General features: G+C 38.8%; 1 protein-coding gene, 5 long non-coding RNA genes and 2 pseudogenes across 9 annotated transcripts; 5 read left to right on the plus strand and 3 right to left on the minus strand.

Annotated features, from left to right (window-relative positions):
* The first annotated feature begins 3,876 nt into the window (after window positions 1-3,876).
* Window positions 3,877-8,832, plus strand: LOC119865229. The gene is made up of 3 exons (XR_005376556.1): window positions 3,877-4,308; window positions 5,089-5,143; window positions 8,408-8,832. It is a non-coding gene; the product is annotated as an uncharacterized LOC119865229 (long non-coding RNA).
* Window positions 8,833-9,626: 794 nt separating this feature from the next.
* Window positions 9,627-47,481, plus strand: LOC119865228. 3 transcript variants are annotated; one of them, XR_005376555.1, is made up of 3 exons: window positions 9,627-11,149; window positions 26,014-26,192; window positions 47,339-47,481. It is a non-coding gene; the product is annotated as an uncharacterized LOC119865228 (long non-coding RNA). The 3 variants fall into 3 exon arrangements; XR_005376553.1 differs by lacking the exon at window positions 9,627-11,149 and adding an exon at window positions 12,810-12,870; XR_005376554.1 differs by lacking the exon at window positions 9,627-11,149 and adding an exon at window positions 25,440-25,629.
* Window positions 47,482-69,161: 21,680 nt separating this feature from the next.
* Window positions 69,162-70,454, minus strand: LOC119865152. The gene is made up of 2 exons (XR_005376079.1): window positions 70,158-70,454; window positions 69,162-70,054 (listed from the first exon to the last, which is right to left on the minus strand). It is a non-coding gene; the product is annotated as an uncharacterized LOC119865152 (long non-coding RNA).
* Window positions 70,455-74,514: 4,060 nt separating this feature from the next.
* Window positions 74,515-87,768, plus strand: LOC119865153. The gene is made up of 4 exons (XR_005376080.1): window positions 74,515-76,579; window positions 83,937-84,224; window positions 85,019-85,110; window positions 87,054-87,768. It is a non-coding gene; the product is annotated as an uncharacterized LOC119865153 (long non-coding RNA).
* Window positions 87,769-97,876: 10,108 nt separating this feature from the next.
* Window positions 97,877-116,221, minus strand: SLC10A2 (solute carrier family 10 member 2). Its single transcript, NM_001002968.1, has 6 exons — window positions 115,845-116,221; window positions 108,633-108,751; window positions 104,266-104,354; window positions 102,992-103,167; window positions 100,548-100,705; window positions 97,877-98,004 (listed from the first exon to the last, which is right to left on the minus strand). The coding sequence occupies exons 1-6, from the start codon at window positions 116,219-116,221 to the stop codon at window positions 97,877-97,879; spliced, it is 1,047 nt and encodes a 348-aa protein (NP_001002968.1).
* Window positions 108,803-167,838, plus strand: LOC119865230. Of its 2 annotated transcripts, none has more exons than XR_005376558.1 (3): window positions 108,803-109,230; window positions 139,008-139,126; window positions 167,743-167,838. It is a non-coding gene; the product is annotated as an uncharacterized LOC119865230 (long non-coding RNA). The 2 variants fall into 2 exon arrangements; XR_005376557.1 differs by lacking the exon at window positions 167,743-167,838 and adding an exon at window positions 139,464-139,940.
* On the minus strand, window positions 154,470-174,634 carry LOC100688120 (annotated as a pseudogene).
* A 9,531-nt stretch (window positions 174,635-184,165) lies between these two features.
* On the plus strand, window positions 184,166-185,458 carry LOC100683473 (annotated as a pseudogene).
* Window positions 185,459-288,358: the final 102,900 nt, after the last annotated feature.

The raw sequence follows: 288,358 nt of genomic DNA on the forward strand, positions 1-288,358 counted from the left end.
TTGGAGAATTAAAAAAAAAAAAAAAGGAACCTTTTTACCTCACTGCTAGCTAAAGATCGAATGTGGGCCTATTGAAGTAAAAACTATGGTCTTTGTGATTTTGATTCTTATTAGTGTATTAGTTACTCTCCACTTATAAAATCTGATAAAGGTTTATTAAGAAAAGTGTAGTGTGTAACAATGCTACCTTTAACATTTGTTGAATTTCTGCTTTGGGTCTAGAACCACATTTGGTGTTAGGATCATGGAGAACAAGTCTGGGCTCCAGTGGGAAAAAATTAGTTCTTTTCAGCAAGAGAGAAGTTTTACTGATATGCAACATAGTTAGGCCCCAACTATGGGAGCACTGGTCTCCAGTAATTTCGTGCTAGACTCTACCCCCCATCCCTCATCATTGGCATTATGTGTTTTGAAGAATAAGAATTACTATTTAGGAGAAGAGATAATATATATATATATATATAGTATGTATAATAAAAACAAGAGGAAAAAACTCCCATGATTTATAATTTAAATTATTAGACAAATTATACAAAAATGAAGAAATGGTTTCGTTGTGATAAAATAGAATTATTTGAAAAGAACTTTAGAAAACATCTGGATGTAGCTCTCAATATTCACTTGGTATTCAGTGGCCAGAGGACCAAATTTAAGCTTACTCTTTTTTTAAGATTTATTTATTTATTTATTTGAGAGAGAGAGAGAGAGAGAACATGCGCATGTGTGGGAACTCAGGGTGGGGAGGGGCAGAGGAAAAGAAAGAGGGAGAAAGAGAATCTTATGCAGGCCCCACACCCAGTGTGGACCCCAACACAACATGAGGTTCGATCATGACCTGAGCCAAAATCAAGAGTCAGATGCTTACTTAACAGACTGAGCCACCAGGTGCCGTTAAGCTTTCTTTTTAACACCAATTTATGTAAACGTGTTTGAGTTTCTTTTTTTTTTTTTTTTAAAGATTTTATTCATTTATTCATGAGAAACACACACACACACACACACACAGAGACACAGAGAGAGACAGAGAGAGAGAGAGAGAGAGGCAGAGACACAAGTAGAGGGAAAAGCAGGGCCCATGTAGGGAGCCTGGCGTGGGACTCAATCCCGGGACTTCAGGATCACGCCCTGGGCTGAAAGTAGGTGCTGAGCCACCCAGGTGTCCCAAGTTTCTTTCTTTCTTTTCTTTTCAAAATATTTTATTTATTTATTCATGAGAGACACACAGAGAGAGGCAGAGACACAGGCAGAGGGAGAAGCAGGCTCCCTGATGTGGAACTCGATCCCAGGACCCCAGGATCATGACCTGAGCCAAAGGCAGATGATTAACTGCTGAGCCAACCCAGATACCTCCATTTTTGAATTTATGTATGATTTATCTGAGGAAGTTTATTCTTATAATTTCCTCTGTCTTACTAATTTGGTTTCTAATGACTCAGTATTCATTTTTTGGACCTGTGTTCCTATGGTACCTCTCTCTGCTTTAGGGGAGTGTCTCACAGACTATGAGGGCTGAGAGTTAAATATGTCATCTAGGCTAGTGGGGCACCAGCCTATGGGCTTAGGACTAGGCAGGGTGCACTCCCCTGCTCTCTGTTGGAATCTGTGACTCTGATTAGTCAGGGAGGAAGTGATGGGATGCTGTAGTTATTAGGAAAAGCAAACAGTTTCCCTTGCCCTCTTGATGGCTGCAGCTGCTTCATCTTGAGTCAGCAGGATATAACAACAACACAAGGAAATATATTTCACATGAGAGGAGAGAGACTGCCACCACTTAGGTTGCCTCCTGGTTTTCTGCCTGTGATTAAACTCAAGGTGCCAATTCTTTTCTCATTCTGCTGACTCTTGCTGCAGAGTCCTGGCTGTTCCTGAGCCAAGCAAACAGGGACATCATCTGGGAAAAAAAGTTCTAATAGGGGTGGGAGGTGGTGGTGGTGTATAGGAACAAGGGGACCCCGGGGAGTGTGGCCCAGAACAGCTGGAGTGAGTTGTAGAACAGAAGCATCCAAAAATTAATGACACAGGAAACAACAGGTGTTGATGAGGAGGCAGAGAAAGGGGAACACTCTTACTCTGTTGGTGGGAATGCAACTAGTTCAGCCATTCTGGAGAACACTATGGAGTTTCCTCCAAAAGTTGAAAATAGAGCTACCCTACAACCTGGCAATTGTACTACTAGATATTTACCCAAAGGCTACAAAAATACTGATTCGAAGGAGCACATGCACTCCAATGTCTATAGCAGCATTATCAATAGCCAAGTTATAGCAAGAGCCTAAATGTCCATCAACTAATGAATGGATAAAGGAGATGTAGTAAACACACACACACACACACACACACACACACACACACACACAAACAGACATGCACGAAAATTACTTAGCCATTAAAAAGAATGAAATCTTGCCATTTGCAATGATGTGATTAGAACTAGAGAGTATTATGCTAAGTGAAATAAGTCAGAGAAAGACAAATACCATATGATTTGACTCATATGTGGAATTTAAGAAACAAAACAGATGAACATAGGGGAAGGGGGGAAAAAGAGAGGGAGGCAAACCATAAAACTCTTAGCTATAGAGAACAAACTGAGGGTTGATGGAGGGTTGTGAGTGGGGGATGGGCTAGGTGGGTGATGGGTATTCAGGAGGGGACTTACTGAGATGAGCACTAGGTGTTGTATGTAAGTGATGAGTCACTAAATTCTACTCTTGAAACTAATATTACACTGTATGTTAACTAACTGGAATTTAAATAAAAACTTAAAAGATAAATCCACAATAAATCCACATAACACACACACACACACACACACACACACACACACACACAAGAATAGAGGCATTTGGCATACATTTACTGGATACCCACCAGCTATGTGAAAGGTATAAGGCATTGCTTAGGTGTGGAGAACACAGGTAGATGGCAAGTGGCCCTCACAGAACAGACTCTTCTTGTGGAAGTCAGTGTAATCACACATGGGTGGTGATACTGGGGAGAGTCTTTACTTGGGGACTAAGAGAAATCTTTGAAAGAGGTAACATCTGAGATGAGATTTGTGGGGTGAGGGGTTCAACAAGCAAGGAGACATGGGGAGGGGAGGACTTGGGCATTCTTGGTGGGGCTTCAAGGACCTGCAAAGGCATGAAGGCCTGAGATGCATGTGGGGAAGTGCAGTGGCAACCTGGTTGGACTGCAGCATAAGAGATATTGGGGAGAAGGGAGGGAAGGAAAGTAGAAATGTGAGTAGTGGCCAGTGTGAAGAACATTTTATGAATGCTAGTAGGCTGCATTCTATCTAAAGGAGTGAAAGACTTTTAAGCAGGGGTTGGCATGATCAAATATCTTTTTGGAGAAACCAACTCTGGTAACTGTGGAGGATGGATTGGAATGGGAGGCTGAGGGCAGGGAGAATCATAAAGGCATGTGGATGATCGATGCTGAAGACCTGAACTAGGACAGTGGTACTGAGTTGAGGTACTGGATTGGAGATAAAATTATAAATGAGAAGCAACTGGACTTAGAAGATAGGACAAAAAAGTGAAAGGCTGACCCTGAAGTCTTGAACTTGGGGAACTGGGAGGTGGCTGTGCCATGGAGTAAAGGAAGGCAGGAAGTAAGTGCATTGGGTTAACATATGATGTGATTCGAAACTGGGAAGCCTGCATTCCAACTCAACCTGGATACCAAAACTTGTCGGCTTCTGGGCTGGACCTGCCCCTGGCATGACCACTAAGACCATAGTACCTCGGAAGGCATTAGTCATTTCGGTGTTTAGCAAGGGCTATTTTTTTCCCCAATAGGAACTTAGTATTTAGACAAATTTCAGATTTATAGAAAATTGGGAAGACAATGTAGAGATTTTCCAATACTCTCCACACAATTTCTTCAATTATAAATCTCTTAAATTGGTATGATACATGCGTTACAATTGATGAACCAACAATGATACGTTATGTTTGCTAAGTTCCATAGTTTGTTCAGATTTCCTTAGTTTTAGCCTAACATCCTTTCTTTTTCTGTGCCAGGAACTCATCTAAGATTCCACATCATATTTAATTGTCATGTCTCCTCAGTCTCCTCCTGGGGTTGTGATGGTTCTCAGAATTTCCTTGTTTTTGATCACCTTGAAAGTTTTGAGGGGTACTGGTCAAGTACTCAGGATTTGTATGATGTTTTTCTTATGATTGGACTGGGATTGTGGATGTTTGGAGAAAGATCACAGAGGTGAAGTGCCATTTTCATCACATCAAATCAAGAATACATACCTTCAACATGACTGATGCTGACCTTGATCACCTGGCTCAGGTAGAGTTGGTCAGGTTTCTCCCTTTCTGTACTACACTCTTTGGAAAGAAGTCACTATGCTCATTCCACAGTAGAGGCATTGGGGGGAGGGTATTATGCTCCATATCTTGAAGTGGGAGTATTTACTTAAATTATTTGGAATTCTTTTGCACAGGGTATTTGCCTTTTCTCCCCATTTATTATTAAATGATTTATTTATATCTGTATGGTCTCAGGAATATTTGTATTATATTTAGGTTATAATCCAATACTACTTTATTCATTTTCCTGTTTGGATTGCTTTAGCTTTGGCAACTGGGAGCTCTTTCAATTGGCTCCTATTCCAGCAAGGGGTACTCATAGTGCATGATACATGTGGGTGCTGGGCTCTGGGCTAGCAGGAGGTCTGGAAAGCTGTCCAGACAAGCCCTGAGATCTGTCATGGGGCAGCAGAGTTTCAGAGGTCCCAGAGTTCTAGGTGCTCAGCAGGGAGTTTTGGGATACTCTGTAGTAATTGAAAGGTCCTTTGTGTTTTTAAGCATGAGAGTGACATGAAGAATAGCATGTTGGAAGATTACTTTGGAAGCTCCATGAGTTGCACAGTTTCACTCATTCATTTATTTAGGAAATGTTTATGGAAATCCTATTCTGTCACCTGCTTGGGAGGGAGGGTGGAACATGATGGGAAAGAAGACTAACGCCTACTGAGCACCTGCCTGGCACAGGGCATTTCACACCCTGAATTTCTCTTTGTTCTTGCAGCAACCCAGTGACATAAATACTGTTTTCAACATTTTACAGGTGAGAACACTGAGTTTCAGAGAGATTCAGCAACTGACTTAAATCTACACAGCTAGTAAGTGGCAGAGCTGGGATTTGAACTCAGATTTGTGTTACTCTCTTGTGTTACTCAACTCTCTGTGAGGTTGATTGAAAAGGCCACCAGGGTTTTTTTGCTACTTCTTTCATAGAGAAGTGGAGTCTAACTGGCCTCTCTGGAATCTGGACTGATATTTTGACTTAATTAGACTTATCTTAATTCAACAGAAGTGACATTCTGGAACTTATAAGCCTAGATCAAAAGAAGCCTAAAACTTTCTCCTAGACCTCTTGGAATGCATGTTTTTGGGGGAGGCCTGCTGTCACATGAGAAGTTCAACTGCTCTGAGACAGCCATGCTGTGAGGTAACCTAGGATAACCATATAGAGAGGTCTGCTCAGTCCCCATTTTCCCAGCCATCTTAGCCCAGGAACCTGAAGTGTGAGTGAGGAAGTCATCTGATGATTCTAGTCCCAGCCATCATCTCACCGCAATTGCATGAGAGCTCCTGAGCAAAAACCACTCATCTGAGCTCTATCAAACCTCAGAACCATGAGAAATAAGGATATATTGTTGTTTGAATGTATGGGGTTGTTTGCAGCAAGAGGTAATTGGCACACTAGCAAACAGCGGTCTTTTCACTCTGTACTGCCTAGTGTCCAGTAATGCCTACTGTTCTGACAAGGCCCTAAACTGAGGCAAAGAACATGAGAAGCCATTACCCCAACATATGGAGGGCACTACGGGGGCCTGTTTGGACCTGCATGCTTGTGGACAAAGAGAAGATGCAGATCTGAAAGCCATGTTAAGAACCTAGGTTAGGATAGAACAGAGCAGAGTAGAGGAGAATTGCATTAGAGCTTGTTGAGACGGGGGTGGGGGAGGAGATGGTGAGTTCATCATATTGTCTTGAACTGGCAGTTCCAGTTTGTCACTCTGAGATGTCTGACTTTGAGCAAATTACTTTAACTCTCTGAGCCTTGGCTTCCTTATCTTTAAAGTTTGGATGATCTGATGATACTAGTATCAGATGCAATTAGGTTGTAGCAGGTACTCAATAAATGTGTTCCCTTGTTTTTTTAAGCAAACCTCTTTTATGGCACCTGTTGCTTTTGAATTGAATGTTTATTTTCTAGTCCACCTCCCAAACAGACTTGGAGAGTTTTGGGAACATGAGGTTATATTATATATATTGTGTCTTGGTGACTAGCATAGTAAGCAGAGTAGAGATTCAAATAGCTGTTGAATGAAAGAAGGAATCTCTATCAATGAACAAAGCCTCAGTTGTAGAGGCATGAGAGAGGATACCTGGTCTATTTGGGTAGCAGGTCAGAAGTAACATTGGTTAGCAGAGGAAACCAAGAGAGAAAGAATTATAAGAAAAATAGGGAGCAGATCAGCATTGACAAATACAAATGAGGTCAAGAAAAAAGTTTTAGTTGAGTGTTAAGCTCCAGATAAGGTGTAGAAGGAAGAAATGAGTGCTCAAGAACAAAGGCAGCGTAGGAATTGGCAGGGTCGATGGAGATACACATACCCACATACACAAAGTATATATTCTATCCTCTGAGAAGTGTAGTTAGAGGAAGGCAGACTTACTAGTTTGCACAATTCTTGAAAAACTCTTGTCTACTCAATCACTAAACATTTATGACTCATCTAATTATACTCCAGGAACTGTGTTAAGCATGGGGAACATTGTGGTGATCCAAATAGGTAAAATGTTTCTCTCTCAAGCTTATGGTCAAAAGAGAAGACAGACATTGAACAAATCAGGAACCAAATAAACATGCAATTATTAATTGAAATAAGTCCTGTGAAGGGAATGTATAGAGGCTGCTTGTTTTCCACCAATGTGCATTCTGCATTCTGCCTGTCTTTCATAATAGAATTCTTGAGTTTTGGTTGGGAACACCACCAAACACTGCCCGCTTCTTATAGCTTGTCCACACGACTAAGGTTCTGGCCAATGAAACAGGAAAAGGACCATTTTTTAAACCACTTTTCTCCACTTATGTCCTAAAAAGGGAATCATGTATATTCTTTGGCCCTTTCCCCCTTCTTGCTGGCTGGAAATGATGAGAACTGAAACAAAAGCCTTGGATCCCAGAATGGAAGCTGCAGTTTGAAGGTGGCAGGATTTCCCTTATAGCCTTGGAGTCAGGATTATAACTGACAGAGAAATGAAATGTCCATCTTGTTTAAGCCATTGTTTCTTGGGTTTCCTTTATTATTGCAATGTAGCTATTGCCCTAATCCAGGAAACTATGAAGGGGGATAGAAGGGAACCTGGTTGAAATGGGAGAGGAGGGGCAAGGAAATCCAGGTGAGGAAGTATCTGTGAAGCAGAATGATGAAGAGTAAGAGTGCTTCAGGCAGAAAGATGAACATAATTGAAGCCCGTGAAGTAGACAAGGACTTGATAAATTTGAAAACCAGACTCATAGATAAAGAGAACAGAATGGTGGTTGCCAGAGGAGGGAACAGGAGGGGGTGTGGGTGAGATGAGTGAGAGGTATCAAGAGTTATAAACTTCTGGTTATAAAATAAATGTCATGGGACTGGAATGTACAGTATGGTGACTACAAGTCAATAAAATTGTAGTGCATATTTGAAAGTTGCCAAGATAATAACTCTAAAAAGTTCTCAACACAAGAAAAAAATTTGTAACTTTGGTGACAGATGATCCCTAAATTTATTGGGAATAATTTCACAGTGTATACAAATATGGAATTATACACCTGAAACTGATGGAATGTTATGTCAGTTATACTTAATGCCAGAGGAAGCATGATGCTTTACAGAAGACCTCCTAAGAAGATCTGTACCAACCAAGATCATATGGTTGGTTCATAGGATGTAGAGTAAAATCTGGCCATCAGTCATGTTTAAATCATATTCACTTAATAAAGTAAAATATTTTAGGGTAGCCTGGGTGGCTCAGTGGTTTAGCACTGCCTTTGGCCCAGGGCATGATGCTGGAGACCTGGGATCAAGTCCCACTTTGGGCTCCCTGCATGGAGCCTGCTTCTCCTTCTGCCTGTGTCTCTACCTCTCTCTCTCTCTCTCTCTCTGTCTCTCATGAATAAATAAATAAAATCTTAAAAAAATAAAGTAAAATATTTTATTGGAAGAGAAAAAGAAAATGGCTTGATACATGTGAAGAACAGAAAGAATGAGTAAGGAATGTGGGAGGAAGAAGGGGAGAAATGACCAAGGATAATCCTAAATGAAACTTAGGAATCATTGAAGAGTTTTAAGTGCTGAGATAACATATTGGCCTCATTTATGTTTCCAAAGGATCCTGGCTCTGTTGGAAGGATTGGATTGATGAGGGAGAGCATTTATACTCAGCTGGAGAGGATGGAAACTATTTCTAGAGGTGGAGATGGAGATGCAGACAAGTGATGGGTTTGAGTATGATTTTGAAGGTAGAATTACCAGATCCATTTGATGTACAGGATGTATGTCACTGAGAGGAAAAAATGCTTTCAAGATGATCCTGGTTTTGAAAAGGAGACCAGAGGAAAAAGGGGATCAGCAGAGGAAGACCAAATGTTCATTTTCTTTTAATGTGGTATGCCAGAAGGAAACATTGTCAATTATCAGCTGTGTGATTTTGGGAATGTTATAATTTTATAGGGAAAAAATAAGGTTTAGAGGTTAAGAAACATAAACTCAACATTTTGAACTTAAAATCCATGGAAGTAACATGCTGTAGTAGAAAGACAAATGCTCAGTTATATTACTTTCTATTAGGTGACCTTGACAAAGTCACTTAAGTTCTTAGAACCTCAGAGTTCTAATGGGAAAAAAAAAGTCCTGTCATATGGATTTAAAATGATAATTTTTATAAGACGCCAGGCAAGGTGTCTAGCATAAGAAATGATGAATAAGTGTATGCCCTCCTTATATTGCTTGAAGTTGTTTTCCAGTTGAAACTTACCCTGGAAAAAAAAAAAAAAAAAGAAACTTACCCTGGGTGTTCAATATATGAGGAGATCAGATAGCTTAGACATCTATTTTCATATGGAAACTCAGAAAGGAGAGTCTCAGGGGCAAATACAGGCTGCTTTGCCTGGACCACTGTAGTCATTTAGTGACCCTTGTTCTTCCTCAGTCTCAATGCTCAGACTGGGAGATGAGGTTTCAAAGAATATTGAACTTGGGTCCTATGACTCATTGGTTAACATGTTCTGTGGTGCACTTTTTTTTTTTTAAGATTTATTTATTTATTTGAGAGAGACAGAGAACATGTCAGAGAGGGGCAGAGGGAGAGAGTATCCTCAAGCAGACTCTCCACTGAGTGCAGAGTCTGACATGGGGCTTGATTTCAGGACCCTGAGATCATGACCTGAGCCAAAATCAAGAGTCAGACGCTTAGCCTCCTGGGCCACCCAGGCGTCCCTGTTGTGCACTTTTCCAGAAGGTAAAAAGGTAAAAATGGCCTTCCAGAAAAGTTATTATCAAGCTCTTATAGTGAGATCTGAATGCAACTTCATCAGATATCATCCGTTTTTAGACTTTTTGCTTAGGGAAATTCCACCCAGCCTCCTGGAACCTGGGGACATTTGCTCAGTGTACTGTGGGGAAGTGGTCTGAGCCTAAAGCAAGAATACCACTTTCAAAATAAAATGACTAAATAATTAATAAGGGTACCTACTCCATGGTGACATTTGGCTAAGGTATTAGGATTAGTACTTTGCAAAATGCCTACGGTGTATCATGGATATTTGATGAAAGTGTTTGGTCATCACTGTGATTTTAAAATGATCCAGTGACCTGGAAATTCTGAAGGATGGTTTTAAAACAGTTTTTTTCCCCTTTGTCATCTCAGAGTGTATTGGATTGTGCAGAATGGATTCCTTCAGTAGGATTACCCATAGGCGATGTCCTTCATCTTAGTGTGACAGGGAAAGTGGGGGTGGACTCTAGGTAGCTGGACATTTATCTGAAGCTTGGTGAGAGAGTCTGCCCCTTGGCACTTTGAAAAGATGAAGGGATGGTGTGCAGTTTAGATCGAAACTTTTAGAAACACAACACAGGAAGTTGGCCTGGTGGGAACTTGCCTATGTAGTGGTGTAATTTGATCCTAGGAAACAGGGATTTGTGTTTTACAGGTTTGTCTCTATCAGATTATCACAGTGAGTTCCTTCAACTTCTCCTGATGCATTATTCTTACACCTATTGATTGGTAGGTGTTGAGTTTTCAGTATGCCACCTACCACCATATGTCTCATTTCCAGTGCTAGGTTTTAAATATTCTCAAGAGAAATCTCGACATTCTATGCCCATATCTATGCATGGTTACATGAGGAGGGAGATACAAGGAGCAGAAACTGTTTGCTATTTGTTATTTTTATTGTTTAAAAGAGAAGCTTAACAAATGAGAGAGAGTACTGAAGAGAAATTCTATTCTTCAATCCTTTGGATTTTTTTTTTGTACAAGTAGATCATCTATAGGTTAAAATAATTATGAAGCTTGGAATTTATCCAGTTGTGTAGTGGGTAATTACACAATTGCTTTGTTTAATTATGTGGTATTTTATAGGAGGGCATTTTTAACCTTTGTCACTAGCACCAAATGGAAGGAGACACAGCTCTTCATAATAAGTATCATAATTCTAATTGCATCTAAGGTTTATTTAGAAGCAAATTATTTTTAAAGACATGCTCTAATTTGTGTAATTTTTTTTTTAGTAGGTAAAAATTGCTGAAGTAAATTGGTTTGTGGCAACAAAAGTAACAGAGGAATAGCTGGTTGTTAATAGTCTGCTTCACTATTCAGATTTCCTAAACCCAGCTCTGGCTAACACAGACGGTGCCAATTCATTTCTGAAACACGAGGCACAGCCTTATATAATCAAGTGGCTCATTAGAGAAGATCAGAGGATTTCAGAGTACACTTTAAAAATCAGAACTAATGTCCTGTATTTAAAAAGGAGATCAAAGTGGACATATTGTCCAGAAGAGCCTTTGCATATATTACCCTTCTGTGTTATTATCAGAAGTGACTTTCACTGACATTTGCTGTAAGTCTAGGTATGTACTGGTGATAGATTAAACAGTTAAACCATCACATTTATTCATTCAACATGATTATTGGGTGACTTATATGCAAGGTAATGTAAACCCAACCCTGTGGATTGAGTTGATGTCCAAGGGCAGGAGAGAGTAACAATCTCTCAGGAGAGAGTAGGAGAGAGCAAGTTCCCTCTTCCTCTGCCTTTTTGCTCTACTCAGGCCCTTAAGGAATTGGATGGTGCCCACTTGCATTGGTGAAGATAATCTTTACTTAGTCTATTGATTCAAATGCTAATCTCTTCCAGAAACAGCATTACAGACACACCTAGAAATAATGCATTACTAGCTATCTGGGCATTCCATAGCCCAATGAAGTTGATGTATGAAATAAGCCATCACAGAAAATAGAGACCTGAATTTATAATCCTACTTATTAACTCTATGAATTTGGATTGTCACTTGCCTTTTGGAATCTTAGTTTTCTTATTTCTAAAAGGATATCAAATTAATGTCTCCCTGTATTCTCAGAATAAAATAGTTGATGCTGTAACAACAAATAAACTCAGAAATCTCAGTGACTTAAACAATAAAAATGGAATGTTTCCTAACATCCTAGTCCGATTTAGTTTTGGGGCGTGGTAGTGAGGTAGTGTGGGGTTAGAAGCTCTACTGCAGGATAACTGTTAGGGATTCCATCTTGGGATGCCATTGTCCTTACTATTTAGTTCCCAAATTTACTGCAGAAGTGAAGGAAGAGGAACAGAGTGTGGGAGATCTTTTAGGGACCAGGCCTAGAAATCTGTTCACATTCTGTCTTTGGTGTGCCCAGAAGGAAAATGAAATGTTCTGGGGAAGCACAAGGCAGTGCTCTGTGAATCTCCAGTGTTATTATGAAGATAATGTATGTGAAAAGACTAGGGTAACATATATGACATAAAATATATGGAAATGTTGGAGTAATGTAAATCATTCCTCACCTATTAGTGTTTTAGGACTGGAAAGATATATTGGGACGAAGATAGCAAGATTCTTAAATTATTGTCACTTAAGGAATTATAATTTACTCCATAGGTTAGGGGGTGCAACTAAAAGCTTTCGAAGAAGGAAGTTACTTAAACAAATTTGTACATTAGAAGGTTGAACAACGGTCTGTTGGCTGGAGATTCTGGAGAAAACTGTAGACAATAATCCTTTATTGTTGTTGAAGAGCTATAGGGCCTCGACAAAGGTCGGGCAGAGGTAATCCAAGGGTAAAAATAAGAAGCATTATACAATATTTTATTAGTTTTTGTATCTGTGGTATCTTCTGCAGGACCTGGGTCATAATATGACCATAAATGTTGCTGAATGAATCAATAAAGACTCAATGAATGGATGACTAAATAAATTCCATTCTGTTGGTATTTTGATAGGCATTGCATTAACTCTGTAGATTGCTTTCGGAAGTATGGACATTTTAATAATATTTTTTCTTTCCATCCATGAGCATGGGATGTCTTTCCATTTGTTTGTGTCATCTTCAATTTCTTTCATTTCTCAGAGATCTTTTTTAAAAAAATATTTTATTTATTTATTCATGAGAGACACAGAGAGAGGCAGAGACACAGGCAGAGGGAGAAGCAGGCTCCATGCAGGGAGCCCGAAGTGGGACTCAATCTCAGGTCTCCAGGATCATGCCCTGGGCTGAAGGCAGGCGCTCAACCGCTGAGCCACCTAGGTGTCCCTCACAGAGTTCTCAGGTACAAGTCTTTCACCAACTTGGTTAAGTTTATTCCTAGGTATTCTTTATTTTTGGTGCAATTGTAAATGGGACTGTTTTATTAATTTCTTTTTCTGCAACTTTATTATTAGTGTATAAAAATGTGATGGATTTCTGTATGTTCCTTTCATATCCTACAACCTTACTGAATTCAGTTCCAGTTGTTCTTTGGTGGAGTCTTTAGGGTTTCCTATATGTAGTATCATGTCACCTGCAAATTGTGAAAGTTTTACTTTTTCTTTACTAATTTGAATACCTTTTATTTATTTTTCTTGTCTGATTGCTGTACCTAGGACTTATACTACAGTGTTAAATAAAAGTGATGAGAATGGACATCCTTGTCTTATTCCTGATTTTAATGGAAAAGCTATTAGTTTTGCACCATTCAGTATGATGTTAGCTGTGGGTTTTTCATATATGGCCTCTGTTATGTTGAGGTATGTTCCCCCTAGATCAGCTTTGTTGAGGGTTTTTACTATGAATGGATGTTGTACTTTGTCAAATGCCTTTTATGCATCTATTGAATGATCATAAGGTTTTATCCTTTCTCTTGTGATGTATCACATTGATTTGCATATACTGAATCATCCTTGCATCCCAGGAACAAAACCCACTTGATCATAGTGAATAAGTTTTTAAATGTATTGTTGAATTTAGTTTGCTAATATTTTATTGAGGATTTTTATACCTATATTTATCAGACATATTGGTTCTTTCTTTCTTTCTTTCTTTCTTTCTTTCTTTCTTTCTTTCTTTCTTCTTTCTTTCTCTTTCTTTCTTTCTTTCTTTCTTTCTTTCTTTCTTTCTTTCTTTTCTTTCTTTCTTTTTCTTTCTTTTTGTAGGTTCTTTATGTGATTTTAGTATCAGGGTAAATGCTGACCTCACAGAATGAATTGGGAAACTTTCCTTCTTGTGTGTTTTTTTTTTTTGGAATAGTTTTAGAAGAATAGGTATTAACTCTTTTTTAAATGTTTGATAGAATTCACCTGTGAAGCTGTCTGGTTCTGGACTTTTGTTTCTTAGGAATTTTTTTGATGACTAATTCAATTTCATTGCTGATCTGTTCAAATTTTCTATTTCTTCCTGATTCAGTTTTGGGAGGCTATATGTTTGAAATGGAATTTATCCATTTCTTTGAGCTGTCCAATTTGTTGGCATATTTTTTATAATATTCTCTTATAATCCTTTGTATTTCTGTGGTGATAGTTATTTCTCCTCTCTTGTTTCTGATTTTGTTTGAGTCCTTTCTCTCTCTTTTATTATGAGTCTAACTAAAGGTTTTTCAACTTTGTTGATCTTTTCAAAGAATTAGTTCTGGTTTCATTGATCTTTTCTATTATTTTTTTAGTTTCTATTTTGTTTATTCCTGCTCTGATTTTTAAAATTTTCCTCTTTCTACTTTTTTTTTTTTGTTTTTCTTTATCGAGCTTCTTTAGGTGTAAGGTTATATTGTTTAAGATTTTTCTTACTTCCTGAGGTAAGCCTGTATTGCTATAAACTTTCTTTTAAAACAGCTTTTGCTGCATTCCAAAGATCTTGGACTGGTATATTTTCATTTTCATTTGTCTCCTTGTATTTTTTTATTTACTCTTTGATTTCTTGTTTGACCCATTCATTGTTTAGTAGCATGTTTTTAACCTTCATGTATTTGTGTTCTTTCTAGATTTTTTTCCTTGGTAATTAAATTCTAGTTTTATAGTCTTGTACTCAGAAAAGATGGAGGTTCTGGCTTCAGTTTTTTTGAATTTGTCAAGACTTGTTTTGTGGCCTAATATGTGATTTATTCTGAAGAATGTTCATGTGCCCTTGAAAAGAATGTGTATTCTGCTGTATTAGGATGAAATGTTCTGAATATTTCTGTTAGATCTGTCTCATCCAATATGCCATTTAAAGCCACTATTTCCTTATTGATTTTTTGTTTGGTTGATCTACCTATTGATGTAAATGGGGTGTTAAAATCGCCTACTATTTTCATATTAATATCAATTACTTTCTTTATGTTTGTTATTAGCTGCTTTATATATTTGGGTGCTCCCATGATGATGCATAAATATTTACAATTATTATATCTTCTTATTCGATTGTTCCCTTTTTGATTATATAGTGTCCTTCTTTGTCTTTTGTTATAGTCTGTTTTAAAGTCTATTTTGTCTAATGTAAGTATTCCTATGCTGGCTTTCTTTTCACTCCATTTGCATGATAAATGCTCTTCCATCCCTTCACTTTCAATCTGCAATGTCTTTAGGTGTGAAATGAGTCCCTTGTAGGCAGCATATAGATGGATCTTGGTTTTTAAACCATTCAGTCACCATAGGTCTTTTGATTGGAGCATTTAGTTCATTTACATTGATAGTAGCCTTTTTTTGAAAGTAATTGCTGACAGGGATGTACTTATTGCCATTTTGTTACTTGCTTTATGGTTGTTTTTGTAGTTCTCTGTTCCTCTCTTCTCTTGCTGTTTTCTCTCATGGTTTGCTAGCCTTTTTTAGTGATATACTTGGATTCCTTTCTAATTTTTGCATATGTACTTACTAGCTTTTGATTTGTAGTTACTATTACATTTGTATCTAACAGCTTATGCATATTGGGGTCCATATTACATTGATGATTGCTTAAGTTTGAGCCCATTCTTTACTTCTCTCTTCCTCACATTTTAGCTATGTGGTATCATGCTTTATATCCTTTTACTTTGTGAATCCCTTGACTAATTTTTATAGATATGCTTATTTTTGCTGCTTTTGTTCTTCCTACTTTTCTTACTATTACTTATGGCCTCTCCTTTTCAGTCAGTCTCCTTTAACATTTCATGTAAGGCTGGTTCAGTGATCATGAATACCTTTAATTTTGTCTGGGAAATTCTTTATCTCTCTATTCTCAATGATAGCCTTGTAGAATAGGGTGTTCTTTCTTTTTAATATTTTATGTATTCATGAGAGACACACAGAGAGAAGTGCAGAGATGTAGACAGAGGGAGAGGCAGGCTCCCTGTGGGGAGCCTGATGTGGAACTCTATCTCAGGACCCCAGGAACACGACCTGAGCCAAAGGCAGACGTTCAACCACTGAGCCACCTAGATGTCCCTGATTTTTGATTGTAAGATTTCTGTTTTTGTTTTTGCTATTGTTGTTTTTCTGTCTCCCCGTCCCCTGGCAGTACTTTGAATGTATCATGCCTTCTGGCCTGCCAAGTTTATACTGAAAAATCAGCTGATAGCCTTACAGGGTTTCCCTTATATGTAACTGTTTTCTTTTGTTTTGCTGCTTTTAAAATTCTCTCCTTATCACTAATTTTTTCCATTATTATTACAATGTGTCTTGGTGTGGTCCTCCTTGGGTTGACTTTGTTGGGGGCTTTCTGTGCTTCTTAGATCTGGATTTCAGTTTCTTTCTTCAGATTTAGGAAGTTTTCAGCTGTTATTTCTTCAAATAAATTTTCCTCCTCTCTTTTCTTCTGGGATTGCTACAGTGTGAATGTTATTATGCTTATCGTTGTCACGGAGTTCCCTAAGGATTTTTATTTTTTCCTCTTATTTTTCTTTCTTGTTCAGCTTGATTATTTTCCATTATTCTGTTCTCCAGGTCATTGATCTGCTCTTCTGCTTCTTCTAGTCTATTATTTATTCCATCTAGTGTATTTTTAATTTCATTTATGAAATTCTTTATCTCTGATTGGTTCTTTTTTATGTTTTCTATCTCTTTGTTGGGGTCTCACTGATGTCCTCCATTCTTTTTTTTTCCCAGTGGTTTATTTATTTATTTATTTATTATTATTATTATTTTTTAATAATAAATTTATTTTTTATTGGTGTTCAATTTGCCAACATACAGAATAACACCCTGTGCTCATCCCATCAAGTGCCCCCCTCAGTGCCCATCACCCATTCACCCCCACCCCCCACCCTCCTCCCCTTCCACCACCCCTAGTTCGTTTCCCAGAGTTAGGAGTCTTCATGTTCTGTCTCCCTTTCTGATATTTCCTACCCATTTCTTCTCCCTTCCCTTCTATTCCCTTTCACTATTATTTATATTCCCCAAATGAATGAGAACATACACTGTTTGTCCTTCTCCGATTGACTCATTTCACTCAGCATAATACCCTCCGGTTCCATCCATGTTGAAGCAAATGGTGGGTATTTGTCATTTCTAATGGCTGAGTAATATTCCATTGTATACATAAACCACATCTTCTTTATCCATTCATCTTTTGATGGACACCGAGGCTCCTTCCACAGTTTGGCTATTGTGGACATTGCTGCTATAAACATCGGGGTGCAGGTGTCCTGGCATTTCATTGCATCTGTATCTTTGGGGTAAATCCCCAACAGTGCAATTGCTGGGTCGTAGGGCAGGTCTATTTTTAACTCTTTGAGGAGCCTCCACACAGTTTTCCAGAGTGGCTGCACCAGTTCACATTCCCACCAACAGTGCAAGAGGGTTCCCTTTTCTCCACATCCTCTCCAACATTTGTTGTTTCTTGCCTTGTTAATTTTCCCCATTCTCACTGGTGTGAGGTGGTATCTCATTGTGGTTTTGATTTGTATTTCCCTGATGGCAAGTGATGCAGAGCATTTTCTCATGTGCATGTTGGCCATGTCTATGTCTTCCTCTATGAGATTTCTGTTCATGTCTTTTGCCCATTTCATGATTGGATTGTTTGTTTCTTTGGTGTTGAGTTTAATAAGTTCTTTATAGATCTTGGATACTAGCCCTGTATCTGATATGTCATTTGTAAATATCTTCTCCCATTCTGTAGGTTGTCTTTTAGTTTTGTTGACTGTTTCTTTTGCTGTGCAAAAGCTTCTTATCTTGATGAAGTCCCAATAGTTCATTTTTGCTTTTGTTTCTTTTGCCTTCGTGGATGTATCTTGCAAGAAGTTACTGTGGCCGAGTTCAAAAAGGGTGTGGCCTGTGTTCTCCTCTAGGATTTTGATGGAATCTTGCCTCACATTTAGATCTTTCATCCATTTTGAGTTCATCTTTGTGTATGGTGAAAGAGAGTGGTCTAGTTTCATTCTTCTGCATGTGGTTGTCCAATTTTCCTAGCACCATTTATTGAAGAGACTGTCTTTCTTCCAGTGGATAGTCTTTCCTCCTTTATCAAATATTAGTTGACCATAAAGTTGAGGGTCCACTTCTGGATTCTCTATTCTGTTCCATTGATCTATGTGTCTGTTTTTGTGCCAGTACAACACTGTCTTGGTGAAGGTCCTCCATTCTTTTTTCAAGTCTAGTGAGTATCTTTATGACTTATTTAAAATTTTCTGGAATATTATTTATTTCTGGTTTTTTTTTTTTTTTTTTTTTTTTTTTTTTTTTTTTTTTTTTTACGTCTCTTGCTGTGATTTTGTTCTGTTCTTTCATCTGGGACATATTCCTCTGTCTTCTCATTTTATCTAGGTCTCTGTGTCTGTTTCTCTGTGTTAGAAAAAATCAGTTGCCTCCTGCTCTTTAAAGTAATGGTCTTATGAAGAAGAGGTCCTCTTGTGCCCTGCAGTGCAATGTCCTCTGTTGCCCAGAATCTGGTGCTTCAGGGCTGTCTCCTATGTGTACTGCACGTACCCTACTATTGGGGCTGAGCTGCTTTCATCTTCAGCCCAGTCCTCTGTAATGGCTCTCTTTGCTGATGTCATTAATGGGCCAGTCTGGGGCCATGTTGGGTTTGAGTTGAGTCAGACCAGGTGTTTACCAGACGTGTAGTAGCACTGAACTGCAAGGTACTTTCCCTCTGTTGCTCCCTGAGAAACTTTCACTGGGAGGCAGGGTCTGCAGTCATACCAGATGTCTGCCCTCAGCCCATTGGTGGGGCCTCAGTCAGACCTATGTGTGTGGTTATCTTTTCTTCCTCCTGGTATAGGAGTCACTTTGGAGTTGTGCTGGCCCCTGTTGGGACTACTTACACACTTTCAGGCTTGGGGCCTGTTTTTTGGATAGGTTTTGGCCAAATGCATATTGGAAGGGGCAGGTCTGTACAGAAACCTGGGGCTGGGGCCTATGGTGCCAGCAAGGTCTGGGCTGGTGGGAGGGAAACTGCTAGGGGCTGAGGCAGGTCAGGTTGGAGGGGGTAGATCTACAGAAGCTATGTGGGGGTAGGATGTGTGGTGTTAGGAAAGTTTGCGTGGGTCTGCCGTGGGAGGGGACCTGGATCAGAGGCCTAGCTGGAGAGGCATGTCTGTAGGAGAATGTGGGCATTGGTGTGCTATTGTCAAATTAGGTAGCAAGTATAAGTGCTGACTAGTTCCTGCTGGTGTCTGTGTGTAATGCTGGGGGGTAGGGAAGGGAAATGGCTCCCACCAGCTCCTTTGTGCCTGGAGAAATCATATAACCAAATCCCTGCCCCTCCAGCACATGCTCTGAGATTAGCAAGCAAATCTCCATTCTTCTACCCCAGGCATTTTTCAAATTGCTGCCTCTATGCTGTATCTCTGTAGGGCTCTTTGTTGTACTGATTTTTAAAGTTCCTGGTGTTAAGTCCTGCTGATTGTAAGAACTCTTGAAGTTCTGGCCCCTCTGGTTTTCAAAGCTAAATGTTTTGGGGTTTGTGCCTGGGGTGTCTGTATGTCTGTTTCTTTCTCTTCCCCACCCTGGCATCTCTCCCTCCCTCAGACAGTCCTGTGGGGCCATTTAGCTCCCAACAATGCCTCCACCCTTCCTACCCTTGGATGTGGCCTCTTCTCTACATTTAGCTGTGGAGAGTTTGTTCTGCCAGTGTTTGTGTTGTTCTCTGGATTATTTATACTGATGTGAGTGTTATCTAGTTGTATCTGTGGGACAAAGTAAGCTTAGGATCCTCTTATTCCGCATCTTACTCAGAATCTAGAACAGTTAATTTTGTATATGACTGTCTCCCCATATAGATCCTAAATTCATTGAGGTTGGAAATTGTTGATTTTCATCTTTCTGTAGGATGGATACGAACCTAATAAGCACAAATGATTTAGGGATATGTGTGGCAATGAGTCCTCATACATGCACACTAGTGAAGAGGGCTTTACCACTGAGGAGTATCCTGGCTATACCAAAACTAACACTCACACAAATGAAGAACCAGAGAGACATGAAAGTCATTTGGGGTTAGAGACAGAAAAGTCACCTATGTGGTTTAAAATCTTTTATTGATTTCAGCATAAATTTCTAACTTCTTGGCATGACATTTAAAATAACAAAATATTACTTTGTTAAAATCCAGAGGATTAGGGCACCTGGGTGGCTCAGGCAGTTGGGCATCTGACTCTTGATTTGGGCTCAGGTCATGGTTGCAGGGTTGTGGGGTTGAGTCCCATGTTGGGCTCCATGCTCAGTGTGGAGTTTGCTGTCCTTCTTCCCCTCGCCCTCCACCTGCTCATGATCTCTCTCTCTTAAGATAAATAAATAAAATCTTAAAAAATACCCCAAACCCCCAAACTTCATAAAATCCAGAGGGTTATATGACATAAATGTTATTTACCATAAAAAGATAAAAAATTAAAATAAATGAACATTGTAAAACTCCATTTTTTTTAAAAAAGATTTTATTTATTTATTCATTAAAGACACACAGAGAGAGGGGCAGAGACATAGGCAGAGGGAGAAGCAGGCTCCCTACAGGGAACATGATGTGGGACTCAATCCCAGGACCCCAGGATCACACCCTGAGCCAAAGGCAGATGCTCAACCACTGAGTAACTCAGGCATCCCTGTAAAACTCTATTAATGACTTCATTAAAGAAAAACTACAGTGACAAGCATATTTACATTTCAACTTAAAAGTATAAACTATATAAGCAAAATGTTATCTATGTTCACTATATTGTTTGGTTTAACTATTTTTTTAGGTAATCCTCAGGATTTTAGTAATTTAACTATTGTACTTGATAAACTATTTTTGTAAAGATTTATTTATTTATTCATGAGAGACACAGACTGAAAGACAGAGAGGCAGAGACACAGGCAGAGGGAGTAGCAGGCTCCCTGCAGGGAGCCCGATGCGGGACTCAATCCCAGATCCCAGGATCATGACCTGAGCCAAAGGCAGGCAGCCAACTGCTGAGCCATCCAGGGGTCCCCCTGATAAACTATTTAAACATTTCTTTTGCATGTCTTTCTTTCTTTTCTGTGTCTGGTGCGTGCGGGTACTTGTCTGGTCTTTTCTGTGGTCTGGGGCTTTTTTTCTTTTCTTTCCTTTTCTTTCTTTCGGTCGTTCGTCTTTCTTTCTTTCTTTCTTTCTTTCTTTCTTTCTTTCTTTTCTTTCTCTCTTTCTTTCTTTTTTTCTTTCTTTCTTCTTTCTTTCTTTCTTTCTTTCTTTCTTTCTTTCTTTCTTTCTTTCTTCTTTCTTTCTAGATTTTATTTATTTGAGAGAGAGAAAGAGCACAAGCAGACGGGAGAGGCAGAGAGAGAGGGAGAAGTAGACTCCCTGTGAACAGGGAGCCTGATACTGGACTCAATCCCAGGATCCTGGGATCATGACCTGAGCCAAAGGTAGACACTTAACCCACTGAGCCACCCAGGTGCTCACATGTCTCTGTTTTTCTAATGAACTTTTTAATACATTTGAATGAAATGGAGTGGTGGTAGAGAGTTTCGTAGGAATAAGCAAATGTACTTAAAGTTGTATAATATCAGGTGTATCAACTAAAGGGTGCAAAGTTCATTTATTTATTTAATAAAAATTGATTGACCACCTTCTATATGATAGCTCCATGCTAGGGGTGATTCAAGGGTGAATTTACAGGCAGCAGAGAGCCAACATGTTGGATCTTTGCCTTTCAATAGATGATGAAAAATCTTCCAAATGATTTTGGCCAAGGGAGCTTTTCAATGTGAAAAGTAGCAATTTCCCCTAGAACTTTAAGGAAATGATACTGACATTTATATTGTAGTGTGTGCTTGTAACAATGGTTAAACCATTGTTTCAGCTATAAAGTGGTCAATAACCAAAGGGTTATCATTTTGTCTTACTTGGTTTCCTAATCCTTTTAGCTTTAGGTTGAAAGGATCTGCTTAGGTGTTTCTGAAATGTGTATATATATATATATATATATATGTTACATATGCATTCCTATATAATACACATAGTGTGATATATATTGTATATCTTTCCACATTGAAAAAATCCAAGTATGCTATGCTCTATTTTCAGTGACCTGGAGTATAATACAACTCCAAGTACATTCTTTTGGCAAAGTAAAGAATGTCTGAATTATATAGGGTAGATCTCAAATATATATATTGTGATATCACTATATGTGTGTATATATATATATATATATATAGTGTGTGTGTGTGTGTGTGTGTGTGTGTGACTTGATCTTGGAATAGTTTACTCAACTAGAGATGAAGATGTGTGACTGAAATACTTAAATGTCCCTGTGTAATTAATAGATGATTTATTAATTTATAGGCCATTGGAACAGAGAACAGATGTACATAAGCCTTAATGGAATTTCACTTTTTAGGTTATGAAGGTTTAGGACCACAGAATCCTAATCCCATAGACACATTTGAAAGCAAATCCAGCCAGATTAAATTTTATTCAATTATCATTTCATTTGTTTGCTTATAATGCCATAGTGATTTTTAAACGGATTATACAAACATTACTCATATCGGGAGGAGCAGAACAATGATTCTGGGAAATGTTAATCAGAGTTCCTCAAACAAAGGATATCTGATCAGATTAATTTGGCCTACCCTGTATGCTAACTTCCCCTTTTGGTGACTCAAAATATTTTTTTACCATATTGAAATATTGAGAAGGGCTTCAGTGAAAAAACAAAAAACAAAATACCAAAACCTATTGAACTTTGCTCACAGTTAAGAAACTAAACTCAGGGGGCACCTGCATGGCTCAGTGGTTGAGTGTCTGCTCAGGTCATGATCCTGGGGTCCTGGGACTGAGTCCTGCATCAGGCTCCCTGCAGAGAGCCTGCTTCTCCCTCTGCTTAAGTCTTGGCCTCTCTCTCTGTGTCTCTCATGAATGAATAAATAAAATCTTAAAAAAAAGTAACTAAACTCAGGGGGAGCCTGGGTGGTTTTGTTGGTTAAAGGGTCCAAGATCAAGCTCCATTTTGGGCTTTCTGCTCAACAGGGAGTCTGCTTCTCCCTTTCCCTCTTCTGCTCCCACTGCTTGTGCTTTCTCTCTCAAATAAATAAATAAAATCTTAAAAAAAAGAATCTAAGCTGTGTAAGGAATGTCTATTTTTATTGGCACAGCAATTAACATGACACAGAAGAGTTTTTCTTCATCAGTTTGGTTGCGAAGTACTATATAAGCTAATTCAAAGACTATGGTTAATATTATCAAACATTTTATTTCAAAATGGACCTTAAGGCCAAATTGAATACACTGATTTATTTCATGATTCTATGTAAAACCCTTGATGGTGATCTGGCCAACCTGTTCTACTTGAATCTTCCTAAATGCGCTATGTGGTTATACTCTCTCACCCTTCCATATGGTCTTCACTTTGTATTCTAGGATGCCTTTGAGGCTAACTTATACAAAACCTACATATTTTAGCCCAAGTGAGTGTTAGGACCCTCAAATAATTCCCTGATCCCATCTAAATGTCAAGAACTCTGAAGGTTCTTAGATTTTATCCTACTTTCAAGATAACACGTTAGTCCGTCATAGTTTCACAGATCTGATAGACGGCAAGGCACTCCTGGGTAAGAGACCAAGGACTTTATTATTCCCCAGAGAGCAAGCAGCATGTACTTCATGCTCATGTCAGCTACCTTTGCCCCCCAAGCACCATGGGGCAGCACATGATCCTGGATGCTGCATATGTACTGGGTTTGCTTCAAGTCGATGACACTTGACCTTAGGAAACCTCTTTACAATAAATGGGATGCCAGAAAACCTGCCCAATTTTTGCCCAGGAGGGAGACACTATTTTTGTTATACTGCACAACAAACATTTCTTCCCTCTGTTCTAGAAGGAGACATTATTTCTGTCTTCCAAGTCTGTTCACTGTACAAACATCCTTGAAAAGAGAGATAAGGTTGTTAGTGTCTCTGTGCAGATGACGTGCAGAAATGAGGCTCATACAGACCCAGCACTAAAATCTATATCACCACTTACATGCTGTTCCTTGAATTACTGTAACCACTTGTACATTCTGTGATTATAGTGCTTCTTGAACTGCTCTAAGCATTACTTTTCTGAAGGGACTATGCTTTTACTTCTATATTTACTGCATCCACCTGGATGTCAGGTACAGAGTAGACATTTGGCAAAGCTTTTGATATACAGGCTGGTGTCCTTTAAATATTTTCTGGATCAGTCTTCAAGTTTATTGCCCCAGCTATCCTAGGAGAAAGGATAGACAAATGGAGTAAGCAGGATTCACTAAAAGTTCTCAAATGGCTTTAGTCGCTCAGGGCAAGTTTTCCTTTAAAGTATAAGCACTAGTACTGCAGTAGCTTTGGCGGAGGTAGCAGGACTTAGCAATCAATGGCTATTAAGGCCGAGTGGGACCATAGCAACCTGACTGCTGACAGTCAAGAAGCATGTCAGTCAGGATAGTGGTAGCAATTGGCCACATTGCCAGCGATAGAGCCTCAATACCAACAGCACATATGGAAGATGTTAGATCATATGACACCTGAATAGAATCACAAAAGATGTTTAGGAGTTTTCTAGTCATAAAGATGGGAAGGGGAATCACATGTGGGAAAGAATAGATATAGAAATGTTGCATGTCGGGGGAACCCCAAGTAATTATATATATAAATTAAAAAAAATCTATATAAGTTTAAATATATATGTATATGTATACATTTAAAAATATATATTTTTAAGAGTTGGGGGTAATTCAATAGGAAACTAACCAGAGTCTCCATTGTGTAGAGCACCTGATAGTAGTACTTCTGAAGGGAGAAAGCAACTATTTGTCATGAGCCCAAAGAGAGATAGTGAAATTGGGAATAAGTGTGTTTAAAACTTCCAAAGCAATTTGAGGGAGTATTTATGCCTGTTAAATCTAATAGAAATCTTGGGCTTATACTTTGTGCTTTTGTTTTTTACATGAAAAATTTCCTGTAATCAATTTTTATTGTGTTTTACAAAGATATGTTCTGTTAATTGATATTTGGATGGAAAATACGCTGATTCTTAATCCCAAATAGTTTGGGAAGATAGCTATCGGTGAGGCTTTTAGTAGGGAAAAGTTATCTGGGCCTTTCCCCCTTGCACTGGTTTCTCTGGTGTGGGTAGGGGAGGATGGTTTTGAGGAGGCCATGCCTGGCTGGGTTTCAGTTAGATGGTAATGATGCTTGCTCTAGCTGGTGGTAAGAGCTTGAATCAAGGGAACAGCAAGTAGAGACAGTGAGTAAAGGAAGGATCAGCTCAAGGGGGTAATAGGCATGGCTAACCCATATTCCAGCCCTTGACAGGTACCTGACAGAGACTAAGTGCTTTCTGTAGGTTTTCTCATTTAATCCTCCAACACCTCATAAGGCAGCACTGTGGTCATCACTTCCATTTTATAGATGAGGAAACTAAGAGAAATTAAGGACCTTGTATATGCCCATATAATTGGTAAGTGCTGGAGATGACATTTGAATCTAAGTAGTCCAGTTACCTAGAGCCCTGTGTTATATCACCAGGCCAAAGCTTTGAGGTGAATCATCTGAGTCAAGTGTTTGGGCACACTGAGGAGGAACTCTCAGGTGTACAATCTGACCCACCTGGCTGTGGATGCTGACAGGCCCAAAGCAGGGGATGCAGGAAAAAGTTCAGCTCTGGCAAAAGGCTGGAGAGGTGAGATATTCATCCCCTAGTGTGCTGAATAAGGTTGCAGAAGTGGAATGAACGGCGTTTGATTATAAAAACCTTTTAAAAATGAAAAAAAAAGTTATAGAGGGCTGTGATATAAGCCCTTTGCTCTAGGTGGGCAGGCTGCATATGAATCAGTAAAGGGAAAGGACAGTTTGAAAATGATCACAGTGTTTCCACAGTCAGGACCATTGAGAACACATCAAGAGAGAAATTCCAAGAGGGGAGTAGATTTTAGCTCGGGAAGGGATAGAGAATATGAAAAGATTATTGAATGCCTACTGTGTGTTAAGGGCTAACACTGCATTATCTTGTATAATCTCCATGAAAATCCTACAAAATATTTATTCTTATTTTTCTTGCAAACAGGTAGAAATCATCCTTGCTGTCTTGTTCTTCTTGGAGCCCTGAGCTGCCATGGGAACAGGCCCAGCCCAGCTGACTAAGTCCTGACCAACAGGTGCCCGCTGACCTTTGTGGTCTCAGCTGACACCCACTAACTCCATGAAGCAGGAGCACCTGGAGGCCTGGAAGCTGACTACAAACACGTGAGTAAGCCCAGCCCTGTCTCCCTGAAGAATCCCAGCTGACCCTATCTGAAATTTCTGACCCACAGAATACTGACCTAAGTAGATGGTGGTTTTGAGCCACAATGTTTTGGGATGGTTTGTCATGTACCAACAGGTCACTCATGCAGAAAATCATCTCATAAATGAGGTAGGTGAAGATTGTGCAGACTTTAGAATGAATGAAATCCCCAAAGGAGAGAATTGTTAAGATTCAAGTGATTTTATTAACTTTCTTTCACAGATTATTTTTAGTTACTTGAAAAGAACCCCAAACTCCCAGAAAAGTTGCAAGGACAGCACAAAGAACCTTTTCCTCTCACTCTCTCTCTTTTTTTAAACCACCAAATCTTTAGACCTTATTTAAGTTTTCCAGTTTTCCCCATAATGCCTGTTAGAGAAAAACTTTCCACTTCAGAATCCCACATTGCCTTTAGGTGCCTCAGCTCTGTTCTCTCCTTCATTCTGGAGCCAGTTTTCACCCTTTCTTTGACTTTGATAACTTTGACCCTTTTGAAGACTGCAAGGCAACTGTTCTGTAGTACGTTCCTCTATGTGAGCTTGTCCCCTGCTTGCTTGTACTCTGATCCAGGCTACACACTGCAGGGAAGAGGGTCACGGAAGTGGTGCTGTCTTCTCATTGCATCTTACAAGGCTGTGAATGATTCGTGTTTGTTCCATTACTGATAATATTCGCAGTGATCCGTTGATTAATGTTGTATCTGCCAACCTTCCCCACTGTCAAGTAACTATTTTGCCTTTTGTAAAGAATAAGTACTTCAGGCAGGTACTTCAAAATCATGGAAATAACCCATTCCTTACCAAACTTTCTCTCTTTCTCTCTCTCTTTTTCTTACTTTATATCAGTATGAACTCATAGGTTTCCTCTTTTATTCGGAGAGTTATAATTTATTGTCATTATTTATTTTTATTCTCAGATTGTCTCTGATTTGGCTGGAAATAGCTCAGGCAAGCTTCCTTATATTCTGATCTGGCCCCAGCATTCTTTGAGTGCTCTATTGCTTGCTAGTCTAATGAGATATCACAGGGTCACTTTGTAATTTCCTGGGTCCTGTCTTAGAATTAATCATTTCTTCAACGAGCCCTGGATTTTTTTTTAAGTAGAGAATGGTATTTTATTTATAGACTTATTTATTCATTTTAGAGAGAGAGCACACACATGTGCGAGCAAAGGGTGGGGCAGAGGGAGTGAGAGTGGGAGAGAGAGAATCTCAAAACAGATTCCCTGCTGAGCATGGAGCCTAATGCCAGGCTTGATCTCATGACCTTGAGATCATGACCTGAGCTGAAATCAAGAGTTGGATGCTTAACTGACTGAGCCACCTAGGCACCCCTGGAAAATGGTATTTAGAAGTCAGGATCTGGGTGCTGAGTGGGCTCATTGTTGCTATAATCTCACTCCTTGTGAGCTATCACAGTGGTTGGAACTAGGGAATGTATATGTATACATACATGCACATACACATGCACACACAAGCACACACACACACATCCCTATGCATTTGCATCTGTACTGTAAAATCCATCTTTATATATGAAAACATGAGTTAATATGAATATTTCCACTTTTAATCCCACACTGTAGCATTCATTTAGTTTTCTCCCTTTGTGTGTTTGTAAACTCCTTCTCAGACAGTGAGAAACCTGGCTCCCCTTGCCCTTAATACATTAGTGTACTAATTGATCCCTCAGTATGTAAGGATCTTTATCACCACTGCAGTTTCCTTCCCCATGCCCCACTCCCACAGCAGTACTGCCTTACCCCTCCTGGGTAAGCACTCTCCTGACCCTGTTGGGGCTCTCACAGCTCACTTCAGGCTAACAAGGTCCTGTCTCATTCCCATCTTTGTAGTTTCTCACCTTGCTCTGCCCTAGCTAATGACTTGAGAAATGAACTGCTTGGGACATGAAGGGGAAGAGAAAGAAGAACAATTAGATTGATGGAAACTAGAAGGAATGGGGGAACAGTCATGATAGGGATTAGAAAATCCTTTACATGATGGTGTGTATATGGAAAAGTGCAGTGCTGACCTTCACTGCAGTGAAGCCTACAGATGAAGATCCAGAGGACACTTGCTGATAAGTAGCAGCATTTTGAATAGCAATATCCAAAAACAAATATAAATATTGTGCCATATGCTCTAAAGAAGAGATACATTAAACTAACCATTTGTCAAACAATTAAAATATTATCCAAACTCAAATACAGGGCAAAGTCATGAGTCTTATTGGCTGTATTCCAACCCTTGAAGACTACCTGTCAGGTCAGAAATCCAATCTAGTGAGGGTCATCTTATGTTCTGCCAGTGACCCCAGAGAGATCCCACTTTTGATCTGGACTCTCTCCTATTTCTTCTACTACTCCTATTAAACACAGATAAAAAACAACACTGGCATATCACTGAAGGATTGAAAGTAAAGCCATTTTCCCAGGTGGTTTTCAAAAGTAAACACTCTTTAGGTTTCAGGAAACTGATTTCTTTTTTCTCTGTAAATGCTTCTTGAGGTAAACAGTTTCCAGAAATGTAGGTGCGGGGGGCGGGGGTATGGCATTGATCAGGGAGGTGGGAATTTTTTTTCCCTTCAAGATTTCTGGGGTGGTTATCATCTCTTCGGCTTTTGTCCTATATCTTGCCTGAATGGCTTGTTGCCTTATCGACTCTTGACTGGTATAATTTGCAAACATTTTCAGGTACCTCATTAAGCATTTCTGGGCTGCTGACATCCTTTGTCAATACTTGACACTTTTATTATTGAGCTCCCACAGAGAATTTAGCAATGTTTTAGAGGATTGGTTTTGCGTTGGAAATGCTGCCACAGTCTCCTTATCTGATCAAAAAGGAGCATGTGCAAAGATAGAATGAGCTGGGAATGAGAAATGATTTACATGATTCTTTATGCTCACTCTGGAATAAATGGACAGTTTAAGAAGATGATATGGGTGTTTATTACCTGGAGCTTGGCACACTAAAAAGAAACAGCATAGTGTGTGTGTGTGTGTGTGTGTGTGTGTGTGTGTGTGTGTGAGAGAGAGAGAGAGAGATAGGGAGAAAGAGAGTAGGAAGAAGGGAGGGATGGATGGAGGGAGAGAGAGAGAGATTGTCAGTTTGTGGTATACCAATGGAGTTAACTTTGGAGCACTTCATTGTACTCATATATTCTTATTTTCACTCCCAAACATCTGTCCATTTTTGTTTTGTTCTCTTCATCTCACCTTAAATTAAGAAAAAGCAGGAGAGTTTGAGATAATTAATTTTCAGTTAATGTCTACATCTTGAAACATATTCCACTATTCTCTGGCTGTCTAATGATTAAATTTCAGTAATTACATTCAGGCATTTTGAGCTGGAGATAGAAGTTAGCTGAGTGTTTGGTCCCAGGCTGTCTGTATCACTCTGAGTCTTCTTCAATTTATTCTAACCACAGTCACTTTCCTCTAATGGTAACTCACAGAAAACCAATAACATCCTCAATAAAAGGGTTAATGATATTTCCTTCTCCTCTGGGGCCCTGAGATTTTGCTGAAACTTTTTCCAAGACTGAAGAAATCCTATTAATGGCTAAGTAAAAGTAGAGTACACCATGCTTATCAGTTCTCACATTGTCTCTGGTCATGGGTGACGGCCAGTACTGTATTTCTTCCTGGACCCCATCTGATCGTCACTTGAAATCTATTCCCATCAAACCCTGGATATAACCAAGGGATGGATGTCCCTGTCAAAGCTGCCCAATGAATAATCGAATCCAACCTGCAATTTTTCTAGACTGCCAAACATTTCTCAGGTTCAGTTCACAGGCAGATGTTTTTTCCTCTTTTGAATTAAAATTGGGAGTAGGGGGAAGCAAATTAAAGCCACTCAGAAAGTGCAGGATCTCTTAGCAAGTATAACTTCATAGGTAAGATACCTCCCTCCATTCCTGTCCAGAAAAAATAAAAGGCAGTAACTGGACAAGGGAGGAGTTGTATTTTTCCAAGATGTTTTGGGAATAGATAAAACATATACTTTATTCCCATGTTTTGCCCTGTTTTTCATTGTCCTCCAATAGTGCTTCTCAAACTTTCATGTGTGCATAAATTACCTGGGAATCTTGTTAAACTGTAACTTCTTATCCACGATGTCTGGAATGAGGTGCAGGATTCTGCATTTCTTTTTTTTTTAATTTTTTAATTTTTTAATTTTTTTAATTTTTTAATTTTTTTTTGGATTCTGCATTTCTAATAAGCTCCTAGATGATGTGGATGTTATGGGCCACATTTGGAGTAGAAGAAGCTAGGGCAGGGGTTCTCAAAGCATAGTCTTGGACCAGCAGTATCAGCATCAGCTAGAAATGTATTAGAAATGGAAATTCTGGGACCCTAGCCTGGAGTGATACAATAAGTGGAAGGGACCACCAAAATATCCACCCTCTAATCCGTGGATCTTGTGAGTGTATCACATAAAGAGGAACTTTGCGGATGCAATTGAGGTTTATGAACTTTTAAGTTAGGGAGATTATCCTGGATTATTCAGTGGGCACAGTCTAATCACAGTGAGTCCTTAAGAGTAGAGAGCTTTCTATGGCTGGAGTCAGAGAGATTCATTAGAAGGGAAAGGCAGAGAGGTTGAGTGTGAGAGGAACTCGTGTTGTTGGAGGGGGCTGCATGGAAAGCCTGAGAAGAAATGCAAGCAGCATCTAGAGGCAAGCTTGGTCCTTGCCTGACAGCCAGCAAGATTATGTGGACCTCAGTCCTACAACCACAAGGAATTGAATTTGGCCCACAATCTGAATGACCTATGAAGCAAATTCTTTCCCATGGTTCCAAGAAAGAATGAAGTCCTGCCAGCACCTTGATTTCAGCCCCCCCTGAGACTCTAAGCAGAGGACTAGTTGAGCTGTGCTGGCTCACAGATCTGTGACTAACAAACTTGTGTTTTAAAGTCACTAAATTTGTGGTAATTTGTTATAGCAGCAATAGGAAACAAATACATTGACTGAATCAGGAATTCTGAGCATAGGGCCCAACAATCTGTCTTAACAAGCTCTGCATGTCATTCTGATGTACAGTCTAGAAACTGTGTGCTTTAGAGCATGCAGAGAATCCAACTTAAAGAAATGGTTGCAGTGTTGGCCAGTTTTCCTAACATCCCTGATCTTGTTTCTGCATTTGTAAAATGGGGTTAAAAAACCAAAGTGTTGGGCAGCCCCAGTGGCTCAGTGGTTTAGCGCCGCCTTCCACCCGGGGTGTGATCCTGGAGACCCGGGATTGAGTCCCGCATCGGGCTCCCTGCATGGAGCTTGCTTCTTCCTCTGCCTGTGTCTCTGCCTCTCTCTCTCTCTCTCTCTCACTCTCTCTCTCTCACTCTCTCTCTCTCTCTGTGTCTGTCATGAATAAATAAATAAAATCTTAAAAAAATAAAATCTTGTCATCAGCGAAGAGGGAGAGTTTGACTTCTTCTTTGCCAATTTGAATGCCTTTAATGTCTTTTTGTTGTCTGATTGCTGAGGCTAGGACTTCCAGTACTATGTTGAACAGCAGTGGTGAGAGTGGACATCCCTGTCTTGTTCCTGATCTTAGGGGAAAGGCTCCCAGTGCTTCCCCATTGAGAATGATATTTGCTGTGGGCTTTTCATAGATGGCTTTTAAGATGTCGAGGAATGTTCCCTCTATCCCTACACTCTGAAGAGTTTTGATCAGGAATTCGCCGATGACATGATACTCTACATAGAAAACCCAAAGGCTCCACCCCAAGATTGCTAGAACTCATACAGCAATTCGGTAGCGTAGCAGGATACAAAATCAATGCCCAGAAGTCAGTGGCATTTCTATACACTAACAATGAGACTGAAGAAAGAGAAATTAAGGAGTCAATCCCATTTACAATTGCACCCAAAAGCATAAGATACCTAGGAATAAACCTAACCAAAGAGGTAAAGGATCTATACCCTCAAAACTATAGAACACTTCTGAAAGAAATTGAGGAAGACACAAAGAGATGGAAAAATATTCCATGCTCATGGATTGGCAGAATTAATATTGTGAAAATGTCAATGTTACCCAGGGCAATATACACGTTTAATGCAATCCCTATCAAAATACCATGTACTTTCTTCAGAGAGTTAGAACAAATTATTTTAAGATTTGTGTGGAATCAGAAAAGACCCCGAATAGCCAGGGGAATTTTAAAAAAGAAAACCATATCTGGGGGCATCACAATGCCAGATTTCAGGTTGTACTACAAAGCTGTGGTCATCAAGACAGTGTGGTACTGGCACAAAAACAGACACATAGATCAGTGGAACAGAATAGAGAATCCAGAAGTGGACCCTGAACTTTATGGGCAACTAATATTCGATAAAGGAGGAAAGACTATCCATTGGAAGAAAGACAGTCTCTTCAATAAATGGTGCTGGGAAAATTGGACATCCACATGCAGAAGAATGAAACTAGACCACTCTCTTTCACCATGCACAAAGATGAACTCAAAATGGATGAAAGATCTAAATGTGAGGCAAGATTCCATCAAAATCCTAGAGAAGAACACAGGCAACACCCTTTTTGAACTTGGCCATAGTAACTTCTTGCAAGATACATCCACGAAGGCAAAAGAAACAAAAGCAAAAATGAACTATTGGGACTTCATCAAGATAAGAAGCTTTTGCACAGCAAAGGATACAGTCAACAAAACTCAAAGACATCCTACAGAATGGGAGAAGATATTCGCAAATGACATATCAGATAAAGGGCTAGTTTCCAAGATCTATAAAGAACTTATTAAACTCAACACCAAAGAAACAAACAATCCAATCATGAAATGGGCAAAAGACATGAACAGAAATCTCACAGAGGAAGACATAGACATGGCCAACATGCACATGAGAAAATGCTCTGCATCACTTGCCATCAGGGAAATACAAATCAAAACCACAATGAGATACCACCTCACACCAGTGAGAATGGGGCAAATTAACAAGGCAGGAAACCACAAATGTTGGAGAGGATGTGGAGAAAAGGGAACCCTCATACACTGTTGGTGGGAATGTGAACTGGTGCAGCCACTCTGGAAAACTGTGTGGAGGTTCCTCAAACAGTTAAAAATATACCTGCCCTACGACCCAGCAATTGCACTGTTGGGGATTTACCCCAAAGATACAAATGCAATGAAACGCCGGGACACCTGCACCCCGATGTTTATAGCAGCAATGGCCACGATAGCCAAACTGTGGAAGGAGCCTCGGTGTCCAACGAAAGATGAATGGATAAAGAAGATGTGGTTTATGTATACAATGGAATATTACTCAGCTATTAGAAATGACAAATACCCACCATTTGCTTCAACGTGGATGGAACTGGAGGGTATTATGCTGAGTGAAGTAAGCCAGTCGGAGAAGGACAAACATTATATGTTCTCATTCATTTGGGGAATATAAATAATAGTGAAAGGGAATATAAGGGAAGGGGGAAGAAATGTGTGGGAAATATCAGAAAGGGAGACAGAACGTAAAGACTCCTAACTCTGGGAAACGAACTAGGGGTGGTAGAAGGGGAGGAGGGTGGGGGGTGGGAGTGAATGGGTAACGGGCACTGGGGGTTATTCTGTATGTTAGTAAATTGAACACCAATAAAAAATAAATTAAAAAAAATAAAATCTTAAAAAACAACAACAAAACCCCCAAAGTGTTGATGTGAGAACTTCGATCAGAATCTCTGGTAGAATATTTAACAGTTCTTATTATAGTAGGGTCCTCAAATGTTACCTTCTTTCCTTCCTTTCACTTCCTTCCATGAAAACACTAAATGCAAACAGTATTGATGATTCTGATGTCAGCTTTCTGAGGCTTAGGGCTTGGAACTTGACCTTGATTGTCATTGTGTAAATAGGAACTGGAAAGGAAAACCAGAATCACAGGAAGGAGATGCAGGTCTAATTTATAAGCAATTGCCTTGCTCAGCTTAATTGCTACTCTTCAGAAAAAGAGAACAATGAACATGCTTCCTTTGCTTTTAGAAAAAATTCAGCACTATTCAAATCTCGATATAGAACATTTGGTTCTAAATGTGACCTTTTAATCATAGCAAGAATGTAAGTTGGTTCTTTACATCATGCAGTCTTTGCTATAGGACCACAACAGCTAAAATACGTTTACTTTCTGTACATTCTCAAGAATGCAATGTACTAATTCTAATTTGCTAGTCTACTGGAGTGCTCTAATGCTCATTAATTAAAAAAAAACTTCAAGTGTATTTTCTTTTATTTGTGTCCACCTCTGAGCTGAAAATATTTGCTAATTCTTTGTTCTTTATCCACTCTGTATGGTGAGCTGCTTCCTTGGATGATTACATATTCTTTTCCTCCATAGTCACTACAGCCTTTCCTTTCTGACCATCAATCACTGTGTGATGAAATTTGTTGATTGGGTTTATTTTGCAAATGATGCAGTTTGCAAAGTCCCAGGTTCATAGTCATTTTCCATTGCTGTCTAGACGAGACTAAAACTCTCAATCAATCAACACTTCTAGATTAATTTTTCCCTCTCTGTGAAATAAAAAAAAGTGAATTAAGAGTTAAATTAGGCTTCCTGGCTTATGTATTTATTAATCAATCAATGTTCCACATAATACTAAATTAATGTTTATGGTACAATATCTGCATACCGATTTCTGTGTCTGCCAGCGTGAAAATAGTGCTGTGCTGAAGCAAGATTCTATCTGCTGTGAACATTTTTATAATGAGCTGCAGCTCTGGAAACATTGAAACCCATTTAAAAGTGACCTGAATTATCTCTCAGAGAAAATTAAATGGGTGAAAGATCAAGAATAAGAAGTAAATATATATTTAAATAGCATCAAGATGGCATCTTTTCTTTACTGTACATTTCTTGGTTTTACTAATATAAAACTGCAGCTGGGTAATTTGGGAAATAGTTGGAGAGATTCACAGCTTACAGATGCTCTTCCTTTAAATATATGGATAGTTCGAACCTCCATTCACATCACATTTCTTATTACATGTATTAAATATGGTTTGTGCCCAGAGAATAATGCTCAATATCCTTTTATAGTTAACATGTTGACTTTCTCTAACAATGGTGTATAGAATGGAGGCTAATTACCTGAAGTGTGGTCCTCAGACAAGAAGCAATGATACCACCTGGGAACTTGTTAGCCCTGCTGGGTCTCAGAGTCTAGATCTTCTGAACCAGAATCTGCATTTTGACAAAACCTGGGGAAATTTGCCTGTACATCAAAGCGTGAAAACAGCTGGAATGAAAAATGGGGGAGGTGGGGTGTAGGCACTGTGAGGGTGTGGAGGATAGAGGTGGTGAAAGACAATATTGGACAGAAATGTGCTTCTCACCTGCTTGCCATCAAGTAGGGAGAGGTTTGTGATGAATCTCTTGTGTTCTCTTGCCTTTTTATCTTGGTGTTCAGTAGAATGCATGTGTTAAATAATTGTGTAAATTTGATGGTGTGGTTTATGATTATGCACTCACAGAATAAGTCTATATGGCTTATATTCTTTTTCTAATCAAGTGTCTTCAAGTTTCAGCATGACCTTGAATGAGAAGCAATGTGGGTAGTTGAAAACCCAAAGGTTTTGTGGCTACATAGAACTAGACTTTAATTCTAACCCTGACAATGTTATTGTGTTGATAGTTTCTTTATGTGTGAAATAGGTAAAATAGCCATAATATTACAGATGCCAACATGAGATGATGCATAGGAAGCTCCATGTTCAGCAACCAGAATGAAGTAGTAGTCTAACAAGGGTGTCTTCTTTCATACTGATAGTTCACTGGTCCAGCCATCCATCCATCTCTTTCTTATTATGTGTACGTGTATATAAATCTGTCTATATATCCATCCATCCATCTGTCCGTCTATAAATTTTGTATTTTTTTTCTTTTTCCTCTTCTTTTTGTCTTCTGCTATGTCTTTGGCTTTTGGCTGAATAAAATGGGCATCGATTTAGATTAGATGTTGGCAGGCACGTTTCTCTTCCAGCCTGCTTCCCATTCCCTATGTACTTCTGTAATAGTGTTGGGTGCTCCCATAAGTGGCAGTGTGAGAGGTGAAGCTTCTGCTGGCATTTAGGTTGAGAACACAACCCAGTTAATATCAGACTTCCATTTCTTCCTTTACTTCTCTGAGGGTGTGAGGAGAAATGAGGGGAATACATACTTGTGCTTGTGGTCCTCACAGGGAAGGCTCTTGAGCCCCCGTGTCTTCAGGTAATCCGTATCAGGATCCTGACATTGAGAGAACAAGATTTTGATACTGAAAGTGATCCTTCAATATGAACGGGAATTATTCCCTGCTGAGCCAAACTGCTCATTTATCTTGTACGTGACAAAATCTGCTCTAGCATATGGTTTCACCTTTGATAGGAAAAAAAAAAGTCATTTTAATTGCTAGTTAAGACTGCTGGGTTACTTTAATTTGCAGGCTCTTTATTAACTGTGATCTATTTCATTTAAAGCAGCAATAATGAGATTTGGTGATAGCCTCCCAATTATTAAATTTCACAGGCTCTGTTAGAAGACTTGGGGGGTCACCCTTTGAGACTCTGAGCTATTTCCATTTAAGATCTTAGCAGACTTGAACTGTAGGCAGAGCACAGATACATAGTAGGTTCTTAATAAACATTTGAATGCTGGAAAAGGAAGATGTGTATATCTCGTCCCCCATTTCCTTTAAGACTCTTATTTCCAGAGGTTGTGGGTAGAATGTAATTTTTCCTCATTAAATCTCTCAAATTGAGACACATGTGGCAGCAATTGCTTAAAATATCTACTTCAGAAAAAAAAATCTACTTCAGGTATTGAAAGCTGTACATTTGCTTATAGTGAGTTAATCCAACCAACTTCCTTACTCTGGTTTTACTTAGATGAAGGCAAGCAGGAACAGCAGCTACTTCAAATGGTATGCCAATTGCGAGGGGGAGCCTGGATGACAGTTTCTAGCCTGTGGGGTGGAAGTTCTATTAAACTGTCTTAGAAAAGATGCAGCATATTTTGATGAAAAGAATGTAATTTTAGAATTCCTGAGACCTGAGTGCTTGTCCCAATTTTGCTCACTGAATTGTGACCTTGAACAAGTCACTTCTCTTTCTAGATCTCAATTATTTCACTTGCAGAATGTGAGACTGGAGATGAAAATTTTGTTCAGGTTCTAAGCTCTGTTCCTGCCATTCATATCTCACTCAGGTGTCAGAACCCAGATTCTCATTTGGTTTTATCTCTAACTTGGCATTTAAGTCAGGCCAGGTGTCCTAGGTCTTCATTTCTCTGTCTCTGTAGTTGCATGAGAGATATCCTGGGTTTTAGCCTGTAACTAGTTAATTGAACACATTGTTAGAGACATTACGAGAATCTTAAAGGTGGGGTATCTATATGTCACCCAGGTCACCAAAAGAGTTAGAATACAACTCACCTACTTGTGATGACTTGGGGGTGTTAGTTGAATGTGGAACATTGTTCCAATATGTTTTTTAATTAATTAATTGTTTTAAGTTTAAATTCAATTGATTAACAATGTATTATTAATTTCAGAGGTAGAGTTTAGTGATTCATCAGTCTTATATAATATCCAGTGCTCATTGCATCGCATTGTGTTGACATGTTTTGACACACATGTGCCCTTGGAGTCCTGGAGGTACCTCAGCCCATAACCTCAATCAAGAATATGGGACTGCTGTAGTGTTTAGTTTTTCAACGTTGTTCTCCCTGCTGTCAGTTGTCCCTTCTTACGCTATTGGTTACCATTTCAAGCTGAACTTGAAATCAATGACTCTAAATTTTTACACTGTATTAAGCCTGCAGTTTTCACTTCAGGGTAACATCATTTCTTTCTCTTGAGAGTAAAGTACAAGGGCTTTTTGACAGTTTCTTTTGTAGCTGACTTATTTGGTTCATGGCAGTGACTTGAAGGTCTAGAGTTGCCAGACATCAAAGTAGAAGTTGAGGAGGTGGGGTTCTTATATACGACTGTATGCAAATATACAATCAATAATATATCCTGTTCAGTATCAAAAAGTGCCATATTTTAAAAATCTTTTAAATTCCATAGAGCACTTAGCACAGTGTCCTCATATGTAATAGACAGCTAATAAATTTTGTGAAAATGCAGTCTGCACTTAATCATATGGATTATAGATCCCAACTCATATATTATCTAATGGCCATTTAAGTTTCTAAGGTATTACAAAGGGAGTTATATATGTCCTGAGACTTCTCAGGCCTCCCTGTGTTCCAGGTACAAATGGGAGCACTTTAACATGAACATGACCCAAACTTCACTTGTCTGGAGATGCTCACATAGGACTTTGAATATTTCAGAAATTCCCTAGATGTGCTTATAAACATGCCAATTGCTGCCAGATGCTAATGCGACCTCTCCATTTTAACAAGGTAGACTTTGGGGTCTGCTATATTTACAGATTGGAGTCCTGAGGTGATGGGAGCTACATTACATCTTATTGTGAAGTAGAGAATGATAGCTGTCTCTGGCTTCTGGCTCACTCCTCCTTCACCTTTGTCGTCGTCGTCATCATCATCATCATCATCATCATTTCTGTGAGGAGGAAGAGGAATATTTTCCTAAGCAGTGTGATTAGTGAAACAGCTTTTTTCATTCCTCTTTTTCTCCCAGCAGTGCCTCTTTCTGCAGGACTCAGTCCGAGAATACTCTGATGCTGAGGCTTTCCTTTGGATCATGCTCATTCTGCCTGCCTCCTCTAAGAGGTCTCTAAGAGGTGGCTCCTTAATGTCTCTTCCAAATAAGCTTCTGATGGGCTCACCAAACCAGTTCACTGAATGTGCCCATACACGTATGGCACATTCCTGCTTGAACCCAAAATATATGGAGTATTGAGCATGCTGGATATTTTACTTTTCATGTAGGAGCCATCTAGTAGGTCACATAGCCACAATATGGGTAGCCTTTGATGATGCAGGCTTTGAAGGACAGTTTGTGTAGTATGTAGACCTTTATTTAACCTTTATTATATTATGTCTTGGTGCCTGCCCTTGATGAGTTCATGCTTTTAAAACTCCTTTACCAATAGATGGGGAGAAACAGAGAGAGAAAGCAGCTTAAATAACATTTTAACAAGGTTTATAATGAAGAAAAGAGGGTAAAATGATTACATGAAATGAGATGTTTGAAATCATTGGCAGATCTCAATTACCAATCGATCCTTGGTTTCCCCTGAGTGCAGGGCTAACAGCAGATGCAATATATATATATATACATATATGGCTATATATATGTATATATTGTACATATATATGCAATATATATGTATATATTGTGTGTGTGTATATATATATATATATATATATATACACACACACACACACACACTTATGTGTCCACATACAAACCAGTTGCCAAATAGAGCATATTCTTTTAATTCCACCTGGAATATGGTGGAAAGATCAAAGACCAACTCCTGTTGCTTCTTCATTCCTCAATAGCTGCTCAGAAACGGTCTCTGTTATGTTTGCATTTTGTAGAATAGATGTTGTAAAATTTCAAAAGAAAAGCCAAAATGTTAGTGGAAAAGATCTATGTGAATGTGTGTATGTGTGTGTTCAGATTTCCATGGCTGTCATCTGCTTTGCAAAGATGTTCTTAAAAGGTACTGACAAATCCAAGGCATTACCCATGATATACTTAGACACTTAGCCTTGAGCTCTACTCAGAATGACCTTCTCAAATCCAATAAACAGTAGCTCTATGACTATTTTATTACATGCCATGATGCTCACAGTCATAAGTGGTTACCTTGAACTTTGGCCCCTTTTTGGTTTTCAAAGTAATGATTCAATGAACTTGAAGTGACGTATATAGGGGAAGCCTGCTCTAACCTGCTCTTGAATGATTTACCTTTGTACAGTGTCCTGAATAGGAGTAAAAACTTATTACACAAAATGGATATATTTCTGTTTTAACTTTAGTAGAGAAGAAAGGTGAGATAGAAGAATAAAATTCAGGGGAATCATATTTCAAATAAACATGTTTTGGTTCTCATGAAAACACTAGGTTTTTTTGTGATAGTAAGATGGCTCCTAAAGTTGCCACCCCCTGAAAACATATGATTTTTATGGAGCTTTATCAATCAATCAATCAGCCAATCAACCATCCAGTTTAGCAATCAGTAAGTGTGTTTGTGTATCTATTATACACCCAAGATTGTTAGATTTTATTGATAAATGAATAAATTTCTTTATCTGACAAATATTTATTGACAGCCTTCTTTGTTCTGATAAGACATGTTAGGTATTGTCAACACAACAAAACATAAACATTACCCTCAAGAAGTTCCTAGTTTATTAAAACCATGCATGCATAGCTTGAATACTATAAGTATAGCAATAGAAATATTCTTAGGGTATTGTGAAATTCATTCATTCACCCATTCAACTTCTGCAGTATTCTAGACATTATGCTAGGGTCTGGAAAAAAATGTTAAAACAAGACAGAACTAGCAATTGCTCTCATGGAACTTATATTTTCATATGGGAGAAAGGCATGAAAGAAAAAGAAAGAAATGCATTAAAGAAATAAATGCATTTAAATAATGAGTGAATGAGTATCTCAAAATCATGGTAGATACTATGAAGGAAAGCATGAGGATTTATAGTAATTTATAGGAAAGAACCCTACAGGTCCTTACAGGTACTCATACAATGAAGCAAATAACTTTGCTTTGAGCGATCAAATATCTGTATGCCAGGTAATATGTTCAGCTATGAGTGGGATCACAACATATTAAGGAACACTAAGGCCCATTGAAATCGCTAGGCATGACTGCACACACCTGAAATATATAGCGTGAAGAGTGCTAGGAATCAGGTGATCTAGTCTTCAGTGTTGGCCTAACGACACCCACCATTTGATTTAATGTTTAATATCTCTGGATTTCAGTTTTTTCACTTGTAGACCGAAAGAGTTGGATCAGATCATCTGTAAAGCCCTATCTAATTGTACATTTCAACATTCCCAGTAGGATAAATAATTCCTCACTTCTCTGCAAAAGGGCCAATTTCTCCATAGAGACAAAATATGTGCAGGTGCTTGTTAAAGCTTAGCGCACCACACAATGTAATTGCTGAAGGAATAAGGGCCAGACAGATTAATATGCATGTGCTCAGATGTATAACATGGGATTTGGAAGCACACATAGTTCACCAAAGGTATGCCTGTTCCAAAGAACATGTGCTTTATGTGATTCATAGGTCTGCCCACTTTTTGAAAGGGTTGATGAAGGAACCACTTGTATTTCTCTCACATGTATGTGTGTTACCCAAATTGGAAAAGATTAAGCATGGAAGTCTGTCCCAGGGCAGGAGTAGAAAGAACAGAAGCCATGAATGAAGATACAGGGTGTAGTGAGTTGAACACTGGAGCAGGAATACAAATACCTAGTGTCTGGCCTAGGTTTTGCCACGATCCAGCCTTCACTCACTGGGCAGGATACTTAATCTTTCACCAGTACCATCTGCATGTAGTTGAAAGGTAGAAGTTGCCCTGAATTAGCAGTGTTCCAACTTCAGTGTTAGCATCAGATACTCTTTCCAGTCAAGTCATGTGCGAAACCTCAGCATGCCTAACAGATAGAAGTGAAGTCACACTGGTTGAGGGAAGCATTGAAGACATGTCACCCCCGTCAATGGGCCTTTTACTCTCATTCCTAAAGCATCTGTGAGGCAGCAAGCCAGGGCTTCTGGAAATTCAGTTTGGAAGCCACTGCCCTAAAGGATGTCTGTGTTGCATTGATGACAATCTGGCAATATCACACATGGTCCTCTGAAGTCCTCACTGTTGCCAACTCACACACACTAACTTTTCTCTTGTTTGTACTAACTTGTTAAATGAAAGGACACTGGTGCATAGAAGGGTATTTCTTAAATGGCTTCTGAGCCCTGACTGCTTGTGTGTGTTGACTACAGTTCTATACCTCACTCCTTCTATGTTCTGGCCACTTCTCTAAGTGAAAGCTGGCTGGCATTTAAGGCAATCTGGAGGGTTAATTATGGTCCATGCCAGTGATTTAATCCTGCATTAGGTAAAGACGCTGTACAGACTGTGGAACACTTGACTTATGCAAATATGACCTTACACAGATTGTTCTATGAGGCCCATAATAACATCTTCGAGATGGAAATTTTCATTATGCCGTGTGCAGCTGATGGCTGCAAAGCCAGGGTGCTGGGCAGGCAGCAGCCACCACAAGGTGAGGGCCTTTTGACTGTGCTTTCCTGTCGTTCTGTTTTCCCCTTGGAGTTTGGCTAGGGCTGCATGTGTTCCTTCAGTATCATTTGTATTATTACCTCTTTTATGACATTCTAGCTGTGATTGAATGGAAACCAAGCAATAGCAAGGGGTACATTAGAAGGAAAAAAATGAAAGTTTAAAGAGGCTGATAAGTGCCAAAGCCTTTATTCCATTGTGTGGGGATTTCCTTTAGCTGCCTCAACAATGAAAATTATTTTGCATGAAAGCACATGCATAAAAGTGCACATAAAATTTCCTACACACGTGGTATAATGCTTAAAAAGCTAGGTCCTGTAGCTAGACAGATGAGACTCTCAGTTTTGTCTCTTCTTAGTTTTGTGACATTTGTCAAAGGGCTTAGTGTCTCTCAGCCTCAGTTTCTCATCTGTAAAAATGGGTGTAATGACACTAGCACCTTATAAGATTGCCTTAAAGATTAAATGAGATAATATGTGTAAAGTGCTTCCCTTTTTATCTGGTACTTAGAAAAGTCCTACAATTCACTATTAAATTCCATTTTTTCATCCACATTATTGGTAATATTCCATTTCATTAAGAGCTCCTGCTTTGGTATTACTACAGATTTCTTTTTTTGAGTAGTTACAAAAGGAGAATCTAGGTGGAAAAGTTAGTACTAATGCAGATGAAGGATGAAATTTACAAAGGTATGGGATACATTCAAAAGACAAAGCAAATAATTGTAAATGTAAAGGGAAGGTGCAAGATTTTTAATACAATGCAGTGGTCAGCCATGAGTGGTTCAATGGACTTAAAATTTGTACTAATAATAATTTGTAATATTCAAAATGTAAGAATGATAGTTTAGAAGACTAACATTATGATAAAAGCAACAAAAATTATTCCAAACTGTTGTAAATAATTATAAGGAGACCATGGTATTGCACATAGCAAATTTTTATTGTGAATAAAATTGGTCTCTTTTAGGGAATTATATCAAAAAGAATGTTTTAAAGGCAGAAAAAAAATCATCAGTATTAAAGACCACAAAACAGTCATGCATTTTTTTTTCTTTTAGACTTAAAGTATTAGCTAAGGCTAAGGTAACACTTGCTCATCTTTTAGAACTTGCACAGTGATTGAAGGCCTTGGCGAGGCAGCAGGGATCAATATTTGAGCAAAATGTGTATTGCAGGGTGGCCTGGGAGTAGAACCAGTGTGAACAGGGATGTGGGTGTGGACCAATGTGATTAAACCCAGAACAGGGCTGGGAGATGAGGTTTTTATCCTCTGAGTCTTTGGCACCAGAATAACCATCAGTCCTAATGGCTTAGTCTTGCCTGAGGCTCTCTTTCCATTATGTGAGTCTATATTTTTCATTTTCCTGACTTTCAGATGCTTATAGGTTCTTCCAAATGGACTGATTACATTCCTGTTTGGATCATACTCCCTTGGAGTACACCTGGATCCTTTTGAGAAAGACCTTACTTAGGTCACTAAAACAAAAGTTTTGTCTATTTACTTTTTGCCAGAATAACTCACTTTTGTCCAAAGGTTGGGCCGGCAAGGCGTCCTGAGTTGTAAATTGGCACTGCCTGACTGGGCTGCAGTCTCAGAACCCCAATCGCCATGGTGAATCATGTATCGGCAAGATCCTGATCACCTGGGACTTCAGTTCCTCTGCTCTGCCCAGTGCCTGGAGCAGAGAAGGAATGCAGCACAAAGGGTGAATGGGAAAAGAGGACTATGATCAAACATACATCTTTTCCAATAAAATCCATTCCTGGTCAAATGCTGAAAAGTGAAACATGTGAAATGGCAACAATATTTATTTGTTGACAGCTCACTGTATGTCCAGCATGGTGCTAAGCTTTCTTTCTATTCATGTAATTCCCACAGCAACCACAATAGGTAGGTATGATGGTCTTTGTTTTATAGATGAGTAACAGTATTTTAAAATGTGGAGAATAGCCAGAAAGATAACATTATTTTTGCAATTGAGCTCATGTATGGGAGGTTCCAGAATGGATTTGGTAACTGTCATTTTGCTTCCTTCCTTGCCCCTGGGTCTGATAGATGAAGGATGGGTTGCCATAGTCACTACCTGGGCGAGCTCTTCTCTCAGAATTTCGGTCCATTTGGTCACTAATTTCTGGCCTTACCATTCTGGATGACATGGTTATTTTAAGTATTTCTATATTTGAAATTACAAACCCCTAGATAGGTATTTTTCAAAATGAATTTAGTTTATCCAGACACATTCCTCATTCTTAGCATGTTTCCTTGTTCACTTTCAGCCATTTCACACTGATTTACTGCTGAACTTGGATGGATCAAGAGTTTTGCCTCATGTTCCTTAAGCAATGCCCCTGAGTGCCTCCTGACCCAAACATGGCCAAAATGCATCCTGGCATCCTGGAATGATGCCTAGAGGCAGGGAGGGAAGGCTTTTCTAGAATAGTTTCAGTGGGACTATCTCTTTTTCTCTTATTTTCTCTCTCTGTGTTATATATCTGGGAGCACTAATCCCATTACTAATGAAAAAATCAATTGCATGGAAAACAGTTGTGGTCAGAATAACTGTAAGGAGCAATCCTTTTTTTTTTTTTTTTTTTTTTTTTTTTTTTTTTTCAGTTAAAAAGGCCAAAAACTTTATTTAGTTTTCTGGGAAATACAAGATGTAAACATAAACAAAATACAAAACAAAAAAACCCAAATCTTACAGTCTAGAAGCATGCCAAGACAGAGTATTTTCTGCAGACCAAAGAGTCCCGTCAGCATGATATAGGACACCTGGAAAGTGGCAGGCCAAGGGGTTGGGTCCCTTCCCCAAGGACACTGCATTTTTGTGATGAGGAACAAAAAAAAAACTATTAAAAATATTAGAAACATGGAGATAGTTTAGCACCACCATGGATCCTGGAAATTTTTTAGCACTCAAATTGACTGCGCTGAGTTCAATGTCCTTTCCTTCAGTTTCTCTGCTAAGGGCAGAAGAGAACACAACCCCCTGCTGACCCCACGGAGCCTGCTAGGAGCTGGGAGGGATTAAGTGGACACCATGAAGAGCCCCCCAAAGTTCTGGAGCCTCAGAGACATCCAGCAGTTCACATGCAACCATGCAGTCCACAAACCACACTTTAGGGACCTGCCACTCACATCTTCATTCATAAGTCACCTCCCTGCAGGCCTCTCAGGAATTGTCAGTGAAACCCTCTTTCCATCCTATGTCCCGGTAAAAAAAACCAAACCAAAACAAAACAAAACCCCCAAAACCTGTTGTAGAGAACAAGTTGCAGATCTGAGAAAGGTGGCTCTGTTGACCCTTCTTTCTCTGAAGTAGGTGCTTATGGAAAGGTACCTTGGTGCCAGGCCACCGAAAATGAAGGGCATGTCTGTGGAGGAGTGCGCACGGCACCTTGTCTTCTGAGTCACACCTGAGGTGTGACTCAGCAGGCCGAGCAGCCACGGCTATCAGTGGAGATTCTCACGAATACTGGTGTCAACAGAAGAAAAGATGAGGCTGCCTTCCTCCCAGACATGCTTGGTGGGATCTGGACCCTGAGCTTCCAGTTTGGGGGCGGGGGTCATTACTATACAATCCATTATGCTCACTGGTCTCTAATCGATTCGAGCAATTTGAGAGGCTAGCTCTGGGTTGGACAAAGGGATGTGGGCAAAACCTGCTGGGAACCTAGGGGATGGAAGAATGTTCTGGAGTGAGAGCCTCCAAACTCAAAGATGGCTTTGTTGCTAGCAACTTTCCTGTCCCCACTGAGCAAATCAAGGACTGTTCCTTAGCAATATCCTAAGGACCCAGGTTGTGGCCCAGCAGGTAGCTGTTTCCTCGGGTCAGCCTCTTCTGTGGCCAAATCTTAGGGCTTTTCCAACCTGTTCTGGCTGGACCCTTGGGTGTTGAAACAGTAAATTCCTGTAAGGAGCAATCCTTTAAGAAATGCCAATGCGTGTCAAAACACAGAGTCTACCAACAGGGCAGTCATTTACTCCTAAAGTATTCGAAATCTACCTTATATCCTTGGGCCATATGTAAATAGAAAGTCCTTTCCTCCTAATTTTAAGTCAGGAATTATTATTTAAAGTTAGTTAAAAAAATAAGCTCAAGCTTATTTGCTGTCATTAATTACATGCAGATTTTTAGTGCTTTATGAAAATTGCTCTGAACAATAGGCCTGTGAAAGAAATTCACGAACAGATGTTCTGGGTAAGTTCGGAGACATTAGGTTTCTAGAAAACATGTTTCAAGCAGTTGGCTCAGGCATAGGCACACCTTTTAATTACACTGAACTTATGATGGGTCAACATTTCAGGGTTTATCTGAATTGTGTGTTAACCTTCAGCACTGTCATCACGCTAAGGGCAATCGCTGACCTTGAAAGAAGAGAGTTAATCACGAAAAGCAATTCAGCAATTGGCCATGTCAGTAAATAACTGAGGAGGAGGGGGTGGAAAGAGAGAGAGACTGAGACAGAGACAGAGACAAATAATATGATTTAAAAATGTGAAGCTAAAGATTCTGTGTAAAGAATCCCTATGCTTTGTTTCTTTCCAACGTGGGATGGGTGTGCGCTGATCCACCCATATTTACGCTTCTGCTTTCTATGGGCTTATTTAGGAACTCTGTCTGGGGTTGTATCTGTGTGGGGTAACTGGGCCTGTCTGGGGATAAGTTGCCAATGTTGTGCCTCCTGCCCCCAGATGGCAGGAATTGTGGAATTGACTTAGCTCTCTTTCACTGGTCTCAGGTTCCAGAGAAGTGTATGTTGCTTCCATTGCAACTGGGAATCTCAACTGTATGTAGAAACTCATGATATGACTTCCCTTTTTTTTAATCATTAAAAAACCCTGAATTTTTTTTCTTATTTCCTAGAGGATAATAAAATTATCCCCAATTGACACCTGCACCCCGATGTTTCTAGCAGCAATGTCCACAATAGCCAAACTGTGGAAGGAGCCTCGGTGTCCATCAAAAGATGAATGGATAAAGAAGATGTGGTTTATGTATACAATGGAATATTACTCAGCCATTAGAAACGACAAATACCCACCATTTGCTTCAACGTGGATGGAACTGGAGGGTATTATGCTGAGTGAAGTAAGCCAGTCGGAGAAGGACAAACAGTGTATGTTCTCATTCATTTGGGGAATATAAATAATAGTGAAAGGGAATAGAAGGGAAGGGAGAAGAAATGTGTGGGAAATATCAGAAAGGGAGACAGAACGTAAAGACTCCTAACTCTGGGAAATGAACTAGGGGTGGTAGAAGGGGAGGAGGGCGAGGGGGTGGGGGTGAATGGGTGACGGGCACTGAGGGGGGCACTTGACGGGATGAGCACTGGGTGTTATTCTATATGTTGGCAAATTGAACACCAATAAAAACTAAATTTATTTAAAAAAAATTATCCCCAATGTAGAAAGAGAATTCTTCAAGGCACAAAATGTATTTCTTGTTTTCCTCCCAGTACTGAGACGTCCTCCTTGTTGTTAAAACCGTGTGTTCTGCAAATGGTCCTCAATAATGTCTGAAGCACCAGGTCTCTAGATAGTGCATCTCCCAATATATGTGGGGGTGGGAGGGCAGGCAGGAGAGGCACAGGGCACCTGCATGCCAGGTGTGGTTCCCTTCCCCATGTGCCGTCCTGTCTTTCTCTTCCTCTGTTTGTTGAAAGAGCCCACGAGAGCACGCTCAGTTCCCACCTCACCTCTGACATGGCATCTGTGAGGAGGGACTTGTAAGAATTCCTGCCAAGTAAGCTACAGAATGTAAAGTGGTATATGAATATGTAATAGCAGCCATTATCAGTTGATGCCCCTGTCTTTGGAAAGAATCATTTCACTCACTGTGGAGAGAATGAGGGGCAATTTGAAATGGCCTGAGGTAAGTGGCATTTCATATATTGCCAATCAAATTAACCTTGAACCTTTCTCTGCTACTTAGAATTCCTGTTCTTTTTCTTCTTTCTCCATCACTGAAAATTAAAATAATGTGTATAAAACCACTTTTCACTCTACAATGTTGCATTCTCTCCTCCTTTCCTTCCCTGGGGAGGAGAGAGAGGAACAGTTCTGTGTGTCAGTCAAACAGATGGAAACCTAGAGTGGGGAAAATGGGGCTGTCATTGAGGCTGGGAAGACCCTATACTATGATCCGTCTTCTGCTACTCTCCTAAGCATCAGATCCACGGATGCCCCTGACCTGAGCTGGGATGTATGATCCTAGATCACTGTTGCCTGCATGAGCACAGAATTCTACAGGAGCCTGGATCCAGGGCTGCTCGTCTTTTGATTCTCATTCACAGTTTGCATCTGTGATGGAAAGGGGTTTCTTTGGAGCTCCTGGCTGATTTTCTCTGAGCAGAAAGCAGCCATTGTGTGAATGAATGTAGGCTATTCAATGCCTGCATTCTGTATGAGTATTTAGTAATCATGTATATTTTCAATAAAATGGTAGGTACCCTTCCCCACCCCCAGGACTATGGATGCATGCATTACCCTTTCTTAGTCTGAGGGCCTATCAGAAGTCTACGCTTTTTAGATGGGAGAAGTCTAACCCTTAGCCACTCTGCTGGTTTGAGTTATAGTTTTATACCAATCCTACTTTCCATTTTTCAACCCCTAGACCTTTATTTATGCTGTTCCCACCCAACGGCCTGTCCCTGTTCCTCAATATCTCTGCCATTAACTTATCTCATGATACAGCCTCCCAAAACACAGTTTCAGTGCTTTGCATAATCCAATGCCAATTCTTCCCTTATCATCCGCATTGCTACCCCTGATTTCTTCCTTCTTTTGAATTGTAATAGCACTTGTCTCTATTTCATGGCAGTTACTAAATCATGTTCTGCGCTGTGGCTCTATGGTTTCTGTTTGCTCTGTTCTTCTAAATTTTGAGATCTATACAGGCAAGAACCATTTTTGGTTGTTTGTGTGTTTCCGACGTTGTGGCAGAAGAATTTAAGAAGGCTTACAGGAGCTTATAGAAAAAGAAAAGAAATTAAAAATAGATAAGAAAAATGAGGCCAAGAAATTTTCTTTGTAACTTGATAGTATCTTGTCCCTTTCAAGTGTTGTGTGTGTGGGGGATGAGGATATTGTGAGCCCCTGGGATGGAGGTATTCTCCAAGCTTCTGCAACCCAAGTGTACTGGAGCTGCTGGCCAACAGCCAGAGTCTTCCCAAGCACACCAGGCTGTGGGCAATGTATTTTGTCACTGTTATCTATATTCAACTATTTCTGAGCAGATTGATGGAATAAAAACTAAATAATGTACCTTTCCTTATTGGATCTACCTCTACTGAGGTAGAATGAAGTGGATGAGTAAAACAAAATGAGCCAGTGAGTCCTGATTTTGGTGTTGGATAGAGTGATACACTGATTGGTAGACATGAGCCAAATCTTGTTTGAGGAATACTTTGTACATCTCCAAAAAGGTAGCACCAAAAAAATGTGTGTGTGTGTGTGTGTGTGTGTGTGTGTGTGTGTGTCTTAGCTGGATTAGAAGGGACAAGATGAAGGCTTCTGAGAAATAGTATATTTACTGGTTATTTTCACCAAGCCTGAAGAATGTCAGAATGGGGGTGGTAGATGAGATGGTTTTAAGAAAATACATGTATTTATTATGTTATTGTTCTTTCTCTCTAAATATTAACCCACTATAAATTAAGGTAATCAAATAATTTATTTTCTAAACAGATAATTTCTGAGGATGAAAGATGACCCTTATTTTTCAGGACAGCAGGTTATGATCCCAGGCAACCCAAAATATATAGTCCCCTTCTGACAGTGACTGATCTGTGTGTGTGGCAATGTACAGATCATTGTGATGCTGGAGTTTTTCTTATCCTGAAAATGTTTTAGGTTTACTGTTTCTAAAAAAAAAGGCTTGATTAAAAAAAAAAAAAAAAACAAACCAACCTGTGAGAACCACATCTGGTCAATATCTGTTAGTCTATATATTAGGTACACATAGTTGCATAGTTGCTTTCCTACAGTGTTTCCACACAACACTGTGTGGCATGTTGTATTAGCACACTGAGTTTCTTTGTCTTTCCTCTGTGACTTTCCTCTTCCTCTGGACTTCCATCTGAATCATTGTGTGATTATTTCTCTGCTATTCTAACTCTTCACATTTCCATTTCAGGAAGTTGTATTATGAGCATTGCTTTAATCTATGGCTGTGCTGTTACTGACTTTCTTTGACTAGTTAAAATTCGATAGGGCTTGAGGTGAGATTGATTAAAATATCCAAGAAGCTGGATGTGGGAGAGCCTATTTTTGCTACCCATAAGGAAAATTAATAATAACAGCGCATTAGATAGAGTCCATTAGTTTGGTTTGGATAGAATATGCTGCTTTAAGAGTGGCAATTTGAATGGCGGGTGTGTTTACTAAAAAAACAAAAGGCAGAGTTTCACCTTAAAGCTTTGTCCATACTGACAAAAAGAAATATAGAGTTATTTATCTGAAAATCCAGGCTGAAAACTTACTACCAAGGACTAAAATTATAATGTCTTGAATCACCCATATGGATGACTAACATTGATTAAATTTTCTGAATTATTGTCTAAATCTTTATTTCATTTATCTAGTATAGAAAATAATGCAGAGGTGCTCTATAGTCTGATGCTTGGCAGTGGGAAGTATGCTCCTCAAAAGGTTTCCAATCACTTAAAATTCTCTCCCTACTTTGGAGCAGGGAGTAGGAATAGTAGTAGTCAAAAACTTTAGGATGAAGTTTGGAAACTAAGAAAATGACACTTTAAAAAAAAAATCTTGTTAGACTTTTGAACTGAGAAAATGTTATTTTAACATTTGAAAGCAAGCTTGGAACAACTGAAACTCAGGAACTCACTGTTTTTTTTGTTGTCACTGTTGCTTAGGAAAGGGGAGGCAGCTGAACGGATGTCTTACATGTCAGGAATGCATAATAGTCCACACATAAATTACATATTCCTTGTTTTACAGTATATAATAATCTGTAAATGGGTACTGATTTACTATAAAAACAATTATCCCCGTACAAAATGTCTCAATAGGTTTATTGTGGTTGCGTCAGATCAAGGATCAAATCTAGTTGCATAAGAGATAGGTACGATTTGCCTACTTAGGCTATTACTGCCTGAATCTGAGCTTCCCTGATGGCTGAACATTGGTTGATAATACACTTTAGAAATATGTCAAAAGAAGCAAAGAGATGGGCTCTGACAGCATGTCCTCCTACCAGTGGCAAAGACGAGGGCTGGCAGGAAGAATCCTTCCCTTTATACACTTATGTCTGGAGAGCTCCAACAAAGCATAATGATTTTTGTGCTTTCATTTTTAAAAGCCAAATGCTCTGACCATTTTATGCTCAGTTCATAATCAGTTTTCACATTTTCCATTACTCAGAGGAGACAGGAAGCCTGGATTTTAGATACAAACAATCAAAAATGGTTATTCACTTTTCATATGTTACTGGTGATTCTTAGTTAATATTGTACAAAGCAAATCGGAGGCCACAGTGAGGAGAGTGGAAGTGGTCTAGGGGATGATATCAGCACACAAACAATGTGAAAGAGAAAAGTTTCTGCTTCTAGTTGGAAGAAAAATTGGTGAGCACTTTGTTATTTGTCAGGAATGTGGTCATCTCCTGATTTCCATGCCTCTAAGATCATACCTGGCTTTGGACAAGGACTAACATCCAAATGGTGATATTTTAATTCTATTTACCTAATCTGCTTGGTAAATTTGAATATGCTAATTATTTCTCTCCAAGCAGTTTTCTCCTTTTGTAAAAGTTGTGAAAGAATTAAGTATTTCTTATATTTATCCTTTCGTTACCAACATCTCTATTACCAAAAAGTATATATATTGCTTCTTTGGTTGCATATAACTAAAATCACAACAAAAAGCACAAATGGACAGGTTTTCAGGTAAAGAAAGAAACTTTAAATTAGAATCCTGCTACTCATTCTCTCAACAAATATTTACCCTGTCTTTTTTTATGCACCTACCTTCTGTGACAAGAGGAAAAATTTGGCGCCAGTTCCTCAAGGAGCCTTTTCCCTTAATAAGGGAAAGAATTGTACAAGTTATATGTATCACTATAATAGAGATATGAAATTCTACAGGACAGATACAGATCCAAACTTCCTTGATTTTAGGTACATTTCTATCCAGGTGTGCCAGGATATATCATCACTCTACTTCATTCTGTTTGTTAGAAGTGAGCCACTAAGTCTATTCTAAATATAAGAGGAAAGAAATTGGGTCCTACCTCTCAAAGGGAGGAACATGAAAGAAATCATAGATTTCTAAAATCTTCACAAAAGGGATTGAGGAAGATGAGGAGAGCATCCAACTTGAGAAAGAGAGCAGGCCATGACAAAGATCAAAATTTGGAGATCTGTGCAGAGAATATGAGCTTCAAACTAAAATTCTTTGGAAAACAAGTCAGGAAATGCAGAGGGAAGGAATTTAGACACCATAGGATAGGCTGAGCATCATGGGATGCTTTTGAGCAGAGTAAGGCAAAATTACAGCTGCTTGGGAGAGACTAGTCTAGCAGCAACAAGAGTGAAGATTTGGGGGCATGTAGAGTGGGAAAGAGGGGGCCGGTTAGGAGGTCACTTTGGTTATTCAGGGGAATGGACCTAGATGGGGATCGTTGGAAGATGGTTCTAAAGCAAATGCTACTCTCCTTCTTTTAGACTCTGCATAGTACAAATAGCTATAAAGTTTAATACTTTTTATGTGTCTGATCCAACTGTTAATGGAATCTGCCTGTGTTTTAGATGCTGCTCCTTATGGAGCTTTTACTGGGTTAGTGAATTGAGCTGTAAGCTTGATGCACAGCAGCAGTTCTTTCTGTGCTGATTGAATGCAGTTTGTCCTTAGGATGGCAATTGCACCTAATGCCCACAGGGCACATTCCTAATTGAGTCTGTCTCTTAACTGTAGGAAGAACCTGATGTTATTGCTAGACTAAAATCATCCTAAATTGGAATTCTTCATGGCAAAATTGCTACCCTTTTCTCCTTTGGTTACCAACATGTCTATTACCAAAAATTATATTATTCTTCCATAAGCACTTAAAGTGTTCATGTACTCGTATATTCATATATTTCATTTGCAACGTATAAATTGCCCAGGCTTCTTGAAGATGTCCATTCCTGTCACAGAAGCAACCCAGGACACTAAAGAGGCAAGGGCACAATTGGAGTCAGAATTCTAATACTGATGCTTTGGCTTACCCCATTGTTCTTTAGGGAATCTAGTAATTCCAGACTATGGACAACTTCTCTCTCTCTCTCTCTCTCTCTCTCTCTCTCTCTCTCTCGATTTATATGAATTTATGAGTCTCTAAGAGTTTAGCATTTAGTAATTTTCCTAATTGTGGGTTGAGAACTAGTTCATTTTCTCATCAACTGGACTATAAACTCACAAAAGGTATAGACCTGTATTTCAGGCATTCTTCTAATGGGAGTGGAGGGTTTGTGTCTGTACTTGGTGAGTGTTCACTAAATTCTCAATTGAAGAATACTTACATGAATGAGACTGGTTCCATTTTCTTTAACTCTTCAACACATACATCCTCCACATAAATATTTTATTCTCTCCCTTTGTATCTCTAAATCTAATTTGCACTTTAAGGTAAGGGTTGCAATTTATAGCACTTGCTCACCCTCTTCTTTATCTTGGATGCCTTTTTGACTCTACGTAATAATCAGATTAAAACTTGAAGTAACCTTTAATGTCCTCAGTGTCCACTTGCATGTGGATTAATCTAAATGATGATAATGTGCTGTTCTGCAGATATCTGTGATTCTGAATATTTGGTTGTTTTTCTGAATTGTTAATTGTTGATGTTACCTAGGAGGTAATGCAATGTAATTTATTGCCCATTAAGTAGAGCTCCCAATAATATCTTAGGTGATTCATAAGATATGTGTCAAGGTTTAGCAATGAAACAAATTTGTTTTTTCATACTGCTTTTTGTTACTACTTATCACTGGTAGAGTATTCTGAAACTCTCAGAACATCTTCCAACCCCTGGAATATCAGTAGATGTTAATTGGGGATGAGGGGATTATGACATAGGCAGACCTTTTTGACTATGTCATTATACAGGTAAGTAGTATGGTTTGCAGGAAACCATGAGTAACAGTCCTATTTCGAGGAGATCAGAGAGCCTCCTAGCACAACTCCTTTACTTCACATGTGAAAGCAGTTGAGTTGTAGAGCTATGGAGTGGTTTCTCAAGGGTGCCACATTCTAGCAGGTCATCTGTGACTTAACTCAACTTTTCTGGGTCATGTGTTCAATCCAATAAAAGGAAATAAAAGAACCTCTCACTTGTCAAAAAAAATTCCTCCTAACTTCCTTCTCCCTAAACCCAGCAATCCAACGCCAACTGAAATCAAGATGAGAAATCTTCACTGTCTAGTTTATCTTCTTTTTCTTCTGGAGAGTCCCTTCTATCTTCCAAGTCATCGTTTTCCACAGAAGTGGTAGAAGAGGCAGAGAGCTCTCCTCTTCTACCTTTATGTCTTTGTCTTACCTTTCATGCTTGAAATAGTAAATATCAATTACCATTTACTAGGTAGTGTTACAAGAAACTGTCTACAATAGTATAGAGTGGAGTAATAAAATAAGCACTTAAATTAGTATCAGAAAAATGGAAATTTCTTTCAGGTATATGAACACATAAAATATATTTTCAAAATGTAAGTATTTTGGAGAGTGTTATGCCATAATAATACTGGTTTTCAAAAAAAAATTCTAGAGGTAGTGTAAAAACTGTTACAGAAAATATGGGCTTTCAGGATTTTCCCTAAGAAGGAGGAGGAGGAAAAAGAAGAAGAGGAGGAAGAGAAGAAGAGGAAAGGAGAAAAAGGAGGAGGAGAAGAGAAGGAAGAAGAAGAAAGAGAGTGCTTGAATGATTGTAAAAGCGACAGGCAAGCATTTTTCTACAAATTGAACCACAAGTGGATGGTCATATCATTAGTGTTGTTAGAGTCAATTATAAATAATGTAATTTATGTGCTTTAATTGTACATTAAACTAATATTATTCTATCATGGATTATGTGGAGGTCATAGTGGAGAAAAGTTGAACTCAGCACATCTGAGAAGGTGGGCAGCAAGGTGGGATTTGCACATGGAGGACTGGGGCTGGCTTTACTGGTTGGTAGTTGAGAATGGAAATTTTTGAAATGGAAACTGACAAGTTTGACCATTATTGTTTGAGGAGGAGAAGCAGTCAGTTGCTATGGCTGTGAGATCCTTGCAGGCTGGAGGAATATGGGTTATAGAGTACTAGTGGCAGGCAACAAGATGGTCCCCAGTGTTATGGAGGAGACACAGATGGACTTAAAGCAGGAAAAATAGAATACTGGTGAAGTCATGGCTCTAATAATTTCACAGGTGGTGACAGGGCCTCCTAATTGCTAATTTACCTCTCTAATGCCTAAAACAGAACTTGGCATGTAGTAGATATTCAATAAGTATTTAAAGAATAAATAGAGCATCTGTTGTAGCATCATGGAAGGCCAAAGAGTCTGATAATGTTATGGAGGAGGGAGAGCAAAATTTTCAAATAGGAACAATAACCAAAGTCAAAAGAGTATCTTAATTTGAAGGTTGCCAAGATGATGCATTTAACCATCTTTCCCTAAGATCTGATGGTCTTGGGGGCAAAAGCATTGGAGGCAGGATAGAAAATACTTGGTGTCTGAGAAGTAAAGCACCCTCAGGCATTTGTGTTTCCTTCTAGCATCAGCTCTGGAACCCATTTAGATACATTTTTATGCTTTAACAGAGTCTTGGAGCCAAAGACCTTGAGGTCCTTTTAAGATTCATTTCCTATGAAGTGGTAATCTCTAGCACAGTGATCACGTTCCAAGAAATGCTTAATATTTAACGTGCTGCTGATTTCCTTAATCATCTTTCAATATCAGAATCCTGTGCTTTATCAGATAAGCCTTTTTAGCTTATGGCAGGTGATATTGTTTAACCCAATCACAAAGCATCCATCTCTGGTGATGTTGTCTTCAGGGCTGATTCATTCCACCAAATTCAAGTATCTCATTCCTTGCTCAGGAAGGAAGCTGGAAAAAGGTTATGAGGTGATTATTGATTTGATATCATGTCCTGAAATTATGAGATTCAGTCTCTGATAGAGTGGCTGTGGATCGTGTCCTATGGTTGGTTGTGTAACACTGTTGTATGGCCGTTTGCAGATGTTTTCAGCCTCCTTAAAAGAATTCATGACATATTCCACTTAAAAAATTATTCTAAGTAATGTGCAAAACAGATATCACTACTCTTTCCCTGATCCTTATCCTATTACTGAATCTGTCCCCTGGGCTGGGGAATCAAGGATAGGGTCACGGATGGCGTGGAGTTCAGTTCCTGTTATTTACATTATTGAGTAAAAAAAATAGTACTTTTAACATTTTGTCATATTCATTTTTATATAACTGCACAAATACAGAAGCACTGAAATGCTGGTGTCAAGTTGTCCATATCAGAGCATTCTGCTTTGTCTCTAGATAAAAAGTGATAGAGCAATTAAAAAAAGATTCTCTTAAAAAAAAAAAAGATTCTCTTAACTGTCTTTAGGGCATGAATGTTTCTAGGAGCAGTCCCTACTCTTGCTCTATTTTATGGAGACTATACAGTTTATTTTGATTCAGAACTCATATTCTTGCTAGTGCTGACTTGAATACTAGGATGTCACATATCACTTAGTCATTCAGTCTTGAGCTGGGTTGGTTCCTCTGATATGCAGTCTAGAATACTCCCTCAACATCCTGTTCTCTAAAGTATATCTGAGACATACTAACAATTATCATAACAATTAGAGTGGTTCCTTGTCATATATTCCATCACTTTGGGTCTTCAAGGGCTAGGTTACTCCGACCCTCATCCTGCCAGCCAGCAGCTATATGGCAAAGTCCTCTGGAGGAGGTTCTGTTGGATATGGCCCTAGTCCTTTCCTTAGCACCAAACAGATGGTTAGTTTATACCCTACTTCACTAAATACATCATAGGAACATCCAAGTTGAGTTTGAAGAGTCAGATGAGGCACTACGGCAGCTGGCATAAAGAAAACATTTTTGTTATCTTTTTTTTCCTTTTTCCTTTTTGGTGATCATTTTTTATTTACCCAGCTTTGTTGAGGTATAACTGACAAATAAAAATGCATATATATTTGGGGCACCTGGGTAGCTCAGTGGTTGAGGGTCTGCCTTTGGCTCAGTCATGATCCTGGGGTCCTGGGGTCCTGGGATCAAGTCTCTCATCAGGGAGCCTGCTTCTCCCTCTGCCTATGTCTGCCTCTCTCTCTGTGTCTCTCATGAATAAACAAAGTCTTTAAAAGTGCATATGTTTAAGATGTACATGTGATGATTTGATACATATACACGTTGTGAAATGGTCACCACAATCAAGCTAATTACCACTCAAGTCACCTCACAGAGTTACTTTTATATATGTGTGTAAGTGTGTGTGTGTGTGTGTGTGTGTGTGTGTGTTGAGATCTATTCTCTAAGTAAATTTCTGGTATACCATACACTATTAACAATTGTCACAATGCTGGACATTATAGCGTCCAAACTTATTCATGCTGCATAACTGAAACTTTGTGCTTTTTGACCAATATTACCCTAATTCCCTTTCTCCTCAGCCTCTGGCCAGGACTGTTCTATCTCTGATATTATGAGTTTGACTTTTTGGATTCCACATATAAGTGAAATCATGCACTATTTGTCTTTCTGTGTCTGGCTTATTTCACTTAGCATAATATGCTCCAGCTTCAGCCTTGCTAACCCAAATGGCAGAATTTCCTTAGTTTTAAGACTGGATTAAAAATTGTGTCTTTTATTAATTCATTTGTTGACAAATACTTAGGTTGTTTCCATACCTTGGCCATTGTGAATAGTACTCCAATGAAATGGGAGTGAATATATCTCTACTGATTTTATTTCTTTTGAATATATACCTGAAGTTGGGTTGCTGGATCATGTGGTAGTTCTATTTCTACTTTTGTGAGGAATTTCTATACTGTTTTCCATAATACTATTATTCCATAATACTAGTATTTTTCCATATACTCCCACCAACAATAGTACAGTTTTCTTTGTGTCCTTGCCAACACTTATCTTTTGTCTTTTAGATAATAGACATTTAACAGGTATACGTTGATATCTCAATGTGATTTTGATTTGTATTTTTCTGATGATTAGTGATGTTGAGCACCTTTCATGTACCTGTTGTCCATTTGTATGTCTTCTTTTGACAACTGCCTATTCAGGTCTTTTGCCCATTTTTTTAATGGAATTTTTTCCTTATCATTGTTTGAGTTTCTTTTTTATTTTGGATATTAACTCTTTATCAGATGTATGGTTTGCAAATATTTTCTCCCATTCTATAAGGTAGGTTGTCTGTTGTTTCCTTTGCTGTGCAGAACGTTTTTAGTTTGATGAAATCTCACTTGTCTATGTTTGCATTTGTTGCTTGTGCTTTTGGGATCATATCCAAAAAGATCATTGCCCAGACCAATGCCAGGAAGTTTTTTCTCTATTTTTAAACTAGTTTTACAGTATTGGGTATTATATTTAAGTCTTTAACCCACCTTTAGTTAATTTTTGTAAATGGTGTAAGATGAGGGGCCAATTTCATTCTTCTGCCTGTGTCTATCCAGTCCCATTATTGAAGAGACTGCTCTTTCACCAGTATAGGTTTTGTTACCCTTGTTGAAGATCAGTAGATGGTAAATGTGTAAATCATATATGTGTTGGTATGAATTAAGGCCCTAAATTTATTTCGTGTCATGTGGATACATAATTGTTCCAGTATTATTCATTAAAAAGACTATTCTTTCCCCCAACAAGTTGGGTTGAAATCTTTGTCAAGAATAAATTGACCATAAATGTAAAGGTTTATTTCTGGATTCTCACTTCTGTTCCATTGAACTACTTGCATATCTTTGCTCTGGATATATTTTTGTGTTAGTCTTCAGTCAGAGCTGGGTAATAACCAATTAGTAACTGTTTCCAAAATTTGTGACACTTTCTATCTTGAATAGGCATTGATATCTTTTTGTATTCTTCCTTTAATAGCAAAAAAAAAGAAAAAAAAAAGAAAAAAGCCCTTTAGCATTCTCCTCCATCATGCACTCAGTGTATAACATTTTCTTGTTTCCTGTTAAGTGCTTGCATATGTACATTTTGAAAGGAGAAAGACATAGATATTTTGATTTGAGTTCAGTGGAATGACTAGGGATTGATCTAGCAATTTGGGGACTGCCCTGACCAGTTAAAACAACTGATAGCCTGTTGGGACATCTTAGCTGGTTGAGGATGGAGATTAAAACCTCTGAGATATTGTTGGATTTTCTTTAAAATCATTTATACATTTTTTTCATTATGCTTACATTTTTGCTCAAGTTTTGAATAGTTGCCTTAAGACAAATTCCCAGAATTTGAAACACCAAATCTAAGGAGGATAAATATTTCATTATGTGAATGTGAAAACAAACATTTATTTTTCTGGCTCAAATGAGCCAGCACATGCACAATATATTATAAAAAGTAAAGAGATAACTATGGATATTGAAAATATAATGCAATTGATATTGTTTATATTAATTACATTATACACAAATTGTAATATGTGACCATAATGTAATGAGATTGATAAATAAACATTTTAGTCTTTTGGTGCTTATTTTTATATGTTTTCTAGATCAAGGTACATCTTATATGTGGATTTTAGCTGATAACAGTAAAGCTTGCAATTATCTCGCTTTTTATAATTGTTCTCATTAAATGGCATGAATTTTCAATGAATATTTGTTGAATAGACACTGTGTTTTGGGCACATCTTGGAAGGTTGGGAATACAGCTATGAATACAAACAGGATCCTGCACTTAAGACAATGATGGTAACAAATATGTGTTATAGTGATAAGGGCTATGAGGATATCCAAAGCAAGGAGGGTATGGCAGAGAGAGTAACAGAGTAGAGATTGCAGGTGGATATTTTAGAGAGGGTTGCCAGGAAAGGTCTTTTTAAGGAACATTTGAATGGAGCTTTGGATGAAGTGAGGATGTGAGCTGGATGTGAATAGCTGGGAGTAGAATATTGTAGTTCAAGTACATTATGCCAGTGGTTGGATATGAGGTTACAGAGATGGGCAGTGAATGGGTCATGGATGTTGTTGTTGGCTGTGGTCAAGAGTTTGGTTTTTCTACTGTGAGTAATAGAAAGCCACAGAAAATTTGGTGGGCTCAAGAGTGATATAATTTTTGAGCTTTTACGAGTTGCTCTGGGTACTCTGGGTCATTATGTCTGAAGGTGGACAAAAGTAGAGGCAGAAAAATCTATGAGACTATTTCATGGTCCAGGTGGGAGGAGCTGGTATCTTGGACTAGGATGGTAGAAATGATAAGAAAAAGTTGGCTTTTGGTTCTTGAGGGTAGAGACAACAGGATTTGCTGAGGGGTTGGATGTAAAGTGCGAGGGGTAAGGTAGCAGGTTTTTGGCCTGAGCAACTGTGGGGGTGATAGCACTATTTCCTGCGATCTGAAAGATGAAGGAGAAGCATATTGGGAGGCAGAAATGAAGAGGTAAGGAGTTCTGTTTTTAATGTGCTAACTCTGAGATACTGTTCATGAAAAAAGTCATTTATTAATGTACTCAGGAGGAGCTAATGTTTTGTCGTAGAGTCTTTGAGGAATTACTCAGTGGTGGGATTCCATTCTCAATAAATTGTTTATCTGAAATGCAGTTTATCCTATTTAAAAAGTTAGTATAGTTTTTATCCTGTCAGATTACAGACTCATTTGTTTATTGGACATTTCAGTTTAAAGGTATGCTAGCTGCTTGTTTAAAAAAAACTACAAGTCTGATTTTTGAGAGTCAGTACTTTTCGTGAGGAATATATGGATTTGAGATATGCTGATTCTATCTTAATCTCCCTTTATCCTCTTCAGTCCCTTGGAAAACAATAATCTGGAATCAATGATGGATATATGTGGTGTTTATTGACTTTTCCTCAGGCTTTGATTTTGTAGGTTTTGGACTAAACAGCATGAACTGCATGAATATAAATCTGTAGTTGTATTCAAACAGGCTAAGGAATCCTGCCAGATGGAAATGTAAAAAAAAATTTTATGTGTGTTAAAAAAGAATGCTTTCTGGTGTCTTTTCAATTAGTTTCTTAAAGAGCATATACTCCTTTTGAGTGGGTTGGATAACTTCTCTTCTCCTTTAGAAGACAGAAAGCCTTGCATAGCATTAGGCTTTTATCTTGAACTAAGAGTGCCCCGGAAAGATATAATGACCCTAAAACTAATTATCACTAGAAAGAAAGGCCACAGATCCATATTCTAAAACCAAAGTTACTATTTTGAGTACTCGCTTTCCAACATTTAATTGACCTGCAAAAAATAATCCAACAAGAATTTCATACACTAGAGTGTTCACTTCATAGCTTGTTTAGGAGGATGCTTCTTATTGCTCTAAGTAAGGTGTTATATGGGTGCATTGTTGACATTTTTCTTTGAGCATGGTGAATTATGTTTATACCCACTCTGAAAGCTTTCTAGCCTGAAATGTTGTGAGCAGGAGAAGGGAGTAGAACTTTGGGTTCTGGGATGCTCATTTATTTTTATGATTCATAATAATCCTTTAAGGAGACTCTTGGTCCTGCCTGCAGTAATGCCTCAGCTTATCTCCTCAGAGAGAAGCAATGGTTTTCTTGTCAAACATGGATCCTTGTTATGCTCCACAGTTTTCAGAAGGAATGTTAGCTTTACCCCCAGGATGATGGGAAGGCATATGGGTTTGTACCTAAGGAACACCACAGATGGAATGCCTTGGTATTTTTTAGGAAGTCAATCGGGGGGGATTTTGAAGACTATGCAGCCCATTTGTTCCTTTCTATATCCTGAAATCTACCAGGTTAAGTGACATCAGCTGGGAACCAGGTGCCCAGACCTCCTAGTACCGGCCCTCTGCAGAATTGCTTTACTATATTTTGGTATGATCTCTTAACCTATCATTATGCCCAACATAAAAGAGAGCCATGTGAAACTTACTTACTTCAACAGTAAGGATGTAGTTGAGTATCTTGCTCAATATGACCCTATGACACAAAGCTTTTTCCTTGTCCCTGTGTTCTTCCCAGCTCCCCACTGACAAAAGTTTTCCCTAATTTCCATCAATAGATGGACCAGGTTTTCAGCTTGCAATCTGATGTCATCCAAAAACTGTCAATTCTCCAATTCTATTCAGTTAACAAAATAGTTTTTTTTTCTCAGATATTTTCTCTTCCATTACTTATTAATGCAGATTTTCCCTCCTGTTTTTTAACTATACATGGGGATAGAAGAGGTCATTTGTTTCTTTTCCTAACTTCAAAGATTCAGGCAAGGATGATTGTATTTTCTCAATTATTGTTAAAAATGTCTCAGCTAAATTCATAAATTGTTTTTTTGGTCACTGTTTTAATTTTCATTTCTTTGATTAATTACCAAGGTGAATATTTTCAAATATGTATGAGCCACTCTATGTTCTCATTTGCGAATCTCACGATCATGGACCATTTATCTACTAGATCTTAGTATATTTTATTATGTAACTTCATTGTATATCAAGGAGCTTATCCTTGGTGCAACATAGTTATATAAATATTTCACTTTGTTTTATATCATCTGATAAGCTTATATTTTGAGAAATAGAAGGTTTGCATGTTCATGCAGTTAATTCAGTCTATCTTTTCCTTTGTGATTTCTTCCATTGCTTTTATGCTAGTTATCTTTTCATGCAACTTAAAAAAATTTACTCCTTGAGGGTTTGGACACGGTGGGATATAATTTTTCTAGGTTTGTTCCATAAACAGGTCTAGTAGAGTGCTTAGGGCACAGAAATGCATGATAAAATATTTGTTGATATATTGATAAATTTTACTTGATTACGTTACGAAGCTTACATTTCCTGTGAAGTTATACTACAGATTTTAACAGAAACACATTATATTCATTTGCATCAGCATTTCCTTTTGGACCCATATAGAGAATCTAAACAAAGTTATGCTTTTGGGTCAGCATTAGCAGAAAACTGCTGCCTTATCAATATTCTTGGTTGAGTTGAGAGAGAACTCTTTATCATATCTTTTGATTTGCCTGGTTTACCAAAAAATCACATCTCATTTGTGTTGAGGCTCTTGGGTCCAGCTTTACCATGTGAAGCACCTGGCACAGAAATAGGGAGGGATTAAACTGTGACATGATTTCATATCTAGTGAATAGATTTCTATCCATTTTTTTGTACATGACCGAGGGATTGTTGAACCAGTCAATATTACATTTGGAGTCCCAGAAGACTGACTCCCAGAGAGGAGAGAAATCCTAAAGTTGGACAGAAGATTCAAATCTTAACAGATTTATGATTTACTGGGGGAGAGCACGGGACAGGAAGGAACCAATCCCCAGGAATCTGGAAGTAGAGAAGGGAAAAATGTATTTTGCAATGAAAAACAATCACATCACTGTTGTTTTTCCTTACTTCAGTATATTAGTTAAATGTGAAGGACTGACAGTTCTAGAGAAACCAGAGTCACTACTTCTTGCCACATCTTAGGAAAGTGTGTCGGTAGAGTAAGCTGACACACATATTTTGATAAAATATATATGTGGCAAAATCAATAAATTATTTTCCCTACTACCAATTAGTTGATCATAATAACCTCTAAGTTTGAGAAATGACTCCACATAAAACTGAGAGAAGTTCTTATGGGTACTGTGTCTCGCCCTCAGCTTCTCTATACATGCCTGGTCCTCGGCCTCCTACTAGCTGCCTTTCAGCAATCCTTCCTAGGCCAATGCTACAGTGAGAAGGGGCATCTGCTCTTATTCAGGTTTCTCTTCCAACAGTGTGAATTCCTTTAAGTGCCTTGCATCATGAATTTTGTCCTTCCATTCTTCCTAGCTTTTGAATGAGTTCTTTCCTCCAGAGGCCACCCAAACTGGGATTTAGTCTTTGGTTTTCCTTTGCAGTCTCAAGGTCATCCTGCCCACTGTCAGCTCAGACCATCCATGTTGTTTGAGTCTCACTGTCCAAGGTAACAGAGAAGGAAGGCAGGGTTTTCTCAAAGCTTTATGGCTGACCTGGGGCCTTAAAGAAGGCAACCTCAGGCAGCCGCTGTTTCTCTGGTCTGGTGCCCTGTAGCCTTGGCTCCCATTCTGTGACATGAATGGATATGAGCTTCTTTCTGAGTTTTAAAAATTTTTATTTATTTTCTTTTCCAGCTTTATTGGGGGATGATTGTTAAATAAGAATTGTATATATTTACGTTGTAAAGCATTTTTTAAAGGTACACAGCATGATGATTTGATATATGTATACATTGTAAAAGGATCACTACAATCAAGTTAATTAACCTGACCATCATCTCATGTAGTTACTTTGTTTGTATGTGTGTGGTGAGAACACCAGATTTACTCTTTTAGCAAATTTCAAGTATATAATATGGTATTATCAACTATAACTGATACATAATACACTAGATCCCTAGAACTTATAACTGAAAGTTTGAGCTTCTGAATCCAAGCCTTATCCCTTCCCCCAGCCACTGGAGGGGACAGAGTTGTGGCTGGTAATACACACTTCTTGGGGGCTTCTAATTTTCCCCTACATCAGGCAAGGCTTGGAAGGAGTCTTAGTGGCTGGTAGAGCCCAGTCTGAGAATCCTAAACCCTGTTTCTCCCAAAAGAAACAGTAGAGAATTGCTTACCTTCAAGGCTGCTTTTGAGAAATAGAGGCTAGTCTGGGGCCAGCTGACAATCAGTGACAACACGCCTAGACTCTTGCAGCCCCAGGGAGCAAGCTAGACAACACAGTTCAGAACAAAGGAGGGCAACCTTTCCTATTGCATTGAGTTTCCAACCCCTGTACTGGATTGAATAATGTTCTCCCAAAACTCATGTCTACCTGGATCTTGTGAATGTAACTCTATTTGGAAATGGATCTTAGGGTTGGCACTAAATCCAAAATGACTGATGCCCTTATAAGAAGAGGGAAATTTAGACACACAGGGAGAACACCATGTACGATGGAGGCAGAGATTGGAAATGATGTACCTACAAACCAACAAACACCAATTATTGCCAAGAATCATAAGAAGCTGGAAGAAGCAGGGGAAAATTCTTTTCTAGAGCCTTCAGAGGGAGATGCTCACAGCTTGATTTCAGACTTTTGGCCTCCAGAACTGTGAAGAATAAATTTCTGTCATTGAAAGCCACTCAGCTTGTGACAGCCTAGGAAATTAATGCAGCTTCCCTCAGCAGATGCTTATCTGGAAAAGTATGGTTATTCAGTTCAACTATAGGGAACAAAAGCCAATTCATGTGGTTGGCACAATCAGCTCCAGGTTCACATAGCTAGCCACTGGAGAGGGGCATAATCCTGGCAAGACCTGTCTACAAGGTGGGTAATTATAACCTTGCCAGTTAATGTGGCCACGTATACACTCAAGGCCATCAGATATTCACGGTCATGGGGAGTTCCCTTGGCTCTATATGAAGGCAAATTGGGGATGTTGCATTGTATACCACCTTGGATACTTGTGTCGGGGATAAGGGCCTGTAATGAGGAAATCTGATTTCCTATGTACCTCTGGAATATTGTTAATCTGGACTTTTTCTCTGGTCTATCTCTCTTCTATGTGTAGCTAAATATTAGTTTATTTACTGTCCCTCTGTGGTTCTAACACCCTAGCACAGGGTTTGTCTACCTTTGTGTTTCTTGTCCCAGAAAAATTCCGCAGCAGAGTAGAAAGCAGAAGCTGTCTGCAAAACTCTTGGGAATTTTGTTTGTTTGTTTCTAAGTGCCAAAGTCCCTAGGGGGGTGGAATGCCATACAGAAATCAGCAGAGGGGCTTGGGAGAAATATGACCAGAGAAGAATTTTCCCCAGACTACAAGAAGTTTCTGAAGTAGGTGGGTGAGAAGGGCAGCAGGAACTTTCATGATCCCCTGAGTAGCACTTAGAGGATATCTCCTAAAAGGAAGATCTGCCTGCTGTGTCTTGGCAGAGAGAACTCATAAATAGCTTCCTCTCTACCGCTGCCCCAGGCAGGCACAGAAGCTATTGAAGTCTGTTGGGGAACCATGTAGAAATGAAGGGCACTTCTCAGCTGGATTCCTGAGTGAGGCACTGACCCATGCACAGCCCTAGACCTGCCAGGGGGTCCCCAGGAGTGACTGAAGTTTCCTCTAAGCATGGAAGAAGGTAGGGCTCATAATTGCAATTGAATTGATTGATAGAAAATAAAGATATGTGCCATTTCTTGCACAGTTGATTTTGTGGACCAAAATTCATACCCCCCCCCCCCCCAACATGGTTTGTTTTTCTGGCAGAAGGTGACACCTACTCAGAAGGCACACTTCATTTGCAGTGTCCGTCAGCCACAGTACATATATATACCTTAAAGTTGCTTCCACACCCCTAGACTGTGTGCCCAGGTTTCAAACAGCAAAGCCTATTAGTCTCTTGATGTTGCAGGGCACTCTTTGAGGCCTCCCACATTTGTATTTATTGTTCACCATCCCCTACCATAAAAAAATGGCCAAAACCAGCACATAAAATGGGCATTCAATAAATCTCTGTTTTGGTAATGCCTTTTAACTGCTGACCTGTTTGACACAAAATAACATGTTAGCTGTACCCCATCCATATAGATACTATTTTAGCATTATTCCCCATTCCTTCTTCCTATTTCATAACCCTATCAACATCCTGGAGGGCAGCCAGTATCTGGGTAAAATACAGGTAACTTAGAAGGATCTTGAAGACCATTAGGGAAGACCCAGTACACGAAATGGGCCAGGCCATGGAATCACGTCTGATTCTTTTCTCAGTACATCAACACCAACTCCTTATTCCAGAAGCTTTAGGGTGTTCTCTGGGACCCTTAAAGGTAGGAGGAGAGCATCTCTGTGGCCTTTAGATTTCAATAGCTCTTCTTGTTATTTACACTATCCTGCTTTTCCTGATGCACCAAGATCCTGCTAATTCAATCTGACTCAGGTGATTGGCTTGAAGAGAGAACAAGTGTAGGCAGTACTAGATTCCCAATAACACAACATGAGCAGTCCATCAGGAAGAGTGCTTCTTGTTGAAGGGATCAGTAGTCCTTTAAGGCTCCTACTAAGGGACTTACAGAAACCCAGACCATGTTTGCTGGGTGATTGCTGAGTGGGGTGTGTGGTGATATTTGAACCAATACTCCCCCAGTAGTCATTCTTCTCACTTCAGGCCTCCTGGAGGGCTAGCTACACATGGGCAATTTCACTTTATTTTATATTCTGAGCATATGTAATTGAAGGTATTGCCTGAATCACTATATTTTGGATTTCATTCATTCATTCATTCATTCATTCATTCATTCATTCATTCATTCATTCTTTATTGGATGCCTGTGATGTACTGTGCACTTTTCTAGGCCATGAGGAAGCCTTAGTGAAAAACATAAATGTTGTCTTATCTCTTCCTTGTGGACCTGACATATTTGAATATTTTCTTCTTTTCTGAGGCCACCTTATCCATATTTGCTTTCTTTTCCCCTCTGTGAAGACAGGTCTGGTTCCTGAGACTCTAGTCTACGCTAGAGCCCCGGTTCTTCCTGAGGAAATGCGCTAAACACCTTAGCGTATGCTCAAATAAACAATATTTGAAGATATTCATAAAGCATGATTTTTGCTCTGATTTTGGGATGCATCTAGAGTCTAAATAGTGTTAATTAATTTATTTTTCTGCAGGAGAATGCTTAAGAGCAGGACAATGGCTTACAGAAGGATCCTTGCTGAGAGTTAACAAAAGCTTCCTTCTGTAGAAACGTGAGAGCCAAAAAATTAATTCTGTTCTCCTCAATGAGTCTGTCACCTTAGCACTTAGATGATTTATGTAAAAGTCTTTTGTTGTTTCTCATAATATCACAGAACTTTAAGCCCAAAAAGAAAAAAGGGAAAGAAAAACAAGGATACTTCTTGTTGAGATGGCAAGAACACCCAGCCTGCCTCCTCAACCTTCACCCAAATGAGATTTTTTTTTTCTCTTAATAGCATATGTACTTTCCCAGTCTTTCAAAAGAAAAAAAAGTATGGGTGTTCCCTTGGGTAAACTTTCTGTTAGAAAAGCAAATAATTGAAAGAGACCTCTGATTTGAGAAAAGATTTTGTAAATACTTCCCAGAAAGACCTGACTTACTAAGTCGAGAATTGAAATGTGAAATTTTGAGGTGAAGGAGAGTATTGTTTGTCTGACGAGCATTCTGACAGAAATATCTGTCACATCTGAGTCTGTGTTGGGCAACTCTCGTCTGCTGAGTAAAGTAAAGGGTTCGAAATCCCACTTGAGGTAGTTGGTAGGCTTGTCTATGCCTCCTCTCTATAATTACTAAGATCTAAATCTTGCCCTGGAAGTTCATTTTACTTCTACTCAACAGTATTATTTATTGAGCAGGTACCGTGTTCCAGGCTTAGTGCAGTTGATAATTTCGAAGCCAAGGCTTTTTTCTCATTACGGTTTATGGGCAGATATAAAGTGAGTGTTGAAATAGTGCAGATGTTTAAAACCAAATTACCAAATCTGAGATAAGAGGGTTGTTAAGCATCAAATGGACACTTTGTTCAGCAGCCCGCCAAAATTCTCAGGTGAAGTATATGAATAGATTTAATGGATAATATACACCAAAGAAATAATATTGGATTAAATAGAAACAAAACAATTGACCATGGAATAATAGACTCAACAATTTCCAAAATGCTGCCCAGTGGTCAGCATCTCTCTAGAACCATGACTGACATGTTTTTCGAAAGCATCTGTTTTGAGGTGTGTGAGATGTTCGTAAGTTCATTCTCATTTTTCTCGGTAATGAGTGCATGATTTGGCACATAATCTGTGGGTGGCCATATGCTGACAGTCTACTTTAAGCCAGGTGTAAAGACCAAGTTTAATATTATTTAAGAAGTCACTTGATGATTTGTTTCTGATACTGAAAATCTCTTCATGAGGACTTGGAGTCATAGATCCTGGATGTAAAGAGGATGAGGGTCATTAGAAGCTCTAATGGGCCATAGAAACACCCCAGGTTGCATGAGGGACATTTACTTGACCTTTCTTGCCCATTGCAGGTCTCAGAAGATCTTGGTTTTGAAGGCATCCAATATGGCAAGACTTCATTCTTTTTTTCCCTGCTAATTCTGGTTGAAGACCTCTGGGAAGTTCCCAACTTGCAGACAATCTCATGGGGGGAAGAGCTGGGTGAAGAATTTGGGAGTGGATTCTCACTCTCTTTATATTCCTTGCTTATCTCTGTTCTTAGAGATAAGCCCATAGAATGTCAGGCAGCATCTGGTTTCTTCACCTCTCTTTATGAAATGGGAGGCCAAAAGGATTCTCACTGTATGAGTCATGTTGGTCAGTGCTCTTTAGTCGAAAGATGTTGACTTCCTGATAAGCAGGCAGCTTAATTGTTCAATTTTGACTTCCTCTTTTACATTTATGATCATGTGAGCAAATTTAATCAACAAGTGTTCTTTCCTAAGGAAGAAAATATGATATTAAGTGACTCTGGGATTAAATGTGTGGGAAGCAAAGTGAATGATGGGGTCAAAATCTATGGACCAGAAACCACAACACTTACCTCTTTCTCCTCCTGCTGCTCTTCTGCTAGAGTCTCTTGAGAGTGATAAGAAAGGATAGGATGATCTTGTCAGTGGAAAATAGCCAAACTAGAAGTGATCTGACTGATGAGAAAGACCAGGGTCATCAGTTGCCTCACAGCAAGGAAACACTTCATGCAACTGAAGCTCTTCATCGAAGTCTGAGTTTAAAAGGCCATTCCTGTAATTTCTTTACTCCACAACTTGTAGAACCTTTCTCTTTATATAAAAAGAGAAAGATGGGTGTGGTGGAAAAGCCTGTGAGATTAGAACAAAAATCTGAGTGTCAATCTCTCTTTTGTCACTTACTGATTTGTATGTTCTTGGGCAAGTCACATCACCTCATATGCACCCAGTTTTCTTCTCTGGGAAATGAAGATTTTAAAAATGCCCACTTTACAAGATTTTCCAGCAGTAAATATACATGTACAGTGCTTTGTAAGATAGAGTATCTTCTAAGGCATTAGCTATTCTTTTTTTTTTTTTTTTTTTTAAGACTTATTTATTCAGAGAGAGGCAGAGACACAGGCAGAGGGAGAAGCAGGCTCCACACAGGAAACCCGACGTGGGACTCGATCCCGGGTCTCCAGGATCACACCCTGGGCTGCAGGCACACTAAACCGCTGTGCCACCGGGGCTGCCCACGTTAGCTATTCTTATTCCCAAGAATAGTACTGATAAAACCTGATCAAGCGAGTCTTTGTGATAGACCTAGTTCTGTTGAGAAATGGAAGTGTCCTCTCAGGCGGCTATTTTGTTTAGACCAAACATAAACATCAACATCTATTCCTTGAGAAGTTTAATCTCTTTCCCTTGTCAGCCTTGTGCAAAGCTCAGTTTAATATAGATGTTATACTGATTGTGCATAGTGAGTGCAAGGGCAGAGTTTTAAGGCAGCCATAGTATAATCACAAGTATTCATCTTGATCAGGATCATTTATGCACATAAAAACCAGGACAAATCAGATAGATGATTTAAGAAAGATCTCCAGGGGTGCCTTAGTGGCTCAGTTGGTTAAATGTCTGCTTTCGGCTCAGGTCATGATCTCAGGTTCCTGGGATAGAGCTCTGCGTAGGGCTCCCTGTTCACTGGGGAGCCTGCTTCTACCTCTTTCTCTGCCTGCTGCTCCCCCTGCTTGTACACTCATTTACTCTCTCTCTCTCTCTGTGAAAGAAGTAAATAAAATCTTAAAAAAAAAGTAAGAAAGATGTCCAATGTAGGAATTGGTACATCCAATATAATGTCAAGATAAACTATTGTGGGAAACTAAATTCTAGAACATCTGGCAAGTATATAGAATTCCAAGATAAGGGGATCTCTACCTGATTTGGATGAGTCCTCAGGTAGTTGACCTCAGTCTGAAGTTTTGGTAACTTGGAGGATATGGTATTTCAACAATTGGGTTTCATAAGATCAGTCTTCATGTAGGACACCTCATTTACTTAAATGAGAAACATTTTCAATGTCATTAGATTTTCCTAACCATATTTCATGTTTATAAAGGCCATGTTAGCTCCCTCAGCTACTGGCCAGGCTCACCTTTTAGTAAAGAAGAAAAACCCCCTTTTATCATGTAGACTAAGTTCTGACATATGTATTAGTGGTCAGGTAGATTTCAGGGTCTGTGTAAGAATTTATTTTTACATCTCTGGATTTGGTTTGGATAACCCTGGTGGAAATCAGTAAACATCCAAGAACCAGGATTAATCCTTTAAAATGTCATCGTATCTCTTCATTTGCCATCAGTGTCCCATCTTTTTTACTCCTGCAGAATAATCTGTTAATAAGAACAAATTGTGGACTTAGAAAGGGTTAAGGTGAAATATTTTGCATCTGACATGGATGCCAGACTAAAAAATTTAATAACTTCCTTCTTTTAACACATGGAGCTAATTGTGCGTCTTCTTGAGAGAAAGTTTGTTTTCTTTAGCTAGGCTTCTGTGTTTGGCTTCAGCATTTCTGTCACCAGCAGCACCCCCGCCCCCAACTATGAAGCAGAAACCCCAGGCACAGCACTCAACAAAGACATGGCAAGCCTCCAAGAAATATATTTCCCACAAATACACAGCTGAGAACATTAAAAATTGGGTAGGTCTGGTTTATGTTTGGTTCACCTCCAATGTCTCATGTATAACTTCTGAGTTGAATGAACCAGTGACAATTCAGTAAAAACACTCAGGAACTCTGGAATTACTGTTCTGACATCCACCACTTCAGCTTTTGTCTTATGTGATAGCCTAGGGTTTGCTGACAGAGTACATCAAAGAATGGGGACCAGGTTGAGGACAGTTTGCACTGTCTTTAATCATTTGGTAAAAGCTCAGGAGGATTTGTTCAAATTCAGCTAAGAAAAAATCCTCCACTTCACCACCTCGTTCAGACAATATGAGAACCAGATGGGTTTCCACACGCTGCCTGATTGCTACTGTCTGATGTAGACAATCAGAATTCTGCACATCTGTGCCATGACATCAGAGAATGCCGCAGCCCTTCATTTTGCTTGGTAGACCACACCAGAGCTTTTTTTTTTTTTTTCTTTCTAGTTCATATGGGAACAAAACCATCATTCAGAAGGCACCTTGTCCTAGCCATTTGTAAATTAATTTGTTAATGAAACATTACATCAGAGTAGCACTTTACAGTTTACAAAGTGCTTTCATTTCCTCATTTAATCCTTAAAATAACCTTGAGAAATAGGCAGGGCTGTTGAAAGAGGCTAAACAGTTGAGGAGAAAAATCCAACATGCTACTATTCCTGTTTTTAAATGTTTGGTATTAACTTATATACAGACTAACGCTGAATCACTGCAAAGAATAAAATATGTACAAGCACTGCCCCCTGCCCTGAATATGTTTTTTCTTAAGAGCAATATCCTTTCCCATACATAACTTACGGAGCACTGGATTTTCAGACTTTCACATTGTTGCCCATAACTCATAACTGTATCAAGGAATGACTTTGTCCCCTGGGAGCAGGGGTTGGGATGGGTGTTTGGAGGAAGAGTTTGAATTGCAGGTTTTTAATCTTAAAATATCATGTTGATTTTGAGAAATATCTGCATGTTTATTTTTGCCACACAATTTTGAGCAAAATTGCCATACCAGGAAGGTATGCCATACTTATATGCAACTGTATATCCCAATTTCAGAAACTTAGCTTATTTAGCACATAATATTTGTTCAAACAAAAACAAGTTTTCATACCCTTTGTAGTGTGACAATATTAGAATAGTATTGGGATGGATTTTACCTTAGATCGTTTGGGTCTTCAACTAACCTTTGTAGTTAAGACAACCACACTGACACCATGGCTATTGAAGTAATGGCCAGCTGACATCTCTATAGAGAAAAACTGGATATTCTGTAGACTCTGATGATCGGATGCAGTTTTCTCGAGTCAGGAGCCTGAGCTAGGACTTGCAGCAGCTCATCACAAGCAGATATAGTAACGGTGCACCTCTTCTCACAATTCTGTCTGTGGAATCAAGTCCAAATTTCTTTGCAAGGAAAACAAGACTCTCATTGTCACTTTTCCCCCATGTACCTATTTTCCTCTTCTGCCACTTGAGCTTTTCTCTCCTCCTGAGTTCCTGCTGTCTCTGAACACATGAGGATCTCTCATATTTCTGCATTTTTGCACATTTGCACATACTATTCTCTCAAGCACTCTCTTGCCCTTCTAATGAGAATGGCAAACAACTCATCCTTCAAATATTACTTCGAGCATGACTTCTTCCTATTAATCTCTTCCTAACATCCTGAAGCAGATTGAGGTGTCCTTCTATTATGTCTCCACTGTGCTTGCACACCTCCCTATAGTCCCACGCATCACATTTTCATTGTTTGTGGGTCTGTCTCCTTAGTAGATTATGAAGTATTTGAAAACAGGAGTCATCTATCATGGTGCCTGGCACAGAGTATGCACTCAAGTAATGGTTGAAGAAATGAATGACCATGTGATTCTGTAGTAGTCATTTCAAAGTGGATTTTTAGAGGTCATCCTAAAATAGCAGTAAATAAGGAAATATACCTTGTTTTTACTCTTGAAGTTATAGAACATATAATTCATTTTGAAAATTTTAATCTTGAATATCACATTCTTAAGTGATTTGGCTGTACTGTTGGGGTCCACTAAAAGGAATATTTTGATGAGATGCCATTAGGAATGTCATATAAAGATAGAAAGAAGTAAATGTCTTTACATAAAAAGTTGTAACAAATCATAATATTCTCACCAAGTTATCAGTTAGGTGGCTTAATTGGTAAGAGGGTTTATAGGTTAAGATAGAGTAGGAGATATGTAGCAAATACAGTGTCATAAATAATATGGGGTCATTTTACATAGATTATTTCTTCACTTTGTTGCTGTTGGTAATAATGGAGTTCTTGTAGGAACTACTTTTTCTCAATTCATCTAAGATATATTATCCACTCACATCTCCTCTATCCATCCATCCATCCATCCATCCACCCACCCATCCAATAAATTATATAAAATATCTGTTCTGGTAAAGGCTTAAGGACCATTTCCTTATACTGACCATTGTACATAGTTATACAAGATGTCACTATTGGGGGAAATTGGGGAAAATATATATGGGACCTTCCCATACACTGTGTTATAAATTCTTGTGAGTCCATGATTATTTCAAAATAAAAAGTAAAAAATAAAAATTCCCTTGAGCACAGTATCCCTGCAAATGATCCCCATTTTTTTTCTTCCCCTGGAAAAAAAGCCTACTGCATTCTCTTGCTTCTCTTTCTCCTTAATTCTATCACTTACCATCTCATTTCCCTCCTACCACTTCATTCTAATTATTTTCCTTGAGATCTCTGGCAATGAGTTTGTCTGTTCTCCATTTTCCAGAGGGATTTGATCATGCAATGCGTAGTCACCAAATGCTGTCCTGAAGAACCCTAATTTGATTAAAGATATTTGAGTAGGAAAATGGGTAACTGAGTCTGTTATTCTAATCAGGAATAGACTATGATTCTCATTTGCTTATTATAAAGTTATAAATAGGGAAGCATCTTATGTCATTGGGTAGAATGCTGCACATATTTTTAAAAAGTAGATTAGCCATTATAGAATTTCTATTTTCCAGGGCTGTGAGGATTCAAGAACTAAAACACTGAACAGTATAGCTTAGAGTTCTCGGAAGAATGATGCCAGTGGAACAAAGAACAACACAATTAATGCTCTCAGTAACTTACAGTTATGGCCCTAAAGCAAAAACCAAAGCTGATAATTCAAGCCCAGGGTACGAAACTCCATAATAACGATCCTCCAGAGAGGGAGCAATGGAAGCAAAGTTGTGCCCAAAATGATTTATTCTGAATCAAAAAGAAAAAGTAAATGATTTTTGACTGTGATAGTTTTTCTCTGTCCATAAGAACGGGGATGGTTGACCATTATTGGTTGACAGGAAGAAACTGAAGCAAGTTCAATTTACAAGTTGCTTTTCAAAAAAGTTGGATAGCCCAGGGAATTGGAATAGTTTGTCTACTATTTGCAGTCACTGTTGGAACTCGGATACTTAAAAATACTGGGAAAAGGTGAGGAAATGAAGTAGTTTTTTAGGCTCTGGTTCAGGAAAGAAATCTACCCAGACTCTGGATGTAATGTCTGATAGGAAACAGTGTATTCCCTTGCTGCTTGTGGAAATGCCACTTGATAATGAGTTTTGACCTAATTTCTTTCCTCATTGCAGCATAGTAATTTAAATCACTGGAGATACATTCTGAAACCTTTAAAAAAAGTTATTCTTCTGGATTAAGCAAAAATAGGCTTCCTATTCCAAACTGGTCTTATGCAGCATCCCATTCTCAGTACATTTTGCTTGAGATTACCATGGTTTTGACTTATAAAATATTAAACCTTAGACCAGTTGTGTTTTAGGGTTTTCCTGGGACTAATTTCTGGATATGTTACATAGTAATGAAAATTCTATTAGCATATTATTTGCAGACCATTTATATATGTTCACCTAGATTGATTTTTATTTTCCCTTCAGGTTCCTTTCACATTAAACTGTGATCAATGGTATTCTTAAGGCAGTTATTTCCTGACTGAAATTTGTCAAAGTTTTCATTCATTCATTCATTCATTTTTTTTTCCCAAATAGCAGAAGGGGAAACAGGACAGAAGCACTGAGCATTCACACAGTGAAAACGACTAAACCTCTTTAATGATTTCTGTTTTTTATAAACTATTTTTTAGAATGTGCAATGAGATTCCCATTTATTCCCATTTTCTTTGCTGTGGTCAGCAAGGTCAAATTTTGTAAAGAGTCTCCAGTTTTAACTTGGATTCATTTGGAAGAAAGAATTTGAAAGGACAAAGAAAGAGCAAATGGAGAAATGTCATCAGAACCAGTGAACAATGATTGATTGGATTTGAAGGTAGGTGAGAGTTTAGGGTTGGGCTAATTCTTGTTACCTGTACATGTAGCCAGGTATCAACCTCTGAACCTCCTTTTCCTTTTTTTTTTTTGGAACCTCCTTTTCCTTATCTGTAAAATAAAAGTGGTAGCTAAATGGGCCAGAGAGACCACAGAAATATTTCCCCATTGCAGGTAGATAAGATGATGAATCAGATTGCTTTCACGTTTATTTACTACCAAGCTAGCAAAAAAAAAAAAAAAAGAAAAAAAAAAAAGAAAAAAGAAAAAAGAAAAGAAAATCAGAGCAATCAGAGCAAAAGATATATGTAGTCCTTTGAAGGTTTTGAAGGTCCTGGCAGATGTGTGAGGAATCCCCCTTTCACATAGGCTAGCAATGTGAGGGGGCTGCTTCCCTAACGTCTTTTTTTTTTTTTTTAAACTTGTTTCTTCAGCTGTCTTTTGTACTTTTGCATTTCCTGTCTTCTATCCACCTAGTTGATGTCAGAGTTGCCTAGAACTGCTCCTGCATCTTTCTGCTCCCTTCTTCTTCATGATCTCCTTTGGATGATCTGGCACCATTTGACAAACTCATGTTCTCATGGCTTCCATTTGCCACCTACATCCAGAAAATACTCAAATTTATCTTCAGCCTATTTCTATAACCTTGATGCCCTACTGAACACTTCTACTTGAATATCCCATGGGAAATCTGAATTCATTCAGTCTAGACTCAATCACAAAACTCATTTCTCCTCAAACATATTCTCCTCCAGTGAATGGAGCCATCACTGCTTCATTCACTGAAGCCACAAGTTTGGAGGTTACCATACATTCCTCACTACTTCTGTTTTCATGCTACGTCTTTCTTGAATTCCTCCTGTATTGCTGCTGCAGTAATATTTGTCATACTCAGATTAAATGGTATAATTTCTTTGTTTGAAATGCTACCATGATCTCCACTACCTTAGGGACAAAGTCCAGATTTCAGACCCTCTGTAGCTGGACTACTGCATTGTCTTGTCATTGTTACCTGATACCTAGTGTGTAGCAGATGGCTCTGTCTATGGCCAATGAACTCAGTTCACTGGGCTCAGTATTTTCTCCCTCATATCTGAGCCTTTTCCCCACCTGCCCCCTCTGCCTTAAATGCTTTTCTCTCTTTTAACCCCCTGGCCAAATTCCTCTTGTCTTCAAAACTCACCGCACGGTGTCTTTCTTATTTTCTAGACTCTCCTTGGCTAGAATTCCTATTTTCCTATAGCACTCTTGAAGTACTTCTTTCAGAGGATTTGTCCCACTGTTTTTTGTTTGTTTGTTTTTGTTTTTAAGAAAGGCAGATTGCTACATACAGCACATCATTTGGGTATGTCTGGAGTCTTGGAAGCTTGACTGCTCTACATTCTCCTACAAATGGACATTGAGAGCTTGTTTGAAGGTTCTAGCAAGGGAGCACAGCTACTCATATACTCTTGACCAAAGAATGGTCATCTTCTATCAGGAAATGTCCTCTTTGACTGACCATGCAGCCTTGAGAAGAATGTACATGGAGTGGTGAGGGAGGAAGGGGACACCTGCTTAGCTGGCCAGAACAGCTGAATCAACCCTGGTGATCAATAGAATGACATATGTCATAGCCAGGTTGCCCTCACATCCTGTCCCACTGTCTTGTAGGTGCTGGTTAATTTTTTTCACTCTTTCCCTAGACTCTAAGTGAGCACCTTGACACCTCATTCAATAAGCCCCAAGCTTATTGCTTGGCACATAGTAGGAGCTAAATAATGCTTCTTTTTAAAAAATGCATTTTTAATTGTGTTTAATAAAATATCATCCTGAGACATTGCTTTCATTATGGTTTTGCAACTGTGTCATTATTAACATTTCATTTGTGATAAGGCTATGTACCCAACTACATTGAAAAGTCTGTGTGAGAAGTAACCATGGGTTGTGATTTGTCATATGCCCTCATCATACACCAAGTGGGATCTTGATATTTCTTTTTGATGAATGAATGGGTGTTAGGTGACTTAGAAAGAAGCAAATAGAAAGCCACTGCCACTCTCCTTTCCCATTGGTGCTTCAAATGAGGCTGCTTTAAAGGAAAGTCACCTCTATTTATGCTCTAGCTTGTCTACCACTGAAGCTGCAGGAGTAGATGCAGTAATAGATGGAGTAACTGTTGGGTTAGGCCCATAGACAATAAACAGGAAGAGGAGAAATAGAACAGGCTAGCATAGGCCTTTCTTCACCCAGCATTGATTATAAAGAAAACATCAGAAGCAGTATCATTTCCAAATAGGTAGCTGAGCATAAGTGAAGGGGAACAAGTCCTCCTGGGGGTTGTGCCCATCAGGCTTTATGTGGCTCAGTTTGAGCAAGTTGTGGAGAGGATGTGGTGGTAAGAAAAAACCTGCCTGTGGGGCTGAGTCCTGCAGGAAACTGTGCAGGCTGTTACCCAGAGTCCAGACAACACAGATAATTCACACGGTAGGGACTGTTTTCACAGATCTTTTCAAACACAATTAGGTGGATCTGAAATAGAATTTTAAGCTCGCACAACACTTTAACATCAGAAAACCATGAATAAATAAAATTACAAAATCAAAATGCAATTCAAAAGGATTCCATGTGATAATGCCTTTTTCAATAAACGCTGCAGAAAGAAAACTGTGTGATAAACCGTATCGTTTCAATTTTCTCCTCAGGGATTTTATATCCATATGCTTTTATGTGGAAAAATGTGATTTAAAAAAAAGGCTCTGCCACCATGACTCCTGACTCCCTGATAGGTGTTCACCATGGGACCAGGCATGGAAGGGCTGCAGGGATCTGTGTGAGGCTGGCTGCATTTCCTGATGACATTTTCTGGGGCTGGAAAGGCTCTGCCATTCACTGCTCCCCCAAGGGACTGTCAGTTGCATAAGATCTCCCTCCAGGGAATGTTTTCTTGGGTTAAGGTATATTTCTAGGAAGTTCAAGTTAAATTACAAAATGTTAGCAGAGACAAACAGCACACTAATCCAACAGGCACAAAGACCTTAATGCAAATTTTTCTAAAATTTGTATCTCACAGACTATTGTCTCTGAGAAATATGTGTAAACAAAGGAGTCTATGGTTGGATAAGCTTTGCAAACTGGGTTAAATAGGAACAAATTATTTTTCTCTGCTTCTCCTCCTCCTCCACCTCTGCTTTTACCCTCCCCTCCTCTTCCTCTTCCTCCTCTTTCTCCTTTTCTTCCTCCTTCTCCACATCTTTTTCTTCTTCTTTTTTTAAAGCTATAAATTTCCCAAAGGCTTTAATATGTGTAAAGTGAATCCCCAAGAAAGCAATATAGTCAACAAAATTTCCAAAACTTCCTAGAACTTGAGGAGCCTTTTATTTGTTTGTTCAGAGAAATACAGTTTGGGAAATCCTGTCTTTTAAATGATTAGGTTGTCGCACTTGGAACCCAAGAAAGGAGATGTGAGAAATGAAGTCTCTGATGTCAAGTGAGGTTAGGGCTGCACGCATGGCAGCTGCAGAGGGTAGACCTGAGGGCATCTGCAACAAGGAGGTCCTGGGTGCTTGGGAGGGGACACAGAGGAGCGTTCTGAGGGCTAAGAAGCAAGCTTCGCTGTGCTTCCAATTTTACCTTCTGAGGCAGGTCAGAGGAAGGGGCAGATTGGAGGAAATAATGAGTTATATATTGGTTCTGGACTTTAGTTTCAGCTCTGCTTTTGATGTCAACTCAGTAACTGCATGAGAAATCTTATTTGTGAAGACTTGGTTCTAGATGAGTTTGGATCTCCAAACCAGCTGGCTCTCTTGGACAGGTCATTGACCTGGAGATTCTTGGGAATTTTTAAGCCCAGGGTGGCCTCCAGGTCTTCTGGGGTGGCTTTGGGTTCCTAATGTCACATCTAGGATTATAGGCTGGGAAGAAAACAGGAAGGCAGCACAACATGATGAAAAGATTATATGTTAAGGCATTAGAAAGGACAAGTTCTGAAACTTGGACTCGTGCTTTTAGTCTGAGCTCTGCCACTTACCCAAGAGATGGCCTCGCAAAATTCCTTTAACTCTCTTGCCTCAGTTCTTTTCTTTGGTGAAGTATGAATTTATAAACTTAGGTCTCAATGGTTTTATCTGTCAACTAAAAGCACTACACTAGATGACCTGTAACATTATTTCTAGTTCTGTTCTTTTTTTCTAGTTCTGTTTTGAGTTAGATTTTGTATATCTACTATATGTATGTGTATATGTACATATGTGTATATATATATATGCATATGTATATATACATATATAAGAATAAATACTTCACTGATTTTTTTAGTAATGAAGAAATGATCATGTAATTTCTTTGTCCTGATAAATATAACATTTTCTTCTGCTTACATCTCAGTAATATTTTGAATGACTATAACAAAAACACAGACTCAGAAAGAAAGCAGGAAACTTTTAGGCTTTAAATATCTAAACTTTAAGTTTATTCTTTGAATAGCCCAATAATGAAATTCTGAGTCCTGATTCTTAAGGTTCCTGATAAAAAATGCTTAAGTTTTAAAGGTTAGTTGCTTCACTGGACCATGAATACTTATTCATAATGGTTATGTGTCTCAGCATAATAATTTTTATGTTTGCGTGATAATATTTTTGCAGGGCTCCAATTATTCACAAATGTTGTCTCACTTACAAATAAACTTGGGAGATAAAGAAGGGAGTGTTTGGATATTCTTATTTTATTAGATGTAGAAATATGGGCATGTAGCATGTAACTCTGATGTTAGAGATAGGACTTCGAATTAAGCCAAATTGAGTGTAGTTCTAGCTTCCCAATCTATGGTCATATGAGTAAAGACTTTAGTGTTCCATATAATATTGAAGAAGATGATGATTATCATAATAATGCTTGAGTTTCTTATTTTGAGCAATTCAACCTGCTTACTCCAAGCCCCTTATTCATTTTTAATAAAATATGAAGACAGGAGCCAAATTTAGGATTCAAGCCTACTCTTCTTTCCTTTTATTCCCTATCACTGGATACTTTTGTGCAGGCCTTAGAAATTGTCCATTGGATTCACCCTCTTCATCTCTGTGTTGTTTCTAGTCATTGTTTTTATCACACTGTATATGGATTGTAGAAACAGGTTCCTGGCTTGCCTCTGTTTTTAGCCCCATTCCTTCTTTCTGTCCACTCTGCACACCATTACCAAGATAATATTCCAAAGACACTCCTTTCATTTTGCTACTCCCTTTAGGAAACTACAGCCATACCTCTCTAATTTTTGAGGCTTTCCATGTTTGGAGATTGTTTTAGTCAGCATCGGCTGCCACAGCGAAATACTATAAGCTGGGCAGCTTAAATGACAGAGCTTCTGTTCAGAGTTCTGGGGGCTGCAAGTCCAAGAAGAAGGCTCCAGCAAGAGAGGTTTTATTTTGAGGTCTCTTCTGTTGGCTTAGAGGTGGTCCTCTTTCTCTGAGTGCTCACATGACATCTTTGTTTCACATGGGCAGAGAGCAAACTCTCTGGTGTCTGTCTCTTCTTATAAAGGCACTAGTGCTATCAGACCAGGAGCCTACCCTCTTGGCCTCATTTGACCTTACCTACCTCCCAAAGACTCCATGTCCAAATACCATCACATTGAGAGTTAGGGTTTCAACATAAGAATTTTGGGAGGATGCCAACATTCAGTCCTTGGTAGGGGTCCTTCAGTCTCCTCAGCCTCACTTCTGCTTCTTCTGAGGTGTACCTTCACCTTCAGTTTCTTCACTCCCAGCACCCCAATCCCAGACCCGGTGCCTTTACCTGTATACTGCTGTGTCTGCTGCTGACCAGCCCTCTCCCTCCCCCAACCCCTTCCTACTTCTCTTATCCAGAAGACTTTCTTTTTCCCTTGCACTTTCTCAAATTGGACACATCCTTCAAGGTCTATCTCAAGTTGCACCTGCCCCAAGAACACTTTATAATCTTCTACAATTCATACAATACCTTTTTGCTCTGAACTCTTATATTCATACCATAATTTAGCACTTATTCATTCTCTAGTTCTTTTGTAATGGTAGTAAAATATCTTATGGGGATTTATACTATGCAGGATACTTTTATACCTACAGTCTTATGTGATTCTCTCAAAAACTCAGGCAGGTAGGAATTATTGTAATTTCTATTTTACATGTAAGAAGATTGAAGCTCAGTGAGGTTAAATGACTTACCACTGATTAGAAAGCCAGTAAGTCAGGAATGTAATGCTGTTCTGTGACTCTTAAGATTCATGGTCTATCTACTCATTCCTTACTCCATTTTATGAATCTTTACTTGAGTTTTCTTCTTTCTCACCCATTCTAATTTAGGTTATCTCGTTGTGTTTATGTATCTCTATTAGATCAATTTTATTCATTTTCAGGGGGAAAAATAAATAAAATGAGTTTCCATGAAGGATATTAGAGTTAATTCCAACTGAGATTCTTTCCACTAAATCATAAACTAGGTAATTCTGCGATAAATAGTAGTCTATCCACTTAATAAATGAAGAAATGGACAGAAATAAGGACTTAATCTCTGCAGACTATCTAATGGATTAGGCAATTCCCTCATTATTTTTCCAAGTAAAAAGTGTTAATGAGAAGCTCTTGGCTAAGACAACATGTATATTCAACAAAGCAATATATCATTTTTGGTTTGCTGTAATTGCAACATATAGATCTAACTTCTCTGGTGCTAGATCTCAGAATATTTTGGCCTCCCACACTGAAGATGAACTCTGAGGTTATAGCCATTAGGTGAGGGTGAAGGGGTGTGAAATAATTTAATAGTAGAAGCCCACCAGTCATACCTGACCCCAATCCGTCCAGACATTAGTGCAAAGAAACCACTTACAAATTCCTTTAGAGTGATACCAAATCAGAAACATTTAACGTGCGCTGAAAAAGCCAAGTTAAGAATCAAGTTCAGACATGCAGAGGTGTGATATCTACAGCCAGAGCCAAGTTAGAAAAGGGTTAGTCCTTTCAATAGCCAAATTAAACAAGACACAATTGAGGGTAACTCATCCCTCTGGGCACTTATAAACCTGCACGTGGGAACTTTTGAAAATGAAGTTAGTGCTGATTGTGTCTTATTTTGCTTGGCCATTGAATGGGCTAACCCTTTAGGAATTTGGCTCTGGCTGGAGATATCACACTTTTATGTGTCTGACCCCCCCCCCCCCCCCCCGCCCAGCTCCTTTTTTTGGTATGTATATATAGAATTTAAAAAATCAGATACGGTGTTAGATGATTAAGTTTAATAAGAGTGAAAGATAAAAGCAAAATATGGAAAAGAACAGAACGTGCTGAAATAACAATGTAATTAGACTACCAAGGACCTACTGCTTTTTTTCCTGGTCTCTTTTACAGTTAAGGGCCGAGTAGCATAGTATTGGTGAAGGTCAACAATGAAGGTACTTGAGCAGAATTCCTGAACCCAGCCTTGCTGATTCACTGCCGATATATGGTGAAGCAGGCATGCTTCACAGGGGATGGCTGAGTCAGGGGACCCAAGAAGGCATGTATTGAGAGTCACGCAGCAGACAGATAATGCAGCAGAGTCCAAAGACGGCTCCCATTCGGCTTCTCTGGTGTTTGAAGCTAACGGATTGTATGTCATTGCTGAAGAACCGGCAGTTCCTGGGGCTGCACATATAGGTGGGAATAAGGACGTTGAGAATATGATGAAAAAAAAAATACTTCCAAGGGTGTTTTCCTCCCAAGATGTTCTGTGTCATACCTGTCGGCAAACTTCCCCTGCTTTGAAGTTGTGAATTTCAACAGCTACTCGACCATGCGCTGTTAGCTGCATAGATTATCAAGGAAAAATTTCATGGCATTGGATTAACTTGTAAATTTTTATTGCAATGCAGTAAAAAAGGCATCTTTACTGAAATCCCTTAAGCACCCAATTGTGAGCCACTATCCCAAGTGACCTCATTCTGAGATACATTTTCATAGAAAACTATATTTTGGGGCCAATAACCAGGTCATTATTCTTTACATTATTTTAATAGGACATTCAGTTGAAAGGAACGTAAAGCTAAGTTAAGGTATATATTTACCCCTTTGTTTTCTGGATTTAGGTCCTGCAAAGAGCTCTATTCCCTTTTAACATTTACATTTCTCATCATTTCTGGGCCTATGTGAGAAAAAATCTGAGCTGATTTTCACGGTCTGATTTAAGGTCTTATCCTGGGGTTGATTATGACACAAAACTGGTGAAATGATATTTTTTACTGTCAGACATTAGGCAAGATTCAATACTCAGAAGAGGGCGCTATAAATATGTGCATTTGACTCTGCTCAGCCTTCTTTCTGACCCTTGTGTAGCTAAGGGTAATTCTCTTAAAAATTTGTTGGCACTTTTTATTTGGCAGTTTCATGCTGAGGTAAATGTTGGCAAATGAACAAACAGCTTCTGTTCCAGCCTCCCGATGGTTCTGTTCCAGGTCAATCCCAGGATTCTGGCATAATTCGAGAAGTTTCTGCTGGTCTCCACCATTTCTGGCCAAGGAGACCTCTGGGAGGCCAGTTTAGAATGGTAACTGCTCTGCTGATCATGTCTGTTGGTTGGCTAAGTTGGAATTTTTCCTCTGTGTGAATTTCCCTGATCTGTCTACCACTGAAATTCCTAGACAAAAGACACCAATTTATGGGTTGACCAGTCATTGTTGTGCGCGCGTGTGTGTGTGTGTGTATTTTCCTGGGGAAACCGGGACTAGCTTTGTCTAGCATCTGTTATATTAGTCTTAGTCTATATTCTTCAGGACTAACTTCTAAAAATCAAACCCCTTTGAAGTGGCTCACACTGCTAAATGACTAAATCTTTATTTTGTCTTTCCTCAAAGCCCACACAATTTTTCCAGTACTGCTAATGGTCTTTATAACTTTGTATAATTGGTTTCTCTTAGCAAAACTGTTGGTGTTCCAAAATGTACACTAATATAGAATGATAGTACACTGGAAAGATCTTCATGTAGAGAGATGAAAAAATAAAGGAAATTTTATGCATTCATCAGATATTAATTACACAGCTATTCTGTGTAAGGTGCATAGTAAATGCATATTTACATTTATAGTTTAGAATAATCTAGCTATTGTTTGAGATTGGAATGTCTTTTATTCAAGTGAACATTCTAACTAAAACTATGTATAGAAGGATTTCATAGGAGAAATAAATCTGTTGCTTGAATTTGAGAAAAAGTCTCAATTTGGCAGAGACAGAGTAGGAAGAACATTTTCCAAGGAGGAGGAGGATGGCAAAAAATAGTGAAATGAAAGTTTAAAAGGGCTAAATCAACTATGCGTTTATGGCATAGAGGCTATGACTAACTGATTTTAGCTAAGATAATATAGTTGACATCTTGAAAGTTGGGGAGGGTTAGAGAATGATGGAGAGGCGCTCTAATAGAACACCTTCAACAACCATGTGCAGGAAGTTCATTTGGCCATATCACACTGTTGCGAGGTTGATTTTAAACTCCTTTCCTTAAGTTCAGATTGATTATTAGAAGGGGCAATGTGTTCCCTTTTGATTTGTTAATCAGATCATCTTAATTAAGAATTGCAAATATAAAAGACAATATAGAGGATCCTGAAGCAAAGCAATTGAGCTACTCCCAATGCCTAGAACACTGCCTGGGATATCACATTTGCTCAATAACTCGGTAATGTTTAGATGAATGAGAGCTCTGGAGTAAGTTCACCTCCTGGGCATGAGCATTTGTCACACACACTGAATAGTTACTACTCTTTATATTCTGTAATCCCACTCGTAATCAATTCATAGAAACTCAGAAACTTTTCTGAATAGAAACACTCCATCTGCGTGGTGGTAAACAAGATGTTAGAGTCTGTATAATGGAAAACAAATTATGCATAGGAACTGTGGGCAATGGCTTAGAGAGAAAAAAAATTCTAACAATTTTTAGTCCCTGCTTCTTTAATTGTTTTGGCATATGAGAGTCAGAGAGTCACTCAGGCATGTGAATATTAGCATCCCAGAGGACTGCCACTTGGCCGCCCACATCCCTTTTGAGTGTACCTTTATGCTGCAGAAACACTCCAATAGCACAAAGCAAGCAGATGTTATTAGGTTTGAAATGACTGAACGTGGTTTTGAACCTTTTCACTGACGCGAATGTCATGGGTTAAAGACTTTGACCGAGACTGCAGTGAACCATAAAATCGTCTCCAGAACCCAGGGTATTGTTCATAATTGAGTTGGGGTGCCCATCAATGATTACAAAGTGATATTTGACAGTAAAGACCTTTGCAGTATCATTTGTTTGGGTTTTTAGGAGTGAACATATATATTATAAATGTTTCCCTTCCTTTTATTTTTATTACCTTCCCATACTTTTCTTTTTATGAGTTTGGAAGACAAACTTCAGAAAAATATAGTGATAAGAGTCAGTGAATTTCTGCAGAGAGTATAGTGGGACAGTAAAGATTTCATAAATAAAAAGTTGTCTCTCACCACAGACATGGCCATTCTTCAGGTTATGGATGAAAGGAGACTGCTGGTGACACTATAACCCGGACAATACCAAAAACAATACTGAAAGCAGCTGATGATACTGCATGTCACAGATGTACCAGCTGAGATTGGTGGAGGGTAAACAACAAAGCCAAGGTTGCACTGCTGCTGCTAGTAAGGAGCACAGTGATATTTTGATTCCATGTCTTTGAACTCTAGACCACTCTGTTGCCTTCATTAAACAGATGTCTACCGAGTGCCCTCCTGTTTCTTGGCATATGTATGATATTTCTCATCTTGGTGGTTGAGTCATCTAGTATAGGACATAGCCCTGCTCTCAAGAAGCTTGTTTTATTGTCAGGGACATAAGAAATGTCTAAACACAAACTAACCAAAATGAAAGGCTATAAGCAAGATGTGAAAACTTCATGGGAGGACCCCACCCAGGAAAGTGGAGGAGAGAGGTAAAGGAATAGGTAGGAATTTTAACAAGGTAGGCCCATATTTTTGGCCAAAATCACCTGTCCTTTGAAATATAAAGCATGGTTTCATTCCATCAGGGCAAACATGAGGACAGAAGACATAGCATTTGCATGAATGCTACAGCTATGCAGCATTACCGAACTCTACTATGATGGGGGTGGAGACTCCACAGAAAAAGTGGGGCTTGCAGGATGGGTGAAATCTGCATAGGTAGTAAGGCAAGAGGAAGATGTTGAAGGTGACAGGAATGGTTCACATTGAGGTGTGGAGTCAAGTCGCTATGAGGAGGGATTGTGAAATACTGAGTGGATTGACCTTTTTGGAGAATAGGTTTTCTGCCAAGAAAGTGATGGAAGATAAGACTAGAAATTTGTAATGACCCACAGGGAGCACCTGGCAGGAAGAGGGCAGCAGAATGCAGAGGAAGGAGAAGATATACATAGTTCACCTGACAGGATGGCCTGGGGGTGGCTCTGTTCACATATTAATGTTTTTGTTGGGATCCTTCCTCAAAAACTCTTATTTTATTATTAAGCACCAAAGCCAAATGAATGCTGAAATAATTATCTGAAAAAACAGGGGATAAAGATTGGGGAATTACTTCCATAAACAACAGGGTATTTCCTGGGGCCAAAAATGTGAGTTATTTCCTTTATTATTTTTAATACTTTACTAAATGCCCGCTAGACTTTGGAGGGTCAAAAAATAAACTTGATTCTTCAGTCATTCTTCTTATCTTTGAAACTTATCTGATAAGAGCATTTTCAACTTTTGAGTTGTGGGAACAAGCATCCTTAATAAAATTATATGGTGCTTTCTTTGATATTTGATTTCTATCTCTGTTTATTGTCTTTCTTTTGACATTACTATTAGTGGACTGGATGCTTTTAAAAAACAGGTTGCACAGATTTGTTTTTAAGTACATAGAAAGTCATCACATTAAATATGCTTCTCTACATATGTATTGTACAAGAAAAGGAATAAGTTTACATATATATTTTCCCATTTCAACCCGGCTGTGAATAAAGAGTGAGTCGATTTTGGTTTTTCAGGAAGTAACAATGAAAAAGTAAAATATTCTACTTCAAATTTTGATTTTTTACTTTTCCACTCTATTTCATGGCTATAAATGTAGCATTTAGGAAGCTCTACTTATAAAGGTCCTCTTGGGTTATATACATCATGTTAATCAGTTGGTGTAGAATGTGTGGTTTTCTCTCCTTTCAGGAGCCTGTTATATGTAGATTTTGTTCTGCTTTAAAATTTGTTTCCTTTTTATTCTTCACAGGAACTATACAAAGATAAAATGAAGTGTGTAGAGAGTTAAATAAATGCCTCTTCCTTTAAATCATTATAGTCAGTCAAGCAAATACCTTAAGACATAGTGTCCATTTTCCAGGATCATGTAAATCTAGCTGAGGGAAAAAGACAAGAAATTGTGAAATATCAATGCAGATTAGAATACTGAAATTTATTACTATTATATAGGGAATGTTATAGGGAATTCAGAGAAGATGGACAGCTAATGAGTGACACAAGTCATTCTAGACATCTATTCAGGAGGTAAGAGGGCACACATTGCATGTGTGAAAAGAGGGAAGGGTGCTTTCAGAGCTAGAGAAACTTGATTCTGGAAAACTACTGGAGACAGTGTGGTAGTTTGGACATAGTAGACAAAAGTTGGAGTCAGACTGTAGATAAATTTGAAGTCTGAGTTCAGACGTATTAGGACAGGGGTGACTGTTATGAACTGAATATCCAAGGCACATTTTATGATAGAGCATTTATCCATTATCTATCCATTCAGCCATTCACTGAACAAGCTTGACTCCTAATATTTATCGGACATGCTTTCAAGTGTTGGGTGTACAGGATTTTGGAGGGAAGAGAAGCTGGAGGAAGGGAAACCAACAGGCTAATGTAGTTGTCCAGATGTGAGGAATGAAAGACAGTGTTGGAGTGTGGTCTAGTGGAATGAAAGAGGAGGGACTGGATTTAGGAAGCTTCTTGAATTAATACTGAACTGGTCATTGAAACTAATTGGCTATATGGGATAAAGGAAATGGAAGAGTAGGTTTTCAAGTGGAGCTGACATGGAGAATGCCCCTGATAGAAAGAATGGGGTTAGGTAAGTACCAACTTTGGTAGGAAGAGCACAGACATCACTTTAAAGTGGTTGTGCTCTTCATACTATTAGGGATACAGGACTGGTGTTCAAATTAGAACTCAGGTTGGAAATATAGGTATTAGAATTGTCAAAACTGCAAAGTTAAAGCCATTGTATTTAACTTGAGACATATTACTTATTTACTGTAACAAGTAAAGTTAAAGATCATAGGGCCGAGAAATATATATTGGAGATGGCCACAACTGGCATAGGGGGCTATGGAAAGGTGAATAGAAGACTCATAGGGAGTAGAGTAGTTTGAGGAAATAGGAAAAACAAAAAGTTTCACATGTCAGTATTTTCAACAATAGATTTTCATAGATTTTTATTTAACAAACATCGTTGAGCACCTCTTATGAGTTAGACATTATTTCAGGTGCTGGTGCTAAATTATGTAGTATTGAGTATTAACTTCCCTGACCTCATGGAGGTTATGTATTGATGGGGGGGGGAATGCAAGGGAGGTTGACTATTCTAATGCCATGTGATACAATCACAGACATTTTAAAGAACTGATATGCATTATATTATGAAGATTCAAAATCTCAGTGTAACCCCCAAATATAGTATAAAAGATATGTTTTAATGGAACATTTCCCCCCCCTTATGTTTATGGTTCAGTAATCACAATGACAATAAAATGGAGTCATAAAAAAGAGATAAGATGCAGTGTAGAATGAGCAGAACTTTAGGATTATGACTGATGTACATAATTATCATTAGATATAATACAGTTTCTTTACAAGTCTATAAAATGCTCAAGTCCTTGAAAAAGGGAGTTGTAGAAGAGGTGGGGCAGGGACTAGGTACTTAAGGCATATTACCGTGGCAAGGAAGCTGCTGACTAGATTTTAAGTACAAGACATGGCCTTTTCTGAATTGTCAGAACAGAATGTAATAAATGATGGGAGTCAAGCTTCAGAAGACGACAACTCATACTAAAGTTATAATCAAAAGTTCTCTCCTTTGTGAATATCTTGCCTTTGCAAAGATAGTATTACTCATGGAAGACATCTTACCCATAAATATCAGGGTTCTTTTTGTACTAATTAGACACATGAAACACATAATCATACAGCTTGCCTTTTGGTAGCTACTGTCATTTCTTGTAAGTCTTTCCAAGGATTTTTGCAGTTCAGTTAAGATTTTGCAGTGAGATATTAGCTGTAGATAAATGCTTGTTTGTTTAGCCAGGAAACACTGGATATAAACAAGAAGGTATAACTGTAAGTGGGCTGCTGATTCCTTTGTGTGGAGCCAGTGTATATTTTGTGAGTCATGAAATAATATGTTGTAGGACTCATGGTTTTTGAAACACAGATATAACAAATCTTTGGCTGGGTGGTATGGAAAAGGAATAAAGATACTTTGAACCTTTAAAAGATCTATAATACTTTAAAATATCCATTATTTAATGGATATTCATCAAACCTTAACTCTTCATGTGGCATGGAGGAGAAAGGAAACTAACCAAACAAGTCTTTGGGAAGTGCCAAATGATAGTGCGGATCATAAAAACTGTGAGAGTACAGAATAATGACGAGATAACCAAATCGCAAAATTAAATGATTTTTTTACCATCTTAGTTGATGTGATGAGTGTCATGAATGATGAAATGATTCCCTTAGAGATGTCAGTTCATGGTGGGCAAGTGCTTTTATTCTCACTTTCTCAGGTTCTAAGTAGATGGAGGATTTCCCCCAAAGGGAGGCTGGTTTTAAGAGCAGCTTCAAGCAGTGAACTTTGTCCAGTGGCCTGGGAGAGGCATGACTGTTTGATTTGAGGAAAATTCTGAGGTTCAACAGGAGAATCTCCAGGCAAAGAAGAAAGAGATCGAGTTTCTAGTGTGAATGGAGAGGTGGGGGCTGGAAGTTTGGGGAGACAATAGATGGGGCATTTAGAGACCAAAGGTAGCAAAGCTCTTTATAATGTTGGTGAGTCATTCATGACCCTTTTTATGTCATGAGAATTAACACCTGGGTTATAAACTTAATCCAATTTTATCACTTCAGCATTTTGGAGAACATCATTTGACATAATGAATACATGACTTTGGGATTCTAGCGAGGTCTAATGAATAAATATGGCATGTAAGTACATTCCTAAGAATCTACTTGATAAACCAGATAGACTTATTCTTAATGGGTTTGTTCTGGTTGGCTGAGTTAATAATGAGTACTTAAAATCACACCTACTGCATATTTACTCAATAGTCAAAGAGTAGTCAGAATGATGATTCCATGTGCAGTTGGAAACCCAGTGTAATAATTCTGTATCTGAAAGCTTTAAAAACTACCACTGCGTGCTAGAATTACGTAATTTTAATTTTTGTTTTCTATCCTCCCAATCCCACCTGATAGCTATATGGCAGGATTTCTTTTTTGTTGCAGCAAATGAATAGTGTAATTACCCTTTAAAATTTTTAATAATCTAGGAAGAATTAATAAAAAATTGGGATCTGCCAGGTACAAAGTGAAATATTACAACACATAACTTGGGAGTAACTCCTTGGAAATAATGTAAAAAAATTCCCATTCCCTGTATCTGCAACTTCTATTTATTACTTTCAGATTTAAGTTTATGGAGAAGATTCTTTTGGCTTGAAAATGAGCAATATTTTTCATAATCTGACTCAGGGCCAATGTATTCAATTTCACAAGTATGTATTGAGCTGCTTTTGTGATAAGAGATATGGCAAATTGAATGTTATATAGTCATTGCTTTTATGAAACTTGCCACCTTGTGCCCTGAGCAAAACTTACACGAAGAAACTGCCTTGACAGTTCTCTACAAATATGTGCTCCTCTTGTCCACCACCACTGCTCTCTCAGATGTTTGTGTGGAGACCATTTACTTAAGGCACCTCCAGTTATAGTAATCACCAGGTCTATATGTTAGGAATGCTTATAGTTAAGACATAAGGTTGTGTTTGTGTGTCTGTATATTTTATCTGCAGAAAGGACAGTCATTCTTTAACTTCCCCTACCATCTTTATAACACTGACTGGACTTTTAAATGCAAAACTTAGCAAGTTAAGAGAAGGCTGGAACACTGAAATTTAAAAAAATATGTAGAGAAACTCGATAGCATACCCTCCAAATAACTTTTAACCCATATGTACCTTGTACATTTTTAGTTGACATTGGCATTTCTCATACTAAGATTAAATAATTACAAATTGAATTTCTGACAATGGTTATAAATACAATTTTGAAAATTTTAAATTGTTATATCACTTTTTACTGTGTCTAATGGAAGCTGTATACTCATGGGTATGATATGCATTGTCAAAAAAACATGGACAAGTTCTGCTTTCATATTTGGCAATTACACATATTTTCCTTTTTACTTAAATTTTTATTATTATTTTATTTTAATTACATTAAATTCCATTTCCAATGTGTAGTTTTATTCTAAAGTAATTAATTTATGAAAAATTTGAAATTCTATATATGTGGTCAACAGCACAGGATATAGAGCCAATTTTCTTAAGTTCAAACCAAGTTTTGCAGTTGCTGGCTGTGTGATATGGAGAAAGTTTCTTAACTCTCTCTGCCTAAGTTTCATCATCTTCTTTGTTCTTTTTTTTTTTTTTTTTAGATTTACGTGCTGGTCAACTTTGTTTCACATCAAGAGGTAGATGACAGGGACTTTTGGTGCATATAGCCCCTCAAATTCGAACTTCTTCCAAGTTATATGCTAAAAAACCACAGTGGTCTATCCTCAAAACATTTTTTTTTTTAAATTTTTAATGGGAAGATTGACAACTCAATGAGAACCTTTTTCAGTTTTGTTGAAAGAAAAGAACTGGAAAGACTTGTTTTTCAAAATGTTTCTAGAACTTGAGCTTTTAATTTCTAGGAAGTATCAGAATAAAAGGCTTTCGTAGACTTGCTTGACAGTTCTTAGAGCCTGTTACTCTTTCACTTAGAGGCTCCAAATTTAACTCAATATTCTCAGAGAGGGTCGGGAAAAATGTAATAATTTTCCCTGCTACTCGTGGACAATAACATTTTAAACTAGCTTTATTAATGGTATAATTTACGTGAAATAAGATTCACCAATTCAAAGTGTACAGTTCTATGCATTTTGACGAGGGTTTGATGTTGTGTAACCACCACCCAAGTCATGATTTGGAACATTTCCATCACCCTGAATGTCCCCTTATGATTCTTATCGTCAAGCCCTCTCCAAGTTCCTGGCTTCTGATTTTTCTGTTACTGTGTTCTACTTCTGGTAACTGGGTAAATATCTAGGAGTGAGACTGCTGTTATATGGTTACTGGTTGCTTAACTTTATAAGAAACTGCAAACTGATTTTGAAGTGACCATGCCACATGAAGTCTATGGGAGTTATTGTTTATATTCTCATCAATACTTGCTATCATCGGTAATTTTTTATTTTAGCTATTTTGTGGGTATTAAGTGGTACCTTATTGTGGTTTTAGTTTGTCTTTATTTAACTATTAATGATGTTGAGCATCTTTTCCTATATTCATTTGCCATTGCCATGTGCTTATTTGCTTTATGGCCATTCTTTGCTCATTTGTTCAAATTCTTTTGCTCATTTAAAAAATTGACTTACTTTCTTATTATAGGGTTGTAAGAGTCTATATATTCTAGGTCAATTATTTTTAAAATATGCTCTCTATATTACCACATGCTTTAAATATTTTTTAAAAACTTTGGAGCTACAGATTCAGCTAATCTAATTAATGAAAAATGTCCTTCATATTTCCTAATTGGCAAAACAGAGGCCCTTGTTAAACCAATCAGCCAAATCAGACTTTCTTTCTGTCAGAAAAAAAATCTGACTTCATTTTTCAGTTCTAACAAATATATCAATATGGGTTTGGATTATCCTCAAGAGTGAGGCTTTTTTTTTGGGGGGGGGGTAAAAGGTGGAGATGGAAGTGCTAGCAGTTTCATGGAAATTTGTCTTCACTTCCACTTCTTCATATTTCTATATTCAAAATGTTCCAATGCAGGCAAAAATACTCCATTCCTAAAGTCTTAAATAGATATGTAATCAATTAAAAAAATAAGCCTTTCTCAGACACTAATATTCTGAATTGTTCCTTTAGTTGGTGTCCAAAATTCTGTCCCCCAGAGCCTATCCACCACAGGTAGATTAGGGGTGGCTAGAGTAGGCTTTTGTTTTCAAGGGGAAGAGCTCTTCCAGGAAAGGGGAGGTGTGGAGGGAGAACCCAGCTCATGTGGAACACTGGGGCATCTCAAGCAGAAGTTTTGAGTGAGTACATATGGAAATTGAAGAAATGGAAACTGATTCCCTGTCCATGCCTGCATATTCCTTGGACAATCTCATGAACTCCCAGGAGTACCCATAAAATAGTATGAAGACTCTTGTTCTAAACCAATGTGGTTTTGAAGAGGTAAATGCTTGAAAGGCAATGGGTTGTCAAATATCCCAAGAAAGATAAATTGCTTCCTGCTAGAAGAGAGTCAAGTTTCCTAGAGGGACAAAAGAGTGATGTCTTTGAGGGGTCAGATGGGGCTTATATCCAGAATTCTTCAATCCTTTGGTGAGAGATTTTAATGCACTGGCACCATAATTGAAGTCTCTTTCTCTGTGTCTCACTAAATGTATTTATATATTATACATATAAATATATATATTCAAAATGAATATATATTCATTTTCATATTTATATATTACTCTATAAATTTTTCATAAAAGGTGATGGTAGTCTTATTTGTAAGTATATGTAATATTTTTATTATTATTTTATATCAGTTGTCATTGTCACACTGTTTTTAAGTCTTTGATTAATGCTCCCCCAGTATGATTTGCTTGGGGACAATCTCAATCTGTATCAGTGGGAGACATAATTATTTGAGTATTTAATTAAGAGTTTCTTTCAGGCACCACTCAAAGAACAATTTAATATTAGAGAAACTCCACCTTATTTATATCTCTACAGTTGAACAGCAAAGAAATCTTGACAGTTGTCACAAAGACTCGAATAGACCAAACATTACAAAAATTATTTTCATTTATTCAAGGCTTTAAAATAAAATATTCATTTAATATGATATTCACAGAGGCAATAAAATACATAATTTAATCGGCTTTTCAAACTCATTTAAAAATAGAGAGCTGTCATTTTACAAAGCTCAGCTATTTTTCTTCCCTCTAGCACATTAGGAAAAAAACCACAACTCACAAGATACTATACTATGTAAGAAAGCCAAGTTTTGACTCACATATCTGGATCTATAGGGAGGAAAAGCCTGCTTGCTTCAGCTGCTGGCATCTGGGCCCTTGACTCTGGGTATGTTGAAATGAAGATAGGAATTCACAGTATGGCTTTACTGCACCTGCCTGTTGTCTGTTTGATGAGGAAAGCATAGGAAGTACTTAACAGACAAACCCAAAGTCTTCCTTTGGCACCACCGGAAGCCTGTTCTTTGAAACTCCCTAATGGAAAATTTGTACCACCTCTCCCCTACTGGCCTTTAATAAAAATCTTTATTTCCTTTTAATATATTTGTGTAATGATGAGAAAAAAATAGGAAATTTATTCAATCGTAAATGTGAACCTTGTATAAAAAGGTGTAAATGTTACAATTTTAAAAGCAGATCCCCCCTCCCAAAATAAATAAAAATAAAAACAGATTCCTCACACTCCATTAAAAGCTATGAATTGCTCTTCATGTTCTTTTAATGCTGAGGAGCCCCAACAGGATCTGAACTCATGTCATCTGAATACAAAAAGCCCTTTGGAGCCAAAGCATCCAAAAGAAAATCTATGAGGCAGGGAAACTGCTCAAATGGAAAACAGAACTAAACCACTATGAAGTGAGTTAAGAATGTGCCCCCCTGTTGTGGCAGAATGAAGGAAAAGGAATTAAATTAGATCTAGCATGTGGCCAGTTGTCTCCCCCTTGACAATAAACTCTGCTGCCATTGATCAAATCTTCCCTGCTTCCTCTTGTGACACCTACTCATAGCATGCAGAGAACTCACCTGGCAACACCTTTCTTACTTCTGGGCCCTGGGCATGTCCTCTTCTTTAACTACTGTTTAATGCTCACTTCCCTTGTGGTTCCCTGACTTAATTCTTTTTATTGATAATGCACTTGTGCACATCTAACTGACTCTTATCATGCATTTCAAGTGGGCCTTCATTATTTGTGTTTTTCTTTGCATTTCCCATGCTCTCCCATTGAACTGAACTCACCCACTAGAGTAGTGGCGCTTTTTCCAGTACTTCTGCAGGTTTTGGGCCTCCTGTCCTCTCCCTGCTCCATGATGCCTACCATGGGGGCCTTCCCATGAACTGAACAGACCTACTTCCTGCAGGCAAACCTTGAAGAAATCCCTCGAGGAAGAGCTTAAAGAGCTCTTTGCCAAAATCAAGCCATAGGAAAGAATTCTGCTTTTCCTAAAACATCTAGTGGCATCATTGGACTCTTGAGGCAGAGCAACCAATGTATAAAATATCACTGATGAGTTATGGGCTTGATTCTAATTTGGTGATTGAATTCTATTTAGTAACTCTTTTTTCTAATTTTTGCTTTTGGACTGACACTGAAGAAGGCTGTTTTTTTTTTCTTTTTTTCAAATACAGGAAGTCAGATATTTGTCCATGTTACACTACAAAGTTATATAAATAAATAGGTTGCAACATTTCAAAGTAATAATTAATATGTCAGTGGAAGATTTTCACTTCAATTTTTTACAATCATAAATACTGAAGAAAATCTTGGTCACTTATAATAATAACAACAATAATAATAATAATAATTCATTGCATCTATGTTAAGATACAAAAAAGTCAGGTGCTCGTCTCTGGGTTATGAGATTCTGGGTAAGAATCCAGTTCAGGAGTTATGAGGTTCTCAGTGTTACTGATGCCAGTTTTAGTAGGAGGCCTGAGGATATTTCTTGGGCATATTTCAAAGACAGTATATATATATAACAAAGACAGTATATATATATGTATATATATATATATAAATATGTATATATATATATAAATATTTGTCACATTAAGGATTTGGACCACCAGTCAGTTGGTACCAAAACCAATATATGGATTCAATTGGAATTTAAATTTTCACTTTAACTTTTTCCTGCCAAATATCCCATCAAAACAAACAAATCTTATCATGGAAGCATGTACTTTAGAATTCTTCTTTTTTTTCCACTTCGTGTCTACTTTGCATCTGGTTGAAATCCTTCATTCACCTTATAGAGCGATGACTCAGAGACCGTTTCGTTGTCTTTGCTCTCTGGAAATTCCGCATTGTTTTTTTCATAACATTTCTTGTATGCCACATAAACTAGAAAGCAATACAGAGGAGGTTAGTGAAGTTTCCTAACAATTAGCTGCAATCTTTCTTTGGACAGTGATTATAATCTATGAGTCAAAATCAGCCTGCATTTTCTGTAGGCTGCACGCTAGTTGGAGAAAGCAGAACCCATTCTTGAGTTCCATAGCCACCCATGGATGGCTGTATCTCAGGAAGACCTGACACACAACCACAGGGGGTAGGTACTTGCTCACATGACATCTGTAGGCATCAGCCCCACCAGGTTGTGCTCACCAAGAACAGTAGTGGACACCTGTTCTGTGCCCACCATGTCCCAGTTATTGTGGTACTCAGTAAATATGATACATGCTAAGGCACAGTGTCCAGGACCCTGGTCTAGTGCTCTTTGTGGGAAGACCTGGGCTGGAATAACACTTCGTCTCTCCTGACTTCACTCATTCCTTCCCCACGAAGTGGGAGCCTTGGCTGATCTGTGACCAGCCTTCCTCTCTTCTAGGAAGCTACTAGTCCCTGGTGGCAGCGGCTTCTCAGCATATTTTTGAGGTCAGCTCACCTGGGAAGACTCCCTGGTGAGGGGAGGTGAGCAGTGCATGTGTGTGTATATGGGCACATGTATGGGGCAGTGGAGGGGGTGGTTTAATAAGCCCATTTGGTCACAATTTTGAGCCACATTTTCTAATTAAGCTCTATCTGTAATAAGAATGCTATTTTGTTATCTAAATATCTGATATTTCTTCTACTTCTCAACTGGTTCCAAAGTCAACAGAGGAAGAGAAAGTATTATTTATTGGAATCTCACACTTAAAATAGATATAGTAATATTGTCTATCTCAGAGGGTGATTGTGAACATTAAATGAAATAGTAAGGTGACTTGTATGGCCCTGGAAGAATAGTTAGTGGACAGGAAATGTTAACTGTCATGATACACAACTGAGAGAGACAGTGGCCTGCTTCAAAGATCTTAATATGTCAAGATCCACGTCTCTTTGTTGGTCCCTGAGCTTTTAGTGATATGTTAATTCTGAAGCTACTGAGCTATTGAATCTATTGAATTGAGCTTGTGGTTAATTAAAATAGCTCAACAGTTTTATTATAAACTGTTTTCATCTGGGACTTCTCCAACACATGCTGCTTATTTTATTGAACCAAATTGTTTATTCTCTTTCTTCTTTCCTTCTTTCTTTCTCTCACTTCCTCCCTCCCTTCCTTACTTCGCTTCTCCTTCCTTCTGTCCTTTGCTCTCTCCTTCCTTCTGTCTCTTCCCATTCCTCCTTTCCTTATTTTCCTTGTTCCAAAAAACAAATTTAGACCTCTAATCCTTTTACCAAAATATGTTCCAAGGCAATGCATGTAATTAATAAAGATGACTTCCTCATCTTTATTCCTACTGATAAAAATGTGGGAAGGTATGACCAATACCAGTTCCTGCCTTTCCATCATTCCTTCAGCTTTTCTATGAGTCCCTTTTGAGTTAGTTATTCAACTAGTAAATTCACTTAAGTGTTCTATCAACCAGTCTATTTTCTCTGAAAAACTCTGCTTTGAGAGTTCAAGACAGGACTGCAGAGAAGGATTAGTGACCATAGGCAAGTGGAATACCTATTGGAGCGGAGTAAAAAAGTAAAATCAGACCAAACAACAGTGGACTCTGGGCATTCTATAACTTAACACTCACATTATTTTTGTCTTTCACCTTCACTATAAAACCTCCCTTAAAAAGCTATGAAGCTTAAGACACCAGTCTTCTTATTTAGAAAAAAAATAGAGTTTAAATATAAAGGTTAAACATATCAGTCCTTGGAGAACAAAATGAAGGAAAGCTTTAACTAGGTGAATGCCAGCAGGTGGCAGGGGCTAAGGATCCCAGCCATATGCTACAGTGGAGTAAAATTAAAAATCAGGCAAGCTATCCCTTATACCTAAAATAAGGAACATGTTTGTTTTAACTGTTCCAATTATATGGATGTTACTTAATACATGTGCACATGCATATGCACAAAAATCTGTCTTCCAGCATGACTTAGCCTGATAAATATCTCTTGTATACCTCTTTTTTAGATAAGTGTCCCATGTTTACAAAGCATATCAAGATGATGATTTGGAAAAAAATGACCAATTGGGGTTCCTGGAAGCATGTAGAAAGGCACACAGTAAAATGTTCCTAGCAGGTTAATATGCCTCCCTAATTACTCAGAAAAAGAACGTTAGTGGAGAGATTCGAACTCTATTACTTTTCATTAAAAATAATAAATAAAATACATAAATATAAAATATATGTAAATATATAACATATAAAATATAAAAAAATAAATAATCTTTACTAAAAACTTCTGACAAAATTGCAATGTTTTCATCTACAGTTGGGAAGTCATGATTACATTACAGGTGGCCTTTTCCACCCATTTATTTTGCTATCACATAAAGGAAATTTAATTTAATTTCTATAATTCACCACCACAAAAAGGCTATTTAAAAAATGTCATATTAGCAACTCAATGATTTCTCAAAGAGGAACGTCATCAGTGACAATGTGATTAGCATTATTTCATACTTCCTAAGAATATTGCAGCAAAGGCAAGCTGGAAGATGCTGTAGATGAGTGGGAAGGTAAACACAACATTGAGCTCTTCCTGGGTGAAAGAGAGTTGCACGATGGTGGAGCACAGCTGAGTGTTCTGCATCCCTGTTTCCAAAGCAACTGTCCGGCACCTGTGAGACATGTTACAAGGATTTATGCTTTTATTGTCATTATTTTTTGCTTTGTTATTGTATAACATTGAAAGCAGGTATAATGTGGGATGCCTGGGTGGTTCAGTTGGTTAAACGTCTGACTCTTGATTTTGGCTCAGGTCATGATTTCATAGTCGTGAGACTGAGCCTCATGGGGCTCTGTGCTGGCTGTGGAGCTTGCTTAAGATTCTCTCTCTTCCTCTCATTCTGCCCTCCCTTTCTCCTCCCCTTGCACATGTGCACGTGTGTGCTCTCTTTCAAAAAAAAAAAAAAGCAGATATGAGAACAGATACATATATGTCTATATATTTATATCTGCTTTTAATGTATATATTCAACATAAACTTTTATTTATACTACATAGATATATAACTTCTTAATATGTGTCATTATATGCTGTATATACTATATAAATATTCTATATTGGCCTAATCACCTTAAAAAAAAAGATTTATCCATCCATTTGAGAGATAGAGAGTGTGAAAGCCAGATTGGAGAGGGGCAGAGAGAGTGGGAGACAAGCAGAGCAGGGAGCCTGACTCGGGTTCCATCCCAGGACTTTGAAATCATGACCTGAGACAAAACCAAGAGTTGGATACTTAACTGACTGAGTTACCCAGGTACCCTCCCTAGTCACCTTTTATGATTGTTATGATAATGAGAAAAGAGATAAAAGTTCTGCAAAGTTAAAAAAGCATATGCAAACAGAGCACTGTTGTTACTGTTTTCTCCTTTTCACATTAAAAAAACAATAGAGTTTATAACTTTTTTTTTGTCCAGGGAAACAAAGAACAGTTACTAGCTTATTTTGCCTCCTGAGCAGTGGAATATATCCTTATGTATCTATACAGATATTATATGTCTGTGTGTATCTTTATATATGTGTATGTGTGTATATGTATATATATCTTTATATATAAAGATAATATTTATATTATGTTATAATCTTTATTAAAAAGGTAATATATTTAATATAAATAAAATTGCATATTAAGCAATACATATATGTTTAAAGCAGGTATATATAAATAAAAAATACAGATATGAAAAGAGTAGGATCATTTATATTAGTGTTCCATAAATTCAAAGTGGGCTCATTTCACTCTTTTCAATTATGCCCTTGGTAACAGTGCAGTGCATAGAGCAGGGGCTGAGAAAACACTCAAGATAGAATATTGTTAGAGTTCCTTTATTTTTAAGTGGGTTTTGTTTTTCTGATTAAATCATGATAAAAATCTATCGGGTAGGTATTACTGCCCCCATTCTACAGATGAGAAAAGTCAGAGGAAGAGTGAAAGCCTGTTCTGAGGTCCCAAGGTCCGGAGGTGGTAGGTCAGAGTGCAAGCCAGGTCAGCCTGAGGACAGGTAACACTCCCCACTAACCAGTGGTGCTCATCTCTTTCCCAATCTCATACACGCTCCAACTCTGACACCTGCCCATGGATTCAGATGCACTGGTAGGAGAGGAAAAGTTTTTCCTCGGTACCAGACTCACATTTGCTGAACCCAGTTCTAATGTCAGCACTTTGGGATGGTGAGTTCATCCTACTGCTGACTGGAGGAGCCCCTGTGTGTGACAAGGCCAGCCTAAGTGCTTTTGTTGAAGTTATTCTGCTTGGAGATTAAGAATGTGAGACACTGGAAGAGCTCAATGTACATTGTATGGGGAATGGTCCCCAAGCATTTGAGCAACAAAGAGGCAGTCAATATTTTCTTCCTAGGGGACTAGTATAATTGAGGAATGAATGAGTTTGTATCATGACATATTCAGAAATGGGGTGAATGTTATTACAGGTGAAAGATTTTGAGTTTGTTATCAGTATTTACAACTGTTAGGGGTTGAATTGTGTCTTCCCAAATGCATCTGCCGAAGTCCTAACCCCCAGGACCTCAGAATGTGATCTTATTTGGAAATAGGGTCATCACAGATATAGTTAGTTAAGATAAAGTGATTAGGGTAGGCCCCCATCCAATATGATTGAAAATAATATGGGGAAATTTGGACACAGAGACATTCATAGAAAAAAGACAATGTGATGACAGCCATCTTCAAGCCAAGGGGCAAACTCCCTTCACATCCCTCAGAAGGAACCATTCTGCTGACATGCTGATGTTTGGACTTCTAACCTCCAGAACTGTAAGACAACAGATTCTGTTGTTTAAGCCACATTATCTGGGGTCCTCCCCTACAGCAGCCCATAACAAATGCATACGACAGCTGTTACAAGAAGAAACTTCCCAGTCTGATTTATCAAAACACCATACCTGTGCCAGGACTGACCAGATATTCTAGCCAGTAAAAACCCTAGAGAGTATCCAGCCAAAGGAAATAGTGTTCCTATGATCCACAGTTTGGGAGCGATGATCCAGGCACTCTGGTATAGAATTCCTCCGACGACAGCTATGAGCACAATAAGGATTGCCCCCGTGATGGACCCAACCTGGAGGGAAGATACAAGTTGACTTAACTTTGATAGCAAAGTCACCACTCTGGGTTTTCCTTTCCTGATGACTGTGGTGAGCCCACCAGAAACTCTGGTGCTTGTCCCATGTTCTCATTTTTAAAAAATAACAGAACCTTCAAAGTCTGAGCTCCATTAGCCTGAAGAAGATGTTCTAGCTTGCAAATTATCCTGTTGGAGAGGAAGAAAGCCCAGTCAACAAGAGCTCCAGATTCAATTCCTCCTGCTCTCGTTCCTTTGGTAAGTCACACAACTTCTCTTAGTCCTGGTTTCTTCATCTGTAATTGAGGATAAAATCTTGCCCCAGACACTTTTTGTTATAATGGTAATGAGAAAGGGGATATAAAATTCTACAAAAGCTAAAAAAGCATATGAAAACAAAACCACTGTTATTACTGTTTTCTCCATTTCACACTAAAAAAATTTGGAGATTATAACTTTTTTTTTTTTTTTGGAGGGGGGATCCAAAGGAACAAAGAAAAACCACCTAGCTTATTTTGTCTTCTGATCAGTGGGGTATATGTACCTCTATATCTATATCTTTATCTGTATTAATGTCTGGGTATTTACATCATCTGTGTGTTTTATCTATACCACTTTTATCTGTATCCATCTCACCTGGCTCAAATACAGCTGGTGAAGGGGAATGCATGATTACTAATTATTAATGGGTACTAATATCTACCAGTTGCCAGGTACTGGACTGGCCATATGGATTCAGAGATAAAGAAACATGTTTTCAAAAACAGCTACCTAGGTCTATTTTATAACACCAACCCACAGAACAGAGATCAGAGCCACGTGCCATGGGAGTGCAGGGTAGGGTAAAAGCAGGAGGTGGTGTTTGAGTTTGATATCTCAAAGTGGGGATAGAATTCTTCCCTGTAGGTGGGGCCAGGAAGGGTGGCCTTGTAGGTGGCATTGTAGAAAAGTGGATGGCATATCTAACACTTGAAGTCTCCTCAGATGGAGGTTTATAATATGATAAGAAAATAAATTTAGTGGCTGGAGAGATCTATTATTGCAACTCACACTGTGGAGCATTTGACTTAGCAACCTATGGCATGGGACACTGACCTTGAGTATGATCTTGGCTTTCTGGGGCCATTTGTGATTAACTAACATTCCAATGGAAACCGGAACAACAAGAGCCACCAAAGATGTACCTAAAAATGACAGAAGAGGGATTTGATCAGCAGAATACACATAGTACAGGAAAGACGAAGACAAAAGAGTAAGCAGCCTGGAAAAGGCTTAGGTAGTAGGTGGGTCTCCCTTCTTGAGCACACAAAACAGACACAAGCGAAACAACAACAAAACTCTCCTCCTTCACCCACTCCAGCAAATAATTTAATATTACTGGCAGAGCACTGATAATATGGAAGATATAAATCCTTTTTAGAGTTCTTTATATTGACACTCTTCGTTTCAATTTGTCAGAATCTTGGCTTCTTTGATCTTTGGGTTTTTATGTCCTAGGAAAAATACCTTCTTAAAGTTTGTGTGTATGTTTTACCCAGATATTTTACATCTGCCTGTTAACTTCACAGTAGCAGAAATAAAACAAAAAGTTCAAAATTCTCCAGGCACTTTATGGGCCAATGACTTCTGGCTCAGACCGAGCTCGGTTATTCAAATCTATAGCAGAGAGGTGAGAGAAGAGGTTGAAAAAGCAGGCTTTAAATTTTCTGTGAGATAATATATTTGGCGACCTCTCAAGTAATTATAATTCTTTGCAGGAACGTGCTCACCCAGCCAGATAAAAGAGTCATACTTCAATTTCCCTGTGTTAAATTTACTGCTGTTCCCATGACATGTGGTTTGTTTCTCCATGTTACTTAACACTCATTGGTCCAATCACTGCTTTTATATAATATAGTACCAACAGCTTCGAACTTCTCATGGGCTGTTTCTTTTTCAAATATCCTTTTAAAGCAGTAGGGGAAAGTGGAATTGAATAATGAGATTTTGAGAGTGGTTTTTGCTTAGTGTTGGAGTAGATTCAATGAGGACTGGAGAATGGATTCTAGATTCCAGGGCTGTAAATATGAATTTAAAATGATCACAACAGCGATGAAAACATAATTTCTTTGTAGTCTTCTGGTCCTCCTGACAATATAAAGGTCAGCAGTTATTTTTTCTCAGAAATTACTCAAAGGGATTAAGTAATGGCCAGGAATACCTATAGCAGGAAAAAAAAGGGCAGGCGGGAGGTTGGGGCGGGGGGGGAAGGACAGGGTGGGGAGAAAATGGTGGAACACAGGATATGGAAGAGTCGTTGATAGATGTGCTGGTAAGAGCCCCCAGAAAAATCTCCTCTGGGTAGCCTTACATCCTGCTACTTTGGGAGGAGACTTCCTCCCCCGGGTGTCCAGACTACTCCCTAAATTGTGTAAAGTCTGTAGGCTTTAAATTAAAACCTTCTTGATATGAATTGATTGTAGTGTGGTAGCTTCAATCTAAGTGCAAATACTGGGCTTGGAATGTCAGTGTGGTTAGGTTTTTGGTAATGTATATATATTTAATGTGTTGGCTCCATGAAAGGAGAGACCCTGCCTCACCAGGTTTGGGCTCCTCCCAATGAGTCTTTATCTCTTCCTGGCAGCTCAAGGCTGCAGGATAAGCATGCAGGCAGGACCACCTGCCCAAATTGTGTTTCCTTTCTCACCCAGATGAGGCCAGAGACAGTTTTTCCAGAGTCAGAAGTTGACCAGAGGGAAAAAAAAAAAAAAGAAACCCATCAATACTCTTTGCCCTTCTTCGCACTCAGAGCGTGTGGCTCCCACCTGGAGAGGTGGGGGGGTAGGACTCTTGACTCTTCAGTGGGGGTAAAGATTCTCTTTCCTTCTCAGGGCTGTTTTCCCTCTTCTTGATTTCCTGATGTGCCTCTGACCCTTGCCCCACTCCCTGCCCACTCCCGTGTCAAATGCCTGTCCAGTCAGATGGGAAATCATCTGCTTGCAGTTACACCATGTGAACCCTAAATCGGCCTTTAATAGAGTTCACAGAGCAGGTATGGGAGGAAAGAAGGGTGGATAAAAGTGAGAGGTGGACAGTCACAGGGTGGTGTGGGGCCAGATGGACTCAGAGTGGAACCTTACAGACTGTGGGGATGATGCAAACTGTCCAGCTCCTCTGTGCTCTGGTTTCCCCATTTGTGAGGTGGGTCGAGTTGCGTCTAGCTCATGCTGCTGCCATGGGAATTAGGTGATGAAGCAGGTGCACAGTTCATGGTGCTAGACACCCTTAAACAGATGGCAGAGTCAGGGCGGGGGTTGGGGCAGCAATCTGCTGCAGCTGTTTTCAGCTGCCCCAGCCTTGCGGCCACCCTCCTCCACCCCTACATCCCCATGGGAAGGGCTCAGCCAGAGTGTGGCCCCTGCAGAGTTTGGCAGGCATCGTGGGGAGCCTAGGCTTGCAGCCCTGCCCACGGAGAGGATGCACAGACCAGAGGGCACTTCCAGCTCACTGCTCATCCAGGACAAATTAGTCACCCAGGCCTTTGCTTCCTCATCTAAAAAGTAGTGAGAACAACCTGTGAAGTAATTAGGTTGTTTTCTTAAAGGACTAGGAAGAGCCAATAGTAAGAAGGTTAGGGTGGAAAGAAAGCCTGGGCAAAATGGTGATGAAGCAGAGTTAATAGCTTGTTTTTCAAACTCATTAAACATTTTCAAAAGTATTTTCCTCTTCTTTTTTCTTTTTTTAATAGATTTTTAGTTTATTTATTAGAGACACACACCAAAAGAGAGAGAGAGAGAGAGAGAGAGAGAGAGAGAGAAGCAGTCTCCATACAGGGAGCCTTACTTAGGGCTCTATACCCAGTCTCTAGGATCACACCCTGAGCTGAAGGTGGCGCTAAACTGCTGAGCCACCGGGGCTGCCCTCTCTTTTTTTTTTTTCTATTTTCCTTTTTGCCCTGATCTTGGCTGCCACTCATTTGCTAATTACTCTTTCTCATGTTCTCTTTTTTAAAAAACTTATTATTAGGATGTGCTCTAAGTCATTCATGGTATAGTTAGAATTATTCAATGAGGCCATGGAGTGTTTTCCAGGCAGGAATGAACATCTAGAGGAGAATATTTTAAAGCTTAAATTATTTTTTAAAACACTAAGTAATACAGACTTAAACTCCTTACTCAACAGACAGGTTCTTTGAGAGACCTACAGTGCACACTACTCAAGCAGTCTACATTGTTTAGCTTGAAAGAAGGTGTCCTCCAAGGGGGCAGACTGAGAGTTAAGGAGCCTGAGGCGTAGCAGGTGATTGATTCTGTAGGGTCACCTTAAAACTTATTCACAGGAGATTATATCTGATATGAGAGACTTCCTCAGATCAGTAGAAGGACCTAGTGTGGAGAAATCCCATACTGAGTAAGGTGTGTCAATACAGATTGTCCCAGATTAGTGTTTGTTCTAATTCAGTTGTATAGACCTCAGTCCTTGTTAGTATCACAGGGAAGCATCTTTCGTAGAGATGGAAGGGACTTTAGATATAGCCAGTCCAGCTTCCCATGCCAACAAGAATTCCTTTACAAATATCCTTCTGAGTCGCCATCTAGCTTTGCTTACGCTATGCTCCCTTCAGTGGACACCCATACCTCCTGAGGTAGCCCTGAATAAAGTCAGCTGAATAAAGACTATGCAGCATGCCATGTACCTGGCGATATGTGCCGTCTCACCTGTATCTCATCCTTTGTGACTACGGTTCTGTGGGAAATGCCTGGTTTGGGAAGGCCAGGAACCGTGTTGTCTTGGCCGTGATTCCATGTTATACAAACAACTTAATTTTCTACTGTCATCTGTTGTCCCAGAAACAGAAACACAGTCCCTTTGGGGTGGGTGTGAACATCTGGGAGCAAAACGAGTGGAGACAGAGTCATGACTAGCAGATCTGACTTCTGGGGCATAGTATACAGACTGTGCCAGGCAATCAACTTCTAAACCAAGATGTGGCTCACAGTCGGGTGTTATCTACACTATGTTTTATCTGGTAGTTTCCCAGGGTCACACTCATGATTGCTTATGAGGTGCCCTAATGTTAAATCATTAGTGGAAAAATGGTTTTTCTCTATTTCTTCAATCTGAGTATCTGGGAGCAAACTCCTATTCCCATAAACTAATTGTCCTGTGGTTTACAGAAAGGACAGAGCACCCTGTGGCCCAGCAATCTTGGCTTCCTCAGGTCCAGATGGCTGTGCCTTAAGTCAGCCCCGCTCTCTGCTGATTTCAATGGAGGAAAAGCAGGTTTTCCCTTGGGATCAAGGTTTGGGATTTAGGTTCTACCAACCCGGTATTCAAATGCAGGTGTGACTTGTAATGAAATCCGGATTGGTCAACGCTGCTGCTGGTGCCAGAGGTAAATACTAGCTAGGACTGAGCCTGGCCTGACGATGAACAGAGAATAGGAGGGGGATATCCAGAAATCTTGCAGGGGGATGACTTACCTATGTTATCAAAGGGAATGACGATCGTCCCAGAGTCGACCCACATTTTGGTATAGATAAAGAGGCACAGCGGCATCATTCCCAGGGCGAGCAGCGTGGAGCATGTAGTCATGCTGATGCTGAAAGGAAATGGGCAGGTTGATTCGTCCAGCTGGGCTTTCTAGGGGGAAAGCTTGCTTCATGGTGCAATTTGTGATTAGGAAGTCCCACAAAAGATGCTCCAGCAACAGCAGCAGCATCTAGGCTGATGGAAGGACACAAACACGTGCCCATCTTTGTACAGGTCCCAGCCTTGAGCAAAATGCTGAGATCCGGATTTGTTTTTCTACTTTGTCTTGGGTCATTCCTCCCTCCCCCTTGGTTCTCGAGGATCAAAGAAGATAGTTAATAACTGCTTCAATTCATTATTTAAAAAGTTACAAGGTGCTTGGACACGCCACCCTTTGGACCTCCAATCAGAGAAGAGCAAACGCCTCTACACCAGCCACAACTTTAGGAGCTTTGCGGCATCTGTCTGTACTGAGATGAGACAGGCCTCCCTGGGACCTTGGAGGAGAACACATGTCCAAGAGAGGGAGCCTCAGTGTCTTTTTCCAAGGTAAACAGATTATTGCCCCAATGCCTATGGCTTGAGAAAATAAATAGGAAACTGACTTAAAAAAAATGAAAGAATGGGATCCCTGGGTGGCGCAGCGGTTTGGCGCCTGCCTTTGGCCCAGGGCGCGATCCTGGAGACCCGGGATCGAATCCCACATCGGGCTCCCGGTGCATGGAGCCTGCTTCTCCCTCTGCCTGTCTCTCTCTCTCTCTCTCTCTCTCTCTCTCTCTCTCTGTGTGACTATCATAAATAAATAAAAAAATTAAAAAAAAATGAAAGAAGACATGTAAGCAGGCAGGGGAGGCCTGGATTCTATTTCCACTAAGAAATTTTACCAAATGTGTGTTCAGAAGAACCAGGGTTTTGTACCATTCCTCCTGAGAGCATCTGTATTTTAGTGAGCAAATCTGGCTGGGTATCTTTGGCTTTTGATATGGAGGAATTATACGGAATGGTGCTATTTTCAACGATGTGACAGTGGATGGAAGAGAGGTTTTTGGGTAGTGGGTCTTCCTGGTCCCATCAAAGGGCCCTATACACAGAGGCACATTCTCCTCCTGGGGAGCCGAGCTGTTAAATGTCTGGGCCAGATGTTGAAGGCAGACACTGCCCGGGCTGGAAGCAGGTGTGGCCACTTACTACATAAGTACTACAGTCTTCAGGTAATTTACTTGATTTCCCTTTGCCAGCTTCCTTATCTGTGAAATGAAGATAAGATCGTCCCCACCTCATAGACTGTGAGGACTAATGACCCAACGAGTCCAGTACTTAGAATAATGCAAGGCTCTTATTAAAAGTCAGTTACTGTATTAGCCATCCAGCCATAGTGTGTGTGCCTGCCTTTATGTGTGTGTGTGTGTGTGTGTGTGTGTGTGTTGTGTTGTGTTGTGTTGTGTTCTGGCAAAATACAGAATCAGGAAACTGGAGAAATTTTTCTGAAAGTTCTTTTTCCAGAAAGTTGTATCATGGAGACTATCAGAGTAATAATTTCTTAAAGGTATTAGATGTGAACTTGAAGGAAAAAGTGAAATTACATTATCTGTGCCCCCCTCCCTCACCCCGCCGCCCCTAACAAAAACCAACAACCACACTACACAATTCTAAGGAAAACAGCTGGAGGTGAGGAATTTTGTTTTAATGTATCTAACTAAGCACAGTTTTGGCAAAAACTGGCAATATTTATCAGGGGGCTTAACTTCCTTAATAATCATTTTTTAAAAACTGGAGATGACCTCACTTAAAATGTGTTTAAAGATTTTAGGAAAAAAAAATACTTGTCTGGTGGAGCTAAAATAGTATAACACCAACCAATGCTAGAGATGTATATAAAACGTTTTCAAGAAGTTCCATCTATTATGGTGACAGGTTAACTTAATTTAGATACAAAAAAGAGATGTTAAGGAAGAATCCTAAACCAGAATAATACTTTTCATAAGGAGTCCTACTTATAATAAAAATACGGGACTTTGTAAACTCTATTTACTTTGTAAATACCCTTCCTTTGACATTCTCTTTTTTATCTTTTACTTAAAAAATAAATTAGAATGGATTAGTTAGCACCATAATGAAATTACTTTTATTCTAGTATGTCTGATGTACTTTCCAGAGTGGAGAGAACAGGAGGGGGTGCACAAAGGGAGTGGTGCTCACTACCTGGATCGTATAGCCAACAGAAGGCCAAGAGTTTTTTTGTTTTAAACTATGAGAACTATGTTTAGAAGGAAGTCTGTTTCTGTCTTTGTTTTTTCTTTCAAACATCTTTGCGAATCAATTTTGAGTTATCGCTAAGGCAATTTATGAAGTTGCATCATGGTTTTGGGTTTGGCAAGAATGGTTTCCTGAAGACCATGAAGAAGGACAAATCAGCAGTTGGAGAAGGGAATGGTCTAGCTTTAGCAAGCCATTCTGACCATGAGGCACTGCAGAGATACAAGAGAATAGGTGGCCAGAAGTTGGTGCCATTTGAACTCATATGAGAACAATATCGAAACACTCAAAATGAGATGAAAAACATTTCAAAGGTAGGGGAACCTGGGTGGCTCAGTGTTAAGTGTCTGCCTTTGGCTCAGGTTGTGATCCCAGGGTCCTGGGATGAGTCCTGCATAAGACTCCCTGCAGGGAGCCCTCTTCTCCCTCTGCCTGTGTCTCTCATGAATAAATAAATAAAATATTTAAAAAATTCACAAGTCATAATTTTGGGGAGCAATGTAGGAGAACAGATTAGCAAAAGAAAAAAATCATTTTACATGAATGAAATCTGAAATTTTATAAGAAACATATAGATGTCAATGATAGAAATACTATCATGAATTTATATTGGAATGAGGAAATATGTGAAAAAGCAAAAATCTCCTGTCTTTAATTTTTGGCATTAGCTCTATTAATCACTGGGGATAACTGTTTTCTTTTTTTCCTTTTAGAAATAAAAACAATAAGTGAGAATTCAGTAAATGTTAAGGAATTTGGTGAAGTCAGTGATGAGGAATGCACAGACTTTTATCATGTTAGAAGTGAAACACCAAATTCAAAGGATCAAACAAAGTGTATACAGGTGTTGCTAGAAATTGGGGATGTGATAAGCAATAGATACAATGTTGAACAAAGAATAAGAGTCTGGATAGGGATAAGTGGATGGGTCTGGATTCAAATTCTGACTCTGACATGTACCACCTCTGTGACTTTGGTAAAGGTTTTGAGCCTTAATTTTATCATCTGTCAAATGCAGAAAATAATAGTACTGGCCTCAAGAGGATTATCTTGGAATTCTCTTAGAATTATGTGGAATACTTGTACTGAGTATGGCTCATAATAGTGCCAACTCAATACTAGCTAGTAAAATAAAAATAAATAGAGAAACAAAGTTTGGTTACTTAGAAGAAAAAACAGAAAAAGTCCAATACTGTTAGATTAGTTCTTAGAGTAGAGAGGAGCTGGACGTTTATGTGGTTTAAATGGGAGAGACTGCTTTGAATTTGTCATAAGCCAGAGGTTTGGGATCTTGAACAGCTAAAACAAAACAAGAAAACTTATCTGGAAGATGAAAAATGCAACAATATTTAGCCAGAAAATAAAGGATGTGGAAGGAAAATCTAGAAACTATTAGCACTAGAAAATAGTTACAGGGAATGCAGCTAATAGATTTAGTGAAGGAACTGAGAGAAGTGGAGGAAAGGATGCATGAGCAGGGATTTCCCAAAGAAGTCAAGGAAAGGAAAATGAGAAGGAAAAGTCCTTGCATGGCTGAGGCCACTGCTAAGAAACGAGGTTTTGAAACTGGAGGATCTCTGGGAATATAGCAGTCACAAAAGAAGCAGACATCTCTTTTGTCCCTTGAACTATGGGTCCTGTCACCAGATTTACCTGAAGGTGTCACCTTCATTTCTCCCAGAAACATTTGTGCATAGGATGCCCACCGCATAGCTAGAGCAGGAGGAAACACCTGTACACTAATCAAATTCGTGCAACAATTTTCTAGGCTAGAATGGTCTGAGAAGGAGTTGAAATATCTCTTGCTGTATTTCAATGAGCAAGGTCCATAATTTTGTTAAGGATAATTGTCTGCTATTTTTTTTTTTTTTCCACTAGAGATTGCAAAATGCAATGCTTCCCAGGTTCAGAAGAAATGGTAGGGGTGAGGAGTGATGAGGTAACCTAGGGGGAAATGAAGGGGTGAGGGAAATCGGGGATGAGGGGGGGAGGAGGACACAAGGGTATGAGGGGGGAATAATGTGGTGGGTGAGGGATAGGAGTGGGGGTGAGGAGGGGACAGGGTCCTTGGGGGGAAATTATTTATTTTTTTCTCCCAGAAACCGCATCCAAGAAAGTCAATGTAGACGGAGTAGTTTTACTTGCATTGTGTGGTAGCCGTTCAAGCAACTAGTAACCAGTACAGATACTGTTGGTATAAATGATCATATCTTGGCTGCCATTGCTGGAGTTCCAGTGGAAGTGGAGAAGGTAAAGTTCTTAGAGGACAGAATTGACTCCAGAAGAATAGAATGTGTTGGAGAACTATTTCCCAACAGCTGAGGTGATAATCCCTAAATTTGCTTTAGAGAAAAATTTGAACAGTTTTTCCTTTAACATATGCAATGCATAATGTCATCATCTTATATAGTAGCAGAATTTAGCTCCTTTCAATGATTATGAGCATTATGATAAACATTATTACTCGCTCTGCCAAAATACAGCCATGTCTTCTGGGTCATTGTGTTTAAAGAGCTGTTTGGCTGTAGATTAAGTGATGATACAGAGGCTGCTGTGTCTTGTGAGTTGCCTTCTTTGCTTTGCAGGCATTTTTGGTTTTCTCTCTTGAGGTCAGGCTTTCTGGGCCACTTGCTGCTGTGGGACACAGGCCTGCCCCTCTAGTGCCTCATTCCCTACCCCACTTCTTATGTCTTATCCTTCGTGCTGGGAAATTGCATAATAGAACTCTAGGATTAGGAGAATAAGAAGGTCCTGTGTAAGGAACATTTATGAGATTAAGCAGGATGTATTTGGGGTGTGTAGTCTTCTACTGGGTCTTATTTGAGTTCTGGATAGGTGGAATTGCTAGCATCACTGCTGGACCAGAGCTGTTGGTGTTATTTTGTTATTGCAAGACAAAAGGGATCTGTGGAGTACACACTTTTTAGATTGAAAATTAAAAATTTCAATGCCATATGTCCCATTTAGGGATTCTTTTGACTTGCTGAACAATTCATATACAGTGATTCAGCTGGCTGTTTTCTACCAGGGTTTCAAATTCTACTCTGGTTCTTATTTTTTAATATTTTATTTTTTTTACAGGAATTGTTATATGAGGTAGATAGGATTACATAATCATCTGTTTCAAGACAAACAAGATTTCCTTAAAACCACAGAGAAGTGTAAGTTGGAGCTTTTAGTTTGGGTCCCTCCAGTTTTAGCTTGCGGAATGAAATCTGTTTCAACAGCCAAATAACCCAGCATCATGCATATTTTTCCATCTTACAAAATGATTATACATGGCATTATGTTGAGGCATAAGACCTCCATTTTGCTGAAAAGTTACAAATATTAGGTAAAAGCTCTTCAGCGGACATCAAAGTCCCATATTTAATTCAGGCCCCTCTCCACAGTTTAGAGGGTACTGGCTTTGGGAATTGTCACCTCTGTGTGCTTATGTCCATATCAAACTAAGTTGAAACCTAAAAGAACCTTTTGCTATATGGTGGTTCACAGATTAACTAAACCTGAGCAATACTTGCCATCCTGCATTCCTTACAAGGCCTTCCTTAGGAAAAAAAATCTATTTCAAGGAGGATATGGTATTTCCTTAAGTGAAAACTATGTGAAGTGCAGACGCATAGTCTGTATGGCTTTTCTAAAGCTTTGTGAAGATCAGCACCAGCTGAGATGAGATGGAAGGCTCCCAGTTGCTCAGTAGGCACTGGATCAACATGGAGTACAATTTTACATTTTGCAGTGGTTACATTTCTATATCTTAAGCTTCGCTCTTCTGTTAAGCTGGTGATTAACAGAGCTGATTGCCTACTGTACAGTGTTTATTTTTTTTATTTTTTATTTTTTTGTGTACAGTGTTTAATAAGCATATGTTACATTAACACCTGGCTGCTTTGCAGAAATGCATACCTTTCCCGGGAAATGAGGAATTGTAAGGTATGGACAAAGACATTTTTCTATTCAACTTAAAGCATTAAAATTCTCAGTCTCATCGCATTAATGCGTCATCTTATTTCTATCAGTTTTTTTTTTTCCCACTGCTAGTTCAGACTGGCATGGGATGAATTGGGCAAACATTACAATTTAGATTACTCTGTGGGAAGCAGAGAAACCATTTCTGTTTATTTTATAGTAAGGTAAGCATAATTTAAAAAAAGCTGTTGCAGGTTTTTTTTTTTTTTTCTTTTAATGCCAGTAGAAGTGAAGTAAATACACAAATTCTTCCTAAGGCTTTATACCAGGAAAAAGCTTGTTCAAAGATCTAGCTGTATTTGTAGAGCTGACCATCATCTCAGCACAGATTCTACTGTTAAATGAACATTTTGATTTCATGATTGCTCATAGAGCTTCTCATCACCACAAAGAAAGGTTTGCTTTGTTTTGTTGCTGATACCAACGAGGAAAACTTCCTCAGGTACATTTGTGGGTCAGAAAGAATTTCCTTCCTTCTTTCCTTCCTTCCTTCCTTCCTTCCTTCCTTCCTTCCTTCCTTCCTTCCTTCCTTCCTTCCTTCCTTCCTTCCTTCCTTCTTTCTTTCTTTCTTTCTTTCTTTCTTTCTTTCTTTCTTTCTTTCTTTCTTTCTTCTTTCTTTCTTTCTTTCTTTCTTTCTTTCTTTCTTTCTTTCTTTTTTTTAGAATTTCTTTTTTGAAAAACTTCGAATCTTTCCCCAAAGATAAGCAGTGATTAGTCAACTCCCTGTTAGCTGAGTTAGATTAAAAAACAAAAATACAAAATATAACCCCCAAATTCCAATAGCTAAGCAGTTGTGAGTGAAAGCATTTATTTTCTTCTGTTTAACTCTTCAGCTGTAGCCTAGATCAGTGGCAGATCAGATGGACATCACAGTGACATAGGCTTCTGAAAAGATTCATTCAATGTGATTGCAGTGTGCAGAGGCTTAGATATCTTACCTCAAGTCCATGTCGCCATCTACCCAGTAGGCCAAGATGTTGGAGGCAGTTCCTCCAGGACAGCATCCCATGATGAGTACCACTACGGCTTGGAGAGGGAGGATGTCAAAGGCCACTGAAAGGATGAATCCCGTGAGGGGCATGATTCCAAATTGACAGAGGAAGCCAACGCATATGCCCCATGGCCGCTTTATGTGTCCTAGGAATTTCTTGATTTCCACATTGCATCCCATGGAAAACATCACCATAGCCAGGAGGATGGTTAAGACAGTACTCAGTACCACACTGAGGATGTCATTGAAGTTATTCTGAGCTACCACACAGGACGCACCATTGCAAACTGTGGCATTGGCCGAACAGCCCGTTGAATTATTCATTGCTGGATTTGTTGCTCAAATAGTCACAGAAGTCCACAAAAGTGCCGATCTTCTGCTCCTCAGGAGATAAATAATGCCTAATCCAACCACGTCAAACTTTTAAACCCTTCTTAACCATGTGTCACTTGGTGTCTCTTTCAAAAGCCACCTCAGAGAGGCAATAAAAAACAGTAAATGCTAGTTTGTCAGTTTTCAGAGGTGACATTACAACACACACAAATTATGAATCATAAAAGTACTGCCAAATTATTGGCTCAGTCAGAGAATTGTAATTAATCATTTATTGGCATGATAATGAACCGTGCCATATAAAAAGATCTGTGTTAATGTTTAATGCTGCGAAGGTTTGTTAAATAATTTCAGTTAAGTGACACTTAAAAAACAAGTCAGTAAATGATAGAACATCAGAGAGGTAAGCTGTAGAAAAGCACGTTGTTCACTCACCTCTCTTTGAATAGTGGGGGGATTGGGTCCTGAAAAGTCGGGTGTCTTGTGCCATGTTAGATTGCAAAATAGTGTCAGGCTCTGACCTGGGACCCAGACCTCTAGTTTTCCTCCCCCCAAATCGTCTTCCTACTGTGTCAATCAGTCTGCTCCTATTGGTCTCTAGCGTTCATAAAGGTTATGTAAATTTGAGAAACTGTGTAGGGTCCTGAGGCAAACCTATGGGGGAATAACATGCGGGAGGGTAGACTGTTTCCTGTGTCGTCTGGAGGGAAGGGGGCTGCTTAGGAGAGCCATCCACAATTACACAAGCGATTATGTGTGTGTTGTCATGGTAACAAAGTGCTGTTTTTCGATAGAGACAATACAATTATTTAGAGGGATGAACCTCAGAGGATTAGGTCAGAGTGACAGGAGCTCTGTGCTTGGAGTCAGGAATTGAAATCAGATTTTTTATTTGTGGTGGGGGTGGTGCCTGGAGGTTTCAAGAGAGGTTGAGTTTTGTAAACATCAAATAGTCAACCTTATTATAGGCAGGACACTGTACGTGGTGTGTTAGGAGGATAAAAGAAAAAAGGTAGAAGAGAGATTGTTCCTGTTCTCAGGAGTCTGTAATCCAATTACTGAGTCAAGATGCAGCATAAGAATAAAATTGAGCATTTTGATCAGGATTCTCATTTTATAGGACAATTATTCCTGATTTGTTTAATTTAATCATGTTAAATTAAGTAGGATGAGCATCCCCATTTTACAGATGAAGACTTGAGGGTCTTTATTTAGTCACCCAGCTGGTAACTGGACCCCCTGAAACTTAGTCTGGCTTGGTGAAAATTAGAAGAACCTTAGAACAGAACTTCTTAAAACACGTGAATCCTCTAGGGGTCTTGTTATTACGCAGATTCTGATTCTGGAAGTCTAGGGTGGACCCCAGGATGTTTGCATTTCTGACGAACTCAGAGTTGGCAGTGCCGATGCCGATCTAGGGGACCACATTATGCGTATCAAGACCGTAGAATACCTACATCAGGGTGGCAACCGTGGCACCAAAGCTGGTGGAAATTGAGTTTTCTGGTTACAACTGAGAATAGCATTTACAGAGCAAGTCAATATGGGGAATTACCTTTTTCATAACTTGAGTCAACATGAGCTGTGAGCACCAAGCAAAGAAGTCGGTTGTGTCAGATGTCCCAGCTACTGGGGTCCTAGGGGTGCTGTCTCTTTAACCTGGGATTGAGCTGCTGGGAAAACATTGAGCAATGTCCCTAAGGGTCGACAATGGTTCACACTCTTCGTGGGTGCAGCTTCTATTCCAGGAGTGCCCCTCTTCAGCTGGTGGGCTTCACACTGCCTCTGCTGGCCTGGGTGGGTGACCATTAGCTCTGTCTGGCTGCAGGCCAGTTCCTGGGAAATTCTCCTGTCTCTGTCACTACCCTTTCTGCTCCCACAGCTAAATGATTAGCTAGGTAATTCCCATAAGGACTCCCCTGCCACTCCTACATGTGGAATGACTTGGCCCTGCCCTGCTGGCCCCCTGCAAGCATCTTCTGGGACTGGCCTCTGGCCCACTTCTTGGCTTAGGTGCCAGGCAGCTGAGGGCAGATGAGCCGAATGCTCCCCCTGCTGCTGCACCTTGGCACCTGTCAGCGCTGGCTCTTCCCGTGATGCCACGGCGAGGCCACACAGGACTGCAGAATTGAGGGCCTGACACATACGCAAGTGGTGAGGGCTTTCAGGGCAGCTGCCGTGCTTTAACCTCAAAAGGCACCCAAGAGTCGTGGGAAAGCTAGCCTGGGACCTACGCACCAACAGCCTCTTTCACTTCCCCAGGGCTGGTCTGCAAGAGGGTCACTTGAATCTTTTGGGTTGTCAGGGGGATCTGGCCTGTTTCCCAGGGTGGGCTTCCTGTTCTGGGCTGGACTTGCTGCTAGGTTGCCAGGTGAAACCTGTACCTAGCCTTTTTTCCACACTGCTGAACCGGAGGAGAGAAAGTGAAGAGAGTAGAAAGTGGGTTCAGAACAAAGCTGTTCTCAAATTTCAGACGACTTGCTAAGGAGATTTGAGGCTCCCAGGGGCAGAACGCTTTGCATATAGACAACTTGCAAATGAGCAGTCTGTTCGACTAGACAGAAAGCTACAGTTCTGGTTTAAAAAAATGTGCCAATGCATTTCTAATTTTCACATTGTTTTTACATAAATTTGCACATTAGGCTCGAGAGGCCTCATATTCAAGTATTGGAGTGATTCACAATTAATTAGTACCCTTAACTTCAGCCGTATTCAAATTCAGGCATCAGACCAGGATAAATGGAAAATATCTAAATATGTAAAAATCATTCTTTTTAATTGCAACACAGAATCAGGGAACAGATGTGCACCTGAGTGCACTGTCAGGAGGCTGGGGCTTGATTCCCACTGTCATCCTCCTCAATCTTTTCGGCTCATTGTCTCCATGGGCTAGGTTTGGGTACAGACCATCTTTATGAAACCAGCAGGTGGTTCCTGCCTCTGGCCTCCTGGGCAGAGACCAAACAGCTGGAGGGTCAGTTTGACTGCTCAGGCTTCCATTTGGTGCCTGTGTATCACATTGGAGTAGTGAAGGTTTAACAGCTTTTCAAAGGGTTTGCCCTGAAGATCACACGGGCAAGACAGGCTTTCTGTTTCCTATTGTGGCTCTATTCAGATCAACAGTCATTTGGGATTTGAGTGATTCCGTTGAATAGTTCCCTCTGGGTGAGATGACCCCCCCTCACTCCTCTTTCCCATTCCTTCCTGCGTGCTGAACTCGTATGGAACCTGCAAGTCTCACAGTTATTATTATTTGGAGTTATTATTTGAAGTCTCCACTGACCATCTTTGAGGCCAAAATACCCTGGGGAGAATAGACTGGGGCTGGACTAGCTGTCCATTCATCTGATTGGGATCAAAGGCTTGACCACTGAGCACCAGCTGTATGTCAATCATTTCAGGAGGCTTCTGTTCAATGGCATTTTGTAAAACAAAGTTCAAGGTGATAATCTGTTTAATAAAACCTATTACCTGGGATGCCTGGGTGGTTCAGTGGTTGAGCATCTGCCTTCGCCTCAGGGCGTGGTCCTGGGATTCTGGGATTGACTCCCACATAGGGCCCTTTGCTTCTCCCTCTGCCCATGTCTCTGCTTCTCTCTCTGTGTCTCGTGAATAAATAAATAAAATCTTAAAAAAAAAACCCTTTATATCATCCAACATTGCAACTGTGAGATTCTGGTAATATATCTCTTCAAGTGGCAGGACTGCTGATTAAGCAGATGAAGCAACAGTGGGATATGCCCCTTGGTCTCCTTTCCCTTCTCAGATTTTATCCCCTTGGTTCCCCATGGTACCACACTTGCACCACCTCTTCACCATCTCTACATACTGTACCTCCTTTCAAACTTCCAGCTCAAGGCAAAACTAGAACAAAAAAGTGGACAGACAACCTTTCCTTGTTTTCCTCCACATTTCTGAGACAAGGTTGGCTTTTCAAAGGGAACTTTGTTAAATATTGAGAGAGCTGAGAACAAAATTAATGAAAGGCGGGAAAGCCTAAAATCAGCAAATTTTCTGGCTTTTCAGAATGCAAGCCCAGTGGCCAGGCTGGGGAGAGACAGGAACTGATAAAGGAGGGGCCGTCAGGGGCAGATTCTCAAGATTCTTGAGTTATGTGTGGAGGAATTTGGACTTCTCCTGCATAGGGTATTTGCTCACAGCAATGGAATACAGGAGCTGAGTTGGATTTGAGATGCTAATTAAAATTAAAAACAGAGAATGCTTGATACTTAGATGCCTTGTTAAAATAGGAGTCAAAGTTACATTTAAAAATCAAGTTGCAATTTGATAAGCATCCTTGATGACACACAAGAAAACAATGTTGGGGTAAAAAGGATTAAGGCCAATCTTTTTTTTTTTCTTTTTCTTTTTTTAGTACATGGCGTATATGAGCTATTTTGGGGACATTTAGGGTGGAGATAACTCATTAAGGAAATAAGTAATTTATCCTTTATATTTCACTTTATAATTTTTACAACTGATAAATATTTATTACAAAAATTTCATTTAATACAAAAAGGTTCGAAGATGGAAGTAAAAAAAAGTCCAAATTATTGGACATTTTGTTAATATTAAAAGTGAGCATGGGTACAAACATTTCCCTTTACAGATAGATGATGAGAATGAAAAGGTCCTTTTGTTGGCATAGAGAGACAAGCTTACATTCGACAATAGCATCACATCTGCATGCTCTGGTAAAAATTAGATGTATTAAAATTATTGTATATGAATTTTAATAGAAAAATATCAAAGGAATGATACAGCTTCATGTAAATATTGAGAGGCTATTATGGAAAGCATGAGTTGTTGAAGGTATTTGAAAACGTACATGGAATTTTATGCAATGTTAACTCCCTAGCATAAAAGGTAGGAAAATGGACATTCACACATTTCTTCCCTGCCTGCCTTCCAGTTTCCAAATTGTATTAATTCATATATGTTGAACGCCTACTCTGAGCCAGAAACTGTTTTAGGTGGGGATACATCTGTGAATAAAATGGGTAGACCCTGCCCTTGTGGAACTTATCATGTGGTCAGGGGGAAAAAGGAAATAAATAATGAAGGGAAACATGATGATAGTTTAGTTAACAAAAAATAAACAGAAACAGGGCAGCCTGGGTGGCTCAGCAGTTTAGCGTCGCCTTCAGCCCGGGGTGTGATCCTGGAGACCCGGGATTGAATCCCACGTCAGGTTCCCTGCGTGGAGCCTGCCTCTCGCTCTGCCTGTGTGTCTCTGCCTCTCTCTCTCTCTCTCTCTCTGTGTGTGGGTGTCTCTAATGAATAAATTAAAAAAAATCTTAAAAAAAAAAACCAGAAATAGAAAAACAAGGGTAGGAAGGACCAGGTGTGCCATGTGTAGGAGTGAGAGAAGATAGTTGGAGTCCAATCATTTATTACAAAGGCAGGGTGAGAGGAAAGGATGAATGGAGTCGATGGAGTGTCTGGGGTAACCATTCTAGGCACAGGAAAGCTAGAGTGGATCCCTACTGAGTGCCTGGCAGGTCCAGGAACTGTGAGGAGGCTGGCTCAACTGGAATGGAGTTGATGAAAAGCAGACTAATGGAAGAGGAGAGAAAGTGTCCAGGATGGAAGGGTGATCACGGAGATCCCTTGTAGGCCATTATGAGGAAGTTGGCTGATAACCAAAGTGAAATGGGAGCCATTATTGGTTACTGTTCTTTTTCTCATTGCAATGATTATAATATTTACATTCTGCTTTGCAACTATAATCTTCACAGATGTTTAGCTTTTTAAAATGAACTTAGTGCTTATTATCAATCCTTCTGTTAGTGTTTTAGTTTTCTAATGCTGTGTAACAAAATATCCCAGAGCTTAGTGATTTAAAACAACAACTGTGATATTATCTCCCCTGATTTCTGTGGGCTGACCAGTACTTCTCAGATGGCTCACTCATATGCTGGCAGTCCATGTTGGCTGGTGGCCGGGAGTTCAGCTGAGGTTGACCACTGGACAACTACACTGTCCACTGGAACTGGCCACTGGGACAATTACACAGTCCACTGGAACTGTCCACTGGGACAACTACATGTTGCCTCTCCAGGGGGATAAGGTATCTCAAGCTCCCTTCCAGATCATCCCAAAGTTGCCAGTCCTTAAAGGCTGAACCTAAAACTGGCACAGTATCACTTCTACCAAAGATTCCAGATAAAAGGAAAAAAAAAGTCCCAACATTTTTGCAGAAATTGAAAAAAAAAGCAGTTAATTTTAATTCACTACAGATGAATTCTCTATTTCTTTGAGTTCTCTTATTTTTTCCTCTATTTTAATTTTAATTTTTGATTGTGTGTTCCACTGGATAGTTTTATCTAGAAAGACTTTAGGAGTTTATTCCCTGTGCTTTCCTATTTGTGAATGTGTAGTTTTTACCTTCCTATTGCAAGGTAAAATATTCTTATTTCACATTACTTGTTAGATCTTTATGGACAGTACTATATTATCTTTTTGGCACTGAATGTTGCCATAGAGAAGTCTCAGACTAGATTATTTTTTTCTTCAGTGGTTTTCTTTCTTTTTTTTTTTTTCTTGCCTGAATACTTAAAGAACTTATTCTTTGACTTTGAAGTTCAGGAATCCAATCAGAACATGACTCTGGGTTGGTCATACTATATTGACATGTCTTAGAAGACTATATACTCTGTGTATTTAGATTCAAGTACTCCTTTTTGATTAAGATGTTTTCTTATATTTTATCTCTGGATACTTTCCCTATTTCATATGTTAGCTTTCATATCTAAGGAAAGATCAGTTACTTAATTTAGAATAACTATGTTGACCCTCCCTTTCTGTTATCTACTCTCTAGTTTTTACAAATATCTTTTCCACCTTTCTTTTCATTTATGGTGATTATCTCCAGTCTTTTATATATCTGTTTGATTCCTTGTCTTTCCAAATTATTTTTTTTCCCATGGAAATGATATATTTGTCCTTAAATTGTTTACTTAGTTCTGGAATGTCCAATGACATCAAAGTCTGTATTTTTAACACTTAATCTGTTAAATTCTATTTCATTGAGTTCACTTTTAGTTGTTCTAAAGTAGGAAGTGCTCACACAGAGCTTTTTTCTGTTCCTTGAGTTAGATTTGCTTCTAGATTAGTTTCCTTATCTATGTCTTGCATGCACTGTTCTTTCTCTTTCTTTTTTCTTTTCCTTTTCTCCTATGCTTTCCTGTCTTCTTTCTTCCTCTTTCCAATACTCTCACATTTTCCTGCTTAATAAATTCTGTTTATTTTTTTGCCAGGATTTATTCCACATATTGAGGAAAATATATTTTACCCTTGAACTATGGATTATTCTCCAGCATATTTAGAGCATTTATTCTAAAATGCACACACTGACACAGCCCCTTTGTTGGTTCCATATATTAGAATATTAGTGACCAATTATAGGATATTGCCTCTTCATAACTGGAAAATGGATGGCTGTCACGTAACAGGTTTAGGAGCTCTGCTATAATGGAATCTAGAGTCTTTTTTTCCTTACCTTGGATCCTACATGTTGAAATCGTAGCTTTGGGTTATGTATCTCAACTTCTTTGTTTTCAGATGATTTGCACGTGTGTGTGTGTGTGTGTGTGTGTGTGAAAGAGAGAGAGAGAGAGAGAGAGAGAGAGCTGGACCTTACTATTTTTTGAGGCAAAAATGTGGCATTTTGAGGTTTATTCCTTGACATTATTACTTTTCCTCTTGAGTATGAATCACATTTTCTTGTTTCTTCATGTGTCTATGTTTTGTTTTCTTCAGTTTATACTGGACATTGTACACTGTGTGCTGCAGAGGTCCTAATTAAGGACCTTCCTCTGGAGAGTGGCAGCTAATGCAACTAACCCAAGTGGCAGTTGACATGGTGGGCAATTAAATTACTGGCTTATTATTTTGAACTTGTATGGGCTTTTCACTTTGCAAGAATGAGCCTTTTGGTTTTGCACTTAGTCTAGTCTTATGATTAGACTCTTAGTCCTGAGACACAGATTTTATTCTTGAGGCATGGCCCTTCTTTCATGAAATCTTGAGGTAATTACAGTATCTCTTTAATTTGTAGGAATTCAAATCCAAAGTTGTGTCTTTTTTGGTGGGCAGGAGCTTAAATCTATGATCAGCTTTTTCAGACTTCCAGCTCTTTCTCTCTACTTTACTCTTTGGAATCTCCCTTGCACATGAGCAAGGGATCAGGGGTCAGCCAAAGATTTAGGGGAGACTATATGCAAAATTGGGGAATGTTTTTATATCTTCCTTTTTCCTGGGATTTATCCCTTAATTTTCAGATTCTCTGGCCATTGCAAACTTTTTTCTTTGATATCTCAAGCTTGTGTGGCTTTTTGCTTTAATTCCACTACACTATGCTGCATGAACTGATGGCTGCCTTGGGGGGAAGAGCTTTGTAATCATAGATCTCATTCATGGTGGTTCTCTTTTATCAAGGATCAAAAATCTTTCAGTTTTGTTCTGCCTTTGGTGGCATTCATTACTTTCAAGTAGTTCTTTTTAGTATTTTTGCCAGAATTTATAATTGATATCTGTAAGAGAATGAATTCACCATAAGCCACTGTGTCATTACCAGAAACAGTAGTCTGTGATTTTATTTATTTAAAAACCAAACCAAACCATACTTTAGTCTTTAGGGATGCATACTTGGGTAGCAAAATAGTAAAGAGAAGAAAGGATGTGATTACCTTGAAAATGAAGTTCTACTTTGCAGAGAGGTAGAGGGAATAGTGGTTGGGAGGATCCACAAATGGGCATCTTGAGTGCTGGTGATATTGTATTTCCTTCCCTGAACAGAAGTTTATGAATGTTCACCACTGAATTGTGGTGGAATGGGCACTAATCCCATTATGAGAGCCCACCCTCCCTCTAGGACCTCATCTATACTTAATTACCTCCCAAAGGACCCTCCCAAACCTTAGAGGTTTAACATATGAATTTTGGGGGGACAAAATCTTTCAGTCCATCATAATACAAAGGCATAGACTGATGAAAGTAAAAGGATGGAAGATATATCAGACTACCAAGTGTAAGAAAGCTTGTGTGGTTTTATTAATATCACTTAAACTGAAGTCAGGGAAAAAGGAGCAATATTATCAATAAGGGAAATATTTCATAATCATAAAGATTCTATTTGTTTTGGAGATGTGACAGTCCTGAATGTGTATACACCTACTGACAGAACTTCAAAATATATGAAATAAATAGAGAACTAAAGGAAGAAATATAGAAGCATACTTGGTGATTTTTTAACATCTCTCTCACTGATTGATAGAACATATAGCCAAAAACTAAGGAAAGTTGTAGAAGATTTGAGTAACACTATCAACCACAATCACCTACTCAGCATTTTAAAAACACTGTACCCAATAAGAATAGGAATACATACTTTTATTTCCTAGTATACATGGAACAGTCACAAGATAGATCAGATAACAGGACAAAAGATGTGTTGTTGATAAATGTAAGAAGATCAAATCGTCTGTAGTAAGTGATCTATCTGTAAGATATTAACTATAAGGAACTACCAATGTGAGAAATGGAAACATTTCAAAAATTTAGAAGTTAAAAAACTCTCTAAATTGTCCGTGGGTCAAAGAAGAAACCACAGGAAATATTTAAAGCATTTGAAATGTATGCAACTGAAAACACACAGTATCAAAGGTAGAGTACAGCAGAAACAGGGGGATTACTAGCTTCAAATGCTTACAATAAAGAGGAAAAGTTTAAAATTAATGATCCACATGTTAGGCTTAAGATGATAAAAAAGCAAAAATTCTATATATAAGTCATAATAAGATATTTATGAAAGAGAATAAAACAATTGAGAGAGCTAAATTAGTGTTTTGAAAATATCAGTAAAATTGATAAATGGCCAGGATATCTGATTGAGTTAGAAAAAAACCTAATGATAAACATTAGGAATGGAAGATAAAATATCACTGCTAATCCTATGGACATTACAGGGATAATAATAAACAAATCTGAAAAATTTTATGCCAATAAATTAGAAAACTTAGATGAAGTGGACACATTCCTTAAACAATACTGCTTACTAAAACTAACTCAAGAAAAAATAGAAAATACTAGTAGTTCCACAGCTACTAAAGAATTGGATTTGTAATTAAAATTTTCTCACAGAAAATTCCAGGTCCAAAGGTTTCACTGATAAATTGTTTTAAATACTCTAAAACTCTCTCCAAATACATTTTATGAAGAATGAAAGTGGTTATAATTTTCCTATTTTATAAACTTTTTGTTAGGTTCTCCATTTTACTTCTGTGCTTTTTCCTCATCTCTTGAGCTGGATATATAACCCTTCTCTTCTATATACACACTTTGGCATCTTTGGTTGCATTCTGCAAGTTCTGATATGTTTAATTTCTAGTATTAATGAGTTGAACATGTTTTTCTAAGTTTTGTTTTGATTCCTTCTTTGATTACAAAATTTATTTAGAAGTACTTTATCATACTTTTATTTTTTTATTTTTTTTATCATACTTTTAAATATGTTGTTCAATATCTTTCCTCAATTTTGGCAAACTACCAGCCTGGTGTTGGTGACTATTACTTCTCTTCCACCTTTTCTCTTAGACACAAATTACATGTACTGTAGGCTTTTCACTGTGACTTCTGACCTGTTCACACTCTTATGTTATTTTCCATAATATTTTCTTTATCCTTTATTTTGAATCTTTTTTTCTGGCCTATCTACAAGTTCACCAATATTCTTTGCATTTAGTTGTCTTAATTCTGCTAAACTCATTCATATCTTTCTAATTTCAGCCAACGTACCTTTTATTTCTGGAATTTTCATTATTTTGAGATTGTCTAGTTTTCTGATGATAATTATAAATTTAAAGAAATTATTGAAAACAATAATAACACTTTAAAAAATATAGACTCTAATATCTGAAGACATCATACATCTGATTCTATCCTCCCTTCCCCCCGCCCCCCCCCCCCCCCCCCCCCACTGGATTTCATTTAGGTTTCCTTGTATCCTTGAGTTTTTGGTTATTTTTTATTATGTGCTGGACTCCAGTCACTGTAATTCTCCCCCTAAAAAGCTGTTAATCGTGAAGCTAATCCCTTCAACTCTCCTCCAGAACTGTAAGGGCCTTGGGTAAAAATGTCCCCCACCTTCCATGCTTAGTTAACGTCCTTTTACCTCTGTACTTCCTCTATTATTAAATAAGCTTTTATATTTTCAAGCAGTTTTTATTTTTATTTATTTATTTATTTATTTATTTATTTATTTTTAATAATTTTTATTTATTTATTTATTTATGATAGTCACAGAGAGAGAGAGAGACAGAGACACAGGCAGAGGGAGAAGCAGGCTCCATGCACCTGGAGCCCGACGTGGGACTCGATCCCGGGTCTCCGGGATTGCGCCCTGGGCCAAAGGCAGGTGCCAAACCGCTGCGCCACCCAGGGATCCCTCAAGCAGTTTTTAAAAGGTGTTTATACTTATTTTAATCCCACCGGGATGCTGGTTGAAGTTGCTTACTCTGGTAACTTTGGTACTTTTACATTGATAAATAATCAAATATTTCTTAGTATTCTCTTTTATTGGTTGATATTTACATGTGACTTTATTTCTGCCAATGAATTGATCAATTTGGAATTGGAATTCATGCGCAAACTTTGCTTTGATAATACTGTTGCAGCCTGTTGTCCTAGTAAGTACCACCTCGGACCTGATGCTGTGGTTTATTGCTGTCTGCTGTCTTTCTTTCTTTCTTTCTTTCTTTCTTTCTTTCTTTCTTTCTTTCTTTCTTTCGCTGTCTTTCTCTTATCACTATATTTTGCTTCACACTCCTGTAGGCACTAAATATTATAGGTATGATTCTATTTAGATTTTATTTTATCCTATCCTCCTTATTTGATGGAATTGGAGGTGGCTATCACACATCTTTTTTTAAATTTTTTTTTGCTATCACACATCTTGAGGAAGATTACATTTTATTTTTTCAAACTACACTTCTCTCATCCTCAAAGATAAGCTCATACAGATAGGCAGGCCAATTTCAGCCCCACGATTGACAGGAAAGAGGGATTGGAATGGAAACTTTTTACTTTTAGGAGGAATTGACTGTCTTGTCTTCTTACTATATAATCTACCAGTAAACTTGTCTATAAAATATGTTGATATGAATGACCCACAGAGAGAAACCATAATTCTTAAGGTTCCTACAAAGAAGCATTAGAGAAGCAAAGAGGAATATGATATGTAATTTAATATTATAGAGAGCAAACATTTTAATTTTTATGCATTAACTGTACTCAATGTTGTCACTATTGCTAACCTCTCTGGCATTTGGGACATGTTAATTGAATCTAATTACAGAGTGACTGAAGCTGATGATATGGTGGAAGAAGGCCTCGTTAAAAACATTGTTGAGTTCTGGTAAAATGTATACTTTCAAAAATCAATGGATGTCAATTCCCATAAAGAGATGTGGAGGCACCATAGTTTACTCACACATGGGCTTGATTTTCCTGTGGCATATCTTGTTTCCACAAGCAGAAAATCTCATTGATTTGGAAGTCATCCATCAGAATGCCCTTCCCTGTTCCTGAAGAACTAATAGAAGGAGCAGAGCTTCTCAGATGTGGTAAGAACTCCAGAAATCTGTGCCACATCTTGAAGAATATTACTCTGGAATTTTTGGCTGTCTGGAAAGTTGCTGCAGCAGCATCAATAAATGTTTAAATATTTGACTCTAATTTATTCCATCTGTTTTACTGAGGATTATCTTAACATTTGATAATTATTGAGGAGAGCATTTTCAATTTTTGTTGCATGTGTGGCAGGATAATTTTTGAGATATTACTTTTTTTTCTATTTTTGCTGTAAGAATTCCATTTTTATTCCAAGCAGTTGGTCACTTTTTGGGTTTCTATATGTTAGGAAGTGGTAGAGAACTTGCATTGTTAAATAAAAACAAGGGTGATAGCCATAGCAAGAGAAAGTTAAAATAAAAGACCAGGGCCAATTTTTGTCTGTGGATCCTGCCTTTTACCTTATTTTCTCAAAGCAGGTCCTGGCACCACACTATTTCTTTCTTTTGGCATGCTTTTCCCTTGGGCTCATCCTTCTGTGGTTTTTTGAAGCAACGGAGGACAAAGATTAGATTAGGTACATGTCAGAAAGGGGATTAGTTGTTTAGATTAAGGGTTATGGGACAAAATGTTAAAGAAATACAATGTAACCTTATGTATCCTTGTGTTTTGTGTATGACTTTCCCAGATCTTTTCGGAGTTGGTTGTAGATATTATTCGATACCTGGTCAAAACTTGAAATCAGAATCCTGGTCATTCTTATCTATGTTTCTCGCAGAGAATGACTAACATACCCTCCTCCTCTGCCCCTCCCCATCAGTGACCCCCAACATACCTGACAAACAAAAATCTGCAAACTAACAAAAACCCAGAAAATGAAATAAAAGCTGCAGTCAGTGCCAGATGTCTATTACAAAACTTGTCCAGAAGGGTTAGAACTATTTATCATCTGAGCTCTTGCCGTGCCTGAGTTTTTGATTTTGAACTTTACCTAGCCTACCTTGGCCTAGCATTCCTACTGATGACCTCATCTGCTTCCCTGCCACTTGGTCACTCCAACATCTCTACCTTTATCCCATGAGCTCAATTCATGGTGGCACCTAATAACAACTTGAGGCTTATGATGTGAGGACCTCTAGGAACCCCCTGAGCAGAATGAAAATCATGTCAAGGTGTAAATGACTGATTTTGTATTTATTCCTGAGAGTTGCCCCTAAAAAGGGAGAGAAAGAGAGGTTCTCACCCAGGGATAATAGATGCAGATGACAAACAGAATTCTTTCACCAACTGTGGGGGAGGGCTGAAGGGTGTTAAAGTCATGTGTGTCTTGATTGGTGCTGTTACTCCTGTCTAGTCCTGCGTATCATGACTTGGGACTTTTTTTTTTTTATTGGGTGTCCTGGGTTTAATGACTGTGCTCATTTCCCAACTTAAGTTTTCATCCTGTACCATTCTAGTTTCTACCCTTTATCTCAGGTTGAGACAAATTTCATTTTTACAGTCTGTGGTAGATCTTCCCACTCAGCTTCATTCTTTGCAGTGGTTAGATAGATAAACAGACAGATAGATATCCTTTGTCTTTACGTGGAAATTAGGTACCAAAGATAAACCTATGCTAGGGCTCAGCTGTTTGTGGAGTATGCCTTTAGTGGGGAATTTTGGAGAGGGCCCCTGGGAGTGGTTTTGTCTTCTGGTTTGCTGGTGCAGAGTGGTTAGAGTTTATCAACTTCCCAGAGACTAACAACTTAAACCAACTCACAAGAGATTGATGCACGAACATAGTGACAAACCATTACTGACAATGAAGAAAATTTATTTCCAGTGGCCTCCATCTGATACCTCCTTTGAACTATCAGGATACGTTGGGGGTAATAAAAATTCTGCTCCTTGATATCGAACAAAGAGAAAGAGATTACCCTGAGGCTCTGGAAAATCCAGGGAGCTCTTCCTGCTTTTCAGATTGTCCAGCTCTAGAAAGAGCACTTTGGGTTCAGTATTGCTGGGTTTTTTTTGTTTTGTTTTTTTTTCTTCTGAATCATTCTCAACAAACACTGGAAAATTTCTCTGTTTTGCACTTGTCTTTCTTTGGCCCCTTGCTGTTCACATTTTTTCTGCAGAATAATGCACCAATTAAGCAAAATTTTCTTGATGCTCAGGTGTGATTGTTAATTTTATGTATCAGTTTGAGTGGGACATGCGTTCTCAAATTAAGTATTGTTTCTGGCTGTATTTGTGAAGGTGTTTCTGGATGAGATTCACATTTGAATAGATCCACCTACTCAAAATTTGGGGAGGATAAAATATCCTCCCCAATATGGGTAGTAATCCTCCAATAGTTTGAAGGCCTGAATAGAACAAAAGGCAGAAGGAAGGAGGAATTCATCCTTTTCCCCCCTGCCTCAAGTAATTAAGCAGAGTCCATCTAATATCATTTTCTCCTCTCAAACTGGGATTCACACCATTGTCTTCTCTGGTTCTCAGGCCTTTGGACTCAGACTAAACTATACCACTGGCTTTCCTGTGTCTCCTGCCTGTGGATGTCAGATTTGGGGACTTCTTGGTCTTTGTAATCACATGTGCTAATTCCTCATCCTTCTGTCTTAGTTCTATTTCTCTGGAGCTATCTTGACTAATACACAAGTCAAGTCTTTATTGGGCTAGTAGGCTCTATTTTTTCAGAGTTCTACTTAGAAACATTAAAACTTGCCATTTCCCTGATGTGTTTATTCAGTAATCTAATTCACAGGGCATACCTGAATTTGAGATTTTAGGTGGGCATTACCTAATCCTGTAAGTTACGTTCATAAATTACTATACACATAAACAACATATTTATACACATTTCATATCAAATATCTCCAAAGAATACTTTTCTATTTTTTATTATTATTTTTAAATATTTTATTTATTTATTCATGACAGACACACAGAGGAGAGAGGGAGAGGCAGAGACACAGGCAGAGGGAGAAGCAGGCTCCATGCAGGGAGCCTGATGTGGGACTCGATCCTGGGACTCCAGGATCACACCCTGGGCTGAAGGTGGTGCTAAACCACTGAGCCACCAGGGCTGCCCAGAATTTTTTTTTTTAAACTAACAATATCTAAACTACTTTCTCCAAAGAAGAGGGGAAGGAGATCATTCCTTTGAAATAGAAATTGTGTCCCTATAGACTTTCTTGCAATATAGACTGGGAAACAATTATTAGAGGAACCAACATATTCTCCATCCTAAGGTAGTAGGCAAAGAATAACTGAGCTGGGCTTTATCTTTGGAGGACTGTGTAGAGCGATGCCGAAAGACTTACTCTCAGCATTGACACTAATCTGTGTAGGAGGAGTCAGAGGAAGGTTGTTGCCAGATGTCCCTGGATAGTGTTAAGAATATCTTCCCAGGAGCTGGAGTTGGAAGAATTGGCAGCTGAAAAGAACACATAGCAATATAGTTAAAAAAGAGAAGCCTTGAGATTTCCAAAAAATTAAAAATAGAACTACCATATAATTCAGCAATCCCACTTCTGAATAATATCCAAAAAATTGAAGACAGGATCTCAAAAAGATATTTGCCCACTTATGCTCATTACAGCATTATTCACAATAGCTGAGAGATGAAATCAAGCTAAATGCCCATCAGTAAATGAACAGAGAAAAGATGGCATATGCACGCAATGGAATATTATTCAGCTTCAAAAAAGAAAGAAAGTCTGTTACATGCTATGACGTGGATGAGCCTTGAGGACATTATAATTAGTGAAATAAGCCAATCATGAAAAGACAAATACTGTATGATTCTGTTTACATGAGGTATCTGAAGTGGTCAGCCCATGTAAAGGGAAGATAGAATGGGGTTGCCAGAGGCTGAGGGAAGAGGAAGAGGAAGAGGGGAGTTGATGTTCAGTGAAGGTAGGGTTTCAGTTTTGCAAGATGAAAGCTTCTAGAGATCTGTAGTTAACACTAATGCACCCGTAGTTAACACTAATGTATAGTTCACTTAAAACTGGAAAAGATGGTCAATTTCATGTTATGTGTTTATTTATTTATTTTTTCCCATGACTGAAAAAAAGAAGTCTCTGATCACATGGCTTTTTCTCAGCTCCAGATGGTGGTGATGACACTTGCTGCCCTCCTTGAAAACTCTGTGCTGTTCCCACCGACTCTCACACACACCTGTTTTTGACCTTGCTTTCATTTTGTGCCAGTGTTCCTGCCTGTGGTTCTTGGTTCACCCCATTGGGCTTCCTCAGTTGCCCAAATTCTTTCCAAGGCATGGAGGACAAAGTGGGTGCAAGTTAAAAGAAAGATGAAGAGGATTGTTTGTTTTGGGACAAGTGGAAACAGGTTCCTTTCAAGGTCCCTGCCCAGTCTTGGCCCTGTTTTCTTGTTGTCAGTAAATCAATCTCAGGGATGGTTCCTGAGTGGAAATGTAGGTACAAACTCTGGGGTAATACTGTACAGTCCACTTGTACCTGGGCCAGAGCTACCGAAGTGTGGGAGAAGATGCTGGAGAGTATATTAAAACTTGGGGTAGTAAACTCAATAACCTTTAAAGTTCTTTCAACCTCTGAGATTCTATTATTCCCCCAAACTGATTTATCTTTTATTGTTATAAAAGAAGACTTTTGTGACATGTTTACTCAAGATGTCTCTGTTGACATTTTATATTTTTCCAAATGTCACACTATTATCAATTATATATGAAGCTCCCATTAATTTATATGGTGGAATATTTGCCCAAAGTAAGAGAATTTCATTTATTTTTGAGATTTGGAAGCTTTGGATTTATATTAAGTATTAAATATAATTTTTTATGATAATTTCCCATTTCTGCACTGTCTGTTGACTCAGAAAGTGAAAGAAGCCATAGACAATATTTTAGTTCACAGACTTTAAAGTCTTAGCTTTGGTATCAGAATGCTGTGTAGGGACAAACAGCTCTTCTCCATAATTTTACTTATTTTAACACCATTATTTATTAGCAACAGTTATACTGAGCTAACCTTCCCCTGATGTATGGCACCAAACCAAGTGGGACATAAACACTGAGACCAGGCCACAGCAGCCTGGGAGGTGATTTCCTGAAGACAGAAATCTCTTTGTATCCATGTAGATGAAATTTAACCAGGATATATTTGCTAGAAGTGCCAGTCATCTAGAAGAGAGAAGGGGCAGTATCCTTTTTAGCGAGTGTGGGTTTGAGTGCTTTCAAATTAATCTCTTATGTTTTAAATATCCTCATTTTATGCAAATGGAAAAGTGGAAATTTTTAATATTCATCAAGTAGGCTTCTCCAGGTCACATTTTGGAAGTCATAAGATTTAGGACATTTAGTACACTTAAGTTTGTATTTTTATAAGGCAAGTAATAAGGTTACAATACTCCATCCTATGTCTGTCTCTCAGCATCATGTTTGGCTTTCTCTAAATTTTATAACACCTGTTGAAGAATGATTTTACTTTTTCTAACTCCATGATAACTAACCTTCAGTTAAATGGTTCCTTGAAAAAGGCTGTTTTAGCTTTCTTCTTAAATTTTCTTCTCTTGAATTGTATTTGAGCCTAAACAGTTCATCTGTGGATCATCAGAAACATAAGGATTACTCTTTTTAAAAACAAAATTTATTTTTTTTTAAGATTTTATTTATTTATTCATGAGAGACACACACATACACACAGAGAGAGGCAGAGACATAGGCAGAGGGAGAAGCAGGCTCCATGCAGGGAGCCCGACGTGGGACTCAATCCCGGGTCTCCAGGATCACGCCCTGGGCTGAAGGCAGGTGCTAAATCTCTGTGCCACCTGGGCTGCCCTAAAAATAAAAATTTAAAAAAGAGAACAAATAAAGTGTCCACAGAAAAATCCAAAGTTTATTTAATTTTAATTTTTAAAATCACCTCCATCATAGAGTGGCAACACAGCTTTCTGAAGCCAGTCAACTGGGTTTGAATCTCAGCTTCACCTTTATTATCTGTGTGATTTGGAGCAAGTTAATGAACCATTTTGTGTCTTTGTTTCCTCTTCCATAAAATGGTATATAAAGAGCACCTCATTCACTGAGACAGTGTGAGGATTAGGTGACTATGTGAAGCACACAGAGTGATGCTGACCCATTTTGTACACTGGAAAATGGGTGATTTCTCACTATGGTTGAAGTGAAACAAACTAAACTCAATCTTGTGGTTATCTTTCTAAAAACTCCAAAGAAGAGCAAGTGAACGGGAAAAAAAGGGCTTCATTACACAAAACAAGTATCAGTACCTACTACAGGCAGAGTACGACACCAGGAAGAGGCTGAGAAGAAACAGATATAGTTCTAAGTGTTAATATAAGATAGAGTTAGATAGAGGATGAGAGTGACTGCCTGCAGTCCTTCAAGGAGGCTTATTTACGGATTTTCTGTGGCCCACCCTGTGCGTCTTTCACTCTCATGACACTTACTCTTCTGGGTCATTATTGCCTGCCTTCAAGGCCATCCTCTGCCTGTTAGCTATGGATTTTGTTTGTTTGCTTTTTATCCCCAGTAACTAACACAGTTCCTGGAGGAAAATGGGTGCTCAATATATATTAGACTGGGGAGTAATAAATAGATGCATGAATCCTTTCAAAATAAGATGGATATGGAAGCACCCATGGAAGAAATAGCATTTAATCTGGGTTTGAATGATAGAATTTACCTAAGAGCAAACCTGCCAGATAAAATACAGTAGGTCCAGTTCAGTTTGAACTTCAGATAAAACACAAATAAAATTTCAGGGTAAGAATATCCCATGCAATAATTGGGACATACTTACACTAAAAAATGATTCATTGTTTAAATTTGAGTTTCAGATAAACAATGAATCTTTTTTTAGTACAAATTTCCCAATACTGCATGAATATATATATTACTAAAAAATTGTAATTAACTGAAATAAAAGTAAACTGGATGTCCTGTATTTTTCTTTGGAAAATCTGGCAATCCTAATAAGAGGAATAGAGAATAGAAGGAATTTTAAGTTAAGGAAATAGCAAGAGAAAAAGAGGGAGGCATGCTTTTAAGGAAACTTCTGCTTTTAAGAAAACTTGAGTCTTTGAGTAGGAATATTTGAATGGAGAATTGTGTTAGAGGATAGTGACCAGAGTAGTCCCTTTTCCTTGCTGATTTTCTTTAAAAATGTATATTCCAATTTTTGAACACCCTTCACCCAATCTTGTTGTCTACTCCTTTCCCCAGCATGGAAGTGCCATATAAGGCAAAGGATGAAGGGTTTCTTAGACACTTAGTTTTTTGGTCATTGAATCTGGAAGGATACCTTAAATGTCATGGACTATATCACAGATAGGCATGTGGCTAAGTGTTTACGAAATAAGTGAGTTACAGTAAACAACCATTTAAACATTTCAAATGGCTTTATTGGAGCTCTTTAATGTAGAAACCGACCATATTGTTTTCTTTAGATAGACTCAACCCTAGACTTTGACAGGTGCTGTGTAGGTTAGTTGAAAGTCTTCCCTTCGCTTTTTCAATTTACTTATTATAGGAGACAGCTTGAGCTCACTCTCCCGAGGTCAGCATTTCTCCCTCCCTCCCACTTTCCTTCCCTTTTTGCCTTTCTTTTTTTGTTTCTTTCTTTCCAAGTGGTTCAGTGATTTAATGTCTTTTAAATAATGAGAAAACAAAAAATATTGAGTTTTTATCTTCATCACATGGTTTGTATTGAGTATCATCTGTTTACTATAATATACTGGGCTCTGATGAACCTTATAAAAATCCATTTAAACAAAAATAGTAACATCCTTCCAGGTGTTCCTGTTGAGATACAAGATGACACCTTTGAGATGGTTCTCAAATGAACATTCCTTTGCTCTGTACCTAACATATTGACTACAAAGTCACCCTACCCAATTGGCCACATTGAAGTCATTTTTCTCATTTTTTCCACCTTCTCACTTTTAAAAAATATTTATTTATTTATTTGAGAGAGCATGAGAGAGAGCTAGAGAGAGTGAGAGTGAGTGAGAGAGAATGTGAGAGTGGGGCGGAGGAGGGGAAAAGGAGAGGGAGAGAGAAAATCTCCAGCAGACTCATTGCCAAGCCGGGTACAGAGCTCCATACCATGACCCTGAGATTATGACCTGAACCAAAATCAGAAGTTGAATGCTAAATCAACTGAGACACCCATGTGCCCATCCACCTTCCCACTTTTTGATCATAAGGCATTTAAAAGGCACAGATCCAGAGAGAAGAAACCACAGAGACAAAGAAGCCAGGCTCAGGGAGAACAAAGAGATATGATTTATTTTCTATCAGCATCCAGAACTTCTTATTATAAAGCCCAATTTTATTATTCTACATTTGTGAAGTGAATTGTTTACAATGATAACAGGAAGAGAACACTGAATTTTGTGAGGATGAAAGACTAGAGATAAACTAAAGGATAATTAAGACGTATGGTCTCAAAGAGTAATAATATAACCTGGCTTTTAAAATTTCATTTTATTCCAGTAGAACCATAGCCTTGTGCAGTATGAAGGTTATCTGAGAACATGAGATACTTTTGGACTTTCACCTGAAAATGTAAAAAACATCAAGATTAAAAAGAAGTCCTGCTTCTCCATTTTTTGTTGCTCTTTCTGCTTTTTTGGCTTTTGGCACATAAACAGTATATTGAGAAAACTGCTCATGGCCAGTAACAGGAACAAAACAGGGAAAAAAGAAATATTAAATTGATATAGTCAGTAATATTTGCAAAATGGAACAAAATAAATTTAAATAAATATAAAGTAAATCAAAGGATATTTATCCACAATACAATCTTTAATTCAACATGAAAAATATTTACTCAGTGCTTTCAGCATGCCAAGCTCTGTTTTAGGCCTGGCAGGGGATACAATGATACAGTCTCTCCCCTCAAGGTGAATACAGCTTGATGGTGGTAAGGGAAACAATTCAATATGTGAATGATTATAATATAGAGCAGAATGGAATAAGGGCCCAAGGAGAGGTACACCCACGGTGCTAAGAGAGATTAGGTGGAGAGAGATTACATCTTGTTGCTAGAGTGGGAGGACACGGTGATTGTGCTCATGGAGGAAGTAAAATCTGATATGGAAAAATTAACAAGGCTGGGGGAGAAGTGGGAAAGAACTTTCTGGTGGAAATAATATCACAAGTCATCAAGAAAGATCACTGCGGAACATCGAATACTCCAATCTTGCTGGAGTGTGTTATGTATTTGGATCATCAAAGGAGATCGGGCCAGAAAGATAGGTTGAAGCTAATCTATGAAGGCTTTTGAAGAAAGGAGGCTGGTGGTAGTAGCTGTGGAGACTGGAGGGCACACATCGTGCAGTATCCTGCTGCTGGCTTTCAAGGATGCCTGGCTAGACTCAACCACTCAACTCATTGCTGCTCCTGTTTTAGAGGTGTCTCATTTATCTTTTAAATGCTTCCTTTGTTCTGGACTTTCTGGGAAGCAAGAAAGTGGGAATGGACTAGAGCATGTGCCAAGGCTGCCATCTAGTTGGTGGCAAATTTTCTTTCTCCTTGAATGTAATGACAGCAACATTTAAAAATATTATTTGTCATTTTTTAAACTGCCAAGTGATGGAAGAAAGACTGAGTTCAAACAAGCTCCAAAGATGTGACTGTGCTGATTTGCCTCGTGCCTGCTCAGGACGCACTTCAGCAGGTACCTTACATGCATAGGTACCAGCGCATCTTTGTTTAATTAATTTTAGGAAAGGTGTTATGAGGGAAGCATTGGAGGATGGGTATTGCATGAAGTTACTCAAGACAACTAGAAGAGATCTGAGCCAGAAGTACAAAACCATTTCTGGAGAGTTTGAGAAGTAGGATCACAGAAGTCAAACTTGTCATCACGCCTGGGTACCAGAGAAGACACAAAGTCTAAAACGTCAGGAGTCAGCTGATGGTGGGGACATTACTGATGAAACATGATACAGTGAGATAAGAATATCTAGGATTGGGACACCTGGCACATGGTCCTATTGGGTGCTAGACATTTGGCTGATAACAATAACTAACACTTATTTAATTCTCTATATAATATCAAAGTCTGAGATATCGTAACCTGAATTTTTTTCTCTCTCTCTGAGGCCATCTTCAACTGAAAATGGCACAGGTCTACACCTGCCTAGGTTCTGTGTGCTTTTCAATGTATCGACGACACTTAAGTTCCCTCAGCACCAATATTATATCCTCACCCCATAGGTGAAGAGATTGAGGCAGATGGAGGTGAAATGATTCACTCACTGTCACAGCCTGGAAGAGGTCAAGTTCTAATTCATCTTATAAAGAAGAACTGTATAGTAAGAGAGGTAATTATGTAGGTAAGTGGTCTAGGAATTTTAAAAAATAATAAATCCCGTGTTTCAATATTAAAATCAAAGAAATGCTGGTAAAATTGTACTTGGATCTCATCAAGGACCCATTTATTAACATAAATGAATAGTTACTTAGATTAGAAATTTGCAAGATTAAGATTCAGTCTTGAAAACAGATTTTTTTTTTTTTTAATCAAACTATCTGCATGGCTATGTTAAAATTGGTATAGAAGGTCTTTGGTGTAAGTTTCTTTGACCCTGTCAGTTTGTTGGCCTTGCTACATTGAAGTCATGCTTAGGCCATACCAATACAAAGATTTTTTTTTCTTCTTCCTGCTTCCAGATTGCTAGACTTTGCCTGCAGCTCTGTAACGGGAACAAATGCATTCATCTCTTCAATAAATGGGGCTCTCAGCTACTAGGCATTTGTTTGGAAGGACATTCAAGATGTAAGGCACATCAAGCATGGGGCCCTTGAGCATCTGTCTGAGTCAGCTTTGTAAAGGCAAAGCACTCATTAAAGAAATGGGTACTGAAGACAGCTGGAGGCATAACTGTGCTTGGGGAGCTGCACTGAGGCAGGGGAGAGAAACTGCTCCTCTGTGACTACCCAGGGATCCTCCGTGTCTGAGAGAAATAACTGTGGAGTAGTTTCCTGGTTCTTTGAGAGAAAAGGTTGGACTCTCCCTGATAAGTGAGACTGGTACTTTGCGCTAACCTCCAAAGGGCCAGGAGTGTCAAGTTCTCTGCCAGAGTGTCACTTGGTAGAGATAACAGTACGTGCTAACAATAAATCTACAGTGTTCCTTCATAAACTAGGTACTGGGTAAGCATGCTTGTGGAATGTGTGTTCGTTTAACATTACCTTCTATAGAAAAGCTACTGCTTTGTACAAAGAAATGTCTTCCAGAGCTGACAGGTAGAGCTAGTTGTAAGCCAGCTGTCGAAACCCATTTGCCCTGTTCCCTAGCCCTTGAGTATATACCCTTAAGGCAAGCTGGGTCCATCCTTAAGGCAGTGAATTACCAGGCAAATTTCCAGGGACATCAAAAACTTGCATTATTCTTTTCCCTTTAAAAAGTACAATTCCCTTATGCTATGATCATCCCTAACTGTTCTCATGGAGCATGGCTGTCTTTTCTTCTCTATTCCTTTTCATGCTTGGACTTTCCATATAACTTCTTTCATTTCTGCCATTCTCTTTCTGGAGTGAGTGACATGAGGAATCCACAGAGGCAGTTGGATTAGTGGTGGTGGGGTGCAGGAAGTGAATGCTTAATGGTAACCTACATCCCAGAAATGGAAGGTATGGTTGGCCCAAAAGTGAGGCTTATGTAAATTAAGTGAACATGATGGATATGAAATGGTTTACATAATTTATTATGAATGAAGCTGTTCTCAAAAGCCTAGAGAGAGTAAGATGTGCCACCACCCTCTCTCCATTCATGTCCTTGATTCTGGAATCCTTTCCAGTGCAATGTTTTTGCATCATGTATCTTAGATTGCAGTTGGGACATGAGTTGAAAATGATTGGCTTAGTGAGCAACACTGTTTCTTGATCTGATGGCATATCACTTACCATTGTCTTTGTGGCAAGTCTCTTGTTTTCTTTGTTATAACAGGAAGTGCAGTTGATTCTTATTTATTTAGGGAATGAATATTAATTTTGGGGTATACTAATCTCTTTTCTCCTTCTAGTTGACCTATTTTGATGCTTATCTATTTATTAGCACTTCATCTATAAACATGGATAGTAGAAACAGGAGATGAAACTTTAGTTATTTAAGCTTGATGTGGTAAAGAGAAAATGAAAGAGTTTTGGAAAAAAGAATAGAGTTATTAGATCATTAAATTCAATTATGTTATTACCTATTTTCACAAATAATTAAGTTGGCTGTACATAGGAACTTAGTAAGACAGAAACATTTTTAGTGACTATTTATTCACAAGGCTTACCTTACTTGCATGTAAAATATTAATTTAATTTAATTTTATTATTATTTTTAAAGATTTTATTTATTTATTTATTCATGAGAGACAGAGAGAGAGGCAGAGACATAGGCAGAGGGAGAAGCAGGCTCCCTGTGATCAAATCCCTCATCAGGCTCTTGATGAGGGACTTGATCCCAGGACTCCGGGATCATGCCCTGAGCCAGAGGCAGATGCTCAACCACTGAACCACTCAGGTGTCCTGCAAAATAGTCATTTTAAATAATAATAGTAATACTATTAATAATCCATCTAAAGTTCTAGTTGTGATCAGCAATTAAAATTTATTTTCAGTTAAATGTTAATTCAACAGCTGAAGGCATATACCTTGAAGTATCAAATTTATGACATAAGCCAGTATCTCATTGGATATGCAAGGTAATAGCCTCATTAAAACTACAGTGTGAAAAAGAGATTAACGTCATGTTTCACCAAGGTTAAAGGCAAAGGGATAGACAAAGTATGAAAAGAAGACAGTTAAGTAGAAAAATGATCAAACTGACATTTTATTTTTATATATTTTGTACCAATAAAATAGCAGATGAAAGAGACAAGTTACCACCAGTTGAGGTCAGAGGGGAATAAATCAGGTTATATGATCTAGAGTTTACATGACCATAGCTGCAGTGACTCAAATAGCATGTCAAAAGCTATTGGCTGATTGGTAGTTGGTATAGATTTTTTTTTTTTTTTGGTTTTGATTAGAGAAGAACATTTATTGAACATCTACTGTGCCAAGTAGTACACCAAAGTATTTTTTAACTTGCTAAATTATTTTATTCTTCTAATAACCTTGTGATTACTGACAAATGAGAACATTTATTTTTGCTAACAGTCACTAATAGATGCAGTCAAAGTTTATAGTAGAGGTGGTTGGATTGACCAGATATTGGGATATTGATTATAATATGGAGACATGGATATGAGGAAACAAAGAAACAATATACTAAGACTAACTAAACCAACATGAGTTGGCTACATGGTGAGTCAGAAGCTGCACCAGGTTTAGTTGTCACACAAAGAAAACTTTATTTGTAGCAAATGAGATTATGGGGCACAGCTTTGAAAACCATGACTCCCCAAGCAAGGCAGGATGGGTTCCTTTTATTTAGCGTTAGGATAAATATTTAGATAGGGAGGTCTTGTCATTGTATATTGATGTAGGCATAAGGTCACAAGTGTATCTTAAGGAAACAAGCTTATACACACATTATATGTTATGTAAATGAGGCTTGTGTTCTTCCTTGGGTAGAGATTTTAGTATTATAATGCAAAGGTAGTTGTTGGTTACTCTAGAGATTACTCCATTTGTGCTGGCAGGCGTCCGGCGTTAAGCTCAGACTGGTCTGGGTGGTCTGGTCCAGTTGGAAGTCTTGTCAGGGCAGTCCCTATTGCTTGAATGGTGGTTTTGTTTTCCATTTGCCCAAGTTAAGAGATAAGATGGAAAGAAGAGCTTAAGGAAAAATGGGGGACCAAGTTTGATGAGTACAAATAGGTGGGCAATAAAGGTCAGGTCTTGGGGTTTAGCTGGTGATAAGAGGACTTCATAGTGCTTTCCATAGTGCTTTCCTTGACGTTATACTCAAATCTAAAAGCCACTTTGAACCATTTTTGATAGTACAATGCGACAAGACAGCTATTTGGTGATGATCTTTAGTTTAATGATTTTGTAGGATTGTTAGCATCACCCTGCAGACTCTATCCCTAGCAGTCTGTTCTGTAAATATTTATTCTTGACAACTAAGGAAAAACCAGGTGTGGTGATTTTAAAATCTTCCCACAAATTCTTTGACCATTTTTCCTGAAGAAGTAAAGCAGAATTTTGCTTCTTTTGAGTGTTGACCAGACGTAGTGAATGAGGTGAAAATGATGGTGTGTGATTTCAAAGATTGGGGCATGAAAGGGTTTGCATCTTCCTTATCACTCTCTCTTGGTTTACTCACACTTAAGAAAGCCAATACCACATTTTGAGAACACTAAAGCAGCCCAATGAAGAGATCCATATTGTCTAAGAAATTAAGGCCTTCTAAGGCCAAGAGTCAATGAGAAATGAGGCTTCCTGCTAATAACCATGTGAGGATGCCATCTTGAAAGCAGATCCTCCAGCCCCCATCAAGCCTTCACATGACTGCAGCCCCGGATCATAACTTGACTGCAACTTCATGAGACACCTTGAGCCAGAGCAACCGAGCTAAGCCACTTCTTGATTCCTTACCCACGGAAACAATGAAATAATAAATGTTTATTGTTTTGAGCCACTAAGTGTTGGATAATTTGTTGTACAACAAAAACTAATTAATATTCTAAGAGAGAGGATATATGTGCCAGCACCATTTAATCTGTATTATTGGAAGGAAACAAGCTGTTTTAGCCTGAGAAAACAGCCCTAAAGTCAAGATTGCATGCTTTTGTTATATTAGAGAGTCAATCCGAAGCAAGCAAGAGTGAAGGAAAAAGAAAAGTGAGATGAGGAAGAAAAGGAAAAAATTCAAAGTGGTGCTTAACAAAGTTGGCTTCAGTTTCTCAGGATGACATAGTTGATAGCTCAGTCAGGAAGTGTCTCCAGAAGGGTGGAGAAGTGATATGACACTACTGTGCCTTAGAGCAATTAAGTGGGGAGGAAGGGAGAGGAATTTATTTGATAGCCTCTTCCTGTCTGTCTTGGGTCAAAGTACTCCCCACGGGGCATTAACTCTTCACGTTCCTTAGTAATATCATTTTGTCACTCTGGACAACTACTAGGAATGCTAGACTCTCCAAGGGTCTTGTCATATTGGCTCTGGGCACAAGGACTATGTACTTCTTGCAAGGGTGAATGCGTAGAAGCCATGACAAAGTCTGACTCCAGCACTTTGGAGAGGCTGAGAAAGTTGTCAGGTGTTTGGAGACAGGAAGAAATGACTGTAGAAATATGTGTCTTTACTGGAGCCATTCTGGCCAGGAGACAAAGCGAGGAGCTGAGATGGAGCTGAATGGATCTGGGATAATGCGTAAACTCGTCTGATATCCAATTAAAAAGACACACCATATTTGTATATGAAGACTAGAGCATTGTGAGAAGATGTAAGATTATCCTTGCGGAAGCAGTATCTTGCAGCAAGTAGGAGTTTAGGTTCTAGGGTTTAAATCACTTCTCTTATACTTCCTAGTTAGGTGACCTTGTGTACACTGGATAACCTTTATGGACCTCAGTTTTCTCACCTTTAAAATAAAGATAATAATTGTACTCACTGCCCCAGGAAGTTTAAATGAGTTAATAGATATTTAACACTTGCGATAGTGTTTGACATAGAGCAAGTGCTGGATAAGCATTGGCAATTCCTGATCTTACTGCATACCAGGAGCTTATGGGTCTGAAGAACAGATAGCAGCATAAAACATGAAATTATTAAGTGAGGGGACAGAAACCCTTATAGTGACTAGAGATCAAAACCTCATTAAGAATTTTGCATGTAAAAGGCAAGGTAGGTATGTAATTAGAGTGGCAAATTAACCACTGAGTGTTTCTCCTAACTTGTATTTGGGAATGCAGATGTGGTGGGTTCTTTTTTTTTTTTAATTTTTTATTTATTTATGATAGTCACAGAGAGAGAGAGAGGCGCAGAGACAGGCAGAGGGAGAAGCAGGCTCCATGCACTGGGAGCCCGACGTGGGATTCGATCCCGGGTCTCCAGGATCGCGCCCTGGGCCAAAGGCAGGCGCCAAACCGCTGCGCCACCCAGGGATCCCAGATGTGGTGGGTTCTTATGGTTATTTCTGACTCCATGATGACTGATTGGTTGACAGTATAGAAATATAATGCATTTATTAGCTACCATCTATGTGCTGGGGATTGCGTAAATTCTTTCACATACTGATTTGTGTAGACTGGCCAAGGGAGAAAGTCCACATCTTTTATGCTCTACTGCTAATCTAGTTGGACTTGGGATATGGTCTAGTTAAAAATCTCCAAATAAAAAAATCAAGTGAAGAAATAAATAGGAATCAGAGTAGACTTCCCAGATAGGCCTTAAGCCACATATGTCTACATCTGAAAATAGCAGGGGCAATGATAAGGGAAAACAGTCAATAAAAAAAGATACTTAAGTCAGCCTGTTAGTCACACCTGGAAAGGGGTCAAGAGTGAAGAAGAAACCATGTATCGATTCAACAAATATTTTGTGCTAATGCTCATTCCGTACCAGGCATCTTGCTAGATTCAGGTTCTACATCTAGGAAGGACAAAAATTCTCAACCTCGGTGTGATTTAGTGGGGGTGTATATATAATAATTGTATAATAATTGTGTATACAAGGGTACATAAAAGTGATATGGGGCACACCTTCTGCTGTAATCAACTATGACACTGGTCAATATGTGGGAAATACCATTTGCAGATATTTGAAATTGGTAGCACAATCTCAAGAAGGAAAACTGACAGTGTGAATCCTACAGTTGTCTCAGATTTCCTGCCTGAGAGTACTTCATGGCCCTCAGGACCAGAAGAGGGAACACAAACAGAACATGCCAGGTGTGCTGACCTGAGGGGGAGGTAGCTGGAATTTGCAGAGCAGAGTGCTAATGAAGGAAACTGCTAGGAGGAAGAGCTCTAGAAATCGGCACGTAGGTCAGCCCTTGATCTTTGGCTGATCCCTAAGCTGCATAGGCAAAGGATGAAACTCCACAAGGCTGGGCCAAGGATAACCAGCACGGGACTGCGTATGGATAATTTCCAGAGCTGACACAGCACTAGGAGACATCCAATTTCTGACAAGTCAGAAGGAATACCTGGGCGTTCAGTCAAGACTCCAGAAGATCAGGGGATCCCTGGGTGGCTCAGCGGTTTGGCACCTGCCTTCAGCCCAGGGCATGATCCTGGAGTCCCGGGATCGAGTCCCACATCGGGCTCCCTGCATGGAGCCTGCTTCTCCCTCTGCCTGTGTCTCTGCCTCTCTCTCTCTGTGTCTCTCATGAATAAATGAATAAAAAAAGAAAAAGACTCCAGAAGATCATGCATGCCTTAGTAGAGACTCCAAGAGTTCATGCCTCAGCCCTAGAGCTGAAATAGCCCCAGAATTAAGACGATTCTGAATCTACAGTCTTGGAGCCTAAAAACATCTAGAAGATCACACTGCTATTCAAGTATCTGCCAAAACAAACACAATACTCCTTAAGGAAGACAACAAAATACTCTAACATCATATTCACAAAATCTACCATCCAGTGAAATATTATTAGATATGAAATAAGTAAAAAAAAATGTGACCCATAATTAGGGGGTAGAGATATGTCAATAGAAATAGGTCTAGAAATGACAGTGATGATGGAAATAACAGGCAGGAATTTTAAAACTCCTGTCAGAAATATGCTCAAAGATTTAAACAAAAACATGAATACAGCAAGAACAGAAATTAGAGATGGAAGAACCAAATGTAATTATAAAGTTGAAAAATATCTCTGAAATACAAAAAATTTTTTAAAGATTTTATTTATTTATGAGAGAGAGAGAGAGAGAGAGAGAGTGCACAAGTGAGGGGAGGAGCAGAGGGAGAAGCAGATTCCCCTCTGAGCAGGGAGCCCAAAGTGGGGCTCGACCCCAGGACCCCAGGATCCTGACCTGAGCTGAAGGCAGATGCTTCACCAACTGAGCCACCCAGGCATCCCTCTAAAATACAGAATATGTAGATGGGCTTGCTAGCTGACTGGACACTGCAGAAATAAAGGTCGGAGAACTTCAAAAAGAGATACACAAACTTTTCCACACTAACGCACAGAGGATGATGATTTCAGTATTTGTCACAAATCAACGAGACATACACCAATATTATATTCACCTTGTAGATGAGGCAGCTGAGGCACGAGGGTGTGAGGAACTTCGGCAATGGTTACACTGTTGTAAGTGTGGGGTCAGGGAGCATGCTGAGGTGCAGGGCAAGAGGGAGGGGATTCAAACCCTCAGGAGGAGACTAGCAGAGTAGATGTGAGCCTTACCTGCCCTGCCTCTGGGAGGGCTCTTTTGCTCCTCAGGGAAGGAAGGAGCATGAAATCGCAGAAGGCCTTTTATCTCATATTTTAGTTTCCCCCGTTAGTTGCAAAACCATGCCAATTTGTTAGAGAACCAGACAGGTGTTACTCACCTCAGAAAATATTCCCTTCTTTCTTCCTTACTCTCTTTGGGATATGAGCCTCAAATATTCTGACTTCTGGATATCTTCACTGGGCCCAGCCGGTGTGAAGCAAGCCTGGTGTACAGAGAGCTACCTTCCTTACCTGGCCATGCTATCTTGCTGGAGTGTTCCTTCTGCCCTACATCTGGCTGTATAACCCAAATCTCAACCTGTACAAATACTCTCACATGGCCGGTCAAATGTTGAAGAATTCCCATGTTTAGCCTGGCTCCCTCTGAACAAAGGAGAAGAAATTTCTCTTATCTGGGATTTTTTTTTTTCTCAATTTTGTTTTCTCTCAGTTCAAAATTTATAAAATTTCAAAACCAGAGGTAATATCATAGTTTTCAAATTGCTCAGAATACATAAAATCTATTACCTCTTGCTATGGACAGAATTATGTCATCCCCACTCCCCCTCACCAAATTCATATATTGAAGCCCTAACCCCCAATGTGACTGTACATGGAGATGGAGTCTTTGGGAAATAAGTAAGGTTCAATCAGGTCATGAGGGTAGGGATCCTGATCTGATGGGATTGTTGTCTTTATAAGTAGAGACACCAGGGAACTCTTCTCCTCTCCCTTTCTCTCTAACCCTAGTAAATAGAGATCCTCCCTCCCTCCAATAGCCTCATTTTGTATAAAGGAGAAACTGAGGGTCAGGGGGTGCAGTAGCAGATACATGTCAGAGGTCTGCTGGAGTTCACAGCCAGTGCTTTGAGCTACCACATTACACTGCGTCACAACCATGCATCTGAATTTTGGAAGCAACTCTTCATTACCTGCTGCTTATTTGTGGCTGCCACCCCAATGTCTCTCCTCTTCATCCTGCTCTGTGTTTGAACATTTGGTGGAGCACTTGGAGGCCGTGATGCCATCAATACGTGTCATGTCCTCTGAGCGTCAGTTGGCCAGGCATCCTGAGACGTGCAGGACAGTCGCCTGATGGAGTGGGGAGTAGCGTGAGATGGCTGTTCTGAATCTCACTGCAGTGCCATAAATGCTTTGTCATCTGTCTAAAACCAGTGCTGCTTTGTTAACCAGATTGTCATTTATTTAGGGGCAGTGCATTGAGATGCACCCCACAGTAGTTACCTGTTAATTTCAGTGGTGGCTTAGGTGGGGAGTGTTCTCTGGGCAGCACTGAAGACAAGATGGACCAAGATGACACAGAGAGCTGTGCGGCTGCAGACAAAAGGGAAAAATAGGAGGAGATGAGGCAAACTGCTTTTGAACATTGTTTTCAAGAGTAGAGACTTTAAGTTAACTGGGCGTCCATGATCTTCTAAAAATCACATGCAAACTTGTGTGTGTCTGTGCCTATGGAGTACCTTTTTAAAGATTTTTTTTTTTATTGATTAAAGCTGTTAGTTATAAAAGGCAAGGAACTCCTATTTCAGCAAGATGAGCCATAAATTCTTTGCTTGTTATATCCGAATTCAGGTTTTACTTGTTGAACTAAAGCAGTTACTAGTCCCAAGGACAGTCATTTATAGTGATGCAGGCACCATTCCTGTGGGAACCAGAAAAGGCTAAAAATTTTTTTAAAGATTTTATTTATTTATTCATAGACACAGAGAGAGGGGGGCAGAGACAGGCAGAGGGAGAAGCAGGCTCCACGCAGGGAGTCCTGATGTGGGACTCGATCCTGGGTCCCCAGGACCACACCCCAGGCTGCAGGCGGCGCCAAACCTCTGTGCCACCGGGGCTGCCCAAGGCTAAGATTTAATGCTAGAAGCAGTGACAAACATGAGCTAGCAGAGTCCCTGCCCTCCACTGGCTTATGTCCTGTGGGGTCAGCCCCTATGGAGCAAAATTGGAGACAACCCATTGCAGGATTCTACCTTTGCCATCTTTATGTTACTATATGCTGTAGATATATAAATACCATATACACACATACACATACCATATACACACATACATATGCATATACGCACACATACACATGCACACACATATACACATTTACACACATGTATTCACATACACAGAAATACACATACACATATACATACATATGTGCACACATACACACATGTACATTTATGCACACATATATGGTAGACACACATATATGCACACACACATATTATACACACATTCCTAAGTCTGTATATTCCTGTATGTGTATCCATGGATAGGCACTACTATAGGACACATACCACATATATAGTCTTTTCTTCCACTTTGCCCTAGGCACACCACATGCCACCTTGTGAAACGAAGCTTGGGTAAGCTGACTAGAGTGTCCTGGCAAATGACAATTGTGTGAAATAATTGGTTCGAAGCCACCCCTCAGGTCTAGGAGAGAGCTTCAGTGGCCTATGTCACTGAAATTCTTCATTTCCGGGACAGGGTCAGCCCTCCTGGAGCAGAGTGTTTCATGGGATCAAGGTAGGATGACATATGAGATGAAGGGGCTTCTGCTCAGCTGGTTTATGAGCGTATATGGTACATTGTATGAGAACTTATTTCTCGGAAGGACCATCTTTAACTCCAGCAATATGTCCTAAAGATGTCTTACAAGGGCAATCAAGATTTAGCCAGGGGGCTAAGTGGGAGGAAGTTATAATGTACAAGGTGAGTCTTTTGAGACTCTGAAAAACCCATTAACGGAGAAGTTATTAATGTCTTTTTTTATGCAGCTATAGTGCAGAGGCAGACCCCAAAGAAACCAATCCACATTATGAAACATTTTACAGAAATCCATTTTTAAAAATAGGAGAATGCTCTAAATGGAGTCTGGAGGTGGGAACTGAATACGTGCCTGGCCTCCTGGGCCAGTTGCGGATTTTCTAAAGAATAAAGGGAAATTCTCCTTAGCCTTCACTTTGAGACAAAGAAATAGAACGAAATCTCCTACTGTAAAATTTGATTATCTTTTCTATTTTTCTTGTTCTCATATTTAATTTTCTTCCCTTGTCTCCTGTACTTTCTCTCCCCAAACCTAGTAACTCCAGGCCTCTGTTAACTTGAATTTAACTTTAAAAATATCAAATTATTAAACCTTCATTAGGCATAGATGTTATACACAATTAAGAGAGTTCCTCTAAGAATAGTAGACTATTCTTATACTGGTGGAATGTAAGGGTAGGTTTCTTATCCGCGAATATGAAGCCTCTGAACTATTATCAGAGGGAATGAATAAACTTAGAATGTTTTCTCCCATAGAGGTGACAGATTTGCATTCATTTCCCTTAGTCTAAGAGCTCTGTGTAGACAGAAACTGTGACTTATTCATCTTTACATCCTGTCCTCATAGCACAGACCAGGTACACAGTAGATGATCAGCAAATGCTTGTCAGGTTAGTAAATTCTAAGTTCATTAAATCTACAGTTCAACTATTAAAGTCAAAGACTTCCTTCTATATGCCACACCCCCTGCCAAGAGCTGTGTCTTCAGAGATGAATAGGATGTGGTTCTTACCTTTAACATCCTTAGGGGCTGGTGGATGACAGAGAAGAGGGGCATTGCTGCCAGCGGTGGGGTCAGGGAAGGAGAGGAAATACAAGTAAGTGGTTGCCAGGTAGAAAAGAGAGGAAGCGTGTTCTGGAGAGATGGTCATTGACAGGGCCAAGGCCATGGCAGAGCGAGGCTGCTCTGACCAGCCCACATTCCTCGTGACCACTGCAAGAGAGCTGGCGAAGGTTAATGTTGGAGATCAAGTGTACACAGGTCACTGTGGAGGACCCCAGGATCCATGAACCATTCCTTGACACCCCAGCGTGTTCTGATCAGATCTCTTCATACTCTTGAAAAACATCTTTTTAAACAATAAGATGCACACTGGTACAAAGGTGTGCATGAAACAACGGAGTCCACTGTTCAGCAAATCCAAAAATGTTTCCCAAACCCAGTTATTTTACTTCCCAAGGCATAAGGATAAATAGAAAGAAAAGTATGAAAACCAAATAAATACCAAATAGAATTTTCAAAAGCTGCACTGGAGTTTGCTCCATGTTGGTCCTGTTGCCACTGCATACTTTTGTGCACCCATAATATTTTTAAAGACAAACGCAGAGGGAAATATCTTCGGTAAGGAGACTGTTAGTGACCCAGTAGCTGAGGCATTTGTGATGATTCGCCACTGCCCACTCAACCCTGAACACGTTTCTGGCTGCTGATTTGGGGATGGAAGAAGGAGTGACCAGGCAAACGTTTAGCTGTATGCTCTTTGATAAATCACTAATTATTTTCACTTATTAAAAGAGTGTTGGAATAAGTGATGTCTTTATTTTGTATTTTTTAAAGCTTAGTTATTTACTTATTTATTTGAGAGAGAGAAAGAGCACATGAGCTGGGACAGGAGCAGAGAGGGAGGGAGAGGGACAGGCAGACTCTGACCACATGGGACTCAATCTCATGACCCTGAGATCATGACCTGAGCCGAAACCAAGAGTTGGATGCTTAACCGACTGAGCCACCCAGGCACCCCAAAGACATCTGAATTAAAAAAAAAACTTTTAAAAAGTAGTCTCTACACCCGATGTGGGGCTTGAACTCACAACCCCGAGATGAAGAGGCACATGTTCTTCTGACTGAGCCAGCCATGCAACCCATAAGTGATCTCTTTAGCTCTCAAATTCTCACACAGCAGCAATTTCTCATTTGATCCATATTTTTAATCAAAGAATAACCTTTACCTTTTCTCTTTATCTAGAAGTTAATTTGTCTTCTTTTCCAAGTTCTGCTTCCTTTTCTCTCTTCTATGCTTTCCCCTTTCCCCCCCTTAATTTTCTTTTCTTAGAGACAGAAAAAAAAAAAAAAAGAAAGAAAGAAACAGTAACTTCCCTTTGGTACAACCAAAGTTAAAACACAGATATGAGAGAGATTATTGTGAGCTGTGCAGATTATTGTGAGCTGTGCTGGAGCATTTAAAGAGGATATTTCTGACTCAATTGAATTTTAAACTTACCGAGGTGGGTTTTAACCTTTTATTGAGAATCTGATAAAAGCCGTTTCCACTTCTGCTCACCCTCCAACCCCCAATTTTGCATCTAGTAACAGGAAACCATCTTTCTCCCCAAACCTGCTTGGGGAGCTCAGGTTGGAAAGGCTTCACATATGCAGGAATCGAAGGAGGACTAGGGACAGCTGATTGTCCACGCACATGTCGAGTTCATTTTAAACACAACCTGCTGTTTCTTTTTTTCTCTTGCTTTTTCTACCTCCCCTCCATAACCTGCAACCCTCACGTGGGGGCAATTCACAGTTTTTCCAGGTGGCCGGTTGGAAACAGCACACATGTGCCGTCCTGTGTGCTCCTTGGAGAAGGGCCATAGCTCCTGCTGCAGGCCACTCAGCTGGGAAAGGCCTCTTGCAGATTTCAAGCTGCAGGGGAAATGCAAACCGGGCTTCTGGGCTCTGAAATTGTAATAAAATGTGGCCAGGAGTACAGCTGTGGGTAGGTCTCCCTATTTAAAACCTTTTTATTTTATGAGATATCCTAAATTGCCTGCTCTGAGTTTTATAGGATGATAAGTCAGAAATCTCAGATTCTACCTACCGTGTGGAAAAGATGGGGACAGCTCAGGTGAATGCTTGGCAGTTGTCTCTAGCACAGCAGGGATCCCTTACACAGTAGTGAGTGTTCTCAGTAGATAGTGTTTGCAAACTCTGGAGTTAGATGGGGGAAGTTGAACAGCCATCTGTTGGAGCAATACAACTGATGGAAGTGTGCATGCATGTGTGTAAAGTGCACATGTGTGACTTGTTCACCAGCCAGGCTCTATGTGCTGCTAAGGTTCATCCTTTTTCAGACTTCATCCTTTTTAAATATCCAAGTAAAAAATGAGAACTTAAGATGTTAAAATATACGCAGTATTGCTCAAACATTGGGTTCACCAGGGTGAGTTTTGGGAGGCAAAGGTCTCTTTCATAAGAACTAAATGGTTTCATCTTGCAACTTCAAAATGTCAGCAATGATCAGCATTGCTCGTATTGGATCTCCCAATGCTCAAAATAATGCAAACAGGAAAACAAAGTCATTTTTGTTGAAGGAACATCCTTGTAAATACTAGACGTTGTGAGGTTTGGGGGTATTCCTCAAGGGTTCCACAGTATAATGATTGGGAGAAGATTCTCTTTTCATTTCTCACTCTGGAGAATGGTATGATATGCATTAATTCTGCAACTTTTACTTTTTGATTTTTAGATAGGATAAGAATTCTCACATGCAGACATGTGTGAGAAGAGATCACCTATGAGGCCAAGTGCACCCGTTGTTTGGACTGCCATGGAATTCCCATAATGATGATCCTCTGGACTCTGGGCCCCTGAGGAATTTAAGCCAGTTCTTTGAGACTCCCTGCTATGTACCTGCAAGTCTGGATGGAGGGATCATTGATCTGATTGATCAGAGATCCTCATCTTGGTGACTTCCTTCAACCCCAAAATGTCAGTGCCTTATCTCTGAGCACTGCCACACTAGCAATGAAATGGGAAGTATAGATGAGTGGAAAATGAGGTTATTTTCTCCTGCTCCTGCTTTGTTCATTCTCCCAAGATGGCTTTAGATGGTAAGCCACTGTTTGTGGAGCTAGGCAGTGTGTTAGTTTCCTATTGCTGCTGTGTGACAAATGACCCCACATCTAATGAGGTCAAATGGGAAACAAATGTGGACTTTGGTAGGGAGGCACTCTATTCAAAAGGCTTATTGCAAGAGAGGTGGAATGACAATTGCAATAGGGAGAACATTCTGTCCCTGAGATCTGCAAGCAACTCCAAGGTCAGGCAGAAAAAGCCTTCTCTTTAATAAGAAGGGGTGAATAAGGCTGCGTAAAACCAGGTGTGTGTGTCTGCAGCGGGATGACAGGACAGTGGATCAGAGAATGTTGTACCCTCTGGTCAGCCTGTTCTTAAGAGAGGACTTTAAGGAGGGGCTCTGGTTGAGGCTGGGTCAACGTTCAGGGACACAGAGGAAGGAGAGAAACTTAACTGATGTTTGATTAACACGGATTTTGCTCCACTTGTCAATGTGTACAAAACAGTCCACTCAATCATCTTTGAAGCACAGAACAGAGATTTGGAGGGTTTGTGTGTGGCCTTGTCTTAGGTAAGCAAGAGGGGCATCCTTGCATCTTATCTAAGTCACTTGTGGGGAAGAAGGGTTATTTGCTATTTCCCAGAGCACAAAATAGCAATAAAATTTTGTTCAACATAGACTGTTTTTCAGGACTACAGGGCTTAGGTAAAAGCCAAAGTTTTCAGTGCCTTAACACAATGAAAATTTATTATCTTATATTCTGGAAGATGGAAGTCTTACATGGGCGTCACTGGATTAAAATCATGCTGTTGGCAGGCCTGTGTTCCCTTCTGGAGGCTCCAGGGGAGGATATATTCTCTCAAATTTTTCAGCTTCTAGAGCCTACTGCATTCCTTGGCTTGTGGCTCCTTTCAGTCTTCAAAGTCAGCAATGGCTGGTAGCGTTGTCCTCGTGTTACAGCACCTTGACATGGACCCTCCTGCCTTGCTCTTCCACCTGCATAATCTGGGATTATCTTTCAATGTTAAAGTCAGTTGATCATTGACCTTAATTCCACCTACAGCATTAATCCCCTCTTACCACATAAAGTAACAGATTCCCAGGTTCCAAGAAATAAGACTTGGACCTCATTAGGGGTTATTATTTGCTTAGCACTCTACATCTCTTGAATAATTCAGGGAATGTACAAAGAGACCTATTTTACCAAATACTACTTTTTTGAGTACTTAGAATTTTTTTGACTTAAGGCAGCAGCTCTCAGACTTCTTCAGCTTGGGTCCTTTCTACATTCTTAAAATTCTTAAGGATACCAAAGAGCTTTAGTTTACTTGGGCTATATCTATTGATACTTACTGCATTAGGAATTAAAACTGAGAAAATTTAAACACACTTATTAATTTACCTGAAGTGTACATAGCAAACTTATTGCATGTTAATATGAGTGACATTTTAATTAAAATTAAACATATTTTCTAAAATAAAATTTTAGTGAGAAAAGTGGCATTGCTTCACATTTTTGCAAATCTCTTTGGTTTGATAGAAGACAGTTGAGTCTTATATTTGATTTTTCATTCCATTTCTTGTAATATGCTGTTTTGGTTGAAGTTTATGAATAACATCCAGCCTCACACAGTTATGTAGTTTGAAAATGGGGGAGAGATGTTTCAATTATAGATAATTGTGGGTATACTTCTTTGATACTACACCAGAGTTTGACAAGCAAGACAGGTGGTAGTTTTTAAAAGGTTAATTGCAATGTGGAATATAAAAACACATCAATGAACTTTTTGTAATCTATTACTCTAATACTCAATGATCTTGCACTTTGAACAGATCTTTTACTCACATATGATGATAATTTGTGATAATTTGGAAAATATTGATTCATAGAGTTATGAAGATCTTCCAATTATCAAATTTTTAGCACGTCAAAAAAAAAAAAAACCACATTTGTTAATATCACTTCTGCTTTTACCAGAAAAAAACTTTTGAAAAGCTCACGTTGACAATATGGGTTTTCTAAATTTCTAATTTTTTCTTAAAGTTTAGATTTTATTCCTGGCAACAAATCTACCTTTTCCCCTATGTGGGGCACTTGCACTATTGGTGCAAAAGCAGCAGTGAATAAAACTGCTGGCACCTGCACATGAATCGTGGCAGTGACAGGAGACTGGACTGCCATGGCATTCTTCCCCTCTCTGCACAGTGAAGGTAAAGAAATAAAAATCAGTTTCACTTAAATAGGTTTATGATGAAAAAGCAAAAATTATAATTTTATTAAATCTCAACCGTTTAGCACAGGTTTTTAATACTATTCCTTAGTAATGAAATGACAAGTACATATTTTGACTTCTGCTTATCCGAAGTCTGATGGCATTCCCAAGGAAAGACCTTGTGCTGTTGTATGAGTTGTGAGATTTATTTTTTATTTTTTTTATTTTTTTAGTGGACTTGAAAAAATGGTAGAGAAACTATGGTGTTTTGGACTTGGGTATTTGGCAGATATTTTCTTAAAAATGAGCTAAATAGGTCAATCACTTCAAGGAGAATAACGAACAGTGAGAAAGGCAAACAATGTCTCAGCATTACTATAAAAATGGTTTGGCCATATGGACCACTGAAAGTTCTTGAGGACTTTTAGGGTTGTTGAAAATACTCTTGGAGAAGCTTATATATATATATATATATATATATATATATATATATATACACACACACAAGAGGAGATGAACAGTAGTACCTTTGCTTACATTAGTACTGCCAGGCTTATCAGATTATCTAGTTATCATATTATCTTAGCCATGAGAGAACCAGGCAGGACATATCAGGTTATGTTTAGGAAATTGTAATCAGAAAAGGTTTGGATGATGAAGGGGACCCAAGGTAGCAAGGCAGAAGGACCCAAGTTATCTGTCACCATAGAGATATTCTAGCTAGGAACCAGCCTGAAGGCCGTAGGTTCCTTGTAAAGTTGAAAGGGGTAGGGAAACTCAGGACAAGAAAGACTCATCTCTGCTCACTTTGCATGACCTACGTGGCTGAGGAGACATGTGTTTCTTCATAGGAATGGAGAGAACAAGGTCTGTCTCATAGTTTGATTGCCAGAGTTCAATGAGAGCGTGAGTATACCTTGATGGGCACAGGGTAGATGCTCAGTAATGGAAACTATTATGGATATGGCTTCATGAGCTTGCCCTGTGTCTCCTTGCACCCCAGATCATTGTGCAGACAGCACTCATTGCTATTTGGAGACCAGTGGTGTTTAGGACCAACATGTGCCAGACAAACCATTTCCTTTTTGCCCCGGGCCCTGACTCTGCATCACACCGTGGGTTTGTTCCATCCTAGCTCATGCCTCAGTATCTCTGTCCCAAGTGCCTCCTGCTCTGGGGAAATACACTTTTCAGTGCTCCTTTGAGGAGGTTCACTCCCTGGATCAAGAGCAGTGCACCCTCCTGGGCTAGCAGACCTTGGTCTTTAGCAATTAGTCAGTGGTTTGAGCAAACCAGGATCTTCTCATGTCAAGGTGATTTGTATCTTTCAGACATAAGGTCAGAGGTCCCCTTTTAGTGGACTAAACTATTGTCTATGATAGAATTTAATCCAGAAGCTATATTCTCCTCATGAGGGAAGTATTAGTCACGTTTTAGAGAATGCCAATAATGATGCCACAATTCTACTGACTATCAAAGTGCCAAGCATTGTGCGGATACTGTCTCATTTAATCTTGCTTGAGTCCCTGCCAGGGGGTTGTGATGATGCCCTTTTAACGAGAGCCTGGCATTCTGTGGTAGGGTGAACAAGTTAGGGTCGCACCTCTAGTTTTGAGGGATTTGGATTTCCATTTGAGGTCTATCTCATTTTTCCCAAAGACAAGCATGTTGCTATGATTTTTTTCATGTATCTAGTACAGTCACAATTAAAATTCAAGTTTCCTGTCATAGAGTGCATGCATCTTTGTTGGAGTAGAGGCTTCTTCACATAATTTCTGATCAGACTCAGCCAAGTTTTTAGCAGTTTAGGGAAAAATCCTCCAAACCCCGTTTCACTCACAGTGGGATGTCTGTCCATGCCTGAGTGGCTCAGCTTCATTTGTCCACTGGGTGCATCAGGAGTTGGCATCTTAAAGGTGTCTTAGAGTCACTATTGGGGCCGACTTGCTGCTGGGGTCCCAGCTCCCAGACACCATGGTTGCTCAGCTGGCTTGTCTGGAGCCAGCAGTGGTGAGGCCACAGCCAGCTCTGGGTCATAGTCTGTGCTGGCCCTTGACCAGGATTCACACCACCAGAAATGTTGGGGGGCGGGCAGGGTCATGTCCTTGGTTGGCAAGGAGAAGGATGGTATAGGCACACTGCCACTCTGTGGTGGAACTGCATTTGAAAGCATTGCTGGCAGCATTTCTGCACTGAAGCTCCTCTGAAAGTTTGGGTTTTCCTAATACAAATAACTCTTGGGGCCAGGGAGGCCTTTCTTTTTTTTTCTTTTTTGCACTTTCACTGCTGCCTGCATAGTAGCTGACAATATTGCAGTGCACCGCTGATGTCACCAGGCTTAGCTGCATGGTTGATGTGCCCTGACCAGCCTGTATTGAGGTCAAATGCTACTCACTTCAAGCAATAAATGCAACGCAACCCCAAGGGAGCTTATTTATTCCAGCAACCAGGTGTTCAGGCCTCGATACCTCTTCCTGAACCAGAAAAGTAGTGTTTTCCTACTTGTCTCTCTTCAACTAATCTGAAATTCTTCAAGCATTATCTGTAACTGCTGCGTCTTAATGCTGCCTTTCAAACTTTAATCAGCTACATGAGGCAGATGTGCTCGTCTCCTGTGAATTTCTCGTCATTTTTAAGTGCCAGTTTGTAGTTTTAATATCATCTCAAATGTCAGGGTTTTGGCATGATTCTAATTTCAGTTCCTTTCTCTCTTTCCTCCTTGTTTATAGAAATGGCATAAACCATCCCTGTTCAGTGGGGGCATTCTAAGCATTTGGTCACATGTGTCTTGGAGTTCTGAGTTCATCTGGCTCTTTGAAGACTTTTTAGCTTTTTTTTAAGCTCAAGGGAGATGACCTTATTGATGAGAGATGTTTAGTTGGTTCCTATGGGCAGGTGTTGGAAGAGCAGGATATGCTCTACTGTACAGGTTTTCATGCTTTTTGATTCCCCTGCAGTATGGAGTCATGACTATTATTAAACTGTAATTAATGAGCTGTTGGGCTTATTAAATGTTGTAGTTTTCCTGTAATTTGGCTTCCTTAATTAGTGCTTTCCTTCCCATTGTAGCATGAGTCTAGGATGGTCTGGTGGTTTTGTGATGTCTCCTGTCGTAGCCTCCTCCCATCATTTTCCTCCCATTCTTACCTTCGTGTTTTGACTTCCTTCTTACCACCTCATGGTTGCAGGATAGAGGCTCCAGCTTCATATTCATAGTCAGGCTGAGGGAAGAGGGAGAGCCAGCAGCCTGCTTCTTTCAGAGATTCTATCTGTCCTTGTTGGGGAGAGGATGGTGTCTCTGGGGGTTTCTACCTCCCTCACATGGAGCCAGAACTATCTCGTGACCCTGATCCCCACCCCTGCACTCCTGCTCATGCCAGGGAGGCTGTGAGACTATTTCCGGCAACATAGATTGCTGCCCTGAATGATTCCTAAAGACTGGGATTCTTTAGGAAACAATGGGAGAAATATTGGTGTACCATCTGCCTAAGATATCCACCCTAACTTAATCCCTTCCTGAGCCTAATGATCAATCTTTCTTTCATCTGGCCCTGTCTTTGGGTAGTTTTGGTGTTCTAGTTTCTGATATATGCTTCCCTAGACCCTCAGTGTTTTTCTCATTAACTGTATGCCATTTTGCACTCAGATTCTGTAACAAGTTGCTTGTAACTCGGTAAAAGAACCTCAGGTATCTTGATTCCATCTTTAATGCTGTGTGCATTGCCCTCGCTCTGTCCGTGGTTCTTCATTCTGGGAAAAAGACACATTCCAGGCTTGTCTCATACCCATGAGCCTCCTTGTTTTCCAGTCCATGTTTCCATATTGAATCTCAGTATCTGAATTTTTATGGGGATCTATCCCATTAGAACCGCAGCACTTCTACCACCCATTCTGAAGTCGGCTGGGTTCTTTGGATCATTGGAAAGTTATATATCCCATGGCCTATCAATGCCTCTTAGAAAGTCTCAAAAGCCTTGATCATGGTCCTCCCTAGAGACCACTAGATGAGGCACTCATCTCAGGTGTTTTCTCTATTATGTGCATGAACTCTGAGTACACTCTAACCGTAGGCCCTGAACTTAATGTATTTGAAGTGTCAGGAGGACCTGGGAGAGACTCAGATTGAGGATTTGCCCTCTAGTCATTGCTGTTATTCTGGTATGACCCTGGTCGGGGAGGGCTGATGGAATTATTTGGACAGGAAATCTGAATGACTAATTTTCTCTCCAAGTAGGATGACTGCTGGGTAGAAACTTTGGATTCTGGCTGGAGCTAGAAGGGAACCTGGACACCATTGGTCAAATGCCTGTGTTTCACAGATGAAGATGCCTTGCTGTAGGGAGAATGAGCTATTAGAAGTCAAATAGGTAATCAGGCAGGTCAAGGCTTGGAATCCAAGTGTTTTCAGCCTGGCAAGTCAGGCTTGGCCCTTGCATTATTTTTTAGGGGAAAGTCCTTGTCATTCTGCCCTGTCCCCTTCATTTAGGAGTGTTAGAACAACCAAAAAGACCGACTCGCTGAAAGAGCAGTGGGTACCTCTGAGGCACCCAGCCACCTGGTACAGACAGGTAGAACTGAAATACTTTTTGTGAAGACATTAAAGGATCTCAAGCAAATCTTATATTTTCTCTTATGTTGAGTGCCTTAGTTCCCCTCCTTCTGTGCTTAAAGAGTGTTTTGTTATGTGTTATATCGTTGCAATTGCTTTATATAATTAACTTGGAAGGAAAAAAAGATGTTGGATTTCAGAGGAAAGTCAGAAATGTGTTTAATTTACCTTAGTGACTGACTTTATTTAGTGCAAAGCCTTCCATATACAGAGAGATCAATCACATCACAGATTTTCTTAATTGCACTTTACTCTTGAGTGCAATTAAAAGCATTGGTGCTGCCCTGTTTAATGCTTATATTCTAAGACTTCATTAGCAGTTACTATGGATGGAGTCCTATGCTGGAGAAAGTGCTTTTAAAAGGTACAGAGATCTCAGTCCCACTTCCCTTTCTACACCCTTCAGATTCTGGATTAATTGGTCTCAGGTGTGTGCTGGGCATTGGAATTATTAGAAGATAATGAAGCAAATAGTAACAACAACAAGACAAACTCCCCAGATGATGCTAAAGTGCAGTCAGGGAAGAGATGCACATTTTCATGTATTTGTCAAAACATTACTTAGGTTTAAGGAATTGATTTTCATAACCATTAATATGTATTTTATTTTGCTATGTGAAATGCTGTGCATAGATTATTTGGTCTGATTTATCTGAATACAGACTTAAGTTATCCATGATAAATATAGATATTGTGCTTGGTGATATCTCTTCTACAATCATGGTTTGCTATAACTGCTTTTTAGGACAAATGAATCAGTCAGACTTTACATAGGGGAAGGTGAACTGAGAGCATAAGTAGAAAAAAGGTGGTCAGATTTCATGTGTCATTAAATGATTCCAATCATTATTTAACAAAAATAATTAGTTCTTGGCAGATAATGATAGTTTTTCCTCAATATCCATTCTCCCTTCTTCTTTAATCATAGAACATCCAAATGCTAGCTGGGAACCTAATTTCCCAGGATAAAGATGAAATTCCCTAATCTCTTTCACAGCTGGTATGGCCATATAATTAAATTCTAGCCAAAGTGATGTGCACAGAGTGGTATAGGCATCTTCCAGTGAGGATCTTTAAAGGGAAGGAGAATACATGTCTGCCCTTTCCTCTTCCCTTTTGCCTACTTCTAGCTCACGTTGCTAGAGCTGAGGCAGCCATCTTGATCAACAAGGTCTCTGCCATGCGGTGAGAATGGCCGAGATCCCACTGATTGTGGAGCCCTCATACTTTATCTACCTGAGAAAGAATAAATTATTTCTTGCTTCAGCCACTGTTATTTTGTGTTTTCTATTTCCTTAAACTCAAACCAAATTCACTGCTCATTCTGAATTATAATTGGATGTGTCACTATTGATTAGGAGAGAAGCATAGTGAACAGAGAGTCTGATGATGTCTGTAACCGTATTCTGAAAATATTAGGGACTGTGAAAGCCCTAAGGTGCTGCTGATACTTTTTCAGAGTATGGATCTATTGATCCTTCATCCATTCTCTGGTCCGTTTCAATTCTATTTTGGCTTCTCTAGTTGTCTTAATATTTCCCCTTTCCATTTTGATGAGTTCTAATCAAAGTTGGCAAAACCAAGAGGCAGAAGAGGTGATAAAACCTGCTAGCTCAAGTAGGTGAAATTGCTTCTTGAAGGCCTTGGATACTACTTCCTCAAAGGGCCACACCTGTCATACTGGTTCTAAGCACAGTGTCTCAAGAATAAAATAACTAATTGAATGGATTAGTACTGAAGATTAACACATTCTTTTTCTTTTTTTTTGGTATATTTTTTTTAATTGGAGTTCAATTTGCCAACATATAGCATAACACTCAGTGCTCATCCCGACAAGTGTCCCTCTCAGTCCCTGTCACCCAGTCACCCCCACGCCCCACCCACCTCCCTTTCCACTATCCCTTGTTCGTTTCCCAGAGTTAGGTGTCTCTCATGTTCTGTCACCCTCACTGATATTTCCCACTCATTTTCATTTGGGGAATATAAAAAATAGTGAAAGAAAATAAAGGGGAAAGGAGAGAAAACAAATTATTTTTCAAACTAGATCCAGCATGCAAGTTCCTGAATGGGAATAAATACTGAGATTTTGGTCAGTGACATCAATGATTGCACAGTGGCTTTGATAAATTAAGAGCTGTGTATTAAAACCAAAAGTACCTATGTAGGGACCAACATCAAACTCAGCTAAAGGAGGGACACCTGAGTGGCTCAGTGGTTGAGCATCTGCCTTTGACTCAAGGCGTGGTCTCAGTCTGGGGCGGAGTCCGGCATCAGGCTCCCTGCGAGGAGCCTGCTTCTCCCTCTGCCTATGTCTCTACCTCTTTCTGGGTCTCTCATGAATAAATAAATAAAATCTAAAAAAAAAAAAAAAAACTCAGATAAAGGATATTGAAATTACCTTGCAACTCTATGGCCTTGCACCTCTATCATGGTCAAATGATAATGCATCATTAGGTCAGAACCAGCTACTCACTGTCACTGCACAGAAATCAAATGGCTGTGATGTGGGCATGGAGACACTGCCAGTGAGAGAGAGGTCTCTCATGCCATTTGGGTAGGTATTCAAGGTATTTGCCCTGCTCACCCCCACCAGTCATCACGGAGCTTAGTACATATCATATGCTCAATTGTATAGAAACACTAGATAAACTAATGGATTAGAGAAAATGTTAGTCTCAGAGTTTAGAAAAAGGTTGAAATCAACAGTGTCCGACAAGAACAAAAAATACATTAAGGGTTAAGAAGAACAGGAAATTGAAAGGTTTCCCAGTTTGGAGAAAGGAAGTTTAAGACAGGATAATGGTTTCAAAGCATCTATTGATAGCAAGACCTGAGCAAAATACTATGAGTTAAGATGCATTGAAGACTTCTTGGCTTACACAGAATAAGGTAAATAGGAAGACTGAATATGGTGGAAAAAAAAAATAAGAAAAGGATTTTAGTATGGATTGATTCTTGAAACTTAAAGTGATTAATCAAATCATTTTAACAACAAATGATTCATAGTATTTTGATTGACTCAAACATGTGGCTGAGGTAAACAGTTTATCACGGAGACTAGAGGACAGTAGAAACAATTTCCCTGAGTTCACTAGCTATGTTTAGCTCAGTGTTACAAATACATGGGAAACTGCAAAATTCTTCTAATTTTTAGGTACTGAAAGTCAGACTAATGATTAATTAGATTGGGAATTTGTCTCTGTAGTAAAAGATGATCTTGACAATAGAGGGAAATAATGGAGTTTCTATTCTAAGAAACATTCTCCCCAAAGCAATCTTGCCTTTACTGGGACTGGGTAAGCAAATTTTGAAGGTATTCCCTTTAGATTCCTAAAGAATAGTGAACTCGTGAAAATGAAGAAATCTCAGTTTTAAACCCTCAAATAAGGAAGAGATAAGGGTAATAAGATTGATGAAATGCAAACCCATCAACGGCACCTTCAATTTGATTTTACTGAAGGGAAGGGAAGGTTTTCTTTCCTGTGTCTACTACCCAGGATTACTACTAATTCTACTACTAGTACCAGAGTTACTACTAATAATTCTTCCACAGGTGATGTCTTTTCTCCCCACAAGGTTCCTGACAGAAATATACACAGAAGGGACTATAGCAAAGGAAATCAAAGTATCACTGCATTGCTAGCTGGGTTTGGGGTGAAAAATTCAATGAAGAGAACTCTCTGGTAACCTAGATTGGAGCACAGAGAGAAGCAAAACCACCTTATTTTCTTCTGCATCCAAGTGACAATCTAGATATGACTTTTCTTGTCAACCATATATAGAGAACAAAATACATTGAGTCAATTACGTAAGTTCATATATATTTGACAGCTGATTTGGGGGCCACAATTTAGTTAGACTGCCACTCAGATCCTCTGCAAACTTTTGCCCCTAAATTTTATTTCCCTATATAATTGAAGACTATATATAATGACAACAAACTGATTTGTTTTTCAAAAGAGGCTGCCTTCAGCTCAGGGCGTGATCCTGGAGTCTCGTGATCAAGTCCCGCATCAGGCTCCCTGCATGGAGCCTGCTTCTCCCTCTGCCTGCTTCTTTGCCTCTATCTCTCTGTATCTCTCATGAATAAATAAATAGAATCTTAGAAAAAAAAAAAAAGATGTGAATTGATGAGTAGCTATCTGGTGAATTTGTTTCACCTGAACAACTGAATGGACGACAACACCTTAGCACTTTTCTTTCCTTTTAAACCCAGATGATAGAAATCTTTCTCAGATCTAACTAAGCAAAGTCATAGACACTACTCTCTCCCTTCTTTTTTTATAAAAATTCAAACTGTATAAGTCTTTCTCAGCTCCTATTATACATTACCCACATTGTCAGGCTATATGCAGAAACTTTCTTTCATAGATATTTCAAACTTATATGTTAAATATCACTTGAAAGACTTGCTTTCCTCATTGAAGAGTCTAAATTGTAGAATTTTCAAGTATGTTCTAAGCCACCAATTATTCCCATTCTTTACATCTTTTTAAAAGATCTTTAAAAAATGTATTTAGTTATGTGAGACACACACAGAGAGGCAGACATAGGCAGAGGGAGAAGCAGGCTCCCTGTGGAGAGCTTGATGCAGGACTCGATCTCAGGACCCCGGGATCATGACCTGAGCCAAAGGGAGATGCCCAACCACTGAGCCACCCAGGTGTCCCCCACTCTTTACATCTTAATATAGTTTTAGAATAAGCTGGACAATTTTCTTCAGAGTCTACTTTACTAAAACATAAAAATATACCATCAAGCTTTATTAAAGATACAGAGATTTGGGGAATCCCTGGGTGGCTCAGTGGTTTAGTGCCTGTCCTTGGCCCAGGGTGTGATCCTGGAGTCCTGGGATCAAGTTCCACATCAGGCTCCCTTTTTTTTTTTTTTTTCAAAATGCATCATTTTATTTTCCTCATGAGGCAGTCATACACTATAAACTTTAAGCACGTGACAGTCACATGATTTCTTCAGTAAGCCCAAGGACTTCCATGAATTTTCCTGGAGCTTACCGCCAGAGTAGTCAAATATTAAAGCTTTCTCCACAGCCACACGTTCCTTTGATGTTTGGGTTATTGAAAATAAACTCACTGGATAATTTATCTTCAACATAGTCCATTTCTGTTCCTAAAAGTGTTAGCTGTGCTTTCTTTTCGATGAACACTCTGACTCTATCTTGAACAACTTCTTCATCAGAATCTCCTTTTGTCTTTGTATATTCTAGAGTATAGGAAAGGCCATTACAACCCCTGGTTCGGACACCAACTTTGAGACCTACGTGTTCAGGCTTATCTTTAAGTAGCTGTTTTATCTTGTTTACTGCTGAAGGGGTCAGGGTGAGGGTGGCCCCGGTGGGCTGCAGCTTCCCCTTGCTCACAGCCCGGACAGTGGCCTGGACTAACGAAGCAACATCCTCGCTTCTTCCTCTGTCTGTGCCTCTGCCTCTCTCTCTCTCTCTCTCTGTGTCTCTCATGAATAAATAAATAAAACCTTTTAAAGAAATAAAGATACAGAGATTTAAGATTCATTAAAATTCATGGCACCTGGGTGGCTCTGTCAGCTAAGCATCTGTCTGCCTTCAGCTCAGGTTATGATCCTGAGATCCTGGGACTGAGTCCCACATCAGGCTTCCTGCTCACTGGGGAGTCTACTTCTCCCTCTCCCTCTGCCTGCCCCTCCCCTTGCTTGTACTCTCTCTCTGTCAAATAAATAAATAAATAAATAAATAAAATCTTAAAAAAATAAAATTCATAGTAGGCCATCAATAGCCTTAAAAATGGTTTAGGTGCATATTGCTCCCCTGTACTTAGACAATAATTGTGGGAATTTGAATGGTGACATTGTCATGTCAATGGAATCATAACTGGAAGTCTGTTAGAGATGATCTAGTTCAAGCTCTCATTCTATTTGTATATTAATTAAAAGTAATATTTATATTATTACGTCATATTATAAAAGATTTAAGAAGCACAGAAAAGCATACAGAAGAAAACACCACAGAAGTCTCACTCCTCTGAGATGCATAAGTATTTTTCATATTTTTTTCTATATCTCTCCCTTTACCCTCTGCTCACCTCCACATTTCCAAATCACAACCTGGAAAATTATTACACTTTCATTGGCAATGACGTGTTTTATCACATCTCTACCAATACAACTGGCATCATATTTGCAAATTTAATAGGTATGAGTAGTATTTCACAAGTGAACAAATATTTCTTTAATTATTGTTCATGATGTAATTACCCTGCCCAAGTGTTTAGCCAATGTAATCTTCTCATGAATTTCTGGTTTTGTCTGTTCTCTAGCTGTCTATTGGGATCTTAGTATTTTTGTAACTAAATTTGTGATTTATCATATATGTTGCATGTATTTTGCTAAACTTGAAAACATCTTAGTTGATGGTGTATTTTGTTGTATTGGCAATCGTGTCATCTTTCATTGTTTTTCTTTGGGTAATACTACTTAGCAATTCTCAATTTGTATTTTTTCACATTTTTGTATTCTTAAAAATTATCTTGTTCACTTCCAAACTTAAGAGTTTAATTGAAATTATGTTTAACCTATATATCGAGGTGCAAGAAATTAATGTCCTCTGTCTACTCATCTAGCAACATGGACACTTCTGATGATTTCTTCAGATTTTCTTTTATATTGTTCAAAATATGTAGGAAGAAAAAGATACTTTGTCAACAAAGCATCTAGAGAAAATGTCAACAGTTTTAAATGCTTTTATAAAAACTACAAATTTTAGGGGTCCTTGGGTGGTGCAGTCAGTTAAGCATCCGACTCTTGGTTTTGGCTCAGTGCATGACCTCAAGGTCATGAAATTGAACCCTACACTGGGCAGGCTCCTTGCTCAGTGTGGAGTTTGACATTCTTCCTTTCCCTCTGGCCCTCCCCACCTTTCTCTCTCTCTCTTTCTCCCCCTCACGCTCCCTAAAATAAATAAATAAATCTTAAGAAAAACCTACAAAATTCACTGCAAAGTTATTATTGGTATATTGAAAAAAATGATTTTTTGTGTATTTATTGTATGTATATCCACTTTGCTGAACTTTGTGTGCATTAGGAGAGGTTTTTCAGCTTATTTATGTAGATTTTCTAGATTTACAGCTACATTAGTCATTAATATTGACAATATGTCTCTTCCTAATTGTTGTCATCTGTTTTTAGGTTCATAGGAGCATCCAGAACAATGCTACAAAAGAGTGATGATTATACCCTTTCTTTAATTAGGTTGACTCTCATCGATGTGAGAATGGTAATGGCTTTTGGCATGAAACTGTTACTGTATCTCATGTTTTTAATTCTTAGATTTGCTAAAGCTTATAAAATCAAGAATAATGACTAAATTTTAGTAAATATTTTTTTAACCCCAAATCGAGGCAATCACAAGGTTTCCCACATTTGAGGTTTTTTTCCCCCCACATTTGAGTTAATAACATATTTCAATGCTAAAACCTTTATTGAAGCATCTAGGCATTTTTTCTTGATTTTAGTGAATTATAAATTTGCGAGTATTTCAGTTAGGACTTTCATGTATATGTACAGAAATGTATGAGGCTGATCTCTAGTTTCTGTTTTGTCATTATCAAACTTTGATGATTGGATTATAGTGGATTCATAAGATAAATTGCTCAGCTTATTTTCCTCCCTAGATATTGAAAGGGCATATAAAGGTGTAGAATGATCTAGCAGGTTAAAGGTTGAAGTAATTTGCAATGTGTCCAAGACATAATTGGAAGTGGTCTTTTCCCCATGCATTCATTGTTTATAGGTATATTTTCTTTTTCCTTAAATTGATTTTGGTTATTTTATGTTTTTTAAAGATTTATTTATTTGAGAGACAGAATGAGAGAGAGAGGGAGCACAAGCAGGAAGGGGAGGTAGAGCAGGGAGCCTGATGTACTCCATCCCAAGACCCTGGAATCATGACCTGAGCTGAAGGCGGATGCTTACCTGACTAAGCCACCCAGGTGGCCCCATTTTGGCTATTTTATATTGCTCCAGGGCAGCTTCCATTTCTTTGAAATATATCAAATAATTAACATGGAATTACACAAAGTATTCCATATTAAAAGTTACTTTAACTTTTTCTTTACTAATTTTGATTTTTTTCTTAATTTGGTATTTCTGTTAATTTATTCTCTAAGAAGCAATCTCTGTATTAATATATATTAATATTAATTTTTCCTGAACTTATTTTTTTAATTCTTTTCTGTTCACAAATGCATTATAGTCTGGTTAACGTAATTTTAATATTTTTAGTAACCATTTAAATTATATTAATTTTTATTTAAAAATATAACATCCTAAACTTTTAAATATTTTATAGCCTTCTCTTAATTTTATTTTATAATGTTTCTCTTTTTTTGTTTGTTGTTAAATATTTGAATAGTTTTTTAATCATGAGAGTTTTTGTATTACATGAAAAAATTAATTTATAACATCATAGATTTAGTATATGTGCTGCCGAAGTGAGCACAACATCATAGTTTTACAATCAGATAATCTGGATCCTATAATTCCTGACTTTATAACTATGTGATAGATGTTTTTTGGCCAAGTTTATGATCAGTTGCCAAATTCCTATTGATGAATTTTTTAAAAGATTTTAAAATTTATTTTAGAGAGAGAGCACGCACAGAAGCCGGGGGAGGGGCAGAGGCAGAGGGAAAGAGAATCCGGACACCTCACACCCGAGCCTGCCTCAGGGCTAGATCTCACAACCCTGAGATCATGACCTGAGCTGAAACCAAGAGTCAGATATTCAACTGGGTGAGCCACTTAGGTGCCCCTAATATAACATTTTTAAGTCACTAGTAAACTGATCTGCTTGATAAGTCTTTTTTTTCTGCTTCTCCTTTTTACATTCTTGTTTATCTTGTAGAACTGTTGAAATGTTAAATGAATTAATGGCATGGTTCCTGGCATATCATAAGGTCTCAGGAAACATATAGAGGGGATAATGTATAGGAGTGGGTCACCATTAACTCTGAAGTCCAGCTCTCTGAGTTAAAATACTGGCTCTAATGTTATTTTGTCACTGAATGAATTATTACATTTTTCTAATCTTCAATTTCATTCCCTAAAAAATGGGAAAAATATTAGAATTACTTTATAGAATAGTTGTAAGGAATAATGAGAAAAAAAAGCAAGTATGTATAGCACCTGGCATAGTGTGAATTAAATAAACATTAGGTATTTTTATTCTTTGCAGATTCTTGAATTTTCTTTTTTTGTTCTGTAGTAATTTGGAAAACAGGTGTGCATCCTGTTCTTAATGTCAGTAATGATTATCTTTTAAGTTTTTTTCAAAACACAATCTAATCTAAATTTTTCTAATTGTCAATGAACAGCAATGGTAATAACTTCTTACTCTGACCTATGTAAAGTTAAACTCAGCATGCTTTCAAAAAACTTTTTACATTTTTTACCATTTTATTAACAAATCTGAAATTTATTGATACCTATTATTAATAGTAGGCTATATGTTTTTTATATTTTGCTTTATTTTGTGAAAGATAGTTTTAAAATTTTATATTAATTTTATCTCATTTACCAAAAACATCCTTAATATGTAATTGTTCAATTTTTTTCAGTGTTCATTCTCAGATTTTCTTTATGCTGTCCTGAATATTTTTGGCCCTTTAATTTTTATTAAATTCTTGATCATCTGTAATATATGTTTTTAGGCAATCTATATGAAAGCTATTCTTTTTCAGTTTCCTAGCATATTTGAAAAAATCTTTCCTTCCATTTGTAAATAAAATGAGCTAGTTTGATGTAGGAAATTCTCTGATTTCTTATCCAATTCTATAGACCTGGATCCATTTTCTTCTGGAATCTAGTCTGATGGAGGAGACATATGAGGCTAATATGGTGTTTCTTCTTTTGCTAAAAACCAGGAATTTTGTTCTGGATCTTTGAAATTTAACACTCTTGTCAAGTTTTATATTCTCTTCCTGGAATTAAGTAAATCCTTTTGATCTACAGAAGTAGTTAGTTTTTTCAACTCAGGGAATTTCTTCTTAATTTCTATAAAAAATAATATATTTTAGTTTCTTTGGCTCCCTTCACCACTTTCCCTCAGTTGTATCACTACTCCTAATCTTTTTACTTTTTTCCTTTGTATTCTAGGTAACTTTAGTTTTTCCTTATGTAGGAGCTAAATATATATAGATTCTTCTCTTTAAAGATGGCTGTCTTTGGATTTCAATTCTGCCTTTGCAGTTTTAGGGAAGGTCTTTTCTTATCTCAGATTAAATCTCAGCCTTTGTCTTCTTCTTGTGTTATCTTGGTCTCTTTTTAGGGCAGCCTATTCTATATGATTATTTTTTCAATGGAGTCTGATTTTTTGCTTATCTCTGAGGATAAGGAAAATATGTTTTAAAAATCTTCCTTTAATTAAAGCAAATAGTTTTCAGAGATATGATTCCCTAAAGTCTTTAAGACTTTATGCCATAGAATAATCATTCTTAGGGAAAATGAGGACTTATTGTGTCTTCATCTAGACTTAGGAGGCTTTGGTCTAGTTTTAGTTTTTGCCAACAGATAGAATAAAAAGTCTTCCTTTAACTGTGCTCAGTGTCATCTTAGATGCCTTGTTGGAAACTGATCTCAGACCAAAACCAGTCTGGTATCTTGAAAGCAGAAATTATCCAGTAAAATTCTCCTAGACTTGGATAGTCTCTTCTCCTACCTTGCAGCTTAAGTGCTTTGCCTGCAGGATTGAGAAACTCTATCTCCAGATCTCCTGTGGCCATCCACAGTTCTTTTCTAATCAGAAACATTTATATGAAAAATTAGAATCTTCTATCATATTTGGACACCAGAGTTTCCCATTTCTGCCTTTATGTATATATACCAAAATGTAATAAATTTGAGAGGTTGAATATAGAAAAAGAAAATGGCTAAACCATTTATAAAAGGAGATTTGTAGTGACCAGCCCAAGAAAGCAACCCATTATCCAGAGTATGCAGCCAGGGAAGCCAACATACTACCTGTAAGTCAAACCTAACAGAAGTTCCACCACTATCTCTAGCAACCATACAATAACCCTTGTAACAATTGGCCCCAAATGACTGGGACTTAATTAATAACTGACAGCTTCCCTAATTTTTTTTCAAGATTTATTTATTCATGAGAGACATAGAGAGAGGCAGAGACACAGGCAGACGGGGAAGCAGGCTCCCTTCAGGAAGCTTGATGTGGGACTCGATTATGGGACCCCAGGATCATGCCCTGAGTGGAAGGCAGACACTCAACCACTGAGCCACCTAGGTGTCCTAGCTTCCCTAATTTTTTAACTCATTTCCAACTTGGGACTAATTAGAGAAAGCCAAATGTGGGCCCTAGCCAAACCAATAGGTCATTCCAGTTCTAATTAGCCTGCCTCCAGCCTCCCAGGCCAATTAGCACACCTTTGGAGCCTTCCCCTTTCCTCTGTGAAGCCCTCCCATCCTCTGTCTGCCTTTGAGTCTCTGCCAAACCCAGGTGATGGTGGCTCCCCCTCTTGCTATAGCAAGCTCTCAATAAGTAGCCTTTGCCTATTCTCATCTGATGGTCTTTATTAATTCCCAAAATGATACTGTCTTCTTGGACATATGTTTTTGAAGTTCTAGGTCTTAAGTGAATATACTTGTATGTGTGTATGGGATATGGTGGTATGGTGGTGGCCACTTGGGGGGATATAACTTTTACAGTTTATAGAAATAGGTTGTGTGCATGGTAGGGTGAGGCAAGGTGAGTGGGAACGGATCTATCATCTATCTATCTATCTATCTATCTATCTATCTATCTATCTATCTATCATCTATCTATCTATCCATATCTATCGATCTATGATTTTACAGATCCTCTAAATCCAAGCAGGCACTGGGATAGTAGGTATAAGATTTGGCATTTCTCTACCACTGTCTAAGCAGGAATACTGTTCTGTTTCAGAGAACAACACATATGTAGGCCAGCAGTTTTGTTGATGAGTCTATCTGTATCCATTTTCTATATATTAGAAGTTCCTCCCAAGTCCATCAATGACTTGCCACTAGCCTTAATTTCCTGGAAGTATTGCACATTAAAAATTTTCCTGTGTCTTTATAATTTTTTCAGTGAGGGTAATTTGGCAAAGACCAGGAATTGCTCTATAAATGCCAACTTAACCTGGAAATGAAGCTCAATCTACCCATTTTAAAGATGTAGAAACAGGTTTGGATCTCTTGATTTGTCCACTATATTCTCTGATCTAGGTTTTCACTTATTTTTTCATAGCTCATTAGAATCCTTAGCCAACTCTTTGGAATGAATTTAGAAAAAGTCACTCCTCCGCATAAATAGCTGTATAATCTTGGATGAGTTACTTAATCTTCTTAAGCCTCAATTTTGATAATAGGATTGTCAAGGCATTGAATATGTCAGGAACCATTTTAGATACTTTTAAATGCATCATTATGTATTATTGTTAATCCTCTCAAAAAAAAAAACCTTATGAGGCAGAAACTGCTAGCACCCTAATTTACAGATGAACAAAGGTTCTATTTGCTCAAGATCAAATATCTAGTGAGTGGTAGAGCCAGGAAGTCTTAATCATGACTCACTCTTTAACCACAACATAATTTTTTAACCTACAGTTTCTTCTGGTGCTAAAACATAGCTACACTTAAATTTAAATGATGTTATGGAATGAGGCCAGGTAGGTACAAATAAAAGGTGCCTTACCATATACTGGGCTCCCCAGAATTGAGAGTGTTCAAGATTTCAGTAATCCTGTAGGGCAAAGTGTCCATGATGTGGGATGTAGGGCAGCAACATAGCCTCATAGAACCATTTAGGGGTACAGCTTTAAATGGTGGCATGACTTTGAGATATATTTAGTTCTGCAATTTCCTTAGTAATGCTTCATTCCAAAACAACTCTATGGTTTGATACATTTCCAACCACTCTGCGGAAGAATGTGGTAGGTCTGGGAGTTTGAGATTTCATCAAATCCAGCATGGACAATCGTAGGGGTAAGATAGGCTTAAGAAGCAATTTATACTTTCCAAGCCAAGATTCCAAGCCCTGGAATCTTGCAACTTTCTGGAGTTTTGGAATGTAGTGAAGAGAGCCTTATGGGACCATCTGTGTAGTGTTTAGAGGCCATAGCAAAGTGGCATAATTTGAAACAATTCCTCAGTGAGTTTTATTATTCCTTTGATTTCCCTGCCAGTGCTTAGGGAATTCCCCATCTTCTGAGTGTTTGTAGAAGAGAGTCAGCCTCCTACTGTAGAAGGAAAAATGCCAGACACATACCTCCCTATTTCCTTTTGTAGCTATAAGTACTGAATCATGACTTCATTGTGGAGAGTTAGGACCACAGAGGCTCCATTTTTGTGTATAGAGGTTGGAGCAAGATTAGGTATCCAAATGGCAGCAGATTGCATATTCACCCCTTGGCAGGGACCACTTCTCCTGGTTACTGAACCAGAGGATGTAAGTGATCACTCACTCAAAGATCTGCCACCACATGCTGCACTTCAGAGTCTGCATCACATGTGTGGTCTAGCTGGAGCTTCATCCCAAATTTAGAGTTCATCTTTTGCTTTTCCTGGTCAGCCCTGATTCACTCTTTTTAGGCATTGCTTTTAGTTCATGACTGTAATCCTTTGTCTGAAGCCCTCTCTGTTGTCCCCTATTTCATAGGTACCTCTTGAATTTCTTTCTTGGTTCTTGTTTTCAACTGTGAATCTAGACAGCTACGTAAATAGGAATTGTTTAACCAGTAACGTTTCTTAGATTTCATTCAGATACTTATTGCTTCAGACTTTTCATTCGTCACTTACTTTCCATGCCCAGATCTTCCAAGCATGGGTTGTTTTTGTCCATCCTGCAGGAGACAGGCTGATATGGAGGGAGTTTACTTAAAATTATGTGCAGATTTCAGAACTAGAAAAGCCTCAGTAACAGTATGGACCCATTACCCCCAAGGCTGGGTTTCCTGACCTCAGCGATGCCCTCCAAGAGTGTTGCCATGAGGACCAGACACAGGTATATACAGGAAGATGCTCAGTCCAGTGCTGAGCACACAGACCCTTCTAGAATGTTTGCTCTTGGAATGCAGAATGTGGGAGGTAGAGGTATTGTTCTTACTTTGGCTGAGTCCCAGTTATACTTCCTTCTCTGGCTACCAGGCAGAGATCAGCTTCTACCTGCTAATGTCCTTAATTCATCCCACTTAAATTTTGGAACTCAGAAACTCAGGGCTTTGAATCTGTTCTCTTCCCCAGCATCCCCCCCCCCCTTTTTTTTAAAGAAAGAAGCCCTCCAGCTGGGTGTTATAGCCCATTCTTTTCAGGATCAAACTATGAATGGAAATTCTAAAGTGTGCCTAATTCAATACATTCAAGAAATAATGAACATACATAATGTTCAAAAGGGAACATATAAGAGAAAGTGCTAGTAATTTGAGGAAGCTGATATTCTCACCAAGAAAAACCCTCCTGGGACAGCAGGCTTTGAGACACTGGACATGCCTCTTTTCTACCTGCATTCCTCTCTTGCCAGGAGATCTATTCCCCTGTGTCAGGGCAAAGCCCCTTCACTGAGCTAGTCATTTTTCTTTAATTCCTTCCTCTTTTCTCTCCCATCTTCTATGACATGTTGTATATTTCTCCAAGCTTCCCTAAAGTGGGCTGAAGAGAACATTTTGGAGAGTGGAGCCTCTGGGGGTAATTTTAAGTTATATGAGTGTGCACCTTGTTGGAAATATGTCCAGCCACTTTTTTGTATCTCCTTTATCCTCCTCCACCTCCTATCTTATAAAACTCACAACATGAGGGCTGAGGGGAGGCAGGGGTGCTGGAAGGAGAGGGCAAGCATTTCTTGAGGTACCAGTTCCAGACACTGTGCTTGCCATTTTACCCATATTCTTTGATTTCAATGCCACTATAATCCAACAAGAAAAGTATCATATCACTATTCGATAGATGAGGAAACTGAAGTTCCAAGAGAGGACTTGCTCCATGTCAAATAGCCAATAAAGGAAGTACTGGGATCTGAACTCCAATTGGTCTGACTCCAGATCAGGTGATCATTTCACTACCCCTGTTCTATCTCTTGCCATTTTAACTCTATTCAGGAGTCCTTATAAACAGTCTCTAAGGCTCTACTTGTCCCCAGTTCAATAGTAAGATGGATGGAAAGGGATTAAGAGATGCTGGACTTGGAAGATTCTAGAATACAAATGAGTTTCTACCACTTTTGTCAAGGGTGGATGTTCAAGTCTACCCTGGATGATTGTGTTCACCACATAAATCTGAAAGGCCTTTCCTACTTTGTCCAGGGTGGTAGAGGTTTTCCAAGGTTTTCCACTGCAGGAGCAAAGTGACGAGATTAAATTATTATCAGGTGAAACCACCTGCAGTCCCAATTTCAAAATATTTTTGCCTTCAAATGAGTTCTCTGGAGGAAAAGGGGCTATAAATCCCCCAAATAAATAATAATAAATGTTCTGGTCTCTGTATGTATCACAAGGAGATTACTTTGGCATCCTGGCACTTAGCAAATGAGAAATGTCAAAACAAATAAACTGCTTAATCCATATTGGATCATGACAAATTGATTTGGAAATCCTGTTTTCTCCTATCAGGTGCTGCTTCAGAGATGGATTGTTTCACATTTTTTATACTGGCTTTGAGGCCTTTGACTCATGTTATTGAGAATAGAAAGGCAATTTAGCAGTTCTAGGAGGTATCTGACAAAATGCTTTAAAAAAAGTTTTTATCATCCTTTTCCTGAATTGATATTTTATGTCACCTCCGTATGGAGTCATGGTTACATCGACTTTTTATGCTGGGAAAAATACTCTACTTAAGTGTCTATAACCATTTCTATCATCTTCTATTTATTATTAATTCATCCTGAATATCTATAAAGGAAGTTATCTGCTTTCAAATTATGCAGGATCCTAATGACTTTGGTAGCTATCATCATTCAATTACTGCTAAAGAGATTCTTAATAAATTATTGTATTTAAAACAAACTTGTAAGAAGCTATTTCTTTTCCTATCAAATTAAAACTCACAAGTTATAATTTATGGCCACACGTTCACTTATTTCCCTATATTATTCTTAATTAGCCATTTTCTTATTAGTTTAATAATAATAATAGATAACAACATAAAACACACTGCTTTTGTGTCATCAAATCCCCATGTGGAACTCACATCAACACTCTAAGGTGGATGGATACTATTATTACCTGCATATTGGATATAAGCAAACTGATACACGGTAACTTGCCTAAACATAGGTGATAGCACCTGGAATTGAAAGGAGGTGCTTGCGCTATATTTCCTTACTAAATGAAGGAAGGAAGCTCCAAATTCAGAGTACAAACACATTTCAGACAATCGTATTTATGTTTATTTGCCAATTTATCACCTCAGAGCATTAGAGATACTTGGACTATGTATTTCTCAGACACACATCATTATTTCTTAGCAATATTGTCACTGCAAGGGCCCTTGAGGGTCACTAAATTAAAGGCACATGATTCTGTAGGCAATGTCAACCAGTGGGATGAGACATTACAGACCAAGGAATTTGGGTTCTCCTCCAGCCCTCCTTCTAGCTCCCTAGATAATCAGTTAGGAAGCACCAGCAATCACATCAGCCTGTTCACTTTGACTTCTGCTGAGGCTCAACTCAGTCTGCTGTGTTCCTGTGGTGGCAGTTCCAGGATGGGTACGTAAGGTGACATCCCCACACCAACATTAATGTGTGAAGACAGGACCACCACCGACGTGAAGAGTTGTAAGAATAATGCTCCATGCCAGAGGTCATGAACTGGTGACTGCAGACCAAGTATGGCACATAGATATGTTGAGTTTGGCAAACTAAATGCTTTGCTTTTTTAAACATTAGCTGCCAATGTTTAAAAACTGGAAGTTTTTCCACACATCCAAATCTCCTTTCCCTCATGAAACAGAAGAGCTTCCAGTGCTGGGTTCTCATCCACAAATGCCAGCTGATCTGGAGGCAGCTGCCCTGTCTGGATGATTTGTTCATTTTTCAATTCACCCCAGCCCAGTCATGCACCATTTTCTTATTAACTCACTCATTTTGTATATTAAGGGGCCAATCATGGGCATTTGAGTTTGCAACACCAGCCTATGCAAAATGTTTGTTCTTGATTCTTGTGATGAATAAATTTCTCTGATGAATCCAATTGCTTTATGGTTAGATTTCATACCGAAAACATTGTGGAAGAGAACATGGGTTTTGCAGTCAGGCAGATTTGGGCTCGAATCTGGATCTTGAATGTGACTTGTCTAATTACCTTGAACAGGTTTCTTGCTGTCTTTGACCACCAGCTTCTTCCTGTGTCAAATGGGAGATTTACCACCTGACAGAGAACTGTGAAAACATACCTGAGTTCCAATAAATGTTGGCTCTCTCCACATTTGCTGTAAGATTTGGTGTTATAGAATCTGGGAGAGCAAAGATGAATAAGACCAGGACCCTTTTTTTCACAGTCTCACAGCCTGGTAAGGGGTCCAGTGATCCATGTCGTTAACTTTGATCACTTGTTTATCAGTGGCTTCTCCATGATAAAGTAATCATTTTCCCTTTCATGATGAGTATACAATTTGTTGGAAGGCATTTGGAGATGTCCTAAATATCTTATTTCTCACCAACCTTGACTCAGCCACTCCAGGATCTAGGAATGACTTTTACCTGAATAAATTCTTATTATAGTGGTGGCCAAGACAACATGTGAGAATGGTGTTGGGACTTACGGAACACAATCAGTATTTTTCCAGACCGGGCACAGTCAGATCTTTTTGTCCCTACTCATAGCAGGATACCATTGTTACTACTTCTGCAGTGAAGACAGTCCAGCCTGCTATTTATCTTGGCACTACTTACTCATTTGCTGGCTTGGGCATAGGTCAAAAAGAGGTCCAGGGCCCTTACTGTGGTGAAAAGGGAAGAGGAACCTCTGGGTGCTTCCATTTCCATGGTTGGATATGGTGAACTGACTCCCACCAAGAGGAAAGAGTCAAGGAGTCCTTGAAAACTCTGCAAAAATGCATGGAGCATGTCACACTGGCATACCTACAATGCTCCTTTAAAACCTCTTACACATTAAATTCCATATCAATCTGCAGCATTATGTCCCATATCTTCCTCAGGTTTGCAAGGGTCCTAAATATGTCACTTCTATACGTTCTAAACACTCTGATGAACATGTTATGTCAATACTTTAATCATTCATTTGCATTCCTATAGAATACAGAAAATTCAGTTGTGGATGAGAACTAGTAGAAAATAATTACAAAAGAGTATAAGAATATTTGATTATTTTTATTTACTTTCTGCCAATTTCTAGGTAGAAACTGTTCATAGATCTATGTTCCCACTATAAAAATGACATAATTTGGTATACAGAGAAAAAAAATAGAAAAATTTCCATGGTTTTTCTTGCCTACAGATCTGAATTTAGTGTTACTTTCTTTTTTCCCAACATATTCTTCTTTTACATTTAACTTCATATATTTTTAATTATATGGGATATGTAATTTTACCTTACATTGTATCACAAACTAGTCCCAAAAATTTATTCCCACAACTATGTAATCCTTACTTTTAATATCTGCATGAAATTTAATTGAGTACATGTAGCATAGTTTAGTTGGCCACTCTTCTCTAAGATGTTTACTACAAAAATTTCCATAGTGAACACTGCTTTACATAATACCTTTATGTATTTAAGACTTTTTTAAGATAAAGAAGAGGTATTTCACAGGAAAAGACTTTTAAAATGTTTTAATGCATATGATTAAATCAATTTTCAATATACTTTGGCCACTTTTCATTTTTAATGGTAATGTATTAGTCTGTTAACCTAGTAGTGTTACCAGGTTTTACTTCATTTCTTTGTTAAAAAATACCTTTGATTGAAAATATTTATTTCCATTGATGTTGAACATTTAAAAATGTTCCTTACCTTTCCTCATTTATAAAATTTATCTTCTGTACCTCTATCTATTCTATTCTTTTCTTAGAAATGTGTTTGAACTCTTTATTTATGGAACTCAAATATTCCTACTCTCAGCTTGTGGCTACAGAGTAAAATATAATCCTGAAATAATTCTAGCATGGATGGGACCATTTTGGTTTGACAAGAAATTAGCAACTCTCCAGTGCCTCTCAGTAGAATCTTCAAAGTTTTACTTGGTATTGACCATGGTCCAGGTTACCAGCTATGGTACAGAGTAGATATACAACTTTGGGGTGCTCTCTGGCCCATGTCCGTGAGACCCCTTATGAAAATTTCATCTGTTGTTGGCTATCAGAATGCCAGGGGCCATGCCACAGATGCTGTCTCTAGATGTTGCCAAGCTTCTGTTCTTCCAGGTATAAGAGCATTGCTAGGTTCAGAGGTTGGGGAAAATGGTCTTCTTCTCAGTTTATCACTTGGTTCTTCTAGACTTCAGGAGCTCAGAGTTGTTCAAATTCTGTTTGAACTATTCCACTGGGTTGTGTTTCTTACTTCCCTCCCTACAGACTCAAAGCCTCATCTGGAAACATGATTAAAAACCTGTCCGTTTTTTTTTTTTTTTTTATCCCTCTTTGAGGACCCTCTCCTCCAAACAAAATTCCTTCCTCACTCATGAAGTAAGAACTGCTGAATATGTCGATAGATACAAGCATATGGACCAGGGGTATGATAAGTCCAAATCATATTAAAACACAATCCCTTGTCTTTCCTTACCATCTAAAGATAAAAAAGTCAACATGCTTAGCTACTTGGCCTCCTTTGTGCTGATCCTTGTGAGTGGTAAAGACAAGCATTAGAAAACTGGAGACAATGGTCAACAAAGAAAAGGGAGGGAATACATAGATGAAAAAATATGATCTTGGAGTAGGAGGATTTAGATGAACTGATGCAAAGAGAGAGGACTGAAGAATGAGGAGGAAATGAGCTTGTGCTAGAATTTTAAAAGCATAGCAAGAGCCCCTAAGCATTGTAGAAATTGGGAACTGCTGTCTTCCTGTAATACATTTCCTTTTCCACTTCTGTGGACTCTTCTTTCTTAGAGTAAACCTGTTTCACGTGGTTTGAGTTAGATGCATCTTTACCCCATCATGGAGATGGGCACATGAATCCAAAAGCGTCAGTCATAGAGCTCTTTGGAATATTTGCTGGAAGTATCAGGGAAGAGAAGGGTTTCTCTTCTTTGGGATCAATGGCTGCGATGACTACATAGTCCCACAGGAGCTTGTGGCCATCCTTAACACCATGTTGTGAAAGCCTGAGACCAAAACCAATGAAGAAGTGAGATGAGCCTAGTGACAGAGGGAGACATGGAGTCTTAATGATGCCACTGGGGACTCTGGATTCAACCATGATAGGAGCAGGTCCAGTCTTGGACTTCCAGTATTTAAGAAATTCTGTATTTTCTTGTGTGAATCTGATTAAGTCTCTAAAACCTGTCCTCAACAGCATCCTGACCACTCCAAGATGAGAGATGATGGCAGGGTTATAGAAATTTTGCTCTGCACCCTTGGTGTCACCTCAGTTCACTTGCTTTCCTCAACTTCAGTAAAAATGTACATTGCTATTCAGGGTTTTTGGATCTGGATTTGTATCTCTTCTGAATGGTTTTTGAAGATGAAGCCAAAAGCTCATTTAGGATACAGAAGTGAAGAAGTGTTTTCTGTATTAGTGGTCTTTGGGCCCTAGTTTAGGCAGCTGGAAATACCTCAGAAATTATTAGCCCCTGCGGCAAATATCTTTTCCTAGACTATTTGCCAATTGTCATGCAAAGGGATTTGAAGGATTTATAAGAATGAACATCATGGAAAGAAGGACACTTGGGTTGAAAAATAGGATGAGAGGGAGTTGATGCTTCCAGACAGCAGAAATGTGTCTTTATTTATAACTCATCATTGTATCTAGCTTTAAGTTTCCTGGCGGCTAGAGCCAAAAAGGAAAGTTTGGGGGCGATGGTTGTTTTGTCTGACAAAATAAGTCATAGAAATGCATTCAAGACAAACTTTAATCTGGAGCTAGATGCTGATGGGAACATAGTATAGACGTCCACATATCTAGCTCACTGGATTTATTTGCATAACGGTGTTGCATGTTGTGTTGATCATGAGGTAGATTCTGAGAAGGGAGCTAAGCGCACAGAAAGTTTGTCTAGGTGTGTTCTTGGGATCATCACCTCCAGAAGAGAAGAGAAAATAGCAGGATTGGGCAGAGAGAGAAATCTCAGAATAGGTCGTAGTCTCTGTGAGGCCATAGGCAACTCTCTGGGGTGCTCTGAGGCTGGGAGGACCCTTTAGAGCCATCCTGAAATGGGAGAAAGCTTGGGTTGTCCTGGCAAGGAGGCATGTCTTTGGTGAAACTGCTTTCTTCAGGCCTCACCCCCAAGTAGTATAATTATTTAAATAGCTTTCATCCTTGCTTCCCAGCTAGATTGTAAATCCCATGGAACCTAGAATCCTTGTTTTAAATCATATTTCATTGCTTAAAAACTTAGCACTGGCTGAACACAAAGTAGCTGCTCAAAGAGGCAAAGTGAATAAATGGGTAGTCAGAATATTGAGGATCATGTAAAGATAATAACATGAATTAATATCAATAAATTGTTTTGTTTCCACCTTAGAAATGTATCTAAGAGTTGAGGAACTCTTTTTTTTAATTTTTTAAAAATTTTTATTTATTTATGATAGTCACACACACAGAGAGAGAGAGAGAGGCAGAGACACAGGCAGAGGGAGAAGCAGGCTCCATGCACCGGGAGCCCGACGTGGGATTCAGTCCCGGGTCTCCAGGATTGCGCCCTGGGCCAAAGGCAGGCGCCAAACCACTGCGCCACCCAGGGATCCCCGAGTTGAGGAACTCTTACCAGAGCTCTAACTAGCTCTCCAGCTAGTACCCGGATCCAAGCCACTGTCATCTCTCAGAGTTGGTTCCCAAGCATTTCTCTGATGCTGTTAATGTCATTGGTCTCTTTCAGTGTTCTCAGTGGAGCTGTAAGAGATGACCTGTTGAAGGGGAAGTCAGATAACATTACTCTCCTAATGAACACCACCAATGAATCCTGTTTTCTTTCAGAGCAAAGGAAAGTGTCCTTCCAATGGCCTGCAATGTTCCACACAGTCTCTGCCCCTTTCCTTTCCTGACCTTGACTCCATCACTCTTCTGCACCCCCATTTTGCCTGGTCACAATGGCGCCTTGCTGTTTCTACCTCTGGGCCTTTGCACTGGCTGCTTCATCAGCCCAGAGTGCTTTTCCCCACACACCTACATGGCTCCCTCCTCACTCCCTCAAAATCTTTACTCACCTGAGAAAAGTTTACTTTGAAACTTCGAATTTCAACTTTTAGAATTCCCCCAACACTTGTGGTTCTTATCCTACACTGCTCCCTCCCCTCCCCAAAAAAAGGCCTAACAGGCTATATAATATACTTTCTATATTGTTTTGCTTTTTCTTAATTAGTTCTCACTAGAATGTGAATTCTACAAAGGCCACAGGGTTTTACTGTTGTTGTTTGGTTTGTCTACTGCCTGTAACAGTGATTGTTTTGACAAATGCTCTTGAATGAGTGAATGACAGACTTTCTGCTTAGAGTTTAAGCCTGGGTCAGATTTCCACTTGGTCATGAAGTAGGAGATTCAGCAATGGGAATATTCTCTGGCAGGCTTGCCTGTGAAGATGATGGGTCTGGGCCCTGAGCCCTGTGCATCTATCTGCGTCATTTCTAACATGTCTGCTGGGTGGCTCTCTGCTTTCCTGTTTGGTGGGTGGGATGTGCTCCCTTGCCTTGACCCAACAGGTGCTGCACCCAAAGTGCTTAGAACAAGGGCTGCCAGCTGTTTTTACACCAGCATGCCACAGATCTTGCCCTCCAGGTAGAATGAGAATTTCTCTTTTGTTTCCAAATTCCATACCCCTGGGAGAATCTCTGGTTGCTCCTCCTTGGATCAGTGGTTCTATGCTCTCTCTGTTCCTGTTCGATTAGCAGAAAGGGGAAATAAGGTCGGGAATAAGGTTGCCAGACTGCCCGAGGCCACCCCTATGGTACTTGGAAGGAGGCAAGGGAATCAAGTTGTCACCCAGGGCATTTGTCCCTGCTTCTCCCTCCATCTCCATCTCCATCATCTCCATCTCCATCTCCATCTCCATCTCCATCTCCATCTCCATCTCCATCTCCTTCTCCCTCTCCTTTCCCTGCTTTTCTGACTCCTCCTACATGGTTCTTTGTATTTTTGGTTAGCATAACAAAGAAGCTCAGGCAGTTTTGAAGACAACCGGTGGAGGCCTGCCCTGGCTCTGCCTTTCAGTCTCTGACACGGTGGAGGTCTCCTGGTATTGTGTGGCTAAGGCCCTCCTTGGTTGTCCCCAGACAGTTTTTGCTGTGTCTCTTACTCAGACTGTGAACCTTGTAGGCACTGCTCTCTGCTGCAGACTGGCTAAGGAGTCTGCTGCTAGAAATGGCTCTCAGCCCGCTCCTCAGCTTTCCTGATCAGAAAGGCCTGGGCAGCAAGCAAGCAGCAATCAAGTTCCTTTAAGACCTGCCTTGCTAAAAAGAGAAACAAGGCCGGAGCTGCGGGCGCTTTTTCTGCCCGCGGTATCTCAGATTCATTCTTAAGGAACTGAGAACTTAATCTTCCAAAATGTCAAAAAGACCATCTTATGCCCCACCTCCCACCCCAGCTCCTGCAACACAAATGCCCAGCACACCAGGGTTTGTGGGATACAATCCATACAGTCATCTCGCCTACAACAACTACAGGCTGGGAGGGAACCCGGGCACCAACAGCCGGGGCACGGCATCCTCTGGTATTACGATTCCAAAACCCCCAAAGCCACCAGATAAGCCTCTGATGCCCTACATGAGGTACAGCAGAAAGATCTGGGACCAAGTAAAAGCTTCCAACCCTGACCTAAAGTTGTGGGAGATTGGCAAGATTATTGGTGGCATGTGGCAAGATCTCACTGATGAAGAAAAACAAGAATATTTAAACGAATACGAAGCAGAAAAGATAGAGTACAATGAATCTATGAAGGCCTAGCATAACCCCCCCTCATACCTTGCTTACATAAATGCGAAAAGTCGTGCAGAAGCTGCTTTAGAGGAAGAAAGTCGACAGAGACAGTCTCGCATGGAGAAAGGAGATCCAGATGATTATGATGATGGCTTTTCAATGAAGCCTACAGCCACTGCCCGTTTCCAGAGAAACCACTGCCTCATCAGTGAAATCCTTGGAGTGTGGTGCCAGACGTTCGGTCAGTTGTCACAACAGCTAGAATGCAGGTCCTCAAACGACAGGTCCAGTCCTTAATGGTTCATCAGCGAAAACTAGAAGCTGAACTTCTTCAGATAGAGGAGCGACACCAGGAAAAGAAGAGGAAGTTCCTAGAAAGCACAGATTCATTTAACAATGAACTTAAAAGGTTGTGCGGTTTGAAAGTAGAAGTGGATACGGAAAAGGTTGCCGCTGAAATTGCACAGGCCGAAGAGCAGGCCCGCAAAAGACAAGAGGAGAGGGAGAAAGAAGCAGCAGAGCAAGCTGAATGTAGTCAGAGCAGCACGGTTCCCGAGGAAGAGCCAGCTGCTAGTAAGACCCAGGGGAAGAAGGACGACGAAAGCATCCCTATGGAGACAGAGGAGACACACCTTGAAGAAGCAACGGAAAGCCAACAGAATGGTGAAGAAGGCACGTCTACTCCTGAGGACAAGGAGAGCAGGCAGGAGGGGGTGGACAGTATGGCCAAGGAAGGGACCAGTGATAGTAACACTGGCTCAGAGAGCAACAGTGCAACAGTGGAGGAGCCACCGACAGACCCCACACCAGAAGATGAGAAGAAAGAATAAACGTTGCCTTGTTTTATGTGTTCTAAATACTTTTTTAAATGAAAAAAAAAAAAAAAGTTTTTTGAGTTTAAAAAAAAAAAAAAAAAAGACCTGCCTTGCTAAGAAAAGGGTTGGTTTATTCTGGTCCATGCTCAGTTGGCATAAAAGGAATTGCAGGGACTGAAACAATGATCTTCTACTGTGCCTTGTCCAAATCAACTTTAAATCATTTACAACCACTTGATATTCCCCCCCCCCCCCCCCACCCCCGCTTTTAAAATTAAATTGGTGGATGATAAGCATCAGTAGACTTTACCTAAGGCTGGCTTCCTGCCACTTTTTTCCCCCCTCAGACTTGGAAACTCGAAAGATTATGTAAATGTGTTTGTTAGAAGTCTTGGATGTCTTCTCTGGGGCATCATGCTGGTTTGGATAAGAGACAATAATAAAGTTCCAGGTCATTTTTTGGGCTCTTGTTCAGATGGGGCATTGTGTTCTCATAAGAGGGCATTTGAGCTGGACGTTCTGCTGCATTCCTAGGAAATGCCCTCAAATGTTGAGCTGCCCATGAGGTAGAGAGGCAGTTCCCATCTGGTGGGCTGGGAGCACTTCCCATGAACTGAGAGGGGAGAAAAGGCATCCTAACAGTCTTGTCAGGCTGTACAGGCTACCTACCAAGTTGACTCCGTGCGCTGTCCTTTTGTATACAAAATAGATGAAGCAATGCCTGCTGGCAGAGTGAGAAGCACCATTAAGTGCAAACCAAGGTGCCTGAGCTAACTTGAAGGATGAACAAATGCAAAGGTTAAAACACAGTGCCCTGGGTGCCTGTGGAACTGAACTGTTTTATCTGGAGGCCCATGAAGTCAATAGATGGGCCTTCCCAATGGAATGGATGAAGTCAAGGGGCTGGATGAGATCTCTGGGCCCAGAGTGACAGGCAGAAACTGCAAAGCTTATGCCAGACCCAGGAGCCTCTGGCAGAGCTGTGTGGTCTGTGCCTGGGGAGGAGAGAAGTGCAAACACATCAATCCTGAAACTGGGTTCAGCTGCTGGAAAACATTGGGTACCAGCTCTCTCTCTGCTGGAAAACACTGAGTACCAGCTCTCTCTCCCTCTCTCTTCTGTTGGAGGGGGAATTAAAAACAACAACAAATTGAGTATCACCTGTGTGTTTCATAGTCAACTTGTAGCTGTTAAAATCTTTTTTGCTGGTTGCTTTTACTAGAAATGGCCCTGCATTTACTAGAAATGGCTCACGATGGGATCAAATAATGCTTCCTGCTTTATCCGTCAGATGGGGCTCAGTGTTATCTATGTAATTTAGTTAAGATGATGTGTGCAAGTGCTCTTTTTTTATGCCCGGAGTTTGTGTTTAATGATTTGAGTGTTTTTAACGCAATATCAACAAATTTAAAATATCAAAATTTAAAACTTAGAGGACTGATCATTTGTTTTGTTTGGCTCTAAGATGAGAACTTAAATTTCATGCTGGAGGAGAGTCGCATATCCCTTCCCTCCTTGACCTATGACTTGATCTATAACTGACTTTGACTTATAACTTATTTATCAAGCAACCTCAGCTAAATGCAATGGAGAAAAGCAAAGATATCTACTGCAAGCCTATTACACTCTCCCTTAGCCTGAGTGTCAGTGGGTTTGCCAGCATGGCCCCTGAGCTCTGGCTTCTGACAAGGTTTCCTGAGGATGCTGCAAAGTGCCAAGCAGACAGTCCTCCCCACTGAAGCTCCACTGGACCCATTGTATCTTGGGATTTCCTGTCATATTTGTGTCAAAAAACATGTTTCCTGCTTAAGAATAAGTTTGCAAATTATTTCTATATCTCACTGATTCTTCTTCATAACCTTCCTGTGTGTTCACAGTGATTTCCATTTCATAGACGGATGAATTCAGGCTCAGGGTAGTCAGCTGCCATGGGGTCACTCACAGAAGTTGGTAAATGTCCTCCCCACTCCAGGCAGTGTTTCTCCAAAAGCAGCCTCTGAGAAGTTATTTTAAAAGCTCATACACGGGATGCCTGTGTGGTGCATTGGTTGGGCATCTGACTCTTGTTTTGGCTCAGGTCGTGATCTCAGGGTAGTGAAATTGAGCCCTGTGTTGGGCTTTGCACTCAGTATGGAGTCTGCTTAAGACTCTCTCCCTCTGCCCCTCCCCACTGTGTGCACTCTCTCTCTAAAATAAAATAAATCTTTTAAAAAAGTTTATACATTAATATTTATGCATGCTCCTCAAATACAATTTTAAAAAATATTTTATTTATTTATTTGAGAGAGAGAGCATGGGTGGAGGGTGGGGCACAGGGAGAGGGACAAGTGGACTCTGTGCCGAGCAGGGAACCCAACAAGGTACTCGTTCCCAGGAGCTCAGGATCATGACTTGAGCTGAAGGCAGACATTTAACCAACTGAGCTATCCAGGTGCCACTATGCATGCTCCTCGTAATGGAGCCCCCAACTGTCACTCACATCCTCATTTATCACTAAGTTGATGGATCTGATTACCAGATTTCTAGCCACTCACTCAGCAGTGTTCAACAAATGTTTACTGAGTCAGGAGTCAAATAGAAGTCTGCTTTAACCCAGGGGAAAACTGGGAGAGTATAGAGAGAATAGAACAGACTTTACCTGCCTTCATGGAGCTTACAGCAAAGGGGGAAGAGTACAAATGGAAGATTATAAATTTATTGTCAGTTTTGAGACAATTCAGGCCCTTTGCAAATAAGTAGTACTGAGTCTGATGGATAGGAAAAAGCTACTTAAAGTAGATCCTCTGAGAAATATTGGCCCAACAGCAAAGATGGATACAAAAGAACTGTGGAAGGCAGACAAGAAGCCATGGTTTTTAGCACTCCTGTGTGATGATAATAACAGCTCCATTAAGTCTTTACTATGGCCTTATTAATATTATTTAATTCTTCCAGCAGGCCTGGGAGAAAATAGTGACCCTTGCATGTGTTTGCAGATAAGAATGCTGAGTTCCAAAAGGTCAAGCAACAACTTCCTGTGGTTCAAGGCCAAGGAGCGGACCGGGGCATCCTGAGGATGTTTTGATGGCTCTGTGCAGCCGTTAAAGCTGATGGAGTGGTGTGGAGAAATCACAGTCCCTTTTACTGCAAATCTAGTTTCTACTGCTTGTTAGGCCCAAATTGGATCCCCATGCTCCCTTTCCTTTCATTCTGGAGGCCTGAGTAATTCTCATCAGTTCTTTCTGTCGTAAAGCTCACAGCATCCCATCAGCCTTGTCAGGCCCCCCCACTGGGGCTCTTTGAAACTGGCTCCCCTAAGACAAGTAGAGGGTACTTGTGTTCTAATCTAGAGCACTGATCACCATGGGAATATAGGTGGGGAGGGGGGGGGTCAAACATGTTGAGCAGCTCCTGAGCTTAGGGAGCCTTCAGTGGTTGGGATACTGACGAATGGTCATGGCCACTCTATTAAGACAACTTCTGCTGGAGGCTACATCTCACTGTCTTTTATGTCTCAGTTTGTGGGCTGGTGTTATAATGGGGTCATAATAGGAGAGGGCAATGGATAGCCACTTAGATGCTTACTTCTCTCTTGTGAGCAATTGCAAACTTTTCAAGGTCCCTGCTTCACATTAGTGTAGTTAACTTTGGGTGGTTTCAGCAAAGTTTGCTTTCCTGATTTGGAAGTGGAATTAGACTATTTTTTTAAATTTTTATTTATTTATGATAGTCACACAGAGAGAGAGAGAGAGGCAGAGACATAGGCAGAGGGAGAAACAGGCTCCATGCACCGGGAGCTCGATGTGGGATTCGATCCCGGGTCTCCAGGATCGCGTCCTGGGCCAAGGGCAGGCACCAAACCGCTGCACCACCCAGGGATCCCGGAATTAGACTATTTAAAAAATTTTAATTCACCCTTTATTATTAAACAATAATCAGCAATGCTTAAAATTCTAAAAAAATATTTAATGTCATTGGGAGAGGTCACATATAAATGTATTTACATAGCCTTGTATGGATTCCAAGTCAAAATAAATTCCTCAGGCTTCATGCCCATCTTTGCAATTTTAAATGAGAGGTTTTCAAATACCTTAGTCAGGGCATGAGATTTTTAACATTTAAGGGAGAAAACTATTATCTCCATAAATGTTATTTTGATTTATCAGGCATCTCGGAAGCAAAACCAGGCAGCATTTATCTCTAGTTTATTTTAATTATTTATTAAACACTTCATATATGCTAGGCACTGGGGAGATCCAGAAGTGACTCAAACAGGCAAAGATATTGGTTTCATTAAATTTATATTCTTAGTGGGAAAAGACAGATAACACTATAAAAATGAAATAAAAGATTAATTTCTGATAGTGAAAAGTGATATGAAGAAAACAGGATAATGTGATAGAGACCCAGCTTACGGCTGGGAGAGGGGAGTCTAGACTAGGGAAGGCTATTAACAGTGGTGAGCTTTCAGCAGAGACCTGAATGAAGAGGACCCAACCAGGGAAAGGAGTTCCAGGCAGCTGGATTATAAATGCAGAGTTCTTGAGGCTGACACAAGGTTTGTGATTTCAAGGAGCAGAAGGACTCATGTGTCTCAGGTGACGCACAGTGAGTAGAGAGAATTCTGGAAAAGGTGAAATAGAGGAGGGGGCTGGGCCCAGAAACAAGGTCCTGATATGGATTTAGTCTATGTGAATTGGGGAGCCACTGGAGGGTGTTATTCAGGAAGCTGACATAAATTGAAAACAGTTAAAAAAAAAGATTACTCTGGATTACAGGGAAGTAAAAGGCAAACAGAGAGAGCTTGTCAGGTAGTTAGGAAAGTCCAGGTGGGATAGGAGGGTTTGGGAGCTAGGGAGGAGGCAACAGAGGTGGGGAGAAGTGGGTGAAATCCAGATGTGCTTCAGAAGTTAGAGCTGTTGGGATTTGCTGGTGGATCACATGTGGGGAGTGAAGGGAGGAGAGGGAAGGAGCAAGGAAGATTTCCAGCCTTTTGACTCAAGCAACTGTGTGCATGACTGGCTATTGGTGGTCTTTACTGAAATGGGGGCTAACAAGAGAGGATTCAGGATATAGATCACAGGCCCTGTTTTGCAGTGCTGAGTGCGAGGTTCATCATACATGTGGAGTGGAGAGCATGGGAGGAGGAGGAAAAATGAACAAAGGGAAACAGGTGGTCAGGTGAGTGGGTAATTAGTGTTGTCATAGAAGACAACAGAAGAAAGTGGCCCAAGAAGGGAGAAGTGGCCAAGTGTATCATGGAAAAGACTGAATACCATGATAGTTGGGGAGGGGCTACTGGATCTCCCAGCATGGAGTTCACTGGTGTCTTCATTTGGTCAGTTTATAGACAGAAGAGAAATCTAACTGGAGCTCTGTTATGATACTGGAAATCTGTTCAAAATTCTACTGCAAAATTGGCAATTGAGATGCAACATCAGTTGTGGAGAAAATGGAAGTGAGAAAGTAGGGACAGTCAGAACACTTCACACCCAGTTGAAGTTATTCTGTGAGGGGGAGCATAAACCTTGGTTGGTCAAGGTATTTGCGTGTTAATGATAAGGTGGCAGATGTATAGTATATTTGTATTTTGAAAGGGAAGTTCTAGTATTGAGGGAAAATTAAGGATGTAGAAGAAAGGGGAGATGAGATAATTTCTGATAATAGCCAGGCAAAGTCTTTGTGAAGTGAGTAAGTCAGGGTGGGATGTAGAGCACCAGAGGAGGGATAGATTTTGGTACAGTTTGAGGCACTTGATCCAGGCCATAAAGAGGGAGGGCAGACAACTGATAGAAATAAGAAAAGGCTAGTCAACTTGGTGGTGTTGAGAGAAGGAAAGTCCCTTCATGACTTCTATTTTCTCACTATAAGATGATAAGAAACAGATCTAAAGATGGAAACATTTGTAGACAAGTTTTAGGGAAAAATCCATTAAAAATATAAAGAGATGTGGGCAGCAGTTTGGTTGCTTAAGGAGGTAAACCATCAGGCTCTCTAGAATGGTCCACACTCCCTGGGATTCTCCAGGACTGAGGTCCTAAGCACAGGTGTCTTATTAGATGTCAGCACCTACTGGTGAAGTCTGGACACCCCAGTCCAGAGCTGCTGAATGTTAGCTGTTGAGAGCTTCCTACTTCACAGAGATTTGAATTCAAACTCCATCTCAGGATAAAGAAGATGTAGTTTATATATATACAATGGAATACTATTCAGCCATCAAAAAAGAAATCTAGCCATTTGCAACGATGTGGATGGAACTAGAAGATAATATGCTAAGCAAAATAAGTCAATCAGAGAAAGACCGTTATCATATGTTCTCACTCGTATGTGGAATTTAAGAAACAAAACAGAGGATCATAGGAGAAGGGAGGAAAAAATAAAATGAGGAAATCAGAGAGGGATACAAACAATAAGAGACTTTAAATCATAGGAAAAACTGAGGGTCACTGGAGGGGAAAGGGGTAGGGAGAGGGGAACTGCGTGATGGGCATTAAGGAGGGCGCTTGATGTGATGAGCGTTGGGTGTTATAAAAACTGATGAATCACTGATATCTACCTCTGAAACCAATAATACTTGATATGCTAATTAATTTAATTTAGGTAAAATTTAAAAATAAAAAAACAAAATAAAATAGTTGTTCAAAAATACAAAAAAAAAAAAAGAAAACTCTTTGTTTTGATCTCCAGGTATTAAAATAATTATTCTTTAAAATATCTATACACAAAAAGACAAGTGTATGATTACACTTATATGAAGTGTCTAAAGTAGTTAAATTCATAGAAACAGAAAATATATGGTAGCTGTCAGGGGCTGGAGAGGCGAAATGAGGAGTTATTTAATGGGTATTAGGGTTTCAGTTTCATCAGTGCAAGATGAAAAAGTTTGGGAGATCTGTTTCGAAACAGTGCATAAACTTATCTTTATTGAACTGTAAAAAGCAAAACAAAACAAAAAAACTCTATCTCAATGTCCCAGAAAGTTCTAGAAGTTTTTAGCATCAGAAAGTAGCTGAGTGGAAACTCCAAATATGAGAAAGATGCCAAAGCAAAAGTGATTAATAATTAAGAAACCACCCTTTTAGCTGATTTCTTAGAAAAATGTATAATTTGAGAATAAAGTTCTTATTTTATAATTAAAGTCTGGAGGAGAGTAGAGCTTTTCAGAACCATGGATGAATGCAAGAAGCCTCGGTCCATTAATTATTCTGTCCTTCCTACGTTTTCAACTTCTGCTCAGTTGGCCTTTGTTACTCTGCATAGAAATATATTCAGTCCTTCCACCTTATGCGGGAAACCTCTTAATACTTTCCGAGGTCTGGCTTGCAGACTGTTTTCCTTAGGCAAGTCCTTAGTTATTTATGTTCTCGAGTATTTGTTGTTTGGTATTTTTCTCTCCACACTGTGCAATTTTCTGGACAATCTCATCCACACCAAGGGCTTCAGTTATTACTTATACCCTCTGATGACCCAGATAACTGTGTTTAAATTCCTCTCCCCAACTGGAGATGGGGCATAGGTGGCTCATGGAATTGAAATTCCATCTTCAATTCAATCTAAATAAAACTGGATTTGTCATGTTCCCTACTTTCAAAACTCGTGTTACCTGTGGTCTGAAGGTTGGTAAATGCAATCTTCTTCTGTAGGGCTGCCCAAGCAGGAAACAAAGAAATGATGATCTCTACCCTTTACCTCTGACATATATCTGGCCCTCAATATCTTTTAAATGCACCCCACCTTTCCTTCTCTTCTTTCTCCCAGACTTTTGCCAAAGAAGCACTGGCTGGTTCTTCTGCATCCAATCATTCCCTTCACATTCCTTTCTCTATTACTTACTTCTCTAATCCTAGTTCTTGTTTTTCCTCTACAAGATCAAACTGTAGCTTAACCAAATCACTTACCTGTCTATAAATAGGTTAAACTCCCATCTTGGTGACTGGAATATGCCAGTCAATTTCTAATTCATTCATTGATCAGTAATTTCATCAACTAATTAACTCATCCACCTCTATGTTATTTTACACTTCTATTCATTTTTTTCAGCACCTAGGCTCTGTTCTAAGGCACAGGGGAGAGGGAGCCAGGAGAACTCTCACTTTTTATTAAGGACCAACTCAGCATAGGATTCTAGGTGATGCTTCTGAGGCTACCCTCTGAGGCTAAGTTGAATGTCCCTCTTTTGTGAGCTCACATCACTATTACATATCATTATCTCACTACTCAGCACAGTAGGTTATTGTTGATTTGCTTGTCTGAAAAACCTGGGAATTGAGATTCAGGGGTCTGGTCTCTATGTTTCTGACCCAGGCAGACACATGGTTGGGGCTCAATAATAAATACTGAATTTTTGAGGACAAGAATGAAAGAAGGGATATTTGAACAATATTCCCCCTCCCCTCCATCTTTAGCAGTTCAAAAACTACAGAGTTTTAAATGACCCATTTATATAGGTTTCCAGATAGCCTGCTATAAAAGCACTGCTATTTGATCAAGGGATCAGGGGAGCAGATTAGATGCTCTGTTAAAAGTTCCTCTCAATTCCCTCCTGGTAATATATCCAGGGATATGGAGGGTTATCCAAGGTGATAAGGCTGACAAAAGATCTAATGCAATCCTAGGCTGCATTAATAGAGAGAAGAATGGTATCCAGTTCACAGAGGATAATAAGCTCCCTGCACTCAGCACTACGAAATCCACGCCAGGCGAATTGCGATTAATTCTGGGTCCCTTACTGAGGAAGGAGAACATCTCTCTGACATCTATGTGGAGAGGTCATTGGGTAATGAACCCTACCTTACATAAGCAATAGTTTGAAGGTGCTGTGATTGTTCAGTGGGAAAAAGAGACATCAGCACAGAAACAAGCTTTCATGTATCTGAGATCTATTATGTGGAAGGGGAATTAAACTTATTCCATTAAGCTTTCAGAGCTAGGCTTTTTGGAAAGAAATTATCCACAGAGCAGATTTCAGCTAATTATGAGAAAGAATGTTTTAACAATTGAAACTGCTTTTTCTATAACTAGATGTCTCAAAGCTACTGATGTGCAGGAAGAATGATGACTATTTGGTAGATAACCTCTTCAGGTTCTTTCAGATCTAAGATTCTACTATTCCAAGATGGCAGCCTTATTTTTCTCATCTCCAGAGAGACTCAAGAAGAAATGGAATTTAAGTACATTAGGGTAATTTAGGTAGCAAGGAAAAAGAAATTCCTGAAAGACAATGATATTCATGATTTGGTTGGTCAGAGGCCTTAGGAAATCTAGAATGCAGATTAACTTGAAAAATAGTTTGGATAGTCATTTATTAAAATAACTTTGTGACATATTCAAAATCAAGAGGAAGTGAATAGGCAGGCTCATATTACCTCTAACTCATAGTTTAATTTGACCTATATGATGTCTTTCCCCACAGCAAGACAGTTAGTTTTGAGCATGGGGATATTTTTAAAAAGATAAACAATAACAATAAGTTAAAAGAAAATTAAATTAAAAAGAAAGGGTGGAGGGGAGATCAGTGCTTTATCAATTCATCAACTGTATTGCTTACTAATGTTAAGGAATTTCACTATAACATTCTACAGAATCCCAAAGTGCTTTGTTTTTAAATAGTTATTCTTATTTAAAAAAATCATCATGTTTATCTTAACTCTTTATAGACAAATATTTAAATATTTAAAGTCTAAAGGCTTTTTTTCATTCAACTAATTTGTATCCTGTGTGTGGCATTGTGCAGACAATTTTATCTTAACAAATCAACGAAATATTATTTATTTTGGTCTTGAGATCTGAAATTCCAATCACCATTATTTTTACAGTTCATACTGCCTTTGCTTACTGCATGCATGTAAATTCCATTATCATTAATAAGAGGTATATAATGAAGGCATTTACTCATTAGTATCTAATACACTTCTCAAGGTTATCCTAAGGTGGAGGAGTTTAATGAGTACCTAATGAGAACTCTAGTATCACTGATTAAGAATATTTATCATATTTGTGATAAGTATATCACAATCTAACACTGGAAAGCTAGTAAAAAAATTAGGTCCAGAATACCTTCTTTTGTTATTAATCAACTATGTGAAAGGCACTTGTGTTGACAAAGTTATGACCTTTATTTTAGTCTGTTAATACTTGAAATGTGCTAATCTCATAAGTAATTCTTTATAATTTAAGTTTTCATGCAACATATGACACTTTTGTGATAACTATCATATACGACTGGAAAAAATTGGGGTCTTGTTTTAAAATAGAAATTTCACATACTAAAAAACTGCCTGCTTAGAATTGACTTGAATTCTTTTTCTCTTGTTTTGCATAATAATCTGAAATAGAAAAATCAGTAATCAGTGAATATGGTGTGAGTGAAGTCAGTCTGGATAATTCAGAACAATCTTATCATCTCTCCATTAACACAGGTTCTTAGCTGTACATCTTTAGGAAGAGAAAAACATTGTGGAAGATATTCTGAAAATCCCAACTAATGGTTTGATTTGGACCTTTTAATCTGTTTTATTTTCTAGATTTTAAAAAATCAGATAAAATATGAAGTGGAATTGTTTAAACAGGTTCTCAGCTACTTCATACGTTTTCAGTTAAACAAAGTTTTGGCATTTCCTTGTTTTTGACTTTGGGAATGTTTCCCATGTTGAGTGTGTATGCATGTGGTTTGTGTGTGTGTGTGTGTGTGTGTGTGTGTTTTCCCTAAAATATTTACCAAAGTTTCTTTCCCATGGAACTGATAGACTAATGACTGTCTTACATTATAAAATGGTGGTTATAATGATCAAATGAAGTGATACATATAAAAGTGCTTTATAGCCATAGAAGGCTTTATAAGTATGTAACTTGTTTTTGTTGGATATCAGTGAAAATGGGCTATACAATCTGTAGCTTTTGAATAAAACTTGGTAGGTTGTGATAGATGTGTGGAATGATCAGTTTCTACAAACCAGCATTCTCATGCTTGCTCTCTGTTTCCCTGTGTCTCCGCTTCTCTCCTTATCTCTGTCTCTTTATCTCTTTCTGACACATACAGCACACACACACACACACACATTTTAATAGGTTGAATTTTTTTTTTTTGATATCAGTTTGAATGATGGCATACCTATTTTTTGAAACAAAAGGTAAGTCAATGTGGGATTTATGTCTATTTAGAGAAAGTAAACATAAAAATTCAACCAATTACCATCGAAAGATGAATACAATGAATACAATGACTTACCTTTTGTTTCGAAAAATAGGTATGCCATCATTCAGACTGATATCTAGATTTCTTAACCCATGATAATCAAGAGAAGCTTGTGGGATATTATAATGGGTGCCTCAGGAGGTTGAATCTGGGAAATCAACTTGAAATGAATATCATTTTTGTAATTTTATTTTATTATTTTAAAAGGTTTTATTTGAGAGGTAGGGAGAGAGAGAGAGCGAGTGAGCATGAACACAGGGAGGGGCAGAGAGAAGGGAAGAAGCAAGGAGTTCTGCTGATCAGGGAGCTCTATGTGGAGCTCCATCCCAGGACCCTGGGATCATGACCTGAGCTGAAGGCAGACATTTAACTGACTGAGCCACCCAGGCACCCCCATTTTTTATCATTTTCAAAATGAATACAAATATCATTGTAAAAATTGATTAGCTTTGCCACACCTTTCTAGACCCAAAACAGAAGAATAGATCAAGGTGGGGAAGTTCTTTGGTGCAACATTCAGAGTAGGAAAAAGAGGAAATCCAGAATAAGTGACTGAACATCAAGTATAAAACAATTATCAATAGATAGTGTGTAGATGTCATAATTTTATTTATGAATACTTTTCAAATACCATGCAAATGAGTGTGCATTAGGACTGAATCGTGGAATCCCAGTGATAATCACTAAATTCTCAATCACCATTTCTCTCTGGGAAATACATTTTACTTCCTTTATAATGAGAGACTTTTGGTATATCCATTATGGTGGCAAAGAGTTAAGGTGCCCTGATTCCATTTTTTCCTTGTCTTGCTTCCCTCTCATTACTGCCTATAATGAATTTGATGTGTATTTCAAATGTGCAGGATTCAGTATATGTCTCAGATTGACATGCACATAAAACATTCATATCTCTTACCTATTTTAGTATCTCTTCAATTAAATGGATGAATAAACCTTGTCTTGGTAAAGCTAAATGTGTTGGAAAAATAAAGTTACTGCTTAGCCTCATATCAATATCACTTATTAAGAACCACTTAACATACTTTTATCTTTGTAATTTACATATCAAAAGCATACAAAGCATAATATTATGGCTCCATAAATGTGCACAAAGCATACCCACTACCTGAATGGGGAAATAGCAACCCTTGTGAGAATGTATATAGGTGGTGATGCCTTAACTGTGACTTTACACCAAGGATAGTACCAATTCACTCTCCATTTACTATGATTCCTTTTTGATCAAAAGATAATAAGATTTGCTGAAAAAAGCTGATCCAGAAAAGTCCATAGCTGAGGAAATGCAAGAGTTACCAGTGAAACTTATCCAGTCAATGGCTTTTATAGCTGATAACATTTTCTGTATGTCTACTTGGTCATTTGCACTGTCTTTAATGGTTCTGAACATTTGGCATTTTGCCTTCAAAATGTTACGGAAATCATATCCAGATTTTTGAAAGCAAGTCTGTTAGGATCAGCATTTTTCTGAAAAAGTCTCAAAGAAATGATTCAGTCACAATTTTAAAAGTTAATGTTTTTTTGAGGGGTGGGGACTTTTACAAACATTAATTTGTAGACCAGGTGCAGTGGGATATCTTGTGCTAAGTAAGAGGTGTAGGTCAAAATTTCAACCTCTCTGACTTGGGGGGTATTCCCATGTGTACGAAATTGTATGGTTCAAGCTGTTAAGAGCATTTATAAAGTGATAGGGCTAACCCAAAAATCTCAGCTTTTCCAGAAATTTTTGGTTTCCTGTTGAACTCAGTAAAATGAGAAAATCATGACATTCATGGAGGATGAGTGGTGTAGAGAGAACTAGTGAAAGCCATTATATCCTTTTCTTAATTCTTTGCAGTGATTTCTCCCTAAACCATAGCAATGCTCTTGTAAGATCCTATTTAATTTAATGCATGAAAATATTTGCTTTTATTTTTTATTTTTTTTAATATTTGCTTTTATAAGCCACTGCCAGAACCATAGGTTTTCTATTTAATGACACAACAATCCACTGAAAAGTGGAAAACTTGACTGTTTTGCTTTTAACTTCTTTTCTTCTGTTGCTTATTGACTTAAAAAACAATAATTGAAGTAGGTACTCCTTTAGGAAATCCCTCAACATCTAACACTTAGCTGATTTCCCTTGTTCATGTATTTAGGAAATTTCTTAAAAATTTTGCAGCTGCACAAATACAAACAATATAATAAAATAAAACATAAATAGAAACATTATACTGAGTAAGAGTAAAACAGAAGTAGACAAGTAAGATGAGTTAAGAAGGAAAGTTAGTTCACAAAAGTGCATGTAGCGGAGCTTGTTTACTAATAAAGTTGGGATAAAAGCTCTGCATTATCTTAAAAATAAAAATTAAACAAGAAAATATTCTCTCTTACAATATTTTTTTCCTATCTCTAAGACCATCTGGCTAATGACAGACATTACCTGCTAGTGTCCAGTGAGGGCTGTAATACCTATGGACAGCTTCTTGAGCCTCTGTCTTATCCAGGTGTTTTAAATGTATTCCTTCCTTATTCAAAATAAATTTCCAAAGAAGATATTATCATTTCCTTTATGTATATGAGGAAATGGAGGTTTAGAGAACATTTGTAATTTATACAATGTCATAGATGCAATAAACTGAGCACCAGAGAATTGAACCCAAATTTCTCTGAGGTCATAGTACATGTTTTGCTCTCTACAGAATTCTGCTTTTCAATCCACAGCATTTTTTAAAAAAAACCATTTTAAACTGAACTACAGTACAGTTCAGTGGTATTAAATGCACTCATAATGTTGTGCAATCATCACCACCATCCATCTTCATACGTCTTTTCATCTTGTAAAAGTGAAACTCCATAGTTATTAAACAATAACCTCCCCCTGCATGCCCCCACCCCAGCCCCCAACAACCACTAGTCTTCTTTCTGTGTCTATGATTTTGACTTCTCTTAGTATCTCATGTAAGTGTTTTACTCTTGCTGCTTTCAGGATTCGTTTTTATCTTTGGCTTTTGAAAATTCTATTGTAATGTGTGTTAGTGTGGATCTCTTTGAGTTTATTTTACATGGGATTTGTTGAGCTTTTTGGATGTATTTATGTTTTTCATCACATTTGTAAGTTTTCAGGAATTACTTTTTCAAATATTTTCTATGCCCCCTTTCCTCTCTTTTCTGACTGGGACTCCCAAAATGTGTATGTAGACCTGTTTTCTGGTGTCCCACGGGTCCCTTAGTTCTGTTTACTTTTCCTCAGTCTTGTTTCTGTTCCTCAGACTTGAAAGTTTCCTTTTTTCTAATCTTCAAGTTTGCTGATTCTTTTTTTAGTGTGCATATCTGCCTTTGAATCCCACTAGTGAATTTTTCATTTCAGTTATTGGACTTTTCAGGTCTAGAATGTCCTTTTGGTTTTCCTTTAGGTTTTCTACTCTTTAGTGATATCTCCACCTTGTTCATGTATTATTTTCTCAACCTTTTGTACATCTTCCTTTAGCTCTTTGAGCATTTTAAAGACTTGTTTTAAAAATCTTTGTCTAGTAGATCTGCTCTCAGGTCTTTTTGAAGGAAAGTTTCTGTTTAATTAATTTATTTTCCTTTGAATGGTACCTATTTGAATCCAGGTTAATGATAACTCTGAGAATCAGATTCTCCCTCTCCCACAGGCTTTGCTGGGTTTTGTCATTGTTTTTATTTATTGTTTTTGTTGTTGTTGTTTATTGTTATTTTGATTGTTGTCTCCATCTTTGTCTCAAGGATCAGCCTTTTCTTTTCCTCCTCAGTTCTTTTTTGAGCCTGTGCCTTTCTCTGGGCATGTGCAGTCACTTTTTAATTTTCTCCATTATGCAGTTATTTTTGCATGCCCTATTCTTTAGTGTCTGGTTCCCAAGAGAGGAAAAGAGAAAAATAAAGGGAAATAGATAAAAGGGCACTGACCTTTTAAATTCTCTAGAAGTCACTTCAACTGGAGGAGGACTGCCTTGCAACAGTGGAGGGAGATGCAACAACAGTGGCTGTCCTCCTCTTTGTCTGTCCCTCTGTGACTAGAAGTGGCATTAGTAATCACAGCACAGATTTCTGATATTTGGATGTTTATCCCTTGGTAAATGACAAGAGTCCTTTTTGCTCCCCACCTGGCTCCCACAAGCTATATGCAAACTGCTCCAAGGCCTGCTGCAGGGTTAGGGTTAGGGAGTTGGAGATGCTACTGTGCTAAGAGCTGGAAGTGACTAATATTAGCCACAAGTTACCACCCAAGTCTTCCTCTGGATGTTGCAAGGCTTCAATAGACTCCAGAGTTCCAAAAATAATTACAGTACACAGATGCTGTAAGTGTAATTGTTGTCTTGGTGAGGAGACAGATCCCTGGTTCTTCCTATTCTGCTATCTTCTCAGAATCTTCCTGGAATGTCTCTCAATGCACAGCTTTTGTATCTTCATTTGTGTGAAGATTGGGATTGTTTTTGTAAATTGACCTCTTTAGGCCTGAGTGAATATTTTCTGGAAGACTTAATCACTTTGGTGTCGATATCTATGCCTAATACTAAGCAGCTGCAGACTTTTCTCCTACAATTTAAGGTCAAAAATCTAATCAGCGTATTGTCAGAAGGGACCGTAATATTCCAAATATTGTCCTGGTGCCTAGCTGTGAAGGAGGGATTATATAGATATTTAATTTTTAGTCTTTAATCTTATAAGGCTTAAAAATCTGGTTAAGTAAGCCTTAAGTATGGAGCAATGTAACAATGAAATATTAAAATGACACTTAACTGCAAAAAAATTAGAAGAGCTATCAAAAGCAGTATAAAGTAAATTGACAAATGAATAATACAGGCCATAATTGCTACAGGATTTCTGAGGAGGGAGATAATCCTTTTATGTAGCGGATTGGGAAAGGCTTTATGAAGGTAGCAGGATTTTAAAACTCTCATCCCCAATTAAATGCTTAGAATTGTTTTTTTTCTTTTTTTTCATTTATGTAAGCTCAACAGAAATCTCCACTATGAATCATAGACCCAACGAACTGGTGTTCAGGATATTGGGCTATACACTCCAATGACCTTTTAGATTTTCAATAAATGAAAGTAGGATACATTGATTTTTTCTTTTTTGTGCCTCGAAAATTGCAAATAATTGTTTTGAGGTCTATAGACACACAATATAAAAAACCATTATATTTAGCAGTTGGCAGACATGAACTAACTGTAAAAGATACCCCTTGGGAAGTAAAGAAATAGTATTTTCCTCAATGAATAGCTAAGGAAATTGAAACACAGAAACAGCCACCAGTTGCTTGTGTATGTCTATTAAGGCTAAAGAAATGAGTTTGAAAATTTAGTTCCTGATTTAGTATGTTGAACTTGAGAGGGGTTGGACCACTGAGTAGGCATGTTGCCCTTATAAAATCCATTTCAGGCATTATTTAGTTGTCTTTTAGTATGATGTATTTCATATTTGTTATAATATGAGTATCACATTTTGATCCATTTTGCTTAATAAAATAAGCAGTTATTTCATAAGTTAATTCCTATGCTGTTAACACCTCATAAATTAATGTATATTTAGGATGAGATCATCTTGCATGATTAGTTCTCGCCTTTTTTTTCCAAACCATGCTTGAACACCTTTATCAGACAGCAGTCTGAAAATTCACCTTTTTTTTACATTCTTAAGGTTTCTGCTACTATAAGCTGGTAGCAACTGAGGCCACCATGGATTTTTTAAAAAATGTTAATCAGACACTAATGGTTTCTCAGAAGTTTTCCTTTCACATGGAGCCATATGTGAGTAGTTTGATTATACTTTCTTATTTTTTTGAGAAATTTCCAGAGTAAAGTGAAGAAAGTTAGAAAGCCATGAACTGGCTAGAAGAATTCAGTGGGCTCTAAGAAGATGCTCTGGTGGGAGAAAATGGCCAGGAATGGAAGATTCATCTTGAAGAGAAGTCAGGGGAGAAGTTTTGGTCTTCTGTTGAATGTTCTCAAAGGTATCAAAAATATTTAAAAATCAGGCAGTTAATAGAGCTAAGTATAAATCAATATTTTTACCCTTCCCTTCTAGTTGGACAAATCTTATTTATCTTTCAAGATCTGTGCAAAGGTGTCCTTGAAAGGTGTTATGACACTTTCTAATATGACTCTACATCATGTGTGCTTCTGGCCAGCACTGTTGACTTTTGTTGCCCATATCCTATATACAGATCTATCCTTAACATCATTTCCATCTCTCTCCCTCACACTTCCCTCCTGCCACACTGGCCATCTCACTGTTACTCAAATTTGCTAACATCACTGCCACCTTAGGGTCTTAGCACATGCTTTTCTCTTTTTTTTTTGTCATTCTCTTTGACATTTTTAGTTCTTTACTCAAATATCAAATTATCAGAGAAATATTTCCTGACCATTCTGTATAACTAGTAGCCAAGCCCCATTTCTAGCATTTCCTGTCTCTCGCACTCATAGCATAGGCTGAGAAACTAAATATTTATTGATTTACTCCCTGTCTCTTTCTAGTGGAATATTAGTTGCATAAGAGAATAGTCTTGGTACTTATTGACTAATAAATGTTACTAATACATCATTGCAAATATATTTATTGACTACCATATTTGCGGCACCAACAAGAGTTTCCAGGTACGTAGTGGATATGCAATAATATTTATTGTGTATACATGATTGTGTATGTCCTTCCTTTTTGAATATTAGCATTGCTGTCAGTATCACACAATTTCATAATTGTTCTTAAGTAGACTTGGGAATCTATGAAAGTTCAGTTAATCATTTCTCCTCTTCTTGCTTCAATTCTGAAAGTCACTTAGCTTATGTGTTACCCATCTCAGTAACCCAGGAGAGCTGTAGGGAGAGCCTGATGCTTTGGGACCCATGAAACTCTCTGAATGCCTTTTTCAAGAGTATCAAGGATCTGTACTTTAGTAAGGTGTTTGGCCACTATTTTGCTTGTTATTTTAATTCATAATTGAATTCTTAGTTCTGTGAGGGGAGGGGCCATGTTATATAAACTTTTTGTGTGGGTGTCCTCCTATAGTGCCTTTAGCACAGATTCAGCCCAAAATTGATGTTTAAAGAATTAGCTATGGATACTGGAATTAGAGTATGTGAATTATTTTACAGCAACAGTGTGTTTTTAATTTTGCAAAATAGATAAATATTTGGAAAGTTGTGAATGCCAGCAGTTTCTAAAACTTTGATTTGAATTTTTCAGAGTCACATTTTAGCACAGTATTTCACACAGAATAATGTAGAGAAAAACACCCTACAAATAGAGGAATCTGTGAAAATATTAGAACTGAAATTCTGTAATATATTCTCACTTATTCTGCTGAACTTTTTGTGGAAAAGCAGTAACAAGAAAATAAAAAAGGAGATTATCTCCATTTAAATAGTCTTTGGCTTGCTGATACTTTGACAAATGAGAATTATGCATTTACTTCATATTTAAATATGGAAATTATGGTAACAATGTCATATTTTAACAAACTCATAGTCAAAATCATTTTTAGTTTCTTCCCGATTTACTAAAAAAGTCATTTTCATATGATGTGTTTTGGACTTACTAAGTCATACATTTCACTGTTTGTGCCATTTTTAAGGGAAACCTGTACTTTAAGTTCAATCAATGACTTTACCAGATAGGAGTGTTTTACATTTACAGGCCTCCTTCTACACCTTTTGCATGGGCAGCTCCAATTGCATTACAAACAGTTCGCTCATTTGTTAAGTATTTCTGTACATCTGTACAAAGTGGCATCTTGTTACTCACATTTTCTTGAGGAAAGTAAGATGCAGTTAGGTCAAGTTGGTGCTTGTCCCAAGATATGCCAAGCAGATCGTCTCAAGTGTATTGAGATATGAGGTGCTCTGTAGAGCTTAGCTATTCCAATGAAACCCTTAACACTTCAAATCTTACCATTATGTTAAAGGAGAGAATTCTCACCGTTCTCTTCTTTTATTTAATTTTTAAAAAAGATTTTATTTATTTATTCATGAGAGACACACACACACAGAGAAAGAGGCAGAGACACAGGCAGAGGGAGAAGCAGGCTCCATGCAGGGAACCTGATGTGGGACTGGATCCCTGGTCTCCAGGATCACGCCCTAGGCTGAAGGTGGCGCTAAACCGCTGAGCCACCCAGGCTGCCCCATTCTCTTTTTTTAATGTGCAGATATTTCTGGAGAGAGTAGCCAATTATGCTATAACAATTTATTGCAAATTGTTTAAGACAAGTTGGGATTCTTAGAATACAGGCACACTTGCTTTTATTGTAGTTTATCATTCTTCTGATACAACTTTTTTTTTTTTTTTTTACAATTGAAAGTTTGTGTGGCAACCTGCATCAAGGAAATCTATTGATACCATTTTCCTAACAGCATTTGCGAACTCTGTGTCTCTGTGACATATTTTAGTAATTCTTACAATATTCCAAACTTTTTCATTATTGTGATATTTGTTATGGTGACCTATGATCAGTGATTACAATGTATTGGAAGTTCAGATGATGATTAGTATTTTTTAACAATCATGTATTTTCAAAAATTTAAGTATGTATCTTTTTAAAGATAAAATGCAAAAAAAAAGATAGAATGCTATTGCATACTTAATAGACTAGTGTATAGTATAAACATAACTTTCTTTTTTTTTTTAATAAACATAACTTTCAAATGCACTACAGAACTAAAAAGTTCATTTGGCTTACTTTGTTGTGATGTTTGCTTTATTGCAGTAGTCGGGAACCAAGCCTACAATATCTTTGAGGTATGTCTGTATTAAAGAGCCAAGAAGTGAAAAGTAGCATTGTACCTAGATCAACATTCCTTCATAGGAACTTGTTTTGAGTATCCTCAACAGATTCGTATAGTTTTCATCTTCCAGTAATAGGTTCAGTTTACTCACACTAAAAAGACTGGTGTATTACCATGTTCCCTCAACAGCCATTTGTAGGAAAAGGTAGGAAAAAAAAATGTCTCAAATTAATTTGAGACATGATGAAAAAAATACAATCAAATAGCATTGTTTCCTATAGGTCTTTGGAAAGTTCTGGGAGAGTCAAAAAAGTATGACAGTGGGAGAAACCGAGCTGTAGTTACTACGACTTTAGCTGTCAAAAATTGGGTATGTTAAGGTAATGCAGTTACGCTTCTATCCCACATTGTTATTCTTGCAGTGGAGTGAGGTCATTGACACAAAGCACCAAGCGGAGTGTCTGGAATACAGTGGGTGCTTCTGGAATATTGGTTTTCTCCCCCTTGTACTTTTTCTCTTTTTGCTCTGTGGAAAATCAAGGACTTAAGACTAATACTAAATAGAAATTGATGTTTTGTAATTTTGACTTTTATCCGTTGGCTGACAGATCTTTCCAAATTTTTTTCCAAAGAATTTTTATTAGCGTTATTTAAGTAGGAAACATTTTAATCCTTTCCTGTTGCACACTTGAGCAGTATTATGCTTCTGTACATTTTCTGTAAGGTACTTTTATATGAACTTATTTGTGTGAAGATTCCTGTTTAAGAGATATGGTAAAACTTCTGTGTAGGGGCGCCTGGGTGTATCAGTCAGTTAAGCATTCGACTTAGGCTCAGGTCATGATTGCAGGGCCCTGGGAATCAGCCATGCTCAGCGGGGGGTTTGCTTATCCCTCTCCTTCTGCCCCTCCCTCTGCTCATGTTCTCTCTCTCAAATAAATAAACAAAATCTTTTTAAAAAAGTTCTATATAAAAGTGTATGGTAGACATGAAGTGTTTTTAGGATAATTATTATTTGTCTTAATGTCAATTACTTGGATATATGCAAATATAGATATAGAATATTAAATAGGTGATACTCAAATTTATTTAACACAGGCTGCAGGTTGTCCTAAGTTGGATATAATTTTCCCCTTGTCTAAAAGCAAGCTTTTTAAGATTGCAGCAAGCTTTAAAATTTTCATAGGTTTTATCTGGTCATCTGAAGTGAAGATCAGGTTCCCAAGGCATGCTTATGTGTGTTTCTTAGAACTTATTTTTAAAAGAAAATTGAGGTCAATGATTATAAGAAGTGACATTCATGAACATTTGATGAAGAACTAAGGAATTTTCGAAAGTAAGTTACAACTTTACAGTTATTGGAAAAGACTCTCTGACAAAAAGAAAAATTATATATGTAAACTTTTTTGAAGCAACCATTTTTTTTTATTTTAGTGTAATTTTTAAGGTATCTTTGGATCGATATGGCATTTTCTGGTGGTTCAATCTAGGTGAACCAGGTGAACAGATTTTGAAAGATGATGGTACTTTGCATGTGCCCTTGCCTTATTAAGTCCTCCCCCCTTTCATTTTTAATTCACTTACTGAGGTGTCATTTCCAACTGTATTTTTTTTAATCATTCCAGCCATAGTAATGGAACAAAAAGCCTTTTAAATGCTCTTAAAGACAGCATTGCAGGAAGATTGGCACAGATTCAGAATAACTAGATGTGTATGTTCTTTTGATAAAGAGAGCAGCTTTCAGAAACATTTCTCAGCTCATTGTGCAAAATTGTTGACATTTTGCCATTGTAATCCTTTTAATGTTGTAGACCTTTGAAATTTGTGTAAAGGTTTTGCTTCACATCAAAGTAGATGAGAATATAAGAAGCAACCAAAAATGAAACCTCTGAAAGCATGCCTGGTATTGTAGGGATTTACGATGGTATCACAACATCTATGGATCAGTGAACACAAATTTGTTAAAAAAAAATCATAGTTACTCAGAGAGTTCCGGAGAGACTGCTTAAAGCATGATAAAACAAAATCCGCTAGGGGAATACACACTAGATTTGGACTAAGTACCGCAATCTGTGGGATTTATTAAATTTGCTATCGGCCTTGGCTCCATGAGGACATGTCAGTATGAGGCAGAGTGAAACTCAGGCCCTGGAAATGGCTTTAGACTGACATGGTCAGTTGTCCTGCTCATAATTGTTAGGGTTTGGTTGAACTTTCTGTCCCAGGGTGTCAGAGCTATGGTGGAGGCCCCAACACACCATATTTAAATCGAGGATCTTGGAAGAAGCTCTTCATAGGATATTCATGGGCTACTAATGCCGTAACTTCTAGTTTTCTACTCAGGAGAAGAAATATTTTCAAATTAATGCTACTTTTTCAGGAACTTTCCCCTTTCAGCCTCCTTCTATGGCAGAAGCTGCTCCTCCAACTGTACAAACAAGTTTATTTTGAGAACCTATAAATCTGCAATTTAAGGATTGCATACCTTGTTCCTGACTGGCAGGGATGTGAGCCTTCCATCTCTTCAGCCCAGTTCAAGTGCTTTCCATCCAGCTTGCCTCTCTTGCAGCCCACTTCACATGACTTACATAGGGCTCAGGCCATTCCCCTTGCTCTGCGCTATTTGCATATCTTACTTCATAAGAAATCTTAAACATCTAGTGCAAGCTTGTCCAACTACTATGCATTAAGTAAAAGATCTAGTACGACTTCCTGTTCATATTGTTCCAATGACTTTTTCTCTTCTCTCTCAGAACACGCCTGCTATCCCAATATCCACATGCTATGCTACTGATCTGGTTTGCCATATCTCCATCATTCCCCCAAATTTAATACTGATTCTTCTGCCACAAGCTGAATCCTTTTCACACTTTGACAGTTCTTCTTGTTTTGTTTTGTTTTAAATTTCTTGGTCTGCACCATGGCTTCTTGATCTCAGCTTTAGGGACATTTAGGGCTGGATAAGACTTCCTTGTGGGGGGTTCTGTGTTAGCAGTGTTCTGGGCGTGCACTTACCAAATGTCAGTGGCACCCTCCCCCAGTGTGACAAAAATGTCTCCAGATATTGTCAAATGTTCCTTGGAAGATAAAACGACCACCACTGAGAACCACTGATCTATTCACACCCTCTAGAACTGTGCAGACATCTCTGGTTACTGCTTCATGGCTGTCCTTCATTGACTGCCTTCCACACCCCTTCTACTGGCCATACCTGTGTCCCGGGAATGCCCCTCACCTGAGTCAGGGAAACGTTCAAAGCACCAGCTATGAGTTGCCTTTGCCCTTACTTTGCCCATAAAACCTGTGGGAAGTTTTCACTATCTGGGGCCCATTGCCTTTAACTTGTAGCATCTCTTGAGCCTTGTAGGTGGTGTGTTGAGCAATTATCATGCTTCATGTCCTTACTTGTATGGGCTTCTCTGAGCACAGGGGTGACAAATATAACACTGGACAGAGCATGGGGGGAAAGCATGAGAGAGAATCGTGACTGAATTTAGTTTCTTGGGCAAAGAATGAATTTTATACATCTATTCATGTTACATCTTCTTAAGCCTGCTGTTCTGCATGTATAACTTTGATTCCAATTGGAATTTAATAGGAACAAGAGGAAGAGGGTCAAAATCTGTGACATATTTTCTCTCTCTCCTTGTACTTCATTCATTACACACCCAGGGTGCATGTTCACTCCATACCTTCTCCGTTAGCTGGCAGTTAATTCTTATTTCCCTTCTAATTATATTCTGAAGTCTTTTACAGTTTCTTAATTGTCTTGTTTTCTAGCCTGGTTACAGCTAAGACTATATTTTCCACCTGTATTTTACTGTGTTTGCTTTTGCCACTTAATAACATTTGTTGTACACTGATTATTTTTCAAGATTTTTTTTTCCCTCAGGAGATGAGCTTCCTACCATCTGTTGTGTTTAGATGACCGTGCCTTTGACTTTTCTGCTGTTTCTTTTGTCTCTGACAAATTTAGAGCAGCAGTTTGGAATATTTAGTGCTGTGTCTCTCTTCCTGAAGTTAAAAAGGAAATGTCTCTGTGAACCTCCCTTCTAAGGTTCATGGTGTATCAGCGTTTTCCAAACAGACTCTCTCCTGGGTATATGCAGCCGTGGGTGGAGTCCCACTTTCTCTGAGATAAAAATATCTTTGAAAGGTTTCTTAACTGCTCATTTCTCCCTGATACCATTTCTTCAGTGGGCTGGAGAGATTTTAGCACTGTTCTTTACACACACACACACACACACACACACACACACACACACACACTAGGACATAGGGATGGTATGCCCCCAAATGCACAAGCAGGTGGCTTCATTTGACTGTTCCCAGTGGCACCTGAAGACAGGGCTCCCATCTCCTGGCCTCCATGGGAGAGGAGGAACCTAACTTCCACAAGCACCAGTTAGCAAATCCAGATGGTTTTATAGGGACTAACACCGCCCCTGCTTTTTTGTGGTTTTTCCCTTCCTGACTCTTCTGGAGCTCCTGCTGTACCCCCTATCTATACCTTCCTCTTCCCTTTAGAACAATCACCTCTGCACAAATTGAAGTTGAGTTCACACTGGATTCTTTCCCCTATTGCAACAGTATGTCACTGATTCAAATCTGTCTGTACATCTTCAACAAGTGGCTGGCTTTGTTATCTTTGACAATGGTTATGTAGAACCCATATTCTGTGAGCCTTGGAGGCCTCCATTTTTGTGGCATGGTAGGCAATGAAAAGAAAAGGAAACAGAACTTCCAAAAATAGCACATCCACTACCACAGTTAGATCAGCCTCAAAGTAGACAGGCTGAGGAGTAATCCTGTGGTTAGCAGCTCCCCAGCTTCATGCTGACCAGCTCTTCAAAGCTTTAAGCCTAATGCCACCACCCACTCCACCAGCCAACCCAAATCTTTTTCTGTTTAGTTTTCCAGCAAGCCATAGAGCTCTATCTTCCACTCCCAAATTATGTTCTATGCCAGTGACCTAAAAATGATGGAAATGTCCAGGGAATCTGGGCGGCTCAGTCAGTTAAATGTCCCACTCTTGATTTCAGCTCAGGTTATGATCTTAGGGTCATGAGCTCAAGCCCCACCTTGGGCTCTGTACTAGGCATGGAGCCTGCTTAAGATTCTCTCACTCCTTCTCCCTCAGGCACCACCCCTGCCACTCCTGCTCTGCCTCTCTCTTTAAAAAAAAATGATGGAAATGTTCTTGTGATATGTTTTAGAAACTCTATATGGAAAGAATATTCTAATTCTGGAGACAGTGATCCCCACGAATTGCAGTTTTTGGCTGACAAAACCCTATTATTTTTTCCCCCAGTTCTATTGAGGTATGATTGACAAATAAAAATTGTATATAGTTAGAGTATGCAAGGAGATATTTTGATATACATATTTGTTAGGACACAGTTACAATCATCAAACTAATTAACATATCTACCACCTCACGTGGTGACCATTGTATAGTGTGTGTGGTGAGAACACTTGGGATCCACTCTCATGGTAAACTCCCAGTATTCAGTGAAGTGTTGTTAACTACAGTCACCATGCTGGACATTAAGTCAGCAGAATTTACAATGAATGTTTGTAACCTTTGACAGACATCTCATATCCCCCACCTCCCAGGCTCTGGTAACAACCATTCTACTCTCTGTTGTCACGAATTTGACTTTTCTAAAAAAGATGTATTCCACATATACGTGAGATCATGCAGTATTTCTCTTTCTGCATCTGGTTTATTTCATTTAGCATAATGTCCTCCAGGTTCATCCTTATTGTCACAAATGGCAGGATTTCCTTCTTTTTCTTTGTTTTTTTTTCAAGGCTGAAAGAGCTCTATTTTCTTTCAAGTTTGAGTGTCCTAAGAGATCAAGAGCTACAATTCTGAAACACTTAGCTCCTCAAATTTTAGTCTAATGGTTAATTTTTGAAAAAATAACTGCCACTTGACCTGGTGGTCTCTTCAAAATTCACCAAGCTCTTCACTTCTCTGTGCCATTGATTCTTAAAACCTGGGGATGTTTCAGAATCACCTTGGAGGGGTTGTTATAACACAGGCTGCTGGGACCCACCCTCAGTGCACCTGATTCGTAAGTCTGGGGTGAGGTCAGGAATATGCATTTCTAGTACGTTCCAGGTGAGCTAGATGCTGCTGGATCAGGGACCATCCTTTGAGAAGAATCACTAAGCTACACAGCTTTTAAGAGTGAGAAAACTATGTTTTAACGGTTCTGCTTTTTGAGAAAGAAGCACCTGAGATATGAACATGTGGAACAAGGGAGGTAGTTGAGACCTCAAAGTAGGAAGCTATAAGATTAGAGCCTGGTTATGGAAGGTCTAGGGATCTGAGGGATCAGCCAAAGCTTGAACATTCTGGTCCCATGGAAGTGAAGTCATGGCTGGGGCTGTCAGTGTTGGGGCTCTTCCCTAAACTACTTTCAGCTGTGGGTGTCATTTTTGGGATCCTTGAGTTTCAGGCATCACGTCTGTCTACTTAAAAGGGCTAGGCCAGTGTTCACAATACAGTTTGGGCTTTAGAACTACCTGGACAACTTTAAAAACTACCTGTGCCCAAGCCCACTTGCAGAGCAACCAAATCACTTTTGGGCTACAGTGTGGCCACTTGGAGTTTTCAAAAGCAATTCACTCTGAGGATGACTAGGCTCTACCTTAAAATTCTGGTTTAATTGGTCTGAGGAATATTTTGAAAAATATCTACCATCTGTGGTTTTTGACAGTGATGGAGGTGACTTTACTGCTCACCTAGGTATGGGGGTGAACTCCATGAGGCTAAGGGTTTTCATCACTGCTGTATATGTTCTTACTGCCTGGCATTGTGCTTGGCTTAGAGCAGTCCTTCAATAAATGTTTGTTGAATATGTTAATTAACGATCGCTTTGTGTAGTGTTTGGCTCTTGTGAGGCTGGATACTGGCAAAACAATGTAAGACTTGACGCTCTTTCTCTTGTTGTCAACAGAAGTGCTGGGATATTTCCCCCCACTATGACTATCTCATATTTTGATGTGAGGCAAGAAAATGAGATGCACTGGGAATATGCGGAATTTGCAGTTGCTTTTTCATTTAGACCAAGGGTGGGTCATCTACAACTCCAGGCCAAATATGGCCCATTGCCTGTTTTTGTATACTTATAAGCTAAGAATGGATATTACATATTTAAATGATTGAAAAAACTCAAAAGAAAAATATTATTAATATGAAAGTCAAATTTTGATGTCTATACATTTTTATTGGGACACAGGCATTCCCATTCATTGTTACATTATCTCTGACTACTTTTGTGCCACAACAGAGTTGAGTAGTGGTGACAGAGACCATGTGGCTTGCAAAGTGATGAATATTTACTCTCTGGCCCTTTTCAGTAAAAATTTGCTAATCCTTCATTGAGAACATGTGCCTCCCTAGAAATACACTGGTTATGATGTAACATTGCCCAGTTTGGTATCTCCAGATCTTCTAAGATGCATACTAGTAGAGTTCTTTCCAAGCAGAAAAGGATAGGATGATTGTTCTATTCAATGAGACCCCCGTGGAATTCTTAGAAAGCTCCTTTTTCTTTCTTTCTTTCTTTCTTTCTTTCTTTCTTTCTTTCTTTCTTTCTTTCTTTCTTTCTTTCTTTCTTTTTTTTTTTTTTTTTTAAATTGAGGGACATTAAAATCTGTGGACTGAAGACAACATGTGTTTCACAAACCCATGATCCCCAATTGGGGGTCTATCTTGAGTTTATTGAGAGCTGCTGAAGATGTCTTTGAGTGAGTGCTGCCTTTCAGTTTGGAAAAATAACTGCTCTGATTATCATTCAGGTACAGACCTTGATCCTTCCTTTCCTTTTCCCTTCCATTCTTCCTGTCTCTTGTTCTGTACAGGGGAAAAGTGATAGTGGTTTACAAGCTATCAATGGATGCTCATCCTGTCTAAATTTTAGACAGGTTTCTCCCTGACTACAGGCCCCTGACCTACCCTTTCTTAGAGAGTTTACTTTAGAAACTTGCAAGTGTAATTTATTTCCCTGCCCTTTGAGATGTAGATCTCCTATAGCCCAGGGATGTCTTTCTCAAGGATATGGGAGCCATCCTCTGAAATGACATCATCAAGAAAGATGGTGCTGCATCTCCTAGTCTCTGTGGGAGGACCAGAGCCTAACTTCTATAAGCACGAGTCGGGAAACACAGGTGGCCTCATCATAGTGACCAACCTCACCTGATGTCCCGTGGTACATTTCCACCAGCTCACCCCAGCACTTAAAACTCTCCCACTTTTTGTTTCTGTGGATTCCAGTTCAGTCTCTTTCTTTTATTGTGAATAGTCTTGACTTCTATTGCAATAGTCTGGAAAAAAGCTTTCCTTATCTGTGTAATTTGTCTGGTACAATTTTTCTTTGACACTCATTACCATGGTATTGTGGGTTGAATTGATCCCGGAAACATATGGTACCTATGAATGTGAACTTATTTGGAAAGAAGGTCTTTGTAGATGTCATTAAGACATAATTAGGGGCACCTGGGTGGCTCAGTGGTTGAGCATCTGTCTTCAGCTCAGGTCATGGTCCCAGGGTCCTGGGATTGAGCCCCACATCGGACCTGCTGCAGGGAACCTGCTTCTCCCTCTGCCTGTGTCTTTGCCTCTCTGTGTGTGTCTCTCTTGAATAAATAAATAAAATCTTTAAAAAAAGAAATAATTATGATGAGTTCATACCATAGTGGGGTGGACTCTGAATCCAATATGACCAGTGTCCTTGTAAGAAAAGGAAACACATAGAGATAAACACAGGAGGGGAGAAGGCCATGTGAAGACAGAGGCGGAGATTGGAGTGATATAGCTGCAAACCAAGGAATTCTAAGGATTGCTGGAAAACACCAGAAGATAGGAGAGACTGTGGAACAGTTTTTCCACAGAGCCACCACCTTGATTTCAGATTTTCAGTGTCCAGAACTGAGAGAGCATCAGTGTTGTTTTGTCATCTGGTTTTGGGATCATCATGGCACTCCTAGGAAACTAATGCACGTGGGACATAGACTTTTTTACCAGCCAGGCCCAGTCTCTTGGAGCAATGTCATCTTCCAGTACTTTTTGTCACATCTAGTGCTTGTATTTGAATTGCCACATTGTGCCCTTGTCCATTTCTAGGCTGTTCCCCACACAGATGTCTGCCTGGAGTGCTTCAATCTCAGCCCACACACTCTTCATGGGTGCTTGTCAGAGTCCTTCCTGGCCTTTGAGACTCAGCATCATCTCTTCTGGATTTCCCGCTGGTTTCCCAGGAGTTTGTTTCTTGCCCTCTGGGCTTCTGTGTGAAATGGTCACCCATGTACATACTTGTGCCATATAAGGATTTATTGGTGGTTGTGACTATCTTTCCCTGGATTTTGAGAGCAAAGACCGTGTCTTACTTACCTTTGCCCATCGCGCTTGGGGAAGACATGGATGAGTGAATGAAGCAGAGCTGGAGAGGGCCATGCAAAGTAAGTATTTTGGTTTTTTTTCCCCTTGTCACAGCAGGGTGAAGCCACAGAGCCTGTTTAATTGTGTCGAACTTACCTTGTGTGCCACTGAGAAATAAGTATGGAAAGGCACGGTGCCTATCAGATGCCACTTTTTAAATACACAGTCAGCATTTCAGCAACAAAAAGGTGTTAATCATTTAAGAAAAGACCCAGAAGTCAGCATGGAGAGCCATTAGTTATAAACTGTTCCAATAAAAATATCCTATGTTCTTCCACCTTGTTACAGGACTATGAGGTGATATATAGGCTCTCAGTAGGTTCTGAATGTTTATTAAAACACTAAAATAACTAAAGAAAATTAGGTTGGTTTGTGTTGGTGGTTGTTTAATTTGTACCTAGAGGGTAGAGGAAATGATCATGAAGGAGTTTGTACCAGTTCTCCAGGTTTCCAGCATTCCATGATACATTATCCCCCCTTCACGACTTCTTTTGTTTTCTCTTCTGCGACAGAAGGGTAAAGGATGACATAATGAGCAACAGCTTCAGCTGAAGACCATTTTTTAAAGCCCTATGACCTTCAGTGATATGCTCAGGATCCTGTCTTTGCCTCCCTGAACTCCCACAGAAATCTGTGTTTGTCTGGATGGGTGGCTTCAGGTCCTATGGTGTTAGAATCCATGTTGACATTTCCTGATCTTGTCCACTCAACTGTTCCTTCCCACATGTCTGTTGGCAATAACTTTGCCTTCCTTTGGGTTATTGGTCACAACATGGCTCATCCTCTGCATCCCACTCCAGGCCCTTAAACTCAGATGGCCACATCCAGAGGTCATCCAGGCCTTTACTCCTCATGCCTCAAGGATAAACATCAGGGCAACAAGCAAGATAAAAACCAATATACAGGGGGGGAAAGAAGGGACCAATACACTATCATAAGATGGAAGGGGAGCCATTTGAGCATAATCTGAGTGTCTGCCATTCCTGAGGCCAGACTTCTCCATTATGAAACCCCACCACCTCCCTTTTTGCTTCCTTGAGAACCAGTTCGGTTGTGTTTTGTGTTCAGTTGCACCCACGGAGTCCTGACCTCAGCAGTGTCCTCAGGAGGGTTGTCCTGTGATTGGGTCTCTCATGTTCCACTGAAACCTGAGATCGAAGTCTAATGAGAAGAGGCAGCCACAGAGATGCCTTGAAATATTTTTTGTTGTGGTTGTTACTTACATCATCCTAAGGTTTCGTTTTGCATTTTCTTCCTTACTGGCTAACATGCACAGATAAATCACCTCGATATTTCTTTTATTTATATCTTAATATAACATCAGTAGTGTGATTAGATAATTTGAAATTTAATAGAACTTTCAAGTGTGAACCAGCTAAGATATATCATGGTAAAATCTCAGAGCCTGGAGACCGAGTAGGGAGGGAGTGGAGTACTCACACACACTACTGAGTCAGCACATAATAGCAATTTTCTGTGTCCTCATAATAGATACTTGAGAATAATTACTGACAGCCTGTGGAGAATTCATCAACCTCGGGTACCAAATAATAAGTTATGCTCTCACGGTAACTGTGTGAATTAAGTCAGAAATTCAAAGAATACTGATGATGTCTCGTTACTTTTTCCCCCCAGAAAAGCCAATCTGCATAATTGATGCCATAGGTAGAAAAACATTTTTTATTATTACATTCTAAATCAAATAGTCTTTAATAAATGAGAGATGCACGATCATCGGAAACTAACGGTGGCCATGTGGGATAGCAATAATGGTATCCATAATTCTTTGGCACATAAAAAAAAAAAAAAGTGCCTGTGTTTGTTTTCTAAACCTCAGCACACCATGTTCCAAAGAGAACTCTCCAGTGGCTGAAAGAGGTTGACGGGAGTGTGTGTTGTGGGGGGAGTTGTGTTTAGGGAGAGAGACTACTAATGAGTTAGTGCGGCGAACATAGGCAAGCTGCCCAAAGAGTGGCCGGGCCCTGGAGCACCAAGGGCTGGCAGCCGAGAGCCTGACTTTTTCATTTGTGTAGGCTGAATGAGGTCTCTTTAACTCATGGTGGAAAAACATGGTAGGGCCTTTTGTGATCGTTAATTAAGGACTAAAATTTTTATCTGGTAATATTCTGTTGCTTTCCTCAAAAGATTCATTAAAGTAAATTCTATTCTTGGTGTTAATATTCTTTACAACAGATGCCAACGTGAATTATATGTATATTTGTTTGGATGAGTAGATGATTGGTAAAGGAAATAGGTTTTGTATTCTCCCACAGAGAGCTTTGAAATATAGTTAGTCCCTCAGTGCTCTCCTTTGCACTCAGATTTCATAGCTAGAAACCATTTAGCTGTCTGTACCAAGTTTAGGTGCTGGTCAGAGGCATTGATTCTTGCTCCCTTGGCCTCTATGCTGGTCATCTTCCTTCTGCACCCTTCCATCTTTCTCCTCTTGACTCTGTGGCTGGGGAAGGTGACTTGAAGAATTACATCAATGGCACCCTCTCTGTCTGGGTTCTGGTTGGATCTGACCATTGAGGAGCCCCAGAAAGAGATCTGAGAGGGAGAAGGGAGTGGGGTTGGAGTCCTTAGACCCCAGGAAACCACCCTCCAGGTAGCCTCAAGCTGGCTGTGCTCACTGAAAAGAGGTCATGGCTCCAGTCAAGATGGTGCTCTACAAGGCTCACCTTATAGGGTGCGGTCACTATTTTCTATTTACATCCCTTCAGTACTCGGGATGGGAACAGCTCCTTGGCACCCGGAGTACTCTCTAGTGTGGCTTCCCAGTGCCCTTCCTCCATATTGTAAGGGCTCCTTTATCAACGTCCCCCCCTCCCCCAGTGATCCTAGTGTGAATATGCTATTAGTTCCCTACTGGGATTCTGACTGATAGAGGTTTGAGGATCTTTGTTCTCTTGGTTTGGTTTGGTTTCTTCATTTCTTTGTTTTATCCTGCTACCCTTCGCTGACTGCTTTTCTCCTTGCCCACGGATTAGTCACGTTTAACCTTTGAGTCTGAACTTGACTCTTATTTTTCTGACTTTGCCTTTAGTCTCTCTGTCATGTCAGGTATCATTGACATTTCAAGACTCTCGTGATTACACGTCTCCAGAAACCTTTGGGGAAGGTCCAAGTGCTCCCCACTTCAGCTACAAATTGACCTCACATTCCCATTTGCTGCCATCAGTACCCATATTCTCCTGATTATGGGGCTCATGTCCTGGCTGACATGAGTGCCCACATTTATAGGATTTTCTATTCACTGGCAGCCTATCTCCTATCTTCATATTCTGCCCCCCTTTTTTCTTCATTGTCTTAGATCTGGCATTTCTTCTCCATTTCCTCTAATGTGAAACAACAGCAACACCATCAGCAACAAACATGCAGTCTGGCAGCCAGAAGGCATTTTCTAAGTTCACAAATTATACTACCTTTGAGGTTAGTATTTATCAATTTTTCTCACCCTTATACAGATCTATTATCACTGAACAAAGCCCCCCCATGTCAGCAATACTCAGCGTAGAGGAAGGAACCTCAGAGTAAGATGCAAAGTTGGTGGCGGTTCAGTAAGAGAAATGGACAATGCTGCTTTGCAGCATGTATCAAAACCTTGCTTGCTCAGAAATATTTCTGAATAGCATCTGCTACCTCTTTTGAGATTTCCTCTATAAGAATCACTAATGGTTCAAACTACAAAGTGTGAGTTCTTACTTTCTGACAGGTTACATCAGTTCCATATTTCATCTCTTCTCTCTTACATCAAAATTGTAGCCTTGAGGATGAGTCATACAAATGGAGTGCCTCATTGGAGTGATATGGGGTCCAGCGTGGTCACAAATCAAGGAGGCAGAGGGAGGGAGGCCAGTCTATAATCAGGATATGGCTGGGGAAACACAACACCTGATGGCCACCTTCTTGATAATAGAAACATGCAGATAGAGGTTTGTAAGCCTAATCTCTTAAAAGCAAGAGAAAGAGAGACTTTGGTGTTTCTGTCATTTTTTCCTTGCTTTTCACCTCTTCTCCTCTCCTCCCCCAACCCTGACAAGATTTCTATCTCTAGGTTCTTCTGTGGAAGTTATCCATCAACAAGGTACATAATTTCAAGTTTAAGGCTGTGTTTTATAGGTTACATTTTATGATCTTTAGGGATTTGTTAGCAAAGCTGGAGTTAGCACCCAGGTGTCTCCTTATAGATCTTGATGTAGTGCTTCCACAGATCTGTATCTTGATCTCTTCAGAGCAGAAGACTGTCCCGTTCATATCTGCAAGACTAGTAGCTTGCATCCTACTTAGTACATAGGAACTATAAAAACAATATTGCACCAGACTAGTTAAATAGCAAGGAAGTCTTTATTTAAGACTGATAGAATCAAAGCAGTTACCACAGGGGAGGGAGATTGACTTCAACTCTACTGAAACAAATGGTGGGAAGATTTTGAGTCCTGGGCTGAGCTCTTGGAAAAATACTGGAGGACGTCAGGGGAGGTTGATCACTGTGATGAGGCTACCTGTATTTGCTGTATTTATATAGCAATCTTATTACATCAGGAAGTAATGGTCACTTTAGAATTCTAGAAAATCTTTGTGTGTGTGTGTTTGTGTGTGTGTGTGTGTTGGTTAGTTGTAGTTCCTAGACTGAATATTTCTGGGCATAACTTTTAAAATTGTTGTACAGGGAGAAAATTTTAAGTATTTGCATTTTCCCTAAGAAGAGACATGTACTGTATGAGATCTAGGACTGTGTCAACTTCCCTGCCATCTTATCCACATCACTACACAGTGTTGTGAAGGTAGCTGATGCTCATTGAATATTTGGTTTTGCAGTTGAATGAGAAAATATGGTTCTCATCTATAATGCCCATCAAGCAAGAACAGGTTTGTTTAGAATTTAATTGTCACATAATGGGAAGCACCTGGGTCTTGAGATGAGCAGTCTAGGTTGGAGTTCCTGTGGTTACTTTATCATTATGCAAACTTGGGCAAGTCACATAAACTCCTCAAGTCTTTGTTTCATTATCTGTAAGATGAAGCTAATACCTACTTCAGAGAGGCTGTCGTAACGATTAAATGAGATGTTGCTTATGGGAGCACCCTCTAAATCTCAATGCAGACACAGATGTGGCATGTAGTTTCAGAGTAAGTGTGCATTTTGGTCTCCCAGCCCTTTTGCACTATAGGTAAGTCTGATAAAAGTAACCATCGTGAGCTCACCATGCTGCCTCTCAGCCTTCTGATTTGTAATAATGAACCCTCATTACATTTCTGTATAAACTTGTTCTGCTGTAATACGTTATCGGTGCCTTTGTTTCTGCTTAATTGTTTTATTTTTCATGACACTTGGCTTGATTCAGAGAGGGAGGCTTTTCTTTGTTTATCTAATTCTTTAATTAAGTCACCCTACAGTGTGGTTCAAGCCAATCCCTCTGGATGCTAAATAAGAGAAGCTAATCACAACTACAAAGCCCAAGGCAGAAGCTGCTTTGGGTATGAAATTGGTTCTGTTGCTGATGTGGATGCTACCTGTCAGAATCAGCTGGAATTGGAAGCCTGCATCACAGATGGGCCAAGTATCTGGATGTGTTTCTTTGGCCAGGGAGAATAAAACTTTAGAATTTGACCGTCTTTTAACCAGTGTTCTGCTTCCATCCCTTTGCTCTTTTATGTGAAGGCAACACTTTTCATCAAAATGGGTACTTTATACATTATTTAAGACTTCAGTCTTTTTAAAGTGCTTTTACTTCCCTAAAATTCCCTCCCTAAAACCTGGGTAAGGTAACTGTCCACATCAATGCATTTGGATGGAGAAATGGAATGAACACCTGGCTCCTCTAAGAGTAATCAGCCAGAAATCCGTGGAGGCCGATTAGAGCTCAGCATCCCCAGCAACCAGCATGCAGGCCTTTCTCACCACAGGAGATGCGAAAGGAAGAACAGACGAATGCATTTGTGTTCCCATTTCTTGGGCCTTGGTCTACAAATCATACTCTTGCATTGCAGAACAAGCGATGTGTGGTCCTAACTCTTAAATAAGCCCAAATGGGTCATTTGCTACTGTTCCTCGCCTTCGATCTTGTATATGAATCTCCTACATATGGGGTAGTTATCAGTGTACTTATGGTGTTCACTGTTGTCAGAAAGTCTCTAGTCATACATTTATTCAGGCAGTCATTTTGTCAATCAACACCTACCTAATGAGTAGTCTATGCCTATGCAGTCTATGCAGGTGAGTGTGGAGGGATATTAGACACAAAATAAAAAAGAAAAGAAGTTGACTGAGACATAGTACTCATTTTCAAGGGTCACGTGATCAAGAAGTGGCATGGGAATATTCTCAGTTGAGAACCTCAGTGCCTTTTGACTGCATTCTTGAAACAACCTTCTGCTACTTCTACCTGCTGTGTATATGGATAATTTCAAACTCTGAGCCATGACATCCAAAACCCTGCTCAATTTGACCCATGACTTTTCTTTCAAAAATTATCACATGTCATATGCTTTTTATGCCGGCCACCACTGGACTCCCTGCCATCTCTTGAACATTTCCTTTTCTCAAATTTTCCTCACCTGCAAACTCCTCTTATTTGCTTATAAAAGTTTATTCCTTTCTTTATTACATTTTTTCTATCAATATGCTCTAGTAACTCAATATTTTCAGGGCTGAGACCCTCTACAATAACATATGTCAAATCTATCTCTAATCAGTTTTGTATGTGTGTTTGTCACCATTCGTGAGATTAGAAGTTCCTGAAAAGGGGCTAGGAAAAAAAGAACGCATCCATCTCTTACTATCCAACATAGCAACTTGCAAATAGATGTGTCAAATGTAATTTCATATGTTCACTGAATCCCATTGTAATTTTTTTTTCTTCTTGGGCAAACGCAAAAAAACTACATTTTTAGCCTCCCTTATAAGTAAGTTGGGACCATGTGATTGATTGGATTCTGGCCAGGAGGATGTGGGTAAAGTGTAAACCACTTCTAGGCTGGTAGTATACTGACCATCTCCTCTCTTTTCTTTCTCTAAAGACCCAGGAAGGCATGTGTTTAAGTTGATGGCATGAAAAAATGGAAGGAACTCGGATCCATGTGTCACTACTGAGAGAGTTGCTAAGGAAAGCTGCTAGATCCTAACATGAGTGAAAAACACATCTTGCTTTTGTTATAACATGGAGATGTTAAGGCTTCTTTATTATGCAGGCTGGACTAAGCCATCCTGATAAATGAAGCTATAGGCACCCTGAGGGCAGACAGAGTGTGTGTTCCAATGCTGTGTCCAAAGCATTTAGTCAAATATCCAAAATATAGTGAGAGCTTAATGAATGTGTGTTGAGTAAATGAATAAATTAAACATGCATTTGTCAATTCTCATGATCTCTTGTGTATCACCTGTGAAGGCCAATCTCAAGGCTTCACATTCTGGAAAGACAAGTACTAGTTCATGGGAAAACCTCTGTTTTATGGAATAATTATTGAGCCATATGTAGTCAACATGGGGCAAGTTGTTTTCTTTTATGGAAGACTCTACTTCTGAGGATTCTAGTAAATGATTTTCTAACATCCTGCTGCTGCCCTTTATGATTAGAATCAAGAGAATTGTGGGTTGAGAGGGATATGGTTAAAATTGGGTGCAGATCTTGAAATAAGGCTATAAGAAATTAAAGTGTATTTTTTTTCAATTAGGATTTACTGACTAAAAGCTTTATAAGGATAATAAATTGCTAATAAGAAATATGGTCAAGAGAAAAGTTTAGAAATGGTGGTAGGAGAAGGAAGTTAACATGTGTTGTGTGCTTCTCAGTTGTCAGACATCTTTTCAGATCCTTCATGACTCCTGATTTCATTTAATGCTCACAAAAGCACAGGGAGGAAGACATGATCCTAATTTTATGGGAAGAGGGGGAAATTAATACTCTGTGTGCCATGCAAGGTCACACAGCTGGCAAACTACGGCATTGAATTTGAACTTGGTTCTATCTGGCTTAAAACTCACCCATGCTTTTTCAATACACTATGTTCACCCCTTTAAATAATGCTAAATAAAGATTAACCCACAATCTGCCATGACACCAGGGCTTTAGATCAGGCTGAGTCACACAAGTCTATGAGTGTCCCACCAATTAATTTAAGGGCCCTCTGGGGCATCTCTGTCTTGTCCTTTGTGACGGTTGAAGCCTTCTTACCTTGTTCTGCATTCCTCTGCTTGTTTACTCCTAGGTATTTAGATACTGCCTCGAGTTGTGGGTCTTGCACTGACCCGTTGGGCCAGGATGACAGATTTAGTAGCTCCTTTTGGACCATCGCCTTTCAACCTCTGACACAGGTGTGTGCTAACTGGTAGCTCCATTTTGTATAATTGCCATTCTTGGTTTGGCTCTGGACCCTGTGGTCTGGGTCTACTTGGCTAGCAGTTTTCTGGGGCCACTTCTGATCCCCACTTACAGGATCAGACAACAGCTAATTAATTATTCTACCAATTAAACAAATCATATATTATTCTGTAAGTTGGAAGGAAAAGGATAAAAAGACACAATTGCTAACATTAGAACTTAGAATCTAGTGAAAGGCCTGAAAACCCATTACTCTTAAAAATTTTTCACAAGCATTATCTGATATGCTCTATAACCCTCTGAAGGATCCTTTTTATATGGGAACATTGAAATGCAGATTGGTTTTACTGAAATGCTCCCCTTAACATAGCAATTAAATGGGAAAACAGATATTTGAACCCAGGCCTTCTTGCTGCAAACATCTTGCTTTCTCCAAAATATCACATTGTCTGTGAGAAAGCAGTTTCCTACAATATCTAAAAGATTCATCTGTTTCTTGTTGCTGTTTGCAGTATTGGAGAGTAGACACATACATTTACAATGATAAGGCTAAAAAGGATTAATTTGGCCAAATCCAAGTGTTGCCTTGATAAAGGCTCCGTGATGTATGAAGTTGCCGGGAAAACCTGATCTGTCCAACAGTTACACTGTGCAGCTTTTTAATTATGTGCTGTTTTGTTTCTGTGGATTTTTATTTTCAGAGAGCTCAGAGGAAAAAGATGGGATTTTGGGGCTGCTGCCATGATTATAATCTTTGCTTGAAAAATGTTAATGCTCTTGCAGATATTTTTATTTTCATTCAGCAAGATAAAGGGGGAGATGACTGACTTTTACTAAGGCTAATATGAATCCTGGCTTCTGTCTTTGCATTTTTCACCTTTATACTTTTTTCCTTCCTTTTCTTCTCTTCCCCCATCTCAACGTCTGCTGCTCCTCCTCATCCGTGAGGTGATTTGTTAGTATTGGCAAAGTTGTTTTTTTTTTTAACTAATTCTGCCTATGTTTTGAAATAGAAGGAGAGTCTTCATGTTACTGATGGAAGATGTGGCAGTTTGATGAGTGTTGTGGGATGTTTGCATTATCACCAGCAAGATTTCTAACCACAAAACAAGCAAGAAAGCAAAAACCTCCCCCCAAAACAAACAAACAAACAAACAAACAAACAAACCCAAATCTGATTTACAAAAAATGCCTAGTTCTTGGGCTATTTGCAGCCTCCTATTAATTACAGAATGATCTGGGGACCCCAAAGTGTTAGTTTTTTTTCCTGCTTTATTCTTTTCAATTAGAGTCACTTTTCTCATTGGCTAAAGACTTTTTAAGAGCTGCAATGAAAAGGCATACCTTAGTTCCTGTACTAACCAATGCAGAAGGTCTTTCAACCTGCATCCAAGTTAGAAGAAGAGACTTAGGTCAATGCCTTCGAATATGAAACATTTTCCTTTAATCCAGTTGTTGGATTCATGCCCTCCTTTTGCATTTCTGTGGGAAAATCTTTTACTCATTTAAATCCAGCTAGGTGGTGCTCAAACTCCCTGGTATACCCAGTGGCCTGGGGTACTTACGAAAAGCATAGATTACTGGATATTGTAATTCAGCAAGATAGGATAGGCTCTAGGAATTTGCACTGGGGAATTCTAATGCCCAAGGTCCTTCCACCACATTTAGAGAAATCTCATTCCAGGACAGTGGTTCTCAAACTTCAGTTGAGTATCAGCATCACTTGGGGACTTTTAAACACAAATTGCTTGTCCTCACCCCCAATGTTTCCTATTCAGTAGGTCTGGGCTGAGTCTGATCGTTTGCCTTTTCTCACTAGTTTCCGGGTGATGCTGTTACCGCTCATCGGAGGGCCCCACTTTGTACACCACTGCTCCTGAGTAGTCCAGTGATGGCTTCCTGTCGGTCAGCAAAGAGTCAGACTTTGACAGGTGCTACTGATTCAGAAGGATATGTGGACTTTATGCCTCAGTCTACAGTTTGTTGAAGGACGACTCGTATCAGACATAGACTTCCTTTTAGGTAAAGAATTACCCATGTTCATAATAGAACTTCAAAAGAATTGGACCCTAATTGGACAAATGACTAATTTTCTAAGTACAGGTTTTAGAAGGTGTGTACAAAGTGTCCAATGCATAGGCTGTGCGCATGTTGACATAGCCTATCTAAAACTGATTGAGCATGTTAATTGTTTTATAAATAACATCAAAGTACTGTGAAGAGGAGGTGCAGTTCATGGCTTTATCAAGGACTATTTCAAAATACAAATTTGAGTTAATGTGAAGAGCAGTTATCAGGTTAAAAATAAAGCTATTTGCATTGGCAGAGTCCATAAAATGTATTAGCCAATTATTGACTATTAGTCATAATATTAATTAATTATCCTTTGTCAATTAGTCACTTCCTATATGCAACGATCTCTGCTGGCATTCTGACTACTTCATGAATCAGTCAGCCTTATAACCAGAATTATTTGGTTTAAATTTATTCCTACAAATGACCAAGAGAGTTATTTTTTCCTAGTCACCAGACTGCAAGAATTTGTGTCTTATTTGAAATGCTAATGCTTGTGAGCTTCTGGTGCTATTTCATGGACATGCTTTTTCTCCCCCATGGATATAGGTGACTAACTTTTAAGTAGCAAAATACTTCCTTAAGAGATTTAAGTAGAATAATAAAAAACAAAACAGCTGCTCACTTTTTCCACTTTTTATTTGCCCCAGCAAGTTTATTGCAGAGTGGATGGGAGTTTAGAACGTTAGTAAGAGAAAACACAAATAGTCTGGACAATTTGAAATGTCAGAAAAAGCAAAGGAAGAGAATATTACCAAATAGTACAAAACAGCTGTCTCAATTAAGATCCAAAGGGCTAACACAGAGACCACAGGCACTTTATTATAAAATTGGCCATCATCTATCCATAATATTGATGAAGCTGACAAGTTGACCAGGAGCTTTGTCATCCTTCAGTATTTTATTTTTTCCTACTCTATTTTATAATTCTGGGAGAAAGGACGAAGGAAAAAGATATATGTAGTTATGTTAATCTCTGAAAAGTCTTTTCAATGAAATTTTAACCTCTGCCATGTGCCAACTGCAATAAATCTCTTGCTTTTGTGTGGGGTTTACATATTAAAATCCCAGCCTTCTTTTTAACGAGCCCTACATCTAAATTGCAGTGTTTGGTTGATCACACTATTATACCAGATGAAAAAAAAAAAAGACAGGAAAAAATACCACCACAAACAATTGATGGTAATTGCACTTGGTCTGGGTTAAAGAAGGTAATTATCATTTCTCACTGCTTCTCTTCTTATGTGAAGTACATTTGGATGACCTTTTGCCATTTTTGCCCGATGACATAGAGTCCCCTGCTCTTGGACTGAAAGTACTCTAACTAGTCTTGCTGTTACAGAAACATTTCAGCAGATCATGGTCTGCAGTTACAATCAGAGACCAGTGAATGCAGGGGCAGAATTCTGTTTACTCTGGAGTAAAGAGAAGGCTTTGTTTGTCCCATGTGGCCCAAGCCTAGGTTCAAGGATTTGATATTGACTTTGCCAAAAAGTCAAAATAACGTATATGCTGGTAGAAGTCACATTCCAGCAATTAAAAAAGAGAAATATCATTTAAAAAATGAAGTCATTGGAGTGCCTGGGTGACCGTTGGGCATCTGACTCTTGTTTTCAGCTCAGGTCGTGATCTCAAGGTCACGAGATGGAGCACCGCCCCACCCCCCCTTCACCTTTCAGCCTGGAGTAGGGCTCCAAGCTCAGCAAGGAATCTGCTTAAGATTCTTCCTCTCCCTCTGCCTCTGCCCCTCTTTCTAAAATAAAAATAAAATAAGATGAAATAAAATAAAATAAAATAAAATAAAATAAAATAAAATAAAATAAAATAAAAATAAAGTCTTTGCACTTAGAAACCAAATATGAGGAGTAGCCTACACAATGGTTGGCAAGAATAGATCTCAAGAGTTTCTTAACTTGGGATTCAGGTGCCCCAAACCCATCATAGAGGCGGAGCTGGGTATGCAAGTGAGTGGAGCCTTAGAACATAGTTCATTGTAGTTTCTAGATGTTGGGCACCCTTCTTTGCAGGGAGCGACATTCTGGCTTTGTCAAAAACTAATGATAATGTTCCTATTATATAAAATATGATCATATATGGATATAGCTCAATGCCCTACTTATCTGGGTTATTCTGTCGAAAGTTCTATTTTAGCCCAAATTACCTGCTTTGGGAACAAGGATGCTTTTCTCAGGGGGTAATTACCAGTGTAATCGGAGTACCATCTGTTTGCCTTATGTTCTGTAGATGGCTCAAAGGAGATAGTTTCAAGAGAGTCTTGGAAACAGAACATTTCAGGGGGGGGGGAATGAAGGTAACTGAAAAGAAAGTAATAATTAGGAGTTTAAAGAGGAAAAGCATATGGTGTTTAGGTGTTTAGCATATAACTTAGAAGCCAGCATCCTAGACCCCTGGCCCAAGTGAGATTTCCCCAGGAGTGAGAACTAAGAGAAATCCAAGCTAGAACAGAGAGTGACCAATTAGCCTAAAGGGACTCTCCAGAGGGGCCAGTGGAAAGGAGCAGCAGATGGTATTCATTTGTGAGTTAGTGGGCTAGGTGCAATGGCCGAAGCTTGCTTTCCATATTCTAGACAAAACTTTGCAAGGAAAGCCTGAGGACCCTGGAGAATTTTCATGCAGCCATCATTCATTTACAAAATATATTTAACACCTCCTAAGCAGGATGTCTTCCACTAGGCTCTAAGAGCAGACATGCTGATGTGTAACTTATGGTTCCTTCCTTTGGGGATTGCATGATGCTGGGGTAGGGGGTTGGTGGAGGGGAAATAAGTTGTGTGCGTGTCCAGGTAATGGCCATCCATGGCACGTAAGTGGCACGTTAGGGAGACAAGATGTCCTGGGGTTTCACAGAGGTGAGAGTCAGTTCCTGTTCGGGATGGGGGAGAGGCTTCATGGACAATGAGGAATTTGAGCAGGACCAGTGTGGCTGGAGAGGATTTTGTTAAGCAGTAGAAGGCTGCCTAATATGGAGTTAGGAGCCTCTACAAAAACCTCAGGGACCTTAAGTAGAGTGGTTCAGGATTTTAATATTAATCTGATGAGACAATAATTATATAAATATTTTTCACGCTTTAAATACATCTGAAATGTGATTCTGCATTCTTGGGCGATTAAGCCGCACTTGAAAAGATGTGCACAATCAACCTTCAGTGTTTCTAGCTTTAGCATATGTTAATCCTGCAGCTGTGACCCCAGAAATAGAATTTTAGCAGGAATAATTTTTTTTATGTCTTTAATTTTTTAGCTTTTGGCAAACAAAAGGGAAATGGCTCAAACTGCAAAAGCCATTGGTCTTGGCAGACTGTCTTCTGTTTAGGGCCATGTTGGGGCTTGTTTGGAGGAATCAGAGTTTCTGTTGTCACCCTGGCCCCAACACTCCACATGAGTGGGTCTCTGTTTATCAGCATCAGTGGTTGAATCCATATAATGGGAACACTTGTATTCATCAGAAATCCATGCATTTCTGCAGTCAAGAAATTAAAAAAAATTTTTCAGTGATTTTTGGAGCTAGCAAAAAAGTAACATTGGGATACAGGATATTTCTTCACAAAGGCAAGTTATATGGCTACTTTTTAAAGTACCATCCCAAGTATAGTAAAACCACATTTCTTTACTGCATATTCTTTTTAGCACATTTTTACGAGTTCATACAAGTCCTAGCTCTTCCCTCTCCAGCCCGATCTACACGTTGGCATCTTTTCTCACACTTCTTCCCCTGTCAGCCTTTAGGTCTGCCACAGCAGAAACCTGGACTCTCCGCAGAGCTGATTGGATCAACTGAGGTGTGAATTATGTTTAATTAGAACCTGTCACTTAGAAGTAAGTGAAAGGGCGTTTAACCTCTGTTCATTCCACTTGGGCTCCTCTGAGCCTCCCAGGCTCCACTCTGCAGGGCATGCCTGTTGCTCACGGCCAGGATGGGCTACCAGTGGTCCTTCAGTGTCCAAGAGCTGTCAGAGGGCCCACTCACACTGCAGAATCAATGCCACAAAGTAGTCCTTAATCCTTGTCCCTCCTCCTATTACAAAAAATATCCAAGGTGTATGTAAGAGACCAGGAACATGAGCTTTCCTGCCCTCCCTCCCTCCCTCAGAGGGCTCCTTGTTCTCCTGGACACCCGGCTGTACTACAGAATGGGTGGGCACATTTCATTGTCATCTTCATTGTGATGGTGACTGAAGACAACTCTCATGAGATTTCCCAGCTTTTCAGAACCCTCAACTCCAATCTTGCATTTCCAGTTGATGCTAGCCACTTTCATTGGGTCATCCCTATGACAGTTCAGATTATGTCTGGGCCCAGCCATTCAGGACTTCAGTTGGCACAGGTCGGTTAAGTTGGTGACTGTCAGGAAAACTCTGGTGAAAGGTTGCTGGGGCTGAGCAGTCTGAGGTCAGTGGATGGCCAGTATGGAAGGTGTGAGCCATGGTTAAATGGCTAAGCCAACTAAGCTAACCATCAGTTGGAAAGACTGGTCGCTGATAAATCAGAATGAAGCAGATTAGGTGGAAACTACGTCGAGGTGTCGATAGGGCAGGCAGATGTTGCTCTAGAATTACTGTGAGTTATATTTATACAGCACAGATATCTTCTGTGGATGATTAGGGGTGCCTTCCTGGATTGGGGGAATGCACCTAAGATTCACAAGAATACTACACAAATCTGTACACCTGAAAAGAACTATCTTCTGTTTCCTTCTAGTGTGTTCTCTATGAATGGCACCGTGATTCTCCCTGCTTCTTCCTCAGATCCGTTTGATTGTTAAGCCCTTTTAGTTCTGTCTCTGAGGTCAGTCTCACACCCTTTGGCTTTTTCCTTCCTCTTCTGTGCGGTCCATCGCTGTAGCTAGCCTCCTAACCGGTCTTGTCTCCAGCTGTGTTCCACTCTGCTTTTTACATGCGGCTGGCAATCTTCCTGAACCAACCTTTGATTATTTACTCACATGCTCCAAACCTTTCACAGATTTCCCATTCCCTTTAGAATAAAGAGCAATTTCTCAGCTGGCGTGCTAGGCTGTCTTTGATCTAGTTTCAATATGTTCTAACAAATGTGTTTCTCATCACTCCCCTTCTTCGTGAGCCATCGCTGCAGGCAAATGAAGGGGAGTGCTGCTCTCTGAGGCCATACCTCCCATTTTCCCACCCTCATCGGTCTGCTTCTCTCTGCTGGGGCATTCTCCTTTCAACCCTGCCTCTACCTCTTTCAAATGATCAGTTCTGACTGATTCTGCCCCAGTTCAAATGCCATGTCCTCTGTGAAATCACCCATTGTTGTAATAACTAAGATGGAATTCATCTTTACCTCTCTTGAACTCCAAGGCATTTTATTTATACTTATCTTAGTTTAGGTTTTAATTGTGCATATGTTTTATAGTTCCTTGTAGGACTGAAATATCATTAAGGTTAAGACTATAGTCCAGTTTTGTAGCCACCTAGCTCTTAATGCAGTACAACACAATTGATAATGTATGAGAAATATTATTTGAATGAATTAGTAAATTAATGGCATAAAGCACAAGTACCTATTCCTACAAATATGTGTGCCAGGAATTTTTCTCTGCAGACAGCTGTGGACAGAGGTTTTCTGTGAGTGTAACTTGGACTCGGTGGGTCCCAGGACAATGAGAGATGCAAGGAAACAAAACTGCAGGGTGTCTGAGTTAGATTTAGAAGAAGCTCAAGGGGAAGCTAAACTTGTACTTATAAATAGTTTGATTGGAGAGGAAGTTATTTGCTAAAATGCCTTCTGGAAAGGTAAATGATAGCATGATGATTCATACAGAAGATTAATGCAAGCCATAGAGTGGATTATTTTGGAAACATTATTTCGGGGGACTGGGTCAGCAGGCATACATTCTGCTGCACATAAATTCCATAAAGCTGCACATTTGGTCATTACTGTTTCCTTTCGTTTCTGCTTACCCAGTTATCCAGTCAACCAGGAAAGTGATCTTCTCTGATTGCTAAATGACGCTACTGAAATTTGCTCAGAAAGAAAAACAACAACAACAACAACAACATTCTTTTTACTAGGCTTTCTAATTCCCTGCCATATCCCTGCAGACAAGTCTGCCTCCTTTTCTTACTGACACCATCAGAAGGTAGACTGTCTGATGATTCTGGAGAGAAGTAAGCAACATGATGTGAGCCCTACCAAATCCCTTCTCAGATTGGGAGTTTAGGAGAGCTTAAGAGGGAAAATGATGAAAATTTTCTAGATGAAAATTAGGTTATTTTAACTGATGAATTAAACAATATTTCATTTAAGCAGTAATGCAAATGATTCCTCCAATCTTATTATATTGATGTAAAAGAAGAGGATTTCATAGATGGTATCCAAATAGGATGCTTTGAGAAACTATTATTTCAAGTAGCACAAGTTCATAGAAACGTGTGGAACTTTAAGGGCATTTTTGCATGACTGAATGGAAAGAATCTAAGTTAGAAAATAGACTAAGTTATGAACAGTTAAGCAAGGCTAGTTTGTGGTGAAGGAAATCACTCTTGGTGCTTCCTTTCATGGAACCACTCCATGTTGGACAGACCAGCTGAAGATAGTACTGACTTTCCACTGAAGAGTTGAAGTAGCTGAGTTTGTAAGACACACGGGAAATATTGGAGAAGAGACACTTCTATCATAGAGATGGTGGTCCATGAATTGGAGATGGGAGGGGCAGCCCTGGTGACGCAACGGGTTAGCGTCGCCTGCAGCCCGGGGTGTGATCCTGGAGACCTGGGATGGAGTCCCATGTCAGGCTCCCTGCGTGGAGCCTGCTTCTCTCTCTGCCTCTGCCTCCCTCTCTCTCTCTCTCTCTCTCTCTCTCTCTCTGTCTCTGAATAAATAAATAAAATCTTAAAAAAAAAAGAATTGGAGATGGGAAACAGTATGGTCAGGCTTAATTAAGGATAGCAGGAGTCTAGTGGGGAAGAGCTGGAGGAGGGAGGAAGGAGATGTCTATTCTGGGTTTTGTCCTCCTAAGTGGTCCATGGGATGGGTTAGTCACATGATGGATGGAGTGACACCCCAGCTTGTGTGTGATCTCCTGGCATTCAATAGAAGTCTTCAGTTGAAGGACTGCTCAAGCTTCTGGCACCCTTTAGTGAGTGTAGTCAATCAAGAGAAGAGAGGAAAGGTGGTATTTGAAAAGACGCAGCGGAGCTGAAGGAGGAAAAGAGGACACAGTTACCTGGGGGGAATGGAATTGTCCTCTCCAGTCAAACTTCATCCTCTGGTAGAAAAGCTTGTTTATGATGCCAGCTGGAGCAAGAGCTAACTTAGCAGAGGTAATATCACAAACAGGGTCGAGCGCTTCCTACATGTAACTGCTTTCTGCCTTGGACATGACTTGGGTCATGAGGCTTTTGGTGTTCAGTATCTCATTCGCAGGTGTATATAGGCTCAGAAGACATGGTTCTATTGTATGAGTTGGGGTCCAGAATAAAGGTATGTTGAAGGACAGTCCTATCATTTCACCTTTATTAAACTGACTGGGTTGTCCTCACGTTCATGTTTATGTGCATGTACGTGAGAGTGTGAGCCTAGGTCTGTATGTGTGTGTGTGTGTGAGTGTGTGTATCTGGGAGTTTCAGTGATTGTTTTTATGTGTGTACAGGAGTGGAAAGCCTGAAGGCGGTCATTCATCTTATAATTGTCATTTATTGGAGGGAGGGAAGTATAGAGAGATGATTCTATCTTAATACACTTTGCTAGTTATCCACTAGTAGATTATTTTTGTTGAGGTAGACTATTTTTTCCCCATAATCTGAGCTTCTGCAGGAATTACTAAAACAACCTTATACATGAGATTAGGGTCAGTAATAATGGTATCAATAGTGTTTACCCTGTGGATGGTTTTAAATTGATCTTGTGTTCAGTAAAAATGGAGCTATCTTCTTTTAAGCAAAGAAGATAGCTTTTGGTTTAAGTTGTAAATTTTACCAACTATTTAGAAAGTTAAAAATAAATTATTTCAAAGGCAAAATACTGTTGAATTTTAGAAGTATGATATTAGAGTTTGGCTAGCTCACCTCTGCAGAATACATTCCACTGTGGCATTACACATCATTTCCATATATCTTCATTTTATGATCTTCATTTTGAATGATTTGATGGTTCAGAGGTGTGGTAATAGATATGAATTTTATTTTGACATGTGGAAGAAGGCATTTAGATGCGGGTGTGTGTGCACTGTGAAATGATTAGAAATTATTATGGGGTAGAAAATTTGTGATTGAGTTTGAATGATTGAATCTATTTTAAAATGTGCAGAGCTGTTAGCTTTCAAAATAATTTGTGCAGTCAAAAGAAATCAAAATTCATTTCAGTTATTCATATTTTATTTTTGAAATAAGCCATAGTTATTTTATTATTTTTTTTAAAGGAACGGCGTAACCACAACACTGATTTTCCCAAGGAGGAAGGAACCATCTAGAAATAATGGCAATATATTGCTTTCTTTAAGATGAAATGATGAGTTAGTAAATGAAGACACCAGTTGTTTGTCTTTTTATTAATTACTTGCTTCTCCTAATTTTGGTTAATATTTTAAATAGCTTGTGTTAATGAATGGCTGTGAGCACTGGAGTCACAAAGGAAAAAGAACCAGAAGCTAGAGGGCAAAATGAGTAAGGGTCTGATTGATGGCAAAAGTCCAGGGACAGGGGAAAAGCCCTGGCATTTCAGATGAAAAATACAAATTCAAAAAGGTCATTTGAATTTCTTTCTTTCTTCTTATAACTGTTATTTCTTTGTGTGTTCCATCACACGACAATCATAGGGAAGAACCATGAGAAACCTCTATAAAACCTTACATGGAGGGCTAGATGAGTCTTTGGAGAAGGAAGAAATCCTTCAACTATTTAGTCTGATTTTAGAATAGGTCTCATTTGTTTTCTTGTTTTCTGGTAGTATTCTGGTTTTTCAGTGACATTCAGTTGCAGATCCAATGAAACTAAGAATTTTGACTGTCTCCAGCAATGGAAAATAACATGAAATGAGCAAAAATATAGGAAGAGAAAATGTCTGTAGCACCAAAGAAGTGGCACATAATCCATTTACTTATTTATTCATATGTTCACGGACTAATTTAGTGAAGAAATAACAACTGAAGTCTTGCTAAGACAGACTTGTGAGTCTAAGACTTCTTACTCTCTGTGTGTTTTCTGTAGCAGATGGCCCAAAGCTGTGGAGGGTGACACCTAGAAATGCCTCTTTTTCTACTGGCCACTGGACATGAATGCGCAGCTGAGTGTCTCAAGTCATCTTGCTACCTTTTCAAGATGTCCCAGGAGTGTCCTCCTACAGAAATTTCTTCTAGGCGTCCTTAGGCCATTAAATAGACCCATTTGTGGTCGTATAAGTTTTTGATGGCCACCTTGGTAATTTGAAATAGGCTTCTTCTATTTTTTTTCCCCTAAAGCTCAGAAAGTCTAGCAGTAAAAGCAGGTTTTATTATTTATGATTATTGCACATCATTGGATATTCTTTTGAACTTTTTTCTCCCTTAGATGTATTTATACATATTATTTATTTACTACCTATAGTATTCACCTATTAGATGGATTTGTAGTAGATTATAAAACAAATATACAATATCATCATTAGAACAAAGATATTTAATAGTATAACAAAAGCAGCAATAACAGCACTACTTACTTTGCTCTTTAAAAAAATCTGCAGGCACTTTCCTGATTTTCTGTTGAAATCTTTTCAACAACACTTTGTAGTAGATACTACTCATATTTTTATTTTATTTATAAAGAAACCCAGATTTAGGGAGGTTGCTTCCCTTGCTCAAAGTCTATAATGAAGGCAAGTAGGAAAATAATGTTTACTGAGCAATTACTATGTGCCAGGCACTGCACAATACTTCACTCAAGGAATAAAGAGAGTCTTTGAACCAAAATTCCTGCACTAGAAAAATTAACCACCATTGCGGACAACGTTTTTGCACTAAATTACCTGGAAGGCAAGACAAAAGCCAACAAAAGAAAACATGATGTTACATTGCTGTCATTATTTCATTGAAAAAAAGGCAGGCTTTTTACAAATATGTAATAATATTTGGGTGGAATGAGACTGGAAGATACAGTTTTAAGAAAAGGCTGTTTTTTTGGTGCTTTTGAAACTGGTTGACAGTTGAATCTCACTCCTTCTGTAGCAGGATATAGGGCAGAGTAATCAATGAATGGAATTTTCTCAAATGTGGGTTCAACTTGAGATATTTCCTTTCTGAGTATCCTCAGTTTCCAAACTGTACCACTGTGGAGAAGAGGGGAGGTTTTATTCACCCGAGTTAGGGAATATGCATCCTTGTTTGCTAGGAAATTTGTATGAAGATGCTCATTTTGTGCAGGTCAGAGCAAAGTCAGCCCAGAGATTTGGCGCTTGCTATTTATAGAGCAGGTAATTTTTCTGGGGAGAGCATCCTTGGAGCCCATAACTGAAGTGAATGACTTAGCCCTAAGAGGTTCATGACCTTTTTCAGGCATTCTATGAAACCAAACCTTTGAATTTCTGCCCTTTTCCTGCCCCCCTAGGGATGCCTTTTAGCAGGAAGAGATAGTTGCTGTCTTGGAGCAGATGCTTGCAATTTGGGTTTCAAAGACTATTATCAAAGATAATAATCCTTCTCTGTCTCACCTGGTTAAGCTTCTTTGAGCGAAAATGATTGCGTGAAGAATGCTAAGTTTAAGAGGAATCCATGCAACACTCACCCTGAGGAGACTGGAACCCTCCATACAATGAAACCCAGGGCCAAGAGGTTTTGGATGGGGCCTGGGGGCAGCTGTGTCTGCTCGGTGCCTTTGGGGCACAGTGCTTTTTTTGGTTATCACACTAAGAACTGGCCTTTGAAGACATTCAGTGTCAAAGGAGAGCTGCCAGAAAGGAAGGGTCCCTTCTCTTCATGGGGTGCACTGGCTTGCCTCTGTGAGCCATTCCCTGCTGGATGTGAGTGCAAGAGGACATTTTCTACACCGTGGAAGTGACCTGTCATTTGAAAGATTAAGGTCACTGAGTCAAAGCTCCCTGTTGCTTATGACTGAAAAGTCTTTGCAAAGGTCTCTGACACCCAGGAGGGAACCACTGTTGTCTGAAAGACCTAAAGAAGCATAAAAAGTCAGAGAGGCGTGTCCCAGCAGCTACCTCAGAAAGAGTGACCTCTTCTGTGTTTGAGAGCCGCTCATACGTATTATCAACTTCACAATCACTGGAATTTGATGAAAAAAGAATGCTAGTTTAGATCACAGTGCAGATTTCAATTTGTGATTAGCTGTATTTGTATGAAAATGTTCAGAGGTCTTGAACCATGAAAACTAAAAAGCATACCCAAGAAATAGCGGATGGTCATCATCCTAATAAGAGAAGACTTTAATAATTTACTGCTGGAGGAAAAATGATCAAAAAGGGATCCAGAAGCCCCAGGTGCTCCGTGGTGAAAAATATTTCTGAAGAAAAATGGCAAGTGCGACTTCAAAAATAAAGATATTATTGAAATGCCCTTTCTAATGGAATTATTATTTTTTTGGTACCCAAGAAATCATGAATAATACTTAAAAACAGAAAACATACTTCCTTTATAATCTTTTGCAAATCCCGTTGAATGCTAAGCTCCCCTTAAGCTCTATTTACAAAGAATTCCACCAATGTTCAACTTGATATGGTGGATTTACTTTTACTATGCAATTGGAAAATTGACTTTTGTGCTCCTGAGGTGCTTTTTTTTTTTTTAACAAATCAAATTCCTGAAATTCATTATTTTTTCAATAAAATGCATAGTTAATGGTATTAAAGCTTTCTACACCTTTTTACTAACCTTTCATTTTCTCTTGAAATAGATATGGGTTTGTGAGCTGATGTATAGGAAAAATCAATCAGAAAATACTTTAAAATTAGAATTTCCTTGTCTGCCAGACTCAGTTTTTCCAGTAGGGGGCAGGAAAGTACTGCATATAAAATCCAGAGAGCCCTTTTCCCATCCTATACCTTTGCAAACCAATTAAGTTCCTGAATTGTGAAATGCTAAGCATGATAGGGAAAGGATATTTAAATCCATTATACATAATCTTTTCCTTATATCAGAGGGCTATTAAGCATGATCTCTAGCTAGTTGCTTGGTGAATCTCTCTGGGAGAGAAAGAAATTGGGAATTTGGGAAGGGCTGAGAATGGGATGCAGCACTTTGGCCAAGGTGTCTTATCAGTTCTCCAGCAAACACATAGCTAGAGCTCAGCCCTGGTGCCCAACCCCCTCCCTCTCCACATCACTGGGGTAAAATAAAATAAGAAAATAAAATAAAATAAAATAAAATTAAATTAAATTAAATTAAATAATAAAATAAATAAAGTAAAAAATAAAATAAAATAAAATAAAATAAAAATTCAACTCAACCTGTTAAAATGCTGGGTACCTTGTAAGACACCTGTACCATATGCATAGTGCATAGTCATTCAAGTGTCCCTAAGTAGCTGCTTTTAATCTATATTAGAGACAGACATCATTCTATTTATGTTATGGGTAATGAGTTCACACACATATTGGCCAATGCAACTGAGAGAATCAATTACTCATAATTGATCCAAGCTGTAAACTTCCCAGTTATGGCTCAGGCATTCTATGATCATCTATGTAGTTCATCAAGAGCAAATTTCTAAATCCAACCAGGACTTCCTTACTAGACATTTTCTTAAAAGACCCCACATTCAAATGCATTTTCCAAGTTTCTTTTTTTCCCTCTGCTAAGTTCTTAATCTTGACAGTGTGTTTTTTTCCCCTTTTCTAATCGTTATGGAAGAAGTAGCCTGTAAAATCAAATCAATTTACCTCATGAGTAAAAAATACTATTTTGGGAAGGACTCAATTGTGTTGTTTAGAGTATAGTATTAGCAATCATTTTAGTGTGTTATAATACATCTAAAAGGAAAAGGAAACACAATGCCATTTGTCATAAACTTCTACTCTTCCTTGGTTTCTGTAATAGTTACTGGCTATATAAGTCAATAGCTTCCACATGATCAGGTTATGTTCACTTGGTTACTTGAAAAACAGATGGTTATTTGAACATAAACTAAAGTGCTTAAGGGAAAGTATTTAAGGTACAGTGATGTAAAGACTATGGTAAAGTTGTCTGTATCAGGTAAGTGGCTGCCCAAAGGACACTGTCATATTTTATAATCTGTTCCTTGGGAATTAATTTGCTTTGTTTACATGACATTGTATTTTGTATGATTTACAGAGTCACTAAAAGAGAATACTGAATTCAACTTCCTTTTAGAGGTAAATTCTACCTTAGGTATGCTGGTTTCATTTGTGATGGAAATTTAGAAGATCCAATTTAGGAAAAAATACTTGGCATATTGGACTAATGGTCAATGTCCCTTACCTTGTAAGCAGCTTCTAAAATAAGCAAGCCAGACCCTCAAATGAAGTGAGGAATTGGTTTACATATGTTGGGAGTTGATTGGATTTTTGTGGAAACTAATTTCTCTTTTTTCCATGTTTGTTTTTATCTTATTTCTAAGCATTGTTTTGCTTACGTTTCCTTCCGTGTACAAGATTTTGATCGGTTCGTAGTAAGTCATCTGTACCAGGGTCACATTAAAATGCTCTGAAAGTTCTTTGTAGATCTTTCTTCCTCCTTGACCTCTATATATGGTGCTTCTCGCCTGCTAGTATATGTGGGTTTAGGGAAGAGCTACAGAACTGTTCCTTTTTTAGAGAAAATACTACCCATGTAAAGGGGGTAAGTGAAGTGGTTTTCTCCCAGAGGTCTTCAGTAAGACAAGAAGTTATTTTTATTCATCTCTTGTCTGTAAGTTTGAATTAGCTTCCGTACTAGAAAATGTTTTAAAGCAGCACATAGATTGCATTTTTAATTATGATTCTTGATCTTTATAGATGGCATTCTATCTATGTCAAACTGCATTGTAAAAACATTCCTTTGTAGATGGTTTGTGTTTTGAATATTCCAAAGAGGTGAACTACCTTGAAAACCTAATATATGGGATCCCTGGGTGGTGCAGCAGTTTGGCGCCTGCCTTTGGCCCAGGGCGTGATCCTGGAGACCCGGGATCGAATCCCACATCAGGCTCCCAGTGCATGGAGCCTGCTTCTCCCTCTGCCTGTGTCTCTGCCTCTCTCTCTCTCTCTCTCTCTGTGTGTGACTATCATAAAAAAAATTAAAAAAATAATTAAAAAAAAGAAAACCTATTATATTATTAATTTGAAGATCTCCCACATATACGAATTTATACAATACATTGAAAATATACAAAACCTGAAAAAATGCATGCCAACCTTCCTGGCCACAGTATTAGAAAAGGGTTAAGCTGTTGAATTCAGGAAGATGTTTTACATTCATTTTGTTCGGCATTTTTCATGAAGCAATGAGGTCAAAGGATCTTAAGAATGCAAGAAAATTAAATTTTAGCCACAAAGTTAATTTTTAGCTAAATGAACTTGACATGCTTTATTGTGAAAAGGAGCATTGGTATATGTAAGTCCATTCTGGTCTTCACGCTTCTGCAAAGTAGCAGACCAACACTGAAGTTTGTGGTTTTGCCAGGGCAGAGGTTTGTCCTCACATGTGTTTGGAAAGCCTGAGTGACATAATCTCCTTTGGAGCACTGGCTGGTGGAAATGAAGGTCTGCTGCCCTTCATTGACTGCTGCCCTTCAAATGACTCAGGCATCTGTGTATATCCTTAGGAGGAATGAGACACTAAGTGCCAATGCCCAGAGAAGCTGCAGAAACTGCGTCTTCTATTCAGACTACCACCCTTTCAACTTCTGCTTTGTTTTCAAGAAGGTTGATCATTTGTGCCATAGAGAAATGGAATCTGTAATGTCAAGTTTCTTTTGTGGGCACTGTAAATTTCACAGGCTAGAAGACGTTTAAGAATTTTAACCTTTAAGCGACTGGCTTCTCCTGGTGTTTGCATCAGAAGACAGAGCCTATTGTATACATTCTCTAGATGTGCCATTCTCATCTTTTATTCTCTGTCACTTTTGGCATTTGTTCCAAAAAGAGTAATTCACTATTTATGACATGCAGAATTCATTGTTTGTCATTCTTGTAAATTTTTAAATCATCAACAACATGTATTACAGGGTGAAAATGTGCAACTGTCATGCACATTATTTTGCAGTAGTTTACGGACTATGACATTTTTATAAATAGTGTATATGTTAACAGTTTAGACATCAGAAAATAAGCCTTTAATTGGTTATGCACCCTGCCTTTCTGTGCACTTCCTGAGTGCAAGCAGAAACCCATTCTCAATGGTTTCTGTTAATTTTCTATTTAGCTAATATATCTGCTTATTTGGGTTTGACCATATGTTTATTTTTATTTATTTATTTATTTATTTTTAAAATTTTTATTTATTTATGATAGACACACAGTGAGAGAGAGAGAGAGGCAGAGACATAGGCAGAGGGAGAAGCAGGCTCCATGCAGGGAGCCCAACTTGGGATTCGATCCCGGGATCTCCAGGATCGCGCCCTGGGCCAAAGGCAGGCGCCAAACCGCTGCGCCACCCAGGGATCCCGACCATATGTTTAGAAGAAAAAAATCGTCCGAGATGGTTTCTGTGTGGTATTGCCCCATTTGCATCTTAGAACAGGGAAGCTTCGGTTCAGACCAAGGACTGTAGGGTATTTTGTTTTCAGACCAAGGACTGTAGGGTATTTTGTTATGATCAGCACTTAGAGCATAGTTATTTTGGCATTTTATATATTTAGCAATGAAAATTGAAAAGTTCTCATTTTCTTGTGAAACCGGGATTTTGTGTTTTTTTTTTTTTTTTTCAGTAATATCTCTTTAACCATAGATATATTTTATTTACACTTTGGAAATGGTCTATAACTGACAATTATTTAAAGGACACTTGAAAACATAATGATACACACTTTTGGGATAAAAAATAAGCAAATAAAAATGGATTCCTCAGTTACAAAACAAACTCCAAATCCTTAAGAGCAAAAATGAAGAGCCGTCTTGTAGCTTGGGTTCGTTTGGAGACAGGCCTAGAGACAGAAGTACTGATAGTTTGAGACTGATTGTTTTCTTATTAGCTTTGACTTGACTGGAAAGAGGAAGACAGTCTAAACTTAACACATACGTTTCTGAACCCAAGGGACAGATTTAGGTCCAGTGACCATCACCCCACTTAGAGACTGAGTTAGAGAGAAGACACATTTTAACTCAATAAAAAGAATATTTATCTCTCCAATGAGCTTTCTTAGGGGATACAAAGTTTCTTGTCCCTGGAAGAGCAGATAATCACCCGGGAAGCATGTGTTATAAGGAATGCAAACATTAGCTCTGAGTCGTATTTCTGCCCAAGGCTCCTTTAACCACTGGAGTTGAAGTTTCTGTAGTTCTGCATATGGGAATAAGCAGGATCTTCTGTGAAGCTCAGGTATTTCCCTGTGTCTTACTCAGATGGGGTTAGAAACCACGCAGACAGCCTATTAAATGATATTAACAACCAAGACTACATGATCTATAACCATTCCTCTTTTTCCTTCTTCTCATTTTCCCTGGCCTCAATTCTTCGTTTTCTCTGTTCAAATTCCTCCCCTGTAATACTAAGAAATCAGTATAATTTCTCACGAGGGACAGAGTGGGTCAATCACTTTTCCAGTGGTTTCTCTGATTCATTAATGTCTGTGCTATAGGGGGAAAGTAATTAAAGGAGGAAAAAAAGTCCCCATAAAATCTACCTCCCTAAACTGAGGAGCACAGTGACACAGAGAGCCAATTCCACAAAGTGACTTAGGCTTCCAGGGCTGCCAATCTGGCAGGTCTTCAACACTAAATTTCTAAAAATTTAAAAAGGGGAAAAATACCTAACCTGCCAAGTATCACTATACTGTCAATAAAATCAAATGAACTGCTTTCTCTGAATATTGACCCCCAAGGAGAAGAGCATGCTGATTACCTTAAACATCACAAATTCTTTTGAAATGCTTTATTCCAGGTAGTTTTTACTCCTTAAATATTTTATTAAGAATGATCAAGTATTTTCTATTAAAAATTTGACCTTTGGGCTAAATTAATCATTAATATTTTAAACTATATAGATTATGGCAGTTTTGGAGTAGGTTTTTTTTTTTTTTTTAATTTTCCCAGCACGCCTAGAGGCCTAGTAAAAGCAAATCGGAATATTATATATATTAGTACTGTTTTATTGGAATACAATTTTTCCTACTTTTGGATTTTGGTTTAATATTTACGTATTTTCCAAGAGGCATTTACATAAAACTTAATCTGGAATGTTGACAAGGAAAATGAAACAAGAAAAATAAAAATTCAACTTTCATATGAAAAGGAACCAATGTATGATTATCAGTGAAAAATCGTGAGTACTATAAAAAAGGCAAAAGGGATCAGAAGTACAACCCATCATCCAAAACATACAGAGGAGAAGGTGTTTCTAATGGGCATTTAATGAGGAATAAGTTGCTGAAACCCCAGTTATTGCGGTGTTGGCTGGAAGGAAATGAAAATGTGGTACTAAAAGTAAAATATCCTTCGATTAACTACAACTTCAAAATGAAATTAAAAACTGAAACTGATTATAAACAGAATGGGTAAAATAATGAAGTTCAGAAGATCTTGGAGACTTCCTATGGATGGCTAGTGGTCTCATGTGTTCAGAAGATGTGAGAGGACCCGTGGCCCTCTGGCAAGGACAGTTACATTTATATCCTTCTGAAGGCAATGAGGGCAAATCCCTAGCACACAAACTGTGAAGTGTGTAGGTGACTTTGTAAATGACCAAATCGGAAGTGAAAGTGTTATGGCGGTTCTTAAAGCAAATTGAGTGACTCTCAAGGTGAAAAGTTTGCTTGAACAACAATTCAACGTACAAAATATACACTTACAAGTTTTTACATCACATTAGAGTCACTGAAATAAGGATACATTTGAAAGAGCATACATTTATCATTCTTTTCGCAATGTGCTTTAAATAGTAATCTCTGTTGATCCACCTGGGGTACAGACTAAGAAAACAGCAAGAAGGTGGATGGCAGGGGAACTTAAGTATCTGGAGTAACTGCTGATCAATAATTCTTCCGCTAAGGTATCCCTGGGTGGCTCAGCGCTTTCACGTCTGCCTTCCACCCAGGGCGTGATCCTGGGGTCCACGGATCGAGTCCCACATAGGGCTCCCTGCATGGAGCCTGCTTCTCCTCTGTCTGTGTCTCTGCCTCTCTGTGTGTGTCTCTCATGAATAAACAAAATCTTTTTAAAAAAGTAATTCTTCAACTAATCACACCCAATTCATTCATCCTGCCGACTGGCTCCAGATCATCACAAGATGAGTCACATTGAGGCTGAGGCTCTAAATTGTTTAGAGAAGAAAGAAAGCCCTTCTTATCCTGAGTTTGTGTCGGTCTCAGAGATGGCATTTTTTTTTTTTTTTCTTCCCGAAAATGGAGTGAAGACTTAGCGATTCTTGGCCAATAAAAGACTCCTGGGAACATAAACAGTTTTCACAGAGAGGTTTCATGCTTTCACATGCAAGCATTGGGAAGTTTCAGAATATAAGGGGAAAAAAACATTTTCAAATGTGAGTATGGGAGGAAATACAGAACTAAATATTATTACCTCTTTATAAGGAGAGAAGCATGGTAGAGCTGGAAGCACCTGGAAGTCAGAATAAAAGAGATGAGGATTAGGGTTCATATTTAACTGTTTAAGCGCTCTGTGGCCTTGGCAGTATTATCAACCACCTTGATCCTTCCTTTGTCTTCTGTGAGATGCAGTAGTAATACAGGGCAAGCAGGATAATGGTGAACGTTAGGAACTGGGCATGTGAAGAACACACATTATTTTCTTCTTCCTTGATATATGTGTGTAGGGGTGTGTGTGTGTGTGTGTGTACACCAAATATTTCTTTCTTTTTTCTCTTTTTTTTTTTTTTTTTGTTTTTACACCAAATATTTCTACTACTATTTCTGTCCTCTAGCATGGATAATAGAGTTAAGAGTACTTTATTACCATGTAAGGTTAGTATTAAGCATTAGCAGTGCTCCGTAGATGTTGACTTTTAAGACTACCCTGGATAGAGGTAGAAGGTCATGTTCTGGTTCATGTCGTGACAGTATTTGTTGAAGCTTACAAGTGCTTTGTACTAAGCCCTGTGCTCTCTCCACTTGAGCTTTATTTAATTCTCTCACCCACCCTAGGAGGAGGTATATTATCTCATGTTACAGCTGGAGAAACTAGGCTCCAGAGATCTGGAATGATTTGCCTCATGTTAGTAAATAGCGGGTTGGGGACTGGAACACACATCAACGGCCCTGGGGCCCCACTCCTCCAGGCATAAGCACATGTGCATTGTACCATGGCATCCTACACCCTGGACTCCATCACACACACACAGTGAAGTCGGTAAGGAATCAATCATCTATTTCACCTGAACGATAGTGTTCCTAAGTGTGGTGACATCTCACGGTGCTTGGAGGTTTAACCATGGTATTGTTAATGTAACCACACACTACTGCTAGGGCTAGTTTCTTTCCTTTGGGAAGTTTTAGGAATGTTAGTTAAAAAAAATGAATAAAATGTTTCAACTTAAACCAAAGATATCAGAAAACCTGTGCCTTATATAATGTAAAGCTATTAGAACAGAACTTTCTTCTTGTTTTTTTGTTTTTTGATTGTTTTTTTTTTTTTTTTTTTTCTTTTTAGTGTGTTGATGTGTCTCTCTGGACCTTAGAGCAATGTCTGGCATGTAGTAGGTGTTGAAAATACTTCTTGTGGAGTCCTAGAGTAGTATCACTTTGAGAAATCCAAGAAGAGGGATCCCTGGGTGGCGCAGCGGTTTAGCGCCTGCCTTTGGCCCAGGGCGCGATCCTGGAGACCCGGGATCGAATCCCACGTCAGGCTCCTGTGCATGGAGCCTGCTTCTCCCTCTGCCTGTGTCTCTGCCTCTCTCTCTCTCTCTCTCTGTGACTATCATAAAAAAAAAAAAAAAAAAAAAAAAAAAAAAAAAAAAAAGAAATCCAAGAAGATAACCCAGACTACTTTCCAACCATCACCTAAGGCACTGTGAATTCCTTGCCAGTTACAATCAGATTTGCATCCAAATTCTACAGCTTAATTGTTTGGGTGCAGCCGTGGTTATTTAAGGTTTGGTTCTGAGTTTCCTGCTTTTTAAAAAATTTTCCTCTGTATGTATCTAGGATTGAATCTCCATTTAATGAGATAAGATGGAGTGGACACTTAGCTCTAAGCCTGGCCCCACTCTGCTAAGTATTTGTTTCTCCTTCTTCTCTTTGTGACTTAATAATGTCTCAGCTTGTAATGTGCCACTATTGATACTTGCAAAATTTCTGGACTCTGAAAGAGTGATGTCAGTGAGATGGGAAGTATTCTTATTTATTTTAACAAAACGCATTATCTTCAGATGCCATAATGGATTTTCCATTAACAAATAGAGCATTCAGATTCTAACCTGGAAGACAAGTAGCTATCTCTTTGTTACAGTTTCATAAATACATTACTCTTGTCTTTATTTTGTTCAACTTCAGCTGAAAGACAGTTTTAACATAAATAAGAAAACTGCTTTTAAAAAAAATGTGTATAACCATCCACATCTGAGATTTCTGAAGTCTCTTTGCTCTCAATTCTTTATATTCTCATTTCTTACAGCCGTTTCTCCTTGTCATTCCAGCTACACGATTGGAAATGACCACCCTGTGTATGTAAAATTGCTTCTGGGAACTTCTCAATGTTTATCCCATATTGTGTTACCATTACTTTTGGCATCTAGAGTCAAAATTTGCCTCTTAACCTAGACTTAACATTTTTTTTAATACTCTGTCTTTGAAACAACATCTTGGTAGATTGTTTGTTCTTATCTGAGGTTCTGGGAGTTCCCTGGAGTTTTAAAGTATACTTTTTCTCATAAACCTCATGTGGAAATGACTGGTTCTGTCTCCCATGCATGTTTTCTATTTTCTGTTTCAGAACAAATTACCCACTTCCTGCTGTAGGCTTTGAGCTACTCTGGTCTATAAGCCATTCTGGTTATTTTCTAGTATTCCATGATCCAGCCCCCTCAATCTCCCATCCTGTTAACATCTGTAGCCTAAGTAAGACAGGAGACGCTTGGGCCTTGGCCCTGGAAATGCCACACAGATTCAGTGTTGACTATTATGGATAAACAAATGGTGGATGGGATTCTCCATATTTCATCTCAGGGCTAGGGAATCTCCTAGACCTAGCTATAGTGTTTGGGTGGTGTCTGGACTGGGGGCCAGGTTCAGACCTTCTCAAGGCCTTACTGCATGCTTTGGCAATGGGAGGAGTACCACTGGCTGAGAAACAAAGAACTTAGAGCATGGTCTGCTGTTAAATATTAATAGATCTTTAGGAAAATTCTATGGCAGCAAGTTGTGCCAGCCATGTGCTCTGGGTGTTGTCTGCTATCATCCTATCTTGACTATTGCCCTATCTTTACTACCCTCCATGTAAAATGGTGGACTGGAGAATGGTTTCTTCTTTTAAAATTCTATGACCACCTGCGAGTATCTTTTTGCACATTGCTGAAGACAAATGCCAGTTGAAGTACACTCAGGAAAAATTTGAGTTTCAGTGGAAAGCTGTGATTGCCTATAGTACATGATTCCATCCTATGGGTGCTAGTTTACAACTCTGTAAGCTGCGGATAACTAATAGCAAGGCCACTTGTCAGTAGACACACCAATTCTGTCTAGTGGAGGTTCATTTCAATTGACTTCCCTACTCATTCTGGAAGGGACCAATTTGTCTCCATGTGCATGTTTATTTTGATATTCTTGATCTACACATAGGCCTGTTTCTGTTTGTTTGTTTTAATTTTTGAATTGGAGGTAACACCTTGCTACTGTCTTCATGAGTTAAATAAAATCTTAAGCATGTGGTCATTTTTATATTTATATAAGTCATGATTTAACTCTTTTTATGTTAATTAAAGAGTGTATCCACTATTATATCCCATAGTATTGATTCTCAGTTTTGCTCAAATAGCTTGTTCTTTCCATTACCTGCTTCCTAAGGGATTTATTTGCATATGTAGAAAGGTTTACTGACATACACAGATTTTCCTGTTGAAACAAGAGGACATTTTCTGCCAGATTCCTTGTTTATGAAAGCCTTGCTGCATCTGAGTGGTAATGAGCAATGGTTCTGCTTCTCTCCATTTCAGCTCCCTGTGTAGTGTCTCCTGTTTCCCTAAGCACCTGGATATGTATGCTGTATTGGCTCTTCTGGACCTTTCATCCATCTCATACATTTTTCCTGGAGGGTGTCAGGTTACCCTGAATGAGGAACAGCCCAATGGAGTGAAGCCTCCATCCTTCCATCTTGGCTCAGAATTAGGAAGGGTTTTGAGGTATTTGTGGATTTGAGTGTTATTTCCCAAGATGGCTCTCTTTAAACTGAAGCCAAATTTCTACAGAAATTTTCTGTGGCAAGTCACATCTTGCCTTTTCATTGTCTAAATTCCACTGGGAGTTCTCCTGGGAGAGCCCAGTGATAATGAGACACAGAGCTGCTCTCAACTAGGATAGTCTTGTCTTTTGTTGGGTCTGAGATTTTGTCTGGAGGCCACAGCCCACCCTCATCCTGGTCCCCTCTTCCTTTGTTTGGAAATAGCTGATGGATCATTTGTCTGTGTCTCCAAAAATTTGCTTTCTTATGCTGTGGCATGAAATTTTCTTACAATGAAACACACATAGATAGGTTTGCTTTCTTGTGCTCATCTTGCTTCTTTCTCTCATGTTAGTTCCAAATCCTCATGTGCTTTGCTATAAAAGCAACAGTAGTCATTTGTCTGCATTATTACAACATTTTCTCAATTGTTTCCCATCGACTTTTTGTCTTTTTAGTTTTTCAAATTTGTGAGCCACAGTGATCTTTCTAAAACACAATCATGATCCATGTCTCTCCTCCCACTAAAACATTGCAAGAAATCAATATGGCAGTCAGTATAGAAGACCCTTCATGTGTTGGCCTCTGTTTAGCTCAGAAATGAACATCCCTCACTGATAGTTCCAATTCCCCTGATTGCCAAACTCCCAAATCCTGGACCATATTATTCACTTGGTCTAGAAAGCTCTTCCACTCTTCCTCTGTTTATTTTTGTCTACTTCCCATTTCTTCTCTAGGCCTCCATTTAGTTCGTTTCCTCTAAGAAGTACTCTCTGATGTATAAAACCAGCCAAAATTCCCTTCATGTGATAACAGAATTTACTACATGCTTATCAAAGGTTTATAATAGGATGTTAAAATCATGTGGTTACTTTTCACTGTCTGACAAGTTCATTGATGTAGCCCCAGCAACTAATAGGAGCACTAATTAGTTCTTTTAAATCGTTGCATAACTGCTCCTTATCAAACACTCTCCTAAATGTGAGTGCTTCACAGACATTTTTACTGGATTAGGTAACTTTATCTCATTAAATTCACACTATGATCTACAGGACAGGTTTTCTCTTTATGAAGAACAGATGAAGTTGAAGCTTGGAGAGGTTAAGTAGTTTACTCATATTGCTGTTAAATGGCCCAAATTGGGATTAGCATCTGGGTTTGTCTACTTCCAATGCTTGTTATCTTTTTTTTAAAGATTTATTTCTTTATGATAGAGGGAGAGAAAGAGAGAGAGAGAGAGAGAGAGAAGGAAGAGAGACAGAGTCCTCAAGCAGACTCTGTGGTAAGTAAGGAGCCCATTAAAGCTTATTATCTTAATCATCCTAGTAGTTAGGGCAACTTAGATTCGTGGTTACACAGCCTGATTAAGTCTAACTCAACTGAATTGTGATGCAGTTCTGCTTGTATACATGCTGTATTAGTTTCCTATTGCTGCTGTAGCACATGGTCACAAACACAATAGTTTAAGACAACAATACTATTATCTCTCAGTGGACTCAGAGTCCATCATGGGTTGTATTGAGCTATAACTAAGGTGCTGGTAGGGCTGCATTCCTTCTAGAGGCTCTTGAGGAGAATCTGTTTCCTCGCCTTTTCTAGCCTCTAGAAGATGCTCTCTTTCCTTGGCTGGTGGCCCCCTCCTCCAATTTCAAAGCTATCAGAGAGTCATCTCTCTGACCCTTCTTCCCTCATCAAATTTACCTCTGACTCTCTTTTTCTGCCTCCTTATTCCATGTTTAAAGATCCTTATGATTACCTTGGGCCACCTGATAATTCAGGATATCTCCCTATTTTAAAGCCATCTGATTAGCAATCTAATTCCATCTGCAGCTTAATTCTCTTTGCCATGTAACCCAATATATTCACAGGGATTAGAAGGCAAACACCTTTGGAAGGGGCAGTATATGACAAAAATGGCAGAGTGGAGTGGGCTGTGACCCAGGCACAAGCTTTATGAAGACACAAGTATCTTAGTGAACCCTCAGTTTGAATTTTTAGTGTCTTAAGTGTTGATCAGCCTTTAAGGGCTGATGCTCACCTTGTTTATGAGAAACTAATGAATACACTGGAATGTAAATTTTTTATTTTGCAATGGAAAGCTTTGCACTGTCATCCACAGTCCAGGTATACTATCCCAAGGAAGTATAATTAAATTTAGTAAGTTAAGTGGAGATAAAATCTGAGCTAGTAAAGTAGTTAGTCTTAAGCATACTTCCTCCTGACCAGGACACTTAATGATCCCTGTCCTTAGGAACTATGTTTCCCTAATGGACAAATGGCTCAGCATCTCCCTTTAATCTATATAAAGTAAAATCTGCCAAGATCTCTGAATGCCCCTTTTCTCTGTCACATAAAGTAACATTTCTTCTGCTCACATGTTCTTTCTTCTATTGGGTTACTACTATTACTGAAGTAATGCTTTCGATAGATTTTACTCTGGAATCCATCTTTAGATGACCAAAGTTTCCTGTTTGTTTGTTTTTTTTTTCTCTTTCTTTTGAGATAACACTTCCCTTATGATGACTTCACCATATGGATACTGTCATCAGCATCTGACATTTCTGGTTCAACTTTTAGAGAGAAAATTACCTTTCTGTTCCCAGGGGCCATTTCCTGTAATGAGTCTTTCTCTTGACCTCTAACTGACTGTAAGGAGTATGTGCTTTTAATAACCTTTTTCCATCAAGCACCCATGGCATGGCATCCTGCATTCAGAGCTTCATCATATACTTATTCTCTACTTTATCAGGGAAGCCTATTATTTTTCCCTGAATCTGCCTTGAGCATTCACTGGTGGCTGATCCCTTACATTTTCTCACTATATTCTTAAGATTAGTGTGAATTCCTGTCTCATTCTCCATGCCTTTCTCATCTGAGAAACTGGCCTTTCTCACCTAGGGACCTCTACTATAAAACTTTTCCTCTTATTCCCCCAAATGTAAATCACATCTCTTTGGACCCCTCTGACAGTTTTCACCACCTTATTTCATTTGTAATAGATTTATGTGAATTTATATTCTCCTCAATGAAGAATCATGTCCTAAAAATCTAGCAGAGGACCAGGCAAATGGAAAATGTGAACAACATATGAAATTTGTTGATGCTATTTCCTGGTCTACCTATATCTCCTTTTTGGCATAAATAGTACATTTATGCCTAGAAGCATTATATCATACTCTGAAACAAAGAGTTTTCACAAAAGGGAAATAATTAAAATCTGTCATTTTTTGAAATCCATTCTCTATCTTTTTTCTAAAAGAAAGTGAGGAATACTAATTGGTATTTTAACATCAGTAAGTTATCGAAGTTGCAAATTGTTGAGCTCTTTTATTGTAGCTTGCTTAAGAATCAAAACAGTGTCATGAAGATGAAGTTTTTATTGTCAGACTTTAGCAAGACCACCAGACCTTGTTAAAAAGCAGAAACAGGAATTTGGGGAAGGGTCTCTGCATCATTTACGTGTGTACTGGAAGAGACATCACGCTTTCTGTGTTGGTGCATGATAGCACTTTCTGCATTGAATATATTACCACTACAGTAAAAATATTTCAAAATATTGTAGGGTTTGGGAAAATGGAAGAAGTTATACCAAATGAGGACATTATCATTCTCATTTGGCATGTTCCAACCTCTGAATTATGTATAAATTTTTGAAAGAAAGTTTGGTTCTTGCTAAAATACATAATAAACAGCCAAAGAGCCAGGAAACAAATTCAGAGGCACCGTTTCAAACAAACAACCCTAACAACAACAAAACACAAAGATCCTTAAATTAGAAGTGTCTTGATTTTCATTTCCAGTAGTTTAATAATAATTGTCCTGGTCCTAATACAAGCTCATTAAAGTGAACTTTAGAGTAATAAAATTAGAGAAAAGAAAATAAATACTGGAAGTTTATAAGGAAACAGGGATTTTAATGTAACTTGGTTGAGTCTGCCTCTCCATATAATTTATAATGTTAATTTTGCAAGTGTTGATCTTTCTTAAAGAACTTGAATTCTTGATAAAAATGAATGCTCAATTTCTGAAACATTAAAGACTTATTTTCTGAAGAAAGTAGATATAATTAATATTTTTAGGAAAAATAAATTACCTTACTAGAAAGAGTGAATATCTCAGAGGATAAAGAAACTCTAAATTCAGATTCCCTATGAATCTGAAAGTAAAATAGTTAATTCCCTACATCTGATCCTGTTGCTGGAGGAAGTATTTGGACAATGGGAAATGGAAAAGAAACAGAATCTTTGGCCTCACTGCCAGTTCTTTGTCACAAAGCTGAAATTATTCAGTTAGTTCAAGGCAATACATTCAGTGGGCATGAACCTCTCCCCAGTTAGCAACTTATAAACACTTGGAGAGTTAACAGGGAGCTGATTAAATGAATATTTCTGGAGCTGGTCATCACCATATTGATTCTTGTTCCTCTGGATCTAAGGGTCTAGGGTTCAAATCCCAGCAGGAGTGAATTTCTCAAGCAAAGGAAAGGCATTTATTGGACTAGTAACTAGCATGGTGTGAATTACCAATGTGCTCCAGGGGATTCATAAACCCATATTGAAAACCAGTGGTGTGAGCCCGAGGACTGGGCTCTCGGGACAGTTTGTTCTTGGAGTCCACCCACAGCTGCTGTGACATAATCAGAACCAGGGCTTATTCTGTGTCCCTGATTGGGCTTTCATCAGACTAGGTTATAGACAGTTCCCTTTATGGTGCTGACCCCTGCTCTCAGTATTCGTGGACATGCAGAGGTGTCTTCAAAAGGAAAACTTGGTGTGTGTTGGCATTTTGTATTGGATGACAGGTTCTCTTCCCCCACCCTCCTGTTTTTTTCCCCATTGTTTTTACATGTTGTTTCTCTCTGAGTCTCCTCTCTTTTTTCTCTCACTGTATAAGGCCTTCGGCTTTTTTTGTTTCAAAATATTCATACAAAGACTTTCTCCTCATTAGAATGAACCTCAAGTGCTCAAATGTCACTTAACCCAACCCCATACTTGATGAATGAATCACCTCTACCTTATCCTTGTTTATCCATGTCCTCTTTCAATGCTTTCAGAGATGAGAATGTATTACTTCATAAAGCAGTCTGCTTTTTTTTCCTGGTATTTATTCCTATATTCTGGCTGCTGCTGATTCTTTTTTTTTAAATCTTTCTGACAAAAGCCTGTGTTGGAACCATGTGTGGTTCTTGCCATGTCTAAGTTTTCTCTCTTCATCTCCTGTCTTCCACAGATGGGTCACTGTATGGGTCACCAAAGTTTTCCCTGTTACTCTCTTCTTTGGCCAGTCTCTGCAACTCATTTTAACTTTTTTTTTTTTAAAGTTGTGTATTTCCTTCTTCAGTTGTTCCAACTAATGCTAATGTTTCTTTTTGGGAATTTTGACTCTTGAGGTTCTTCTAAGTAAAATAGATATAAAGAAAATATTTTTCAGATTAATTTTGTGTTCTCTTGAAAACTAATCAATTTTATGCCTTCCTCTGGTCTTGAATGGTTTTGATACTGGAAACACTTCTTTGAGATAGCAAAAGATCCTTGTATATATTCATCAAACACTTAGTACAAATATATTCAAGCTACAAACATCTCTGGAAATACCCTTCTTGAATCTATTCATTCATTCACTCATTCATTCTCTGAAAGATCATTGGTATTTCTTTAACCAGAGGAATAAACACTCAGTCCCAGAAGGCTACTTTCCAGTGTTGAGAAACCAGGGCTCATTTTTTGAATACTGAATTTGCTTAATATCTTGCACATTAAACTATAAGCTTTCTAAAATAGAGACCATTTTTCACTCATGTTTTCAGCCTCCAGAATCAAATGCTGTAGCTGACACCAATAAGCAATTGTTGAATATGAATGACTGACATAATAGTCTTCAAAATGTGTTTGATTAAATGTTCTGAATCACTCTTGTGTGGCTAAAGGCTAAGATGATAGCTAAATGGAAGTACTGATGACAAATATCAGTTTGGGAAATTTCATATTTGCTAATATTCTAAATGGACAAAAAGCCAACAAATCATATTTTAATAGTCTCAGATTCCCCTCCAACCAATGTGACATATGCTTTTTAATTTCTTTCTTTTAGGGGGTGCGGGTTGAATGAAGTATTTTATTAATGCTTTGGAATGGGGATGAGAATGAACCACTCAGGGTCCCACTGGAGTTGTCACAGATAGCCATTTAGCTGCTTCAGAGGTAGGCTGAGCCTGAACTGATTTTTGTTGTACTAAATGACATTTGAAATCTAAAGCACTCAGGACATAACAGTGGCTTTTAGAGCACATGGGAGAGAGAGGAGGGTGGGAAGATTGGGTTGGAGAGGTACTTTGGAGGAAGGAAGAGAAGCCAAGACTATCAATGCAAGTAAGGAAAATATTGTTATTTATGGGGTACTTATATGTGCCAGGCACCTTGTTACCTGTTATAACTCTCAACAACCCTACCTGATTACTATTACTACTTGATCACTTGATTACTATTATTATTTCCATTTCACAGTTGAACAAATTGAGTCTTAGAGAAATAAAATACCTTATACCTTATCCAAAGTCACACAACTAGAGCACATGAGGTTTTGTATGTTCATACAGTTTGGAATCTAAGGTTGATAGACAAGAAATTAAAAAAGAACATCTGAAGTAAATGGTACAATATAGAGAGCACACAAGTAAGATTTGAATTATTCATGGCAATAAAAAGGACATTTTCACTCTTACTTTGATAGCTAAAAGGGATGTTTCCTATTTTCTAGAAAGAGTAAAACTTTTTAAGGGCTTTTAGGCATAATTTATGTCTTAGGAAAATCAAATCCCCCCACTGAAAGGTTTCCAAATTTGAACTATAATTAATAAAAATGTTGAAGTTTTCATGTGTTTTCCAGCACTAAATAATATACTAATGCATCATCCAAAACTTTTAGATAAGAAAATCTTAACTTTTTTTTTATCAATTCACTTTCTGGGGAAACAGATTTTTCTGCTTCATGAAAATTCTCAACACACTGCTCCACTCCCATGTTCTATTTTGAGGGTGCAAAACTCAGTGTCATTAATGAAAATACACTCGAATTGAGGATATAAATTTCATAATGCTTTTACATACATTTTCTCACTAATAATTATGTAGAAGCTGATGAAATTCTTTTCTTTTTTCCCCAGATTGTGCCTCCATTGATGGCCATCATTGGTGGTTCAATTGACCGTGGACATTGGTTGGCTATACATCCTTGAAATGGAAGGTTCCCTACTAAAATTAAATCACCTACTCAAAGAGTTTCTTCTGCTTAACTTTTCTGAAACTAGGAAAAACTGAGAGCTTTTCCCCGAAGATCAGGAACATGACAGGGATGTCCACTCTCACTATTGCTATTCAACACAGTACTAAGTCCTAGCCTCAGCAATCAGACCAACAAAAAGAAATAAAAGGCATTCAAATTGGCAAAGAAGTCAAACTTTCCCTCTTTGCAGATGACATGATACTATATATAGAAAACCCAAGAGACTCCACCCCAAGATTTCTAGAAATCATACAGCAATTCAGCAATGTGGCAGGATACAAAATCAATGCACAGAAATCAGTGGCATTTCTATATACTAACAATGAGACTAAAGAAAGAGAAGTTAAGGAGTCAATCCCATTTACAATTGCACCCAAAGCCATAAGATACCTAAGAATAAACCTAACCAAAGAGGTAAAATAGCTATACTCTAAAAACTACAGAACACTTATGAAAGAAATTGAGGAAGACACAGAGATGGAAATATATTCCATGCTCATGGATTGGAAAAATAAATATGGTGAAAATGTCTATACTCCCCAGGCAATTTACACGTTCAATGCAATCCCTATCAAAATACCATGGACTTTCTTCACAGAGTAGGAACATATAATGTTATGATTTATACGGAATCAAAGAAGACCCTGAATAGCCAGAGGAATATTGAAAAAGAAAACCAATGCTGGGGGCATCACAATGCTTGATTTCAAGCTGTATTACAGAGCTGTGATCATCAAGACAGTGTGGTACTGGCACAAAAATGGATACATAGATCAATGGAACAGAATGGAGAACCCAGGAATGGACCCTTAACTCTATGATCAACTAATATTCAATAAAGCAGGAATGAATATCCACTAGAAAAAGGGCAGACTCTTCAATAAGTGGTGTTGGGAAAATTGGACATCCACATGCAGAAGAATGAAACTGGACCATTCTCTTACACCATACACAAAGATAAACTCAAAATGGTTGAAAGATCTAAATGTGAGACAAGAATCCATCAAAATACTAGATGAAAACACAGGCAACAACCTTTTTGAACTTGGCCACAGCAACTTCTTGCAAGATACATTCATGAAGGCAAGGGAAACAAAAGCAAAAATGAACTATTGTGACTTCATCAAGATAAAAAGCTTCCACACAATGGTGAAAACAATCAACAAAAGTAAAAGGCAACCTACAGAATGGGAGAAGATATTTGCAAGTGACATATCAGATAAAGGGCTAGTATCCAAGATCTATAACGAACTTATTAACCTCAACACCCAAGAAACAAACAACCCAGTCATGAAATGGGCAGAAGACATGAACAAACATTTCTCCAAAGAAGACATACACATGGCCAACAAGCACAGGAGGAAATGTTCCACATCACTTGCCATCAGGGAAATACAAATCAAAACCACAATGAGATACCACCTCACACTAGTGAGAATGGGTAAAATTAACAAAACAGGGAAACAACAAATGTTGGAGAGGATGTGGAGAAAGGGGAACCCTCTTGCACTGTTGGTGGGAATACAAACTGGTACAGCCACTCTGGAAAACAGCATAGAGATTCCTCAAGAAGTTAAAAATAGAGCTATGCTATAACCCAGCAATTGCACTACTGGGTATTTACCCCAAAGATACTGATGTAGTGAAATGCTGGGACACCTGCACCTCAGTGTTCATAGCAGTAATGTCCACAATAACCAAACTGTGGAAGGAGCCAAGATGTCCTTCGACAGATGAATGGATAAAGAAGACGTGGTGTATATATATACAATGGAATATTACTCAGCCATAAGAAAGGACAAAGACCCACCATTTTCTTCGATGTGGATGGAACTGGAGGGTATTATACTGAGTGATATAAGTCAATTGGAGAAGGACAATCATCATATGGTTTCACTCATAGGTGTAATATAAGAAATAATGAAAGGGATTATAAGGAAAGAAGGGGAACTTAGTGGGGAAAAATTAGAGAGGGAAAGAAACCATAAGAGACTCCTAACTCTGGGAAACAAACAAAAGGTTGCAGAAGGGGTAGGGGGATGGGGTAACTGGGTGATGGGCACTAAGGAGGGCGCTTGATGGGATGAGCACTGGGTGTTAAGACTATATGTTGGCAAATTGAATTTAAATTTAAAAAATTAAAACTTTTCTGAAACTAAATTTTGGATCAACTAAGTACAAATGCATACTTATTAGGAAGAACAAATTCAAAATTGGAATATATGTTGTTGGAGGTACCATATTGTCTCATTCATCTAAGGGACTTAGGGCCCCAAATTCTATATCCACCTCCTCCCCAACTGTGTGAATTTGGATATGTGAAAGCTTAGTTTTTATTCTGTTTTATTTATGAAGTATTCTTTGAATTTTAGTGTTAGCCAAGTTTGTATAGGGCTCTTCTAGAATCGCTTGCGACCTTGATCCCTGTTTTTGTTGTTGTGAATCAAGTTGCTAGAATGAAGAGGAATACAATAGAGAAAGAATATTACATGTTTGCTTGGAACTTAATGTAAAAGACCACACTATCAGGCAGGGAAGATTGTCCTACTAGATATCAAAAACACAATGAGAGTTTAATATGTGCCAGATGGTGTGCTAACCATGTCACATAATTTATTACTTTCAACAGCTCCATGCCATGTACACTTATGCCTACCTTATTATGGAGCTCTTAGAAAGTAAGCAGCCTGCCCATTTTACAGAAATCACCCATGGCAGATCTAGATTTCCAATGCAGGACTTGTCTTAACTGCAAATCAGGTGTCCTTAATCTGGATCTACATGTCCTCAAAGAATTATGGGAAGAATTATGGGAAGAATTTAGGGATCCATAAACTTGGATGGGAAAAAATTGCACGTTTATTGTCATTCACCTCTGACTGAAATTGAACATTTTCCTTAGTTATGAATGCAGTCACAGGATTATCCAGTGTCTGTGGACTGTATCACCTATCAAAAACAGATGTTTTTCTATCACAATTCAGTTGTTGCAGATTAGAAATACTGTTTATTTATTATTGAAAAATATAGTAGTTTATTTTAATATGATGATATGTGCATTTCAATGTAATTTGTTTCCTTTGTAGTTCTTGGTATTTTATTCTTATATTTGATACTTATTACATGTATTATGTTTATATTAGATGTTTTAATTTTATTATATATGTGTATTTTACACACTTAATGCACTATTATGAAATTAGTTCATTGGATTGCCAAAAGGATCCATGGCCAATACCCTTGAAGTCTGGTTCTGAACCTCTGCCTCTTATCCATTATGATCTTGTGTCTTTTGTTCTCATGTCATACCCAGATACAGAGGTGGAGAGAGAAATTTAATGATTCACACAACTCATTTATGGCACTATTCAGTTTAACAGCAAAAAAAGAAAGAGCAAATGAAACATCTAGAACATTTAACTCATCTATTATTTCTAAATACATGTGTATCTGCAGAACAGGGAAAGGGATTATGTTTCCATCTCCTACTAATCAAACTCTCCACATAACCATTCATTTTTCATAGGCCAATGCCAATTGGCTGAAAGTTCTTTCTTTTACCTCTGGTTTTGAGTTGTGTTCAAATTATTAATGGTGCTTAGTTTTGTTGATTCCTGAATATAAACATCCCAGACAGCCTTCCAATCCTGCTGACCCTGTACCTAGATCTGGGCTTTCTCATCTAAGTTGAGTTGCCAGCCATAAAACACATTGCATAACCCAGAAACCAACCAGCCTTTGCCTAAAGTCACATTGGTTTTAGTTAGTGTGTTTTCTTGTATTGATAGATTTATTACTTAATGAATGAACATCAATGAGTAGTTCATTCAATAAACTCACTAAATGCCAGGCATTCTTTTAGGCACTTGGAGATATAGAGAAGATGCCCCAAAGGAGATTTTGAGAGATTTTTCTATATTCAAAAATGTTGGTTTATTGAGAAAATAGATGTATGGAAACAGTACCTGCCTAACTTTGCTTTTTCTCTGTTCCTCACACCTTCTGTAAGTCATAAAAGTGTTGGTTTATTATTGTTCTTATTAATTTTTTACCCATTAACTGGATTGCTAGATAGCTTTGTTACTGTGCCCAGATTCTGAAATGTTCCTGCAGACACCACAGAACTAAGAAACCTCAGAAGCTTGAATCCTCCTTAACACTTGCCCGGGAAGATGTCAAGTATTTTAATATTTCATCAAAGTGATTCCATACCAAGGTTAATAGATTGACATCTAAGTCCACTTCAGGGCCAACTTGGCCCATCTGGGTTAACAGAGAATAGCCCTGGACAATGAAAGGACCTCTCTGCTACTTATTTTCTTTCCAGTAGACTAACAAAATTGGAGCCAGGTGTGTGCATCTTTAAAGGTATCACAGCAGCAGGGTCCAGGGCCAAACTCTGGGAAGGGAAGGACACGCAGACTGGTAGTGGTGTTGAATTCCCAATCTGTCTCTGACTACTCTTGTGACCTTGAGAAAGTCAATTAACATCTCCAGCTCTTACACCTAATTTTTAAAATGTTGAGATTGAATTGACTATGAATTTCAAATGTGTCTTCCAGCTCTAAAATTGTATTTATGTGTTTGAGGCATCTCAAATATAGTAAGGCCTTAAATTTACTTTTATTGATGTTGAGAAGATAAAGCTTCATTTCATAACATCTGTTCCCTGGAGAATCATTTTTGACATTTACATCATATTTGAGAGGTGCGATTTAAAAATTTCCCATTAAAATAAGAGGACTGGTTAATACCAACAAATCAAAATTATGTACTATATGACTTGTATTATACATCAACAGTTTAGTCAAGCTAAAAAGAATGTCATGAAAAGATATTTGCTAAGTTTTCTACAATCTCCTTATAGAATACATATATTTCTAAATACATGTCTTTTAAAATAGAATACATATATTTCTAAATACATGTCTTTTAAAATAGAATACATATATTTCTAAATACATGTCTTTTAAAATAGTTGCTGTCTTAAATATCAATAATAGGATTCAATGCCTTTGTATTGATTCTGTAGTTTGACATAATAAATGTTTTTAGACATGTACAATAGCAAATGTTAGATTTTCTGCATTGGTGGTTAATGGATAGATTCTTTCTCACAATGATTTGTTAGAATACTGTGTTAATAACTACCACCAAGATTAGTAAATGGTACTACATGAAACCAAGTGAAAATGGATGGTTTTGATGTAAATTAAACATTGAAGCTCAGATTTGTTGACAAGACTGCTTTTACCACAGTTCTTTCTGGAATGTCACTGAGAAAAGTTGTTGGAAATGCAGTGCATGAACTTTCTGTCTGTGCATTTGCCCAGAGGCCTTGGTGATATAAATCTAAAGAAATAAATGCATGTGTGAAAGTTGTACTGTCACCCTCGGATAAAGTCTATAAATGGGGTCTGTTGGTAGACAGTAATTCAATATGAAGTGGCATTATCAGGTAAAAAAAACTTTGTATAGCATGACGGCACCCATGATTTGGGGTTGTTTTCTAACCAAATGCTGAATCAGTTACGTTCATTATTGAACATGAATAAGAGATTACATCAAAAGTCTTAAAACACTTTTTTCCAATGTAAAATTTGACCAGGACAACAATGGTGATTACAGCCCATTTCCTCCTGAAGTGCTTTCCATGGTAAAACTTGAGTAGATGCCTTTTATAAACTTTACCTTGACTTTTCCATTTTCACCTTCAGTAGACTTGAAATGCCCCAAAACGTGGTCCGGAGAGAAAAGTGAAGAGAGAGGAATAGGTTTTCTTCAGTAGTTATATCAACTCAGCTTGTAAATGCACTTTGAGAGCCTGCTGGAAGGGGATTTTGCAGCTGCTAACTTCTGTATGACCTGGTAGCCATTAGAACTGTAAACAGCGAAGATAAATTACAAAGGTCTAAACTTGATAGTGAGTTTTTTGCCTGTGTATTGAAAAAGAGATGAATCTCAGGGACGTGGATACTTGCCCTTTAAGTTTGTGATATGAGATTGAGACAAGCATGTTTAGAGAAATCTTTTTTTTTTAAAGACTTTATTTATTTATTCATGAGAGGCAGAGAGAGAGAGAGAGAGAGAGAGAGAGAGAGAGGCACAGACACAGGCAGAGGGAGAAGCAGGCTCCATGCAGGAAGCCTGATGTGGGACTCAATCCCGGGTCTCCAGGATCACACCCTGGGCCGAAGTGGCACTAAACCGCTGAGCCACCCGGGCTGCCCAGAGAAATCTTTTATAAAAAAAAAAAAAAAAGAAAAGAAAAGAAAAAGAAAAAAAAGAAAGAAATCTTTTATTTCAGGAGATTTATATTCAAATCATACCAGAGGTCCAAGACCAAAATCCCACCTCACTCAAGTTATATCAATGTGCTTTCCCGTAGAAAGTCTGAATCTTGAATATTTTCAGGACCTCTCATCAACACAGGCGTGTACTTTACAGTTTGTGATAATCAGTACAACTCAATTCAGTTTATCTCTTTTTCCCTTAATTTTCCTGAAAGAATTAGTCAGAGTTCTCGTCTTTATGATGAAAAAGGGTCACAAGTGGGGATTTCCACTTTGGAATTCCTTTTCCAACTGTCAGCTGTTTGTGGACTTAATGACAACGTTCTTTCACCACGGTAAATATACAGTGTGTCTGCCAAATCAGAAGAGACATAGGCCTACTCTAACTATGTTTTTGAAAATTGCTCTGGAATGTGTGCTGGTGGCCTGTGGCAAAAAAGATGAAGGTGGTGCAAAGTGTGGCTGGCTGGTCTGAAGTGTGAGCCTGCCAGTAGAATTGTTAGCCTGCTTTCACGGTAACTCATTTGCTTATTTATTCAGTAAGTACTTCCATCCTGGCACCATAGGGGCCCCCTCTCCATGCCCCGGAACCTTGCAGCATTAGTGCATACATACTGATAGCCCAATACACAACAGGTCAGATGTCTGGACTGAAGACAAGGCCAGGCCTGAGCAGAGGAATGGACATGGAGAAATCTGTCTTCCTAACAAAGGACGATTTTCAATAGACAACCACCCGCAAAGAAAAAATAAAATCAGCTTGACTGATTGTTGCCAGATCAAAGATACCATGCTTGTACATATTTTTTATGACCTTTGTTCTGAATTTTTCTGTCTCTGGAAAGATACAGCATGGCATAACACTGTTAAAAAACTATAGAGGACAGAGAGCAATGAGAGTCAGAATTTAGATTAGAAACATGTTCTATACCCTCAGCATTTTAAGTTAACAATGTGTGTCACAAAAACAAGCGAAATTTAACTGTTTACATTTACTTCATTAAGTACTGAAACAAAGGTACTGAGTGCAAATACTGAATCCTATGTTCAGTGCCCTCGATCTATTAAAACTGGATTCCTTTTCTTAAGAGTTGTTTCATTCCTGGGTGTAGGTTTTCAAATGTAGAAATATTTGATACTTTATTTTAAACAGATCTTTTAAATAACCGTTTATTTAAAAGATGGGCTTTTTTTAACTAAAATGGTTCAATGGGCTTTCTTGTGTCCCATACATAATCACTGCTTCAAACTTTTGAAAAGGGTTACTTGCACATGAAGCCATCAAGGACTATGGTATTCCCATATTTACCATTTTTATTAGCTAACAGATTCAGTCACAAAATGATGTTTTCCTGTGTTCAGCCCATAGTACAACAGGTTCAAATGGCAACTGTGTACACTGTGGCCACTTCAAATGGTACTGCACGTAAGCCATTAACGTTTAACTGGTTGGTCAACATCTATGTAGTATGTCATATTTGTATTCAATGGCAGCCTTTGGCTTTCACTCAGATGTGAAGGAACATGAGCTGGGAAAGCTTTGTTGATTGCTCTCTCATGCTGATCTTTTAGACATCTCGATGACTGTGACACCACATGAAATGCCAATGAGCTCTGAAAAGGATTCTCATCAAACAAGTCAATGACAAAACAACACCAGGTATTGTCAACCTTGTAAAGCAGGTGACTAGCACATCAAGGAATGGCTGCTGAGGACAGGTGACCCTGCAGATATGACCTATATGAGCCATAGTGCCAGTCATTTCCTGGATCTCGATTAGGACAGTGCTTCTCAAACCCTCATGGACATAACAGCACCGGGGCACTTTATCTATATATATATATTTTGAATCACTATGTCTGGGAGGAGCCTGACATTCTCTTCTGCATCTCTAACAAATTCCCAAGTGATGTTGACACTGTTGACTCATGGATCACACCTGTAGAAGCAAGATGTGAGAGTGCTACATAAGAATTTTTGGTGGGAGGGCAGCCTGGGTGGCTCAGCGGTTTAGCCCCACTTGAGGCCCAGGGGCATGATCCTGGAGACTCAGGATAGAGCCCCGCGTCAGGCTCCCTGCATGGAGCCTGCTTCTCCCTCTGCCTGTGTCTCTGCCTCTCTCTCTCCTCTCTGTATATTCTCATGAATAAATAAATAAAATCTTAAAAAAAAAAAGAATTTTTGGTGGGACATTCTGTGGTGGGGTGACTGTGTTCCTTCTCTTTACCAAGAATAGAAGCAATGGAGGGAGCGTACAAGCTATGGTTTGTGGGATTTATCTCATTTCTTTCTAAATCTCACTTTCCATTTTAGTCTATCTCTATGATAACAAGAAACGCAGATAATAAAGAAAAAAATTCATTCAAAAGTTTCTCATCTTCATGGTAGCACATAAATTGGACATTTAATTTTCACTCAATTATCCATTTTTACCAAAGTGTCCTTTTTCAACAAAGTGTTTACTTTTACCATTTGAATGCAGATTTGTAGGAAAACATTCAGGAAATACTATGTCAAAAATGATTAGTTAATGGAGTTCTGTGCATTCATCATTCCTAATCTATACAAAGGGACTATAATCTGCTTTGTCCTGCTTTTGTTTGGTTTCATCTACAATTTCCCATTGGATCTCATGGAGCTCAAGGAGTTTTACTTATGTATGCCTTGTGGCCATGTAACAGAAGAGAATGAAGCCGGCTATACAGGGATCAGATCTGTGACCTTGGTCTCATTAGCACAGTGCTCTGCTCAACTGCACTAACGACCCATGTATTTGTAGCTGCCTAAGCTAAGGGAGATGGATGTCTCTTCTCTCTTTCTCCAGTTACTGAAGATGTTTCAAATGGTCCCACTAGACTATTGTGATGCATTTGCTTAGAGTATCTGCCAGGTTAGCCCAGACCTTGCGATTTATTGGTGCATTCTGTCAAACTACAGGCGTACACTGGTAAATCAAAAAGGCTTTTTGGACTGTTATCCCCAGTAAGATAGGTAATTGGGGATTGAAATCTTGGGAGAGTCATAGTACAGATATATCTTGGTAAAATGTAAACAGTTGTGTCTCATGCTCAATATGCTGACAACCCTGGTTAAATCATTAAAAAGAAATGTGAGTATGGCCAAAGGATCCCTTTTTCACTGCTGAATCATTCGTGGGCAGCAGGACCTGGAAAGAGGTTTGCTGGAGGAAGTCACGTCACAGTTAATCTAATGGAACTGCCTGGAGAATGTGGGCTAAAACCTTGTTCTCTCAGGTGCTGCAATCGCAGGAATATCTATTGCAGTTTGAGTAAGGAGGGCACTTTATCCCCTGATTTGGACCCAGCGATTCCTAAGTTCACCTTCTGCATGGAAATCCTTGCCAGAGTATATTTTGACATTCTGTGCCAGAAATTTCATTAAAAATTAGTGTTCTATTCTCCTAGTCATTTTATTCCCTCATGCCAGACCTTACTAGTTTATCAGCAAGAACTGAGCATTTGCTAATCATTTCGTGTGTGTGTAACCCAGTTTTTAAAAAAGCATCAAATCGAACATTCAAAATGTCATGTACATGTGGTATTATTTTATGCAGAACAGACTTCTAAAATGCAGTAAATAGTCTTGATTAAAATGGAAACCTTTTAAATAATCATGGGGTATAAAATCAAATGGAATAAGTCTGAAGTAATGCAAGTCAACCAAAGCAGCTTTAATGCTGTTTTTCTCATTTCCCTCTGCTTCATCCCCTGAAGAGCATAAAATTCTTAGGAGTGTATTAGTGGTGTGTTGAATGGCCCCCTGAGAATACCTGAGCCCTTTGCTCCAGTGTAACTGGTGTAATTGGTGTTCACTCTGTTGGCATTCTCTCTCTCTCATGCCTTTGCTCAGGCCATTCTCCCTTTGAGAAAGGCACCATCTCTTTCTCTAAATAAGAGTCTCTTAACCGTAACATCATTGATATTAGATAATTCTCTGGTGTGGGTGGCTGTCTAGTGTACTGTAGGATGTTAAACAGTGTCCCTGGGCTCTCTACTCACTAGATGTCAGCAGAACCCTCCCCTTGTAAACGACAAAAAATATCTCCAGACATCACCAAATGTCCACTAGTGGGCAACTTTTCTGGCAGTTGAGAACCATTGCTCTAACTTCTTTTTATACCTCAAGCCCGAATGTCACCTGTGTGAACTATGAAGCCTCTCTTGATCATTTATATTATTCCATGATTAATTTTCCATTAAACTTTTGCATAAAATCCAATTGCCCAAATAATATACACCCACACAAACAACAAAATGCTGCAAAGCATAAGGGAATTATGGGCCACAATTTGTCTCTTTTAAAGATAACCACTATTAGATTAGAGGCTTTCCCAGACTGTTTGAAGGCATCTGAAGACTAACAAACAAAAAAAAACAAAAACAAAAACAAAAAAAACTATCTCATTGTTTTAATTTGCTTCCCTTTCCTTGCTAATAAGTTTAAGCGTGTCTTCCTATGTTCTATGGCCATTTGGGTTTTTTTCTTTTGTATTACTTTAGCCCACTTTTCTAATTTATATTTTTTTCATATTGATTTGGATTGAAATCCCTATTTACATTATAGTTTTAGGTCACTTGCTTGTTATATATATATATAACAAAATATTCTCCCAGGCTGTATAATTGTATGTGTTGTTGTATATTAAATTTTTATATAGCTCAAAATGTCACACTTTATGGTTATTGGATTGGATACCTTATTTAGAAACTCTTTCATTACTCAGACACATAAAAAAATTACCCCATTGTTTCCTAATGCCTTTATACTTTTCTCCTCAATTAATTAACTTATAGTGAAAAGCAAGGATTTAACTTCTTTTCCTTCCATCCCAAATGAATTGTTCTATCAGTCCATTTAGACTAGTTTAAGCTGTAGTAACAAACAACCCCAAATGTCAATGGCTTACAACTTCTCAGTTTAGCTAAGACTCCTCTCCATGTCTTTTTTATTCTAGATCCTGAAGGATCAGACATTATCTGTGATGTGCCAAAGAAGAGAAAGAAAGGTGGTAGAACCATACCTTTCTAGAAACTATTAAAGTTTCTCCTCTGATGTGGCCCAATCACTTCTAGACACATTTTATTGGACAACACAAATGATATAACTAACCCTGATAATGATGAGTGAGAAGTATTATCCTTCTTCAGAGATAGGCCTGATAGAAATGAGTTTAATAAGGAAGGGGTAGCGAATGTCTCAATAATGATATCTATGAAAAGAATCAATTTTCCTAAAACTGCTCATAGAATATTTCCTTTATATTCCATTGATTTGCTGTTTCAGTCATCTACAACTGGCCTCCATAATTTTGTACTATTTTTATTCATCTTTTTGTGAATATCTTCTCTCTTTGCAACTAAGGCTCTTTGAGACTTGAGATTGTCTCCTATTAGTATTAAACTTAGCCATTGACTGAATTATTTGCAAAGTTGGAGATGGCCCAAATATTCATTATTAGGACAATGGATAAGTAAATGCTGAAGAGCATAACTCAACTTGCTACATAGGTGGCTTACGTGCATAATTTTTTTCTTCCACAAAATGATATTTTAATTCTGAAAATCTCATGTTCTGCAAAATCCTGCCCTACGATTAACAGGAAAAATAGGGTTGGGTCAAGACACTCCAAACTTCTACACTACCACTATGGAAATACTGAAAAGAATAATAATTACTCTAATCGATGCATTAATTGTTAAAACATCAAATTCCTAACACATAAAAAATATGAAGTACATATAAAGCTTTATCACAATAATTTGATTGTTGAATGCTGGAAATGAGTGTAAAGAAGTGTTCAACCTGCCTTATTTGGAGAAAAGAAGAAAACCTTAAAACATTAAGAGAAGCAACATATAAAGACTTCTCAGTGGGTAGGTGGTTAAACCAAGAAAAGAGGATGTGCACTAAGCAGGCATTGAGAACATCACTGCAGTCCACCCTGTTTGCATCATTCAGCCAGATTTGTGTACTTGGTGATCAGCGGCCCTTTATTAGTGTTTGTAAACATTTGAAAGGGAAAGGTAGCTTATAAAACAGTGTAACTTCTTTGTTATCCTACATCATTCTCCTCTTTACCATTTGTACATAAGCTAATTTGCATTATAGTGACAGACTGTACATTCAGCAGCATGCATGGATTTTTAAAACCTAATGCTGAGATGAAAAGGTAGGAAATGGTGGGAGATTTATTGCAAATACTCCTTATGGAAATTAACAACACAAACAGAGGACTATGGTTTTACAAGGATACACACATATTTAAAGATCTATTTCAAACACATTGGAAGAGGTAGGTGTCTATTGGCAGAATTCAGCTGAGCACACAGACAAGGGAATGAAAGCAATGTGAAACGCGAGAGGAATCTTGTAACCATTGATGGGTATAGCACCGGTACGCTAGGGAGCATGGTTGGCTCGGTGCTGTGTCTGAGAACACCACCACCACAATAGGTCTCTGGTTAATGACAAAATGTTGATGAAAGTAGCTGATGTATGGTCTGCCTAAAGCACTCAGGTCCTGCTTGTGTTGTGCTTGTCACTACTAGAAGTTTTCTAGACCATTCAAATCAGTTCAAGATTTCATTGTCTCCCATGTGCTAAAGTCTTCACTAGGAATTCCACTTAAAGGTTTTAAAATTAAAGTGTAGGTGATTCTGGGATGCAGTTTCCTTCAGAGTGAGATTCTGGGCCCAGTGCTGGTGTGTGGTCTTGGAGATCAAGGTCAATCATTCCAGCACTTCGTGAGCTCTCCCTGGGTGGGATGTGCTCTTTTCCTGGAGGTTTGTTTGGCAGCCAATCATACGGATCTGCAGTAGCCTTTTGTCTATCATCTGGGTGATATCTTACACTTAGCGACTTCCTTGATCATTGAACAGCTATAAGGCCTTCTGTGAATTTCCAGCCCCTTCAAGTATTTGGCTTTGGGATGGACAGTGACCACAGGTGGAGGATCACCTTGGAGCCATATGAACCCTTACTGGGGGCTAGGAGGGTACCTGACACTCTCCCAGACCTTGGGTTCCTGTTTATTCTTAGGTTCCTTTTGTATTTCTTCTCTTTTGCTTTCCACCTCTTCATCCTTCAGGCCACAGATTGGCTTAGGTTTCCTTTATCCTGAAAATCTTTCCGATTTTCATGACTCCCTACTCAAGCAATTCTCAAGCATTCTTCCCACTCTTCATGATGAATCTTTTGGAAGGATATCCTCCTCACTAGATATAAGAAATATAAGAAAAAGGGTTCTTACTTTGTCCACTGCAACATCCCCAAGTGTCTTGAGCAGTGCTTGGCATGTAGTAGACGGCTAATACATATCTAAGAAGTGGCTGAATGAATAGGTGAATCAACAAAAGTCATTCTCTTACCTTCTACTTTTATTCATTGTCTTACACGTTATTGTCAAACTCCCCCCCCACTAGACATACTGAAACTGCCTTATTTGACAGCACTGACTTTCTTTCTGGCAAACTGGGTTATACTTTTGGACTACACTATTCTTAATTTGTTTTTTCCCTTGCAGCGTTTGACTTCATTGTTTTCTTCTTAACTCTTAAAAACCCACTCTTTCTTTGGTTTCCAGAACCAAAGAATCACCTGTCCCAATTCTTCTACTAGAATTCTGATAATTTTTTTTTTGCCACCCATTTTGGATATTCTTTTTTTTGCCTATAAACATTAGTGATCCCCTTCTCTCTTCTTTTCTTCAGGCTTTGATTTTTTTGGTGCCTCATGAATATACAATGGCAGCCTCTCTCTGGAATTACAGACTTAGGCTTCCAGAAATCACAAGACATTTCTTTTCTTGAATGCATCATAGCTACTTTTGCATTAGCATTTGAAAAATTATGCTAAATTCCACACCAACTAAATTACTTGCCCTTTCTCCTGAATTCTCCGTTAATGATCTCACCATACCTCCCATTACCAAAACAGGAGATGCTTGTCTTTGCCAGCTCTTTTCCTTTAATTGGTCTTTAAGACCTATCCTTTGAACCTAAGAAGTTCTCTGAAGGTCTGGACTCTACTCTCCATTCTCCAGCTATCATCTTTGTACAATGTTTCGACATTTCCTATCTGAATTATCTTTTCTCTGTACTACCACTAAAATTATCTCCCCAAAATGCCAGTAAAATCTATCACGAATTCCTATTTTCTCCAGATTGCCTCTATTATAAAGTTTCAACTAGCTGTACAAAGGACCTAACAATTGGGTCATTCTCATTCTCCAAACTAATTTCCTGTTTTTCCTTAGTTCTTTTTATTTTTAGTACAATCTTCTAACCTCCTTCTGACTAGAGTTCTTCATTGGCTCGAGTGCTTAATCAAGAAGAGTCCCTTCTACCAGTGACCTAAAGGTATAAGATTATCCCTTAAGAAAAGGAGTTTTTACTTTTATCTTTCTTCTTAGTTCAGTGTTCATCTCTAAGAAGAAGGGTCTGACATTTTTTATTAACTCAATTTTCTCATAGCTTGTCATTCAAGTATGGGGTCCCATCCACCCAACCATCCATTCATCTATCCATCCATCCATATCCTAAATCCTATGTGGTTTAATGCCAACTGGAGAAATTCAAATGTATGAAGTATGAAATTTTATATTATATCACAGGCTGAAAAATTATATCCAGAATATCTTAAATATAGTGTTTACTAAAATGTTGCTTTTTAGAAGCATTGTTTCAACCTAACTCAATTTTTTTGTGCATGTGTACAACCTCTGATCATGTGTGCGTGGAAGTTTTCATGGAAGCTTAAATGCACAATGGGTATTTCAGAAGTAAATGTATGTTTGCCAACTAAGATATCACAGTAGAATCATGCTGACAGTGTTTAGTGCATTTAAAGACATGCTCTGTGCTTTGTAGAAAAATCCATAAAATAGAGACATTACTCACACTGCATCTCCCTATGCTGAAACATATCAGACATCCTATCTTGATTGTTTTACCCCTCCTCTTGAAAGTTTTACATTTATGCATTTAAAGAATAAGACAAGAAACTGATTTACAAACCTCTAGTGAGGGTTTTCTAACTTTACACTTTTAGGCATCATTGTCTAATCAATAAAGCTGGAAACATTCATTTTAAAAGTGGAATTTTGATTAGGTTCTCACATATCATGTATTTTATGATATCAACTTTCCTGAGGTAGACTTAAGCTTAGAGTATTCACAGAGGCCAAAAGTAAATTGATTTATGAGAAAAAATAACCAATATTAATATTTGAATGGGTAGCTGAAACAAAATGGTGAACAGGGCTTTTTTGAGTGATAGACATCTCAAAACATGTGCATTTGATTCCTAGCTTTTTATACTAAATTGCCTTAAAGAAATATCCTCCTTTTTGTAAAGTAGTAGATAAAATATACCTAATCTTTTATAAAAAAAAATAACTGAAATAGAGAGGTTTGCTTTTTTTTTTTTCTTTTTTGAGTAGAAATATAGGAAAAAGTTAAACGGCTTTGGGACAAAAGCATTACCTTGATCTCGAGAAGGATAATGTCATTCAGTAGCTCTTCCTTTACCGTTTGGGTTTCCATCTTTCACTGAGCATTGCTACAGAGCCTTATCTGCAGATTCTAATTGTACTTTGAAGGAATGGGGGAAATCTTCCCCAGAGATTTAGGTCTTCCTTGGAGCAGTCTCCTGGAATTGTCTGTATCCATAGTTGCCAAATGGTGAAGGAACAGGGACTCATGGAGAAGGCTTTGATCAGTTGCTACCCATCCACCCAAGCCCAGAAACACACAGTCCAAACCATGTGTAGCCAGCATGGCGCTGCTGCTAATTACTCCTATTACCTTAATAACTAGAGAACACTGGAAAAATACATTTTTCAGTCATGAATTAAAAATGGCAATATATTGGCTTTGATGCTGTCAAAATGAAATCTGCATTACCAAAACTCTGTGAGCCTGAAGATTAATTATATTTGCACAACCTTTTTTCTTAACCAATCACTAACAAATTATAAAAGTACATGAAGTCTTATTTGGGAAATAATTTGAGGCTATTATCTGAAATGGAGTGGTGCTAATTTTGTTGGTCCAGTCAATGTGCTGATTGCTACACTTCTTAATTCTACTTTATCTCTCAGAGATGGAATCATATTAAAATCCTTTGAAAATAAAACTGCACATTGTTTAACTGTTAGATTAACCTTCACCGAGTCAATGAGATTCCTAATGAATAAATCCATTGCATTATATTTGATTTGACTTTATAAAAACAATATCAGAGTTAATTGACAATATAATGAAGGGTCTGTGAGAACTACCTTAGAGGTTTTATTTCCTTGTCTTTCTCTTTGTTTCAGAATTCAAGTGTGGCTCAGTTTCTGCACAATCTTTGGTTGAGGCCGCCAACTCAAGGTACTGGGCCAGAACTGGACAGCCCCTGGCTATTAAGGAGTAGATTCTCTTTCGGGCAACTGGCCAAGCTCGACTGCAGTGGTATCAATTGTAGGTATATTATTGTATTCATTTTACTAAAGGGCACGTCACTTTTTTTCCTTCAGGAATTTTTAGCAAGTGGTTAAAAATAACCTTTAAGAAAGGTTATATTACTGCTGAGGCCTAGCCAAACCTTTTGGATGGAAATCTGCATCCATCATACTCAGATCTGTCAAAGGAAGTCTAGTGAGTAGTTCAGTAGACACAAGGTTGAATTCAAATGTCACTGCACCATGTTTTGTAAAAAATTGGCTAGCCGAGATGACCTTTGCGTGCCAACATTCCATTTTGTAGTTTGAAAGGTAGGGAAAAGCGAGTCCACAAAATTATGCAGTATTAAGACCCAATCCACCTTGAAAGCAAAGACAGATTCAAATTTTAATTCTGAATTTGTCAGCTTTGGCTGGGAATGAACATAAATTTAATCACCTCTTACATTTTCATTCAATCTTAACCTGAAACATTCTTTTGGGAATAAAGAATGTACATTGTTGGTCATGAAGTTGTGAGTTTAGTAATGATAGAAAAAGCTGTTTAAATAACTCTCCACAAAGCCCTTGTTTCTTTAAAAATATGTTGTGTCTTCTATAGTTTTGAACTGCGGCTCCTCACCTCCCCAAAGCTAACACCTAATCCTAGAAAACATCACAAAACAAAGTTAATCATTAATAATAGTGATAATGAAGAGCATTCACTATAAAGAATCTAAATAAAAATTACTTGAAGACTATCTGTTGCACTTTTATATAGTTGCAGAAAATGCAAGAAAGAGCCGAACCAATGGGGAAAATGGAAGAGTTCATTCCAGGAGCATTCATTACACTTGTTGCATGCATAACTATTTATAGATAATTTGTAAATGTGTGAACTGCAAAGACAATTCCTTTAACCAGTGACCCTCTAGTTAGACAAGCCCAATTTCTTTTGAAACAGGTACCTGCAGAGAATAGTGGTTGTCACTCATTCAGCTTTCTTAAACACCAAGGGATTTAGGGAAAAAAAAATATCGGATTTCTTTGCTCCTACCTTTTTCTGTCCCCTTTCCCCATACTACTTTTGAGTATATTCTTGGGATATAGGGGCTAGTTGATCACTTTCTAATTTTAGAGAGAAAGCCATTGCCCCTTCAGTCATGCCTGTCTTCTGTCTACAGATGATAATGTACATCAATGGGATATTTCCACCACAGTGCACCATATGGTACACCACATACTCTCTCCATCCTCCAGATCTTCCATATTTCCAATTTCAGTATAATTTTAGGTGCCTGAGGAACATCTGGGAAAATACAGATGTTACAGTAAGTTAGAAATGTCTACCACTTCAGATATATTACTCATCTTTTTCACCAACTGCATTATACTTAAAACCCAGGATTATTTTAAACCATATATTTGCCCACATACCATCATACCCGGTCAGTAAGTTTTTGATTTTACCTTCTAAAATTAAAAACAAAGTAGAATAAATAAAGTTGTATGCTAATGACTTTAGACTCAAAGAATGTAGCTGAATTTACATTGCCTGATATATACATATGTATGTGAATGCATTATTTATTTATTTAAGACTCACCTAATAAATGACTTGATAAAAATGTGCTAAAACAAAATAATTAATAGAATGCAAACAATTGTAAACAGGATTGGCAAACCGTTCCTTATGAGTAATATCTGCCTGGTCATTAGTGGTCTTTTAAAAATTTGTTAAAAAATTTTTACAGGGGTGCCTAGGTGGCTCAGTCAGTTAAGTTTCTAACTCTTGGTTTTGGCTCAGGTCATGATTTCATGGGTCATAAGATTGAGTCCTGTGTCAAATTCTGTGCTCAGTGGGGAGTCTGTTTGAAGATTCTTTCCCTCTGCCTCTCCCCCTACTTGGGCACACACAGGCACTCTCTCTCAAATAAATAAATGAATCTTTAAAAACAAATTTTTATAGTATACAAACTAAGATAGATTTTTACATTCTTGCAGGGTTGTAAAGCACACACACACATAGACACAGATATGTAACAGAGACAAAATGCCTTGGAGAACCTAAAATATTTATGGTCTGGTCTTTTACAGAAGAGTTGGCAAGCCCTGTTATATGGAATAAGCAGCTACACTTCACAATCCATGTTGCTAGCTGATGCTTTATTACCAAGCCTATCAACAACTCAGAAAGTTGAATTTAAACTTTCTCATGCATACAGGGTAGAGTGTATATAAAGTTAAATTTGCTAAAATATCCTGCAGCTTGTTTTCAAGTAATAATTATAATAGCAATAATATTTTTACATGTAATAGTTTAACATAAATTAAATTATGAATTAAATTTGTAGTGGATATATGTATCATATTGAGATGATATTCTAGATAGAGCTGTAAAAATTTGAAAGATGAGATGAGCAAAAAATATTTAAGGTACCTAAGTAATTTCATAATGAATCAAACCCCACAGTTATCAACTTCAAAGTAAACAAAATTCTACCAAGTATCTATTTAAAGATCTCATGGATATGCTTTGGGATACAATTATTGATTAATTCATTAACTAATTTATTAAATCAGTGACCATTTAATGAGCATGTACTTTGTCTTAGGGATTATGCTAAATGTTTTCTATCAAGGGTAGATACCTATAAAATTATTTGTGATAAAATGAGATAAATGCTCTAAGAGAGATATGCACTAGGTACTGCAGTAAGAAAATAGGATTGACCAGCTCTGCTTAGTAATAATAGCTCACTGAGTGTCCACATTGGGTCTTAATGAGTTGGAATTAGCCAGGTGGAACTGTGTGGGGAACACAGGAGAACATAGAAGGAATGACATGAATTGCCCAAGCAAGGCACAAGCATGTGAATCAGCAGGGTTGCAAACCTTGTGTACATCTGGCATGATGCGGTGAGGAGGATATAAGGATATGAGGCTAAGGATCCTGATTATACAAGGGTCATTATGTCATGTAGAGGATTTTGAGTTTCTCCTACAGGCTACAAAATTATTATTGGCTAGTATTTTGAAGCAATAATATAAAAATTATATGCAATGTATTTGGTGGAAGAGAAAAAGATAAATTGAAAGGGAGAGGTGAGGGGCATCTGGGTGGCCTAGTTGGTTAAGCATCTGACTCTTAGTTTCAGCTCAGGTCATAATCTCAGGGTTGTGAGATCAAGCCCCATGTCTAGCTCTGTGCTCAGTGAGTAGTCTGCTTGAGCTTCTCCCTCCCTCTGTCCCTCCTCCCACCAAATAAGTAAATAAATCTTAAAAAAAGAGAAAGAGGTGTGAAACTAGTCAGGAGGCTATTATAACAGTTGAGGCAAGAATAAGGAGAGTGGTAGGATTTGGAGGTATCTGGAGGATAAAATTAATAGGATGTAGTTTTCAGTTTGATTTGGGTAGTGAGAAAGAGGGAAGCACCCAGGACGAACCTCAGGTGTTCAGCTTACGCACTGGGTTGATGGTTAAGCAAATTTTAACAAATTGCAGTCCTTTGGGATGAATTGAGCCTGTTGACAACTTTTATAAATAAAGTGTTACTGGAACAGAGCCATGACCATTCATTTACTCATTATTTACAGCTGCTTGTGTGCCACCGTGGTAAGGTTGACTACTGGTGAAAAGACTGTGTGGCCCACAAAGCTTAAAACCTTTCCTATTTGCCCCTTTACAGAAGAAGTTTTCTGACTCCTGGGTTAACACCAGGGACAAGGGATTTTGAAGTAAGAGCAGGTTGGAATAATAAGACCAATGTTAGATATGCTGAGTTGAGATGCATGTAGCACCTCTGGGTATATGAAGATGAAAACATGAAACGGGAGCAGATGGCCATCAGGAAAGAATACAAATGCTGTGTATCCCAGGCCCTTTATGGTGTAGTCCACCTATGCAATATAGGAGGCCCAGAATAGGTAATGTGTGTTATAGACTATCCTACAATCTCTAGGTTACAACTGGCCTCATCGTCCCCTGTTCAATGGTCTACACAGGTTCCCACCATCCCTGCTCTTCTCTCTGGGTCTTATTTTGCTCCCCCTACCTTCCCTGGCTCACAGCCAGACCCTGGGTTTTTGAACCCATGTGTCTGCTTTGGAGTCTTGGCATTTTTCATCTGGCTTCTGTCATTGGTAGCTGCAGGTAATAGGTGCTTCTGTCCCTAAGTAGACTCTGTCTGCCTGGTGGACAGCACTAATCTTGTAGAAACAAACAGGGAAGAGAGTAAAAGTGGCTCAACAAAAGTAGTGGCCAGGGAGGATGAGGGACAGAAGAGGGTGCTATCTGACACCCCAGGAAGGAGCGATAAGTTTGGCCTTGGACATATATGGGGATGAGGATGGCCAAATGACCTGTATGGCCTTGGAAGTTATCTGCTTGCAGTGAAGGGCTGACCTAACTTGAAAGTGCTTGGCTTGGAAATGACCATATAGCTAGAGTCCAGACCAGTTTTGAGACGAGGTAATCCACTTACCTGGTAAAGTCATGGTAATCCAGGTAATCCAGAGAGGTAACATGCCTTCATCCCAGATATCCTTTTTATTTTATTTTTTCCTCTACAGAGCGGATACCTCAGGTGACCCAGTTTGTGCCAAGAATTCCGATTGCTTTTATTCAATTCTTACTGCATAGTCAGCACAAGAACATACTGTAACATCTCATGTAAGAGAAATCACATAAATATTTCCAATAGTGTTTTCCTGCTTAAGATCTTACTATTATCTATGAATCTAAATATATTCATCTTCATGGAGTTCCCGAGGTAGTTAAGGTTCTGTGTGTTTAAGGGAGACATCCCTGTTAGGAAGAAGTGGACTGCTAAGATTTTGCTCTTTCCTTCACCCATCATCAGACAATCATTTTCAGGTTAAAACAAAAAAACACCTCTATTCAGAACCTCAATATTTAAACCAGATGAATGAGGCTACCTGGAGAGGCTGTGTAGGATGTTGGGGGGCAGGAGGAGGGTTCTAAGCCATGTGTCTGAGATTGTCTCCTGTTCTAAAGAAACTTACGAAGAAATCTTCTGAATACTTGATGTATAGGGAATATTGCTGCTGTGCTAGACACTGAAAACATAGATTTTACCCACTGAATATTTAAAAGAGCCAGAATGCCCAGTCATGTCACTGCCTGAAAAACAGTGAGCTTGTTTCTTCCCCTTCCAGAATTGTAGTAGTGTGCGTCAACACATGGTCTGTGTTAAAGACAGATTATTCTATAAACTAATTCCCACTTTCAGTTGTGTAAACACTTCTTGGGAGAGCAAGTGCAAGGCTGTAGGCAGCAAGAATTCATTGTCAGGCACTCAGTTGTCCCTTAAGGAAGTGGCAGTGGAGAGTCTCTGTTCTTCCCACAAGCCTGTGAGTGCCCCTTGGTGGTGTCCCCAAGCCTTTCCACATCACACGTTGACTAGAGACTCAGTCCTCTCTCAGCCGGCTCCATGAATGGGCACCCTGACATTTAGTCAGGATGTTTTGTCACAGACTCTCCAGAGAAGTTTGGTTCAGCAACAATGTTTTTCACTCAAATGGAAACTTGTTATTTGTAAGTTTGTTTTTGTTTTCTTATGGCCCTTACCCTTTGTGTTTGCTAAGAATACTTAACATGAGGTCTACTCTCTTAAATTTTTAAGTGCCCAACATGCTATTGCCTATTTTAGGCATATGTTGTACAGCAGATCTCCAGACTTTATTTTCATGAGGATCATCCCAGAAACTTCTGCCCATGACACAGGGCATTGCTCTTCTGATATTTTCCCATCAGTTATTGAATAGGTAATAGACAGGCATATCTCTCCTGAGAAGTCAATGTGCCATTTCTCTACAGAACTGAGAGGGGGAGAGAGAGAGAGAGGCAGGACTCTCCGGCCAATCTCTGGATGGCACTCCATGAGGTTTGCCAGAGCAAAGCCGTGTGAGGCAACATGGCTTTATCAGCTGTGACTTTGCAGGCAGGGCAGGCGATTATTTTTATTGGACAGCAATAAACTCCAAACACTATCATTACGAGCTTTCTCCCAGCCTCTTTTCTAGCTCTCCTTATTATAGCCCAGCAGCCTCAGCAATTGTATTTGTCAACACTGCAGGGAGAACTGTGCAACCTGTTGGTGGGCTCTGCAAATTGGGGTTTGCCATGTGAATACTGATGTTTCCAAAGCTCCATCCTGTCATTCAGAATGACATTTCATTCTGTTTATTGTGATTAGTTTTTTGCAGTAGCATTTTAAAAGTGTAATTGCTTTTGTAGTCTCAGGAAGAAAGGGGCCCATAGCCACATTTAGAGATGTATATAACTGTTAAGCAGGTTGGGGAGGTTAAGAACAGTGAGATTTTGAAAAGAGATAGTACATAGATTTAAATACATGAATTTGTTTCTTTCAAGCCATTTGCCAAAAGGATTCACAACAATGTAGATAATAAAAATTGAATTTAAAGTGATTTCAGAAAATAATGGAGAGAGTTCAAAGAAACCAAGGCATTGATCATTGATTGCAGGGAAAATTGGAGATAGTGGATTCAAGTATTCAGACATAAAGTGAATACTTCATGGGGATGAGTAAAGTAATACAATTCAGGGTTGATGACGCATTTATAACAAATAGTAGTAGTTACAGATAGCTGCTGTTATGATGTCTAATAAACTAATAGAAGGTATTAATGTACAGTAATATAAGAATGATATATACAAGATCCAAGAAATGTGTTTGGTACTGATCAGACCCATATTCCAGATAAAGCATTTTCTTTATAGCAAAGAAAAGACATGGAACAAGTAGCAGGATCTATCCACTTACTCCATTACTCATTAATTCATTCCAAGGTGTTTATGCTATGTCTACTAGATACAAGTCATCATTCTAGACGTTCAAGAAAGAGCTGTGATCAAGAGTTTTGTTTCATGAAGCTTAAAATCTAGAGATGGGAACAAGCAATACACAAACTGATGAACAGTGTTTATATAATTTCATTTTACATAGTGATTGGTTCCATTCAAATAAAAGAGCCAGAAGTTAGAGAGTGACTGGGGATAGTATTTAACATGAACAATTTCAATGTATACTGGACACAAGATGAATGGTGGTAGCTAAAGACTTACTTGACACAGCCTTGCAGGTAGGGAGGATCTAGGGGAAGAGGACAAGTGATGGTGACCTATGAGAGAGGGCAATCACAGGAACAAGGTGCCTGGGTGAGGGAAGAGAGATGGGACCCAGGGAGCAGGGATTTTGTCTCTCAGTGGGGGCACAGGTTGGTCATCCATTACAATGGGAATGGTGGGTTTGAACTGAGGTTGACAACGATAAGTGTTTTTGTTTTAAAGAGTTGGTGGAGGGAGGTAGGTGGGCGATGGGCTAGATGGGTGATGGGAGGGCAGTTGTGATGAGCACTGAGTGTCATATGTAAGTGATGAATCACCGAATTCTACCCCTGAAACTAATATTGCACTGTATGTTAACTAACTTGAATTTAAATAAGATTTTTAAAAAATGCTGAAAAGAAAAGGGAGTTATATCTATACACACACACACACAATAAAAAATAAAAAAAACAAGTGGAAATTCTGAAACTAAAAAAATACAATATCTGAAATTTAAAAATTATCAGATGAAATCAATAACCAAATGGAGGTGTAAAAAGAGCAAACCTGAAAATAGAAAAAAAAATAATAAAATAAAGAGCCTTTTTTGCTGCAGTGTTTAGAGTATGCATGCTTATATATGTGCTGGGGACAGGGTATATGGAGCAGGAAGGCTGTTGAAGAGGCTACTGCAGTGGTCCAGGTGAAAGTTAGTAGATATTCAAACGAGGTGATATGTGGGCACTGGGGACAAATGGCTGATGGTCGATGTCCACAGTATAAGTTCTGGTCAGGGCTTTTTATCTTATTTGCTTCAAATTAGAATGAGAACCTCTTGTCAAATGGATCAATTAAAACATAATGACAGTTGACTAAATCATCAGCATGATCCTGAGAAAATCCTCAACTGCTGAATACAGCTTGATTAAATTCAGTTGCTTATGAAGAGTACTAAAAAGTAAATTCGAAGCACTTGCCATAATCCACACTGTTAATCCCTCTCTCACTCTCTCTTTGGGCTAGAGTGTATATGCCTCTATGTGGGGTGGGGATGATCGGCAGGGGCTGGAGCAGGAAGCCTTTGGAAAGAAGTCATTGCAATAATCCAGATAGAGATATTGTTATGGGTTGAACTGCACTCTCCAAAAAAGAAATATTGAAGACCTAACCCTCATTTTTCAGAGTGTGACTTTATTTGGAAATAGAGTCATTGCAGATGTAATTAGTTCAGAGGAGGTCACACAGGAGGACTTTGGCCCCTCATCCAATCTGATGGGTGTCTTTATGAGAAGAGGAGACGATGCAAAGACACACACACCCGGGAAAGGTCATGGGGTGGAGGCAAAGACCAGAGTGAGACAGCTGCAGGCCAAGGAATGCCAAGGATGGCTGGCCACACCAGAAGCTACAAGATGCAGGGAAAAATTTTACTCAGGCTCTGGAGAGAGCAAAGCCTATCTGACATCTTGCTTTCAGACTTCTAGCCTCCAGAACTGTGAGAGAATGAATTTGTATAGAGCCATTTACTTGGGGTACTTTGCTAATGCAGTCTAGGAAATGAATACAGATATGATTTTAGTGCTATTAAGAGGCAGGCTTTCAACATTAATTCTTTACTGAGAACAACTGCCCCTCTCGACAAACCTCCTTAATCTAAGTCGCTGTTGTGTACTCAAAAGGCACAAAATGCACAATGACCCAGAGCATTCATGACAATATATAATCATAAGCAACTTTATCATTAATGTCTATGACTTATGTGCCCAACACTGTGCCAGCTTTGACATATGCTATCTTAATTTATCCCTTCATCAAACCCATGAGGGCTTTATAATTACTTGTTGTTATATAATCAATAAGGGACTTGATATTTAGAAATGTTATAAATCTTACACAGGTCACACAGTTAGGAAAGGGTACAGTAGAAAGCCAGGACTCAAGAACTTAAGGTCATTCTGGTCTGTAGGCTGAACTCGTAGTCTCTATCTATAGAGGCTTCACAAGAGTCTTGATGTGTGAGAGACTAATCCTTCGATTAGTCTTCCTCTTTCCTGATCCTTTGCTTCCTGCCCTCTAGTCCCTATTGGCCATTTCCACAGATGGAAGAGAGGGAAAAGCAGCAGTGAAATAACATTCCTTCTCAGGCGTGGAGTGAAAGGAAAGCCATCTTCAAAAGTTCTGGAAGGCCATTCTGTGTTGCTACAATTTAAAGTCTTCAGTTGACTCGCAAGTTTGTTTGGAATGTGAAACATTTTGTTAGTATCAAAATTGCATATTTTTAACCAATGAATCATGAAATGCCTTTTTGTTGGGGGGTGGGGAGCAGCGATAGCGTACAAGAGGCACATATTCTGAAAAAATAACTGGGAAAAATATTTTCGGTAGTGGTTATATTTGTTGAGAAAGAGCAAAAGCTTTTAGGATTCTATTTCTAGAACTGGTCAGTAATGTGCCATGGGTTACTTGACAAAGCACTAAACAATGGAGCTAGCCTCTTCTCCCTGCTTCTCTACCCCTGGGAGCAGGCAATGGGGAAATGAGTGCCAGCTCTGAAGAAAGAATATCAATTTTGTCTTTGGTTTCACCTATGTTAGTGGGAAAACTATTTATTTGAAATAGATGAATACGATGATTCCCTTAATTAGAAAATATTTCACAAAACCATTCTGGGAAAATAAATCTTTCCATTCTATTTTAAGGAGAGTTTATCATGTTTTATGAATTCCATGGTTTCTCTTTGAACCAAATCATTTGCTGGCACAATCTATAATCCCTGACGTGTATTTTAGGGCTATCTATATGTAATGATTCCTTTCATTGTGGCTCAAATTCATTACATTGGCTTAATCTAGCATCTCCATAATATGATATATTAATACTTTGTTGTGACAGTAGATCATGGTAACTTTTGAGGCTTTAAAGTATTTGAAACCATGGCCTAAGGTTTTGGGAAATTGAAAACAACATATGTGGACAGAGTCAATGGCTCAGCTGTATAAAATGACTATTCAAACAATTGATATCATATTACAAAATAAAGGTTCCCAGACCTGGAAAATATCTCTAAGATCATCTGGTAGTCCTAACACATAGGTATCTAAAAGCTCCTTTAAAAATAAGGTTATGTAAGCTCAGGGAGCTAAGATGCCTTGCCCAAGGTCATGATGGCAGTTTTTAGCTCTGCAACATTAGTAAGAGTGATTTTTTTTTTAAGATTTTATTTATTTATTCATGAGAGACACAGAAAGAGAGAGGCAGATTCATAGGGAGAGGGAGAAGCAGGCTCCATCCAGGGAGCCCAATGTGGGACTTGATCCTGGAACTTCAGGATCATGCCCTGAGCCAAAAGGTACATGCTCAACCGCTGAGCCACCCAGGCGTCCTATAAGAGTGATTTCACTTAGCATTTGGCTAGTGGAAAAACTATTAACCAAATATTACAAATCAAATTTTAATATTATTGCCTGATGGCTGGGAATCCAACATTAAATTCTTTTCCACCACTTTGGGCAATTTATTTGAGTGCTCTCTACTCAGTTTCCTTCCCTGCAAAATCAGGCTGACCTCTCTGAGTTTACAGAAAAACAATCTGGAAACTAGTATTAATCTTGTTTGCTTTTTATTGTATCTTGTTTTCTGAGCTGGGTTGTCTGAAGACACATTTATAGGTCAAAAGAGGGCATTTTCAAGGATTTAAGAATTAAAGGTCACATTTCCATTGACAATGTGGCTCTTCCCTAGATGGAATGTGAAGTCTATAACTACCATTTTGTACCATTTCAACAATACCTTGTTATTTTTATTGCAGCCATGGACATTTTAATAATCAGACCATATTTATTACAACTGATTTATCAATTAAGTGATAGAATGCCCCAGTAAAATAAAGTTTTGCATATTTAAAACTATCTTTCAATACATACATTCAATTATGAATGATATCTAAGTGAAAAAGAAACAGATAATTCTGTTTTTTAGCCGCCACTCCTTCCACCCCCATCTCCTTTTTAACAACAGAAATAATTGTTCCCAGAAGTCTCTACACTGTGAAGCCTGGGCTGCCATCCTTTGATGTGTCTCTTGCATGGTAAGATCAAATAGTTCCCATAATTACATTTGGTAATTTCAGAGTCATTATTTTTGTTGTTAAGTTTTTCTGTACTCCAAAAAATAAAATTCTAGGTCAACAAGCCATTGTATAATGCAAAAAAAATGTTTAATGTCATTGTATAATGAAAATTGTATAAAGAAAATTGTATAATAATTTAAAAAAACAAGCAGCATAATAGTGGGGAAGGAATGAAAATGTGTTCTGTTAACCTCTGGTTCTGGATACCTTGGGTCTAAATGCACAGTCTCCGTCACATTAGTTGAAAATGCTCACTTTGCACGTGTATTAAAGGACCCATTTTACAAACCATATCCACTTGAAGTGGATAATCTCAGTGGTCACTTTGACATTTAGAAAACAATAGTCTTAAGGAGCAGCTCTAATAGTCATTGAAAGAGTCTTTAGAAATAAAAGAAATATACTTGAACTTGAGTTTGTAGGTAACAGGGATTTTCAGTGGTATTGTGAAGTCCTTTGCTAATGGTATTTCCAGGTGTTTAGGATTTTATTTTTGAATTATGTGAGTACCACATGAAAGGAAAAGCTTGCAATTAAATATCATGCTTTCAAATATGCCTCAATAATATTTAGGGCATTTAAGTCACCTGATTTGCATATTGTCTTCCAATTCCCTCTAGGAAAGCCCTTTTACAGAAGGATACATCCTGTTCAGCAAATTTTAAATGTAGTCCCATCTGAAGGCAGGCAGATGGAGCAGAGATGTTCTTCAGTCTCTGGCAGCCTGTGGATCCTAAGATGTCACTGACGTTCCACTAGAGTCGATCCTTCATGGCAGGCGCTGAAATGAAGTGCTGGCCATATGGCCAAATTGGAAGGACACAAAACATTCATTAGCATCCAATTTAGCCACTATGTGGCTGGACAGTACCACACAGCCTGTAATTATTCCTATTTGGTCCCTAGGGAATCAAACTCAAGGATACTTTTCCTGTTTCATTTTATTTCACATCTAATGGATCCATGTCTTTATAACTAATATGCCCTAATCACTTAGGTCTAGGTTCTTGTGGAGCAAGAAGAGAGAAAGCTAGATTTTTTTCAGTTGTAAAGCTAAACTGAGGGATACAAACAGTTGTCACCTTTGAATAATGCAAATTGTTTCTGTGTGTGGGGCTTTAGCATCTCTAGAGAATTTTAGAATGATGGGATTAAAATGCAGCAAATTTGTACTCTTTGACCAGTATTTTAGCTTTTATGAATTCATCCAACAGATGAATTATGTATGTGCACAAGGATTTAACCACAAACATGTCCATGGCAGTGTTATTTTTAATAGAGAAAAATGGAGAAAAACTAAATGTCTATTTAATTCATTTATTCATTCAAAAACGACATAGGCCATTATTCTGAGCCATACACTGTTCTATTTACTAACCAATGGTAATTGAAAAAATAATAGTGATATTTCATGTCATGGAATACCATGCAGCTACAAACCATGCAGTAGAAGAATATCCAATGACAGAGCAAGATGTCAATGATACATTAGTGAAAAAGTGAGTACAATACAGGGATGCACCTTTAAATGCTTATTTTTTCAAATGTAACTGCAATGAATACCTACAACTTTTCTAACGAGAAGAACAAAACAATAGGCTTTATTTCCAAACAGCTCGCAAAAAAAAAATCTATCAAACTGAAAAATCATGAATATGTCAGCTGATAATAATGGATCTTCTAAAGGAAAGGACTAAATAAACAAATGTTAATTGAGATCCTACTGTGTGCGGTCTTGCACGGGATGCTTGGTTACAATGGTGGATGCCTTCAAGGGGCTTCAGGTATGACTAAATCCTTTGAGGGTGAAAGCAAGGAAGAAAAAGGATGATGTGTTGCTCTACTCCCTTCTATAGGAAACATCCAACTGTTCTAGATATCCTGCCATCATTTGGGGATGTCTTTTCTACTTTCTTTCACTCTACTTGAACTTGACTTCATGCTTGTAAACATTTTGGTGGCATGGGGTTGTTTCAAGCTACATTTTGTTTAAAGTTCCAGACACTGATAGCTTTGGTTGCTGTGAAGAGTTAGAACAGCCCCAAATGATATTGACAGTATGGTGTGAGTAAGGTTTCCTGGTAGTAAATCAGGAGCTATAAATGGGGAAGGGAAAAGAAAAAAAAGCCCAAGCATAGCATGTGAAGGGTAGGCAGTCAGAAGTGAAGAACAAAAGTGTGGCTCATTCTGTACATGTCCAGGTAGGCATCACAGCATACAAAAATAGAAAGGGACCAAGCTGGAGGAAGCCAGCCAGGGCATGACTTTGGACATATGGGCAACAATGAGGGTCAACAGCATAGGAATTTATCAAAAGCATGGCTTCTTAATGGGCAAGGTAGATTAGAAGTATGAATATAGCCATGGAAGAGCCTAATTTCGCCTTTCTTTAATATGAGTATTGTGAGTCACCAAATAAGTATATTTAACTAACAATTGAATTTACCTGCCTCCTCTGATATTTTCTGGAATGTGATCACCATACAATCCATTGGCTTATGAGAAAGATAAAGAAAAGAAATCCTCTACAGGAACTTCAACTGAGGAAGTAATGATTCTCCAGGTTCTATGCTGTCCATTTTAGAACATGTCATGCTAGATTTTCCTTGAGCCTTCCCGTAATTTCATAGAAAAAATACTGACCTCAAGAGTGCTAAGGAAGTACAAACAAATCTCTTCTCATGAATGGAGGGCACTTTCTCTGATTTTGTTACTCTCATCTACATTAGTAAGCTTTGGCTTGGCTTCTCTTGCATTCTAAACTGCTGAGTGATTGCTTCAAGCGTTACCTGCCCGCAGCAGATAAAGCTGACAAATGTGTTTTGAGACTTTGGAGTAAAACAAATAGAAGCAAATAAAAGCTAAAATTCGAATGCATGCAATGTAATTAGATGAATCTACTGCCCAGTTTATAAAGAAAGGTGATTATGAATCAGATGGATAGTTTTCAGGTAATTTTTATGCCAGGTATACGCTGTATGTACCTCCTGTAATAAATAGCAGTAAAGCGTGTGTGCCCAGGCACACACAAGATTGTGGCCTCCTGGGAGCTGTGCTTTAACTTGAGATTTAAATTTGCTCTGGTTTTGGAAGGTTTGCAGGTATTAAATTAGAAAGATCTGACTGCATGACTCTATAGTTGTTTTTTGGAGCTTAGTTTATTGCCTGAAATTAGAGTAACCACTAGGAGGATTTTGTTTGTACATAAGCAGCAGAATGAGTTATAAGGTTGAGTGCTGATTGATGAATTTGATCAATTTAGATTGTCAACTGAAATAATTTTGGCCAAAATAGAGCTTTATTATTATTATTTTTTTATTAATTAAAGGTTTTCAGGAGTCTGAACTCTCTAATGATTTTAACCGTCTTCAGACTTACACTGTGCCAGTATAAGTACTACTTCATGCTACATATAATTTGGAAAATGCTTTAATTCCTCTGTAGATTATTATTTTGCTTTAAAAAAATCTGATCAACATTTAAAAATCAATACTTCTTTTTAATGTAAAAAAATCCTAATAATACTGAACTGGCGTATTTACTTTCTCAAGCCCAGGGCAAGAGACACGGTGTCTGTAATTTTTCCTCTTGCTTCAAATTTACAAAGGCCAAGGAAAGAAAGTTTACCTGATTTTACTACTCATGATGCTCAGCAGCAAATCCTGCCATTTTTTGTTTTTGACTAAGGTCTGACGTTCCACTTATTCTAATTACTCAGTGTCTGCTTTGTTGCCAAGAAGATGTCAGGTCAGGCTAAATCTCCCTTCTTTGTTGCCTTAAAACTGAGCCTCTGGGGGGCACCTGGGTGGCTCATTCGGTTATGTTAGACTCTTAATTTTAGCTCTGGTTACGACTGCAGCAGGGAGTCTGCTTGGGATTCTCTCCCTATCCCTCTGCCCCTCTCTCTGACATGCTCTTGTCTTTCTGTAAAATAAATAAATATATCTTTTAAAAAATGAATTAAAAAAAAATAAAATGCTCCTGAAATGAGAAAAAGGAAAGTTGGCCAAAATCATTTAAAAAACAACAACAACAAAAAACAAACAAAAAAACTCAGTCTCTGACTCTCATCATCTGGGGCTGGGGACTCTGTCTCGTTGGTACTCTGGGAAGCTCAGTTGGGTTACCTGTTTTCATTCTTTGTAATGCCGTCAACTTTTCCCAGGTCTCTGGAAGTGGTTTGCACCTAGAATCCTGCCAACCATACAGTGCCTGCACACCTCAGGATACCTCTCCATCCTGCAGGTTGACCTCCCTGGAGCTCGAACTTGTCTGACACCTGTTCCCCCAAAAAGGCTGACTTTGTCTGAGGCAGGGGCCGGGCAGTCAGTATCTTCCTATCCATCAAACCCAGTACTGCAGAGTTACAAGTTTTATCACGCTGCAGTCTGTCCTCATCAATAAGTCACAAGTGGGAAATGTGTAAATTCTGCTCTCCTGATTCCATTAAAATTCTTAATAAAACAACTAAAAATGGCATAATTTCATTGTCTTTTATATCTCATAAAAGAACTTATATTATTACAGCATCAAGCAGGACTTTGGTGGAGTAAGACAAGATTGGCAGGTTTCGATGAGAAGTAAGGAGTGAAATAAAGCCTAAAATTAAGATCCTACCTAGATGTCTCAGTTCACGAAAGCCACAATATAACGTATAACAAATGACAGCGTAACTATAAACAGTTTGGTTGGAATCAACTATAAGCACTTATTTTTAGTCTATCAGTGGTTAGATGGCTCTGCTGATCTGATTTGGCTTTTTCTCCCTTTCTGGAATCTCAGCCAGGGCAACCGAAGACACATGTCTGCTCCCTGTGTCTTCTGCTTCAGCATCTACCCCTGACATGATCTCAGGTGAAAGTGAAGGTGTGGAAGAGGAATCCAGAATGTATGCATGTCTGCTTGTATCAAGTTTGCTGCTGTCCCATAGGTGGAAACAAGTTCCATGGCCAAGTGTAGGGTGGGCCATGAGTGTGGTTGGTCTGTACCAGGTAGGACAGGTATACAAGAGTACCTCAATAGATGGTTCATGTGCTGGAAAGGGGACTGGAGAGAGGCACTGATCAGATGCTAACAGGAATTGTGCAGTCCTCAAACAGGATTCCTCAGACCCAATCCTTTCATCATTTTTCATAATCTCCCAGAATTAGAGTTCTTATCATAAACAACAGATATCCATTCTTTTGGACAGAAGTTTCCATTAGGAAGGAAAACTCCCAAATAGTTTTCTCCGTATAGAGAAATTATGGTGTTCTTGAAATCTAGGCAAATGTTTTCTATTATTGACATGACACTAATGCCTTACAAAAATAGCAATAAGTATTTATTTTTAAGAGCTCTGTTGAAAGTAATATTTGCCTTTCCCACACATTGGTCTTGGGGATTGTTCTGCTTAGAAAATGGAACCAAACCAAACCAAATGAGTTTGAGTGAAGTCAGCATCTGTTGCCTTTGCTTCCTGGGAATCTGTCACCAGGAC

Source organism: Canis lupus, chromosome 22 (assembly GCF_011100685.1).
Source record: "Canis lupus familiaris isolate Mischka breed German Shepherd chromosome 22, alternate assembly UU_Cfam_GSD_1.0, whole genome shotgun sequence".
Lineage (NCBI taxonomy): Eukaryota > Metazoa > Chordata > Mammalia > Carnivora > Canidae > Canis > Canis lupus.

What these genes read in the sequence shown, in the direction of transcription:
- SLC10A2 (NM_001002968.1), bottom strand. Translation starts at nt 116,221, where the DNA reads ATGAATAATTCAACGGGCTGTTCGGCCAATGCCACAGTTTGCAATGGT. An exon ending in AAGCCAAGATCATACTCAAG is followed by an intron (nt 103,168 to 104,265) that starts GTCAGTGTCCCA and finishes TCTTCCCTCCAG; the next exon opens with GTTGGGTCCATCACGGGGGC. An exon ending in TGCTGCAATATTCTTAGGAA is followed by an intron (nt 98,005 to 100,547) that starts GTATGAAATAAT and finishes ATTGCTTTCTAG; the next exon opens with TTTATGTGGCATACAAGAAA.